The 258,071-nt window shown below is 39.5% G+C and overlaps 57 protein-coding genes and 4 non-coding genes across 79 annotated transcripts in view; 27 read left to right on the top strand and 34 right to left on the bottom strand.

Moving 5' to 3' along the window:
• LOC133838060 (ichor) overlaps window positions 1-1,885 on the top strand; it is a 12,339-nt gene extending 10,454 nt beyond the window's left edge. For all 4 annotated transcript variants that reach the window (XM_062269012.1, XM_062269011.1, XM_062269013.1 and 1 more), the window contains one exon: window positions 1-1,885. This exon is cut by the window's left edge and continues 1,471 nt beyond it. In XM_062269012.1, the coding sequence (XP_062124996.1) occupies window positions 1-515 (515 nt within the window). In that variant the 3' untranslated portion in view covers window positions 516-1,885.
• A 7,465-nt stretch (window positions 1,886-9,350) lies between these two features.
• LOC133837263 (protein SHQ1 homolog) lies at window positions 9,351-12,186 on the top strand. The gene is made up of 3 exons (XM_062267952.1): window positions 9,351-9,706; window positions 9,775-10,174; window positions 10,251-12,186. Exons 1-3 carry the CDS (start codon window positions 9,438-9,440, stop codon window positions 11,457-11,459), a joined length of 1,878 nt encoding a protein of 625 aa, XP_062123936.1. The 5' UTR covers window positions 9,351-9,437; the 3' UTR covers window positions 11,460-12,186.
• A 1,394-nt stretch (window positions 12,187-13,580) lies between these two features.
• Window positions 13,581-36,168, bottom strand: LOC133837259 (putative epidermal cell surface receptor). Its single transcript, XM_062267945.1, is given in 10 exon segments — window positions 13,581-13,813; window positions 14,008-15,033; window positions 15,373-15,875; window positions 15,877-16,444; window positions 16,868-17,104; window positions 17,171-17,848; window positions 18,022-18,274; window positions 22,138-23,471; window positions 33,810-34,322; window positions 36,009-36,168. Coding segments are annotated over 9 exon segments (5,241 nt in total). The 5' UTR covers window positions 34,219-34,322; window positions 36,009-36,168.
• Window positions 36,169-43,271: 7,103 nt separating this feature from the next.
• Window positions 43,272-44,214, top strand: LOC133837268 (non-structural maintenance of chromosomes element 3 homolog). The gene has a single exon (XM_062267957.1). It carries the CDS (start codon window positions 43,390-43,392, stop codon window positions 44,188-44,190), a length of 801 nt encoding a protein of 266 aa, XP_062123941.1. The 5' UTR covers window positions 43,272-43,389; the 3' UTR covers window positions 44,191-44,214.
• On the bottom strand, window positions 44,200-47,275 carry LOC133837262 (centromere protein J). The gene is made up of 2 exons (XM_062267951.1): window positions 45,205-47,275; window positions 44,200-45,146 (listed from the first exon to the last, which is right to left on the bottom strand). The coding sequence occupies exons 1-2, from the start codon at window positions 47,134-47,136 to the stop codon at window positions 44,286-44,288; spliced, it is 2,793 nt and encodes a 930-aa protein (XP_062123935.1). The 5' UTR covers window positions 47,137-47,275; the 3' UTR covers window positions 44,200-44,285.
• Window positions 47,276-47,346: 71 nt separating this feature from the next.
• On the bottom strand, window positions 47,347-53,610 carry LOC133837267 (GPN-loop GTPase 3). The gene is made up of 3 exons (XM_062267955.1): window positions 53,485-53,610; window positions 52,767-53,425; window positions 47,347-47,561 (listed from the first exon to the last, which is right to left on the bottom strand). The coding sequence occupies exons 1-3, from the start codon at window positions 53,527-53,529 to the stop codon at window positions 47,402-47,404; spliced, it is 864 nt and encodes a 287-aa protein (XP_062123939.1). The 5' UTR covers window positions 53,530-53,610; the 3' UTR covers window positions 47,347-47,401.
• LOC133837260 (glutathione S-transferase 1) lies at window positions 47,678-52,314 on the top strand. Of its 3 annotated transcripts, none has more exons than XM_062267947.1 (4): window positions 47,678-48,488; window positions 48,747-50,749; window positions 51,404-51,551; window positions 51,617-52,314. In XM_062267947.1, exons 1-4 carry the CDS (start codon window positions 48,036-48,038, stop codon window positions 52,175-52,177), a joined length of 3,165 nt encoding a protein of 1,054 aa, XP_062123931.1. In that variant the 5' UTR covers window positions 47,678-48,035; the 3' UTR covers window positions 52,178-52,314. The 3 variants fall into 3 exon arrangements, with proteins under 3 accessions (XP_062123931.1, XP_062123930.1, XP_062123932.1); XM_062267946.1 differs by having other exon boundaries at window positions 47,697-48,488; window positions 48,744-50,749; XM_062267948.1 differs by lacking the exons at window positions 47,678-48,488; window positions 48,747-50,749 and adding an exon at window positions 51,008-51,149.
• Window positions 53,611-54,386: 776 nt separating the features above from the next.
• LOC133838546 (pancreas transcription factor 1 subunit alpha) lies at window positions 54,387-59,668 on the bottom strand. 2 transcript variants are annotated; one of them, XM_062269691.1, is made up of 5 exons: window positions 59,390-59,668; window positions 58,349-58,707; window positions 58,109-58,289; window positions 57,391-57,535; window positions 54,387-54,909 (listed from the first exon to the last, which is right to left on the bottom strand). In XM_062269691.1, the coding sequence occupies exons 2-5, from the start codon at window positions 58,537-58,539 to the stop codon at window positions 54,626-54,628; spliced, it is 801 nt and encodes a 266-aa protein (XP_062125675.1). In that variant the 5' UTR covers window positions 58,540-58,707; window positions 59,390-59,668; the 3' UTR covers window positions 54,387-54,625. The 2 variants fall into 2 exon arrangements, with proteins under 2 accessions (XP_062125675.1, XP_062125677.1); XM_062269693.1 differs by having other exon boundaries at window positions 54,390-54,909; window positions 58,109-58,274; window positions 59,390-59,663.
• Window positions 59,669-62,626: 2,958 nt separating this feature from the next.
• Window positions 62,627-62,698, top strand: Trnag-ucc (transfer RNA glycine (anticodon UCC)). Its single transcript has one exon. It is a non-coding gene; the product is annotated as a tRNA-Gly (tRNA).
• A 40-nt stretch (window positions 62,699-62,738) lies between these two features.
• Window positions 62,739-64,336, bottom strand: LOC133837918 (uncharacterized). The gene is made up of 4 exons (XM_062268832.1): window positions 64,231-64,336; window positions 63,791-63,843; window positions 63,331-63,519; window positions 62,739-63,263 (listed from the first exon to the last, which is right to left on the bottom strand). Exons 1-4 carry the CDS (start codon window positions 64,271-64,273, stop codon window positions 62,790-62,792), a joined length of 759 nt encoding a protein of 252 aa, XP_062124816.1. The 5' UTR covers window positions 64,274-64,336; the 3' UTR covers window positions 62,739-62,789.
• On the bottom strand, window positions 63,588-63,659 carry Trnag-ucc (transfer RNA glycine (anticodon UCC)). The gene has a single exon. It is a non-coding gene; the product is annotated as a tRNA-Gly (tRNA).
• Window positions 64,337-64,779: 443 nt separating the features above from the next.
• On the top strand, window positions 64,780-66,426 carry LOC133839116 (ELMO domain-containing protein 2). The gene is made up of 2 exons (XM_062270459.1): window positions 64,780-65,306; window positions 65,369-66,426. The coding sequence occupies exons 1-2, from the start codon at window positions 65,057-65,059 to the stop codon at window positions 66,067-66,069; spliced, it is 951 nt and encodes a 316-aa protein (XP_062126443.1). The 5' UTR covers window positions 64,780-65,056; the 3' UTR covers window positions 66,070-66,426.
• LOC133839115 (secernin-3) lies at window positions 66,275-68,035 on the bottom strand. The gene is made up of 3 exons (XM_062270458.1): window positions 67,750-68,035; window positions 67,476-67,663; window positions 66,275-67,413 (listed from the first exon to the last, which is right to left on the bottom strand). Exons 1-3 carry the CDS (start codon window positions 67,906-67,908, stop codon window positions 66,681-66,683), a joined length of 1,080 nt encoding a protein of 359 aa, XP_062126442.1. The 5' UTR covers window positions 67,909-68,035; the 3' UTR covers window positions 66,275-66,680.
• A 302-nt stretch (window positions 68,036-68,337) lies between these two features.
• On the top strand, window positions 68,338-100,040 carry LOC133839107 (protein AF-10). 3 transcript variants are annotated; one of them, XM_062270446.1, is made up of 10 exons: window positions 68,350-68,633; window positions 71,075-71,145; window positions 71,377-71,873; window positions 71,953-72,149; window positions 72,207-73,642; window positions 73,705-73,792; window positions 92,896-93,283; window positions 93,350-93,653; window positions 95,310-96,265; window positions 96,348-96,999. In XM_062270446.1, exons 3-10 carry the CDS (start codon window positions 71,519-71,521, stop codon window positions 96,518-96,520), a joined length of 3,897 nt encoding a protein of 1,298 aa, XP_062126430.1. In that variant the 5' UTR covers window positions 68,350-68,633; window positions 71,075-71,145; window positions 71,377-71,518; the 3' UTR covers window positions 96,521-96,999. The 3 variants fall into 3 exon arrangements, 2 of the variants coding, with proteins under 2 accessions (XP_062126432.1, XP_062126430.1); XM_062270448.1 differs by lacking the exons at window positions 95,310-96,265; window positions 96,348-96,999 and adding an exon at window positions 94,139-95,140 and having other exon boundaries at window positions 68,338-68,633; XR_009894053.1 differs by lacking the exons at window positions 68,350-68,633; window positions 71,075-71,145; window positions 71,377-71,873; ... (1 more) ...; window positions 72,207-73,642; window positions 73,705-73,792 and adding exons at window positions 86,634-88,377; window positions 97,492-97,837; window positions 97,907-98,570; window positions 99,009-99,242; window positions 99,305-100,040 and having other exon boundaries at window positions 96,348-96,512.
• On the top strand, window positions 76,476-79,687 carry LOC133839110 (muscle LIM protein Mlp84B). The gene is given in 4 exon segments (XM_062270452.1): window positions 76,476-76,565; window positions 77,800-78,602; window positions 78,604-79,113; window positions 79,115-79,687. Coding segments are annotated over 3 exon segments (1,476 nt in total). The 5' UTR covers window positions 76,476-76,565; window positions 77,800-77,948; the 3' UTR covers window positions 79,427-79,687.
• A 256-nt stretch (window positions 100,041-100,296) lies between the features above and the next one.
• LOC133839123 (enhancer of yellow 2b transcription factor) lies at window positions 100,297-100,965 on the bottom strand. The gene is made up of 2 exons (XM_062270466.1): window positions 100,579-100,965; window positions 100,297-100,519 (listed from the first exon to the last, which is right to left on the bottom strand). Exons 1-2 carry the CDS (start codon window positions 100,798-100,800, stop codon window positions 100,418-100,420), a joined length of 324 nt encoding a protein of 107 aa, XP_062126450.1. The 5' UTR covers window positions 100,801-100,965; the 3' UTR covers window positions 100,297-100,417.
• A 1,742-nt stretch (window positions 100,966-102,707) lies between these two features.
• LOC133839111 (tubulin alpha-1 chain) lies at window positions 102,708-104,775 on the bottom strand. Its single transcript, XM_062270453.1, has 2 exons — window positions 104,604-104,775; window positions 102,708-104,249 (listed from the first exon to the last, which is right to left on the bottom strand). Exons 1-2 carry the CDS (start codon window positions 104,604-104,606, stop codon window positions 102,900-102,902), a joined length of 1,353 nt encoding a protein of 450 aa, XP_062126437.1. The 5' UTR covers window positions 104,607-104,775; the 3' UTR covers window positions 102,708-102,899.
• Window positions 104,776-105,021: 246 nt separating this feature from the next.
• Window positions 105,022-108,655, top strand: LOC133839108 (terminal uridylyltransferase Tailor). Of its 2 annotated transcripts, none has more exons than XM_062270450.1 (9): window positions 105,022-105,135; window positions 106,107-106,205; window positions 106,261-106,807; window positions 106,871-107,095; window positions 107,155-107,261; window positions 107,320-107,455; window positions 107,515-107,691; window positions 107,756-107,957; window positions 108,019-108,655. In XM_062270450.1, exons 2-9 carry the CDS (start codon window positions 106,179-106,181, stop codon window positions 108,215-108,217), a joined length of 1,620 nt encoding a protein of 539 aa, XP_062126434.1. In that variant the 5' UTR covers window positions 105,022-105,135; window positions 106,107-106,178; the 3' UTR covers window positions 108,218-108,655. The 2 variants fall into 2 exon arrangements, with proteins under 2 accessions (XP_062126434.1, XP_062126433.1); XM_062270449.1 differs by lacking the exon at window positions 105,022-105,135 and adding an exon at window positions 105,446-105,669.
• LOC133839119 (dephospho-CoA kinase) lies at window positions 108,457-109,585 on the bottom strand. Its single transcript, XM_062270462.1, has 3 exons — window positions 109,348-109,585; window positions 108,970-109,261; window positions 108,457-108,914 (listed from the first exon to the last, which is right to left on the bottom strand). The coding sequence occupies exons 1-3, from the start codon at window positions 109,457-109,459 to the stop codon at window positions 108,608-108,610; spliced, it is 711 nt and encodes a 236-aa protein (XP_062126446.1). The 5' UTR covers window positions 109,460-109,585; the 3' UTR covers window positions 108,457-108,607.
• A 136-nt stretch (window positions 109,586-109,721) lies between these two features.
• LOC133839118 (THO complex subunit 4) lies at window positions 109,722-113,301 on the top strand. The gene is made up of 4 exons (XM_062270461.1): window positions 109,722-110,173; window positions 110,982-111,189; window positions 111,250-111,441; window positions 111,503-113,301. The coding sequence occupies exons 1-4, from the start codon at window positions 109,910-109,912 to the stop codon at window positions 111,676-111,678; spliced, it is 840 nt and encodes a 279-aa protein (XP_062126445.1). The 5' UTR covers window positions 109,722-109,909; the 3' UTR covers window positions 111,679-113,301.
• On the bottom strand, window positions 111,962-113,285 carry LOC133839122 (uncharacterized). Its single transcript, XM_062270465.1, has one exon. It carries the CDS (start codon window positions 113,283-113,285, stop codon window positions 112,929-112,931), a length of 357 nt encoding a protein of 118 aa, XP_062126449.1. The 3' UTR covers window positions 111,962-112,928.
• A 3,195-nt stretch (window positions 113,302-116,496) lies between the features above and the next one.
• Window positions 116,497-117,597, bottom strand: LOC133839121 (large ribosomal subunit protein eL33). Its single transcript, XM_062270464.1, has 4 exons — window positions 117,465-117,597; window positions 116,960-117,190; window positions 116,660-116,887; window positions 116,497-116,592 (listed from the first exon to the last, which is right to left on the bottom strand). Exons 2-4 carry the CDS (start codon window positions 117,182-117,184, stop codon window positions 116,569-116,571), a joined length of 477 nt encoding a protein of 158 aa, XP_062126448.1. The 5' UTR covers window positions 117,185-117,190; window positions 117,465-117,597; the 3' UTR covers window positions 116,497-116,568.
• A 120-nt stretch (window positions 117,598-117,717) lies between these two features.
• Window positions 117,718-119,642, top strand: LOC133839113 (polymerase delta-interacting protein 2). The gene is made up of 4 exons (XM_062270456.1): window positions 117,718-118,056; window positions 118,199-118,706; window positions 118,760-119,101; window positions 119,167-119,642. The coding sequence occupies exons 1-4, from the start codon at window positions 117,947-117,949 to the stop codon at window positions 119,509-119,511; spliced, it is 1,305 nt and encodes a 434-aa protein (XP_062126440.1). The 5' UTR covers window positions 117,718-117,946; the 3' UTR covers window positions 119,512-119,642.
• Window positions 118,928-120,648, bottom strand: LOC133836776 (large ribosomal subunit protein mL44). The gene is given in 4 exon segments (XM_062267364.1): window positions 118,928-120,194; window positions 120,196-120,480; window positions 120,482-120,564; window positions 120,618-120,648. Coding segments are annotated over 4 exon segments (933 nt in total). The 3' UTR covers window positions 118,928-119,660.
• Window positions 120,649-120,881: 233 nt separating this feature from the next.
• On the top strand, window positions 120,882-122,400 carry LOC133839114 (SWI/SNF-related matrix-associated actin-dependent regulator of chromatin subfamily B member 1). The gene is made up of 2 exons (XM_062270457.1): window positions 120,882-121,310; window positions 121,371-122,400. The coding sequence occupies exons 1-2, from the start codon at window positions 121,039-121,041 to the stop codon at window positions 122,209-122,211; spliced, it is 1,113 nt and encodes a 370-aa protein (XP_062126441.1). The 5' UTR covers window positions 120,882-121,038; the 3' UTR covers window positions 122,212-122,400.
• A 142-nt stretch (window positions 122,401-122,542) lies between these two features.
• On the bottom strand, window positions 122,543-124,401 carry LOC133839112 (histone deacetylase 3). The gene is made up of 3 exons (XM_062270454.1): window positions 123,902-124,401; window positions 123,752-123,840; window positions 122,543-123,688 (listed from the first exon to the last, which is right to left on the bottom strand). Exons 1-3 carry the CDS (start codon window positions 124,057-124,059, stop codon window positions 122,625-122,627), a joined length of 1,311 nt encoding a protein of 436 aa, XP_062126438.1. The 5' UTR covers window positions 124,060-124,401; the 3' UTR covers window positions 122,543-122,624.
• A 155-nt stretch (window positions 124,402-124,556) lies between these two features.
• On the top strand, window positions 124,557-127,275 carry LOC133839109 (BRCA1-associated protein). The gene is given in 8 exon segments (XM_062270451.1): window positions 124,557-124,657; window positions 125,002-125,055; window positions 125,145-125,508; window positions 125,564-125,588; window positions 125,590-125,735; window positions 125,792-126,583; window positions 126,642-126,938; window positions 127,007-127,275. Coding segments are annotated over 8 exon segments (1,701 nt in total). The 5' UTR covers window positions 124,557-124,641; the 3' UTR covers window positions 127,014-127,275.
• Window positions 127,263-128,345, bottom strand: LOC133839117 (uncharacterized). Its single transcript, XM_062270460.1, is given in 2 exon segments — window positions 127,263-128,087; window positions 128,089-128,345. Coding segments are annotated over 2 exon segments (897 nt in total). The 5' UTR covers window positions 128,241-128,345; the 3' UTR covers window positions 127,263-127,342.
• A 7,942-nt stretch (window positions 128,346-136,287) lies between these two features.
• On the bottom strand, window positions 136,288-142,970 carry LOC133837128 (zinc finger protein squeeze). Its single transcript, XM_062267792.1, has 3 exons — window positions 142,213-142,970; window positions 138,357-139,011; window positions 136,288-138,285 (listed from the first exon to the last, which is right to left on the bottom strand). The coding sequence occupies exons 2-3, from the start codon at window positions 138,768-138,770 to the stop codon at window positions 137,038-137,040; spliced, it is 1,662 nt and encodes a 553-aa protein (XP_062123776.1). The 5' UTR covers window positions 138,771-139,011; window positions 142,213-142,970; the 3' UTR covers window positions 136,288-137,037.
• Window positions 142,971-143,684: 714 nt separating this feature from the next.
• Window positions 143,685-151,342, top strand: LOC133836774 (C-1-tetrahydrofolate synthase, cytoplasmic). The gene is made up of 8 exons (XM_062267363.1): window positions 143,685-143,826; window positions 144,800-145,041; window positions 145,128-146,146; window positions 147,312-147,484; window positions 147,544-147,745; window positions 147,831-148,302; window positions 149,082-150,919; window positions 150,982-151,342. Exons 1-8 carry the CDS (start codon window positions 143,756-143,758, stop codon window positions 151,222-151,224), a joined length of 4,260 nt encoding a protein of 1,419 aa, XP_062123347.1. The 5' UTR covers window positions 143,685-143,755; the 3' UTR covers window positions 151,225-151,342.
• On the top strand, window positions 145,047-146,235 carry LOC133839079 (probable methyltransferase-like protein 15 homolog). The gene has a single exon (XM_062270409.1). It carries the CDS (start codon window positions 145,049-145,051, stop codon window positions 146,159-146,161), a length of 1,113 nt encoding a protein of 370 aa, XP_062126393.1. The 5' UTR covers window positions 145,047-145,048; the 3' UTR covers window positions 146,162-146,235.
• A 541-nt stretch (window positions 151,343-151,883) lies between the features above and the next one.
• On the top strand, window positions 151,884-152,402 carry LOC133839082 (uncharacterized). The gene has a single exon (XM_062270412.1). The coding sequence runs from the start codon at window positions 151,884-151,886 to the stop codon at window positions 152,295-152,297; it is 414 nt and encodes a 137-aa protein (XP_062126396.1). The 3' UTR covers window positions 152,298-152,402.
• On the bottom strand, window positions 152,327-153,375 carry LOC133839080 (peptide deformylase, mitochondrial). Its single transcript, XM_062270410.1, has 2 exons — window positions 152,750-153,375; window positions 152,327-152,691 (listed from the first exon to the last, which is right to left on the bottom strand). Exons 1-2 carry the CDS (start codon window positions 153,140-153,142, stop codon window positions 152,380-152,382), a joined length of 705 nt encoding a protein of 234 aa, XP_062126394.1. The 5' UTR covers window positions 153,143-153,375; the 3' UTR covers window positions 152,327-152,379.
• Window positions 153,376-153,557: 182 nt separating this feature from the next.
• LOC133839081 (peptide deformylase, mitochondrial) lies at window positions 153,558-154,421 on the bottom strand. The gene is made up of 2 exons (XM_062270411.1): window positions 154,071-154,421; window positions 153,558-154,007 (listed from the first exon to the last, which is right to left on the bottom strand). Exons 1-2 carry the CDS (start codon window positions 154,368-154,370, stop codon window positions 153,696-153,698), a joined length of 612 nt encoding a protein of 203 aa, XP_062126395.1. The 5' UTR covers window positions 154,371-154,421; the 3' UTR covers window positions 153,558-153,695.
• A 154-nt stretch (window positions 154,422-154,575) lies between these two features.
• LOC133839078 (uncharacterized) lies at window positions 154,576-156,191 on the bottom strand. The gene has a single exon (XM_062270408.1). It carries the CDS (start codon window positions 156,107-156,109, stop codon window positions 154,718-154,720), a length of 1,392 nt encoding a protein of 463 aa, XP_062126392.1. The 5' UTR covers window positions 156,110-156,191; the 3' UTR covers window positions 154,576-154,717.
• Window positions 156,192-156,313: 122 nt separating this feature from the next.
• LOC133839077 (uncharacterized) lies at window positions 156,314-157,943 on the bottom strand. Its single transcript, XM_062270407.1, has one exon. The coding sequence runs from the start codon at window positions 157,789-157,791 to the stop codon at window positions 156,376-156,378; it is 1,416 nt and encodes a 471-aa protein (XP_062126391.1). The 5' UTR covers window positions 157,792-157,943; the 3' UTR covers window positions 156,314-156,375.
• A 4,972-nt stretch (window positions 157,944-162,915) lies between these two features.
• On the bottom strand, window positions 162,916-164,084 carry LOC133837542 (low-density lipoprotein receptor-related protein 8-like). The gene is made up of 3 exons (XM_062268341.1): window positions 163,968-164,084; window positions 163,573-163,905; window positions 162,916-163,515 (listed from the first exon to the last, which is right to left on the bottom strand). Exons 2-3 carry the CDS (start codon window positions 163,599-163,601, stop codon window positions 162,984-162,986), a joined length of 561 nt encoding a protein of 186 aa, XP_062124325.1. The 5' UTR covers window positions 163,602-163,905; window positions 163,968-164,084; the 3' UTR covers window positions 162,916-162,983.
• A 699-nt stretch (window positions 164,085-164,783) lies between these two features.
• LOC133837541 (uncharacterized) lies at window positions 164,784-167,028 on the top strand. Of its 4 annotated transcripts, none has more exons than XM_062268340.1 (3): window positions 164,784-165,075; window positions 165,768-166,195; window positions 166,269-166,420. In XM_062268340.1, the coding sequence occupies exons 1-3, from the start codon at window positions 165,017-165,019 to the stop codon at window positions 166,283-166,285; spliced, it is 504 nt and encodes a 167-aa protein (XP_062124324.1). In that variant the 5' UTR covers window positions 164,784-165,016; the 3' UTR covers window positions 166,286-166,420. The 4 variants fall into 4 exon arrangements, with proteins under 4 accessions (XP_062124324.1, XP_062124323.1, XP_062124320.1 ...); XM_062268339.1 differs by having other exon boundaries at window positions 164,785-165,075; window positions 165,768-166,281; window positions 166,397-167,028; XM_062268336.1 differs by having other exon boundaries at window positions 164,791-165,075; window positions 165,768-167,028.
• Window positions 167,029-167,314: 286 nt separating this feature from the next.
• Window positions 167,315-168,489, bottom strand: LOC133837540 (low-density lipoprotein receptor-like). The gene is made up of 3 exons (XM_062268335.1): window positions 168,396-168,489; window positions 168,000-168,333; window positions 167,315-167,942 (listed from the first exon to the last, which is right to left on the bottom strand). The coding sequence occupies exons 1-3, from the start codon at window positions 168,448-168,450 to the stop codon at window positions 167,435-167,437; spliced, it is 897 nt and encodes a 298-aa protein (XP_062124319.1). The 5' UTR covers window positions 168,451-168,489; the 3' UTR covers window positions 167,315-167,434.
• A 22,862-nt stretch (window positions 168,490-191,351) lies between these two features.
• On the bottom strand, window positions 191,352-191,825 carry LOC133836773 (mitochondrial import receptor subunit TOM20 homolog B). Its single transcript, XM_062267362.1, has one exon. The coding sequence runs from the start codon at window positions 191,823-191,825 to the stop codon at window positions 191,352-191,354; it is 474 nt and encodes a 157-aa protein (XP_062123346.1).
• Window positions 191,826-196,188: 4,363 nt separating this feature from the next.
• On the bottom strand, window positions 196,189-212,895 carry LOC133837917 (tachykinin-like peptides receptor 86C). The gene is made up of 8 exons (XM_062268831.1): window positions 212,095-212,895; window positions 200,634-200,779; window positions 200,098-200,311; window positions 199,874-200,008; window positions 198,018-198,098; window positions 197,603-197,950; window positions 196,788-196,906; window positions 196,189-196,702 (listed from the first exon to the last, which is right to left on the bottom strand). The coding sequence occupies exons 1-8, from the start codon at window positions 212,274-212,276 to the stop codon at window positions 196,359-196,361; spliced, it is 1,569 nt and encodes a 522-aa protein (XP_062124815.1). The 5' UTR covers window positions 212,277-212,895; the 3' UTR covers window positions 196,189-196,358.
• Window positions 212,896-216,576: 3,681 nt separating this feature from the next.
• On the bottom strand, window positions 216,577-219,719 carry LOC133837973 (synaptic vesicle glycoprotein 2B). Of its 4 annotated transcripts, none has more exons than XM_062268887.1 (10): window positions 219,389-219,719; window positions 219,146-219,308; window positions 218,885-219,063; window positions 218,643-218,824; window positions 217,675-217,871; window positions 217,394-217,544; window positions 217,215-217,329; window positions 216,989-217,149; window positions 216,801-216,928; window positions 216,578-216,738 (listed from the first exon to the last, which is right to left on the bottom strand). In XM_062268887.1, exons 1-10 carry the CDS (start codon window positions 219,615-219,617, stop codon window positions 216,606-216,608), a joined length of 1,638 nt encoding a protein of 545 aa, XP_062124871.1. In that variant the 5' UTR covers window positions 219,618-219,719; the 3' UTR covers window positions 216,578-216,605. The 4 variants fall into 4 exon arrangements, 3 of the variants coding, with proteins under 3 accessions (XP_062124872.1, XP_062124871.1, XP_062124873.1); XM_062268889.1 differs by having other exon boundaries at window positions 216,585-216,738; window positions 216,989-217,147; window positions 217,211-217,329; XM_062268888.1 differs by lacking the exon at window positions 219,389-219,719 and having other exon boundaries at window positions 216,577-216,738; window positions 219,142-219,288.
• Window positions 219,720-220,742: 1,023 nt separating this feature from the next.
• Window positions 220,743-223,849, bottom strand: LOC133838036 (probable metabolite transport protein CsbC). The gene is given in 10 exon segments (XM_062268959.1): window positions 220,743-220,960; window positions 221,029-221,089; window positions 221,091-221,157; window positions 221,224-221,383; window positions 221,452-221,580; window positions 221,666-222,047; window positions 222,109-222,290; window positions 222,351-222,532; window positions 222,588-223,017; window positions 223,559-223,849. Coding segments are annotated over 10 exon segments (1,695 nt in total). The 5' UTR covers window positions 223,605-223,849; the 3' UTR covers window positions 220,743-220,904.
• Window positions 223,850-225,121: 1,272 nt separating this feature from the next.
• On the bottom strand, window positions 225,122-227,457 carry LOC133838037 (synaptic vesicle glycoprotein 2C-like). 2 transcript variants are annotated; one of them, XM_062268960.1, is made up of 9 exons: window positions 227,368-227,457; window positions 226,877-227,306; window positions 226,635-226,816; window positions 226,400-226,581; window positions 225,953-226,336; window positions 225,727-225,844; window positions 225,507-225,666; window positions 225,313-225,440; window positions 225,122-225,242 (listed from the first exon to the last, which is right to left on the bottom strand). In XM_062268960.1, the coding sequence occupies exons 1-9, from the start codon at window positions 227,414-227,416 to the stop codon at window positions 225,187-225,189; spliced, it is 1,689 nt and encodes a 562-aa protein (XP_062124944.1). In that variant the 5' UTR covers window positions 227,417-227,457; the 3' UTR covers window positions 225,122-225,186. The 2 variants fall into 2 exon arrangements, with proteins under 2 accessions (XP_062124944.1, XP_062124945.1); XM_062268961.1 differs by having other exon boundaries at window positions 226,877-227,321; window positions 227,386-227,453.
• Window positions 227,458-227,718: 261 nt separating this feature from the next.
• Window positions 227,719-228,895, bottom strand: LOC133838044 (mediator of RNA polymerase II transcription subunit 7). Its single transcript, XM_062268970.1, has 2 exons — window positions 228,455-228,895; window positions 227,719-228,145 (listed from the first exon to the last, which is right to left on the bottom strand). Exons 1-2 carry the CDS (start codon window positions 228,782-228,784, stop codon window positions 227,816-227,818), a joined length of 660 nt encoding a protein of 219 aa, XP_062124954.1. The 5' UTR covers window positions 228,785-228,895; the 3' UTR covers window positions 227,719-227,815.
• A 64-nt stretch (window positions 228,896-228,959) lies between these two features.
• On the bottom strand, window positions 228,960-230,244 carry LOC133838041 (nucleoporin Nup37). The gene is made up of 3 exons (XM_062268967.1): window positions 229,949-230,244; window positions 229,481-229,889; window positions 228,960-229,422 (listed from the first exon to the last, which is right to left on the bottom strand). The coding sequence occupies exons 1-3, from the start codon at window positions 230,090-230,092 to the stop codon at window positions 229,007-229,009; spliced, it is 969 nt and encodes a 322-aa protein (XP_062124951.1). The 5' UTR covers window positions 230,093-230,244; the 3' UTR covers window positions 228,960-229,006.
• A 138-nt stretch (window positions 230,245-230,382) lies between these two features.
• On the top strand, window positions 230,383-233,448 carry LOC133838039 (large ribosomal subunit protein uL3). Of its 2 annotated transcripts, XM_062268964.1 has the most exons (6): window positions 230,385-230,541; window positions 230,821-231,013; window positions 231,213-231,381; window positions 231,900-232,038; window positions 232,354-232,743; window positions 232,964-233,448. In XM_062268964.1, the coding sequence occupies exons 1-6, from the start codon at window positions 230,539-230,541 to the stop codon at window positions 233,318-233,320; spliced, it is 1,251 nt and encodes a 416-aa protein (XP_062124948.1). In that variant the 5' UTR covers window positions 230,385-230,538; the 3' UTR covers window positions 233,321-233,448. The 2 variants fall into 2 exon arrangements, with proteins under 2 accessions (XP_062124949.1, XP_062124948.1); XM_062268965.1 differs by lacking the exons at window positions 232,354-232,743; window positions 232,964-233,448 and having other exon boundaries at window positions 230,383-230,541; window positions 231,638-231,935.
• LOC133839723 (small nucleolar RNA U43) lies at window positions 231,060-231,139 on the top strand. Its single transcript, XR_009894133.1, has one exon. It is a non-coding gene; the product is annotated as a small nucleolar RNA U43 (small nucleolar RNA).
• Window positions 231,471-231,555, top strand: LOC133839724 (small nucleolar RNA U83). Its single transcript, XR_009894134.1, has one exon. It is a non-coding gene; the product is annotated as a small nucleolar RNA U83 (small nucleolar RNA).
• Window positions 233,449-233,613: 165 nt separating the features above from the next.
• On the bottom strand, window positions 233,614-234,622 carry LOC133838043 (antigen 5 like allergen Cul n 1-like). Its single transcript, XM_062268969.1, has 2 exons — window positions 234,462-234,622; window positions 233,614-234,403 (listed from the first exon to the last, which is right to left on the bottom strand). Exons 1-2 carry the CDS (start codon window positions 234,582-234,584, stop codon window positions 233,729-233,731), a joined length of 798 nt encoding a protein of 265 aa, XP_062124953.1. The 5' UTR covers window positions 234,585-234,622; the 3' UTR covers window positions 233,614-233,728.
• Window positions 234,621-235,854, top strand: LOC133836772 (antigen 5 like allergen Cul n 1-like). Its single transcript, XM_062267361.1, has 3 exons — window positions 234,621-234,635; window positions 234,715-235,008; window positions 235,065-235,854. The coding sequence occupies exons 1-3, from the start codon at window positions 234,621-234,623 to the stop codon at window positions 235,737-235,739; spliced, it is 984 nt and encodes a 327-aa protein (XP_062123345.1). The 3' UTR covers window positions 235,740-235,854.
• Window positions 235,152-240,577, bottom strand: LOC133838034 (GRIP and coiled-coil domain-containing protein 1). The gene is made up of 3 exons (XM_062268958.1): window positions 240,253-240,577; window positions 238,392-240,198; window positions 235,152-238,338 (listed from the first exon to the last, which is right to left on the bottom strand). Exons 1-3 carry the CDS (start codon window positions 240,332-240,334, stop codon window positions 238,158-238,160), a joined length of 2,070 nt encoding a protein of 689 aa, XP_062124942.1. The 5' UTR covers window positions 240,335-240,577; the 3' UTR covers window positions 235,152-238,157.
• LOC133838038 (protein arginine methyltransferase NDUFAF7 homolog, mitochondrial) lies at window positions 236,722-238,143 on the top strand. The gene is made up of 2 exons (XM_062268962.1): window positions 236,722-237,057; window positions 237,112-238,143. Exons 1-2 carry the CDS (start codon window positions 236,722-236,724, stop codon window positions 238,102-238,104), a joined length of 1,329 nt encoding a protein of 442 aa, XP_062124946.1. The 3' UTR covers window positions 238,105-238,143.
• A 349-nt stretch (window positions 240,578-240,926) lies between the features above and the next one.
• LOC133838042 (dnaJ homolog subfamily C member 17) lies at window positions 240,927-242,109 on the bottom strand. The gene has a single exon (XM_062268968.1). It carries the CDS (start codon window positions 242,030-242,032, stop codon window positions 241,115-241,117), a length of 918 nt encoding a protein of 305 aa, XP_062124952.1. The 5' UTR covers window positions 242,033-242,109; the 3' UTR covers window positions 240,927-241,114.
• A 40-nt stretch (window positions 242,110-242,149) lies between these two features.
• On the top strand, window positions 242,150-242,747 carry LOC133838046 (diphthamide biosynthesis protein 3). Its single transcript, XM_062268974.1, has 3 exons — window positions 242,150-242,359; window positions 242,423-242,497; window positions 242,566-242,747. The coding sequence occupies exons 1-3, from the start codon at window positions 242,252-242,254 to the stop codon at window positions 242,641-242,643; spliced, it is 261 nt and encodes an 86-aa protein (XP_062124958.1). The 5' UTR covers window positions 242,150-242,251; the 3' UTR covers window positions 242,644-242,747.
• Window positions 242,748-243,155: 408 nt separating this feature from the next.
• Window positions 243,156-245,064, bottom strand: LOC133838040 (arfaptin-2). Its single transcript, XM_062268966.1, has 5 exons — window positions 244,553-245,064; window positions 243,755-244,274; window positions 243,526-243,694; window positions 243,356-243,463; window positions 243,156-243,295 (listed from the first exon to the last, which is right to left on the bottom strand). The coding sequence occupies exons 1-5, from the start codon at window positions 244,755-244,757 to the stop codon at window positions 243,251-243,253; spliced, it is 1,047 nt and encodes a 348-aa protein (XP_062124950.1). The 5' UTR covers window positions 244,758-245,064; the 3' UTR covers window positions 243,156-243,250.
• Window positions 245,065-245,177: 113 nt separating this feature from the next.
• Window positions 245,178-248,049, top strand: LOC133838045 (vacuolar protein sorting-associated protein 11 homolog). Of its 2 annotated transcripts, none has more exons than XM_062268973.1 (3): window positions 245,178-245,458; window positions 247,440-247,654; window positions 247,730-248,049. In XM_062268973.1, exons 2-3 carry the CDS (start codon window positions 247,467-247,469, stop codon window positions 248,019-248,021), a joined length of 480 nt encoding a protein of 159 aa, XP_062124957.1. In that variant the 5' UTR covers window positions 245,178-245,458; window positions 247,440-247,466; the 3' UTR covers window positions 248,022-248,049. The 2 variants fall into 2 exon arrangements, with proteins under 2 accessions (XP_062124957.1, XP_062124956.1); XM_062268972.1 differs by having other exon boundaries at window positions 245,275-245,458; window positions 247,715-248,049.
• Window positions 248,050-249,042: 993 nt separating this feature from the next.
• LOC133836562 (uncharacterized) lies at window positions 249,043-249,846 on the top strand. The gene is made up of 2 exons (XM_062267132.1): window positions 249,043-249,352; window positions 249,412-249,846. The coding sequence occupies exons 1-2, from the start codon at window positions 249,150-249,152 to the stop codon at window positions 249,725-249,727; spliced, it is 519 nt and encodes a 172-aa protein (XP_062123116.1). The 5' UTR covers window positions 249,043-249,149; the 3' UTR covers window positions 249,728-249,846.
• A 2,127-nt stretch (window positions 249,847-251,973) lies between these two features.
• LOC133837742 (uncharacterized) lies at window positions 251,974-252,749 on the top strand. Its single transcript, XM_062268603.1, has 2 exons — window positions 251,974-252,324; window positions 252,385-252,749. Exons 1-2 carry the CDS (start codon window positions 252,131-252,133, stop codon window positions 252,695-252,697), a joined length of 507 nt encoding a protein of 168 aa, XP_062124587.1. The 5' UTR covers window positions 251,974-252,130; the 3' UTR covers window positions 252,698-252,749.
• A 207-nt stretch (window positions 252,750-252,956) lies between these two features.
• LOC133835869 (uncharacterized) lies at window positions 252,957-253,915 on the top strand. Its single transcript, XM_062266007.1, has 2 exons — window positions 252,957-253,293; window positions 253,371-253,915. Exons 1-2 carry the CDS (start codon window positions 253,094-253,096, stop codon window positions 253,684-253,686), a joined length of 516 nt encoding a protein of 171 aa, XP_062121991.1. The 5' UTR covers window positions 252,957-253,093; the 3' UTR covers window positions 253,687-253,915.
• LOC133835866 (chitobiosyldiphosphodolichol beta-mannosyltransferase) lies at window positions 253,758-255,571 on the bottom strand. The gene is made up of 3 exons (XM_062266005.1): window positions 254,855-255,571; window positions 254,225-254,794; window positions 253,758-254,159 (listed from the first exon to the last, which is right to left on the bottom strand). Exons 1-3 carry the CDS (start codon window positions 255,415-255,417, stop codon window positions 253,940-253,942), a joined length of 1,353 nt encoding a protein of 450 aa, XP_062121989.1. The 5' UTR covers window positions 255,418-255,571; the 3' UTR covers window positions 253,758-253,939.
• Between the last annotated feature and the right edge of the window lie 2,500 nt (window positions 255,572-258,071).

Below are 258,071 nucleotides of genomic sequence, written 5' to 3'. Positions count from 1 at the left end.
AGCAGCAGCAACAACAGCAACAGCAGCAACAGGCAACATATCAGCTGACGCCGAATGGCGGACTGTCGGGCACCGGACTTAAGGACAACGGACTCTGCAGTCCGGATATGCTGAGCAGTTATCCGCACACCACAAGCACAACAACAGCGCCGACGGGAACGCCGAAAGCGAAACGTTCGCGGGCGCAGAAAAAGTCGAGTCAACAGCAGCAACAACAACAGCAGCAGCAACAACAATCGGGGCAAGGTGATGTGCCACAGATGAGCGCCATGTCGCCGTCGGGCGTGGCCAGTTTCAGTGCCAGCGATCTGAGCGGACTGCTGGGCAAGGAGAAGCCGGTGCATCGATGCAGCATCTGCAATCGGGGCTTCCTCAACAAGTCAAACATCAAGGTGCATCTGCGCACGCACACCGGCGAGAAGCCCTTCCGCTGTGATGTGTGTGCGAAGGCGTTTCGCCAGAAGGCGCACTTGCTGAAACATCAACAGATGCATAAGAGAATTGGGCGTGACTGACCACAGCGGCCACATGCACATTCCGCTCGCCAATAGCAAATCAAGCAGCAAATATACGTTTATGTTTTCAGCCACGCAGAATCCAAAAAAAAAAAAGAAGAGAGAAACTTTACTTAAAACAAAAATCGCCCACAATGCATTGGATGGCCAGCAAAGCATAAAAGTCACAGTTGTAGATGCTGCAGTGCATCATCTGCAACTGCAACTGGACTCACTTTGCTGGACAACATTTGCTGCCCTGGGCTATGCTAGAGAAAGTGCCCGCCAATGTCACTCGGTCACCAAAAACACACACAAAACTGAAAACCATGTCCGGGTCTTTGGGAGCGGCAGCTTCTCGTGTATCGCATTGCTTGACCAATGCCAGACTGCAGAGATATAGAGTATATATCTGCAGTCTGAGTTTGCCATCGCCTGAAAGGTGAAGCAATGTCATACACACAGCATTTTGATATATTCGTTGTTGTTGGTTGCTTTTGATCTCTTTGAATAGTCAATATACGGGAAAAAGGGTTTTTTTGGGGGGTTAAAAAGATGGGCATTATAAGTAAAGAAGTAGTTCTAAAAAAGTTACACTTTATTGTGGGGTCAAATACCTTTTTGTATTGTTTGCATTATGGAATATCAACCTACTACCTCCACAGTTCCATTAAGTTTTCAGCAATAGAAGAAATAGGTCAGAAAGTAATATAAACATCATCTTTAAATTCTAGCTATAAAATGAGACAACACTTTAGTGAGACAACTAATATATAGATATTTTTGTAGTTTGGCAACTTGTAAACCTGCACAAACCTATTAATTACACCCCAGTTACAATGTCTAGAGCCAGCCAGAGTTGATTGCTGTCAAAGAGACCACAAGCAATGTAAGAACAACGAAGCGTCCAATTGTCTTTTTGCAACTGTTGTTCTGTTTTGATGCAAAACTGCGCGCTTCGTGCACCTTAAAGAGACGACACACCTGGCACAGGTATAAACACACACACACCTAGATGATATATGATATATATATATAAAAATACTTACACACATAAGTACATAAGTACTAGATAATAGTTAATGTCTAGCTAAATGTTTTGTCAAGTAAGAATTTTGTATAAATTATGTACCTCATTGTGTTGAAAAACTTTAAACATAAACAAGACAAAAAATAATAATGAAAAAACACGCACACATCATAGAAGCAATACAATTCTAAATTAATATGATTAAATAAATGTACAAACGAGTAAGAAGAGTAAACATTAATTTTAAAAGCATATATCTTTTTATATGTATTTAATTTAAGTTGTAGCGGGCTTGGCAAAATAATAATAATTGTTAAACATTTAGCATAAACAAGAATTAAAACACACACACACACATACACACACAAAACAAAGCAAATTACATACATAATTACATATTAATAATGCATGAAAATAGAAAAGTACTCAAGTAATAATCATTATTACACCTTACATTTAAATGTTGTTAATTTGTTTTTTAAAAATTTTGTTGCTAAAGTTTATGTTAATCTTACAAATGGAAATTACGCAAAACACATACAAGAAAAACTAAAAAAAAAAAATAAAAATATTTATGAATACAAAAATTCTAAGCACATATTTAATACTGTTGAAGCTATTTAAATAACTTTTCATAAAAAAAAACAAATATAAATACGTTAAGCAATTAATTATAAATTCTTTTACAAATATCTAATGTTATTTTAGTTTTGTGCAATTTTATTTATTCAATCTTGAACAAAGTGAAAGACACACACAAATCGACGCTTTGTACTTAAAAAACAAAAACAAAAAAACAAGAAACCCCAATTTGAATGTAAATATTTATTTTGTTAATTTTAAAGTTTAATTCTAATGTTTATGCTTAAATAAAGAAATACAAACATTTTTGTCATTTTAAATGTACAAAAACAAAAATAATAATACTTAAAGCCAGAAAACAAGAAGTTTGCTCTACTTTTGAAAAAAATATATCACGTATACGCAGTTTAGATGTCAACCAAGTTACAGTTTTTGGGTGTTCCACAGTGATCTGGTTGATTGGGTGGCAAAGCCGAGTGACATTTTGTGGTGTCCGCATTGCTTATGCCGCACGCATGTGCCGCTGGCCATTAGCAGGAACCTGACATAAAAGCAGCAAGCAGCACGTCTGCCACAAAAGCCGAGTGGAAAATAGAGTAGGTGCAAAGAGTGAGTAAAGAAATGTACAACAAAAAATGCGGTAAGCTAAAGATACAACACAACAATAAGAAGCAGAAGTAGGAGAAGGAGAAGCACAAACCAAAAAGCAAAGCAAACCAAACCAAGTCAATGCGAAGCCAAGTCGAGCTGAGCGAACAAGTCAGAATCATTATATTGACCACAAATGCCGCCGCAAAGAAAGCCATGCAAAGAAGAAAGAGCTAAAGGCAAACCCAAAAAAAAAAAAAAGAAGAAATGGAAGAAAAAAAACCCACACACATACAGATACAGATACAAATGCGAACGGCGACAGAGAGCGGCACAAATACAGCAACAAAATGCCATGCATACTGTGCCACTGACCCAATTTCCAGACTCGTTTTCTTAGCCAGCGAGCGAGCACGACGAAGCAAGTCACAAGAAGTGGCAGCCGAAGACTGCTGTGGCAGCCACAACGGATTTGAAATGTTAACTGGCCTGGCCTGACTTTGGCTTGGCTTTGCGAACACAGCAGAGCAGAGCAGAGCGCGCGGCAAATGAGATACAAAGATACTTTGCCCGGTCGCATGCTCTTTCACCGCAACAAGCTGCAGATGGAGATGGAGATGGAGAGACAGACTCTGAGACTCAGACTGAGAGCTCCAGACACCGATAGCTTTGCTGCTTGCTGCTCGCTGCTTGCTGGAGAGTCTGGAGTATGTAGTTTAGTTTGCATCGCATCGCACCGCATCGCATCCGCATTTCTATGTTGCTTTTGTATCTTTGCTTGGCTTCGTTTACGAAGAAGCTTTTTTTTTCCTCTGCTTCTGAGCGTCGCGACGTTGCATGTACACACCGAGTGTATCTGTAACTCGTTTCTGTATCTTGCGCCTCGTATCTGTGGCACTTAAATTTATGCAACATCATGGCAATGCCTCCAACTGTCGCTCTTCTCCACCTCCCTCTTTTCCCCTTTTAGCTTTTACACAGTGTCCACGTTTTGTTCTAATCAAAATGCGCTACGTGTTGCTTTGTTCCACAGCCAAAGGTCAAACACAAAATATTAAACGAAAAGAATAAAACCAAATCACAGCATTTGGCAGCGCATTAGCAATAACACTTTGCACTTTGTGAATTTCTTTTTGGCATTTTTTTTAATTGAGTTTTATTTCTGTTCGTACCAATTAAACGTAATTTTCTGCTCGTTCTCCAACGTTTTGTCGTAGGCAGAGCCAAACAGTTTTTATTTCTTTATTTACTTCAGTCTTCTTTACTTTTTATTTTTTGGCTTAGCATGACACACTTTCTGGCCAAGATTTTGACACGGGCTATAGCTGACAAGGCAGCCCCGCACAGCTCATTTGAGACAGTTAGACATAGTTAGTAATGGGCGTGGAGCTTGTTGACTGCCACACTGCGTGGGTGCCTCTTATGTTACTACACATCGCCTTCCTAATCACCCGCAATATGATGAGCGGCATATGAGCATGCAGATGGCCGATTCTGCTCCAAATGGAGCATAACACGTGCCAAATTTATGACCACAGCATGGCCGAGGAAACGGTATGGACTGACTGTTGGCCTAAAAGATTAATTTTGTCATAAAGCGAATGGAAATTTTACAACAGATTATGAGTTTTACTGCAGAAGTATGATAGTAATAATATTAACAGCTTTTTTTACGGTTAAATTTCTAATGAACATAATCTATTTATTAACAATTTTTCAAATATATTAAATCTACAACTTTTTTTATATAAAATTATTGAACGAATTATGATTTTTTACGGCTTAATTATTCTATTTATTAACAATTTGTCAAATATATTAAATCTACAACTATTTGCTGCTGAAATAGTAATAATAGGAAATAGTAATAAGCATACCAATATATAATCAAATGTATTAAATCAGCAAACTTGTTTTAATGAAAGTATATTATATATATAAATTATACGAATCATGATTTTTTCTTCTGAAATAGTAGAAATATTAAATTTTTTATGGTTCAATATCAACTGAGCGTATGCGTAATTAAAAAAAAAAAGTATACACTTATCTATAATATAAAAAAACATTCTTTTCCGTTCAAATTAATTGACATTTTTCCAAATATTTAAATTTGTTATAAAAAATATGAACAAATTATGTGATCTGCTGCTGAAATAGTAAAATTAATATGAGCTTTTTTAATACATTTCTACTAAGCGTATGCGTGATTTTAAGAGCATATAAAATATACGTTCATCATCTATAAATAAAAAGTAATTATTCTCTTCAATTTTACTGTAAGAATAAAAGAAGAAAAGTATTTTCATATTTTGCTAAAAATAACTATTTTAATGATCAACAATTTACCACAAATTTTGTCAACAATGGAATTTCCAAACCACTTATAAGAACAACTTATAAGCTTTCTTTTGAACGTATCTTTTAAATAAATAATAATCACGATCAGTCATAAAACTATAATAATAAAAGAAGTGGCTCTGAAATGTCTTCACACTTTGCTAAATAAAATTATTGTACTAATCTATTAAACGTCAATGAAAAATTCCGCTTGCAACCAACTTCTATTAGAAATCATACCAAACAATATAATTAAATTTAATAAATTAGCAAACTAAACTTAAATTAAAGGTTTTAGATGCTCCGACTTTTCTTATTATAAATAAGAATTGTATTCGTTATTAAGTAATAATAATAATTTACACATTATATACAGAGTATCTAACAGTAGCGTATGCGTGCAACTTCAGACTTAGTACGGCAAATTTATACAGCACATTCAAAGATTCATTCTGATTAAAATTCCCAGACTCATTCTTAGATTCTGATTCGGAATCTTTTCATTCACAAGATGGGCGATACGTGAAGTTAAATTGTTGCCCCAAAGCAACCAAACTTTGACCGTCGTCCAACGCTGTGGCTTAACTACGTCGCTTCGCTAGCCGAAATACACGACAAGAATGGCAAACTAAGGAGAGCAACTTGTTGCAGTTGCAGTTGCCAGTGCAGCAAAGGACGTTTGGCAACTAAACGAGCGGACAACGCCTTTCACCGCGCCCTGCAGCTAGCTCTATTGTAATACTCGTTGACAATATAGCAACAACAACAGCAACATAAAAAGGCGGACAGAGAAAGGGACAGAAAGGCGGACAGACAGACAGTCAGACAAATGAATGCTACAATAAAGTTGGCAAAATGGCAAAAGCGATGCCACAGTCGTAGTCGCAGTCGAAGTCGCAGTTAACTTTGTCGCATATTGTCCAGCAATGATTGTTGTTGCTGCTGTTGTGGCGCAGCAGTTAAAGACACAATGACCTTGGGTGAAAGTTGCTCTCCATTTCTATTTTGTGTTGTTTGCTGTTGCCTGCCACCGCTTGTGTTGCCGCTGTTTTGCTGTTTGCTGTTGCCGATGTTGCTGCCATGCCATTTTTATAAATATGTACAGCACACACACACACACACACTCGCACACACATGCATACATGTTTGTCTATTTATTGTTATTTTTGTTTTTAACGATTTTCTTGTCACTGTGCTTGTGTCGTGCTTGTGCTTGTGTCTCTATCTATCTACTATTACTATGCGTATTTGCTGCTCCCCTTTTTTTTTTTGATTTGTTTGTTTGCCTAGTCGTATTTTTTCCATTTGATTTACTTTTTTGTTGTAGCTCTTTGTTGTTGTTATTTTGATTACTTTTGCTCTTGATTGAGGGTCCGTTGTTGATGGATGCAGCACACAACCACATATGATGAAGAGCCCCAGCTCAGCTTAGCTCAGCTCAGCTCAGCTGTTTCTTCTCCGACTTGAATCGGACAAAGCAGAACGGAAGTTGCTCGCGTGCAGGAAGTAGTAAAGTTTTGCCAGCAGCAAAATTGCACTTAAGGTGAGAAGAGGCCAAAAAATTAGCAAATGTTTGAGTCGTTTTTTTCTATTACTTGTTGCAATCATAATCATAATCATAATGTATAATTTATGCACTAGATTTTTCGGTTAATTGTCGGTCTTAAAACAATAATAATCTGCTGAAAAAAAAAAACACAACTACTTATCGTTTTGCAATGCGGCGTCTTCACGCCTCGACGGCTAGCTGACCAAGATTCTAAGCAGAATAAATCATGGCTATAATTGCATATATATTAATTTAATATTTTTAACACAGTTTTTACTACTCCAAACTCCAAATTGCAAGTTCGACTTCAAGTTTAATTAACTGCAAAAGCAAACAGTGCACAACGGTAAGCTTATGAAATAAGCAATTAGACTTGATTCAAAACTATGATTAACTTGGTTCTTTTCTAGAGCGAATGTAACAACAGACATAGATTTATTATGTATTCTTATTACATTTCATTTAAATCAATAAAACTAGCATAATTTTGCAATAATTGCTAATTGTTATTTGCTACTTGGTTTTAAATTAAATATATTTGCAGGCCTTTAGCTTTTTGGTATTTTTTTAGTATTTCCATTATCTATTATCTTAGTACTTCCATCTGTAGCAGACTCTGATTTATGATGTATTCTTATTACATTTCATTTATGCTTCTCTGATCTAAATCAATAAAACTAACATACTTTTGCAGTAACTGCTAATTGCTTTTTTATTTATTATAAAATACACTTGCAAGTCTTTAATATTTTTAGTATTTCCCATTTACTATTTTCATTTGAAACTTACACAGATTTATTTCTATATTTAATTTAAGCTACTCGCATATAAATAAATGAAAGTAGCATAATTTTACTATAGTTAACTGTAAATTACTTTTCGGTTTAATAATAAAAACGTTAACATTTTTAGTGTTTTTTAGGCATTTCCCATTTACTATTTTCATTTCCAGATTTATTTTATATTCTTATAAAATTTAAAGAGTTGAAACTAGCATCATTTTATATTAGTTATTAATTTTAGTTGCTTCTTAATATAAGTCTTAAGTCTTTAGCATTTTTAACATATGTTTTTGCAGTATTTCCAATTCAGTACATCCATTTGTATTTTTTTTCTTTGTCAAGTTCGTGGTGCATTTTAATGGCACACACGATGGCCTAAAACTGGCCAACAAAACGGTTAACGACGCGTCGCGACTGCAATTAATTTACTTATAATGCAACATTCTGAAGGCAGACATCGCACAACCACAGCAACAACAACAACAACGACAACAAACTCTGGTGCGGGATCTATTCAATAATGGCAAGCAACAGCGAGAGAGAGAGAGAGAAAGGGAGAGAGTGGGAGAAGAGGGAGAAGAGGAGGGGCCACATGGTGGCGCTGTTGGTCAGCGACAAGTGACCTCATTTTTATTGGAACCTCGCGGCAAGTTGCGTGGCATGGCCAGTTGTACGTGTTGCGGCAGTTGTTGTTGTTGTTGTTGCTTGTTCTACTTTGAAATTTCACTTTTCAAATATGAGTGTGTGTGTGTGTATATGTATAGGTATAGAAGAAATAAAAATAATAATTAATAAACTAAATAAAAGCATGTGAGCATTTTTGTGCGTGCGCTGATCAAAATTTGTGCCACGCCGCGGCTCGAACAAAAATGCACTGTCAATGCAAGTTTGTTGTTCAAGTCTTTTGAATTTACATGCAACTGGAACGACAACAACAACAACAACGACAACAGCAACAATGACTGCATCGAGCATGAAACAAGCAAAAATGCTCGGCACGAAATATGTCGAAAATATTAAAGAGCAAGCAACCAAAAGACCCAAAACCAAGAGCAACCAAACAGCCAAACAACCAACAACATTGACAATTTAACCTCAAACTTCAAAGTGTCACTGTCATGGCCCTTTTTACTACTCCCAGCGACTGCGACGGCGGCGTTGACAGTGACTGCGACTACGACTGCGACAGCGACAGCATTGCAGCCACAAGCTCAGCGCGCACAGTCGTTGCTAGTATAACCTGTTGGCAATTCAGTTTATGACTTTTTGCGCCGCACACTGTGACCAGAGCACACAACATAACCCAACAAAGGCTACCAAATAGCAACGCAAAGCTTTCACCGTAACTGCGGACCACTGTGCAAGACGCTGTCGCGCTGCTGTGGCTGCTGCTGCGACGTCGACATCGCACGTATTGCCACGAAAAGTGGGTCAACATGAAACGAGCCAGAAATGAAGAAAAAAAGCAACAGCAGCAGCAGCCGCAGCCACAACAACAACAGAAAAGCAAATCACGCTGACGAACTTGCTTGCGGGCTGGTTGACTGCTATTGTTGTTGCTGCTGTCGCGGCTGCTGCTAAAGAAAGCATGAAAACACGCGCGTGCGACAGAGATGGCAATAGCATGCTCAGCACAAGTTGTGCTTCTTACTATGAGCAGTTGTAAATTTATATTTTTTTCGGGGCTTGGCATTTTGGAATTTACGTACCGTTGTCGTTGCAATCAAGTTGAGATGCAGCATCTGCTCACTGATTTATAGCACAATAGAACAAAAAGATTTTCTCAATACCTTAGGGTTATTTCTGATTTACCGATTCATTTCTTATAATTTGCACACAGTACCACAATTTCAATTTACGATTGGCGCCAAAAACCTTAAAGCGCCATCTATGAATCATGGTTCACGCATGTAGTAGTGCTGGCAAACAATGCCAGTCGAGGCGTAACAGAGTTGCTACAATTTTATTTATCGACCGTCCGCCACAATCTATCGGCGATAATCGTGCTGCTCTAAAATTCTTTTTTTTTTGTTTATACTTGAAAAGCAGTAGTGGCTTTATAAAATTAAAACATGTTGAATGGACAGATTACACACAGTTTTGTGGGCAACACATGCAGCGTAGTGATACCACATCCACATGCCAAGGAAAAACCAAAGCCCACGCCAACGCCATCGCATGAGCCAGCGGATGCTTGTTCTACGGTCGTAGGAGGGTCGATAGGGGAGAAGGGAACGGTGGGTGCTGCGACAATACATGTGAATTTGGATCGCATAAGGAACGTCGATATATTTATTGGCGACAATGATTTGTACTTCTACGCAAATGTCAAGTTATATAGGTGAGTCATGTGATTCGGCGCTTTATACGATACGCGATACGATCAATCGATCTGCTCTCTTGATTCAGATTTCACAGTCGACGCACTTTCGACTTGAGGGGACTGAAAACTGTTCTCATCAAATACGATACGAGTGAGAATTGCTACCAGTTGCATTTGCGCTGCCTGCCGCCGGTCGCCATTGTGGGCAGCGGCGGCAACAATGCGGCAGCTGGCAACAGCAGCGGTGGCGGCGTTGTGCCGAAACCAAAGACGGCGCGCAAGGAATACATTGCGGCATTCCTTAATCTGCCCAAACTGGCGGACACCCTGCAGGACAAGGAGCCGCTGGTGCACGAGTGGAAACTGAAGCGCATCACCGAACAGTGCCAATTGCAGTTGGATGGCGACGAGACCAGCTACAAGCTGAGCAGCCATTTTTGCTACGGCTTTGCCAGTCAATACAACGGTCCGCTGCAAACCAGCGAGGTGAGTAATGCATAGTGCATTGCATTGCCGCTTATCTGTCGATGACGCAATAGATAAACACATTTCTCTAATACAGCTGGATAAGTCAACTTGCCGTGTGCCAGAGCCGCAACAAACAAGTCCGTTGCAACGACGCCTGGAGCGTGTGGTCGACGAGATGAAGCGCTTTTCGCGCGATCAGTACAAAATGAATTTTGTGGAACTGCAGGTGCCAGCTGGTCATCAGAATCCATTACGCTATAAGCCGAAAATTCACGAAACTTCCATGACACAGGAGCAGGCGCATTTGCTGCACAATCTCTGCAGTCGTCTGCCCGCAACACCAGAAACACAGTCCAGTCAACGGGAACGCCAGGTGCAAAACGAGATTGATTGTGGCCTTATCAGCATTGTGTTGGCCATATGCTATGATGTGCGCACCACCAACAACGATCCAACCTGCGAGTCAGGCTGGACACGAAGCATATTGTGCCCACTCTTCTGTTACTTCGAGCAGTTCGACAATTATCGTGATGTGCTGGTGGCGTTTCTGCGACGCGTTATCACTTATCCATTGTATCGCAACTTTGAGCTGGGACGTCAGTGTGTCAAGGATGCTATCGAAGTGCTAAAGGGTGGTCGCAACTGGTTGATCAATCAACTGCTGCTGACCCATCAGCAATTTGCCAATGGCGAGCCATGCCGTGATAGCTTCAATTCCTACTATCTGGAGGATTATATACGCTACATGAGTAATGCAAAGGTCTGCAGCGATGAGCATCTGCATCTGCTGGCACGGAATGTGAAGAACGTATTGATGGATGTGAATAAACGACATTTGGATCTGGGTGTTATCGAAATAGAGACTGAATTGATCAAGGAGCTAATGCAGGAGATGCACATCGATGCGGGCAGTGGCAGTGAATCGCCGTCACAACAGCAAAGCCACCAGGGTGACGATGAAGGCGATTTGGATAACGATACGTCCGGCCAAGACGATGAGACAACGACCGATGATGATAGTGTTATAACAGATTCCTTCGACAGCATGGATTTGCGTCTCATTGAGAACGATGTCTATGCTGTTGATGAAGAGGACGAAGGCGACGTTGACGATGGCGAAGAAGAGCAGTCGGAGGTTGATGATGACGATGACGACGACGATGATGATGATGATGGTAGCAATTCATCGACGACCACCACCAGCGATGCTGAGGGCAATAGCGTCATCGAGCAGTGCACCAGCAACAGCGAGGCAGCCGCCTCGGCCAGCATAAGTGCCAGTGCTAGTACGAGCACCAAATAGAGAAGACACCACACAGCAGCCTGATGCCAAAATGTTGTCCATTGTTGTCTGTCCTGCCATGCCTAAAAAAAAAAACCAATCAACCAACCAACAAACTTAATGTCAAAGAACGGAGGCTAAACAGTGATTACTTTTATGCAAAAATATAAAAAGAAAAAAATACAGAAACGATAACAAAAACGAAAACACAAAACGAAAATTATAAATTTTTAAAGAAAACTACAAAAAAAAAAACACAATGAAACAAATGGAAATCTATTTAAATAATTAAATAATGTACAAGAATTTTAAAGCAAGAAAACACAAAGAAATTGTTCATGCCAAATGCGAAAGAATATTTGCATATATTTTTTCCTACATTTTTTTTGCTCTTTAAAACTATTTTGTTCATTCTAAAAAACAAATAATTAAGAATTTTAGCATTTAGCGTGGCATTAGTGTATGAAATTTGAATTTTGAATTCTTCAAACCGAAAAAAAAAATTAATCTAGTTGTGCATTTTGTATATACAAGCATATATATTATATATATAAATAATATACGAGTATATATATTTATATAATATATATGTTGTTGGTGCTGCAAGCAAACTGAAATAATAAATTATATAAAAGATAACTACGCGTAAACGAAACGGAGGCAAAGTCATCTACAATTTACCAGTTAAAGTTGTATAAATGTCATAGAAATCAAGGCCAAACAAAAATATATATTTTTTCTTAATATTTTACAATGCATTTTCTATGGTTACATTTGATAATAACAAAAAATTCCGACACCACTTAACAAAAAAAGTATAATAACAATATGTGGATTATAAAAATGTGTGAAGACAGCAGGTAAAGATTTGTATCCATTTTTTTAGACTGGCAATCTAATCGATATAATTTTGCTAGTCGGCTCCAAATTTAAGTCCCGAAGGATTAGCTTTAGTTTCACCCTATACAATGAATTCGGCTGCATATCAGATAAATCAAACTCTAATTTACGGGTTGCAATACGATCATTGGGTGGTGCAAATAATTGAGAATCCCAAGTTGTGATATCATTGCTGGTTTCTTTAGTGTACAGCATCAATAGACGTCCAAATGGCTGCACAACATTGTTGGGAACGATGACGCCTATGCGGATGGTGTGTGGATCAATAGCCTTGGCTAAATACACTTCGAGAACTGTTTGGAAAAAAGTAAAAATATACGCAAAGTTTGTGCTTAGTAAGATTTAAGTAGTATATAATTGAAGATGTAAGATCCCGTTAACTGATCTTAAAGTGGAGTGTTAAAAACTAAGTGAATCTCTTGGCTCAATTCCAGAGTTTGTGTTTTTTAATAAGATTAGTAAAAACATTTATCAACGTTTCTAGAAAGCACAACAGTCAATCTTGTACCTTGGGAATGACAACAAATATATGTTTGTGATTTATTGTAGTGAGTAATACCTTTTTTTTAAGTAGCTAAATACAAACGAAAAAGAAAATAAGCAAACAATTTGTTTAATATTTTATTTATTCATAAGATTGCATATCTCTGTACGATTACAAGCTAATTTAAATATTTATGGACTGTTAATTGAAGAACTGCTGTTGTTCGTTCTTAAATTAAATGGTATGTATATATGTATATGTGTAAAGCTAAAATTTACAAGTTAAACTAACTATGCATTTGTTTTTTGTAGAAATCGCTAGAAGAATTCCCCTGGCGAGGCCAATTGGAAGTTACTTGGACTTTATATTCAGTTGTCTCTTCTATCTCTCTATATACACAAGTTACAATTGTTTAACGGGGGGTCAAAGAAACAATTACTATTTAGTTCAACTTTTTTTTTGTTTTGTTTTAAGAATTCCTTAATCATTACATACAACATGGCGACCTTTTTGATTTCCTTTTTTAAAGTTTGGATATTTATCAGAATCCTGCGCCGGGGAATGGAAAATCCATATATTCTTTTCATAACTTTTACTGACACTGAGTTTTGTTTTTTAAATATTTACAAGAAACGTTGCTCTAAGCTAGTTTGGGAGTTTTGAGTAAGCTACCCATCAGTTCGGGCCGTTACAGATCTGCAAGTGGTTTAAAAATGGATTAATTAAGATATATTTCATAAGAATTTTACAATTGTTTACTAACTCATTGTCTCCTGTTGTATCTCCACTTTATACGAGGGATTGTCGTAGGCCGCATCGCTTTTACGCGGTGGTGTGATGGATGCCGTCTGATGCACACGCCTTCTGGTGATGATGAGCAGCAAGGCCAGCGTGGACATTATCGCCAAGGCGGCAATCACAGACACAACCACAAGGGGACCATAATAATCGCCAACTGGTTGCTCAGAGACGCCAGCGGTGAGGAGTTTTCCTAGCATAAAAAAGCAGAGATTAGCATAGATAGAAATTAAATTTATTAAGGATTGAAAAGAGGTATTCTTGGTATCTTGGTATTACCCAGATTCTTGAAACTTATGTAAATCCTTTCAAGAAAACGCAAGACTTGAAATGGCAACAATTCAACGTAAGGAATGAAGCTATAAAAATCAAATCTAATCAACTTACCCGTCTTGCCTGGCGTCGCTGGACCACCTGGTTTGGTAATGAAGTTAACCACATTGCTCTTCTTGGTATTGCCATTGGTCAGATACATCTCCAGCCACAGACGATACTTGGTGCCCGGTTTCAGATCCATAATCAACGTGCCCGTTGTGCTGTCTCGCTTGGCCACCTTAAATACGCTCGAATCCTCCTTGCCCAAATCGCTCTGATAGATGGCACGATAGATGTGCACAAACTTATCCTCTGGATATGGCACACCATTCCAGGAGATCTCCACACTCTGTGACTTCACCTTGGTGACATTCACGTTCACATCGAAGCCATAGACATCAACCTTGGGCGCTGTGCGCACCTTGATCATGTGTCCAGCGCGCAGCTCAGCGCCATGACCCGCAAATGGAATGTAATACAAGCCAATCTCGTAGCCCGTATCCGGTTGCAGATTCTGTATGGTGTAGCTGGTGAGTGTGCGATGTATCAATGGCGAAGACGAGTAAATCATGCCCGTGAGTTCCTTGTAACGCAATTGGACGCCATCCACATATTCCATTTGCTCATCGCTCAGCTTCTTCCAGGTGAGTTGCAGCCACGAGGCATTTGTCTCAATGACATTCAACTCAGGATCATCGACAGTCTTGAATATGTCCTGGAAATCGGGTCTGTAATCCGAGATCTGTGGTGGCGGCGTAATTGTGCGTTCCGCTGGCATCTTGACTGTGTAAATGCTGCTCGTTGCCTGCGAGTTGAGATCCCGCAGCAGCAGCGTCACCTTGACTTTGTACAACGTATTCGCTTCCAGATTGGACAAGTCGAATTCCATTTGTGAGGTGGCAATCAGATCTTCGGGTGGAGCAAAAGTTTGCAGCTCCCAGGTGCGTGTATCATTGCTGGGTTTGTTGGTATAATGCAGCTCGACGCGTCCATGAAGATTAACATAGACCATGGGCACGGTGAAGACCATGCGAATGGTGTGCGGATCGATGGCGTCCAAGCTGTGCACCTCGATGTCCGACTGCAGATTGTTCAAGCCTGTGAAAGGAGGAAATTAACATAAATTGAGTTATACTTGAAACATATTCTTAGAGGAAGTTTTAGTTGAAGCTATTTCTAAAAAGCGCAAACAATGATAGGTGCATGTGCATGAATGTGTGTGTGTATAGGTGTGGGTAGGTTGCTGTGGCTGTGTTGGTGGTGTGTATAAATTGTTGTGGTCACAGTTAGTACAGTAAAAACCCTGTCGTTGTGTGTATATTTCAGTATATCAGTGTCCACACGGCATGAGCGAAAAAAAACTGAGATTGAGATAGAGAGAGAAGTTGAAAGTGTTTCTCTAAGCTAAGATACGAAGGTTTTGAGTGAGATCTGAACCTGCTTGCTGCTGGGTTGGTCGCTTCTCCGCGCCCTGGCTATGATGCAGGCTATGCTCGCTGGCTTGCGTGGAGAGCCCCGAGCTGGTGCTGGAGCTGGGTATAATGGTTGCCTGTTGCTGCGGAGTTTCACGCTGCGGTGGCTGCTGTAGTTGCTGCAGTTGCTGCAGTTGCTGTTGGTGTTGCAGTTGTTGTTGCTGTTGTAGTTGCTGTTGCTGCTGTGAATGATGCAGTGGTGGTGGCACGCCCAGTCCAGGTATCAATGGATAACTCTCGTAGGTCACCGGCTGACCATCAACTATAGCAATGCCATGTGGAGGCGGCGGCGGTGGCACGCCACTGTGCACAATGGGCACATAGTGCGGTGGTCCAGGTCTCTGCTGTTGCTGCTGCTGTTGTTGCTGCGGTCCCGCTGATGCTCCAGCTGGCACGCTTTGTTGTAAGTGCTGCAGTATTTGTTCGATTCTCACATGCGGTGGTAGATTGTGATTCTCTTTTTTGGCCAGCTGCCTGCGACGCTGGATGTCCAGGATGTCCCGGGTGCTCGGCACCCAGTATGTTGAACAAATCGGATTGACTAGTGGGCGCTGGTGGCGGTTTGCCTTGTGGAATGCCATTGGGATTGATGTCGTAAGGTTCGTAGGGATTGTAAGCATCGTAGGCCGGCTTAACGGGATTGTAGAAGCCATAGGGTCCGAGATGTTGCTGATTTTGCTGCTGCTGCTGATAGTCGTTGTAGTGGCCGCCCAGCTGCAGTGGCACAAATCCACCGCCTGGTGGCAATGGTGGACCATTGTTGACATCATCCTCTTGCTGATCCTCATGTACATCATACTTGATGTCATTCTGTTGCTGTTGCTGTTGTTGGTGTTGCTGCTGTACCTTCTTGTGCGGCTTCTCGTGTTTGTCAAAGAGTCCAGGACTCGATTTGGGCGGCTTGCCGTCCAGCGTGGGATAAAAGGCGCCCAACGTGGGCTTCTTCTCATAGTCAAGTTCCAAAGGTTTGCTAGTAGAAGTTGTTGTTGTTGTTGTCATGCTTGTTGCTGTCGCTGTCGAAGTTGTTGCTGTTGTTTCTGATAGCGGTTGCATGTTGAATGGTTTTTTTTTTGATTATTTACAATGCATAGCGTGAATTATTGTTTTAGATGAGCGTTTGAAAATAAATAAATAATAAAGCAAAATAAAATCAGGGTCATAAAATATGTATAAAAACAAAAGTGAGAGTCACAAGTGAGAGAGAGAAAGAGAGAGAGAGAGAAAAAAAGAGAAAGATAGAGAGTAGGCAAGTTAAGTAGAAAAAGCTACAAAATTTACAAAGTATGAAATCAAAAACGCTTTGAAAACATGCGAGAAATGCGAACGAATTGAATGAATGAATGCACTCATCAATGGAGTGAGTTTTCGAATAGATTTTGCCAATGATTATGCATTCAAATGAAACGCTGACTTGATCATGCAGCAGTGAAATAAGGAATGCTGGAAGTTAAGTCACTCACCATTGGGTTGTGGAGCAATTGGATACGGTTGTCGGGGATCATCGATGGGGTGAGCTTGCAGATCGGGAGTAAGTGAAACGCAGTCCCAATGCTTGCAGCAATCATCCTGTGGCATGTTGACCAAACGCGCCTGTTCCAAGGGGCAGGGCAGATCGGAAGGTGGCAGCGCCAAGACTGGCGGACAAGTGGGACGACACTCGACCTTGCCGCTCTCGCAGTAACAATGCTGCTCGCAACCTGAAGGAAAGAGAGGAACTTATCAGTAAGTATTACTCTATCATACAGAATATAACAATTACTTACCCGTTAAATTGACAGGTATTTGTTGCCAGTTGTCGAACTGCATGCCTTGATAGGTGCAGGTACCGTTGTCCACACAGCGCATGCTCTCCGGACAGCAATGTGGGGCCACTGGCTTAAAGTCTGCTGGCACCGGTTCCCAGCGTATGCAATGCGGATTGAGCACATCGAGGCCAAAGGTGGAGGGACACTCGACCTTGGCACAATGCACGCCCTGGTCATTGCAGATGCACAACTGATCGCAGCCATCGCGGAACTGCTGTCCCAGCTCATACTGTTCGCCCTTGAATTCGCAGCTGGGCGTGGCACCGCCTGCATCACGTGCCTGCTGGTCGAGGCCATAGCTGCGCTCCTGTTCACGTTCCTGTTCCTGCTCCTGATCCTGTTCCTCGCCAATGCTGTTGGGCCCAGCCTGCAGCAGTGGGGCAAGTGGCGGCTGCTGTTCGTGATCATCAAGCGTGACATCGCAGAGTTCCAGCTGGCAGCAGACATCCTTGGGATCCTTGACATACACACACTTGTCGGCACGCGTGTGATTGCGTTCGGGACAACGTGGCCGACAGTTCATGATGCCGCCTTCGTCGCAGTGGCAAATCTGCTCGCAGCCAATCTCTTTGCGTTCGCGGAACTTGTAGACGCCGCCTTGATAGTGGCAATCATTGCGTGGCTTGGGCGTGCTCTCTGAGCAGTGGCAAATGTATGTACAAATGAGTGAGTTTGTGATTTGTGTGATGATTATGGAATGCACAGAAAACACATGAGATTAAAGCATGTACCAAAGACTACAAACAAATGTGGACAACTACGACATTGAGTGGCTAAGCTAGCTAAAAAGAAATGCAACTTTCTCTCACCTTCGTTCTGCTCAACAGCTGTCTGGTTAATGTCCGACGCGGTCACAATTGGCGCCAGCATCGGTGGCTCATCGCATTCCATCGTCCTACAGCATTCGTCCTCCTCCACGATGCGCTCGTGGCAATGGGGATTAGCCATAGTGCGTTGACTGCCTCGTGGATAGGTGGCACCTTTGCAACGTGGCTCACAGATCCATTCGCCGCGGTTGCAGGTGCAACGCTCATCGCAATCCCGTTCCATGCTCTCGCCGTGCTAAATGGAAAGACATTTAATTAACAAGTTAAAAGTTGTCGTCTACTTTATAATTATAATCCAATGAATGAGTAAGCGCTTACGTAAAGCTGAGGTTGGAAGCGTGAAACAATTGTTAAACTGTGTGACATGTGTATAAATTTAGTTTGTGTGACTAAATCGTTTGACAAATGGAATCTCAAATTCTAAGAAACTGCGCTGCGAAAATTAATGGCAAAATAAGGAGAGAACTTTTAGAGTTGTGATGGAGGTTGAAACTGAGAAGTTGTCAGAATATTTAAGTATTTTTTTTCTTTACTTAATCTGACTGTTTATAAAATAAATCATAGTTCCAAATAACTGATGAGATTCTTTAGGAAAGGAAACAGCTTTGACGGTTGCAGAAACAAGTAATGCCAAAAAGTAGGGAACTTTGAACTAAGCAAATAAAGTTGACTATAAGAAATATTTGAGCAATTTTGACTTTACTCAAACCTGCTCTCATTCAACCCTGCTCTCTATCTTATTATTTCTTCCATTAATTAACTCAACACACACACAAAAAAAAGTGCACTTCTAATATTGTAGCACAGGTTGAAAGTGAGAACTTGTCTAAATAGTTAAACTATTTTTTTTCTTGCTTTTTTTACTCTTTTTCACTCGTTTATTATTCTTTCCGTTTATTAACTCGACTCGTTTTTATTCACCTTCGGCATAACTGCAAATAACTGAGGAAATTCTAAATACCTTTTTCCGAAAGTATTTTCTTTACCTCATTTTTCAAGTGTACTTCCACACTTTCGTACATAAACTAAATGATAAATTTGTAGCATTAATTGGGCAGAAACGAGTGCCACTTTATATTATTGTTAGAGAGCTTTCCCTTGTGTGTGTGAGTGTGTGTTTGTGCGACTCGGCAATAATCATTGCCTTAGAATTGTGACCCAATTGACAAGTAATGACAATAAATTCGGTTTGTGCTCGTTTTTTAGTGTTTGCAAATGGCATTTGCTACCAAATGGCAAAATGTTTTTACGATGTGAAAGGCGTGCCAAGTGATGTCTCTGCACAAATTGCGTCAATTTGCACAGACAAACTCATCAATCATTTGATCGTTTTGCTGTAGAAAATTGGCAAACATTTCCTGCTCCGAATCGTTGAAGTTGGAGTAGAAGTCGAAGTCTGACTGCATCAATAGCCAAATATGTCATGAGTGCTGCTTAAACTGGCTTATGAACGTCCCACACTGCGATTGTGATTATTAACGCACTGAGATTCAAATCAAGTTCGTCGCTTAAGTCTTTTGTTTTCCCATTCTAGTCTTTTGTTCTTTTTAATTTTTAATTAAAAGTTTCGCGTAGGCCATGAATGTACTCTCAGAACATTTAATATGCATGTTAAATGATTACGCTTGCAAAGTGAGCTCATACGTGAGATTTTTCACGCCCTTTTCCATATTTATTTTTAATGAACCACTCGCTGGGGTGTTTATTCCCAGCGCCGCTGTTAAAATATTTCTTGGGAACTCTAAACTCAAAAGCCCTAAAGTCCATAAAGCTTCGACTATGACCACTATAAAATCTGACGCCAGAGTAAGCACTCAAAGTGGCACACTAAACTATATTATATATAAAAGAGCTGGTTCAGCAAAGTGTGTTGAATATTTGCAGGCACTGTAAAATGTATTTGTGGCATGCGGCTTGGCATGTTGCACGTGTCCGTTGTGCCGATCAATCGGTATTTATAAAAAAAAAATAATATATATATATACAAGCATGGGGGAGCGCGCTGCACGAACAAAAACAAAAGCAAAAACAACAACAGCTATTCATTAAAAGTGAAAGCAAAAATTATTTCATATCGAGACGAAGCGTGCCGCAAGCCCGATTATGAAAAGTACAACGAAAACAATGTTAAGCATTTAATAAAAAAAAGCTATATAAGAAAAGGAGTAAAAAACTATAATAACTAAATTGAATTATCAGCGCATTGTACAATGCTCTAAATAAGCGTATGAATGACCAACAAAAAATATATTCAAATTCAACTAATATCTAACAAAATATATCAAAATAATGTGGCAAACTTTTGACTAATATCTTCTCAGTCTTGTGCCCTTTTGCTTCACTCTCAATGATGCCCAAATAACAGTCAATTAAAAATGTATTAAGCGCATAAAGCTGTAGGAATTAATTTTGTGGAGATTTATCTAACTTCATTAGCGGCTCTTACAAATGGCATTACACATGCAGCAGACCCCAAAATAAATTGTTTAGAGTAGCGGCAACAGAAAACCCAAGTGGCCATTTAATTAAAACAAAATCAACACCGAAGGCAGCCACTCAAAGCAATCGCTGGCAGCAACAGCAGCAGTAACAGCAACAGCTAATGCAACTGCAACAAGAGAAACAACAACAAAATGGAAAAAAACAGCCAACTGAATGGGTTGGTCAGTAGTGGCAGCCCAAAGGCGTTGCTGTGGCTGCTTGGACTGTGCTTGGACTGCAGCTCCATTGGCGAGTAATGTACGTGACTCGCCACAATGTGGCTTAGCTTATGGCACGGGTGCAATGTCTGATGAACACGTCACACTCGAGCAGACAAACAGACAGACAGACAGAGAGGCGTGTAGCAATTTATGGAAATTAGACGCTGACGTTAATTAGATGATAGATAAAAAAATAAGGCATAAAGCCCATTGCGTTGATTCTAACAGTGGCTGTGGCGAAGACAGTCAAAGAGATTGACACATTTTGCTAGAGATTGAGGCTGGGCCGAAGCGGAGATTAAGCGACTGCAATGGCAGCAATAATGGCAAACAAACGCGTCAGCGACAACATCAATCACGGCCCAGCAAATTGCTGGCATTTTTAAGGCGCGCAAATATTTGCATAATTGCTGCTTGCCCAAGCAACAACAATCAACCGCGAATAAGAAGTGAAAAACACAGACAACCAGGGAAATGTGCACCAAAAATATTTTTTGGCGTGCAAAAAGCAGCTGCGACAAAACTGCCTGTTGACCGGTTTCTTTTCGTTATTTTTCGTTTTCGTTTTATGAGTGGCCCGAAACTTGTTGGCCATTATGCAATCAAGTGACGACAAGCCAAATTGCAGTTGCGTGCCATGCCAGGAAGTGCAACAAGAGTCTGCCCCCAAAACGGGGGCGGTTATGTGCAAAAAGAGTGTGCAAATAAAATCAACTGGGGGAGGCGACAACTCAAGGTGGGTTTTGGGTGTGATTACTTGATGTGTTGGAGACGAGATTGCTGAGATTTCGTTTTAAGTAGAGTTTGTAGTGCTTTTTATACCCGATATCCATAGAGTTGAAGTATATTATAACTTTGAGCCGGCAGGAAATGTATGTAAGAGGCAGAAGGAGGAATCTTCGATCCCATACAGTATACATATATGTACATATATTCTTGATCAGCCGAGACGATATAGCCATGTCCGTCTAACCATTTGTCTGTCTGTATTTCTGTCCCTATAAACACCTAGATCTCAGAGACTATAAAAGATATATCTACATTGGTACACACAATAAAAAAACTATATTCTTTATGATTCCTGAAAATGTTCAGTTCGATTGTATTGAATTGTAGAAGTTATTTAGGAAATACTTTTGTATAAGCAAAAACGCCTACTGACTACGGCTTTTAAGTTGCCTTCCCTGACAATCTGGTATACTTCGATCTCTATAGTATATTTTGAATAAAGTACTATATAAATATACCAAATATAGGCTTTGGTATGTTATAAAATTAATACCGCACTGTTTTGCAATTCAAAATTGTAAACAGGTATCTCACAGTCGAGCCCAGTTGATTGAAGCTTTCTTACTTGTTTTTTTTCTCCAACTTTATTCCTAGTATTTATACGCACCTTGTAGCTCTTGTTGTCCGCCAAACATTCACGCTGCATTGTATCCCCGCTGGCTGTAATTTCCACAATTTTCGGCACTTCCGTTTCGGGTTGCGCTGTCGTCGTAGACGTTGTAGTTGTCGTTGTCGCTGCTGTGGTTGTTGTAATTATCTCAGTGCGTTCATCGTCCATGCTGACATCGCTGAGATCCATTAGCGCCTGATGATGCAGGCTAGCATTGTGACGGAAGAGTAACTCCGCGTCCTCATCGCTGTTGCCCGCTGAGCGACCCTCACCGGCAAAGGCAACAAATGGCGAATCGGTTGCAGCAGCCTCTGTTGTTGTGGTTGTTGCTGCTGTGGTTGTTGTTGTTGTGCTGGAGCTGGAACTAAAGTTGAGTTCGTCCTCGATTGGGTGCAGCACATGCTGTCCTTCAACAATGTTAATCACTTCGCTCTGCGGCAACACTGTGGTGGCCTCTGCCTTTGACTCCAGCTCTGTGGCAATCTCAGTTGCTGTTTCGGTTTGTGGCTGCATTTCGGGCTCATTCATATGCATGGCGCGTGCTCGCGATGTTGTTGTTGTCGTCGTCGTCGATGTCGTCTCAGTAACTGACTGCGGGGTTGCCTTATTCTCCTGGCTGACAATAATGCCAGCACTCGCTTCGGTTGTTGTTGTTGTCGCTGCTGCAGCTGCAGCTGGTTCGCCCTCCTCGGTGCTGCTCGACAGCATTTGATAATCTTCATGCTCGGCCAGGCGATCATGATTCTCGGACAGTATATGCACATGATAGGGATCTTCTGACTCACTTGTTGCTGTCGCTGTTGCAGTTGTTGTCGTTGCTGGTGCCTCTGTCGTTGTCGTCGTCGTTGACGATGTTGTTGTTGTTATTGCTGCCAACTTGTTGCCATCACTTTCATTCTCATTGGCATTGGACTCATTCTCCTCACTGTTGCTGGCCGTTATGAGCGTTGCCGGATGTCGAAAATTATTCAAATCTTTGGCATCATCATCGCTCTCATTGGAAATTTGATTCAACAACTCCTGCTCGCCCTCCAACTGCTTTTGCTCCTCGCGTTGCTGCTCGGTGGTCGCATCGCCGCCCACATTCTCAGCGTGCTCATCGCGCAGCGGAATGTGCTGAATGTGCGTCTGATCTGCCTCCGTGTGATGAAAGATTGCGGGCTCTTCGGAAGCTGCGTTCTCAACACGTGGTGTTGTTGTCGGCTCAGTGGAGGTAATCGGCTCAATACTTGTCGAACGCACTGTTGTTTCCTCCTGCAGTTGAAGGCTGCCAACGATGCTGCTGCGGACGCTGCTGCTGTCAATGGCTGAGGCTGGCAGTGTTGTAATTTCTGTGAGAAAATAAGATATAAATCAAATTATTGAAGATGTGTGAAAATAACAACTTAAAAGGAATATAAATGCCAGTATGAAGCAAACTAACTAAGATTTAAATTCAAGAATGAAAATGTTGTTTTAAGTTTATAATATTGATACATAATTAGAAGAAGAATGTAAATACAAGTATGAAGTAAACTAACTAATCAAAATTCCATAATGAAAATTTACTTTTACTCTTCTAATATAACAAAGAATATAATCTAATAAAATTTGAAATTTTCTAATGACAATCTACTCTTAAGTACTGAAGTAAGCTAAACAGACTATTAAAAATAATTTGCCTGCAGCAAAGATACAATTTCTTACTAAAGGCACTACAAAAAGGGTCCTCAACAAAGTGTGCAATTATTTTTTGTTGCTTCAGCTGCTTCGTGTTCCCCCCTTTGCAAGCTATATCCGCTTCCGTTTGTGCTCTTATTATTACGCATCAATACTTATGAATATTCAACACAAGCGTGTGTGTGTAGAAGATTCTTGATATCCATTTATTAATTTGCAATCAATTAACACCACACCTACAGTTAGAATTCTTTTGACTCGGGGTAAACAAACTTTAAGCCTATTTTCCTCAGTTCGTCTATTCGTCTATTCTCTTAAGCTGGCCCACATTTACGGTACACAAGAATCTTTTGCGCAATTCTAGCGGAAACCGTTGTGAAAAAGCGCAAAACGCAAAAGAAAAGATAAACTATTCGTATTGGAAATATCTCACGCGTCCCATCATCATCGCCATCATCATCATTGGCAGCATCGTTTGCAGCACACTACACGTAATTTTCAGTTCTTGAGTTTTTTTTTTGGCTGTACACCGCAGAAAACACCTCAGGCGCAGCAGCAGCCAAGGCAGCATCAGTTCTTGAGAATCAGCCAAGGTATTCATTAAGCTGCGACTTCAACTGCGTCGCTGGCTGAATCATCCGCCATTCTTGGAAGCACATAGAAGCTGGACAATTGAAGGGATGGCGCGACGGGTTGGAAGACGAAAAAATATATCAGACAGCCGCATCTTTTCTGATATTGTTTTCGTCTTGAGATTCGTCTTCGGGTCTTTTCGGGGCTGTGCTTTAACGCGCTTATGAAAGAACCGAAGAAGGCAGCTAAGTTGTTATTCTTCTTCGCTCTTATATAATTACATTTGTTTTCGGGCATAGTTACGGGGCTCAAAAGAGCAAAAGCTCATGTCATAAATAAATGATGACTTTAGTGGACGTTCTTCAACATGGCAACAACAATGAGACACTTGACTTACTATTGGTACAGTGGGTCTCAAAAGATATCAAACTTGGAAGAACTCTCTAATTCATGCACTTGAAGACAAACAGAAGCTAAGAAGACATTAAGTCACTAATTACAGCAATTAGTGTCTGTGTAATTAGGATTAGTAAACAAATCAATTAACTGCTTTTCTCCCTCTCTGTATGTAATTGCTTAAGCAAATAGATTCCCACGTGAAAACAGCTGAGAGTAGATAAATTTTTGGTTCTTAAGATTGTGTCTTCTACTCTGACATAAGTTATTTGAAACTTGATTCGCTGGTCTGTAAGATTCAGCTTTAAAAAAGACTGCTTTAATCTGCTTAATCTATTAATATTCATTAGAACTTGACACAATATGCTTGAAGGTTTCTACGTTTAATTGCGTTAATTGCTTGATACTATTGTATTTATTGTTATTCTTATATAATTGATTATTTGTCCAATTCATTTATGGTAAAAAACTGGTTTCTAGGTGAACAATCTTTTTCCCCACAGCACATTAATCTTGTCTAGCATTAAATTCAGTGAGAATGAGTGTTTCGCAAAATAAGAAATATAATTTCAGACTGCAAAGCTCTTTGCAATTCACATTTAATTCCTGTAAAATGCTTTAAGTGCAGTTGCAAATATATTAACTCTACTTGGTTAAGTCGACCATTTAATTTCATATATAGATCCATAGTCTGCCAACTGATTCATGATGGCGCAAAAAAGCAAAACGAAAAAAAAAGAAAAGAAAAGGGAAAGAGGGAAACGCAAGAAAAACACCCGCAAGACAACTCTTGACGGGCGCTGCAAATGTTGCCCCATGGGGGCGAGTCGAGTGCCAGACGACGCAGACGACAACGAAGAAGATGGAGTCGGAGTTGAAGTTGCAGTCTGGAGAGCTATGGGTTCGAGTGCGCCTAGGCATAGGGACTGACATGCATGCGTGGTAATAAGCATAAAGGCGGCACCGATCTCGTCCCCGCCAGGTCGCTGTTGTTGAGACTCAAGAGAGAGAGAGAGAAAAATAAAAAAAAAGAGTAAGACAGACAGACAGACGACAACGTTGTGGTCCGCATGCAATGGACGCCAATTTAGCGCTAAAAAATACTTGCATAGAAGAGAAAAGCAGAACTCCTGCACAGTTCGTTAGCCCAGAGCCAGACGACGACGTCGACGTCGACGTCGACGACGACGATGGCTCGTAAAAGACGCGACTCTTTCAGCTCTATCAAAAGTGAGTCTGTGTTTGTGTGTGTGTGTTTTATGCTTAAGTTGCAGTCGTTGCTTTTATTGTTGCTCTTACTGAGACTGAGAGTGCAGAGTGGGAAAAGGGATGAGGGAGGAGGTCAGAACTTGTGCTAGGGTTACTGACTTGAACCTTGAATTTCAGTTCGTTATGCTGCCTGCAGCAGTTGTTTTTTGCTGCAGTTTGCTGTTGCCTATTGTCACGGTTTGCCGTTTATAATAGTTGCTGCAGTGCATCGTTCTTTTGCCAGCAGCTCTCCTTTTGTTTTGTCCATTTGTGCGCGCTGCACAATTTGTCTTTTACTGTCATTGATTTTCATTTTTCACTCGCCACTCGTTAAACCAGCAGTATTTTCTTTAGTATATTTTTGTTGTTGTATATACCAATATACCAAATGCTTTGTTGTTGCGCTTTTGGTGGTCGTCTTTCCCCCGTTTTGTTTTGTTGTCTTTTTCTGTGGCCGTTATGCAAGTTCGTTTTTTTATTCCAATTGTTGCATACTCGAACAAAAGACTCAGGCAACGAACTTGACTCGTTCTGTCGGCCCATGTCAAAATGGCTTTTCTTCAGTCTTGTTTATGACGTGCATAGCTAAGCTGGTTCAGTCAGCCGCCGCTTGATTATGATATATGACAATGCTTCCTTATATCTGCATAACTATTATATGTATTACGCCCACAACAAAAAGCGGCAACAAAAAACTAACTCAAACACCAACATGGCAGCAACTACTTGAAAAGGGAATAGCAATGGCAAAAGAGCACAAGTTATGCAGAAATGCAAAAGCGTTGCCGGTAGTTGAAACTCATTTGCGGTTTTTTCAATTCGCCGCACGTTTTGCGGCTCCTCTAAGCAAACAGACGGCAAATCGAATGCAATGGAGTTGGTCAGGGGTCTCCTTCTTCCTCTCCTCTGCCACATACAAATGATGTGCTTAGAATTGACAAGACGTTGGCAGTAACACAACCGGATGTCTTGCTCAGAAGGCAAACAAGACAGGCAGCCACAGTAGTTGACCGCTAAACGGAACTCTGCCTATTTGAATATTTCAAGTACCCAATTAAAATTGACTTTATTTGAAATGAAACTGTAAATCCTAAATGGATTTTTAACTTTGATTTGCTACGAATTTTTTTGTTGGCGATTACTTAAGCCAAGTCCTCAGACAAAGGAAAGCAAAGCAGCTTTTGCTTTGCTGTGTCAACAATGTCAACGCAGCCAACCGGAAGCGCTTCACACACTTCCCACTTGCTAATCATAATGAGCACTTCATAATGACCATTAACATCAGTCCACTCACCGTGCAGCGCTTCGATGTGGGCCTGGCAATACAAAGTGTCAACAAAATGGGAGACCGACAGTCAAAATATAAATTTACATTTGCTTGGATTTTTGTGGTTTTTGTTTTGGTTAATGTAACGGTCATGCGTCTAAGCATTTGTGTATTTGTATTTGTATTTGTGTGTGTGTCACGTATCCCACAAACTCACAACCGAAACACCACAAAAATCAGTTGATTTGCCTACTTGAGTTGTTGTTGTTGTTGATCCGGTTTCGAGTTTGATTTGTACAAAACTTCAAAATGTAAAAAAAAAATTATAAACAAATCCGTATGGTTATTACGCAATTGGTGACGCGTCGCATACATTTGGAAAGCTGAACAGAGTTTTTTTATTTTGATTTTTGGACATACGAATATCCAAGTGAGTTTCGAGTATATTCATATTTTTGGCAGCGTGTTAATGGAACTTTATAATTAATGCCAAAAGTTTGGCTACTCTGTTCATTATCCACACATATCTATGTTTTATTATTATTATGATTTGCTCATGAAAATTGCGTTGTCGACATCGAGGATGAGCGAAAGGGAAATGCTCATGAGGATGACAATGCAGGTTGTTATTGTTGTTATTGTTTTTTGTGTAGTATGTTAATTTGTGAAACCGAGTGTTAAAACTGCTTTTCAAATGGGAGTGAAGGTTGTTTGTTGTGCGAACACAGATTTGCAGATAATAATCATTATCTAGTGTGACGATGATACGATTACAGACAGATACGAACATTTTGAAAGTAAATTTGACATAATAAACAGATTAAGTGGATTGAGCTTGAAGCGAAATTCAAAATTGATTTATTTGTATTGCAAATTTTATAAGTAATCATATTAAAAAGAGAAACATTTACAGTAACATCGCAATTGAGGTCATTTATATTTGATATTCCCTAAGAGTCACAGTTACTAAAGACCAAGATTGATAGTACTTACTAACTGCTGCTTTGGCATTTTATCTGCCTTTCTATCTCGCTGCCAGCTAATGACTAGAAATGTGGCTAGCAGACTGAAAGAAATGTCTAGCGATAGGCAAACAGACATTAGAAAAGACCCCACAATAGCAACAATAACAACAACGGGCAAGAAGTTAAGGAAATACAGACAGGCAGTTTGACTAGCTGGTTAGCTATAAAACAAAACAATTTTCCACTATAAAAGGCAGCGTGTAAAGCAGCATTTGACCTTTTCAAGTGCTCAACTTTGAAAGTTCATGTGCCCGAGCGGGCTAATGAAAAATGCAGCTTCAACATTGGAATGCGAGCAGAGGGGAGGCGAGGGCGGGCACGGGGAGAGACAGCACATCTAATGCTAAAGCAAGAAAACAAAACACGTTTCAGCGCGTGTCATCGTCCATCGAGGAGGCCAAGACAAAGACCCCAGCATCAGCATCAACAACAGCAGCAACAACAGCGGCAAAAAAATATTATACTTATGTATATGCCTAAACAGAAATGCCACTTAACTCTATACAATTGATAGCTGTACTTGTTGTATGTAGCTGTTGTAAGTATCTAAGCTGTAGCTGTGTATCTGCGTATTTTGTATCTCAATGCAATGACACCACGCTTTTCATTTTGCGGCCTGGCCAAGTGAATGCTCCACAAGTTTTGCCTGCGGCCGCCGGCCATGAAATCGACTTGCAATTGCTTTTTCGAATTGGAGCTGCAAGTGTTTCACACATATTTGTATCTGTGATTGTCGGTGGTTGTCGTTGCTACTAACTGCGTTAGTGTGTCGGCCTGAAGGTCAATTGAATGGCTGGCACAAGCCAGCTAAATGAGATTACTAACATGGCACACACAACAATTACAAGTTGTATTTACTACGCTCAATCAACGCGACGGTCACAAGAAGTTGCTCAAATTGGAAGCTGGAATACAGAAATTATAAATAAGTAGTAGCATAGCTAAATGAATTATCTAATCATAATAAATAATTATTAGCATAATAATAGCATACTTCTTCTGCTTATGTAAACTAGTTTATATTCTATTTTGCTCTAACTTTATATAATTTCCAACGCTTTATTCAAATTATTATGCATGCAAGTCAGACCACTTTTTTTTTTTGCTTTGCTTCTTTTCCTCTTTGTTTCTTTCTCTCAAGTATTTACTTCCTGGCAGTGTTCTGTACACCGTTCAATGACACAGTTAATTACCCAAACACCCCAGTAACACATACACAGAAACACACTCTTTATACACACACACACATACACAGCATAGTTGTAATTAAATTGCATTAATTAGAGTCGACTTTTTGCGCCACATTTTTCCCAACGCAAAGAAAATTACTAAATGGAGCTAAAAGAGTTTGACTTGAAGATATATTCATTCTATATATTTTATAACTTATATAATTTCCCAGAAAAATAAAATTACTAAATGGAGCTAAAAGAGTACGACTTTTAGATACCCATGTCAATTAAACTATATATTGTACAATTTATATATTTATAGCGTATTCAAAACAGTAGAAAAAAAGAAATTACTAAATGGAGTTCGACTTGATGATACCCATAGTAATAATTCTATAAAAGGTACAATTTACTTATTATAATATATTTATAGCGTATTGAAAACGCACATGAATGCAAATGTTTGATTGCAAGTTAATTAGTATTAAATCGCTAGTTAAGCAAAAACTAGACATAATTATCTTGACTATTTTATTGAACTGTATTCACTGGCGAATGTTTGTTGGACTTGCGCCCCTGACACAAATACCAGAGAAGCTCGTTACCCGGCCAGGTTTTCACTTGGCATTTGTTAGCAATTGATGTCATCGGGGTTTGAAGACAAGCCAACCAGTTGTTCTATTGCGCGATGCAGGCAATACATTTTTTACGAAACAGAGAAAGCAGACAGTTGCATTTTTGTTTTTTTAGGGGGATGGGAAGCAAAACACCAAAGTTCAAAGACCAGAGTTTTATGGATGGACTCGTGTAATTTTGACACTTAAGTTCGAAAATCCATGCAGTCACATTTTATGGGCGAAATGTTAATTGTTAACTGCAAAGAGCTGTCTACACTTTCACGCGTCCATTTGAGCCGCAGGCTGTGTAAGCGAGCTCGCACCATCAAGTGTCAATGTACATACATAGGGGATTTTTAGCAACAACAAACAAGCTGCAATTAACAGCATTTTGTTGTTGCTCCCCACTCACAACAATTTTTCACTGATTTTTTGTTGTGACTCTATTTTTTTTGTTTCTTGCTGTTGTTGAAAAGTTTTTAAGCTACTTTTACTTATCGGTTCATTATAACGGACGCTCAATTTTGCCAGCTAATCGTGCATGAACCCCAAGCGAAAGGTAAACCAGACGAAAATGACAACAACAATCACATATGTACTTATATATTTTTATGTTATTTATATTCGCACGCATTGCCACACTTAGCATAAGAAATACTTTTCATTTTTCGTATGTTTCTCACACAACTTTATCCTTGAAAACAAATATAGAAGAAAACAGAAACAAAAAGAAAAAAACAAATGACTTAGGGCACAAACTTGTTTGCCTGCCTTTTTCTGTTGAATTTCTAAAAGCAAGATGAAGCAGCAAATAAATATAAACAACCGAGAAACGAAAGACTTGAACAACAAACTTGAGGACATTTATAAGTTACTTTTGTGTGTGAGAAAAAATATTGAATTTTATTTGATGTCGGTACAGTTTAGTTTCTGTTATTTTTTTATTTTTTTGGTAATTGTTGATTTCACAGAGGTCAAAATACAATTTCCGTTCAATCTTCACGACATCGTGCAGCAAATATGCAAATTTCCAAGTGCGTTGATTGGAAATAACAACAACAATAACAGCAGCAGCAACAATCAACATAATAACAACAAATCATTGAATGCAATCTTTTGTCTACCCGCGATTTTAATTTATAAAATTTACAGGCTTTCCTTGAAAGAAAGTGACCAAAAGCAAGCCACCAAAAAACAAAAAAAAACAAAAGATGATGATGAGCTCTGGCCGGTAATTGAGGTCGTTACTTGCCTTTATCGTTCGGTTTTTGTTTCTGTTATTAAATTTAATATTTCGTGATGTGTATTATTGTGCAAGCAAACGCCATTGGGCAAAAATATATATGCTTAATATATAATATATATATATGAAAAAATATAATAGACTTTTGGCAAACCATGGTGAAGTGCAGGCCCTGAATTGCATTTGAGCCACTTAATTGGATTTGTCAGTGCCTTCATATTACTTAACCACGACAAGGCCATCAATTAGCGCTCCATTTGCAGTTGTTTTGGCCAAAAAATTGACTCAACACAAAATTAGCATAAATGATTTATGCACTCAACTCACATCTCTGGCAATTTTCCAGCTCATTAGCATGCTGCAATTTGTGTGCACTTGGCTTTGGCTACGAAACCCTAATTTGCAGCTCTCAATACATGTATTTAGCTCAGTTAGAAAACATAATTTGCTCAAGAGATAAAATAGTAATTTTCAACTTTTTGCTATTTTATAATTGCTTTTTATTTCTCGAAAGAACTGCATTTGCAAAAATATTAAGACTAGAAACTAATTACAGCAATATTTCTATCGAGTGGCAAGCAATTAAACTCATTTCAACTCTAGTTAATGGCAACGATCTGGTTTTTGTAGCGCGCTCTTGGGTCAACTTTAAAGGCTAATAAAAATACGACAAGTTGCTTTGAATTCCACCTATTTTTCTATGTATATATTTTATGCACATTTCTACACTAAAGTTCGTTTTGTGACAGTTTAATGAATTACACAAACGATAACCGGCTGTTTCAATAGACAAGCAAACTAGTTTTGCAACTGTGAATAATTATAATATTTATGGCTCATTTGGATTGCATTCAAGGCAGCATTATGCCCACTTAATATTTAGTTAATCAATTGACCTAGGACAGACAGCTCCTCGAGTCTTTATAACTTTGTTTTTTTCTTCAAGTATTGTCTCATTAATTAACGCTCTTGCATGGGGGTTGAGATTTCAAATCGGCATTTAGGAGTTGCTTCAAAATTGCGTGAGTGTTTGTTGTTTTGCGTGGGTGTTTTGGCATCTGGATGATTTATGGATATTTTTTTTTACACTGCCATCGAAGTTCAAGTTAATTTACTACATGACTATTTAATTGGCAATTGGCCCAGGCAACAACATCAAGAGAAGTGGCACCCAAATCTAACAAATTACTTTAGCAAACATTTCTGACACAAATTTAAAAGGTGTAACGGCGTTGTCTACACCAAATCACGTAGGTGAGAGAAAAAATGATTCATCCGCATATTTCAAGCTTTGCACAACCGCAAAAATCCCAAATATTTTCTACAATATTCTGTAGGGTTTGATAATCTGTCTGCTTGACGACCAAACCCAGTTCGTTTTCTCAGTCTTTTGTGCTTTTAGTGCAGCTAACGATCGGTGTGGCCCCGTTTAATCGCATCATCAAGCGAGTGTTTTGAGGTAAAAGAGCACACAAATTATAATGATGTTTCAAACAATAAACAACGTGACACGTTTGATGTGCAACTGACATTAAACCGAAAATTACAACAAGCTAATTATAATAAGAAAAGACAAAAAAAAACAAGTTACTACAAAGTCCACAGAGAATAAGGCAAGACAATTAAACTGTTAACCCAATTAAAAATAGTTGATTGACTTAGATTTTCGATCAGTGACTGGAATAAAGGCCTTTCACTACAAGCCATGAAATTAGATCAAATCTAAACAAAAAAAACACCAAAGAAGAAGTACAAGTTGCTCCACTTGACTTCAATAAGAATATTTAAATAAAATCGAAAGGCAACTTTCAAGTTGCAAAAACGAAAAAAATGAAAAAACTGGTAACTGGTTGACTCTTTCGAACCGCAATAAATTGAATAATATTAACACACAAAAAAATATATTATGAATGGGGCTCATAATGCGTAAGGTACAGTTTTGTTGCATGCTTCACTTGATAGAGAGAGAATGAGACTTTCATCATTTCACTTTGAAGCGCCGCATAATTAACGAAATAATTCAACAGGAAACTAATAAGAAATGCCAAACACACAGAGAAGTTCTCTGTGTATGATTAATCTAAAGAAAATGATGCAAACGAAAATATAAGAAAAATTTCTTTTACGTACGCTCCATTTAAGCGAAAAGAGTAATAATTATAGGGAAAAATGTTTTACGGATCGAACCGTAAAAGGGCGGTGGCGATAGAGATTTCGATGTCGGCACACGACCGAAGAGTTGAATGAATCTGAACTGGGGCTGTAGCTGGTGCGGCGTTAATTGGTAACTCAAAGAACGATATTTGATTATGGTCGAAGAGAGCTGACAGAGTGCCCGAGAGATGGAGAGAGAGAGAGAGATTAAAGTGTCTGGAAAGCTTTCAAGACGCGGCCTAGGCGACGTCTAACGTATCTATAATTTTCGTGCTTCGGCTCTGGTATTTTTTTTTGCTTTTTTTTTTAACTCACCAGCTTCGCTTGTGTTCAATCTGCTGGGCTCCAAAGTCGTTGAACTATCCAACATGTTGGCAGCCGCAGTCGAAGTCAAAGTCGAAGTCGATTCGCTGCTTTGTTCTACGCCAATTGTTGTTGCTGCTGCCTGTGTTGTTGTTGTCGGTACTGATGTTGTTGTGGTTGTTGTTGTTGTTGTGGAAGAATCAGCAGCAGCAGCAGCAGCAACGGTCTCGGTTGTTGTATCCAACGCTGGCATCGTGGTGCTGGGAATGACTGCAGCATCATCCTCGCCTGCAGGCGCAGACGCCGCGCGCTCAATTTGAATGCCAAGCAGCAATAATCCGCAGAGACTTGCCACAAAGAGTCTCCTCCGCAAGATCGACGCCGAATCGCTCGGAGCTCTTTTTTTCCTACACGCTTGCATTTTGAAGTTTTTCTTTAATGTTGTTTCTTTATTTTATATTTTTTTTGGTAAGTTTCTCTCTCACAACTTATGCACTTGTTGGTAATTTGAAAATAATCGAACAACTATAACAAAAAAAATTAAGTTAAGCCAAGATTTATTATAGATTTTGTAACCACATTATTATCTAACTCAAACACTTTGGTGTTCATAAATTACGTGTTTCCTTTCGTTTCGTTTCGTTAATATTTCAATTTAAACGCGCTTTTGTTAAATGTCGTTGATTTGATTTTTTTGCACGATTTGTGATTGTTTTCTTTTTTCTTTTTTGCTTTTTTGTTGCTGTTTTGTTTGACATTTGCTCGCATTTGGAGTGTGTGATTTTGTGTACTTTCGTAGCGGTTATTTGTCATTTACTATTTGGTAATCCCTAAATGTTGTCATTTCCGTTGAAAGTTTTTGGTTAAAGCAATCGTGTGTTGAATTGTTGTTCAAATACGCTCGAAAATGTGTTTCAATAATGGAAAATTTATGCGGAGATTTTCTCCCAGCGGACAAGTTCGTTTCCTCAGTCTTTTGTTTGCCTGTCAAATAAAACCCAAAAAGAAAAAAACAAAACTAGAAACCACTTATCTGTGTCAAGGCTCAAATTTTATTACACTATTTAACATGCAAACACTAAAAATTTAAATGTTGCCAAAAAAACATTTCTTTAGGAGTTTGGCGACAAGTTCGTTTCTTAAGTCTTTTGTTTGTTTGCCAAATTCTAACTCAAATTAAAACGCCAGACGGCCTTCATTTGCACACATTAGCTGGTGTACATATATTTTTGTATTTTAAGTGAACTCAAATAAAATGTTAGCATTGCTCAACTCTTTTCCTCTTCAGCGAACTATTTCGTGGCATTCTTTGCTTGGCCCTAAAACAGCAACAACAAAAAGCCAGAGTTAAGTGGGAAAGAAATATGCAAGAAACTCAAAGCGCATGCAATTCGCAAATAATGCAATAGTACGAACAACAAACAACAGCAACAAGAAACACCTTAGATCCAAATTACAGCGGCATAAATATATATTTGAACCGGTTCCGAGGTTGCACTCGGAAAAACTAACAACTACAGCAACAACAACAGCAACAACAACAACTTGAAGCGGCTCTGTGGCATTATTTGCGGCAACTTTGGCCGACTGCGACTAACTAGAAAACCACAAATGCTATTGAAGCTGTTTGCAGTTGCAGTTGTGGTTGCTCTTGTTGTTGTTGTTGGCCAAGTTTCGGCATGCATATTATCTCGATAATTAGTTAGCCGGTTCATCTGTCACAACAATGCCGACAGAACTGTCACAGTTCGCACACTTCAATCGGCACTGTTTCTAATCAAATTAAGTATTATAATCTGCTATGGTTTATGGTTTATTAACTAGTTTATTTTCTTGCACGAAATGATGTCATTGTAAAAGTTGCTATTTTTCAGTTTAAATGTTTGACATTTCACTCTCACTCCTTTTATGTAGAAATGGCAGCGGCAAAAAAAGCAAACAAAACACACAAAAGAAAACATACGCGCAGAAAGAGAGCGAACGAGAGAGAGTACGAAAGGGAGAAGGCTGAAAACTTGTTTGTTTTTTTCTTTAGTTTTGGTATTTTTAATGGAATTTTTCCTTTTTATTTTTTTTTCGTTATTTCGATGCCTTGTTTCACTTAAGAGATATCTCTCAGAAGAAAATCAATCTCGAGCTTTGCATAAATCCAATACACTATTCACTAAAGACACACATACACACACATTCACAGTTGGTTGAAGGTATTACGTTTTGCACTTAACCGATGCGCAAAGGTTTCCACAAAGTTGGCCAAGCGCACGGGCCACGTTTCTAGAGAAGTGTCTGATTTGAACGACTGCGATTTTGCGCTTTGAGGTTTTGTCTAGCAACCGCTCCGGCTGAAGCACATCCACCAACTGAGCAGGCAACGCAGCGACCGCAACTAGACTCTGAGCAAAGTTGACGACGATCTTTCGTCGTAATTGCAAACTCACCACAGCTCACCGCCACCGGCCACGTCGTTGCCTCGGCCAAGACTTTAATCACGAGACGAGACCCCAGCGACAGCGATGGTAACTGGTTTGCAGTCAAAGCAGAGCTGTGTTTCGATTTCAGTTTCGACTGTGTTGAGTTTCGTCTAGAGCCCCGCAACAGCTGAGCAATTCCGAGTGCCGCAACAGGTGAGAGAGCGTTGGGCTTGACATAATCGTTGGAGTCGTGCTCTCGCATGCCTCAGGTGAGTAGACGTCTATGTCTATGTGTGTGTGTGTGTATTTGTGTGGGTGTGTTGCTGCTGCTGCTGCCAGAAGTCGTTGGGTTTTTGAAATTCATCAAAAAGGAAGGCTGTTGCCTATGGAAATTTGGCAAGGCAACGACTTTTTGACAAGTCAACTCAACGAACTTCTTTGAACTGGCCAATGAAAGACTCAATCACAATCACAATCCCAATCCCACAATCACACACACTCCAGGTCTTAATGAAAAGACCAGCTGACAGTCATTACGCCCACAGCTATCAATTTCTTTAGTGTGATTTACAATTGAACCTCAACGAATGACTTTGGGAATAAATATGAAAATAATTTGTTGTTCTCCATTTATGACGACTGCACCTCAAATAAAAAAATATCGAAATTCTTGTGGATGCAATTTTTGAAATGCCATCAAGGCAAGAAGATGAAGACGCACCCAGAAACCGTCAACACACATCAATGGCACTCGATTATAATATCTTGGCTAATCTGGCTGATACGTCAAAGAAATTGTGACTCAATGAATACAAAAGACGTCAAAATTCATAAGACCTCAAGACGCGAAACTTGCCCCCACAAATATCACTCAAATGTGCAGCTCTGTCTGTTATTTGTTCGAGTTATTTGTTGTAACCGATTTTCTTACTTTGCTTATTGCTTATTTGTTGCTCGTTGCTGCACGTTGTGGTTGCAAATTTTAAATGCAAAAAATGCAGAAATGCGCTTTTGGCGTATTGCACAAACTTCTTTTTTTTTTTTGGCCAAGTGTGCGCCACAATGGCTTTGGTGGCAACCATTTCCATTTCCATTGTTCCATTGCTCTATGTGGTTTCTCGCATTTGTTTTTGCTCTTTCAGTGTTTTTCTCTGTTTCTTCAAGCTTATCTGTGTGTTTCAGGCTGCTGTGTAGAACAGTAACAATAACAACGTTGCACTCATTTTTTGAATGGAGCAACAAGCTGCTTGCAGAGATAAAATATGTGTTCACGAAAAAGAAACACTCGAAGGTCCCTTTTCAAAAAACAAAAAAAAACGACTCAGCTATGAGTCATGCTTTAGAAACAGACATGTTTTGAATGTGAAATAATTTGGGGAATAATTTCAAAGTTTTCTATATTTAACAAATGATATTGCTATGCTTTCGTAATCAATTACTCAGACACACAAAAAACACTATCAACAAATAAATTAAAACAAGAGCAAAGATGTTGTTTAATGCTTAAACATGCAATATTTAAATATATTTTTCTTGTTCGCTACAAACAAATTTGATTTATGCTTTGTCTTTGCCTTTCGAAAAACAAATGACTTAGACAACGAACTCTTTAGGAGTTGTCAGAAAAAAACAATACAAAACAACAATAAATATGAACTTGTCTTTTGAATACACATCAGCCAGCTAAAGATTCACACCTCAAATCATTTGCAAGGCCAAAAAGAGCTCGTAACCCTTTTGAATCATTTGAATATTCGTTTCGAGCATTCTGAAGAAATGCCGTCGAAGCTTTATGCAGAACGTTGCCATGCCATGATGTCATATTGACTTTTGGTTTATGAACATTTACGAGTATGGATCATAAGCGTCTTTTATTTTTGGGTTTTTTACTCTTTGGGTTAACAATTTTATCAGCGTCCGTGTCGTGCGGCCTTTTTGAACGCATTTTATTTGTGACTAAATGCTCACATATATGCAGCAGAGTATGCGTATGTGTATACACACGTATATGTGTATTATATATCTATATGTATTTACAAGTTGTCTGCAACCGGTGTGGCTGTCTGCTTCAGCTTCAGCTTCGGCTTTTGTTTGTTTTATATAGGAGCAAATACTTATACATGCGATACGGCTGCATTTAACAGCCCGCTGTGTGACTGTGTGTGTGTTTGTGCTGTGTTGTGTGTGTATACATATTACATATACATACATATGTCTGAGACTTGCATTTGTTTTCGACTGCGTTGCTTTACTTTTACTTTCATATGCAACTGGTTGCTGCCGTTGAAGCAGGAACCAGCAACAGCCACAGCAACAACAACAGCAACAACAACAGCACCAACAACATTGTATAAGTTGGGTGTCTGTCGCTGAGTTGCAGTCTCCAAGTCACGGGCTAAAAAACGAAATTGTTTATAAAGTGATTGTCAATCATTTTTGGTGGCATGTCGCTTAACCGCTTTGACAACACCAAAAACAACATAAACGGCAGCTGCTACATAAAACGCTGCTTGAACCACGTTTGGCTTTGCTCAAATTAACTCCTCTAATATATTTTACCAATTAATTTCAACTAATTTTCTATATAAATCAACTGAAATTTATATTCGATTAAGGTTATAAACTTCATTTGAACTAAAACTATTAAAATTAACAAAAAAAAACAAAGTCTAAGCTGCAGTTATGTGATCTGAAAATCATTTAGCTCGATTTCAAAATTAATTAACTAAATGGTTTTAATGAGCAAATAAGGAAAACTAAAGCGAATTAGCTCACACACAACTGTTTGTTTTTGTAATTGTTGTAATCAACTTTGCTTTTGGGCCACGGAAAACAACAAACACCAAAAAAAAAATCCGAGATTTCTTTTTGATTTCACGCTTCAGTTTTTGGTAAAAGAAAATGAAAATATATGCCAAAACCTACATGTGCAACCAGAAAATGAAGACATCTTAAATAAATATATACATACGTTGACTTGAGCCCCTCAAACTAACATCATCAAAATTCATTTGCGCTTTTATGTAACGTGGAAATGAAATTTCGTCTCTGTCGCTCATTTCTATGTAGATTTCTGCATTAAATTCATGCAATTTTATTAATCATAGAAAATTGTTAAAGAAAAACTTTCGCCCGACTTTAGTCACTTCGTTAGTATCACGTTTCTGGTGATTAACCGTTGACAACTCGCACGAAGATCATATTACTTAAACACAGCTCAAATACATCCAATCAACAATAACAAAATGATATAACTTTAATTGAAAAACCTATGTGGAGGCTGCAAATTAACGAACTTTGGAGTTGAGCATATCAAACAATAGGAAGTGTGTTTCATTAGAGTTTCCCTCAGTGCAATGTAAAGCTTTATTTAGTAGTGGCCCACTTTTTCCTCTTGGCGACAACTTTATTGAGTCATTTAAATACATTAAGAGCTGTCTTGACATTTTGAGGTACAAGTCGTTGACATATTGGCCAGTCAGACAGTCACCGAAAGCCAGTTAGCCTTTAGGCCATGACCATGACCATTAGATGATCTTTCTCGTGGGCAGTTTGTTTGTCAAATTTATGCGTATGTGATACAAAATTATAATAATTATTGACAAAGTTATTTGCAAATTGCAGCTCTGGCTTTCGGCAAAGGTGTTGTGAAAGTTTTTCACACAGGAAGCGGGCCAAGATTTATGTAATCATTTTATGGTAAATATTTTTTGTTTTTTCCTTTTGTTGTTTATTATTTCTCGCCATCCTCATCAAATGCAAATGGTGGTAGCTCAAGGCTGTTTGGGGACAACAACGTCGACTGCATACTAAATACGAAAATAAAACAGTGTGATTCAGATTTGTCACAAACACACACAATATAAATACTATACGAATATCAGAGTTGAGGCTGGGCAAAAAAAAGTGGTCGATCGACCTTGCCGGTCTGCGAAAGTTGGCTCAAAAAACGTCACGACAAAATGTTCGAGTAATTCCAGAAAAATAAAAAAGCGTCAATTGAATTTTATGAACAACTGTTTAACATTTACCACATTAAGCGTTGAGAATTATGTGGGGTATTTTTTTATTAGCGCCGCTGACTCATGATATAAGTATTTTTTGGTCAAACGCGTTGATTTATTTGGGCAAAGGCAAGTGAATAATTAAACGTTTAATTGTGAACAAGCTGGCTAACGGCAAAGCTTTTTATTAAATAATTAATAACATTAAAAATATTCTGTTTTGTGTGGCCCACTTATAGATGAGTGCCGCTCGCGTTAAACATAACAAGGCATTTAGAATAACGATCGTGATGGTGATCGTGAATCTCAAGTGCAAAAAAATAACAAATTTGAAGGCGAAAAGCAAAGACATGGCAACAAAAGCAGTCCCAGAAAACACAAAAGCAGCCAAGGAAATAGATAAAAATAAAAAAATACTTGTGAACGACCTTCATCAAATATGATTGCAAATATTGTGGTCAAAGAAAGATGTTATACGTACGAAAATAAATCAAAAAAAGCATGATATTCATGCTGGTCAATTTATAAGCATTAACTGTGACCTTTGTAACGCTGTTTGATTTGCCAATGTGAAGTTGAAAAAATGAAAAATACTTGAAATACTTTAGATCCGCTTAGCGCTAAATTGTTTACTCAAATGCGAACCCATTAATAGAGATAATAATGCAGTTTGTCTATGTGGACTGCGTCTACCTAAGTAGGTTTTTACCGCACCACAGTGCGTATGAGCGATTTAGCATGCACGAGTGAGCTTGGGGGCTCCCCATTCATTTATGTATCTATTAGATAGATACACATAGATACATTCGTTATTTGTCTGTCGTTAATTATTACCATTGTTGTAATGCTGTTGCCACATCGTATTGCAAAACGAGCTCGATAAGCTCTTAATTTGATTATCAGACAAGCCAAAGCTGATCAGTTAGCGGGGGGCATCAATGTGTATTTGGGGCAAGTCAAGATTTGAAACAGAACGAAGTAACGGCTCTTTAGCAATGCAAATGCGTTTCGTTGCTCAAGTAACATGAATAATGTAAATGTCTATATATGAGAATATTTATAATCGAGAAAAACGCTGTTAATTGTTGATTCCCATTGATATTTAGCAAATTCCATAACTGGTCTCTCTCTCGCTCGCTCTCTCTCAAAATGCCGGCTGGCCAAAGTTGTTGCTCGGTGGCTCCAACAAACGCCAGAGGCGCTCGTGGTCCACGACACCCGTTCGACAAGAATGCCCAGCTGAAGGTAGACCACTTTCAAGCAACAGCACGCAACCAGATCAAGCCAAGAACAGCCGACTAATCTGTTCAAATATTGTTCTAATGTCTGCGAGCTTGGTTCACTTTTGAAAACTGTTTGTAACAAGTATAAAATTTACCATTTTCAATTCAATTTTATACCAAATTTATCTTTAAAATTGCATCACGTTTTATAAACTGTAGTTAGAGTATCTAAATTATTAAAATAATTTTCCTAAAAGTATAAACTCTTGAAGACTAATGGCTGTTAGAGCATTTCAGCCACGACTTTCGCATTTTCATTACTTTTTTGCTATTAATTTATAAATAAGTTTTTATGTGGCCATATGAACCACAAACAAAAAAAAAGAAACCCGTTGGAAGTTTGCTTTTGGCATCGCTTCATGATTTGCGATTTATCATGAAAATTCTAAATGACTTAGCGTTTGCCCATTTGTTAATTTTTAATGTTCATAAGACAAGTTCGTTGCCGCAGTCTTTTGCTAAAAGACCTTGACTTTCTTTTCAAAATTTTCTTCATCAACTACAACAATTAGTTGAACGAACACGAGTACAAAAAAATAGCAAAAATGGCACTTGAAGCTGGCAAAGTTGACATTACACCGCGCATTTTGAAAGCAAAAATGTTTATCTATGTGTAGAAAGCCAAAGGCAAAGCGTTGACAATGAGTCTTGTTATTGTTTACTCATGCATGCGGCTAACAAAGTTTCTATTAAGCTCCGGCGACATTTCACTTTACCATGATCACAATAATTATGACCTTTCTTAATACTATGTGAATTCCTCAACAACATCTTTTTCATATGCAAATTCGGCACTCTCATTATGGTTCTTATTCGAGCATAAATTCAGTTTCTGCTTCTGCCATTTCTTAACAAAAGGCATGCATAAATTATTGAACAAAAAAAACAACAAAACGTTGCTTTTGTCTTTACAATGGCAAATCAATTAAAGATTGCCGCCTGGCCAAACAGCCTTCCGCCTGTTAAAACCCATTTAGTTAGCAATCACAGGAGGGAGAAGTTGCAGGTTGCGGCTTAAGTTGTGGCTGCGTCAGGTATTCAACTAGTTTTCACCAAAACACACATTTCAAGGCAATAAACTATGTCTGTACACATGTATTTATGTTTAACCAAAGCCGGCAGACGGGTCTGAGACGTCGTTGTCTGGGGACGCGTGTCTGCATAAAATGCATTTCAATTTCATTGCGTCGCATGGCTGCTGGACCAGGTGAATGTTGACCGTGCATGTCACTCGAATTTAGTTTTGAAAGTTGTTTGCTTCCTGCTGATCAGCTCATACATTTTTGCCATTTTTAATTAAAAAACACTTTACACAATCTCTTAATGGTTAAAGGCTATCAGTTTGGAATTATTGTTACATTAGACAGAACACTTTCAATACTGACTGTGTGTGCGCATCACAGTTAACTGAAAGTGAAATTGAATGAGCAAAACAGTAGCAGCAGGAAATCAATAAAAGTCATCATGTGCTTAGCCTAGCACTTGCTTCAAGCACTTTGGCACACTTGAGAGTCGTTTCAACGAGATAAATGTGTGCAAAAGTGTGCTAAGGCACATTTTCTAATCCTGCCATGGCCAACGAATGCGCACTTTTGTGTTCCAAATATAGAGATTGTCATATTGTGATTTTTCTTATTTTAATTTGCGGTTTCTTATTATGCATGGTTTAAAATTAACGACTATTAAATCTTGCTATCGATTTTCGTCAATAGTTTGCAGTTATCGATAACAAATGACAGCAAAACATCAATCGACTGGCAAATCCGCTTGATTTACAACACTTACAAACATTTCGCAAATTTTACAACTCTGCTTTGTTCGTAAACAGTAAACAGAGGATTTCCCGCTCAGTTGATGTGCATTTCTTAACAAATTTAAGCAAATTCCATTTGAAATGGCCAGCACATCACGCAATGCCTCGCGTCGAGGAAATGCAAGAAATACGCAATCACAATCACAACACACCCAATCTCAGATACTGGAATCCACGCCCATGGCTATCGACAATCAAGTGCTAACAATGATAAATTTCATTTTGTGTCATTCGGCAAATAAAGTGCCAATTAAATTCACCGATCTGACCGCATCGGTTGACAACAGAAATGAAGCAATCAAGCGATTGCCATTGGTCAGTCAGCTGCTTGAGGAAACCTATGGTATTAAACTGATCCAGTTAGACGGCGCACCTAAAAGATATATTTGCGTCGCCGAAGCCCCAGTGGCATCCACAGCAGAGCTAACATCGTCGCAGCAAAAGCATCAAGCCTTACTCTACATTATTCTCACCTACATCTTTCTGCGCGGCAATAAAATCGAAGACGAAAAGCTGTACGCGATGCTAACGATGATGGAGATTGATGTGCACGAGGAGCACGGTTATTTTGGGGACGATATTTTCGATGTGATCAATGATACCTTTGTAAATCAGCAGTATTTGAGACGCGAACGCTCGCAACTGAGTCCCTATGATGATCCGAAGACTTTCTTTAGCTGGGGACCCCGAGCGAAATGTGAGATTACATATCAAGAAATAGTGAAGTTTGCTTCCAAACTATTCAATCAGGACGCATCGTTCTTCCAACAGCAACTAATGATGGCTGAAGGAGTCGATAATCCAGAAATGATGGAGACTCCAAACGAATCCATCGATAACACGGAATCATATAATGTTACAATGGATACCGACAGTCAATAAAAAGCGGCATTAAATATGTATTACGATCTATTCTTAATTTAAATGGGGGTTTTAACAAAATTGCATTTTATAAAAATAACTAATTACATTGCCCCTTAATACTTGGCATAATCCGTGTCCATTATCAGCTTGCCATCCTTGTCTTTGAGACGCACCCGGCCATTGGAGTAACGTGTCTCCTGGCTGCCATCGGGATAGACCAGCTTCACAGTGCCATCGGGATATTCGCGTCGTTTATTTAGCTTAGTGTGTATCTCCTTCTGACCATTTGGAAGATTTAGAATCTTGTCACCATTGCGCAGCTGCACCAGATGTGATCCATCCGCATAGCGCCACTCTTCCAATTTCTCTGCATCACTGGGGTCTACAATTTTAATGGTATTATTGGGGAAATGTATCTCAACGGTGCCATCTTTGCGTCGATGCTCTGTCTGTCCATTGGGAAATTCGAGTATTTCCAGGCCATCCAGATAGCTGGTGTGCCAAGTGTTTGACTCGGCGTAATAATACTTCACAGTGCCTGCACGTATGTCCGTTTCCTTGATGTCCTTGTTGAAGTAGAGCATGCGCACGGTCATGCCGTCTGCGCTTATCTTCTTCAGGTTGCCATTGGGATACCAAATATCCTTGCTGCCATCTGCATTGACAATCTCACGCTTAAACTCGTTGTTGTTGCTGCTGTTGTCAACCATTGGCGTATCCACGGTTTCTGTTGCCTTGGCAGCTGTTGCCTTGACTGTGGGCAATGGAACTTCCTCCAATTCACCGCTGCTGCTGCTGGAAGCGTAATCTTCATGCAATGGCTCCGGTTTCTTGCGACTTCGACTCGAGCTGTGTCGTCGATTGGGCAGCACACGATGCTTGGAAGGCTTATCCTGACTGGTGACATCACCCAGTGATTTGCTGGGACGTCTGCCGTTCTCATCCACATGCTTGGCGGCAGGCAAAGTTGTTTCCTGTTAAGAATGTTTTAGTTTATATTTTAAGCAATGAATTTGCAAATATATTACTTACCATCTTCGGCGCTAACCGTGCTATGTTGCGATTGATCTCCTGCAGCATTTTGCTGTTGCTCTCGCGAGTGATCTTGACCAGCTCCTGTTCCAGTCGCTTATTCTCGCGATTGAGCAACTCGATCTCATCGCGATAGCCACGCTGCTCCTTCTCATTGGCTCGCAGTTGAGCTCGCAAACGTGCCTGAGCCGAAACATGATTCTGTTCCTTTTGTTTAAGCTGCAGCTGCAAAGATTCCACTTCTTGCTTAAGTGCAGCCAACTCTTTTTTCTCCTTGCTGTTGACATTGCTCTTCTGCATCCGCATTTGCTGCTCAAACTTGCGACGCTCCTCCTCTATCTTCATGCGCTCATCATGCAAATAGATTTCTGCTTGTATCTTCTCATCATGCACACGTTCCATGGCTTCCATATGCTCTTGAGCACATTGCGCACGATCCATTTCATGCTGCTGCTTCAAACGCAACAATTCGGCATTCTGCTCCTTAAATGTGGCAATCTCTGCTTCCAGTTCCTGCAACCGCGTACGCACCAAATTCGCCTTTTCCTGCAGCTCTTGCGACAAAGGTTCCTCAACGGGCACTGGTTTTGTTGTCGCTGTCACTGTCTCTGGCATTTTTTTCTGTTCCAGCGCTTGGAATAGGGCGGCCTTGAACTCCTCAAAGAGCTGCACATTGCTAGGGTCCTGCAGAGTCGTCTCGTCGGAATACTCATGCGTATCCGTGGAATCCGAGAAGCGTACGCGCACTTGCGTCTTTCCGCTACCCAGCTTTAATGGCGTCAATGTGCTTTGCTCCTCGTCATCGTCCATTGCTTGGGAGGCAGGTTCGGGTTGTAATCGCATTTGACGCATTTGCTGGGTGACTATAATCTGATCACTGTCATCGGCCTCCTGCGATTGACGACGCTGTTCCTTGCGTGCCATAAACGTTCGTATACAACTGGAGTTCATGTCAATGCTGCCTTCGCGTGCCTTTTGCTCCAGCAACTCAAAGATGCTAATGTTGTCCTCGTTCTCCACGCAGATTTGCGCGGAACGTCGCTGCAGTACTGGCGGCTTTATCTGCTGCGAGTCCAACACTTTGGCCCAACACAAATTCTGTAGCGCGCCAGGACTCAACTCTCTGGAGGATTCCTCCTCATCGTCGGCCGTTTGTCCTTTGCCTTCATCCGCGACAAATCGCACCTTGGGTGAAATTGTGGAGTTTGTATTGCTGTTGGAGCTGGCAGAGGTCTTCAAGTCCGGCGTGGAGCTGCAGATATTTTTACCACTCTGTAGCAACTGTTGCTGAAAACGATGTTCTTTCAAGGACAGCTGAGGAGGCGGCATTGGTGTTGCTGCTTTGGGTGCCGCTTTTTGAGTCTTTAGAATGCTACGCTTCTGCGTTCTGCCAGGTGCTGGCATCCTGTACTGTGGATGGGCATTTGCGTACTTGTAACGTGGCAAATTGTTAAGACGCAGTTGCTCGGGATCAACACGGAATCGTTGCTTGAGTCCTTCGCCACGTCGCAAAAATGGCCGCTTGGGCTTGGCTGGCTGTGAGCTACTGCTCTGCTGAGCATTAAAATCCAAGCCTGCTTGCTGAAAAGCTTCCTCGTTCTCGTCTTGTTCCTGATCTTCTTGTTGATAAACCGCATGCCGCGGCATTTGTATACTGGATATGTGACTAACCTCCATGACCTCCTCGGGTTCATTGTCGGATATGGAAGCATCCGATATATCGTCAATTTCATCAAGTTTATTGTGCAACAATCCAAGCATTTCATACATATTCCTTTGCTCTAAGCCCAACATGATTCGCTGATTATTTTGCCGCTCCTCGAGCAGTTTCTTTTGCTCCTCTTGCCAGCGATTTAGCGCTGCGAGACGTGTCGTTATATCCTGTTGCGTTGCAGTGGCAGCAGCAATTGTATTTTCACTAGATTCCTCCATGTTGTATCGGAATTTGCTTAAAACTATGCTTCATTTACTGTTTATCTTATTACTAGAAACCGAGGACGCACATTCAAATAGCAGCCCAAAACAGTATTGTAAAACGTCACAACGGCAATTAACCACTAACCAGGGCTACAGTAAATAACAAATCAAACAAATAATAAATAAGTGAAATTTATATTATGTATTAAACACAAATTTATTAAATTATTTTTCATTCTATGCTATTTTAAATTTATTTACATTATTATTTGACAGCAAATTACATATCGGGCTCAGCTTCATCGTTTTCTTCTAACTCATCAAAATCGCGCACTTGCACATCAGCATCTTCGCCATACTGCAATATGCTATCAATCTGCAGCAACAGATCCCCAACACTCTCCTCGTCCTCTGTGTCAAGCGGAAAAAATCTCACCAAACTGCAAAAAAAAAGAAAAGCTAAACTATGTAAATAAACATAAATAATTGAGCACAATGTACAGTTGTACAAAGCAGCTATACAGTCCAAAGTGGCAACGCCAACATGTCATGCGTTTGCCAACCCTGGTCAACGAGCAACAAATTTTTTCGTCGCGTCGTAAAATGTGTGCATTAAGTCAACCTTAAAATTGCGTTGCTTTTTTACCTTATTCTTTTATGTAATCATTTGCAAAACAGGACTTAAGTGTGCCTGTGTTTGTGTGATAAAAAGCCTAACGAGCTATTGTGCAGCAACAGCAAAGTGTATGGAAAATACCACCAAAAAATCCCAAGCGAAACAACGCAACAACAACAAAAAGTGCAATTGACTCATTTTCGATACAACATTTTTTGGGCACACAACAAAAACGGCAAAGTAACTAAAAAACGCTGAAATTACGACCGCACAATAAATTCAAAAACGGTCCAAAAACATGGATGAACACGACATGGACTTGACCAAAGTGTATGTTGTACGCTCCGCAAAGGGCGTCGACATGCTTTGCGTCGACGATTATCTGTACCACTTTGACCGCATCGGCAAGAACAACACTTATCGTTGGCTCTGCAATCGTCGCAAGGATAAAGTGACACCATGCCGCTCACGCATCTCTACCATTGTACCCAACTCCCAGGACAAGACCACGCATATTGTCGTTGAAGTTATGCAGGGTCATGTCCACGCCCGCTGCAGTGACCACGAGATCACGAAGGTGTCGCAACGCAAGCGTTTGTCCAACATGAAGATGAACGATGCTTACAGCACAACGCAACCAAAGCGTGCTCGTCTATTTGAGCGCGCTTCGGCTGGACTCAATCCCCCTGAATGGATTAGCACTAGCGGGGATAACGATTCGCAACAATACTCTTTCCACTTGGACTTTGAGGTGTGCCACACTATCACACTATTCCTATTGAATTGTCTAGCATAACTTTTAGTTAACTTACACTAGTTTTTTTTTTATAATTCCTATTATTTTAAAGTATCTGTCATCTTGATGCAACATTCCTAATATCAATAATAGTAACTTATACTGAGAATCGTTCTAAAATAATCCTTTGTTCTTACTTAGTAGATATTTTATTTGTTCCTATTCAAATGTGTCACATTTCTAATCTTAACTTGTATTTGCATTTTCTAGCAGGACAAGGATCGCGTTTACATGCTGAGACGACGCGATGGTCGGGTTATGGTCTGCATCGATGGTCATCTTTACTATTTGGCGGGCAAGTCCTACAAGGGCGACATGTACCGCTGGACTTGCGTGCGCAAACGGGACATTGAATGCACCGCCAAGATCTGCACAGAGGCCACATTAGCTGGAGCACATCGCTTGCATGCCATGGAGTCAGATGCCCACATACATCCGCACTATTCGGCCGATAAGCTAATGCAAATGTTCACCAGACATCAGATACTTTTAGTCGACGACGACCAAACAGTCGAAGTGCTGCAGGAATGCCCCAATCTGGAGTACTTCGATCCTGAGGTATCTTTTGAGACACAAGTCAAAACCGATGATGTAGAGTCGATGATCATTGAGGACTGCGAGGATACCTACGAGGTCTACTCGAATGTGGACAATGAAGATGTATCTGGCTCAACACAAGCAGATCAACAACAAGACCAGTCAGAGGTCGGTGGGGATGAGGAAATGAAATGGCCAAATGCCGCTGATATAATTGATAACTATGTGGCACCCGCCGACTATGATCCCCTGACCGAAACCGACTTGACCAAATTTACTTTCTTGCCCTCGGCCAAGGGTCGCAAGGTGCTCTGCTTGGATCGACATCTCTTTCACTTTGACTCGCAAAGTCGTGTCAATGGACATTTGTTCTTTACGTGCATTATGCGACGCGATAAGCAGCAAAGCTGCCATGTGCGCGTCACCATCGATCCCACCGAGAACGGTCCCGAAGTGCTGCGCATCAACGGCGAGCACACACACAAGCCTGATCTGCAGGAAATCCAAAGACGCATGAATCAACCGAAGAACAAAGGCAAGAATAGCTCCTCGGAGGAGGTCAAGCAGGAACAGGACGAGTCAGCTAACAATTCAGCTGAGTTCGAGAGTCAAGACGAGGAGGACTTTGACGAGACAGAAGGATCAGGAACTGGCGCCGACCAAGACAGCAACTATGAGCCACCAAAGTCTCAGGCAGCTTCAACTAGAGAATCGCGACGCTCAGTGGTCATGAAGAAGGTAATTGGCATCGATGGCATCAAAATGGAACCGGAGCAGAACAAAGCAGCTTCCATGATTGTGCAGTACATGGACGATGGGGCCGACAATATTAGTGCCCAGATTAAGATATTGCCCAATGCTCTCGAGAATCTAGAGGGCAATAATACTTCAACACCCAAGCCACAATTGACCAATGCACGCAAGCGTCGCACAAACACCCAAAATGCACCCACTCCGAGTCCAATGATAGCACCAATCGCTGACATGGATCTGACCAAAATCTGCACACTCCGCTCGGCCAAGGGCAGCGAAATGCTTTGCGTCGACGGTTACATTTATCACGCCAAGAATCGTGGATTGATCTCTCGCAATTACTGGGTGTGCATCAAGTGTCGCGATCCCGAGATCAATTGCAAGAGTCGCATTTCGACAGCCACACAAAAAGATGGCACAATACGCGTGCTGCGTGTCTACAACAGTCACAATCATCCGTTCAGTGAGGATGACATCAAACGACGCCTCTTCAATGAGATCAACAAGAAGAACAACAAGAAACTCAAGTTTCGACCACTGCACTTCATTGGCAAGTCGCTGGAGCAAATTAAACAGGAGTTCGGCGATCTGGCTGTAGAGCGCCTTAACGTCTCCAATCTGACCGACGGTATTGTGGTCCACAAGAAGCCACGCAACAGCAGCCAGCAGAGCGCTGTGTCGCCTACTGCCACAGCAACTAGAGTCACTAAAGCCGCTGCATCGTCAAAAGCAGTTGAAGTAAAGCGGGAGGAGCAGGAACAAGAATTTGTGGATGACGATGTGCTCATCGAGGAGGAGGAAGAAGAGGAGGGCGAGGAGACCACATTAGCCGAGGATAGTCAGTACATGACCATCGAGGAGGACAACACAGATGCGATTATCGAGGTGGTCGAAGAGGTGGCTGACATGGATGGCTATGGCATTGAGTAAGTAGAGATTGACTCTATCTTAATTGTATTATTATGATTATTATTTATTTAATCATTATACAAAATAATATAAAAGAAGGGAGTGCTAGCTACTAATGCCAACGACTCATATCTAATCTTAATGTTAATCGTTTAAAATTACATGACAAGATTCTCAGTTGTATAGAATTTTGGAATGATTTAAGTAATTCAAAATAAACCGAATGTAGGCAAATGTACTTAGGAGCATATATAAGTATTATATTAATATTTAGGGCATTCAGTAGTCGCCTCGCTTAAGTCAGCCAACCTGAAATTCAATTCATTTGAAACCTAACAACCTGATTAACATTCGAGTTAGTTGAGTTTTAGAGCTGCGACTGCGCACTTCATATCGCGCACATTCCAATTGAATTCGGTAAATTTTGAATATAATAAAATACATAATGAATATATAATATTGAAATGTACAAGACAAATAAGCAACTGCGACAACTGCATAACTAGTGCAAAACAAAAAACAGTTTCCAAAAATAGACTCACAATTTATATGCTTTCACTTTTGGCTATGACAGCGCAAACTTGCTCGGTGTTGGCTACAAAGCCGAAACCGGTTCCACATCATTCCCGCAACAAAAATAAATTAATTTTTACAATTTGTCTTTTGCATAGACCGATTTACACGATGAAGCTGTACGCCGTATCCGATGGACCGCCTTCGCTGGCCGTGCGCATGACGCTCAAGGCGCTGGACATACAATACCAGCTGGTCAATGTGGACTACTGTGCTCTGGAGCACCGCACCGAGGACTATGCCAAGGTAAGAAGGAATACAAATAGCATTCATTAGAGATTCTTATTAAATACTCTTTACCACCCCCACAGATGAATCCACAAAAGGAGATTCCTGTGCTGGATGACGACGGATTCCATCTGTCGGAGAGCATTGCTATTATGCAATATCTGTGCGACAAGTATTCGCCACTCTCCACACTCTATCCCGAGGATCCGAATGAGCGAGCGCTGGTCAATCAGCGTCTGTGCTTCAACATGGGCTTCTACTATGCTCCCATTTCGGCACACAGCATGGCACCCATTTTCTTTGACTATGAACGCACTCCGATGTCCCAGAAGAAGGTTGAGAATGCTCTCGAAGTGTTCGAAACCTATTTGCAACGCTTGGGCACAAAGTATGCCGCATCAGATAATGTTACTATTGCTGATTTCGCTTTGGTTTCCTCTACGCTTTGCCTCGAGGCAATTGATTTTGATTTGTCACCTTATCCACTGGTGCAGAAATGGTATGCCACCTTCAAGGCGGAATATCCAGAGTTGTGGGCGATTGCCAACAGCGGCATGCAAGAGATTAATGCTTTCGAGCATAATCCACCAGATCTATCGCACATGGAGCACCCATTTCATCCAACACGCAAGAACAAGGCCTAAATCCCGTGACGAATATTATCATTAAGTGGAATTTTTTAGCTGCATTTAAGACAGCGTTATTAATTATTATAACATACACAAAAGTGTGTCTGTATACACCCAAATAAACAGAAAACTATTATTACCATTATCCAAAACTAATGAATGTTATCGGAATGAGAAAATTATTTGTCTTAGATAGAATCAATTTAAGGCAAAATGGATTGCTCCAAATTTTTGCAAAAGATTATCATTTTATGTTTCTTCCAACGTTAATGATTCATTTTACGTAATTTATTAAATGGATCTTTACCTTTGAACAAAAAATTTCTTTTATTGGATTTTTTTAATCGAAGTAAAGTTTTTTCGATTTCTGTATGAGGAGTTTTCGCTGATATTCTTTTCGACTAAATTTGTTATTATGTAAAATTATAAAACAAGCTATTATTTTGTAATACTATATTTTATAATGGATTAAAATTGATGAAAACATTCAGCATTAAGCATCATCATTGAAGAAAAACATTACCAATCAAATAATAACTATGACCATGTAATATCTATAAAACTTATAACTTTCCCTACAAATAATTGTAATAATGACACTCACCTGAAGTCCTCGATGAGCGAACCAATGGCCTCAGTTAGCTTGCGATATTTCTCGCCAAACGCGGTGCCAATAGTCAGTTCACCCATCAGGTTGTGTGTATCCGGCTCCAAGTAGAGTTCCAGCTGTTTCCGAGCCTCACTGCTTAGAAGATCGACTTTGGTCAGGACATTCACATGCGGCTGTTCCATGTTGGCCATTACACTTAGTGCAGCCATTGTGCCCGATATAAACTTGGCACCATCCACCATAAACTGGGAATCCAGACAGAAAACAACGCACGTGCGAAAGTTCCATGACTCCAACAACTGCACAAGCTGTTTGCCCATCTTTAGATGTGTGAATAGTTCTATTTGGCCAGGCATATCAAACAATATGTAATCATCATCGGGTTCACCCAACATCAGCTCATCTTCGCCGCCACAAAGTTGAGCCTTGAGCCAATCTTGATTCTCGATGAGAAACTCCAGGCAGAAGATTAAGCCACCGTTGGGACCATAGTGCAGCTCCTCATCCTCCATAGCATCGTCCAGATGTATCAACTCTCTGATGTCCGCCAGCGGAGTGTAGTTGAAGTGCTCTGCAGCGGGATCCAAATTGACCACTTGAATGTTTCGTTTGCTATCCATGGCATGTTGTTGCATATAACTGCAATATGTGGACTACGATTGAAAGTTCATCAATGTTGATTTCGCGTAGATCAGATAGATTATAAACTTACTTTTCCGCTGCCCGCAGGACCAACAATAATCTGTGCAAAACGCATTTTGTATTTAAATTTACGAGAGACAATCAAAATCAGTTCGCATGCTGCCGCGCAAGTGTTGGTAGGCGCAGCAAAAAAAAGCTTCAGCAATTTTCCAACATGTGCGACAAAGTGGCAACGCCGCAGCGCGCTTTTAATCAGATTTAAATATAAGGGTGACCATCTTTGACCTTACAGCTGCGCAGTTAATTAAATCATCGATTGAGCTGTGCGACACAAACTGATAAATTTACATATGATCAAATTGATTTATCAAAACAGTCAATCACACCACCGTGTTTGTGGCTAAGCCTAATTGCAGATAAACATCTAAATTGTGCCACCAAGCAAACGCACGCGTCACAAGGACAACGCATGAAAACGACAGCTGTCCATCCATGCAACGAAAACAGGACAAGGGAGATTGTGGCAAGCATGAAAGTTCTAATGATCTTTTAAATGCCACGCTTGCAGCAAAACTATAACGCTTAAAAATAATAAATTCTCTTTCTATTTTACACACATTTTTGTTGCCAGTTGAATCCTCTGGACTTACCATAACATTTTTATTTTTTACAATGTCCTTATTCGACGTGTGCATGTCGGAAGACCGGAAATAATTTTCTAGTTGCACCCAGGCCGAAAAAAAAAACGTAACACCCACCCTCAGAAAGTGCACTTGTGCAATACGAAAAACAAAAAATATGATTGTCGGCTGTCGCTTGTAGATATTTATTTTTAATGATATCAGCGACAGGGGCCGCGACCAGGTGTTCCATAAATGTCGAACAGATAACTATATAATTTAGCCTCGTAAATTGCGCTTGAACCCGACAAAAAAACAAACAAGTTAAAGGACATTTGTTTTTTTTAAATACTTGTATTTATTCGATTTTTAAACTAAACGACTAAGTATAACATTTAGATATTAGCAAACTTAGAGCAATTAAATACCACAGAACATGTTTTTAAATATATTTTTTAAAATTGGAATATATAGTTGCATATATATTTTTAGGTATATGTATTAAATAGTAAGTGTGTGGGTGTGTGTGTGTCTTTGATGACTAGCAAGCGCTGACTAGTTTTTAGAGATTTTTGATGTGGAATATCCATTTTAGAGTGCACCACCGCTGCCAAAGAGGCTCGCTGCTGTGTTGGCTGCTCCGCCAGACAATTCGCCAGTGTTGACATTGAAGTCATCGCTGGATTGATTGCTATTTTGATTTTGACTCGAATTGGAGCTGTGATTGCTCTTTGTGGTGGTGTTGTTGTTGGTGTAGAGCGGTTGTATCGATTGCTGGTTGGGATCATCGGGTGTCCAAGTGCGTGCATACAACTTGCTGCCCGGATACCGATCGCCCTTGCGATACCAGGACAAGGAATGCGCCATGCCACCAGCTAAAAGATACACAAGAAAGCAAAATAAATGTAAATAAATATAGATACAATCACGAAAGTGATGAGAGTCAAGCGCCGCCCAGTCAATTAAGGAGTTTGCAAAAGCAAATGCCATTAGCGGACACATTACAACAGTCATCAACAGGAGCAGTGTCAACAAGCAAAAGGGTTCTTCCCCCCTACCCCAACATACAGCTATAGCTTGTTGTTGCAGCTGCTCTGTGTGCTTGCAGCCTGCGGTGCCCTCCATTTGCGATGAGCAAACAAAACGGGCAAAGTACCGAAATCCTCCCCCTGGGCCGCATCCAATCAGCTTGCACACAGCACAGCATAACATCCCAGTCCCTGTGGCAGACTCTTGCCAAGTTGGGTAATTTGTAGTGCTCACAGTTTTCGAGTGCTTCATGCGGGTGTTGTTCAAATATGCGACACTCCACTCCCCTCCAATTCAGTTCCACCACACAGCTTCCACCAACTGCTCCCACTTCCATTCCCATTCCCACTCCCACTCTCTCTCTCTTTCTCTGTCATCTCGCAAGTTGGTGTGAACATATGCCAGGCGCGTGGCCAACTCCTCCTCGGGCCAATCCACTTGCAGTCCCATTTAAATGGCCATTGTGTGTGTGTGGGTTGCGATTTTTATCTATTTCTCTCTTTTTGTTTTTCTCTGTGCTGTTTTTGCTCAACATTTTTAATGCCCGTTAAGCATGAAAACGCTTTTGCCATACACCATATAGAACATCGACCACATCGCATTTTCTCTCTCTCATTTTCATTCCTCAGTCCCTTTCTCTATCTCTGTGTTATGCCCCAACTCTGCTGTTTGGCCTCAGTTGCCCTTTAACAGGACCCAACTCTGGCGACAGCAGACATCTGCTGGAGTGTAACGAATTTCTCACGATATGATTATGTCGATTCTGTTTTGTTGTTACTACTTTGTTGTTGTACCTTATTCTGATTGTACTCTCTCTCTGTGTGTGTGTGTTTGCATAAGAGTGAGTATGTTTATGGGTGTGCGTACTTTATTGGAGTCACAGTTGCAAGTTGGGCAAGGTGTATGTCATGTTGGATTTTATCATAACAAATTATATCTCCGCCTGTCGCATGTTCTTTTTTTGTCAATGCTTCATCAGAGATTTGTATTTTCTGTTATTAGAATAAGAGTTCATTCGATATAAACTATAATTTGTGTGATTTGTGTGTGGATTGCTATTTCTTAAACCTTTTGACTATTTTTGTATAGCTTTTAAAAATTTTCTTACTTTTATCCAAGTATTTCGGAACCTACTTAATAAATTTATATTTTAGCCTTCTATTGCCACTGAGATGGCAATCCATCCATTTATTATTATTATAATTAAAAAATCTTTCATTCAACTTTTTCATACATTTGCTAGAATTTTAATGCTTCAAGTTTTAAAATATTTCTTAATATTTTTGTAATATTTGATTTATTTCTCTCAGTAAATTGTCATATTGCTATTATTATTATTAAAGCATAGTTTACAAATAAATTTATAACCTAGCGTAAATTTAATAGCTCTGGTTGCTTTAGCCTTTAGCTACAAAAATTGTCGTACTTCCACAATCATACTTTTAATTATATTCTTTTTATAAATTCCCACTCCCAACACACATAAGTAACTAGCCAATTAAATAATATTTCGAAACTATTCCCTCAGGTACTTAAGCTGTTGTCAAACTTTCCCCAGACAAAATTAACCAGTAAAAATATATGTTTTGACACAGAGAACTTAAAAAAAATGTAAAAAAAAAACTAAAACTTGAAAAAAATACCACAGATCATTCAAAAATCACCCTACTAGAGTGTTGCCCATTTGTTTAGTATCAATGGGGTTATCCCTTTATGGCCAACGAAGTGGTTTAGCTATTAGTTATGCAGATGCTTTCGACTCGATCGGGATTCATTGGGGAAGTCAGAAGGAAGGAAGAATGGAAGGAAACGGAGTGTCATACATATTGAATAGAATAATGATTAACCAAAAAACCGTAACTAAAGGCACATTTATGAGCTGGCACACGGAAACCCTTAATCCATCCATGCCACACAGTTACAGCTACAACTATTTCCCCCTAATGAAAACCTTTCGTGTCTGCATCCGTACCATGTACGCCAATGAACCGTACATTGTACATCGTGATCGATGCGACTGCGAAACAATTTGCTTGACTGGCAGTCACGCAAAGCCCGCAATTGCGAAGCGGTCGGAGAAGTGTGAAAATTCTAATTAGTTACACTTAGCAAGAGGAGAAGAATACAGCAGCCCTGGATCCCAACCCCTGGACAACCCTCGCTTAGACCATCGCAAACTATGCAACCAACAATGCAGTTCAGCCAAAATGATGTTATTTAATATAGAACTAATACTGGTCTTCAATTGAACACAAATGAACTGAACTGAACTGCCCAGAACTGACCGCCCTCTAAAGTTTTTGATTGATGTGTGATTGACAACTTACTGCGATCTTTGAGAATGATTTTCTTGGGCGGTTCCTTTTGATAGTTGCGCTGCAAACTCAGCCCAGCCTCATTGCCATTCTTATCCTTCTTGACCATCTCACTGAGAAAGGTTATATAGCTGATGGCCAGCTTAAGCGTATCCACCTAAAAGGGAGCGAAACAATTGATGAGAATTTTTTGATATCATACACCACGCTTTTCCTATTTAATTAACTAATTATTTTCGGTGGTAATTTTGCTGAGTTCACGATGATGGGCAGGATTTCATTGTGAAAAATATAAAATATTTTGTAAGCTGGCAATCCCTATCAAATTTGAACATCTTATAGATTATATAATATAGAATTAATTAAAATGAAAAGTTCGGCTGTTTTGTATAAAATAAAGTATAAAAGAAAGTTCTAGTTTCATAAATTAAATTGAATAAAAAATTAATATAATGTGTGAACATATTTGATATGAACTTAGAATAGAGAGTTCAATATGTCAAAAAAAAAAGAATGATAGTATGAACTTAGAGTAAAGATTTTTATATTAAATATTTTCAAAAAAGAAAATAAAGAATAAGTTAGAATTAAAATAAGATAAGAAAGATAAATAATTTCGGAATAAAGTAGAAGATTTTATAACTCCACTTCAATCAAATTGATCATTTTAGTGTTGAATTAATATTAAATTAAATTTAAAAAATAACTCTGAATTCTTTGATTTTCTTACCTTACTGAGACGCTTCTCGTAGGGCAACGTTGGTATATGAGTACGCAGTCCCTCGAATGCCTCATTGATGCTCTGCATGCGCCGACGCTCTCGGAGATTCGCCGCCTGACGCTGCTGAGCCATCTGGGAAGCGCACTTCAAGCGACGCGGCTTGTGGCTACGCCGGCTAAACATGGAGTAGCTAAAATCGGTTAATATCGCACACAGAACTGAGGAGAGTGCTTGGTTGAGGGTTCTTACGTCTTTTCGTTGTTCTCCTGATCGCTATTGAAACCACTGCTATAGGCATCATCATCGTCGTCGCTCTCCGAGCTGTGCTCATCACCGAAAAAGTATTCGGAACTGGAGTTTGATGCGTTTGTCGCCTGGGAGCCCTCAAAGAAGTGGCGAGCCATGGTGGCTTCCAAATCGAAATTGTCCATGGAAAACATTTTTGTTAAATGCTGATTTTGTTGTAATATTTCCGCTAATTGTCTATTAATTGCATAACGCCTCCGGTCAATAGAAATCTGGTGTAAGTCGCGTGTGCGGCACGTGTCGCGCTCCGAAGAATTGTGTGGCAAGTGCGGCACGTGTTGTCACTCTTGACTTTTGATTTCCTGCAAATAGAAAAGGACATACAAATTGATTTCCTGTATTCATGTCAATGACTTGTAATCAGTAATCGTTTAGTTGTTGAATTGATAGTAAACGTGTTAAACATACAAGTAATTCTATACCACTGATAAGATAAGATAACTTGTCATCGGTTAACTGAATATGTAAATAAAACTATCAAATTTATAACTGATTCAGATCCGACAACTTGTCTGCTTAATAAAAATACATCACGAGGATAAAAGAGAGTTAATAATTTTTGCTATTTCTATATTGATTCAATAACAATCTTTGGAGTCACATTATTATAAATATAAATTAAGTAATGTTCTTATTATAGTTTTAAAATTCATAAAAGGCTCATATATTATAAAAATAAAGCATTTTTTTCAATTACAGACTCAAATTTAAAAAGACCGCAGATTATTATTGATCCTTCAAACTTATTTTAAGGCACGAATAGAAAAATAAATAAAACGTTATGTATTAGTTTTCAATCAATTCACATCTTTTTTACTTTTCTTCTTTACTTTTTAGTCCTGACTATTTAATTTTATATATATACATTCATGATTAAATATATTTAGGAAATTATAAATAATAATAATTTGATGAGATCTTTGTGCCGACGGCTGTCAGTTATTTTCCGATAGCGAACTTTATTTTAGCTTTCTCATCATTTACCTTGTTTGAGTTGGTTTTTTAATGTATCCAATATTCACAGTTTTTTCAAATTTCACAAATTTGTAATTATTAATTTTAGTATTACAACGAACTCCACTTGATATACACTTCACGATTTGGTATAAATCGAAATTGATTGCACAAGTTCACTTAATATATATATTCTATAATTTATAGTATAGAACAAGACTAGACCGTTAGTTGCCACATCGAAGCGCGATTCGGTAGCGAACACGCGAACAGCTACAAAGCGAATGCGAGAATTTCCCTTGCCGGAGAGCAGGACACGTCTGATAAGAGCCCAGAACAGAAACAGCAACAGAAACAGCAACGAGGGGTTGCTTGATGTGTGTGAATGCCCGGACTAAAGCCCAAGCAAGTCTATCATATCAATGGCGGTGCCACATCAAAAGGTATTGCCAAAAAGGGGCGGAGTCCAACGAACGGAGTCTGACGGCAACCAATCAGCGACGACCAAAGGAAAGTTTCCATATAAAACAGGGTTGCATTTCGGATCGGAGGGTGTTATAAGCTTATTAAGTATGAGCTTGACGATTCCGATGATAGAACAGGGATGAGGTGAGTGGATTTTCATATGGCAGAGAGACATTAAATTGTTTTTTGATTTGGGCGCGTTTATCTGTTTAAACGGAATTATTGCCCAAGTGGTGTTCAAGTGGCATGCTGTGTATAGTATGCGTGTGCATTGTTCAGCAAACTGAAAACTGTAGCACAAGTGTGGCAACAACATTTTGTGTTCTGCTTGTGGAAGGGGTGAGATTAAAATAGTATACATCCAGCTGCTGCTGTTGATATTGCTGCAAGCTTTGTTTAATGCATTTCTTGGCGCATAGCATCTAAGTCTAATTAATGGATTGTTGCCACACAGCACAGACAACAAGATGACAAGCTGAAAACAAAAAAGAACGTGAACAGCAAATTTGTCAACCAGCATAATTTTTAAGCATTAGCGCGCAATGCAAATATTTGCATTGTCTACAATTCCCAAATACAACAAAAAAAATCCCAAACCGAAACAGCTCCATTAAAATCAAGGAATACAAATTCGAATGCGAAATAACTGCTGCATACTTTGCGGCGCCACGACAAGGGTGTCAAAATATATGCGAGAGTTGCGTTTGCCGCAAATATTTTTACCCCTCGCCATGTTGATGATGAGTCGCTTCCCTCGTTGCGCTGCGTTTTTCGTTTGTTTGTTGTCCTTTTTCCCGTGTCTGTTGCTCTGTCCCCCCTCTGCTGCGTCCCATCATCAGCGGCAACGACTCTGACAACCTCACTAAGGCTACCCATGATAAACAAATTGTTTTGCCTCACCATCGACTCCGCCTCCTCGGGTTTGTTGTTTTCATTTCGAGCGCTGCTCGTTTTGTGCAGCTGTATAAACAAATTAGTTTTCAATTTTTATCAAGTTGTTGCCTAGTGGCAACCAGTTAACATCACCGAACTGCAAAGAGACAAAGGATTCACTGAAGTTCTGTAATTTATTCAAGGAAACCCATGGAAATCTTAGATCGCTATATTGATTTGAGATTAGCGTGATAAAAGGATAACATTAAACTGACGAATATATTAATATTATAAGATATTTCTTTAAAAAACTTTTTCATTTAAAGAAAAAAGTTGGAAATCTTTTTTGTAAGTATTGTAAATTCGACAAAAGTTTAGAAACCATTGAATTTTCGATTTGAAACTTAGTAAACTTAAGAATTATATTATTAAATTATATTAAAAAAAAAATTATATTATTATATTAAAGCTATAGAAGACATCAATAATATATAATGTTGTATGGTTTTTCTTCTAAGTTCATAAAGTTTATAAAGTTTTAATTACCTTTCAAGAATAGCTACAAAACTATTTCCCTGTTTTCCTATATTCTAATCATTCCTTTAACTAGTTTTCTACTTCTTATTGATAGTTTCACAAATTAGACACATTTTTAGCTTTAAGATTCAATGGTTTTTTAAAATTCAAGATCTTTGAAACTCAGCATAAGTTATATTTCACACAACAATTGTTGAAGGTGCCAACACCTGCTACCAATTTCTCATTCCCTTCGAGCTTCGCTGCTGAACTTTGGCAGTCAACCAGCTTTCTCTGTATAATTAAGTTTGGAAGAAATTAAATAGTACTTGAACAATACTACACCCTAGCATAATACCAAGCTGCGAATTATGCACACGTCATATAGCACAATCAAGCGTAACCGCCTCACTGAGTGAGTGACGTTACCCTAGTTAATGCCCACTCCCTATATGAGATATCCCTATACATAGCGGTATCATTACACGCAATTGCCCTGCGAAAGGGGGTTGCCTCAATCTCAACCTCAACTTCAATGCATTGTCATTTTGCAGTACGATTTTCATTTCGGTTTATTTTTTTTTTGTTATTCTTCGAATTCTAATTAAAAACCCAAATGTATTGTTGAGGTAGACAGGAAAAAGTAGAGCCAGAGGACTGTCAAATGCTTATCACACTGCCGCTTCCCCGCACTCCGTTCTCCGCTCATCGATCCCGGTGCACGTTCATTTCGTAGTGTTGACACTGAGCATTAAGGATGGCAAAATCCTCTTGAGTGCATGCCTGGACGAACACAACGCAATGTGTGTAAGAGTGTGTATGTGTATGTGTATGTGTGTGTGTGGATTGTGTGTAAATTTTAATCTCATTTGAAAAGTTTTATTTTTTTATCTTTTCGAAAGTAAAGTGCAAAAATTGAAATCAACAATGAGATGAATGGAGAGAAGGGTTGAGCGATTTAAAAGTATTGGATTTGAAGTCTCTATAAGCCCTTAAGGGTAAAAATAAACTATGTACGCATATAACAATTATAAGTAGAATACATTGTATTTAAATATGAAATAAATAGTTAAAATGGGGAACATTAATATTTTTTAACTGCCAGGGCTTGCATTAGATTGATGTTCATTTGAAATTAAAGAAATATTTAATTTTATCTATTATTCAATAAACTATACTTTTAGAAAATGTCTTCTAAAAATTCGTTGTTTCTAAAATAGTTTTCAAATAACTGTTTTAGGCAAACGGATATTAAAATAATTCGAATTAGCCGCCAAAGCTTTCAGAAATATACTAACAATGTTACGCCAAACTGTTAATTAACATAACATTGCAATGCTTTCAGTTGTATTCAAAGCAATGTTATAATAACAGAGTCGCTTAAATACACATAGGAGAACTCTAGCATCAGCGGCGTCGGTGGTGTAATGGTTAGCATAGTTGCCTTCCAAGCAGTTGACCCGGGTTCGATTCCCGGCCGACGCACAACCAAACTTTTTGCCATTTTTTTGTTTTCATATATGTATTTACTTAGAAATTTGTACATTTTTTAAACCATATTTGTATTTATAATCATTTAGAATTTGTACACCACCTGCTGGGAGAATTTATTATGCAGCGGGTCAATACGTTCATCAAAACGTTTTCCATTGTATTCGAACTCCGAATAAGGCACAGTGTTCAACACAGTAAAGCCCACGTCTTTGCCAATTTTTTGCGTAAACACCGAAGTCCACAGAGCTGTGACTGCAGCAGGACGCAATTCACTCAACTCCTCAGCAATATCCTCCAGTCCTTTACCCTGACTTAATTCTTGGGTAAATTGAATAGTGACATCGACTAGTGAACGACCAAGTCCAAGACGCCCAAATTCCGGTAGAGTGGCCAAGAACATTAATTCATTGACGCAATCCATGTTGTAGACAGCACAGACATCGATCTTCGAGTCCATTGTTATCATGTAGTTCATTAGACGCAACGCCTGTGGGCTGTGCACTTGTTCCTTAAGGAACTTCACAAAGAAATTGTCCTCACCAGGCGGTGGAGCAAACTTCAGTTGAGAAAAAGAATGTATAAGTACATATTTTTATAATTTTTAAGGTATGTATGTAAATCACCTGCATTTTATTGAAGGAAACGGCAGCAATGCGACCACTTTCCACATGCCTAGCAAGTAAAGAAACTCCATCCTGCGCTGTTATTCGGCACAGTTCCCGCAACTCTTGACGCGCCTGCGCATTTTGTGGCAAATTGATTTCGCAAGCATTGCAAACTGATTCGTTTAAGAAAAATGAGTCGTTTAAGACCTAAATAAAATTTAAAAAAGTGCATAAAGTATTTTAAAAAAGTGTTTTACAAAAGAAAAAAAGATAAGTGCGTCGGCCGGGAATCGAACCCGGGTCAACTGCTTGGAAGGCAACTATGCTAACCATTACACCACCGACGCCACGTTGTGCTCGGCGCTAAAATTTGTTTTTGTGCAGCATCTCAAACTAAACGTTCTTGCAATTTCACTTCTAATTTTTGCACACGTGAAAGATACATTTGCATTTGTTATTAATATTGTAAGATACTCACATCAAGAGCTTCCTCCAAGTCAGCTTTTGCAAGACTGCGAATTTCATACTTTCCTAGAATAAAAAAAAATATATATATTACTTTTGATTGCTATTGTATCTGTAATAGACTTTAATGGGATTATGAGCATGTGAGCCTTAATATCTAAGCTTGCTTGCTATCGTGCTTAAAATGACATAGTAATTGACAATATTAGGCAAATCAACAATTACTATTAAAAAAAAAAAAAAACATGAATTATTGGAATGTTATTGTCGTTAATGACCGTGAAAATAGAGCCATTTGTATTTCTAATTGCAGCTTTAACATGCGTGTCAATATTACTAGCTTCAAATTGCGTGCTTAATTTTACACTATGTCTTATGATTTTGTTCGAATTCTTCCTAATTATCAATAACTAAATTAATTTTCAGCTTTGTGTAAACTCTCTCTTTACGCACCATCATGCAAAGTTGTCCAAAGTCTTCCAATTTGTTCTTGCATTTTGAGCCTTATCTGTAGAAACAACTGCTGCCTTTGAATGTTTGATTAGAACTAAGCTGTAAAGAATTTTATAGCCTCCGTTTGGGTACTAAGCACTACCGGTTTGTATTTTGGAATAGGTGAGAGAGCTTATCAGTTTGCCCGATAAGCTAAAGTTATAAGACTTTAGTCTTATACAAATGTTATACGGCGCGATAATCAAAAGTGAGACAGCTACCATCACATATTGCGCAGGTCCGAAACAGATCGCATTACCAATCGATAAAATCATGTTAATAAGATAATATAGAATCATTAATACACTTTTTTTATAAATAAAAGCTTGGCAAAACTTTACCGAAAGCTTTTAGAAGAAGATTCTTTTTGTTTATTTACTAAAGCAAATTTCCTTAAACACCCTGTGGTAAAGTATGACCGCATACTGTAAACATTAAGCACCTGACAACTGCTGTTATTAGCAGACCCTGTTAAAAGGTTCTAGTGTTGCAAAATAATCGTAATGCAACAGCTGCATCAAAAGAACTGTACAACACGTAACACAATGCACAACATTCATTTTGTTACAATAAAAACAGAGATCAGTCCTTATTAAGTTATTGTTAAAGCTGCCACTTAAAACAACAATTAGTAATTGTACCTGTAAAAATAGCACATTATACTGCTGTTATTAATCACCAGTGATTGCTCAAAGAGAGTGTGGGCATTGTCATGACAACGCGGAGCTAAACAAAAGTTTATTAGTCAAATTTGCTAGAAGAGAAAAGAATCGAATTAGAGTGAAAAATGTTTATATTAGATAAAATACTGCCGTTCATCTTTAGCTATATAAGACCGTTTATTAAGTGGTTCCTGCACGTCTTCACCCGCCTCTCTGAGCTCCAACGCATCTGCTATGGAGCCAGAGCTGGAGCATCGCGATGCCGCCAAATCGAACGATCTTTGTTGCAATCCAAGCAACCGGAAATCAAGATTTTGTTGCACGAACTGGACGAGGCATCTGCCTATGCCAGCGACAAGGAGTTGCTATACTTTGGTGAGTCAACATCGCATCACAATAATCAATAAAACTTAATTTCCCTTCACCCATTTTTCCAGCTCCTCGTGCCGTTCAGATTGTGTCGCGTGTGAAGCGCATCAAAAGCAATGTCCATCCGGATTTTGGACGCCTCTTTGGCAACTGCGTGACCACCATTTGGGGCTATAAACGTCTCATGCACCAGGTTGAGGAGCTGCGCGCCGAGCAATACGACTCCGATAATCTGGATCACGAACGCAAACTCTGGGAATTGTGGCAACTTCTCATGCCAGACACACCGCTTACTGGTCGCATCTCGAAGCAGTGGCAAGAGATTGGCTTCCAGGGCGACGATCCCAAGACAGACTTTCGTGGCATGGGCATCTTAGGACTCGATAATCTGCTGTACTTTGCCAGCGCCTACAATGATGCAGCGAAGCATGTGCTTCTCCATTCGATGCATCCCACGTTGGGCTATACTTATGCCATTGTGGGCATCAATCTGACTGCCCTGGCCTTCAATTTGTTGCGCACTGGGGCGGCAAAGACACACTTCTACAATCAGGTCGCGTTGCATAAGCAAAACTTTAGCACAATCGAAGATTTCCACAAGTTATATTGCTATCTGTTCTTTGAGTTTGATCGCTTCTGGATGGACAGTTCGCCGCGGAATATTATGGACTTCCGAGAGGTTTATCAAGCTTTTGAGATCACCAAATTGGAGGCTTTGCACAATGACAACACCATCTTCAAAACGAATCTCGTCGTCGAATCTGTTTGAAGGAAATTTGTACTTAAAGGAATGAAACAATCGATATTTTTTTTGTATAAATGCAGCTTTTTATGCGTTTATTTGAGAGCTATATAATATATATATATGTATTGTATGTATATTTAATATGTATATAATTTTATTTTAATGCAAGTTTATAAATCGTTAAGTAGACGCAACTGCAACCAAAAAAAAAACAAAACAATACAAAATAAAAAACATGGAATGTAATGCATTATAATACTATAAAATCAAGATCGAGATTGCACATAGGAGACATCAAAGTATATATATGTATAAATATCACGTTAATGAAACTAACAACTGAAGCATGATGAAATAAACATGAAAATGCATAAATATAAATATAGTATGTGTGTGTTTTGCATTGCACGCATGAACATTTTTTGTTGTTTGGAGTATCCTATCAATTCGTTTGGTTTTGGTTTTTTAAGATGTACTTATGAATACAATATAAAATGCACAAGTCGAATCATATATGTATATATCGAATCAGAGAGCAGAACTCGCTCAAAAGAGCCTTGGTGTCGCGTGATTTTTGCAAGCTAGTTTCATTTTTGGAATATTTGAATAATTGTTGAGCAGAGTCTTCTGAGAGTCTAACGATAGAATTTGACCTCGGCTTCAACGCAGTCCTTGAGCAGTTCATCCAGCTCATCGCTGGCATGATCCTGCAGCGAAAAGTAATTGTTCAACTCATCCACACACGAGCGTTCCAAGCTCCTCAAATGCTCCAAAGCAGCTGGTTTGCGGTTGGCATGCAAACTATGCAACAGTGTTTGCTCCGCCTCCGGCTGCACCTGCGTCAACGGAGAAATGCGCGGATTAGGCGCAAACACAAAAGGCTTGAACACCGACTCGGCGGCATTTGGCGTCCCAGTGAACCAATGACACGATATCGAACTGCCCTTAGCACTTAGAACCGCGACACTGGCCGCCCTGGAACCCTCACTGCTCGCAGCGCGTAGTGTTTCGAACATATCCTGTTGCGTGAAGCTCGCATCGCCGCCTTCGGCCTTGGGACCGCACCAATCCGCTGCTGGCGCCTGAGCCTCAGCATCGTGGGCAGCCGCAAAACTGGCAGACGTGTCCAGACCCTCGCTGGACTTGTCAATGGTCTGGGTTACGCTCAGACCACCGCTGGGTAAACGCTTCCAACTCTCTTTGAGCTGCTCAGCAGCCCAAACTTTGCCAGCACTGCTTACAATCCAGGCTGCACTTGGATCACATACCACAATATTCAATTTGCTGCTGTCGTTGCTGTGCTTCACAATCAAACCACCAATGCGTTCCACAGCAGCATCCACATCGCTGGACGTGGCCAACGCAATGCTGCAGGGAAAAAAATAAATTAATTATGTTTGGCAATAAGTTGGAAGTATTTTAAGACCTACCGCACTATGTCGGAGCCCAGCAAGCTATCCGTGTCCTTGGCCTCCGCCTGACCAGTGCTCCAGCTGAGCCCAATAGCCACGCCCCGCTCATTGGCTCCGAAATCGCCGCCCCACACACCGGGTTTGGGTTTTTGCAATATGACACGTAGAGTGTCGGCAGCCGGCTCCAATGCTGCGCCGCCATCAGTCTAATATATGTGTATATGTTGCAAACATACATGTTCAAGATGAGTCACTTGCAGACTTTCGTCAAGCTTTGCTTTGCTTTGCTTACCTTCCCCTCCAGCACGTCGCTGACATCATAGTAGCAGACTTCGGTTGCCACGCCTACACCGCCCACAGCGTCGGTGTCCTCAGCATTGCGGCCAAAGATTAACGAACCAGCAGCACAGTTAGCGGGCAGTACAATGAAGCAGTCAGCGCTAGAGGACATCTTTTCTTTTGCCTTTAAAAATCAGATATGCACAGACACAGACGGATTTGCAAAATTGATTTTTCCCCAACAGCTGTGTTGCCCAATAACAGTCGACGCGAATTAAAGTCAACAGAGTTCTGTTATGGTTAATTGGTACGGCGTGAAGTTGGCTGTGCCCAGGAAGTGCCAACTTATTTCAATTGTCCACGATTGCTCAACAATATCGATAATACTCATTACACTTTCAAATAAAAAATATGTGGCGTTCATTTTTCATTTTCTATCAATGCAAAATGCAATCGAGTGTCATACAAAATTATTAAAGAAATAAACTTCTCTATGCATTCTTCCGAAAATACCAATTGGCTATGTTAGAGCAGTGTTACCATAATTATTATTGAAGTAATAAATCGTAGTATATTTTCGAAAGTACCATAGTATATTTGGAAATTGAGCTTGCGGTCACGCTGGCACGGTCGCAGTGGTCTAAAAAAAAACGTTGTAAAAGTTGTAAATCACTTAATTTTGTTGCAAAAAAACGTCGGATTTGTGGCTTTTCGGTGCCTGTAAAAGCACTATATTAGTTACTAGTGTAGTAAATGTATCGTGCAAGTTGAAAACGGTCTGCGAGAAACTGCATTTGTATACAGTGGAGGAGTTGAGTGCAGGTGTTGTTGTCTCATTCAGACGTACTTTCGAGTTGGATTGCTGTGCGAGCGAAACAACAACAAACAAGTTACAAGGTAAATACTCGTGCATACTGCCTATGCTGTTGTTGTTGTTGCTGGTGGATGTTCAGCGCCTTTTTTTCGTGTGTTGATTATTTTACTTGCGTGCGTTGTAACTCGTGGGCGGCTCAACCGTCACTTTGTCCGGCTCTCTCGACTTCCACACGGAAAACAAACAAAAAATAAAGTAAAATTAACTAAAATTACTTTCCGTACAAAAGAAAATAAAAGCGTTAGCTGAATTGCAGCAAATTGGAAAATACAAGTGACAAGTGTTTCGGTAAAGAAAATCAATATTCCCTGCATCCCAATAAGAAATTAAAGTGCTTAACGGTGAAAATGAACAAACGCAATTTCGAAAGAATTCAAGTTTTAAGACGCCCAAATCAAATCGTTGTCGGTGGGCCTACAAAACACAGCCGCTCCCTAAACAGAGATATTTCTTTCATTCCTTCTTGCTTTTCTCTGCATGTGTGTGCGTGTGTGCTGTGTGTGTGTGTGCGTGTGCCGCTTTGCGTTGCTTGACCACTTTGACCGCGCGCATTTTTATGTTGTTTTTGCTCTCGAAACTAGTTTTTTTGTTTTTCGTTTTGTTTGTTACTGTCTCTTTGGGTTCAATTTTCACCCTGCTGCTTGGCAGTGAATGTGATGACGTTTTAAAGCAACAACTACCGCTAAGTAAATTTCAATTAAATCGGAAGAAAATCAATAATTTCAAGCTTTTCGGGTATACATACACACATTTTTGTGTTTAGGAAAAAACTGGTTGTGTTTGTGAGGCATGCTTTAAGTGTGAAAGCGGAACACAAACCACCCTCGCACTCGCCTGCCTCCCCTTCTCCTGCTTTCCTAGCAGCTCCAACTCTACAGAAAAAGCAGAAGCAAACGCAGCCCATCCCCAGTTGTGCTTGTAAAGCATCTTGCAAGTGATGAAAATACATACAAAACACACACATACATACTACATGTATATAAAGTGCCGTTACATTCCTCCCCCAATGCGCCCCATTATGCGGCATTTCGCCTTATATACATACAAATGTATATATATACATATATGGGTTTGTGTATTTATGTACATCTAATCTTTGTATGTATCTGTCTCTGTCGCTAGTTGTAGGCGTTCGCTGCTTGCTTCGAGAGTGCATTGCTCTGCCGCTACCCCCTGCTCCACCGTTTCCCTTACAGCACCAACGTGGTATTGTAAACATTACAAAAGCTGCGTACGGAGCGGCCTCGTTTTATCGTTCGTGTCTGTGTGTGTTTTTAGTTCTTTTATTTACACTTACACTGCACATATAACCGTTTCTCTCAAGCAGTTGGCAACACGCGCATCGATGTCGCTGCGTTTTCGGCAGTTGGCAACACGGTTGACCCAATAACAGTAAAACGAGACACCCGCATACACACACACACACACACACACGGGCCCGAAGTATGAATGAAAGCCCGCATGTCACTCGGCTGACTGTCGGTGATTATGATTGTGTGTTATTGTTGTTGTAATCATAAAATCTCTGCAGATGCGACCCACATATGCATATGCGCATAATTATTATTATTGTGTGTGTGCTAATTAACTAAACAGACAGAATGCTTACTATTTGGTGAGCACCGTGGTTAAAAATTAGTATAATATGCACACAAAAGCATACAGTGTATTTTAATTGCATTTGTAGTGTTTTATTTTAGACTTTGGCTTTGTTTACATCGATGATACAAAAAAAAAAAACCAAAGAAAAAAACCAACATTTTGGGTTGTTGTTGTGGCCACCGACAAGTTCAATGAACCAACCAAAACAGTGGAATGCTCATCCGCTCGGCTGTGTTTGTGTGAGTGTATGTGTTTGTCCGATCGGTGTGCGCACGTAACCGAAATTTTGTTGGTATTTTTATGTTCATTGATTTGTGATTGTGCCGCGTAAGTGCTGATATGTTTATCGCCATAATTTGTGTGCCCTCAATAAAAAAAACACAAAAATCACATATAACAACAATCATTGTTGTGTTTGTAGAGTGAATTGCGTTGGCGACACCAACAAAAAAAAAATACCTTGACATTGAGAACTTATGTACACACACATACAAACTCATGTGCTACGTAAACTGTGTGAGTGTTTCATGTTTTGCAAACAAGACCCAATACAAACACAAATGCTTATGTGTGGTTGTGTATATAGCTGTGTAAATTGAACGCACATACTGTCTCGCTCTTGCTCACATTGAATCGACGTTAAGTATTATTTAATAAATAAACCGGCCCGGTCTGACCATTGTTGTTGTTATTGTTATGCTTTTTTTTTGCTGTTTATGAATGCGCCAATGACCTTGCATATGGCACCTGCAATGCACTCGCTATGTGCAAGCCATAGACTGTAATCGATAACACAACTAATCGATACATCGCCTGCATATTGTGCACAGTAACTAATGTGTTTTTAATTGTATTTTTTCAGCTTTAAATACGCTGCTACCCAGGTTGATTGACTGCTCGCACGTGTCAATTAACCAAATATTGTCATTTCAGGTAAGATTCTAAGTACAATTATTATTCAAAATGTGTTCAATTACTTGGATGAATCAAATTTATCTGTGCAATATTTTTGACGGCGTGGATTAAAACTTGTCGATATTTATGAATTCGTATTGAACAATTTATCGATTTCTTCTAATAAGAAAGATAGATATCTAGTATTTAGTAATTATTCATTTAAGATAATTACCAATTCTAATTGCATATTTTTAACTTTATTCGCAGTCGGTGTTTGCAAACAGACGCAATTCCTTCATCAATAAATGCGAAACTGGAGTTGTTAGACTCCAGCAGCAACGACGACACCATTCACTCCACCAACTTGAATCGCAAACTGATCAAAATTAAAAAGTTCAAGCTGGACGATATGAAGGAAATGGTGGGCGGCTGTTGCGTTTGTTCGGACGAGCGGGGGTGGCCGGAGAACCCGCTCGTCTACTGTGACGGCCAAAACTGCACCGTTGCCGTGCATCAAGCATGCTACGGCATCGTTACCGTGCCCACCGGACCCTGGTATTGTCGAAAATGTGAGTCTCAGGAGCGCACATCCCGTGTACGCTGCGAGATCTGCCCATCTCGAGATGGTGCCCTCAAGAAAACCGATACGGCGGGATGGGCTCATGTCGTCTGTGCGCTTTACATACCGGAGATTCGTTTTGGCAATGTGACGACCATGGAGCCCATTATACTGACATTAATACCGCAGGAACGCTACTCGAAGAGTGAGTCACATTTTCAAGTAGTTATAATGCAATTATTGGAGTTACATTTCTAATATGATATTCTTTTGTAAACTGACAGCTTGCTACATTTGCCTAGAGATTGGCAAACCAAATCGCGCCAATGTCGGAGCCTGCATGCAGTGCAACAAGGCCAACTGCAAGCAGCAATTTCATGTGACATGCGCCCAGAGCTTAGGATTGCTCTGCGAGGAGGCGGGCAACTATTTAGACAATGTCAAGTACTGCGGCTATTGTCAGCATCATTATAGCAAATTGGTTCGTATGTGCGGCAACTGTTGAATGTATTTCACACTAATGTCTTTCATATTGCAGAAGAAAGGCGGAAACGTCAAAACCATACCACCCTACAAACCCATACAACATGACACCTCCTCCGATTCATGCTCGTCTCCCGAGAAGGAGATTGATTCGACCATGAATTCGGCATCCACCTCAGCGACAAGCATCAAAATCACCAGCAGCAGCTTGAACGCCAGCTCCTCAACAAATCTCTCGAGTGGTGGTGGGGGTGGCAGCAGCGTTTCATCCTCGTCTAAGCAGCGCAAGTCAAATACTTCGGGCAAATCTTCGTCGCTGTCTTCGACTAGCAGTTCGGCCACATCAACAGGCCTATCCTCGAATCCATTGAGCTCCTCGAATGCTGGAGTTGCTGGGAACACTTCAACTGCAAGCAGCTTTCTGCCCGGCAGCAGCAGCAGTGGCTCCAACAGCAACAACAATGCAGTGAGCAACAGCTTGACAAACACCATCAACAGCAATGCTGCATCGACGCACGCCAGCAGTGCTGGCAGCAGCAGTGGCAGTGGCAATACAATCAACAGCAGCTCTGTACCTGGCTCTGGCAGCGGCAATAGTGGAGCAATGGGCACCAGCAATTCGAGTACTAAGTCATCAGCTAGCAGCTCCAGTGGCAGTTATAAGGATAAGCATAGCAAAAATATGAGCAAGCAATCTAGCTCTGGCTCTAGCAAGGACAAGGATAAGGATGGTGGCAGCAATTCATCTAACAACAGTTTCTCTCATTCATCGGCTTCATCGTCATCCTCGTCGTCGTCGTCATCTCGCGAGAAATCTTCCAAATCATCGAAAAACAAGGAAAGCTCAAAGGAAGCCGCTGCGGCCACGAGCAGCAGCAGCAACAATAACAACAACAATGTTGCAACCAGTAGCAGCAACATACCCACTACATCGAGTATGCCAGCGAATAGCAGCAGTTCCACGTCGCATCCCAGTGCAGTGCCACATGTATCTAGCAGTGGCAGCAGCAGCAGCCTTTCTGCTACGGCCGCACTAAATGAGCACAGCAATCATGCCCAGAATCTGAGTACGACGGCGCCAACGAGTTCGGCGTCTGGCAGCCTAACGGGCAAATTGCATTTGGCTAGCAACTTGGGCGGTGGCTTTGGCACTGAGCTGCATCCCACAAGTAGCAGTAGCAGCAGCAACATCTTAAAGGATACAGCCGCTGTCTTTGGGGGCAATAGCAATACTGGCCATTTGGATGGCTTGCCGGGCGCTGGTTCGTCCACAAGCAGCAGCAGCAGCAATGTGCTGGGCATGAGTGGCATAAGCAGCAATACATCAACGAGTTTAAGCAGCAGCAGTAAAGCAGCACTCTCTGAGGCATCTGCCTCATCGACAACAACATCCAGTCAGTCCTTGTCATCGAGTAGCTCGTCGTCAGCTTCATCGAAGAAACGTAAAGCAGACATTGCCAAGTCGAGCATACTGCTGGACGATCACAATAGGTAACATCTTTTATTGATTAACGTCATATATGATAACTAAAGCTTAACTACCTTTATTGCAGTTCATTTCGGGATATTATTAAGGATGTGCACGTGACGTTGACGCCACTAACAGATTTTGAGAAGGAAATTGAAAAGAGCTCGAAACGGGTGAGTGATTTTCTCATAGTTTATTTATCTCAAACGAAATTTATAAATAGTGTTAAGAAAGAGCACGTCTTCGAGTTATTTTAAGGCGACTCTTTAGTTTCTCTTCCCCCTACAAAATACTCTTAACCGGCTACATTGTTGCCCCATTGAGTGATGGTCTTCTAATCTTCTACACTTGTCTACAACTTGTCAAGTGCCAAAGTGCTATTGCCGATTGCTGTTTACTCTTCTCCTCGTAATCTCTCTCACTCTCTATGTGTTGATTGGAAAGGATCAGCTAAATAGTTTCCATACTTCTATAGTCATTCCACTCGCTCCCAAGCAATTAGTGTAAGACAGCAAAAGGCGCAGGCGCTTTGCCAACATTCGTATCATATTTATAAGTAGAAATGCAATTATTAATGCATACACCTTGCCGAACATCTTTTAAATATTCAAACACAAGGTGTGCGTCAGTATATACGAGAAACAAATCGAAAAAATCATGTACATATAATACTATATAAATGAGGTGTGCATACCAAATAGAATTGCTCAAGTATTGCTTGTTTCTTTCAAAAATACTCATGGGGTGCTGAAATTAACGCGGGTATATGCGTCACGTGAGCGAAAAGCGATGTGAGAAATTTGATTTTTTTATGTGCTTTCTGCTTGAATAGAGAAAGTATTTGTTTAATATGTGTTTATAAATATAATTAATTCACTATGGCTATAAGTTATATGATACTCAACTTTGATAAACAATTTAAAGTATGTTATTTAGTTAGAATATTGTATAAATTTAAGAATTGAAATGTAATTACTTTGAACAACTTGTATTTATTGTGAATTTCACGTGAAATCCTTGCAAGCACCCGAAAGTATGCTGCACTTTTTGTTGTAAGGAATTTAGTCCCAAAAGGGAAATTTCACAGTATCAAGTCAAGCTTCGAGGGTATTTTTAGTTCGCCTCTGCTCTACGATTTTGTTCCATCAGAAAGTAGTGGGCATCTGTGTGAATTTCCTATTTCTGTTTGCTGATTTGATTGATGCAGATTGACGTGCCCATGCCCCATTAATAACTTTTTTAATGCAAAATATTTGCAAGGGAAAATGCGTAGCATATACAAATTTAATTGAATGCAAATGTTAAGGCTAATTAATTGTTGACAACATAACCAAACAAATAAATAATGTTCTCATGAATACACGAGAGAGATCGTTATAAGAGTGCATTACTCTGTGATTTTGACAACTCCTTTCATTTAATATTCTACGTAAACACAAATGTTAATATTCTTGATCAAATTTACGGTCGGACAAAAAAAGTCTGGGAATATATGTATAATATTTGATTTGTTGGGCGTGTATTATTCATATTGTATTTATTGTTGTTATTGTTGCTGATGGGGGGAATATAGTCATCGTCATTTGGCTTCGGCGACAGAAAAGAACTCGATTGTCATTGTCACTATCGTCGTGCCGTGTGCAGACGAAGACGCTCAATTTTCTCCCGAGTTGCCGCATTCAAAAAGTTGACAATTTTCTAGCGCGCTCAGTCGAAAATCGTTGCTAATCGAAGCCAAAAGGCTCTAGTAAAATTAAGAAATCAACTAAAAATTTTATTGCGAAATTTTTATTATTACGAACGAAAAGTAAATATAGTATATAATAATAATATACACGCATACATTCAAAATACTGCATACACCTACTGCATAATTCATATATAGAATGAAAGTCGTGCAGTGCTCTGATAATATCGGTTAAAGCTGTTCACCAACAACAAAAAACAGAAAAAATGCATATGATGAAGTTTAATTTTAGAAGCGCCTTAAAAATTTGGCACACATTTTGACCACAACAGCAACAAAACCAACAACAACAGCAAACGCAGCAACAGAAGTAGCAACAAAAAAAGCAGGAAAAACGAACGAAAAAGCGAAGAAAAAATAAAATGTAGTTGGCTCCATTGGGGGAACGCATTTCCCACATACTCGTATTTATAGATCTGTTTTTTAGTGATGAAAAGCTTTTCGCCCAGGAGTAAAGAAAACTTCATACATATATCTACTATATGTATTTGGTGTGTGTGTGTGCGTGAGTGTGTGTGAAAACTTGAAAAATAGTTGGAGAAATTTTTGGTGTATTCCAAACACATCAATTAAACAAAAAAAAAAAATGTGCTGCAACTTTAACTGCAAATTGTAAACAAGATCTCACATTAATAGCAATTATTATGGTATTCAATTAGCTAATCATAGCTAATGATAGTGCAATTCGCAGCGCAAAGAAGTGTAGATAGAAGAGAATGCGAAAGAACAAATAAAAAAAGAAAAATAGAATTCATTTCGCACAACATTTTCGCCCTGTTACCGCATATAAAAAACAACTGAGAAACGGCCCGAAATGTGTGATGAAAATGAAAAACTTTTTCATGCGTGTGTGTGTGAGAGTGTGTGTAGAACAAGTTGAAAAACCACAGACGCCGTTGTCTGCCTTGAGATCCACACACACACACCCAACACACACTCGAAAGCAACACACACACACACAATAATATTTCCATCCCACTCTCTTGCGAGATATTAGCTGAACAAAAATTGTTCCGCATCTAAAGTTTCTCAAAATCAACTCAAAATGATTCGAAATACGAAAAATGAAAACGGAAAATGTAGGAAAAACTCAGCACCGTGTGCCGTGTGCACTCACAATTCTATAGATTAGTTTGCGTTGAGCAATCTTCCAGTTCAGTACTCGGTCTCTGTCGTGTGCGGTGTTGTGTATGGGATAGGTATAGTTTCCTCATATATTTAGGAACACGTATATATGTATATATATAGCACGATTTATATTTCTATATATATGTATGTATGTAGAAATGGTGACTATTAACCGATATTGCAGTTGCAACTAACTAACCCGCCCCGTGCAGTTATCATCAAGTAAACACAGCTCTTCATTTGCATCTAATCTAATCCACGGAAACGTCTCAAAACGAACTATAACGAATACTATGCAGATAGTGACTCAGACAGATCGGGAGAGAGATCGAGAGGATTATGTGTTTGTGTCATAGGGAGCTCTAGAGCGATCATATTTGCGGTCTATATGTATCTATCTATCTATCATACACCTGTGTTATTTTTATAAAACATTTCTCTCGAAATCCTCGATAGATACACAATTATTGCTCACGTTTTTGTTTGCAGCATTAAGAAATTAATTTTTCATTTTCAAGAATATTTCTTAGCTAAAGTGATCATTAAGAAATGTGTACTGTGCGTATACGTAATATTTGTGTATCTGGTTGGGTAATTTTCATTGAAAATATATTAGCATTAGCAACAAGATTGATTGACCGATTAAATAAAGCAAATTATGACGTGAGTTAAGGAGAGGACTGTTTTAGAACACGATTGTTAAGGAGAGAATTTGTTTAGTACATGATCGTTAAGGAGAGGACTGTTTTAGTACATGATCTTAAATCGATTTGTAGTCATGTGGAGAGTGATTGTTAGAAGTAATTTTAAAGATACCTTTTGAATTGTATTTACGAACAGACTTTAGTCCACATAGTTTTCTATTTTAGTGTGAAGGATCTCCAAATTCTATCAATTTATTTAGAACATGTACTAAAAGGTAGATTGAAAAGAGTTAGACACAAAAACAGAGCATTGTTATTAGTTTGAGCAGAATCAATAGGATTAGTTATATTAATACGTGTACTTAAGAGACAGATCTTGAAAGAGAACTATTAAAGTTTTAGTAGATAAGAGGAATACACAAACAAAACACACATCTCCACTCTCTCACTCACGAATTTGGAGTACAGACTTTAGATCAGTTACTTTTCCGTCTCATTTAGCGCTTAAATCATCATCGATCACGATCACCAGATCATACCAACAACGATCACCAACAAAACAACAACCACTGCAACACAGCTTTCGCTTCAGCTTTCCCAGTTCAGCTTCTTGCCACGGCCGACGACGATGTTCAATTCTGCTCTCTGTTTGCACTTTCAGATAATAAGCATAATATACCACATAGATACAGATACAAATAGTCGCGGTTAAAGCTCAATTTGTTGCCATCCAAAAGAAACAAAAAGGATTACGATATATACAAATAAATATTCATACACAATCATTAGAAAAAGCAAAAATATAACAGAATGCCACTGCAAGTGATTGAATCCCCAAAATGCCCGCGTTGCAGCAAGAGTGTATACGCCGCCGAGGAGCGTCTCGCCGGCGGTTATTCATTCCACAAGAATTGCTTCAGGTGCTCCATGTGCAACAAATCCTTGGACTCCACCAACTGCACCGAGCACGAACGTGAGCTGTACTGCAAGGTCTGCCATGGCCGCAAATACGGACCCAAGGGCTACGGCTTTGGCACCGGCGCCGGCACACTCTCCATGGACAACGGTGCACAGTTCCAGAACGGTGGCGATGCGGTGAGGAATGGAGCTCGCATGGAGCCACGTGCCATTGCCCGGGCACCCGATGGCGAGGGTTGTCCTCGTTGCGGTGGCTTCGTCTATGCAGCCGAACAGATGTTGGCCCGTGGTCGCAGCTGGCACAAGGAGTGCTTCAAGTGCGGCACCTGCAAGAAGGGTCTCGACTCGATCCTGTGCTGCGAGGCACCCGACAAGAACATCTACTGCAAGGGCTGCTATGCCAAGCAGTTCGGACCCAAGGGCTATGGCTACGGTCAGGGCGGTGGCGCTCTGCAATCCGATTGCTATGCCAACGATGAGGGTGCCCCGCAAATGCGCGCAGCCATCGAGGTCGATAGGATTCGTGCTCGTCCAGGTGAGGGTTGCCCCCCGTTGCGGTGGCGCCGTCTTCGCTGCCGAGCAGAAGCTGTCGAAGGGTCGCGAGTGGCACAAGAAGTGCTTCAATTGCAAAGACTGCCACAAGACGCTCGACTCGATCAATGCCAGCGATGGTCCCGATGGCGATGTCTACTGCCGCACTTGCTACGGCAAGAAGTGGGGACCTCATGGCTATGGCTTTGCCTGTGGCTCCGGTTTCCTGCAGACCGATGGCCTGACCGAGGATCAGATCAGCGCCAGTCGTCCCTTCATCAACCCGGACACCACCTCGATCAAGGCTCCCGAGGGTGAGGGTTGCCCCCGTTGCGGTGGCGCTGTGTTTGCTGCCGAACAGCAGCTGTCCAAGGGCAAGATGTGGCACAAGAAGTGCTACAACTGCACTGATTGCCACCGCCCCCTGGACTCGGTGCTGGCCTGCGATGGCCCCGATGGCGACATCTACTGCAAGGCCTGCTACGGCAAGCGCTATGGACCCAAGGGCTTTGGCTACGGTCATGCCCCCCACATTGGTCTCCACCAGCGGTGAATCGACCATTCAATTCCCCGACGGTCGTCCACTGAACGGACAGCGCACCTCGGGCGGTTGCCCTCGCTGTGGTTTCGCCGTCTTTGCCGCCGAACAGATGATCAGCAAGAGCCGCATCTGGCACAAGCGTTGCTTCTACTGCTCCGATTGCCGCAAGTCTCTGGACTCGACGAATCTCAACGATGGACCCGATGGCGATATCTATTGCAGATCCTGCTATAGCCGCAATTTCGGACCTAAGGGTGTGGGCTACGGATTGGGCGCGGGCGCTTTGACAACGTTCTAAAATGCGAATGCAACGAATGCATCAGCAGCAACAATGCGAATTTAATTTAATTAAATTTATCAATAATATCCGTAATGAAGAGAGGGCAACAGTAGCAATTGTTCCAATACATTTTGTTAAAATCTATCCCAGAAACTAATCTATCTTATTCACAACACTAGCTAACTTAGTAGTCTTCGGTTTCGGTTTTTCCAACGATTTTTTGATGAACGAAATGTCTTAGGTTATGTGAGATAATAAGCTTTATGAACAAAAAAACAACTATAAAAATCCAACAAAAAGAACAAAAAAATAAAAGAAAATTTTCAAAAACCTAAAAAAAAAACAAACAAACAAACAACATTAATGACGTTCAGAACTTACGAAAACAAATTAATACGAATCTTAACATTTCGAACGCTTTAACTTTAACTAACGAATCAAACTACCGACAATGGCAAAGGCTAAAAAAACAAAAAGAAAAAAACCCCCAACAAAAAAAAAAGAAAGAAAGTAATACAGGCTAACATTGGGTACAGTTGTGCAGCGTAAGCTAAAGTTGTTATCGATTGGCGCCAAACTGCAAACTGTACCTGGTAGAGAGAGACTATCAGATAACACAAAAAGGAAGCGAGAGCGAGCGAACTGCAGTTTCGACTTCGATTTCGATAAAAACCAAAAATCAATGTGTAATATGCTCCAATATCGAACCAAACGAGCTATTGCTCAATTGAATATGTTTATATGATTATGATAAATGATAATAATATATATATATTGATGATGATGTTGAATATGAAGATGATGATATATGTATGTATATTTAGCTTATTTAGTTTTTTTTGTATCTTATAAGTACTTTCGAATTCTTGCAAATATTCGTTTAATTTCTTTTCTAATTCATGAGCAAATTCATTCACGCTCTATATACAACACACATAACATCCAATAATATATATGCCCCAGTGGGTTCCATGAAAAAAACAACAACAACAACCTCACAATTTTCTTTTTGGAATTTTCAATGTGTTTTCAGAAAATTTGTTGTACAATTATGTTTTTTTTTATTATTGAAATACCTGTATAAAATTCATTTGCATTTGGGGGGCTGGCTAGTGGGTGGGATGGATGCGTTGTTTTTCCTAGTTTTCTTCGGTTTTTCTCGAGATTGAGCCATCGCATATGATCTATATTTAGCGTCCGACCGATCGACCGACTTCGTGAGCAATATAATTGCTCAACATACATACGCGCAAAGTTTTCTAGAAGTTACACCCAACGATGTGTGTGTACATATGAGCTGCTCGTTTTCTATGTATGTATGTCTCGACGATTGCTCAAGAAAAAAGCATACGAAATGTTCCATAACCGATCTGATATAGTCTAAATATAAATATGATGCTAATATGCTGTCCTCTCCCCAAAGAGAGCTGGGGAAAAAAGCTTCGCTCTTTCACTCAAGAGCGTGCCGTGTTTGTTTATTGCAATCTATAGATAAAACTCTACCGATTCCCTATGCCACGTGCTTGTTTATGCTTCAGTTCGAGGTAGTTCTCTTAAAAAATTGACAATTACGCTCTTGAGCACTTTTTATACGATATTTTTTTTAGGATTTTTAGTTTGGAAATGAAATGGAATTCGTGTCATGTTATGTTCTTGTCGTGTTTTTCAAAAAAAAATATAACAAAAAAAAAACACTTTCAACTAATCGACATTTGACGTTTTGTCGGCGTCATCACCCCAAATACGCTTAAAAATATTCGCATTGCTGTAAATACTTAGTCTATGCAATGCCACATTGTCCTTATACTCTACTTAATAAATAAAAAGTGGGTGTATTAGTTCATAGTGTTAAAACCAGCAAAGAAAGATGAACAAATGTTTGTTTTCAATAATAAATTTCAGTGTTAACTTTTCAGCAGTTATATCTTAAAATATCAATTTTTAGTATATTATTGTGTCCTATGCTAATTCCTAAATTCTAAGGAAGTATTTTATTTTGGGATCAAATTCTATCGAAGTATTTTTCGGATTTCTTGGACTATAAGAACACATGGAAAACAACTTATTTCGAGCAAACCTCATATTCTGGCAAAGAAAGATGAATGAATGTTTGTTTTGAATAATAAATTTTAGTATTCACATTTTGGTAGTAATTTCCTTTAATATTAGTTTTGGTATAGTATTGTAGAAAATGCCTGATTTTAAGGAAGTATTTCATTTTAAAATTTTACGTATTTCTTTTTAGTATTTTATCATCAGATTAAATATCAGATCATAACCTAGTATTTTTCGGATTTCTTGTACTATATAATAGGGAAAACAACTTATTTGGACCAAACCTCATATTATGGCAAAGAAAGATGAAAAATGTTTGTTTCATATAATAAATTTCAGTATTAAGTTTTTGGCAGTAATTTCCTTTAATATTATTTTTTGGTATATTCTTATCTAAAATACCTGATTCTAAGGAAGTATTTAATTTTGAGATTTCCGGTATTTCATTTTAGTATTTTATCGAAGAAAATATCAGATTCTAACTTTTGTAAGTATTTTCCAGATTTCTGGTATTGTTTTTATAGCGTAGAGAATAACAGATTGTAAGTAATTAATAAATACTATTGCTTAGAGAAGAATTGAGCATAGTTGTTACAATGAATGTTGTATTCTTCTGTTGTTCACAACAAAAGACTGCAGGGTATCGTTTCCTCCATCATCAACTTAATCACATAGACAATTATTTATTGTGTTTTTCTAATGACGTTGACCACGAATAGTTGACGTTGCCATGCCAGGCATACGATGTCATATATTATATTCTTAAAATTTTTTCAATACACAAACAACAAACCAACATATATTGTGAAGAAAAATAAATAAAATTGTCTGAGGTCGCCCGCAACCAGGTGTGTTTGTAGAGTGTGTTGGGTTATTCATCCGTTCGTTCGCTTGTTGATCGTTGTTCGGTTTTTAGCTCTTCGATACGTAGCTATGCTACTATATTTATAGACCTTCCTAGTCACCGTCTATTTCGGATTGATTCGTTTTTGAAATTTTTGCACATATGACACATGCATCGCACAGATGAAAAATCTCTTAACATTTTTCCAATTGATAAACAACAATTTTCAGGCATTGGCGCGATGACTACAGTGATGAGCTCTAAATATAGTTTATATTGTACATAAGTATATATAATTATACGTTGCTTTTGGCTTTAATTAATCTTTAATATCTTGTGATCGCTGGTGCGAATGGATTTATGCGTTGAAATATGTAAATATCTTTCGATATGTATTAAAGCTAAATTGGATCAAAACTTGTATATAAATCAAAAGCAAAAATGTGGAAATGTCCGAAGATTTTTAATCTGAAAAATCAAAGGAAAATTTAAAATGCTGTTTAATATAAAAATTCAGCTGATTTATGTTGAAAGTGTTGTAATATTTCCTTAAATTTTCTCAAGGTGTAAAAAAACTGTATGTCTTAGCGACTTCTTATCTATGTCTATAAATCATAGTCATCAATTTCATTTACTGTTCATGTCTGGCATTGAAGTGCACGTCTTCAGTTGATATTGATGACAATTACGTGAAAACATTGCATTTAATGGCCAAATTATTGATTTGCCATTACCAAATTTTCGCCGCACGAGCTGAATTGTTGCTTGTTGTTGGAACCTTTCCAAAAAGGTGTCGCTTCGATGGGTTGGCAACAAATTGAAAATTCCAAAATTGCAATTCATATTTTATTTTCCACAACTACCACACATTTATTGTCTAAAACAGCGGGTGGTTGGGTTTGAGTTAGAGTTTGAAAAGTGAAAACAAAATAATAGCAATCAACGGAAGGACTTCATGCTGTGTTGTTTAGTGTACATTTTGTTGTTGTTGTTGTTGTTGTTGGTGGTGTCAAACTGGGTGGTGGGTGATAATTTATAAAAATTGTCACCCGTGACTATTCACAATTACGAACGCCTGTCAAAAATCATATAAGAACTGCTGATGCATGTGATGTGTGTGAATCGTTCAGAATTCTGGCTAAAGCTAAAAAGTGTGTGCGTTATTTGCTTCGCTTTATGACAGTGGCTCATCATAAAGTGTATTTGCTTGCCGGCTTAACTGATTCCCTCTAAATGGTCATAAACATAAAACATTTCGACAAATAGTAGTCTTCCTGAAGCAATTAATTTTCTGCCATACTTCGTTTTGCAGGAGGGACCTTAAGTTGTCAGGTCAACCGGCAACAAAATCAACACCTTTTTTTTTTTGTTGTGTACTGTGGGTGCAAATGCGCCGTTGTATCGTATGTTTGCCTTCCTACTTAGGTACGACACGTGTCCCGTGGTGTGTGTTTTATTGCCATAACAATTTTTTCATATTGCTTTTATTACTTCTTACCTTCTTTTTTTTGGTAGTGCAACTGTCAGAGCTCAGATGAAATTCGAAATTAAGTCAATTGCTTAACAGCAGATACTTTTTCAACATAATGTTAATGCTAACAGCGCCGGCTTTCAACGTCTCTCGCGCACTGTTAACCCCATTTGGTTAATGTAAAGCCTTAACAGCTGTTCCCCATTTGGTTAATGTAAAGTCTTAACAGCTGTTCTTGCTCTACTCTTGAAACTCTTCCCACCCACCCTTTTGGACTAAGCAAATATTTAATGGTTGACATTTTCGAATATTACTTGATCTTTCAAATGTATTTGCTTAGTCATAGCCCCTTTTATTATTTTTTAACATTTTTTGTTTATTGATAATGTGCATACACGAAATGAGTTTATTCAGTGTCGTGTGCACAGTCAAAACGCTGCCTGGCCAAATATTTACACGCTTTTATGCTCTGTTTACTCCTGGGAGCCTGTTGCCCGCTGCCTGCTGCCTGTTGTTTTGAAGTTTAATGACCCCAACTCCTGATTGCCCTCAGACCCATTAACTCTAATGCATCACAAGCACCTGTCTGGTTCTGGAGATCTGCAAGTGGTTCGTCTGGGCCATATTAATTCATATTACTTGCTTCAAGTTTTATGTGTGTAGTATGTGTGTTAATTAAGCTTTGTCAAATTGATGAAAATTTCTTTTGTTGTCAAAGTAACCACCACAACAACATCAACAACCACACTGTTGGTTATTAAAATTAATTCCTTGGCTTACAACAATGCGGCGCCATTATTGTGCTCTTTGCCACCTTTTTTGATTTGATTACCGACAACTGTTAGAGGAGCGGAGGGAGGGGGAGTGGAGTAAGGGGAATTCAACCAACCGTTGGCTATGCAACGGCAATGTTTGTGCCGTTCCCATTTCCATCCATTTCCAAGTCGGTTTCTTGTTGTTTGTTTTGTAAAACAGGCACGTTCACCGTCGCTCCACCTCCTCCTACTCCTCCGCGTTCTCTTGGTCGCCCAGGTAAATGCCACTTAACGTTATTTTGTTGTGTTTTTTCTTCTTTGATTTCTACCCCATGATTTTTCGGGCTTTGTGTTTCCACATTTATTTGCATCGCAAATTATGCTGCCTCTCTCGGTCTCAGTCTCAGTCTTCCAGCTGCAATGATTCCTCTTCTGCTTTTTATTTATTGGCAATTGCAAACGTCTGGTGGTCACAGGTTTGTTGCGTGTCTCCTCTGACGTCGCATCATCCTCCTGTAAACATCGTCTTACAATTCAATTATTTTTCATTTTCCTGTTTTGTCTTCTTCACTGTCTGGCTAGCATACTAAAAACAACAACAACAATAGCAGCAGGGAAATTAACCTGCATACAGCACCCGCCCCCGTTGACAGCATTGCATAAAACACACAAACACACTCACACACACATACACGCAGAATAAATACGGAGAGAGTATGAAAGAGTATCACATTGTTGTTGTTATATGTTGCAATGAGTTCTCTCGCTCTTGGGCGGTCGCTCTCGCAAACGCTCTCTTCCCTTACGCTCACGCGCAGCCCAAACTGTTCCCAAAAGATGTGAATGACTGTGAACAGTTTGCACACCTTAAAATATATTTTCAACAATAATATTAAGCACACAAACAATTAAGTAAGTTCATATCATTTCCTGTGATTTCGTGTTTTCTATTATTCTTTGCCCTCTCCTTTTCACATTTTGTTTTGCTAAGCTTTTCGTTGATTTCGTTTCCTGGTCATTTAAAGCAAAAGCTGTCTGTCTGCATTGATAACATTGTCATCACCGCTGTTATTGCTGTTGTTATTGTAGCCGTATTTATTACAACATCAACAGCATTACGACATGCGCTGCATGTTAGAGCTTGCAGTTGTATGAGTGTATGTGCATTGATATTTGTGTGTGGTTTAAGCGACTGTGAAAGATTCACTTTTACGCGTTCTGTTTTGTGATACGCTGCCCAGCAAACATTTCGATCGAATTACAGACTGATTAATATAATAAACTTTAGTTACTACATTGTTAAATAAATTTAATTTTTCCAGTAAAACAATTTTATATAAGCGGTTCTCTAGAAGCAAGATTATTCAGAGCTACTAAATTAATCTCGGAAACGCATAAATAAATAATAATTCGAGGATTTCCCCCTAATCAGAACTATACGTATTAAGACTTTGCGTCACTGAACCTTATCGCTGTGCTCTCCACTTTGCTTACTGGGTGACGTTTTTCCAGTTAACTTTTGCTTGTACGCCTATGTAAGTTTGTATGTAGATACATCTGTATGTTATTTTTATGCTGTCGCCGAGTTCGAGTTCTTATGCGCTTCATTTTGTTTGTGTACACGTCGCTGTCGTTCGTTGTATTGGTGTTGGTGCGTGTCTGGTCTACGTGCAGACATAACATGCAATACATACAAACAAACATACGTACATACGTCAATAATCCCCCCTGAAAACCGGCTGCAGATAACAACAACAACAACAGTAGCGCTCGGCGCTTTTCTCTCTCACTTAATACTCACGTACCCAGTGGGATTTCTGTTACTGATTAGAGAACAAACTGTCCTCACATCCCAAACAAATTTTCCTCAGAAGTATGAGTTAATTAATGTTATTCATATTGATCTCCGTAATTATTGTCAATGTTCAATGTACGTTTCGTATGCTCTATAAGGTTTAAGAGCAATGCCCAACCACCACCACACTTGCATTTGAGAAACAACCACACAGAGCAGCGACGAATTCATCGCTTGTGTTGCCGTTGGGTCATGTTTGCGTGTGCTACTGCAGCAACAAAAACCGTCGACGGAGAGCAGAGTTTAGTACAACTCCGCACGGCCAGCAACCCACAACACTGTAGCGGCCGCTGTCTTGTTCTGCTTTCGGTTCGGTTTTTTTAAGTTGTCGTTTTTTGTGTATGCATAAAAGGTGCATGTGTATTCGTACTTTTTATATGCATTGTTGCAAGCCTGGCCTTATGTTTTTTGTGTAATTCGTAATTGTTCGTCGTTGTTGCAATTTGTTAATTCATTAAATGCAATCATTGCAAATACATCGCGCGTAAACAGTGCACTATTTTATGGCCATCAGTGTTGTGAGCAGCAGAAGTCACAGCAAAAAAAAGTTGTTTTTCGTGTATGAAGAAAACTGCTCAAAATATTACTCGTTCACGTGGCCAGCTAAGCACATGTTTTAAATGCTGCCCGAAAAAAAGCTAATTTCCAACTAAAAGAAATTCAATTTGTGTGTTTTTGTGTGTGGTTTTGGTTGGAGCCAAAAGAAAAAAGTAGAAAATAAAACGATTTGACGACGAGTCTCTCTGTGCTGTGCTGTGCAGTGTGCGCCAGAGTGAGAAAGAGTGCGCGTCTTTTACGCTAAACACCGAGTGAGAGAGGAGCGGAGAGAAGGAAAGAGGGAGAGCCAAAGCCAGCCCAGTCGCCGCCACGCAAGTTATTCACCCCAACAACAACAACAGAAGCATCAGCAGCAGCTACGCACACACACATTCACAGTTGGCTCTCCGTATGCGGCCCGTGATTTTGTATGGGTGTGCGTGCGTGTCTGTCCGTGTCGGTGTCGGTGTGTTTATGCGTGTGTGTGTGTGTGAATGTGATTTGAAGTAAAAAAAAAAATAAGAAAAAGAACAACAGCCCAAAGAGCATACAAAATAATAATATTGAAAACGAATCAACAACAATTGGAAACAGAAGAGAGCGAGAAACTCAGAAAGCGAGAGAGAGAGCGATAAAAGTGGAGAACAGAGACTGAGATTGACAGTAAGACGACGGCGACGACTATGCTGCCATTCGGCTAATCACAGTGAACAAAACAAAATTGACGCTAAAAGAACAGTCGAAAAGCGAGCAGAGAACGTGAACCTGGCTTGCAGCCAAAAACCGAAGAAGTCGAAGTCTAAACTGTGATCACACAACAACACAAACACACTCTTATACACATACACACAGTGAATACTAAACACAATGATGATGATGGACACATTGGATGCCCAGCCCATGGATGTGGCGCCTGCTGTGGCTGTGGCAGCCACCACAGTTACAGTTAACAGCACTCTGGACTTTACGGCCACCATGGTTAGCATGGCAGCGACAGCAGAGAGCAACAACAACAATAGCAATAACAACAACAATCACATGGAGGTCGCTGATTACAAGGAGCATCGCAAGAATAAGAAAAAGAAGCGCGAAAAGCGTGAAAAGGATAAGGAACATCGTCACAAACATCGCGAACATCGTGAACATCGCCGGCATCGTGATCGTGATCGGGAACGTGATCGCGATTCATCCTCGCATCATCAACAGCACCAGCATCAGAGTCATCACCATCAGAACAGTAGCCAGCACTCGACATCCGCCTCATCATCCCCATCATCCGCCTCGACGACGCCATCGGCGACCATTGAATATGTTGGCGGCTCAGCATCGGCGTCGCCATCGTATCTAGGCGCCAGTGGAGGTGCCGCAGGAGCAACTCTGGCCGGAGGAGGAGGCGGTGCTGCAGCCACCACATACCCGCACAATTTAAAAATACGTTTCCTGCTATCCGGGGTAAGGAGAAAGAAATCTCTCGAGATTATGCTACAGGTCGGCGCCCTTCTTGCAAGCCAAACTGTTTGCATCTATTTTGGGGCAATTTTATGGAGTCTGTGTCAAGATGTGGCAGCCGCCACACGAGACAAGACTCGACAGCTGGCAATGTGCTAGAGAAACTGCAACTCATCGGGTTGTAAAACTAAGGGAAAAAATGATATTTGATCTCTTTTCTGTAGCTTTGACTGATGTTTTAGTCTTCTAATTACTACCCTTTTTTTTATAAAGTCTATCAAATTACTTAGGCTGCTCAAAATGGAACTCAACATTATGAAAACATGCTTGTCATTTTGATTTCTGATTCATTTAAATATCATGGAAATATATGTGAGGTCTTAAAATTCTCAGCTGTTGATCAGGTTAATGTCCTGATTAAATAATGGAAGCTTAAGATGCAAAGAATTTAAAGATTACTTACGTTTATTCAGAAAATATATATAAATATATAGATAATATATACAGTCTCAGTGATTTAGTACCACTCACTAAATCTAAAATTCCCTTGAAGCATATGTAAATTGGATGCATTGTAAATCATAGGAAAAGGGACATGAATTAATGTGCTAGATTTGAATTCCACCCAAAGGCCCTTCAGCTTTATTACTACAGACAGTCGAGTATTACTTATGGAGTTGATTTCTGGTTTGCTTTCAAACAATTTGCATAAAAGATTGTGTGGCAATGTGAGGCATGCCACTTGCGACATGCCAAATGGCTGGCCAGATGTTGCAGCTTGTTCAACTGTGATGTGCACACGCGAAGTCTTTGACACTCCATCAATAATTGAGGCGCATTATTCATGCAACTGTGTTGCACCTGCACCCTCTGCCAACTGCATGATGATGTCCTGTAAGCATGCCACCACCTGCCACTTGCCACAGCGCAAAACAAAAGAAATGCAACGAGTGGGGCGCATTGCAATTATAATGACATTCGAACGGGATCCCCAAGAGAAAGATATAGGAGTATCTCTGTATGTTATGTGTGTTCGAAGCGGGCGATTATTGATTAGTGTAAGTGGCATTTAAGGCGGGCTCAGCTGCTGCCCCGCAGTTCAAAAGGGTCGCAGACAGCTGTTCACTTTGCTTCAGGATAAGTTTTATTCCCTGTTTTCTGTTTCTGTTTTTTGCGCGCGTACTCTCAAGGATAACTTATTGTACCGTCTTCACATATATCCTGTGGCAGTCTTTAAAAAAGATGAGAAACAACAAGAACATCGTTGTGTGGCACGTTTGTGCTGCCTAGTTTACGACAGCTGCCACAATCCAAGAGCAGAGAGCTACCCCGAGTTTCTTTGTCCTGTTGCTGCGGCTTCCTGGCGGCTGATTGATCCTGCTTTCGATCTTGTTACAGCTGCCTTCTGAGACTCAGGTCTTCAGGTACACGCGGGACACAAGGTCTTCGACTTTTCTTATGTTTACTCTTGTTTTTTTTCGTATTCTTCTTTGCTGCTGTCAGTCTTCAATTGACATAGGAGCTCAGCAGCTTGCAACAGGCGAACTATTTCTCACAGAGATTAGCTTATCCCCATTTTCTTAGCAAGTCATGCATAAGACTTTAAGGAAATAATGGATTTCTTAATTTCGTAAATTGTTTTTCGTTTTCTAGGTAATTATAATCCTTTTATTTACTTATCTGGAGCTACAGATAGAATCAAATTAAGGTATTGTTATTTAAATATGGAGTGTACAAATAAATTTCAAATGCTCCATCAAATAAAGAAAAGACTTTATTTAATTTGACATTTATTTTGAGTAGACAAAAGAACTCAATGATGTATTAAAAATTAACTGTATTGAATCTTATTATACCAATGGGGAGAGTTGAAGGAAATTTAAAATGTAAATTCGGAAAACTCAAATGTACAAATACAAACAGTATCGAGTTCTCCCCCACAATTTTTTAATAGACTTCATTCGAAGTCACAGTCGTTGTGTTCCAATCAGCCGTCGATGTCGTTTATTTCAATTTGCGATAGACAGCATTTAATGTCCTCAATGTTTGTATGTGGCACGTTTGCGTTTTTGCGAAATTCCTGCCACACAATGGCAAGGACAAGGACAAGGACACAACCCTTTTTCCGTTGCGTGTTGTGAGTCGACTACGACAATTACCCGCGACATCAAATCGCATTGGATCGGATCGGATGGAGGGTTCAACAAAAAAATCAGGCTGAGAGCAGCAGAGAAGCAACCACGGGGCATCAGACACACGCTAATATAATATTTATAGTTGGTATTTTGTTTCCGGCCGCCGCTCTTATTGAATTTGTAGCTCTGCGTGGCAATAAAATAAGAATTTACAAAAATTGAAATATTGTCGTCGTCGACGGGAAGGAAGTGAAGAGAGTGAGAATTCAGTGAGTAAAACGATTCCCGAATTCGAAATGCAAATCACGCAAATGTCGCAAAAAAAAAGGGGTTGTTGTTGCTGGGCCCATTAGCCACTCCAGCAACAGGATAATAATCAGCGATACTCAATGGCAGCCATTGTTTCAGCTGCAGCTGTCACACAGAGGAACTTTTCATAGAACTCTTTTTGACCGTGAAACAGAAAACTCAGAATTTGAAGAATGTCTTCGCTTTATTTTTGACAAGCAACTACTCTCCATTGATTTATTGTCCAGGGTCTTTTCTCTTGACCCAAATCTAATGAGCCATGAAGGTGTTTACTCGAAATTCGACACTATTTCGGGCCGAGCAACAGGCGGGAAGTTCCACACTTTAGCCAGGTAGTCAGCGGTTAAACAGCAGCAATATTTCTTAATTCTCTGATTGGAATTGTAAGAGCGACAGGGTGGCAACGCCGCAGTGCGAGCTGCATAGTTTTTGTCTACGTGACTAAACTACAACAACAATGACAGGCGAGCAAGCTACTGCACCCCCACCACCCAAATAAACAACAATCCTCTCACGCATCGAGCAAAGAGAGAGAGAGAGCGCGAGAAGAGTCGAGCAACTCTCTGTGTGCGTGCGTGAGACCGAATGAGAGCATGAGAACGGATCGGGTGGTGGTCTCTCCTTTTAGCTGTTCCCAGTCAGCGTCTGTTGCTTTTGCTCTTTATTGTTTTGTGCATTAGCTGCAAGTAACATTTGCTGTCTCACATGCACACACACAATGCATTGAGGCGAGTGCATATGGCAGCATATGGGAAAACCACAAAATAAAATAAGAATAAGAGAGAGAAAAAACTTGCCCATTGTGTTGCAGCAGCAGTCGCATTTGTTGCCCTCGCCGAGTTTTGACAGCAGACTGTTGTTGACTGCAGGCGGCTGCTGCTGCTGTTGCTGCATTCTTCTGACTCTGACTCATTTTATTACATGCTGCTCTGCTGCTTTTACCATTGACAGCAACGTCGACGGCTGCCGATAAGCTTTGAGTTGCATTATGTACTCATACATGTATGTTTTTATATATAAATGTGTCTATATGTGTGTGTGTGTGTGTGAGGCTGACTGGCAGCTTTTTAATCTATATGGAACACATGCGGCGCCGCCGTGCCCCTCCCCCGCGAGGAAGAAGAAAACAAACAACAAATGCAGCTTTGCTTCACTGATTTTTTGTTGTTCGTCGCTGTTAACAGTGCGCTGTTATTGCGCAATGTTAATGCTAATCTCGTGTATATACTTGTTGGGTTCTTCTTCTTTTCTCTTATGGTTTGTAAACATGTGTGTTTACATGCCGCAATTGCGGCCGGAAGTCTCGACAACATTTTTAATGACCGCAAAAGACAACAACTAAGCTGCGAGAAGTAACAATAAGTGAACGAAGGTTATCGACGAAGCAACAACACAAAAAAAAGACGAGAAACATATGAATGAAAAATATGTATAAGCATGTGTGTATGAGTGGCGCACACACGCAACAAAGCTCAATCATTGACTAGTTTTTCTTGTAATATGATTAAAAGTTTTTCCATAGAAACATTTACTGTGGCCTTTTCCGGTCGCTTCTCGCTGATAATGTAAACTGCGATATGAGTGATTTATATATTTGCACTATGCAGTATATTTGTAATTGCTCATAGTAGCGTAAAAAGATACTGCAGCGTTGCCAGATGCAGCAAACAACAGGTGTAAACTTATGGGAAAGCTTAATGAGCTTATGAGAAATTATAAAGATAATTAAATATAAAGTTTTTTTTTAACATACAAATGTTATTGGGTTGATATGGGTTGTTAGGTTTAAAGGTTGTTAGGATTTTCTTTAAGGGTTGAAAAACAAAATTTTAATATGTGCAGTATAAATTTGTTTTAATGATAATAATCTCTCTAACATAAACATGGGAAACCAGCTTATTTTTTAATTACTTTGTTTGCAAGCAACAAAATTGCGCTAAACTTGGAATTAATAACTATAGCAACAAGAGCATTAAGCTTATGATTATTTTTCGAAATATGAAAATGTAAATAAATAATACCACTTTGGTTGTTTTGTTTCCAACTAACGTTTTAATCTTTAATCTCCAATTTGCAGCAACGCACCGAGTTGAGTCCACCCACCCACCAAACATCGGCGACCGCTGAAGTGAATGCCACATTAGCGAGCGCAACGATAGCAACCAGCGGCACAGCGATAGCAACCACAGTAGCAGCAACAGCAGCCACTACCTCAACCTCCAGCAGTGCGAGCAGCTCAGCAGGAGCCAGCTATGCGAAGACGGAGTCGAGCAAGGCGAGCAGCAGCAGCAGCAGTAAGCATGGCAACAGCAGCAACAGTGGCAAGGACAGCAGCAGCAGCAATAGCGCAGCAACAGTTGCTGCCAGCAGCAGTAGCGGCAATGCGCCCAGTCTTTACGTCTCGGTGCCGTTGTCTACAGCCAATGTACCTGGCATCAATTTGCCCAACAGCAGCAATGCGAGTGGTAAGCTTTGCAACTCCATTCATAAATAGCAAAACAGTCCTTAATATACTTGCTAATCCTTTGCAGAAGCTCATGGAACCCCGCAGCAACAGCAATCCGCACAGTCGCCACTAACAACAGGTGGAGGAGGCGCATATGCAACATCTGCCGGTGGCAACAACAACAGCTCTGGCTCTGTTATACAGCATCAGAGTGGGAAATCGTCGCCAGCCTTGGGTTCATTGGTGAGCAGCAGTGCATCAGGTGGCAACACCGGCAATCTGACGGCCACCACCACAGAAAGTGGCAACCTGAAGATCAGCTTTGAGAAGCAGACGACGCGAGTGCAACAGTTGCAGGAGCAAGAAGCATCGCCAGCGAGACGCAGCAGGTAAATATGATGTGAATTCACCACAGCAAATACTCACCACACTGCTGTGAACACTTGAAGTATTCGTTTCTGTTGTTTTGTTGCATTGTGTTGCTTTTACTCACCACAAGTGGTGAGTTTCAGTTTCAGTTTATTTAATTTCTTCTTCGTATAGTTTTTGATTGTTGTTGCACCACAAAACACACGCCACACCACGCTTAATCCACCACCACCACGAACAAGTTCACCACACTGCAACTCATTTCTTATTTACCTTTGATTTCAACTAACTAAAGGAAATTCAACACACACACACACACACAAATAATGCATACTCTAAAAATTGCTCTTGTTCTTTCTCTCTATCTCTCTCTCTCTCTTCTCATTTCGCTTTTCACTAACCCACCACACATCCTGTTGAATATAATCTCCTCCGCCTCCGCATTCATTAACCCTTCAAAAAAACCCACCACACCAACAACAACAACAACAATATTTACAAGTAGATCGCGCTCTGGTGAAAGTGGCAACCACCATCATCACCATCATACAAATCACCAAACTCACCAAACCCACCACAATCAACATCAACAATCGCAAGCATCGCAACAGCAGCAGCAACATCAACAGCAACAGCAATCGCAGCAACATCATCAGTTGCAACAACAGCAATCGTTGCACTCCTCTGCCAACTCCTCCGCCTCCTCCTCGTCCGTCTCTGCATTGACCACGCCCACCAAATCACAATCACGATCGGGCAAAAAACGAGCTGCAGCGTTGAGTAAAAGCGATGCAGCAGCTACGACAACAACAGCAACAGCAGCAACCACATCGCCAGCGACAAGCACAGCAGCAACATTGAACACAGCTGCAACAAGCACCGTTGAGAAATTGAGTCGCGGCAGCAGCAGTCGCCACAGCTCGCCACATTATCGTGCCACGCCCACACCGCCACCGCAAGCCATGTTGCCGGGCGGTGTCTCCTCGCCTGTTGTCATGTTGCAGGCATTGTCCTCGTCCTCCATCGATTCGCCTCCTGCGGTGGCAACCACGCGTAATACGCGCAACAACAGCAGTAGCAACAATGGCAATGTTGCAGCTGCCACAGAGCATGGCGGCAGCTCGGCTTCGTCCACTTGCTCCTCCTCCTCGTCGTCCATGTCCTCGACTGTTGTCAGTCTGTTAGATTCCCCCCGTCAATATGTCCACACAGTCGCCAGCTCAGCCGCATGTGGCATGCTACCGAAGTGGCAGCAACAATGCAACCGCAAAGCCATTAAACAAAAAAATGTTGCGTGCTCAGCAAACGCAGTTGTATCAGCAACAACAACAGCAACAACAACAGCAGCAGCAACAACAGCAACATGTTAGTTTAAGCAATGCACCAAGCGCTAATGCCACATCTGCAACTGCCTCAGCCTCAGCCTCTAGCTCCTCCTCACCCTCCGCCAATAGTCCATTTGTGCACCTGCAACAACAACAACAACCGCAGCAGCAACAACAGCAAAAGCAACATCAACATCAAGATTTAGAGATTTTACAATTTACTAATACAAATAACAATGCTTCTTCCCACACCACAACAACAACGACAACACCAACAACCACCACCAACAACAACAACAACAACAACGCTGCTAAAACAACAACCTCATCGACGGCAACGAAATCAAACAGAACTCCCGATCTCAATCTGGCGAGCAACCCAGCGACAACATCAGCAACCACCAGCAGCAGCAGCAGCAACAGTTTGTTGAGTCTCAATCTCGGCAGCAGCCACAATCTGGGCAGCAACAACACGCCCAACAGCAGCAGCAACAGTGGCGGCGGCGGCGGCGGTCTCAAGTTCACCTACGAGGCACAAATGGATGTGCCGATGTTGCCCGTTAGCGCCATCAAGGATTCGCCTCCAAGTTCACCGGGTTCCGAGTTTGGTTCGAATCTGAACACGAATCTGACGACGGCAGCAATCAATGCTGCTGCAGCAGCCACAGCCGCAGTGGCAGCTAGCAGCAATGTGCGCAAACGTGGACGCAAGGCCAAAGACGCAACACTCGCTGCAACAACAGCGGCAGCAGCAGCAGCAGCAGCGGCGGCAGCAGCAACAGTTGCCACGCAACCGGATCTCAAGGATGTGCGCATACTGCAGAATGGTTGCAGCAGTAGTGCCACAGCAGCAACAGTTGCTGCCACTGCCGCTGTGCCGCCCGTCAATGCACCCACACCGCCAGCAACACCCGCCAGCAATGCAAGCAACAGCAACAGCAGCTCAATCATTGCACACACGGCAACACATATGCTGGGCAACCATGTGAATCCCAGCAGCAGTGTGGCCCAGAAGCTGTCGGAGCAACTGCACATGGAGGTCCAGGATCATGCCATCTACACGCCCGACTCGATGACCTCCCAATTCGCTGGCGTTCCGTTTCCCGGCAAGCAGCGGAATGCGAGCAACGCTGCTGCGGCTGCAGCTGCCGCAACAGCGACGCCGGCACCGAATCCGCTGCAATCGATGTTCGGTGGCGGTGGCATCAATGGCAACATGCCGATACCGCAGAGTCTGGAACAGTTGCTGGAGCGCCAGTGGGAGCAGGGATCGCAGTTTCTCATGGAGCAGGCGCAGCACTTTGACAGTGAGTATGGCGCATCTAAACAGCTGCAACGTTTCCACTTGCAACATTGCTAATCCCCCTATCTCTCTCTCTCTCTGTTTAGTTGCTTCGTTGCTAAACTGTCTGCATCAGCTGCAGAGCGAGAATCTGCGTCTGGAGGAGCATGTGACCAGTTTGATAGCACGTCGCGATCATCTGTTGGCCGTTAATGCTCGTCTCCAGATTCCGCTGAACAATGCTATCAATAATGCCAAAGCCGAGGCGCATGGTAAGTAGTGCCATCTCCCTCCCACTCACTACCACTCAATTGGTGTCGGCACACACACACTCACCACCCCCACACAAACACATGCATACGCCACCATGGAGCAGCCATGCAAAACAAAACTGTTCTCACCACATGGCGTTGCCAGACTAATTAAATGATTGCAATTACTTTTAATGACTATTCTAGTTTAAGTTTAACTAACTCGGTACAAGTGATCATGTACATACACACACACACACACACACAAACATACTCTTACAATGTCAAACCACAAATCCTACAAATTGCATCAATTTCTTTAAGTAATCTACAAACTACTACAAATTGTACAAATAATATTTATACTTTCACACAACAATTCTCTATCGCTATGGATTCTAACTTAGGTTAAATACTTGTACTTAATACGAATATTAAGCTAAACTACGTCTATATTATAAATAATTATATTAATTTCTTCTACAAATTTAATGTAAACTAAACAAAAGACAAAACAAACAATACCACTATTTTTTCTTTACTTCAATCTATAAATTAAATTAAGTTAATTTTACATAACTTAAATAGAAAACAAAACAAGAACTAAAACCTAATATTTTCCTATTTTATTTATTTGAAAAATGAATAAAATGTATATTTTAAAGCAAAACCAAAAAACAATTTCTAAATTCATTTATTTTGTGTTTTTATCCAATTCTCTCTTCATTTTGGGCACACAACTAACAGCGGCTGTTAATGTTAAGTTTTAAGTACCTTTTGGTTTTAATGTTATCTCCATTCCCATTCGAAATTTAACATGAATGGTCTGCTAACAGTGCTCGTCACTGTTACGAATGCAAATGGTGCTAGCTACACACACACACACACACACATGAACACACACACGAACAATCACCAACACTAACAATTGAGGTGTGTGCGCAAAAGTAAAAAAATAAAAGAAAACAGCTCATCATATATATCATATTTCGTACGTTAGCTTCCAGCAACAGCAGCAGCAACATGAACAGCATCAGCAGTGCAAATGCTCTCAATGCTGCCACCACAATTGCAGCAGCCGTTTCGCTGGCAACAACAGCCATCAATACAACAACACCCACCATGGCGAACAGTCGAGCAAGCAGCGCCAACAGCAGCATTCTGGACTATCGTAGCAGCAGCAACAATAACAACAACAGCAGCAACAATAGCAGTAACAACAGCAGCAACAACAACAGCATTAGCAATAATACTGCAAATGCAAATGCAGTCACAACAAATACTGCGACACCAATGTCAGCGGTTGGCAGTCTTGCAATGGGCAGTGCTGCCAACTTGGGTTTGAGGTAAGTGCGCTGACAGCAGAATGTTATTTTTTGCATTTGTATATTGTATGAACTCTTCCCACTTATTAGGCATGTGCCCGCTTCCCATGCGTATAACAGCGCCGGTAACAGCAGCAGTAGCAGCAACAACAACAACAACAACACTAACAGCAACAGCCTTGGCAATGTTAACGCTAACAGTGCCAGCAGCAACAACTTGCACACGCATCAACAACAGCACGCATCGTATTTGCAATCGCAGCAGCAGCAACAGCAACAACAACAACAGCAGCCGCAGCATTTGCATCATGCAGCGCATACAGTGATGGGCGTGAGCATGGGCGGTGGCGCTGCGGCTATTGGACGAGGTGGGTCAGCTACAGCGGTTGCTGCAACAACAACAACAATAACAACCACAACCACAGCAGCAAGAGCAACATTGACAACAACAACAACCACATCAGGCAGTTTGCAACACCACGCGCACCCGTTACCGATACCAGTACCAGTACCGATAACGATAACCAATATGAATGCGATAACGAATACGCATACGAATACGATAACGAATGTTGTGAATCCGCACCACCCGCTGCACCATCATCATCCTAGCATACCAGCTCAATTGGCTGGGGGTGTGGGCGGCATTGCCGGCAACGGCGGCGGCGGCGTTCACGTTGATGATGTAGCTTTGAGTAGCTCCTCCACCTCTTCCTACGCAGCGCATCATGCGCTTTACAACACGCATCACCAGGTAGTGTGTGCGTGTGCGTGTGGCTGCATGTGTATGTGTGTGCAAGTTAGCGCCAATCAATGAGTGTTGTTCATTCTCTCTCTCTCTCACACTCACTCTCTCTCCATACATTCGTATCACTTTTGATTTTATGCCGCCCACCAAACAACGCCCACCCTTCTCATCAACTTAATTGCAATTCGAAATTGTTCATGTGCTTTGTTTTTGCTCCAAAATGCAACCGCCTGTATATCATCCAAAAATTATTCATTGCCATTTGAGAAATGCCAAAAAAAAAAAAAAACATACATACATAAACTTACCAATACACATATGCAAAATTGTTTGTTGTTTTTTGTGTGCCAGCGCTGAAAGATACGAAAAACTATTACCAACTAACCAAACCGTTCCCATGTTAAAGACAGTCTTCTAATTAACATACTGTTATGCTCTTTACAGTCCCAACTAAGGCGCGACGATAACCTAACCAAATCTAGCTGAAAGTCATACCGCGAGCAACAACAGCAAACAAAGCAGCACATCAAGAAGTCCTCAATCTTGGCCAGACGTGGTCGCCAAGGCAATAGCAACGGCAACAGCAGCAGCAACAACAAATCCCAGTCACACACATACAATAAGCTTAAGCAGACAGCAATTAGCTTTCAGCAGCTGCGCGATAATGACGAAGACGATGTAAGTTTAGTGATGAGTAACCAGTTTTAAAATAAAACTAATATTTATTTTACTCGGAACAGCTCAGTAGCAGCAGCAGCAGTTCTTCAACGTTTTCATCGTCTTCGCCACAACACTCTTCGGTGGACTATGAGGCCGAAGATGAGAATGAAGATAAACAGCGACAGCGACGTCATAAGGATGAGAATGACAGTTTAATACATGTGCAAAACTTTCTCAAATGCTTTGGGACTAACGCCTTTGCCGGCTCAGCAGTGAGAACAGCAACGGTGACAACAGCAGCATTGGGAACAGTTGCCACATTAACAGAGTCCAAAGAGTACAGTTCAGCCAGCACAGAGCTGAGAAACTGGCGTCAAAACTTTCGCACCACTTCCACAACAACAACATCAACAATAACAGCGACGACATCCACAGCGAAAGCAGCTACTGCAACAACAACAATTACTCCACAAATACAATTTAGTAACAGCAAGCCACAAAAATTTCAAATCAATACGAAATTTCTTCGCAAACCACGCAACAAACTGATGAAAATGCTGCCAGCAACAACCGCAACAACAACATTAGCAACCGGACAGCAACAGGAGCAACAAGAACAACAACAGCTAACGCAGCTATTTATTGATGATTCCAACGCCAAATTCAAAGACTTTTCAATTGACTCGCTATTGAATAAGTAACAAACAAACAAACAAACATAAAAAAACGTAATGCAATTAGACCCATTAGATCTATAATTTGTAGCCTAATTCTTCTCACACACAGCAGCCAACCACAAAACAAAACAACAACCACGTTCCTAAAGCTCCCTCAATTTTATTGTATATTTTATTTTCGTTTAGCCAATCGTATCGATAACAGTTGTAATACACACACTTACATATACATACATACATATATTAACATAGTAATCGAATATATTATGATTAAGTTGTTTATTTATTACATTTGTACACAACTAATGGCGCAATTCATAATTAGCATTAGCAGGCGTTAAGCATGTATATACTATATCTACTTAATTACGAGTTAATAAAAAACCACAAGAAAATGTGCTAGAATTTAAACTTATGTTGTCTTTAATATTTATATATCTTTGGAGCATTTGCAGAACATTTGAATTATTTAATTTGTTCAGTGTTATAAAACGAACGTTGCCAGTGCTGTTAAAATTATGTTTTGCCATTCCCGATGGTGGGCAACGGCGACTCCAAAGCTTCACGCACGCGCATTGTCATCTCCTTGCGAACTTCTTCGGGTACCAGAGCACGTGCCTAATTTTAATGAAAATACTTTTACTGAACAATATCATATAAATAACACAGAACTTTACCTGTGGAATAATCTCCGCTGAAAGCTGATCATGAGTAATGTTAGACAAGCCGCGTTCTTGAAGCGTATTACGAATCTTTTCCTCGACGTCTTTGTACCAACCGCACTCATGCAGACGCTTCTGCAGCAGATCTTTGAGTGCAACTTTTTCGCTCTTGTCCAGATGATAATTTTTGTTACACGCTGGATCTGTACCAATACCAGTCTCCTTGCTTTTCGACATGATTGTCTCGGTATTACTTCGTAGCTATTATATTAAAAATGTTCAAATTTAATATCCTTATCAATTTGTGTGTGTGTTTGTAGCAGTTAATTCATAGCCCATATGAGCAAATCAATTATTCGAAACTAGCCAGAGTTAGTATAATTTAATTCTTTTGAATCTATAGAACACGGCGAGAAAAACGAGATTCTCCAAAAAGTCATTGACGTGATAATAATATATATGTCTCATTTAACATGGCCATGTTAAATTTTAAAATACATTTGAAATTGAATGGCGGCAGGTAACAGTGCTGCCACTTAATTCAAAATTGTTTGCGACAGCCGATGGTCTAAGTGTGATCGGAACTATCGATATTTCTGTGCAAAAGTACTCATTACTACACATGCATGTGTTTGTGCATATACGTATACGTGTATGATGTACATACAAGTCTAGAAGAATGTACATATATAGATATGAATTTACATATGCACATACATACATGCATAGATAGATATGAACATTTGTTGAAATTTATTTACTACGCTTCATTGATCAAACAAACAACATTCTGCAATGTGAAATCACGGCACAAAATGTATCGTCAGACTCATGGGAAGTAAAATCAATTTTAACTGACGTCCCACTCAACCGCCTACAGCACTTTTATAGAGCCGGCTTGCTTTGCTTGGGTTGTCGTCATCATTGCTTTTTGAGGTGAACTTGATTCACTCAATACACATGCAAATGCACATCTACACACATACAAAAAATAGTAAGATGTGGGTTTTGTTTCTTGCACTCCATTGAAACTGCTTTCAAAAATCAATGTATTATAAAGCCAGCTGCTAGTAACTATAGTTAAAACAAGCCTTACCTAATGATTTACAGCTTAGGTTGCCATGTAAATATAAAGACATTTTTTTAAATGTTTACTTATATGAGTTTCAAAATTTAAACCTTAATTTGGCAAAGAAAACAAATTTACATACAAACAAACAATTATATGTATGAATGTATTGTACATGAATTGACGAACATAACCTCTACTTGCATACATTTATAAATAAGTGTGTATGTATACATAGATCTACGTGTAGGCATATTTGTATGTATGCATTTTTGTATATTCATGCATTCAAGAAGAAGCCATCTGTACGGCTTTTCTGCATTTCCTGTGCGTTTCTGCTGAAATTGTGGAAATTTAATAGCAGCAGCTGTTTGCCTGTTTCTCGAATTTACCCAAACAAGCCGGTTTACCTAGGCTTCAATTTCTTAGTGCGAACTAGCAACCCCCTTAAATGGTTGACTGAGCTCACACACACATATGTACATACACATCTACATGTTTGTATGAACGTATGTACCATATATAAATGTACTTAAAAGGCGAGGTTCCAGATACGACGGCAGCCGGCGATTACTTCACACGCACACAAATATACAGAAATGAAGTCATCGCCTGATTTTGAATTGCCCCCCCACTCACTCACTTCTAGTGGCTTGAGTTATGCTGCAGCGTGAGTCATCCCATTAAATCGATAACTAGGCATGCACTCTCTATGGGGCGTCGTACCATCTCTGTGTTTATATTTAGGTTGCATGCAAGCCAAGTACAGTCTCGTCTCGTGCCATTCATTGCAGCGGAAAATAGAGTAGAGTAGAAAGCGGCTCTTCGCACAACAACTACAACTACATCTGCTATTAATAGAGCGCGAGACATTCTCTTCGCTTTCCCCTTTTGGCCATCTGGCCACGTCGACAACGCAATTAGCTTCTTTTTTTGTGCGTTCATTGAACTCTTGGCTGGAAAAGCTTGGGAAAAGAAAAAGGCAATCGAGTTTTTTGCTGACAAACACTGACAAACGCTGTATTTTTTATTCGGGAACAACAATTTAAGACATTTTTTTTTCTTTTTTTGTTACTGTCTTCGTCTTTAGCAATAAAATACTTTTGGTTTTACCATATTTTACTCCCAGTGTTTTTCATTTGCGAATTTTCTCTTGTTATATGTTTTTTGGGACGAAGCGTAAGCATTGGTTTCGACGTGTGCCTCGGATGCCACGCCCACCAATGACGCTTGTCTTGCATGCGTATTGCATTTGTGGAGTGAGTGCTTAATACTCCTCAGCACCCTCACCCTCACCATCGCCAGAGTCCATGCCGACCTCCTCGTAATCCTTCTCCAGAGCAGCCAAATCCTCACGAGCCTCAGAGAACTCGCCTTCCTCCATACCCTCACCCACATACCAGTGGACGAAAGCACGCTTGGCGTACATAAGATCGAACTTATGATCCAGACGAGCCCAGGCCTCGGCAATAGCCGTGGTGTTGGACAACATGCACACGGCACGCTGAACCTTGGCCAAATCACCACCGGGCACCACAGTGGGTGGCTGGTAGTTGATGCCAACCTTGAAACCAGTTGGACACCAGTCCACGAACTGAATGGTACGCTTAGTCTTGATGGTGGCAATAGCGGCATTCACATCCTTGGGCACCACATCACCACGGTACAACATGCAGCAGGCCATGTACTTGCCGTGACGAGGATCGCACTTCACCATCTGGTTGGCTGGCTCGAAGCAAGCGTTGGTGATCTCGGCAACGGAGAGCTGCTCGTGGTAGGCCTTCTCGGCTGAGATGACGGGAGCGTAGGTAACCAGAGGGAAATGGATACGGGGGTAGGGCACCAAGTTGGTCTGGAATTCAGTCAGATCCACATTGAGGGCACCATCGAAACGCAGAGAGGCGGTGATCGAAGACACAATCTGGCCAATCAGACGATTCAGGTTGGTGTATGTGGGACGCTCGATATCCAAGTTGCGACGGCAGATATCATAGATAGCCTCGTTGTCGACCATGAAGGCGCAGTCGGAGTGCTCCAGAGTTGTGTGCGTGGTCAGGATGGAGTTGTAGGGCTCAACCACAGCAGTGGAGACCTGGGGTGCTGGGTAGATGGCGAATTCCAGCTTGGACTTCTTGCCATAATCCACAGACAGACGCTCCATCAACAGGGAGGTGAAACCAGAGCCGGTACCGCCACCGAACGAGTGGAAGATGAGGAAACCCTGGAGACCAGTGCACTGATCGGCCAACTTGCGAATACGATCCAAAACCAGATCAACGATTTCCTTGCCAATGGTGTAGTGGCCACGAGCGTAGTTGTTGGCGGCATCTTCCTTGCCTGTGATCAACTGTTCGGGATGGAACAGCTGACGGTAGGTGCCAGTGCGGACCTCATCCACGACTGTGGGCTCCAGATCCACGAAGACGGCACGGGGCACATGCTTGCCGGCACCAGTCTCGCTGAAGAAGGTGTTGAATGAGTCATCGCCACCGCCGACGGTCTTGTCAGAGGGCATCTGACCATCAGGCTGGATACCGTGCTCCAAGCAGTACAATTCCCAGCAGGCATTACCGATCTGGACACCAGCCTGGCCAACGTGGATAGAGATACACTCACGCTGTAATGGAAAAAAAGAAAAGCGAATGCTCGATTAATTTACCGTTGCAAAGAAAAATCGATATCGATTTAGCCACACCCAAGAATTTAAACATGGAAACGAAATTTATGAAAGAATATTTCTCGGCATCGACTTCAGGGAAAAACTTCCCGAAAAATGGAAAAATTCGTTTTACCACAAATCTTTTTCTTTTTAACAATTAAAACTTTTACATGACGTCATCACATTGCTTAAAAATGTGACGCCGCCATCTTGAGTTTTTTTTTATTTTGTCGTGTTTGATTTGCCCGCATAACATTTGTACAAACACAAAATGAATTTAATTTTCTAAACAGTAAATTGAATAAAACTTACCATATTGAGATTTTTTTTATTTTATTTTTCACACACAAGAAAAATTCACAGAAAATCTGTAGAGCAGTTGCTGGTCGATCTCGGAGAGATTTTACGTTCGAATTACCGGCTATGAGGCTTCACAAACGTATGATGAAAATTTTCACTGCGACTGATATTTATAGTCTCGGAAACGGAACTGTTTACTTGTGTGAGTGAGTACAACTGCTTTGATGCTCGATAACTAGTATCGTTGTTGAATTTGACATATCGATGTTTATGACAAAGCCTACTCGAAAAGGTTGCCACTTTTCCGCAAGTGCCGCGTTCCTTAACAGTTTCATGTTATTAATATAAGCATTACTTCGAAGTTTTTGGTATTGGATAAACCTCAATGTGTCTTTTATATTTTTATAAATGATGAAAAGAAAAAAAATATTTTCGTAGTTTTCTTTTAGCATTGGAATAGCAAGGTGTATAAAATAAAATTTAACATATGAAATGTAACTAAATGGCAATAGGTACTTGCGTCGACTGTGAATAAAAAATAAATGTAAGTTTAAACCAAAACTAGCGATCTATGATTATTGCAGTCTATTTCCACAAATCCCCTTTTGAACAATTTGAGAAGTCTTTATAGTTTGTATTTTTAAAACACTTCAATCTATGTATCTTCTTATTTAATGCATTTAATGTATAATTTAATCTTAAAATGGGACGACATAATCTCTAATTAAAATTATACAAATCAAGTGCTATAAATACTTTCCAAATCCTCTTTCCTAACTTTTGTTTTTTATCGCCTTGTGCTTTAAATCGGACAACCCGCCATTTGGAAATATAAATTTTCAGATGCTGACAACCCTAGTTAACAAACAAGCTCACATTAGTGTATTTTGTCTGGCCGAAAATCACTCGCGTTTTTAGAACGTGCTGTTTATATTACGTTTCGTCTTGCAAACAAATAAGCGAAAACATGAGAATTGAGGACGTTGACACATTTTGGTATGATAAGGCCGAATATAACAATGCCGAGAGATTGTTTTACGAGGGAATTACGAGGAACACAAGTGAAGCGGGATCGAGTGTAAGTTGATTTCACCAGAGCGAAACATTGCAGCGTGTTGGGTTGCCAAAATTTGCCAAACACCAGTTGACTTCAGAAAAGTTGCATCAGCTTTTGACTTAATAGTTACATTAACAAGTCAAACAAATAAAAAATAAATGACATCTGTACATATTTATAAATATTATGTACTATATACATACATAGGTGTATGTGTGAGGGTGTTTATGGTACACAGACACACACGCTTTAAAGATTGTCGTTGCATCGCAACCGGCAAGCTAGCGGTTTTGGTTTGGTGTCAACTCTGGCAGCTAATCAGCTGCTGCTGTGGTTAAAAAAGCGTCTTCCCCTTTGTTCCACTCGAGAAACTGTGTTCTAAATGTTTTGAACAATTCACAAAGCAGTTCACAATTTGTGCTCTTACTAATCACTTCGACTTTCGTTTTGTTTTGTAGAGGGACATTCGCCCCCCTGTTGTCATCACAGTTACCGCGAAAACCAGCAAAAAGAATAAAAAGCACAACACAATGGCGGAGAATAAACAATTGTTATACGTAAATAATATTGCTTTGGCGGCACAACAAATTTAATTACAATGCTGTCTTTTAGCTAAATCCGTTGACCATGGAAGCCAACTATTTCTTGGAAACGCTGGATTGGGCGACTCGTCAGAGTGAAGCTCAATTGGATCCACATTTGACTCGTTTATTAAATCGCATTGTGGTGGGTATTGAAAAGTATTTGGACAAGAATCCCACATACATAGTGCCTAAATCGACGCAACCAGTTCCTAACGAGCAAGAGGAAGCACCAACATCATCAGCAGCGGCAACATCATCATCAGCAACATCATCATCAACATCAGCAACACCAGATGAAGGCGTTGCATTTGTGCCTCCAAAGGAGTTGAACAAAATCAAACGTACTTTTAGCTGCTCAGCGTGCACAAATCGCATTGTAGGCACCACAATTGCCAAGGCTGTAGCACATTTGGCCGAACAGCATCCAAATCCAAATCCTAATCCACCTAATTCCAATCAAAATGTAAATGCAAAGGTTGTAAATCCCCCGAAAGCAGCGGCGCCGACCAAGCAAGAAAAGAAAGTGGCTAATGTAGAAGCTCGTAATGCAAAGACCACCGTACAATTGCCTAAGAGTAAGAACAACCAACACATTATCTACTGCTGAAGTATACTAAGCTTTAGTGTTTTATTTGCAGAAGCGAAATCCATGGTCACGGCGGATATAACAAACATGTTTAAGGAGAAATACCAAGTGGCGGATAAGCTGAAAGTATTGCCTGAGTACGATAATATCGATCGCGATCTATGCGAATTGATTGCGCCCGGTTTTGCCGATGAGCCTATTCGCATATATAAATTTGGCTCCAGGATTACGGGAATTGGCAGCTGCTCCTCGGATTTGGATGTATTTGTGGATATTGGTGAGTATATATTAAAAATCCATCAGGTGTATGTATTTTAATTACAATTCACTATGCAGGCAACAATTTCCACATCTTCGAGCATCGTGCCTCCAAGGCGACTCTTCTCAAGCTGCGAGTAATGCGTGAACTCTTCGTAGCGAGCAACAAATGGCGCATCATTAATGTAAGGCATAGTATCTCGTCCGATTGATCTTTAGTTAAGCTTTTATTTTGTCCAACAGGTTATTGAACAGGCGCGTGTGCCAATCATAAAGACCTGTCACTTGTCCTCTGGAATTGAGTGTGATATTTGCCTAAATAGCTTGGGCTATTGTAACACCAACTTGCTCAAATACTTGTTCGAAGTGCAGCCACTGGGTAAATTAATTCATATTGCAATTTGATTGCAGCGCTAACCATGCATCTTTCAATTCTAGTTCAATACATGTGCATCTATGTGAAGACCTGGTTGGAGCGTTGCAAATTATCCGAACAAATCACAACTTATAGCATGGCATTGATGGTCACATACTTTTTGCAGCTCAACCAGCTGTTGCCATCGATTGCGACGCTTCAGAACGACAACTCAAACAATGCCAAACAGTTCGTGGGACGTAAGTGCTGCAAAAATGTTAATTGTGTACTTCCCCTATAAATGCATTGTATTTTTATCAACAGCATGGGTTGCCAACTTTGCTCAAAAGTCACTCAGTGACTTGAAGATCCATCAGGTTCAGGTTACCGTACCGATGATAAAGGAGTATATGAGAGAATTTTTTAAATACTATGCAACGTTTAATTACGAGCGTTTCGCAGTTTGTCCTTACTTGGGTACAAGTGGTGTAGCCATAACGAAATTGGAAAGACGCATGCCACAAAAGTAAATATCTATTTTTTTGTGTTTATAGTGAATTTTCATAATAATCCTTATTTGTATTTAGGTACTTGGATTATGCTAAGCAGAATCCAGAGACAACGTTGCAGATTCGCAAACCGATGGTCGTCCAGGACCCCATACAACTGAATCATAACGTCACCAAAGCTGTCACTAAAATTACTCTGCAAACTTTTATCAATTTCTGCGCACAAACGGCGACGCTGCTTGGCGAAGCCCCCACGAATTGTCGACCAGGTCAATAGTGATTTAATGTGCTTGTAAATGAAGATTGCTCGCTACGCTCCCATCCACACTATATTTATGTTAAGTTCAACTCTGCGTAATATAGATCATTCTCGATATGTAGTATGTATGTCCATACATACAATGTAATTAGGTTAAAGTTGTTAAAGGAAACGCATCGTGTCCATCGAATTCTGAACATAATTAAAATGATTACCATAAGAGAAGCCAGATAAACAAACAAGAAACTTAAATTAGCCCTTTTTGCAATTGTATAATTTATTGGCTAAATTGTTGCAGGTGTGCGTAAAAACATATTTGGTATGGAATTCATAAACATAAAATACAAAAGTTAAATAAATAAGACACGTTAATGACACACACAGAGACAGAGGCTTGCAAGGAACGCCTTAAAGCACCTTGGACATGGGCCACAATTCAAAGGTTTTGCACACAAAGTAGATGGCAAAGCACACAATGAGAATGGAGCCCAGGATAAAGGCACGATTATACCAATGCTTATTGCTTTCCTGCATCATATTAAAAATGAGCATCGCTGCCTTTTCAGTGTCATCGATGCTACCATTATTGTCGACCACAAAATGTGACTTTTCGCATTTTTGCTCTAACGGCATTTGCGAGTCGATGCGATTACGTGCTTCGGGCTCCGAAAGTTCATTACGTGCCAACAGTCGTTCTAGTTGTTTATCCGAGTCACTATTAAAATAAAATGTATACAATAAAAACATACTAATGTTTGTATAAAACTTACCAGGACACCGTGACAATTTTGTGTATGAAATCCATTAAGATACCAGTTTCAAATAACAGTGGCAAGTCGAGCACTATGTAGGCGCGGCCAGACATGAAATGTTTGAAGACACGCCAAAATATAGTGCGATGTATTGTAGGATGTGTGATTTGATTAAGCTTTCCACGCAGCTCCTTATTTTCAAAGATTAAACGCCCCAAAACAGCTCGATTGATTTCCTTGCTTGGCAAGAGCACTTCTTCGCCAAAAGCTGATCGAATCTTTTGCCAGCATGGTTGACCTGGTTCCACAACTGTTATAGGGGCGTCAAATATATTGTACATTGTACATAAGTATGTTAATTAAATTTAATTAGAACATCCTCAAAAGTGCACTTACTCTCTCTAGCAATTTTGTCGGCATCGATGATTGGGATGCCATGGCGCTCAAAGACCTTGCTCACAGTACTTTTGCCTGTAGCAATGCCACCAGTTATTGCCACAATGAACATCTTTTGGCGTTTTGCGGAATGTTATTAGTTTTTTTTTATTTTTATTTACTTTTTTCTTGTCAGTTATGGCAATAACGCTAGTAATTTCAGTGTGACCGCAGGTGGAATTTAAAAGTGCTCTTACTACTTACGACCACACTGTTTGATATGCTGTTCAGTATATTTGTACCAAAACAAAAGTCGATAGTTCGATTGGTAGACGTCAATTTATCGTTAGGTTCAAAACGTTGAGCAACACTTTTTTTCATTGAAGTCAGCCATCTTTGATTTTGTTTCTACAATTTTCATTCTCGTGCGTCGTTTTTTCAGCAATTGGCGAAATTTGCACGCGCTTCCTAACAATAAATCCAACATTAACAACGCGAGTTTTCATTTAAAAGAGTTGATTGCAACTTACGCGTTATATTTAGCACTTGGAAATTACAAATAATAAACAAAGCAACCGCAAAAATGGTGGATAAAATTGAAATGAGTTTGGATGATATCATTAAGTCGACGCGTACACAGAAGAAACCGCAGGGCAGCACCCGCGGTGGACCAGGCGGAGCACGTCGCTCAGGCGGCCAGCAGCGATTTGCTGCCGGCGCTGGGCCACGTCGTGGCGGCGGATCCCCACGTAAACCGGCACCAGCCAGCGGCGCCGGTGGCGTGCTCAAAGGTCGTCGTGGTGGCGCCGGCGGTGGCGGTGTTATTCAGAAGCCTCGGCTCGCACGGGTAATTGAAACATAACGTTGTGTCATGTAGAGGCAGCAGAGAAAGCAGCATTAATTATATCCATGCAATATACATTGAAAATATGAAAAGGACAGCCCCCAAAACAAGTTGGAAACTCCCCGCTTTCTTGCGAATAAAAACAGATGCGAAGCGCAAAATGTGAAAATAGCAAATATCACAACACGGAAAATTAAAAATGGCGACCATACGCAGAATAAACGGTACCTGTACCGTTACTTTTACCATGTGCAAACGCATACATACGCAAGCTGCAAAATGGCGGTTTGGCGAAATTCTACTTAAAAAACAAACAATAACAATGCTTTTAACACACATGTTGGGTTGTTTTTAAGGATGGAATGAAGCAGCAGCCGCAGCAGAGAAAGACCGATCGATCGATACAAACAAACTCTAAAAAAATTCGTCGTCGAACATATATAGAACTCTTTTTGAATACATATATATTTTACAGCACTTCAGGGGATTTCGCGTTTCGTTTGTTTTTCTTTGTATTCCCCGTTCATATATACTACATATAAGACACGTTCAATTGTTATTTTTCTTGTGGTGTGCCGCTTGCCCAAAAATAATCATAACAAAACAGTGGCAATCAATCAATCGATATACATACATACATATTTAGTGGTTTTCTGCACTGTTCTTCTTCGATGGCGCGTCCTCTCTATCTGAGATAATATGGCTAGGATAACAACAACTGCTGGCTACTCTACATAATCCCAATCCGATCGAATCGAATCGAATCAACCAACCAACAAAAACCTTCTACCTAATACTACCCCCCCTCTAGGGCGATGTGAACAGCGCTTGGAAGCATGATATGTACGATGGTCCAAAGCGAAATGGAGGCGCTGCTGGAAGCAGTGCTGGCCCAACACGGTTGATTGTTGGTAATTTGGACTATGGCGTCTCAAATACGGACATCAAGGAGCTCTTCAATGACTTCGGACCCATGAAGAAGGCAGCCGTGCATTACGATCGTTCTGGTCGCTCATTGGGTATGTGTAACCAATTGTATATAATGCTCTTTATATTCATTTATTATTTACTTTTGCCAGGCACTGCTGATGTCATCTTTGAGCGTAGATCCGATGCTCTGAAGGCCATCAAGCAATACCATGGAGTGCCATTGGATGGTCGCCCCATGACCATACAACTTGCCGTCTCTGATGTTGCAGCTCTCACGCGTCCCCTTCCCGCCGATGATGTGAAGCGTCGCGTCGGTTCAGGGCCACAATTCAAGCGTGGTGGTATGTAGTAATCATTTAAACAAATCGACCCATTTACTGAATGTCACCCATTTCATTTTAGGTGGCCAAGCTGGCGGCGCACCTCGTCGTGGCAGTTTTAAGCGTCCAGCTGGTGGCAAACCTGCACCTGGAGCTGGCGGAGCAGGCGGACAGCGTCGTGAACGAAAAGCTCCACCAACTGCCGAGGAACTCGATGCCGAATTGGACTCATACATTAATGACATGAAATTAGTCTAATTATTAGCTATAGTTTGAATTTAGCCTAACAACAACAACAAACAAACAAACAACAAATATGGACTTATTACGGGTTCAGCTTTAACGACGCGGAACCAAGAAATAATTCAACGAAACAAACGACTTGAGAGCAGAGAAGAGAAACAGCTTTTAGTCATAATTTCTTTACCTTCTAATAATTAATTTTCACATAAATTATGTAAAACACAAAAAAAATGCTGTTTGGATGGAGCGTAGCGAACGCATTAAATAGCGAGTTGTTAAATGTTTTTTGATGTAACGCCCGCTCCACCGCCCCTCTAGTTTCTAAGATATCCAAACTAAAAATAATACAGATTGATGTATTTATTCGTAAATATAATTTGACATAATCGTCACGATAATTATTAATTCAGGTGTAATAAATGATAGACTTAAAATATCGTAACTAAGAACTCAAAATATCTCAATAATTCATAATTTCATTTACGCACAAATCTTTTTGATCTAAGATCGTGCGTGTATCGATCGCTGCAATTTGATCGCCAATTAAAGTTTATACCTTTTTTGGTACAAGACATCCAAGAAACGACTTTTAATTATTCTACGAACGAATTTCATGTGGAATAAAAAAGACAGTATTGTTCTTTGTATTAAATGTTAAATTTATTTTGTCGCAATACACTTACGTAATTAGAAAATAATTTTAGACAAATTTTACAGACCATTGTTACAAGTTTGGATTGGACATTTAAGTACAGATTCAAAATGTGAATGGTAAATTTGTTAAATACGTTTTCGTTTTTTAATTTGTATGTTTTATTAGGGCGGAATCGCACTTAATGTTTAAACAATTGCGTTAGACGTTTTATAAAATAGTTATGCATAGAATAGAAACACAAAAATCATAAATCAAATGCAAAAATCAGAAAGAGAGCAGAAAAAAGGCGAATATAGTATATAGTCAATGAATGTCAGCAATAAAATTGGATAATTAATTCGCATTCATTATCAACTTTTGTTTTCAACGGTTTGAACATTTTGTAGCCAATTTTGGAATATGAATATGAATGTTGTATAGGCTAAATATTGTATATATATGTAATAGTTTAAGCGATTTATATTTATAAATGTATTTAATGGTGTTGAGGATGTCTTGGCTTGTGTGTGTATGTGAGTGTGTGTTTGTTTGTGTGAGAGTGTCATTAAATGCGTGTGGCAGCCACACAACTACAGCTACCCCATCCATCCATCCTCCCATCCTGCTTCGTCTACCAGAAGCCACCCGATGAGTAACCGCCGGGAGGAACACGACCACGCGCCTGATCTGACGCTCCTTTGTTGCCATTGCTGCTCTCTTTGGGCTGGCTAGCTGCAGGCTTTTGTTCCTCCTTTGGGGCGGCAGCTACCTCATCCCGCAGCTTCTCCACCACCTGATTGGCATCCGTGGAACCCATGCAGGCATTCAGATTGGAAGAGTTCTGTTGATTGTATTTGGGACGCGGGGCATTCACGGCGACTTCGGGTTCCGAGAAGATGTTGGTGTGTCCGCCACCTGGAGGCTTCAGGACGCGGCTGGAGGGACGAGAGCTGGTGTTGAGGCCAATTTTCAGTTCGGTGGAAGTCATTGTAGTTGCTTATAAACTGCAAAAGAGGGAGAAAATGAATCGTAAGTACACTTTAATAGAGAAAAGCGTGTTCAAATCATTTTTTAAAATAATTGCATATGCATATGAAAATAGACTTTCGTGACACACTGTAATGTGCGGTATGAAAATGGTCACGCCACTTACAACTAAAGAAAAAAAGTGGCCAACAATGAATGAAGCGGCGACTGTGACGAACGTCAGCAAACTGAGCCACGATGAAAAATGGCAGCAGGCAGAACGCGGACAACGAAGAACCGAAAACAGAGTCAGACACAACAACAGCAACAAAAAGAGCAGCAAGCAGAATGGAAAACATTTGCACCAACAGCGGGAGCTCCCCTCTCGCTCTGTTTGCCCCTCACAACCATTCGCGATTCGGCTGTTCACTTTTCACACATACATACATATATAGACAAGACAGGCATAGAAGTATATACATACATACATGTATACTTATACACATACAAACATTATCTCTATTTTTGAGCACTGCGTTCTTTTTAACTATAATTGCGGCTCTGTCGCCGCCATTCGCACACTTTCTCATTTTTTGTACAATTTTATATTGTACGCTGCACAAAAACATAGCTATACTATACAATAATATAGCATAATAATAGTCGTGGACCATTAATAATAGTCTTTCTATTCACCCCTAAGCTGTAACTGCTATCAGCTTTGCTTTAATATTCTATTTATTTTGCAAGTTGCGATTTTATTTGAAATTATATACATTTAAAATTTAAAATTTAAATATTCAAATAAACACTCAAAATTATTATTGCAATTTTTTTTAATATTGTATACAAAACATACATAATAAAGTTTTCGAGTGCTTCAGTTTTATGTTGTGCTGCTGTTTGTGGAGGAGGAATGAGGTCAAAGTGGGGTTGGTGCTTGGGTGTAAAGAGAGCGAGAGAGAGAGGAAGAAAGACGCGATGACATCTGCGAGAAAATGATGCGTCATGCTTTGTGGGAGGCGAAAGTCTCCCCATGGGATGCCAAAGCACACACAAACACAATTATGTTGAGGTATGTAGTTGACATTGTATGTGTGTGTGTGTGTTTGTTTGCTTTTGCGTAAAACAAAGCAAAGTGAATGACCGATAATACACACAACAAGAGTCAAAGATCTCTAAGCGAGCAACTAACTCTTCATGCTTTTTGCTTGCTAAACATTTTCCAAGCTAAACAGAGCACATAGATACAAATCAATGTATGTGTGTGAAAGACAAACACATGCGTCAACAACAATAACTGACTAATGGTAGACTTTTTATTCGCCATTATTGTTGTTGTATCGGTCACGTCGAGCGGCCCTAAGTTGCTTACAGCTAACACACACTAATGCAATTATTGTGAACATTACCTGCGTCTGTATGTGTGAAAAGCACTCGCTTTTTTTAGAAATTATGAGTAATGAGCAATCTGGATATAACTTGAATTGTCGGCTTCGATTCCCGTTTCGCGCTCTCTTTCTTACTCTCTCCCTCCCTGTCTAACGCGCTCTGGTTACCGATTGTTTTATTATTTAAAGATTATTGCCTAAATGACAAGATACCGACTGCGTTAACCGAATGTGAGGCAAGCAAAATAAATATGGCAAGACATAAATTAAAAGCAAACGACGTCGTTTGGCCATGGGTCACGTTAGATGAGTGTACAATACATGAGTGCCAAGCAAAATCAAGTTTAACCAGTGGCGGCCAACCTATATTTATTTTACCATTATTATAACGCAAACGGACGAAAACATTTTTAGCGCATTCAAATTCAAAAGTGACCCGAAACAACGGCGGCGTCATTTCCACAAAACTACTAATACTTATACATATGTACATATATGCACAACATGTATGTACATATAAGTATATGCCTTTAACGAACGCCGCCGGTTGAAACCGCCTTTAGCTAGTTTTTAGCCAGCGCATGCGATTATTAAGTTGGGCAGCCTGCAGTCGAGACTAAAAAAAAGAGGCACACACGAGAATAATGCAAAAACAAAAAAGAAACATGGCCACACTAGAGCCTAGAAAGGAGCGGGGAGCAGGGTGCGACAGTGTTGGTCGGAAAAGTGTGATATTTTTATGTTTCACTTCAGTATGCAGCAGCAAAGCATATGGCGCTTTGGCAGCTGTGCTAAATACAACACATTTAAAGCAGCTGCACTTCACTCAATCAATCACACCTTTCCCTCTGCCACAGCCCTTCATCATCATCATCATGAAGAAACAGATACAGAGTTTGGTTAGCCTCAAAATTCCATGACACCAATACACAAGTGAAAAGCATAAGATGATGATTAGGTTTGCTTCCGCAACTTAATCGATTTTATAGTGCACATGCAACAAGTTATCACTGCGGTCTCCTTAATTTAACTGTGCATAACGATTGTGCGTTTTATACATACCTTGATTTACTTATTTGTAAAGTACACTTTTTCGCTTTGTTTGCAGCGCTCTTTTGTTTAATGGAAATTTTTCACTGCGAAAACCGACGCCACCTTCGCCAATGAACGGTTTATTTAAAATGGTCTACGACAGTGTAACCGAAGATGCCAAGCACGCGAATGCCTACAATATTCACTACGTAACGCTTTGCGTTTACGTAAGATGGAGAAGTGTATCGGTAACCGTTTGGGCTGCATTCAAATATGAATTGGAGAAATGGTCACACTACCATTGTGTAAATAAGTGTTGGGTTTTATTTTGATTTAGCTGTTGTCCAGCACTTGTCTAAATTTGATTTTGGTTTTAAATTAAAAAAAAAAACCTTTTAAGACAAATTAAAATATAAACCACATTTACGGAAACAAGGCCCCTTTTTTGAAACTAGAAGACTGCTATTAATTGATACAATATTAAATTCAGCTACATGATTTGATCATTATAAACAAACGATCCTACATATATGCAATTTATGTGCAAACCGTATACAATGAATATTAAACCCAAAGTTATGAACTTCATATTTTTGAGCCGCATCCTCCCAACTAGAGCTTTTTCACAATGCAATAGTAGTAATTAAAATGACACTACTATATTTACGTTATTGATAAACCACTTAATTTTAAGTGCATTTGGTATTTGATTTCCATTTTCCACGTTTTTACTATTATCCACTAAATCACCATAGCAACATGTCAGAGTAATTGAAAGAAATGCGTTTAAAATTCCAAGTATACTTGTAATTAAATTTAAATTGTTTCATTTATTATGATGTAAACGGATCTTTTGCAGGTCATTTAAAGTTAATTATTAACTTAAATCCTTGATGGGTACAGCATCTGAAATATATTATTCACCATTAATACGTTGAATGAAGCACATTGTTATCTCTATTGCAATACTTACAATGCGAATGCGGTGTCCCATGGCATGACCGGGCAAATTCCTGTTGAAGCGGGCACGCACAGAGCCAGTGTTGCCGTGGATGCGGGTAACCTTGCCCCACACTGCACGGACACGGGTCTTGCGCTCTGGGTGCTGGGGCACGCACTTCTTGGTCTGTGCCTTGTAGACATACACACAACGCTTGCCAACGTAGAACTCGCCATGCTCCTTGCGACGAGCGCCCTCAATCTGTAAATATTATGTTGATAGTTTTATAAGAATCAACAAGATCAACGAGTAATGTGTGTTGTGGAAACTTACCTTAAGGATGGCGTGATTCTCGTGCTGGTTCCTCAGACCGCGCTTGTAGCCAGTGAAGACAGCCTTGGCAAACAGACGACCGTGACGTTTGTACTTCTTGGCAGAAACTTTCGTCTCGGTAGCGGCGGCCTTCTCAGCCTTTGGGGCCTTGGCGGCCTTTGCCGCTTTGGGTGCCTTTGCAGCCTTAGGCGCAGCAGCAGCGGGCTTAGCTTGTGTGTCAGCCATAGTTCACTGCAATTATATATTGAAATGCATTTCAGTTACAACAGGTCACTTCTACCAATTGGCTCATTAACATTTGTTTTGATTGTCAGACTTGTGGGTGCACTTTTCTTTCAGCCATAAACATCGAAATGTAGGCACTTTATTGAAACGCAACATTTATGTTTTAACATAATACACATATCTATTAATGCACTGCCACAATAATTTTCTGACATTCTTGTAGTTTTCACGTATATTTTTTTTATTTTTTCTTCGCATAGCATAAAATCCGCGTACGTACCGGAAATCTGTCAAATGGCGAAAGAGAGAGAAGATCTGACAACCAGGGTGACCGCAAGTGACATTTCAAAATATACTATTTAATATTCAAAAGATACCAAATAGACCACTTCCAATAACTGGTTTGGTTACACTTTATTTGGTATATCGATAGTAGAGTTGTGCGCAGGGTTGCTGCGCAACATAGAAATCGTATTGAGAACGTACTCAAAAAAATAAAAACAAAAAATTTGTACAATAACAATGTTCTTTCAAATTATCGGAGCTTGATAAAATTACAAAATTTTTTTTTTAAATAAAGCACATGTACCCACTTTTAACAAATTCTTCATAAAGCATACAATAACAATAAGACAAGTGGTGCACATACTCCCCCCCCTCATCAGTTGCATAAAAGCTGTTCCCAGATTTCTCATTCAGATTCAGGCCAACAACTACGAACGGCGAACTGCGGCTGCTGCACTCTGCGATTGACGACAACTAATGGGTTTATTACTGCATGTATTCAAATGGGACAAGCGTTGGCAACTGCTGCATAAATGTGATATATTGGTGAAACGTAGCATTAAAAAGCAGGCCGCCAGTTCAACGAAGTAAGTGTTCCCCCACTCGGATGATATGGTGGTGGGGTCAGTTGTCGTTGTTTGTTGTAATATTGCTAGCAGACACTGCGACGACGCTATCACAAAACAATAAAATAAAAACAAATGTTGCATAATAACAACTTGATTACAGACTTGCTGAGGTTGGTCGCCTATTGGACGCCAAGGAGGGTAAATATGATACTGGACAATTGTTCCTGCACCGCATCTTCGGTTATCGGGGCGTCATACTGTTCCCATGGACGGCTCGTGTTTATGACCGCGACTTGCACAATCCTAGCAGGCAGACAACAACCACGACAACAACGGTGACAGCAGCAGCAACAACAACACCGGCAACATCCAACACAGAGGCTTCATCCATTATAGTTAAGGCTGGACACAGCGACAATAGCACGGCAACAACAAGTGCAGCACCTCAAGCAGATGCTGCAGCTTCAGCAGCAGCATGGCAAGCGAGCACCAGCACCAACACTGCTGCCGATGCACAGCAGAGTACCACCAAAGTGGGTACCGCGACTCCGATAACAAGCAACAACAACAACAATAATAAAGCAAGCGCAGTTGATGCCAAAGAGGTTAAGGGTAAAACGCAGACATTTTATCAGGTGCTCATCGATACCCGGGACTGTCCACATATTGTAAGTGTTGACTTCATCATTTCCTTGACGAAACTAAATAAATTCCCTTTTAGCGCGCGCAAACGGAGGCTGTTACTTTTCTGGGCAATCAGGATTCGAATCGCAGCCTGTATGCTATACCTGGACTGGATTATGTGGCGCACGATGACATCATGCCCTATTCGTCCAACGATAAGCAGCCGTTGCAGCATGAACTATTCGACAAGTTTTTGACGCATACGCCAGACGCCGAGCCGCCTTTTGTGAGCCAAGAAACGCTCAAGGCGTGGCAAGAGAAGAATCATCCTTGGCTGGACATGAGCGATGTTCACAAGGAGACCACGGAGAATGTTCGCATCACCGTCATACCCTTCTATATGGGTTGCCGCGAGACGCCTGCCTCTTCCGTCTACTGGGTGAGTTAGAGCCGGAGAGGATTGCTAGAAATACACCTAACAAATGGTTTCTTCTTTCCTTTTAGTGGCGTTACTGCATTCGCTTGGAGAATCTGGGTGAGCTGAGCGTTCAGCTGCGTGAGCGACATTGGCGTATCTTCTCATTGTCGGGCACTTTGGAGACGGTGCGTGGACGCGGGGTTGTTGGCCAGGAGCCCATACTCAGTCCACGATTGCCCGCGTTCCAGTACAGTAGTCATGTGAGCCTGCAGGCGCCCAGTGGTCATATGTGGGGTACCTTCCGTTTGGAACGTGAGGATGGTTACTCCTTCGACTGCAAGATACCGCCCTTTTCGCTGGAATCGAAACCAGACGATGTTAATGCGCCACCCGTTGGTGGAGCGTCGTCGACACGCGATGACAGCGATTAAGCAGATTTACTAGCAGAGTTGTTATTATCGTAGTTTGCCATATTTGCAACTCAACCAAGTTAATATATTCATCATTCAGGAAGTACATGTGTTTAGGACAAATTAAAAATATATATTTAACGAACATCTCATTTGATCTCTCAAATTATCTACGCCTCTAGCCTCACATGTTTCGTCTCCAGTTGAATCCCGAAATCGAATGGACGTCGATTGTCGTGAAGATCGAAGAGGGTTTGCAGTGCGTCGATTGCTGCTGTCTCTGTAGCTGTCTTCACATCTTCGCCGAATCCCTTGCCAAGCAGTTGGCGATTGGAATAGATGCCCACATGGAATGCGGACAGCACTGTGTTCTTGCCGCAATCGCCCAGCAGGCGGGGCTCTGGCTCACCCAGCTTGCGCTGCGCACACACTTCGTCTAGCAACTGCAGTGGTTGCTCTGGTGTCCATATATCCAGCAAATCCTTTTGATTAAGCTGCGTGCAAATGAAATCGCGCACAAAGAGAAAAGCGCGCTCCACGCCACTTGAATCCGCTAAGGCACCAATCACAGCATTCAGTGTATTCGCCAGCGTTTCATTGCTGGGCGGGTACTCGCTGGCAAAGATTAAATCCTTGGTGCCCAAATGTGTGGAGACGTGAGCTAAAGTTTCCGTGCTCAGCAGGTATGAAGTAATCGCTTTTTTGGCCAATCACCGGCACTTTGGGCAACGAATGCTGAACATACGCGTCAATATAGGCTTTGGCAATATGTGCTCCCTTGGCAGCAAGTTCAACATTGTCAGCTGTATGCAAATCCGACTCAGCAATACCCAGTTTCCGTTGTCGCTCCTGTTCCTGATGCGCGTATGTGCGCTCTGTAAATGCGGTCTGTAGCAGGGGTAGTTGGAACTCCTCATTTAAACGCTTGCCAAAAGCAAACAGCTCAGAGCGGTAATTCCATTCGATGAAGCCTGCACGGGGCTCTGGTTTTTTGGGGTCCTAGTTTCTGTACGCGGTGTGCGAGCTCACGTAACGTCGGAGAGACCCAACGTTTGATGTGACGGCATGTTTGAACTGCCAAAACATCGGGATTAATGTATGAAGTAGGTTTATTTCGATACTCATACCTGTGCCAGTTCTATTCATGGGCTTGGCCATAGTAATGGCAACAGCAAAACCGCGTATTAAAGACATCTTCAATTAAATCAAACTATATCTCAATCACAATTCTGCGGCACCATACGACTTACAGTGTTGCCACTTTTTTGTGTGTGTTTAGGCTGCCACTTCGCGTGATTGCAACTCCCGTATATGTTGCCACCCTTGCTAACAATCGACTACGTATCGGTATATTTTGACGCAAATGAATATATTTTCTAAATTGCAGCTGCGGTCACACTACTTGTCACCTTAACGACGCCATGTCTCCGTTCGCATGAAAAAATATTTGTCTGCAAAAATTGGCTGATAAAATAAATAGATAAAAGAAAAGCAATTGTGAAAAGTGTGGAAAGTGTAGAGCTTAAGTTAACAACGTAAGCTGAGAAGATGGCGCTGCAGACGTACGGTGATAAGCCGGTGGCATTCCAACTGGAAGAGGGCGGCGAGTATTATTATGTGGGCTCCGAGGTGGGCAATTATATGCGCCATTTTCGCGGCATCCTGTACAAGAAGTATCCTGGGATGACACGAATTGTGCTCTCCAACGAGGAACGCAAGCGTTTGGCTGACTCCGGGCTAAGTTCACACATATTAGCGAGCTCAGTGTCGTTGCTGCGTGCTGTCGAAGTCGATGACATTATGGCCGGTAATGACGAAAAGTAAGTTACGCCCGGTAAACATTTCATGTGACTGTATTAAGTACAATATGCCATTTTTAGATATCGCGCTGTTTCGGTGAACACATCCGACACACCTGTGCCGCGTGAGAGCAAGTCAAAGAAGCAACCACAATACGTTCCAACGATGCCCAATTCAAGTCATTTGGATGCAGTGCCTCAGGCCACACCCATAAATCGTAACCGGGTGCATACCAAGAAGGTGCGCACGTTTCCCATGTGTTTTGACGACACAGATCCAACGGCAAGTCTGGAAAATGCAGCACAAAAGGAATGTCTGGTTCCCATACGCCTGGACATGGAGCTGGAGGGACAGAAACTGCGTGATACTTTCACATGGAACAAGAATGAGAGCATGATAACACCCGAACAGTTTGCCGAGGTCCTGTGTGATGATCTCGACCTGAATCCCCTGCCATTTGTTCCAGCAATTGCCCAAGCAATTCGCCAACAAATCGAAGCGTTTCCTAACGATCCACCAATTCTAGAGGAGAGCTGCGATCAGCGTGTCATTGTCAAACTTAATATTCACGTTGGCAACACCTCCCTGGTCGATCAGGTTGAGTGGGACATGTCCGAGAAGAACAACAATCCTGAAGAGTTTGCCATCAAGCTGTGCGCTGAATTGGGACTAGGCGGCGAATTTGTGACGGCGATCGCATACAGCATACGCGGTCAGTTATCGTGGCATTGCCGCACCTATGCATTCAGCGAGGCTCCTTTATCCACTATCGATGTACCGTTTCGTAATCCAAGTGATGCGGACGCCTGGGCGCCATTCCTAGAGACGCTAACTGATGCCGAGATGGAGAAGAAGATACGCGATCAGGATCGAAATACACGACGCATGCGACGTTTGGCGAATACAACAACGGGCTGGTAAATCGCGATATATATGTAGGTGGATTTTGTTACTATAATATTCTCTCATTATTTTTTATTACTGGAAAAGAATTGTATACCCCTGTCACTAAAAAAATAGAGCTTCTTCAAGCTCACTTGCGGACAATTGTTTTCCCAGTTCTAGTAATAGTAGTGATTGCGAAATAAATCGAATATTTGAGTATTCAAATCAATTTTGATCAATTTGTAATCACTATTAAGTAATCCTCCGTGTATAAATGTTGTATGGTACAAACTGCATTCATCTCTCAGTCCAGTTTCGCTCGGCAATATATATCTTTAAATATAATCATAAATAAAAATACATCATATCTGTGTCTAATTTAAAGCCAAATTGTGGCGCATATATTTTCTTATTTTGCTGCATTGTGTGCTTAAATCTAAATAGTGTTCTTAGCTTTCTACCGAATCGGGCTTGTCCTGATCTTGATCACCATCGTAAAACTCATTTTTCGCTTCGACTAGCTTGTCCTCATCCGCTTGTGACATACGCACATCGGGATCCGTTTCTTCCCTCATGCGCAGCTCCTCCATATCAACGTCGGGCGGCGTTTGCACCATTTGCACACTGGGCGAGTGCTGGCACATTTTCAGATTCTCATAAACATGCTTGACAATCAACTCCAAATACTGCTTGGAATTCGCATTATCCTGCCGCGAATTGACATCCGGATGCAACGTAAAGTCAGGCGCAAAGAAATCGTAATATTCCGTTGGTGGCAAATCGTTGGCTATCTCCTGATCCACCAGAAGCGAGGTTTCATGTGTCCAGCAGCGAGCCACATTGCGCAAAGTGTAACCACCGCCGCCCACGACCAAAGTAGGCACATTTAGTTCCTTGACGAACTTGACGCATTCACCATGACCGCGTGTGCTAAGCGAAAAACAACCCAGACGATCGCCAGCCAATGAATCTGCACCACATTGTAAGACAATTGCCGTTGGCCGATAGAAGTCCATAATAGCTGAGATGATAGGCTTAAAAACCTGAAAGTAGCTCTGATCATCGATGCCCTCCTTGAGTGGCACGTTGACGCTGTAGTAACGACCAGATTCCGCACCCAGCTCGTACATATCACCGGTGCCGGGAAAGAAATAGTTGCCGTATTTGTGAAACGATGCAGTCATCACGCGATCCGTTAAATAGAATGCCTCCTGCACGCCGTCGCCATGATGTACATCAATGTCAATGTAAAGCACGCGGGGATGATATTTGAGCAGCTCCAAGATGCCAATGACAATGTCGTTGACATAACAAAAGCCCGAGGCTTCAAACTTCTTGGCATGATGCAAGCCGCCCGACCAATTAATGCAGATATCGCTGTGATTGTGATTCAACTTCTGGGCGCCCTCAAGCGAAGCACCTGTGTACATGGCGCAGAAATCGAAGAGACCATCAAATACGGGACAATCCTCGCCAACGCTAAAGTGTGCCAAATACTTGGTATAGGCAACGGCTGCAATTATAATTGTAATAATTAGTGAAGTGATTATGCTGATTAACTTTTAGTTTCACTTACAATTACATTGAATATTTTGTGGAGTTACTTGCTGTAGATAGGCGATATATTCATCGCTATGGAATCGAAGCATGTCCTGTGCACTAGCTCTGCGGTAGAGAGTAAATAAGTCAATATATGTTGGCCCAGCTGTTTGTACCTATAACTTACTTGTATGGACGGTAGATCTTCATCTTTTTGTGCAGCTCGTAGTTCATAACCAGACTGTGGGTGACCGCCAAACGTTGTGGCTTCATCGGATGCCCGGCACCATAGTGAAAATTGCCGACATCGGCATTGTAAAAATATGAAACGCGTCGGTCCGTCATCTTTATAACGGCTATAAGCTAATCGCTGTCCAGTACCACTCCAGAACGGGCAATATATGGATTTTTGCATATAGTACAATCACCAAAACAGCCACAATAAACAAAAGGCGTCGTGTTGTAGTCAGCTCGTTTAAGCCCAATAACATGCCGTCGTAGTCGTTGAAATTATCGGCTTTTTGCACTCTTATGTCGTCTGTTAAAGTAGTTTGTCCAGAATCTGGCAAAAAATCGATTTGTTGTGTATTTGTGTACACAAAACATAAAATAATTCAATAATCCCGTCGTGACCGGTGGGCCATCTTGATTTTTTTGCTGTTTCACTAGCGTGGCCGCTAACTTGTATTTAAAAATGCACTTATTTACACCAACAAATATACCACATTGATTTTTGTGGCTCATTTTTTAAGAAACGATGAGAATATTGTGGAACACATACTTTACTTTTATCATTTATAAATAATATATGTAAGTGTACAAATATCCACAACTATATCCAACTTTTGTTCTAAACTAGTTCACTAATATAATTCAATCGCCTTATTTCAAACATTTCTGATCTTGGAAAGTAATATTCAAAATCAAATGGATTTAAAAACGGGTAAATATATTTGCATTGTTATCAGTGATATTATTGTTGATAGCAGTACTTTTTATGGCGTATGCAGTGACATGGTTTTACATTTTATCGAAATTATTAACACGTAAAAGTATTCTTTTTTTATTTACCCGCATTTCTTTTTAAATTTCAATTCAACCTGCTAAGTGTAACCAGCTAATGTTATTTTTCGCAAATATTTATCAGTATATTGTGAAATTCAACTGCGGTCACGCTTAGTTTTTGTTGTGAATTCGTTAACGAAAAGTGTAAAGTCTGTTTAAAAACAACTTAATATGATGATTTTTGGTATTGTATTGATTGAAATTATGCCTGTGTAATGCTAGAAAACATTTCATTGTGTGTTATCAAAATCGAGATCGATTTGGAAGCCAGCGCAGGTAAATGGCCCTTACTCAGTCTGCAAAAACGCAGAGACAAAGAAAACTTGAACTCACACAACACGCAATTTTCACTTGACCCCTTGCAGAGCAAGAAGGCGCTGTTTCCTCCGAGCATCCCACCAATCCGCGGGTACAGAAAGAGCGTGAACGCGATCGTGGACTGCGACAGGCTCGCGACATTGTCATCGAGACGTACACGAATCAACGTTGGACTCGAGAATTGAGCGCAGGAGCTGAGAACGAGGCGACCAAGATGAACTGGTCCGCTGCACTGCAGCAGCACACGACGAATAGTCCGACGGCGGGCAGTTCACGTGAAACTACACCACGTAACGGCGATGAGTCAAAACCGGGTGCTACAGCCTCGAACTTTCCAAAGGAAATCGGTTATTTTTCGGGAAATCCTATTGTGGAGGTAACCAAAGGCATCATTCATCTGTACAAGACGAAGTAAGTATGCTGCTTGGTATGGAGTTGCATTGTATTCACTTACTTCTATTTGCAGTGAGCGCAAGGCAATAAAGGAGGCCCCCCTCCAATCAACTGTGTTTGCTGGCTGTGCCCGCGACTTTGAACTGTCATGATTTGCTCAACTTTATTGCACCATGTCATGCTGTGATCAGGCATGTGCGCATTGTACGCGATGGCAGCCCCAATCAGTTTATGGTACTGCTAGAGTAAGTTCCTAATTATGAGAGTTTAACAACTTCTAATGTGTTTGTTCTCACCACAGATTCCGTTCGAATGAAGCTGCGTTGGAGTTTTATAAATCCTACAATGGCATTGCATACAACTCCCTAGAGCCGGACTCACTTTGCCATGCCGTCTGGGTGTCGGCTGTAGAGCGTGGTGAACACGGATTGCCACCGTTTGGACACACTGAGCTGCCCACGTGCCCCGTGTGCCTGGAGCGCATGGACGAGAGCGTCGATGGCGTCTTAACCATACTGTGTAATCACGCTTTCCACGCTAGCTGCCTGATGAAATGGGGCGACTCCACTTGCCCGGTGTGCCGTCATGTGCAAACTCCCGAGCTGGTAGAGGATTCGGTGTGCATGGAATGTGAGGGCATCGATTCTCTGTGGATATGCTTGATCTGTGGTCATGTGGGTTGCGGTCGCTATCAAGGCGGACATGCAGCAGCGCATTTTCGTGCGACAAATCACACGTTTGCCATGCAATTGGGTACCTCAAGTGTGTGGGATTATGCTGGTGATAATTTTGTGCATCGTCTCTTTCAAAATAAATCGGATGGCAAGCTGGTGGCCTCCCAAACGGAGAAGGATGAGCGCGAAGATAAAATCGACTCTATGCAAATGGAGTTCACATATTTGTTAACTGCACAGATGGAAACTCAACGCAAGTACTATGAGGATCTAATCGAACGTAAGGAGCAGGAGTGGCAGAAAGACAAGACATCTGCGAGTGAAAAAACGACGGAGATCGATGAGCTGCAGCAAACGCAGCAAGCCATGGTGAAAGAGAAGCAGAATCTAGAACGAAAACTGGCACACCACGGGACAAAGTAAGTGGTTTGTTTTTTCGATGGTCAAGATCTTGTTCAAATTTCTTTTTCATCCTAGGCTTAAAGAGATGACTAAACAGTTGGCCGAGGAGCGTGAGCTGTCAAAGGCCTTGCAGACTAATCAGAGCTCGTGGCATGTTAAATACAAGACCCTGGAGAAGCAGTACAACGAGTTCAAACACACTCACGACAAAGAGGTTTCTGAACTGCAGGAACAACTGCGTGATGTCATGTTTTTTCTGGATACTCAACAGAAAATGGCCAACACTGATTTAGCTGGCGCCTCCATCACTGGCATCACCGACAAGGAACCAACGTCGAGCACTCGTCGTGGCAATCGTCGCAAGAAGAAGGAGTAAGCCAAATTCTTATTCCACGTAAAAGCCCATATTAATTCGAAATAACATAATAAAATGTTTGTAGCATTTGAATGTTCGAAAGTTGGTTCAAATTTAAACCCAAAGTCCGTAGTAAATGATCTGAGAGCCTAATTACACAAAACATAAAAACAATTAACAACAACTCTAAATGTGATTTCCTTTGTGAAGCAAAATGCTTGAGCATTACTGAATTGTATTTCATCTAAGATAATGTACTTAATACCATATATATGAATTAGAAATTTTACCCTATTATGTACGTCTATTTGTATTGAAATATTAAATATACAACTATTAAATTACAAAATTGAATTGAAATGCGATTGCTATTTATTTGCAACATTTAACAAGTGAATTTAAAATTAATAGCTCAGACGAATCACTGTGACTTAGGGCAATCAGTATCACAGTGGAAAGTTGGATCCGGAAGCTCTTTCTCTTGGAATTCCACATGATCTTGAAATATATCAAGTTTCTCCTTCACTTCTTGCTCGTTGCGCTCAACATTCATCAAATAACCAGCTAAAAATCCGTGCATGTCCTGCGGCATATGAGTGTGCAGCTGAGCCAAAGCACTCACCAAAACCTTGCCCATTTTCACTTTTAATTCAGTGGATACATTTTCAACTGCTTCCAACTTTTTACCCTGTGGTAACCAATCGTAATCCTTAAAGCAACAGCACTCGCAATAAGTATTTGGATCCGAGTCTTTGAGCAGTTTAAAGAATGATTGCAGCTGCGACTCGCATTGCTTTAGATTGGCCACTTCCTTGACGAATCTCTTGTGCATCTCGCAAATATCACGCTCGCAGCGTTGAACGACTTGCTGATCCTGTGACAAAGTTGCCGTGCGTTTTATGTAATCAATGGTGTTCTCGTGGAAAGACTTGAATTTACACTTCTCCTCGTTATAGGCTCGCATACACTGTCGACCATAGATTATAATATTATCACGACGCTTGCGAATTTCCTCACAGCGTTTCGTATAGAAATGCTTAATCTCGCTCAAGTTGATGATGCGTTTAGAGAACTCTGTCTTGGGGTCATCGCTATCACAAACTCTAGGCTCTGCACGGTTATTTAACTTCTTCTCAGAAGAGCAAATTTTAGACTCAGTTTCGTTTTTTCCTCAATTCTTCCTTGAGCTCAACCTGCATATTCCTTAACTCAATGTTCAAACGCTTGACATCCTGATCATTGCAGATCAGCGTATTAAGCATCTCCCTCAGGCAATTCTTGTGCGGATTGGGTAATTCTTCTGGACAAGCGGTCAACATTTTTGGTTACTTATTTAACAATTGTATGAATTTCAGTTGAATGTTACTATGTTGTAAATTTAAGGAATAGTTTGACTGTACTATATTATTTAAGGTTTAATTTGACTTTTAATTCCGAGTTACTTTTTTTGTTAATCCTATTTTAACCTATTCTTTATTCTCGTTGAATTGGATGAAAGTAAGTTCTTAGCATTAATAAAAAGTTCTTCATATTTTTAACTATTTACTTTCATCTTATGTAGTCATCTTATTATACGAACCGGTTTGACTAGAAACCGAATCTTCACTTACCAAATATTACTCACTCTACCAAAATATTTAATTGCCGTTTACTCTGCCCCTTTGTGCTTGCTTAGTTTCCATCCAATAGTGTTCAATCAATCATATTGTATATGATTTTATACCCAGCAGCCATAAAATAAACATCGGGTTTGATGGGCAATAACATATAAATTACTTTCTTAGTTATATGATTTAACATTCAAAATAGTTTCTGTTATAGTAGATTAAATTTCATCTTAATTGTGAATGGTGTCCATAATAGATTTTATTTTTAGACCCCCTTTGGGTTCGCCATCTCTGTGTGGTAATATTCATAAAATGAACTTCATCAGAAATTAATTTTGGCACAAGTTAACCAGTTTGTTGAGAGGTCAGCCAGCTCCATCTTTGGCTCTATCGCCAGTTCAGTCCAGTTGCGAGCTGGGGCTGTAATTAAGTAAATTAATTAATTTATGTCCGAGGAGAGATAACTTTTGGGTTTTTTTTTTTTATTTTTCGTTTTGATTTGAAAATTCGCATCTTTGTGCATACATATTAATTGATTGGATTTTTGCCAATTTTACTTGGCGACTGTATAATTTCTGCATAATTTATTTTCGTTTGCTAATTAATTTTATAGAGTTTGATGGATTTTTATATTGTTATCTCTTGATGTCACATTATTTGATTGATTTTTGCCCATCGACTTTGGAATGCTCCCCTGAACAGAGCTGGCTAATTATACGAAATCGTTGGTAATCCGTTAAAAACGAAATCGCCGCCAAATTGGCACAATATTGTTATCATTAATAATGGCAAAAGCAATCTTTATCAAAGGTAATCTTGAAACTGCAATTTGCGTATTAATCTAGGACGGAATAAAATTATAAGTATGAACTTAAAATGAATTTAAAGACGACGAGCAAATATAAACTTAAATTTAATATTTGAAGTCGATATATGTACATTCATCAAAATGATATCCTTAGACACATACAATGCAGCTGCTATCCGAATTTATACTCCATTTCAATAACTAAAAAAATAAATTATAATAATTAGAATTATTGAACATGACTAATGAACAAATATTGATTTAAAACTTTCACAAAGCGCACAAAACCGTCACAAAGACTGAATATGCAAAATAGATAAACAAATAACAACCAAGGATGTTAAAGAAAAGAAGATATTTCCTGGCCACAGGGTAGATTTATCCTTAGCGCCTGCGGCTGACTCCTTGCCTTGCACAAATTTGCATAGATCGTCTACCTAGAGAAAAAAAATGACCCTGTCAGCTATTGATCTATCATCGATGGTTGTGTATCTTTTGTCTTTAATACTGCATTTTAGTAGATGATTGATAATGTTAAGGAAAAGGAACGAACTTTTAAGCAACAAAGTTAATGAAAATTAAAGATGAAATTTATAGTACTTTTACTATAGTTCACTATCATTCATTATGATTAATTGATACCTTTTATAGTACTTTTACTATGTTCCACTACAAAATATAATCGACAAGGAATTTTATGAAATAGCTTAAGAATAAAGTGAGATGCAAGAACACGTTAACTTTTAGCTACGCACATGGATATTTTTTGAATAATTTGTGTATTTTTCTATTTGAAAGAGCATTTTTTTTAAATGAAAAATGATGCTGACCCTGGCGCACCCATGACAAAAGGAATTGATCAAATATGCAAATGGGTTCGAGCGGACGAGCAAAGCGGCAAGCGGATGAGCGAGCGGGATGCATAGATATATCCTGTGTGCGGATCAGGATTGCCAACCCTTTTGCTTGCGCTGCGTCCGCGTCCGATCCGCGAACGTGTCGTGCATAAATTAAGCATCCTTTATCCTTTGTCTGATTTCACCCTTTTTGGTGAACGCAACTTCTTAAGCACAGCGCGTCCGCATGGAAATGAGGCAAAAAAATCCGGATTTTTTTTCCTTCTGGCTGTCTTCCTTGTGAGTCGTTTCTCCATTATCCTTGATCGTCACCCAGGCCTGTGGGTAGTCTTAGATCTATGAAGAAAAAAAAAAATCGTGAGAAAATTTCCAGCGCCAAATATTCAAATGAGGCCGCCCGTTGCATGTTTTCTGGGTAGTTGTTTTTTCGTTTCTCGCAACAAAAAAAAAATCATCAGGATTCCAGCGCATCCTTGCTGCATGTACGACATATGAGTTTTTAACCCATTTTTTGTAATGCTGCGTTTTTATACCCGCTACCCATAGGGTAGAAGGGTATTATAACTTTGTGCCGGCAGGAAATGTATGTAACAGGTAGAAGGAGGCATCTCCGACCCTATAAAGTATATATATTCTTGATCAGCGTCAACAGCCGAGACGATATAGCCATGTCCGTCTGTCCGTCTGTCCGTCCGTCCGTCTGTCCGTCTGTCCGTATGAACACCTAGATCTCAGAGACTATAAGAGATAGAGCTTTAATTTTTTTTCGACAGCATTTGTTATGTTTGCACGCAGATCAAGTTTGTTTCAAATTTTTGCCACGCCCACTTCCGCCCCTGCAAATCAAAAAAATCGAATAACAAGCGTAATTTTAAAGCTAGAGTTACGAATTTTGGTATATGTGATAACTACTATATTAGTTATGATTTCTGAAAATTTGGTTTCGATCAGATAAAAATTGTGGAAGTTATTAAAGAAATACTTTTGTATGGGCAAAAACGCCTACTGACTAGGGGTCTGAGTTGCTTTGGCTGACAATCTGGTATATTGTGCCGTCTATGGTATATTTTGAATGCGGTACTATATCAATATACCAAATATACTATTTGGTATATTTTTAATAATTTTGCAGTATATTTGGTATATTTTGAGAATAATACCGCAAAATATATTGCTTTTATTCAAAATGGGTAGCGGGTATCTCACAGTCGAGTACACTCGACTGTAGCTTTCTTACTTGTTTATGCTTGACTACAGCAAAAAGTCGTTTATAATTGGGTTCCGCGTTTTTTTTCTCTCATTTTTTTCTTCTTTCAAATGAAACGCCTTTTGTACATGCATTTGAATGTTCAAATGCTGTGTGACAAGTTTTTTTTTTAGATATGTGTATAATTTTTTGAAAGTTTTTTTTTTAGAAAAAAAGGATCGAGTTTGCGTATTGTTAATTCGTTACTGTAAGATTTTTTTTGTAGAGTTTCTAAACCTTTTTATTACAATTGAAATGGGTTTTTTTTTTTTTGGTTGCTTTTTATTTTTTAGCGTGAAAATGTTAATTAAATTTTTTGTTAGTGCGTCATTTTGTTTGCTCTCAAAGAGGATAAAAAATGACGCAGTTCCTCAACGAATTAGTCCAACACGTGCCTTTGATACATTTCGTTTATTGCATTTTTTAAGGTGTACATTTTTTTTAGTGTTTCAAAATAAAAGTGTTTTAAGCTTATGTAAATATTTGTAATTGCTAAGTGGGGAAAAAAATTAAGAAAAGCTAAGGAAAAATTTGTTTAAGCTTTATTTCATTACATTTTACTTATTGTTTTTTATTATAATAGGTTTTAGAAAAATATGAGTAATTTTTATTCAATTGAATTTTATTTACTGTTTTTTTTATGATGGATTTTATAAAAATTTTAATAATTTTTATTATATTGAATTTTATGTACTGTTTTAATTGTCAAAGATTTTATACTATGAAATTGGAAGACAAATTCGTACAATACAGAAAAATGTAAAAATAATATATTTTTCACTGTTTTATTAAGAATTAAACAATATAATTAAGCAAAAACTACAAATGAGTTAGGATAACACTTTAAAATAAATATAATAACTATTCTGTTCTATCACTAAGAGATTAATCCCATTATAAACACTCTTAGAGGACCATTATTTCTACAAATAAAACCACATCTCGCACTTGCAACCCCAAGTTGTATCTATCTCAACCAACTGGTGCTGTCTAAAGATACAGATAGAGCATTTAAATCTCAGCCGCTCATCACGAGATTTTTAAAGTAATTTATAGCAATTTGGAATGCATATGCTATAAATAGCTTGACGGAGCTCGAAATGATCATCAGCAGTCTGAGAATAATCATCAATAATGCTGCTAATCAATGTGAATTCGCAATAAACCTATAATTAAATATACGTAAAATTCGCAATATGCCAAAATATAGAGAGGAGCATCCATAACATATCAATCGAGATGATAATCAGATATACAAAACCTCAACAATCAACTTCATTGTGCGAGGTGCACAAAAGATCTGCAAAAACCCGAAAAGGGTGTGCAAAAAAAAAAAAGAACACAGAAGATTCAGAAAAGAAATAATAATCATAAAAGAAAATGGCATCAAATTTCACAATATCGCACCTTATTAGAATCGAACAATGAACTATGAATGGCGATGATACAAATAGTGGGCAATGAAAGAAAGAAACCAATATGCAAAAATCGAGCTTGGTTTTGGAAACAACAAAAAGGCGCACACAGCCAACAAGAAGTTATGGGAAAAACATACACACCTCTCTTCCCCCGGAAATCAAAGCGAGCTAATCGGAGCACCCCACTCAATAGATTGTCTTGCATTGTGTAATAATTTCATAAATAGTTTATCCAAAAGAATTGCTGAATGCCCGACTAAATGCTATTGCGAATAGCGTTTTTGTGCAAGGCTTACAATCGGCTTCACACGGCGAAACGTTTCGGGACCCGGGACCTTTCTTATGCAAAACTCTCAAGTTGAGGGGTTGCACAACCCCTCAATGTTCAGGGGTAACCAGCTTGATCCTCTGCCAGTTCTCTGCTGATACCCTTGATTTCCTCTGCTGTGTGTGTGTGTTTTGATTATGTCTCGAGTTTAGAAACCATAAATCTATTGATGCCATTGACGACGCCTTTCTGCAGCATCAAATTATCTTTTGGCCATTCAAATCACACACACAATATTCAAACCATTTGCATAATGATTCAGGATTCGAGCATGCACTGGAAATTGCTTTAGATGCGATCTGAATTTGTCTCTTTAACGAGTAAGGAAGTATGGATTATTTTAGAAGATTACTGCAGTAGTACTACATACTAATGTGAATACTATTTATACTTATGTTTTTTATTAAAATTTATATTTATTTCAAATTTAGAACATAATTTTGTTTTCCAAAATGAAAAAAGTATTATAACTTATTTCTGGTAGTTTATTTTTATATATGCAGCAGCCAGAAGTTCAAATTGTTAATCCTTAAATTTGTCTAAGAAGTTTCCTAATGCAATTTTATTAAATAACTCGACTTTTTACAGTGTATCCTTAACCATCTTGGCAGATGCCTCACATATTTTTTTTATCAACTCACTCTTTCAATCACCGAATCCTTCATGACCTCAGACATTGCATTCTAATTATCATATCGATCAAGCCGGTGGGACAAGAGAAAAGTGACAGTGAAAAAAGTGAATCCTCAGACAGGATAGTTTTTATTTTTTCTCATAGTTAACATAACAAAAGCTGATGATGCACACAAGGAGTGAAAGGAATGAATGGAAGGAAGAGCAGCAGATTCGTGATGATTTCAGCACCCAAGTGACATGACAAGGCAGACCTAAGAACCACCCCAGAAACAGTCAGATCAGTTGAGATCAGATAACTGCGATAAGAAGAGAAGCAAACAATCCCATGATCATTAGTGCATTTATAATAACGTATATTGATATGCTAATCAATGACTAGGCAGTACCTACATACATATAATGGTTATGAGATAGGAACTTCTTTTCCGTATGCTCCGTTGGGTTTATGATCGATGCGATCGCGAAATCAAATCATTTATCAATTAAATTATTGGCAAACATTGCGTAGCGCCTTCGATCTATAGAAATCATCAGCCCTCTTGAGAGGGTTGCCAATTTTCTTTTCGCGCACAATGCAAAATTGAGAAGAAAAGAAAAACTGCCAAATGATCGATTATCGCATTGTGCTGCAATCATTGTTTCGGGGTTTGTTTCTGACGATCTCTCCGTCTTCTATTTTCTGCGGTGTGTTTGCCAATTTTGTCATTGTGCAAGATCTTTGACGGGTTTAGCGATGATTTGTTGGTTTTTATTGCCAGCAATCCTTTTGAGTAGGGGTGTCCTTTCTTTCTTATTTTTTTTGCAAAAAAGGATCACTCGTGCCGAAATGCGGCACAAATACCCTTTTATTTGCATTGTTTTGCGAAATCCATTCGCCTGTTGACAAACAATCGAAGACAAGACAATTGTCGAACCCCTTTTGTTGAGCTGTGTCCTTTTGTGTGCTTTAGCCACTCCAATTGACTCCTTGTGGGTGCATCTTTATACTCTCATTCAATTTTCGGCATTTAGCACATTTTACGAGCCCATAAATAGAGTTCACTTTTATGTCGAATACGAGTATAAAAAAGATATCGTAAAGTCTTTTGTTTCGCTCGTTTTATTGCATGTTTGTTTTTATTTGGTTTGCGTTTTGTGTGTTGACGTTTTCTTTTTGTTTTTTTATGTGTACATATATTTAACACAATTCGCTGTTATTAATAATGGTATTCAAACGCTTGAGCGTCTGACCAAAACACCTGTTAAGAATTGAAACTGGTTTTTTCATGTCTTTGCGTCGATCTCGACGCTCTCTTCTTCTTTTGAAGAGGGATTTGCGTTTAATTTTATGTGGTTTTTTGTTTATTAATTTGCCATGAAATTAATTTTTTGTGTCTGTTGTTTCGCTATTATAGATATGTATACGAAATATTTATAGTATAGTTGGTCACAATTGAGTTGTCACCTGTCACAAACTGCAAGCATATTTAGTTAAGAAAATTTCCAGTTGCATATAAAGTTGAAGTAATCTGCATTTATGAATAGAGTATTCAATGTTCGTATACATATTTGCTAAAATTTAAAATACCTGGAATTTGATTTTAATTAAACGCAACGAAAATAAAAAAGAAAGTCCAAAAATGTTTCTATAAATAATCCATGTGATAGGGTAAACCAGTCGTAAGTACTTAGATTTGAATTTATTGAATAGTAGGTGGTCTAATACCCTGCCATAAATGTTCATAAATACTCTAAGCACTGTTTTCGAGAACCTTTTTCGATGTGCTCATTTATGAAGAGGACACTTGTTCGATAAGTTGAAAGTCGTGATGTAGCAGCTGACTCGGCGTATGAGCAATTTCTTGGTGCCACAAAACAAATAAAAAGTTGCCAAATTCAGACTCTAAACTGTTTTCTCAGAAATTATGACTTAGTATATCAAGTGTATTATACCACAATCGTTGTACAATAAAATATTATATTTAATTCGTACAATTTTAATTAAGAACCTGTATAATGTTTTAAGTGTTTCTTATATATTTCCTTAAACAATCATAATACTTCTCTAAATACTGGTTAATACCATTCACATTACTCGCATCCGTTTCACAAGAGCCACCTAAAATTATAATTTGTAATGTCTAAATTTAACTTGATTTCTGTGTCTCCCATCGAGACGCAACCATTCCATCATTAATCTTTAAGTGAGCGGCGACGTCAATCGCAACAGCAGCTGCTGCCAATTAAATTTTGGAGGGTCTTCAGGATGTTAAATCAATCTCAGACACTTTCAGTTTTCTCAAAGGAACATAAATCTCTTATGTCGTATTCGAGCATAATGCAACGCAAAGGCTCCTTTTAGCCAACTCTTAAGCGGATTATCTTGCATTTTTCTGCATCATTGCATCTTTTGATCCTGTAACGCTGATAGGAAAAATGTAAATCCTGTGGTTTCCCAAAAATTTGAATATGAGTACACTCGAATAGTTAATAAATAGTTTTCTCAATTTTTTATTATTATAATTTTACTTTCACTTTTTACATATTTGCATAAATATAAAATAAGCTTCATAGCTTAATGATAGTTCCATAAGTTTAGATACAAACTGTGTTGATTGTATTAACTATGTTGATACGTTGACTTTTACGGCATGCTATAATTAATATTATATTTAATTAGCTTAATAATAATAATAATTTCAAGATTGTAATCCTATGTACAGAACTATCGCAGTACTTTGTACGGCACCTATATCATATAACTCTATATTATAGGTAGTTGTACAGTCCGTAAATCTAACCGACAAAAACCGTAAACAACTCGAATTCCGATTTTTCGAGTTGTGCAGAGTTTTAGCGGGGAAGTTGTTGCCTTTTTTGTTGTTGTTGTTGTTGTTGTAAATATTGCTTACGAATTAGGAAATTGTATGAAAAGCTAATTAAAAACCTGAGTTTTGTCTGGAAAAAATGACATCCTTCAAACCGGAGGCTGTGCGTGATTGAGGTTCAACTCTCAGTGCTTGGTTTCATTTCATCGGCAGTGTGGAAACGATGTAGCACTAAAGTCGAATGCGTCTAGAGTGTCACATCATCATTGTTGGGGTGTTGAAACCAAGCCTCGAGAGTTGACCATTTCAGCCTCTATTTAAACTTAGCTTACCGCTAACTTAGACTAATTGTTGTCATCGTAGCTGCTGTTGATCCTTTGGCTGCCCTCTTCGGGCCAATCCCCCGATACTATTGAGCCTTCTCCTTGGCCACAGCGCTGAGACCGAGCGCGAGATGATCGCTGGGTATTAGGCCAGCGCCAGGCTGATGGGCATAGTTGCGTATCTGATGAAGCGAGATCAGCTGCGTGGGAAAGGCAGCAGCGGCGGCGGCAGCATTCTGTTGATACAGATAGGCAGCTGTCGCAGCCGGCGGTGCACGATGCTGTTGCAGATGCGATGGCGGTGGCACCACAGTAGCGCTGAGCGGCGTAAACGCCGACGAGCCGGGACCTGGTGAATGGGAGTGCTGCTGTTGCTGGTGCTGTTGTTGCTGCTGCTGTTGTTGTTGCTGCTGCTGTTGCAGGTGATGCTGCGGCGTACTCTGACGCAACACAAGATCCTCGCCAGCATCTTCGTGTGGACTTTGCGAATGCCCCGGCGTATCGCCACCGCCATTAGCCAGACGCTGATGATGCTGCTGCAGCAGTTCCTGTTGCTGTTGTTGCTGCTGCTGATGTTGCTGGAGTGTCGCAAAGTTGGCATAGCTGCTGCCATTTGCTTGCGGCAGCTGCTGTTGTATAGCCTCGGCCAGCGTGGCAGCCGCACTATCCGCTCCCATCTTTGCCCAATACGCCGCATTCGCATCGTTCATGGCCTGACGCTGTAGATTCAAACCAATGCCGCCGGCGGGCACATGTTGCTGCAGATTCGTCACCGGCGCCGTGTGACGCTGTTGCTGTTTCTCCGCCTTGTCGGCATGCTTTTGCAGATGCTTCTGCAGATACGTTTCCTGTGTGTAGGATTTGCCGCACAGCTGGCAAATGTGCGTCTTCAGATGCTTCGAATCCTTGTGCTTGGGTATGTGCTCGAGCAGCGTCACCTCATCGACAAAGCACTTGTAGCAGGAGTTGCATTTGAATGGCTTATCGGTTTGATGGCATCGCGAATGCGACTGCAGATTGGACAACTGCGAGAATGCCTTGGGACAGCCGGCATGCCGGCATTTGTACGGCTTATCCCCGGTGTGGGTGCGAATGTGTTGCTGCAGATGCGACAACTGTGTGAATTTGCGCTGGCAGATCTCGCAGCGATACGGCTTGATGCCCAGATGGATGCGTGTGTGCTGCGACAGATACGATGAGTTGGCAAACGATTTGCTGCACGAGTTGCATTTGTAGGGCTTCGTTTGCTCGCCACCCTGACGCTGATCCTCCGGCGAGGAGCCGTTGCTGCCATTACTGACCTGTTGACGCGATGGCGAGCGACTTGCATCATACTGCAAAGATAGGAGAAGAAGATCATAGTGTTAAAGAATCGTTTTAAGGTAAGTAAACTAATCCAGCTCACCTTTTGTTCTTGTTGTTCGCTGAGCTGTGTGGGCGTTGGTGGCGAACTTGGCGCACTATAGCTCACCTTGAGCTGCGGCTGATGATGCAGTTGCTGTTGCTGCTGCTGTTGTTGCTGCTGCTCCTGTTCGTGTTGCAGCGACTGCTGATGTTGTTGTTGCTGCTGCTGCTGTTGCTCCACAAGTATTTGCTGATGCTGCACAAGGCCATTCTTCAGCGAATAGTCCAAACGCTCAACGTTCTGGCGAAACTCACTGATGTTGAAGGGCTTGTAGTCATGGACCAGCTGGGCGGTGCGCAAATCCGCCTGCGTCAGATGGCTGAGGGTACGCAGTTGATCGATCGACCGATGCAGATAGTCGCCACCAGCGCCAATGGCTGCAGCGCCGTTTGGCGTTGTTGGCAGCTCGGCCATAAGCGGCTGCCCGCCAAGGTTTAGCGGTCGATAGGCAATGGTTCGTGCGTCCAGATTGGGGCCTTGCACCAGCTGCAATGCTGCTCTCGGTCAGTTCAACAACTCTATTTTTTCCTCTAGAGGGGACTACGGGACCGAATCGTGCAACGATCGTGGCCAAAATGAAATTGACACTTGGCCCCGCAAGTTTGTGCTTGGCTTACACAATCTTTTGGAGTTTTTTGTCGTCGTCGTTTTTGTGCTGAAAATACAGAAATGTTTGTAATTTGTTATTTAGGCTTCCGACGGGTTCTTTTGGGCGCAAAATTTCTGTACAGTCGACAGAAAGTGATTTTTAAACTACTTTTTCCATTTAGCTTTCAGTTTTTTGCATTCAATTTTTTTTTTTGTTTAATGTGTTGCTCGTTTTGTTCTTTTCGTTTTTTATTACCTTTGTACATAAATTTCAGCACTTTAACATAAATGTGCATGAATTAATTAATTGTTTATGAATTAAACGTGCAACAAATAAAACAAAACCGCTTGCGGAGCTGCACATTAAGCAAAAGCAAAAGCAAATCGACAAAAAACTCAAGAATTGCATTAAAAAACAATGCCAAAAAAATACAAGATAAACAAAAAAGGCGCTTGAGCCAAGCAAAAAAGTCGATGGTGACAACACAACATTTAAATAAAATAAAATTTCTACTTCGTTTTGTTCACTGCCCCTCTTGCCTCTTCTATAAAAATTGAAAGTAAAGACCAGCGGCTTGGAGGGGTGTGTAAAGAGTCAGGGGCGCCACCGAACGTGTCAATCACCTCGAAACTGGAGAATAAAACTACCTGAAATTGGGGCGCTCATTAATCTGTCAGAAGATGAACACAAAGCGATGATTAAAGTGGCTAAGAAGCAAAGACGTTAGTGGGACTTTAGCATACTCTTAGTTGATAAGACATGCAATAATAGACATTGACTATCTTAAAGATACAAATGAAGAGTATGCTGAAAGAGAAAATGTTTGAAAGCAAAAGGCAATCAGCTAAAATGATTTTGATTTTTAGTTTACAGGAACTAGAAAGGATAAAGGAGTACAACTGAAAGCTTTTCTCTTCACTTTTTTAAGATTCTCCGATCACATATTCAAATGCAAAAATGTATAATGATTGTAAGAAATCCCGAAATCTGAATTTCCATTAGAATTATATAGAATTATTTCAAGTGATGGAACTTAACTAATAATATTTGAGTTTTCTATGCATAATTTCAACATAACATTTTTAATAATATGAATTTTGACCAGTAACAAATTTTAAGTGCTTATTTCACAACTCAAATCGAGTTGCATAAAAATAGATTTTCAGAATCAATCAATCATCACCCACCAATGTGCACACATATGTACATATACACATGCATAGATGACTGTGTAATGCGAACACCCGCCTAGTCTATTAATACATTGAAGCATTCATTCATAGATACAAAATGCATGTGCGCGGTTCTCACGGTGCAACGGTGCTTAATCCTTTGGGGCCAACGAAACGCACTGCTGACCCACAAACAACACAGCGAATGAGTGAGAAATTTGTAAACAAAAACCTGTCACAGGTGTCTGCCGTGTCGTGTTTGTGTCTGTTTTTCCCCAATGTTATTTATTTCCTTGTTTTTATTTCGTTGTATGAAAGAAAAAAAAGAAGGCAACGTGAAAATCAATAAAGAAAAACAATCAGAATTGGCGCGCGCCGCAATGGAATAAAACAAAATTGAGTTATTAAATGGCGAAGAGCGAGTTGTGTGAAGGAGAGAGCTCAAAAGGAGAGTGGGAGAATGACACACATACAAACGAACACACACACACACACACATACTTGTATGCACGCATTGCGTAGCACTTTTTGTTGTTGCTGCGCAGTTGACGTCAGAAGCAAATTCTTTTTTTTTGGTAAATGTGTGTGTTTGGTTTGGTTTTTTTGAAAACATTTTTTTTTATCGCTGACTGGTCAAAAGAACCGGTTAGTGTTGTTGTCTCGATGTTTGCTGCTGACGTTGTTGGTCGGTCACTTGAACAGTAGGCCGTAATGAAAAGAGAGAGAGAGAAGGCAAAAGCAGGATACTCGGAGCAGCTTGTTGAGCGTGCTTTGCGTATGACAAAAAAAAGGAAAGGGGAACAAAAGTATTACGAAGCAGAAATAGATGAACATCTGCGTTGCAAAATTTACAGATTTCCGTTTATTCGCAAATTAAATGAAATGCAATGTTTTGTACAGCTATTGTACATAAATTTACATGCATCATAAACGCATTTGTTTCAATTTACATACAACACGCATACATGTGTATGTACAATTCAAACACATGTAACAGCAACAACAACAACGCAAGACAAATTCACTCAGCCGGCCCCAAAAGCACGCCGACGCTGACTGCGACTGCGGCGTTAACAGCAACGTTGTTGCTCAGCTCACCAGCATATAATAAAAAAATGGTATACACAAAAAAAAATTCATCGCACACACACAAAAGAGACTAGCATACACACACACATGCATAAACGTTGCTCACACTTACACAAATCATGTACAAAAAAACGAATCAACGAAAATTAATTGAGCGCAAGCAGCGACCGCAGCTGAAAAACAACTTAACGAGAGAGAGAAGGAGAGCGCGAGTGAGCGCGCAACATAAACAAATGAAGAGCCATAGCACACAACTGCAAAAAAAAAATGAAGTGAAAAGAAAAGAAGCAAAAACGAAGCTTGCAATGTAAAGCAAATAAACGAAAAAGTATCTGCGGCTCGGCTGCTGCTGCTGTTGGGGGCGATATGTGCAAAAAAGAGAAAAACGAAAATGCTGCGCGCGAGAGCAAAAAATACAAAAAAGAGGAGATAAAAAGACGGCACACAAACCGCCACCGAATGAATGGCACATAAAGAATTCAGACAATAGCCGGGGCGGGTGGGCAAATATTGGCAACCGTTGCACAGTGGTGCCAATATAGACGATTTGTAAGCAATTATATGGTCTACTTGGGTTATTGACTTTTCATTACAAATTAAGAATATGGTTGCTCGAAAAGTTAGCAATGACTTTTTATTATAGTTAAAAACATACCATACCTATTTGTTATATTTATATTTTTTGGTTAACTTACTGTTAAATCAATATTATTACTCTTTAGAATGTTTTTAAGAACAAGGAAATAAACAGCAAATATTTTCTGCCTAGCTTAAGAGACTCTTACGAATACCTAATATATAAAATAGCAATAATAATAAATTTATCACCTATGATATATCTTTATATTTGTTAAAATTTGCTACAAAATATAAAATGAGCAAAGTTTTAAGTATTTTGACAGTATGTTAATCGACTTTCTCATTCACCAATTGCCTGCCCACTGTGCTTGCAAAAACTATTTGCCCAATAAAGTGCAAATAAAACATTCATTTTTCGAGTACTTACCAATTGGAGCGCTGGCGCTTGCTGTTATTGTTGTTCTTTTGATATTCTCTGGGTTTTGTGCGCGACTTTTGTTGATATTTTGGTCGTAAAGGCAAAAGCACGTGTTCTGCGTGACCTATTAGTGTTGTGACGGGGAGTGAGTAGGAGGGGGATCGTTATTTCACCTCCTGTGCTCCTCTTCTTCCTTTGAAACTTTTTTTTGAATAGCTTTCTGTTTTCACTTTTACGTGTGTACTATAAATGAATACTTTTGTTTACATTCAGCAATTTACGCACATTTGTAACTGGGCAGATTCAATTCATTTCTATTATTTGGATTTTTTGTCTATTTGTGCTTTTTACGGTTTCTTCTCCACTTACGACGAATTTCGAGTACACTTAGCTCACACACACATGCAAATTGAGACTTGAGTGCTAAGGAAAAAAATGGCCGCGCACGCCAAAAATATACACACACACAGTGACTCGTGGCCGTATGTGTGAATTTGCACTTGTGCTGTCCCCTTTTTCTTTTTTTTAACGAGAATTTGGCGCGACTTAATTTTGGCGCCTCGAATCGTAACAATTTGTGGGTGAAGTATGCGTAATTTGTAACACGATTGATTAAATTTTAGAATGGGTTTCGTCTCGACCCGCGGCGTTGTTTACATGCCGTTTGTGAGCGTAGTACGCGAACAACAAATCACAACGAATAACGCAAAAAAGACGGGCGAGAAGAAGAAGCGGAACCGTTCGGTTCGATGGCAAAAACTCGACTGAAAAAAAAATCACTCAACTTTTTTCATGCCACCGCGAACGGAACGTCAACGTCAAGCAGCTGTGTGAGCGTAATTGGTGGGGTGTAAGTGTGTGTGTCTGCGTCTACGTCTGCTCTCACTGCTGCTCTCTCGCTCGCACACGCTATGAAAAAACGCTTGTTTATGTTTTTTATGTGTGAGTTTTTTGCCTGCACTGTTGCGCTCTCTGTCTCGCTCTTCGTCTCTCTATGGCTCTCTCGCTGTTTTTATTCCGGTTATTCTCCGATTGGTTGTGATTATGAAGCGCCCTTCTTAATATACCCTATGTTTTTTAGAATTTCAAACAATAGACATATGTTGAAATATAATTTTAAATGCTTATTTGTTTAAAAAATTATAAATATCATAAGATAAAATTAAGTGAAAATTTATTTGAATTTATTTATTGCATTATGGATTTAATTTTTAAAAATAATGTTTTTATAACAAAAATATAAATACGATTCGTAATTCTGTAATTTACTTAATTTAACTTGAGGCGCAATACAAGTTGCAATAATAAATTATAAGCATTGAATTTGATTTAAATTTTGCGCGCCATGCTGTTTTTGAATTACGGTGTGAGAACTGGACATGCGATAGTTTCAATACTTTGCAACACTGTTTACTCGACACTCGTCTTTTGAAACGTATATTTGGATAGTCAACTGACGGTCACACTTCTGCACAGCTGTAGCTCGCGTGCAATGTTATTGTTTTGGCGCTAAAAATTATTAATTCCTGCTCACAATTTATTTGTTTTAAGCATGTCCGCGCAATACCAAAGATTTCTAAAAGTACTCGAGAAGTGGCCAGCAGAGAAAACCAAAATCGGCAGGTAAGTAATGCCAAAAAACACATGACACACAATGTTCGTTCAGCAGCGTCGGCATCTTTTGTTTGTGATTATCTAACAACGGCATTAATTGAAAAATATTATTTTGTAGAATGTTTAAGTCATTTACTATATGTTTTAGGACGGTATATGGTCGAGAGGAGGATACACGTTGGCTGTACATTGTTCATTCGTTAGATCGCAAGCTCCCGTTACTACTGAAGATAGAGTACACAGTTCAGGTTCCACAACACGTTGTGGATTGCGAAACTTATTTGGCTTGAACTTGGCTTAGTTGCAATTCATTCTGTTGCCGGCTTTCGCCTCGTTACATTGAACTTATTTGTGGTTGCATAAAAATAAAACTAATTGTTTGTTGTCATGTCATCCAAATACGCCTATCAACTGATACCCGAGTCATTTCTGCTGGAAGGAAATGATGTGGAGATCATGTGAGTTGATTCAAAGTATCTTGCGGATGAATTCCAATTGGAGATACATTGTGTAATACGATGCATTTTATAATGTATCTACGGCGGAAAGATTATAATTAATCTTCAAATTTGACATTTGACATTATAATGCAAACATGTTTGATATATCTATTGGTATTATATCTCAGCTTTGTTATATAACACATACATATATATATGTACTTTTATCGGTGTCGTCTTACAGCGGTTTCCATTTGTAATTGAAACTGCTTTAATTTATTGTAAACTTTCCACTACTTCGTAATTGTGAAGTTGGCTCAGGTTTTATATAGCATATGGAGATACATATGAACATTTTCCTTTGTTTTACGCTTTAAGGTGTGATTCTTCTATTTATTTTAAGTTAGCTTCGGATATTTCTCTTTAGGGATATTTTCTATTTTTAAAGCCTTTTCTTGAGTTTTGTTTTACGCTGCAACGAACATCAACACACAACACAAAGTGCTTTTCAAATCCAGCCAATAAACATTTCTTTCCCCAAGGGATCTGGGTGAACAAATCCGCAAGAAGGTAACCAAGCTCACAGGCAGCGAGGCCAGCCTCAGTAGCGAAGCTAGCGCCGATCTGACCAGACAAATTGACGCCCTCGAGCGGCTGTCGAACAACGTCTACGCCAAGAAGTATCCGAGACAATACGAGTCCACAGCCACTGGACTGACAGCTGCCCAGTGCAGCCAAGTGCTCAGCTCCGAGTTTCTGCAGTATCTAAACGACAAGCCAAAGTAAAAACAATGAAATCCCTGAAGATGAAGACGATGAACAAATTCCTGACTAGACTAAATGCAATACGATTAACAAGAACACAACAAGTGCGGCACTGCACAGCTCCCTCAACGGCGCCAACTCCCGGACATGTGCCTGTGCTCCTCCAGACAGCCATTGATTATTTGCAGCCCAAGGCTGGTGGCAAATACATCGACATGACCTTTGGCGCCGGCGGACACACGAGACGACTGCTTGACAGCTGCCCGGAGACGACAGTCTATGCGCTGGATCGTGATCCTTTGGCTCATGAGCTGGCCCAGCGTCTCAGCCAGGAGCCCGAGTATGCGGGACGTTTGGTGCCGCTGCTGGGCAAGTTCTCGGAGCTGCCGCAATTGCTGCAGGAGCAGCAGGTGTCGCGCCACAGCCTCGATGGCATGCTCTTCGATTTCGGCTGCAGTTCTATGCAATTCGATGAGGCAGCTCGCGGATTTTCCATCTCCCACAACGGGCCACTGGACATGCGCATGGACTGTGGACGCAGTGGCGGCGTGAGTGCTGCAGATGTCCTGGCCCGGGCCGAGGAGGCGGATCTGGCACGCATCTTGCGGGTATATGGCGAGGAGAAGGCGGCCAAGAAGATTGCACGCGCCATTGTCGAGGCACGTGGTGCACTGCAGCGCATCGAGACCACACGACAGCTGGCGGAACTTGTGGCTGCGGTGCTCAGTGATGGACAGCGACTCGACAAACTACAGAGACCGGCACATGTGGCGACCAAAACATTTCAGGCGTTGCGCATCTTTGTGAACAACGAGCTGAACGAGATCAACTACGGCATGCTGTTGGCCCAGGAATATCTGCGTGCCGAGGGACGATTGGTGGCCATCACATTTCATTCGCTAGAGGACACCATAGTTAAGCGACACATCAATGGCAATGTGATCGAAGGCGTTGCCAATCCGGTGCCTTTAAAGTATAGCGGCTACGATCTTACACATGATTCGGAGCTATTGGAATCGTTTGTGCAAACCAATTGGCGTCAGTTGCATCGTCATGTGATTCTGCCCGATGCAACGGAAATCGCTTCCAATAGTCGCAGTCGATCCGCCAAGCTGCGTGCTGCCGTTAAAATTAAGTAATAATAATAATTCGTATTTGTATTGGTCGGGAATGAAAATAAAACTACTATGCGATCACGTCAACTGACCATTTACATTTATTTTTGTTTTCTAATTACCATGTTGATACGTTTCGGCATGTTATCTGTATTATTACTCTCTCAATTATTATCGTCAATTGACACCTTCTGATAACACACGTTCATCTATTTTTTGCTTTCGTTCTCTTTTTGCATTTGTTTGTGTTCCCCAATCGAATGTTTGTTTGTTTTGCAGTCAAATCAGGTTTAGTTTTTTTGATAGATTACGAAAACAATGTTGCCAACAGGTGCTGACCACAGTGGCTCAGAATAAATTGGTATCAGATAAGCGCTGTCGAACTAATCAAATTCTAACTAATAACGGAAACTGGAAAATTTGATATACAAATATTATATATTAATATTTCTGAATGACATTATTTGAAGTTACAAGTTTAATCTACGGAACTGAAACAAAATATACTTCAAATCATAGTACAAAATGAAATAGAATTTAACACCAAAGAAATATTGTCACTAATTCAAAAGGGAATTAAAAGGGCCATTCATTACAAATTATATAGAATTTCAATTACAAAAAAGTATTAAAAAGGATTTTTAAAGCGATACTTATTTTTCTATGATATAAAATTTAATATTTTAAATTTACACAACAAAATTATGAAAAAAGTATTCCATTGTTTTTGAGATAATGCGATTAAATGCTATAGTTACTAGCGGAATTATTTGATAGATTAAATATTATAGCTTTGAAAAGCGTGTTAAAGATAAGTTAAATTAATTTGTGTATTATAGATTTGTAAAAAAGTATTGAATTGATTATTGATGGAAAGTGAAGCGTTTTGCGGTCACAGCTTGGCAGCTTGGAAAAAAAGGAGAGATCGTGTTATTGCGATTATGTTGTTTGTATACAGAGGAGCTGTGACCCTTGAGTAACCCGAGATTCCAGTTTCAAGACCTCAGACCGATACCAATACGAAATGCGTTCACCGAGCATGCCACTGATAAAGATAAGCTTGGCGATCAAGGAAGGGGTCCGGCGATAGAGAGAGAGAGTCGAAGAGTGAGAGAGAGATTAGTGAGCGATAGACCCAAAACACCTATTAGCAAATGGCAATGGGTATAGATAGGGCCCGTCTGTTGGCCTGGAGCTCAGTTGCATTGCGCGAGCGCTGGCGTTGCCATCAACGATTGTAGCGCGGATACCGAGACTGAGATTGAGATACTTTGTGCGTTTTTACAGCGACACGAGCAGAAAGATGAGCGGCGAGGCCAAGATCATATCCGGCACACTGGTGGCCAAGTAAGTAGACTATAGAAACCAATTTATCTTTTATAGTTATCACAACTACTTTGCCTTAGAAACATACGCGAGGAGCTGAGCCGTGAGGTTAAAGCTTTGGGTGAGCAGTTTGCACCTGGATTGCGCATTGTTCAGGTGGGCGGACGAGAGGACTCCAATGTGTACATACGCATGAAGATCAAGGCGGCCACCGAGATTGGCATCCAGGCGGAGCACGTCCAGTTGCCGCGCTCTATCACCGAACTGCAGCTGCTCGATAAGGTGAGTCGAAAGTCAACTTTTTGGGTTGCGCAACGTCGAGGAATCAGCTTAGCTCAAGTGTTATGCAATCTTTGTTGTTTTGTAGGTGCGCGAACTCAATGCTGATCCACGGGTGCACGGCATCATTGTCCAGATGCCGCTGGACAGTGACACCAAGATCGATGCTCATCGCGTTGCGGATGCCGTCTCCCCCGCCAAGGATGTCGATGGTCTGCATACGTTGAACGAGGGACGTTTGGCCACCGGCGACATGAGCGGATTTCTGCCCTGCACACCTTGGGGCTGCCTGGAGCTGATACGTCGCACTGGCGTCGAGATTGCCGGCGCCCAAGCTGTTGTCTTGGGGCGTAGCAAGATTGTTGGTACTCCGGCTGCCGAGTTGCTCAAGTGGAATAATGCCACGGTCACTGTTTGCCATTCGAAGACACGTAATCTGGAGCAGATTACACGCAATGCGGACATCTTGATCGTGGCCATTGGTGTGCCGGAGTTGGTCAAGGGTTCGTGGATCAAGCCAGGCGCTGTGGTCATCGATTGTGGCATCAATTGCATTCCAGGTGGGTGTGTGTGTGTGGCAATAATGTAATCTGGCTAAACTGCTGAGCTGCTTATCAAGCGCGGGCACATGACCTGAGAAGCGACCCCCCGCAGCGTCGATAAGAAGGCAGGGAACAACTGACAACGTTAGTTGGTTGTTTTCCACTTCGCGCTCAGTGTTGTTTGTGACCTCAGTTGAGGCAGAGATTCATTCGGTATACCAGTTAAGCATAGTTTAACAAGAGGGTGTTATAAACGCGATGTATTCATATTCTTGTTCCGTCTGTCTGTCTGTCCGTCTGCTTGAACTCCTAGATCTCTGATACTACAAGAGCCAGAGACTTCAAATTTGATAACAATACTACTGTGGAGTCTAGGCAGATAAGACTTGATTTACAGTTTGCCACGCTCCCTTCGTTGCTCTAAATCGGCGGAGAATTATTTATCTCTATCTTTCGCATTGCCAATATATCTTTCCGTCTTAAGCAGATGCTTAAGTTCCGTAATTGAAAGAGCTAGAGATATGGTGACAATACTGCTTTAGAGTCTAGGTATATAATTATTTCCTAACAATTTGTCCCGCCCCCTTAGATCACCTCAATAATCCAATAAAATAGCGTTGAGAATCAATTAGAATTAATACAATTTAATGGCAATCTGCTCAAAAATCTTAAGTTTGAATGTTATTAATGAAATAATTTCAGTTGATCAAAATTCAAGTGTTTAGTTGTTAACATATCTTGTTAACATATCTTTGATGAAGTTCATACTTCTTATTGTTTCTCCCATCATTTTACAGACGCCAGCAAGTCAAGTGGCAATCGCTTGGTGGGCGACGTGGACTACGAGCAGGCGAAACAGGTGGCCGGCTTTCTGACACCCGTGCCCGGCGGCGTCGGACCCATGACGGTGGCCATGCTCATGAAGAACACCGTGGCATCGGCCACCAAGGCGGCGGTGCGTGCTAAGCGTAGCAACTGGACACTGCAACCGCTGCCGCTGCAGCCAGAGCGTCCAGTGCCCAGCGATATTGTGATTGCACGCGCTCAGCGGCCGAAGAACATCGGACATCTGGCCGAGGAGATTGGACTGGAGGCAAGCGAAGTGTCATTGTATGGCAGCAACAAGGCCAAGATTTCGTTGAATGTGCTGCAGCGTCTGCGTGAACGCCAAGCGGGCAACTATGTGGTGGTGGCTGGCATAACGCCCACTCCCTTGGGTGAGGGCAAGACTACCACCCTGATGGGTCTGGTACAGGCATTAGGTGCACACAAGCAGAAGAATGTGATGGCTGCACTGCGTCAACCATCGCAGGGACCAACGTTTGGCATCAAGGGTGGCGCAGCTGGCGGTGGTTACGCCCAAGTTATACCCATGGAGGAGTTTAATCTGCATCTCACTGGCGATATACACGCCGTGTCAGCGGCGAATAATCTGCTGGCCGCACAGCTGGACACACGCATCTTCCATGAGGCGACGCAGTCGGACAAGGCGTTGTATCAGCGCCTGGTGCCCAAGATCAAGGGACAGCGCAAGTTTAGTCCGATACAGCTGCGACGTCTGCAGCGTCTGGGCATTGACAAGACCGATCCCGATAGCCTGACGGAGTCCGAGTACGGACAGTTTTCCCGACTGGACATTGACCCAGAAACGATTATGTGGGAGCGTGTGGTGGACATGAATGATCGGTATCTGCGTGCAATAACCATCGGAGAGTCGCCCACGGAGAAGGGTTTGAGTCGCAAGACACGCTTCTCAATTGCCGTTGCCAGTGAGATTATGGCTGTGTTGGCGCTCTCCGGTTGCTTGGCGGACATGAAGCAGCGTCTGGGCGACATGGTGGTGGCATTTAATAAGAGTGGACAACCCGTGACCGCTGATGATTTGGGCGTCACTGGTGCTTTGGCTGTGCTTCTCAAGGATGCGCTGGAACCCAATTTGATGCAGTCCCTGGAGGGAACACCTGTGCTTGTCCATGCTGGGCCCTTTGCCAACATTGCACATGGCTGCAATTCGATAATTGCCGATGAGATTGGCCTGAAGCTGGTGGGCAGCGATGGCTTTGTGTGCACCGAGGCGGGCTTCGGCTCCGACATTGGCATGGAGAAGTTCTGCAACATCAAGTGCCGCAATTCGGGACGCAAACCCAATGCCATGGTCCTCGTGACCACGGTGCGTGCGATTAAGATGCATGGCGGCGGTGCACCGGTCACGCCGGGCACACCGCTCAACAAACAGTATACGGAGGAAAATCTGGAGCTGCTGGAGAAGGGTTTGCCCAATCTGCTGCAGCACATTTCGAATGGACGCGCCTTTGGCATGCCCGTCGTGGTGTCCATCAATGCCCATGTGGCTGATACTCCGGCTGAGCATCAGTTGCTCAAGGATGCTGCGTTGAAGGCGGGCGCCTTTGCTGCTGTCGTCTCCACACACTGGTCCGATGGTGGTGCTGGCGCTGTGCCTTTGGCTGAGGCGGTCATCGAAGCCTGCAAGTTGCCCAACAAGTTCAAGCTGCTGTACGACGTGGAGTTGCCGCTCGAGGACAAGATGAACAAGATTGCGCAGACCATGTACGGAGCTGGCAAGGTGGAGCTGTCCAAGGAGGCGCTAGAACAGGTTAAACGCCTGACCGACGCAGTAAGTTCAAGAGCTGAACTACCAAATGGAATTACAGCTAATTGATTATTAATTTTTTTCAGGGCTTTGGCAAGCTGCCCATCTGCATGTCCAAGACTTCGGGCTCCGTCACTGGTGATGCCAACATTAAGGGTGCTCCCAAGGGTTTCACCTTGAACGTGGAGAGCGTCTATGTTTCTGCGGGTGCTGGCTTTGTGGTTGCCATGTGCGGGGATATTACTAAAATGCCGGGACTCTCCACACGCCCGGCCATCTATGACATCGATCTGAATACCGAAACTGGTCAGATTGAGGGACTGTTCTAAATCAAACAATTCCAATTATTATTTGAATTCTAGTTTAATCATTCCTAACTCTTTTATTATATGTTTATTGTTTTGCATATTGTGCCTAAATATATCTAATCGGACGACTTTTGTATAATCTGCCTGTTTTTTTCCTTTAATCTTTGGATTTGGATTAGATAGAGGTTTATTTGATAGAATGGATTTTGTAGTTTAAGATTTATACATTGCGGATTTATTGCAAGATTGATTGATTATGATTGAGAAATTTAGGTAGAAATTAAAAATATAATTTAAAGATGGTTTTTTGATATACAAAATTTAATTTAACTTGAAGTTAAACATAAATATGAAAAAGTTTGATTTGAATTAGGGTTTGTTTAGAAGAAAACAGTTTACACATAAATCCAGCTATATGTACTGAAGCAAACATAAATTATAACAAATTAATCATTGGGAATAATAATTATAGAAAGGTTGCAACAGCAACTTTGACGTCGTTCTTTCCATATTTTCAAAAATTTCTTTTACATTTTAGCTTTGGTTTTTAAGTTCCCACTTGAAATGGATATGCTTGAGAATGTGGGAAATAGTTTTCACATTGAAGTAAACTACTCAGCTATAACAACATTCAATGTAATCATTAATTAATCACAGGATTTGAGCAACTGTTGAGAGGCATGTTCCGAGCGCGAGTTCGTGATATTGCGCATCCCGGTATCCGGCAATTCATTCTACGGACCGCAGTGCTCAAGTATTTGGGAAAGTGCCTGCAGTTGCAATGGGACGATTGGCAGAATATGCGCATGCATCTACGAACGCTGCAGCAAGAGGGTGTCACGACTGTCAAGACTGCAGCTGAAGTTGAAGAGGCTGCAATCTTGGATGTGACGCGTTTGCGTTTGTTGCGGGCAATTGACGAGCTGCGTGGGAAGGTGTCAACCACACACAAGTTGTTGCAGCGCGAGTACGACGAGTTGTTCACATATATGATGGACAAACGTGCTCTGTGGGATAGCCCCGAGTACTTCAGGGCGAAGACGGCGCTGGGCACGGCTAATCAACATCTGAGGATGTACATGACCGATAAGTGAATATACATACATAGAAGAGGAGTTGCCAATCAATTTGAACATTTACATTCCATGTTATAAACGAAATTCATCATATACAAAATTATTTATAAAATGGTATTTCGACGCGTCCCGACTTTGTGTTCACCGTCTCCCAGCACGTGCACATGAACGTGGATCGATCCATGTGATCGATATACAGCTTGCCATCCAAATGATCCATTTCATGCTGTGCTATGCGTGCATTCCATCCGCTCAGCTCCAGCTCTGTGGCGACACCGTCTCTATTTAGGCCTGAGAGTTTAACGCCCGCATAGCGTTCCACGTCGCCGGAGAAGCCACGCACACTCATGCAGCCCTCGGCATGTTTGTGCTTAATGTAATCGGTGACTGCTAGCTGGGGATTGATGAACACCTGCCAAGCAATAAAAGTCAGTTAAGTGGATGATCTGGGGTCAATTTCTATAATTTACTGTTAGCGGCAGCTCGGACATTTGTCGCGTTTTCCATGTGATATCGGGTAGTTCCTTTTTGATGCTTGGATTAAATTCCATGGCGATAATACGCAGGGAGACACCTATTTGGGGCGCCGCAATTCCCACACAGTTGTACTTGCGCAGCACAGTCACCATCTGATCAACAATCGCCCGGATCTCCTTGCTGTCCACATAGTCCGCGGGCACCTCGGCTGCCTTGTCACGGAGCACGGGATCTCCGATTTGTGTGAAGTGGCCGTATGGTGGCAGATTTGTGCGCTTGGTTGTCCATAGTTGTTGGTACCATTTCCTAAAGGATTGGGGCCTCGCTAAGCTGGTGCTTAGGTAACGAGCGGGTTGGCTGTGTAATGTCAGCTGTTTTAACAACATTTGGTCTACAAAAATCTAATAGTCAGCCACCGGCGTAACTCTATAAACATCTAATTTAAATTAATGGAACTTTATCTCCTTAATTTGGTGGCTTTACAAGAAGCTAGGTAGCTGCATTTAAATTGCAATAAATATCACACGCGTTTTACGTCTTTAACAAGTAATAACACAACATATAAAATATGTGAACTGCTAGTTTATTTTATTTATATAAATTTAAATCTTTTACAACACTATAACAAACTTTGATAAGAAACAATCGATAAGTATTGCTGACAGTTCATTTGGTATATTTTACGACACAGCTGATTCAACCGTTACTACTCGAATTTTCATCTCGATTTTGGCCACCAATTTATATTTTGTTTTTTAAAAACTGTTCTAAGGGAGAAAGAAATTTAAAAAATACCGCGATTTAAATATGTTTAACTGATTTATTATGCACGTTTCTGAAACATATTGGATTTGTATATTAATTTGCCATATATCCGTTATTTTGGTATATTTTCCAAAACATCGATATATCGATGCTCTACAATTTTCAAACAAATGTTTATTTATCAAACGGTATAACCGCGCGTCCGCCAGCTGCATTAATTTGCTCCCAAGTGACACAAGTAAAAGTTGAAACATCCATGCGGTCAATGCAAACGATGCCATTTAAATGGTCAACCTCGTGCTGGGCAATACGTGCGCTCCATCCCTCCAATTCGAGTTGCTCTGGCGTTCCAAGCTTTCCAATGCCGGTAACGCGAACGCGATCGTATCGTGGTACATGGGCAGAAAATCCGCGCACACTCATGCAACCTTCGGGATGCGTGTGCTTAACGTCGCCGATTATCTCGAGTTTCGGATTGATAAATACCTGTGTAAATATGCAGTCAATTTAGCGAGACGACAATTTCGCAAAGATAACGGAAAAGCTTACAGCCAGCGGCAGCGTGGCCATTTTGCGTTGCTCGTATATTTCTGGTGGAATTAGCTCCCGCTTGCCCTCGCGGAACTCCATGACAATGATGCGTAGTGGAACGCCCAATTGGGGTGCTGCGACGCCAACGCAGTCGTAGTGGCGCAGCACGTTGACCATTTGCTCCACAATATCATTGATCTCTTTGCTGTCTATGCGATCGTCTTCAACTTCCACAGCCCGTTGCCGTAAGACTGGATCGCCAATTTGCGTAAAATGATTGTACGGCGGAGTCGTGCGAGCGGTAAGTTCTGCCGACATTATTCTTTTCACTAATGACTGATAATTAGGGGATCTTACTATTATATCGATATATCGATATCTCAAAATTATTAACAGCGATGATTTTCGACATCAATTATCGATCGTTTTTCTATTTCGATTACCTGTCGGAATTTAAATATGCAATTTGAAATAAATGTAGAGATTCTAAGATAAATTTGTTCTGAAATCAAAATCAGTTAAGTTAATGTTCATAAACATGTAAGTTTTATTGTTAGTGATATCTCTACTCTTCGAAATAATGTTCACTGGCTATTTGTTTCAGTGGCTTTTTGCGCATTGTTCCACTCGCTATGCTAATTGGGATACTTCTGGCCGAGATAGTATCATCTTCTTTCATAACGTGTGCCTTTTTTACGGAGTCTAGAAACGAGCTTAAAGTATTTGGTAATAATATTCATGACAGTAGGACCATAAGTGCTCTTCATTATATCTTTCCTGCAACGCACGTAAATATCATCCAAAACGCCACCACTACGATAAAAGTTGATGACCTTTTCACGCTGACTCCACTTGTTTAGCATATGACGACTAGACGGCTCGTAGATGCGATACACTTTGAAGAATTGATCGTAATTCTTAGACATGCGACGTAACTTCACTTCGTCAATATTGGGTATTTGCAGATGCGGTTGTCGCACTATATGATAGGGATCGTGCTCAACCGAATAGTTGGCAAACCGAACTGCTGGCCAGTCTAGATTCAACATAGTGTCGTATAATATCTTTGGGTGTCCCAAAATACCATGGGCAACATCGATCATAAACAGCTGCGGACCCGGGACGATGTATTCTAGTTCAATCTGAACAATTCGGGTATCTGTGCCACGATATTTACGCTCACCTATCCAAAGAATTGGCAGATCCTCGTCAGCAATGTGCTCGAGCTCCTGTATCAAAGGCGAGACTTGAGTGCGATAATTAACAATCTTATTATTGCGGCCATAAAGCAAACTTTTCTCTGCTGGCGTAAACTTCAGATACTCTGGTCGATCTGTTACAAAGTGCTCGGAACGAAAAAGTCGATTCATCTCCATCTCGATCACATTGTAGGCCCGTCTGTGCATCGCGATCCAGACGATCTGAATCGTGACGGCAAGAAACTGTTCGTGAAAGTATTTATCCTTAATGGTTGCGGAAATGTTCACAATTTCCTTCATATGATAAAATTGTGCCATGTCGCCTTGACCCTTGAGGATAACACTGTAGTTCCTGGCCACCAACATGCGATATTGACTCAAATAGATAGAGAAAATACGCTTCATTTCGTTCGTTTGTTCGCTCTGTATTTGAGCCATATCGCCAGCCAATTCATCTCGTCGCACAAGTACAAATTCCACCAGGCGGAGAAAGTATTCAAAATAGATAATAAGAGCATGAATTAATCTATGCACCGCTGGCTTATGTATAAACTCAAGAAACTTCATGGTCAAAAACTCCTTGGGCATTAGAAATAAAACCAGATCACGTACATCGTTGATCACCACGGTGTCCGTATCAAATGTGGCTTCGGAGCGAACATACTGCTGACGGAAGATCATCTCCTCCTCCTGATTGATGGTTCGCAAAAACTTGTATCCATTGGTTTCAATATAACGCTCCTTGGCATCTTCTAGATCATTGTGTGGCTCAAAGTGGAGACCATCTTTCTTAGTGTCCCATGACCATTTGCCACTGCGGTATTTCGGTACATAAGTATCTGCATAAATGCGTATCATTGTATTAACTTAGTGTGTTTGTATGTGTATGTGTACTTGTGTGTACTAGAATGATCTCTGAATTCGTAGCAATCATAATTCCACAAGATTAGCTGACAATATTTACAAGGAGCACTTGCATTAAGTTGTATATATTTCTAACTCAAAACTAAATGCATTAACTAGAATTGAAATTGCTTTGATTGCAGTTTTATTTATGTGGCAATTGAGGTAGACAGATGAGTTTTCCACTTGCTTTCAGGAGTTAAATAATAAACGAATATCATTCAAAACCTGAGAGAAGCTAAACTCTCTCTGTCTTTATCCTTATCATCGGTAATTTCTTTACGAAAGCGAGTGACAATTTCGAAATAATTTTGGATAATCTGAGTAACATTGGGACCGATAGTTTTGGAGGCCAGCTCGTTCTCACAACGCGTATTTATATTGGGTGTATCGTCAATTCGGGAAGTCGAAATTTTATTTTCTCGCTGAAGCCACTTGAGAAGTCTATGCCGTGGAACTGGCTCATAAATTTGAAAGATCTTCAGGAAATGTTCGTAGTTCTTGAACAATTTCAAATCACGCCGACTTTTGATGCTCGGTACTCGAAGTGATGGCTGTCTTATTAGGTGATAGGGATCATTTGTCAGAGAATAATTCTCCTGCCGCATTGCTGGCCAGTTTAATTCGAGAATGGTATTAAAGAAACGTTTCGGATTACCCAGAATCCCATGGGCTACATCTATCATACGCAGCTGAGTGTCAGGCACAATGTACTCCAGTTCGATGCTAGCAATCCGAATATTGTTTCCCCGATACAATCGCTCACCTATCCACAAAATGGGCAAATCTTCGTCAGCCACATGCTCCAGTTCCTGTATCAGTGGTGATCGCTGCAAGCGATAGTTCTCTATTTTATTCCTACGCCCATAGAGAAGACTTCTTTCCGCTGTCGAAAACTTGATATACTCGGGGTGTTGCCCTATAAAGTGTTCCGAACCAAAGAGTCTATTCATTTCCATCTCGATCACATGATAAGCACGACGATGCATCGTTATCCAAACGATCTGTATGGCTACAGCTAAGAAATGTTGATGAAAGGTACGATCCTTGAGGGTAGCGGAAATATGTACAGAATGCTTCATATGATAAAACTCAGCCATATCGCCTTCACCCTTGAGGATAACACTATAATTTCTAGCCACCAACATGCGATACTGGCTCAAGTGGATGGAGCAAATGCGCTTCAATTCGTTCGTTTGTTCGCTTTGGATTTGTGACATGCTGCCCTCGACTTCATCCCGACGAATGAGCACAAACTCCACCATACGAAGAAAGTACTCGAAGTAGATGATAAGAGCATGCAACAGTTTGTCTACAGCTGGCTTGTGCATGAAGTCAACGAAACGCATTCTCATAAATTCTTTGGGCATTAGGAATAAAACCAGATCTCGCACATCATTGATTGACACAACCATCTCGTATGTGGGTTGAGATTGCGTGTATTCCTGACGAAACACATTCTCCTCCACAGCGTTTAGAGTGCGTAGAAATCGATATCCATTCGTTTCAATGTAATGGTCCTTGCTGTCCTCCAAATCCGTGTGTGGCTCAAAGTGCAGACTATCAGTCTCATTGTTCCACGACCATATGCCGCTGTGGTAAACGGGTTGACCAGCGCCAAAGTGCATTCGAAGCATTGCGAAAATGGGAAACTAAAACTCCAATCTAAATGAAGAGCAGTAACATTAACACAGAAAAGAAAAATAGAAAATCCAATAAAAGATAAAATAGCAAATCTACATTTAAATTGAATAATAAATATAACACAATGACAAATAAAACAGATGCTAAATATGATTATTTGATTAGGTTTTTTATTGTATTCTATTAATTACAGTCGAGTAACTTGAATGCTTAATGAATAGCTTGTTAAAGTCTTTTCACTTCGAATTTTAAATGAAAGAGCTGCTGAGCTGCAAGGAATAATTAACTTATATGCATGCTGTAAACACTTTAAGCATAATAAACAAGAAGTCTCACTGCCTCTGCATCCGGTGAAAGGATTAAAACACAAAAATACGAGTATAGCAACAAATAAAGTGGGCGAAAACAAAAACGTACGTTTTGCCTGCAACAATTAAGAGTGTACAAATATGGCGCCCATGGCCACGCCCACCGGTTGGTCATGTTGCCCCCCTTACAAAGTGGTAAATAAATTAAAATGCACAAGTGGTGAGAGCCACAGAGAGAGAGAGGGCCATGACCAGAGGCGATTGTTCTGTTAATAACTGGCAGTTGAGTATATTTAAGACAGATTTTTATTCACATATTTTATAGCTGAAGCTCTTCTTATTGTTGTTGTTGTTGTTGTTCTCGTTGTTGGTTATGGTTGTTGTTATTGTTAATGTTGTTGTTGGCTTTTGGCTGGCACACATAAATTTGCCGCAAGGTGCTCATAAATTTTGCTTGTTTGTTGCGAATGTTAACATAGAGATAAGCAACTCAGTCAATGCGTGGTGCCAGGATAACGTCGACAGGATTATGTTGTGTGTCTGTGTGTGTGTGTGTGTGTGTGTGTGCTCTGTTAATTTGCCTGCCAGCTGGTAAAATAACATAACTTTTTTATTGAATTACACGCGATTTCACAAAATGCTAGAGCAGAGGCCTAAAATCAAAACAAAGGCCAACAGCAATGTTGTTACTCTTAATTATGTATATCCTGTGGCTATTTGATGTAAAATATTCGAGTAGAGCAAACATAAATAAAGTTGTATCTAACAACGAACTAAATTGCCCTATACACTTATGGTAATTTAGAAAATGTGCATAGTTTCAATTACTTTTGATAGTTCAGTGAGTTGTGAGTAAAGTTTTTATTGCAGTAATTGAATTACACTCGAGTTCAATTTGTTGAATAAACCAAACAATTGTTCATATCGATAAAAAGTCATGTGAATTTTCAAGTATTCGTCGCAAGTAAAATGCAATTGTGGTAAGAACAAGTTGAGCAGGAAAATCAATTTCCCGCAAAACTCCTTCGCAAGTCAAAGAAAAGTCGAACGCGTGCAAAAATGAAAACAAGTCGAATTGTGGGTGGAATATAAATTTGTATACTCTTGTGAGGAGTGATATAATTGTGGTATGTGATTTTTGAAATCTAATTAGCTATATCTTGCAATGGACCACAGCCATTTTATATTGGCAAAAACTAATAATTTTGTACATTATAATATCTAAAATAATTGATTGTTAAGTTACTTAATGCTAAAGGTGTTTAAGGTTTTAGTATATTTAGGTATTCGTTTTTTAAACATTAAATACTATTTTTAAAACGTTTTTTTCGCCTGCACTGACAAAAAATTTGTAGAAAAAGGGAAGGCAAGATCCATTTAATAAGTTGTACTGCAAGGGTATTAAAACTTTGTCGCCCCGAGGATAAGTGTTCTCTCTCATTTTTTTTGTTTTTGGTTTTTAATTTAATTCGTTACACTGGACAGGGGAAGTCGACTGCAACAGAAGCGAACGGAAGCAAAAGAAGAGTGGTGAAAACCGAGAGAGAGAGAGAGAAGGAATGTAAAGAAGAGTGTGAGCGGAACTCTCTGGTCGTCTGTTTCATTGTTTTCTTTGACATGTTGTCAACAAGGACCAACAACTGGAGCATTTTTTTTTTAAGCTCCGCTGAGCATATTATGCTGGAAATATTTTCCAACTAAAAGTACTGAGAACTCAACGAGACACAGACACAGCGAATCAGAATAAGAATGAGTTGAGCTTGAGTCTCTGTTGTTGCTGTTCCTGTTGTTGTTGTTAACGCAACGTCATCCTTATTGTTTACGAAGGTCTCTATGGTTTCGCATTTTTATAATCAGTTTGCACGCTATTGTTTTTCGTTGACCAGCATAACCTGATATTTCTTGCGAAGGACCACAACAAGAGTCCCATTTCTTTTTTTTTCCTTTTGCTTCTTTTGCTTGCTTTACTTTTGACGACAAGTTTGCGGTTGTTCCTTGGAAATGCAGCAAAGTGCGAAACGCCTTTGCGAGCCTACGAAGCGAGTAATTTGTTGTTGCGCAATTAAGAAACACACGAGCTAAGGAAATAATTTCGACTTTGTGTGCTTATACGCATATGTTAGTGTGTTAGTAAGTTTTCTCTAAATTTAAATTTACTTTAAATGTGTAGCTTATGCTTTCTTTAATCATAATTTACAATCTACATAAGTGTTCCTAAATTGTTTCAGATAAGATTGCTTTGTTTATTCGTTGTTAATATTGTGTTATCAGCAGAATGAATTAGTCTTTGAGTGACAGTAAGAACAATGTAACAATTTAATTTGCATAACAAATATTTGCACTTCACTGTAAGAATTATGCAATTTTGCAAAAATTAGTTTGTGTATTAATTAAATGTGCAAGTCTCTGGGTATTTGTACAATTGTAAAGTCAACGATGTGTGCTAAATACACAAACATTTTGCTACGAATGTGTAAATCTTTGTCTTGTGTATGTCAATAACAATTGTTGCCATTTTAATCAGCTTTAAGAAGGCTTGACATTGACAAGGAATCCTTTACATACTCAGAAATAGGTTTCATAGTGAGTGAAATCTGTACACATAGACATTAAAGTTTTTCAAAGAGAACTTCAAAGCATTTCACTTAAATTTAGTAAAAACTATTTAAGTATAGGGTTCGAATATTTGAATACACAAAACTTAAATAAATACCCAAGAGATGCTTTCACATATGATATTTAATTTATGTTAATTGAAAAGTATGTCTGCAAATGTGAAGAACTTTACATATATTATTTGTATTTATACAAATAAAGTGACATTAACTGACTTATTAAAATGCAGCTTTTGTTTCCGGGTATAAATAATAAAATTATATAATAATGCATGTGTCTGTCGCATAGCGTGCGAATAAATGGCAATTAATAACGTATAGAGAAGTGGCAAAAGCTGGAAAATGCTTTTGAGAACAGGTGTTGAGAATTGCCTTTAATAAAAAAACAATAAAATTCAATATATTAAAACGAAGCCAGCGATGCGCAGTCCCGAGAAAATCACACATACGTACGTATATATTCTCACACCCGGAAGGGACACGTATACGCCGCATGGTACGGCATGGAATTGAACTAAAATGGAAAAGACAGGAAGTGGCTGTGCGGCATATTCAAGATTCAGAGTGTTGTGGCGCTAGGGAGTAGGGAGCCCAACTCCCTCGATTACACTTCGGTTCAGTATTCTCGTGACGGTCTTGTTCACTTTGGTTTCTTAATGGTTCGTTGGCATTTATGGTTCGAGTGCAGAGCACGAATACAAAGCAAGCGTCTGAGAACGTACGAGTATTGCTCTCATATTAGGCAGCTTCTAAAAATTTATTAGCTCACTGATTTATTTGCTCAATTGGATGTCGCGTGGCTCGACTTACGTGACACGGCACATTAGATGGTGTGCCTCCTTTAAAGTACAAGGTTGAATTTAAAATCAGCTCAATTGAACAGCTGTTAACTCTCTTGAGAGTGTTCTTTTTATAGCTTTTTCTAAATATAATGTGATTCATACACGCACTTAACCAAAAGAGGCAGACCTATTTTTTGACATCCATATTCATAATTTAATGCCAAACTTGAGTGGCAATTAATCAAATTGCGTCAAGAAGGTCGTATTTGTCATCGAGAAAGTTGAATCAGGCTTTCAGCCTGCCAGTACTTGTCTTGAAATAATAAGATTATATTAATATGTGTCTATAACTCAGTCTCTAATATGAATTTCACATCAAATTAGTTTCTCTTTTTGTAACATAAGAGTTACTGCAACAAGTAATTTAATTCAGGACTTTAACGAGAGTTAGCTCTAAAATCTTGCTTGTTTTATTCCCTTTCAAAATTAGTTATCTTTTAAAGTTAGTCAAGCAACTTAAAAGTAAAAAAGAGACGAACACATCTCGACGAAATTGTTAAAGAATTTAATTCAGCATTTATTTGGCTTTATTACTTGATAGAATATGGCTTCATTAAATTATTATTTGGCCCTTGAAAGGGCTATCGCTATTGTCTAGGTAACGAGTCTAGCAATTTCTTTAATTACATGTTAGTAATAATTTGGCCAATCGCTATGCCAACACATATTAATTGCAAATGGAAATTGAAACCAAATTGAACAAGGCTAAAGTGTTAAATACTTTCAACGTTTGTTTACAGTACATAAAGACCAATATATAAATTGGATATTTCTGAAAGCCTTGAAGTAATAATCTTAATGTATTTGCATTTACTTTAACACATTTCAGTTTCATTTATAAAGTTTTCCTACTATAAGCCGGGTCTTAGCTTATGAAAATTATCATTCTGCTGATGTCTTTGCGTAAATCTTTCAGCGTCTTTTTATTGCCATTGAATTCCATCGTCGGTTCTATGATTGATGGGCATTAATAGAGCTTTGAATGAAAAGCTGATTATGTTAATAATCTTGAGAAATCAACAACAATAAATTCTAAAGGCCAATACATACATATAATAGCTTGTCTCGTATTGTAAGCGATACTCATAAACCCTCAATGATTACTTGGATATATTTCAACAGCAAAAAGCAAATACGAAGATTTCAACAGGCTCTGGCAATCTGTGCGTTCTTTGTTCGCCGCGTCGTATTGAAATTTATGATTTAAATGTTGCAAGCAAGTAATTTAAATAATTAGGGAGCACTTGACATGAATTGAAGCCTAATTATATATTTTAATTGTTTCTTATCCAAATAATAGAAATATTTTTTTGCAAAACCTTTTTCTTGAATAAACCAACTGTATTTTTAGTGATTGATTTAATATAGTACATTAGGAAATTGTTTAAAAACACCATATAGAGTGTTTATACAGAATATTTTAACCACTTTTGTTTGTACTTAAATTAGTACGGTTCAATTTTGCCGGGGGATTTTGACATTTTGGAAAGTCGTGATGCCAATTTCCATTTAACATGCAAACATTCCATTCAGATCCGGCCAATTTTCTATAAAAAGGGCAACTAAAGCGAACTGGTTCGTTGGGAAGCACATATTTAATGCCATTGGCTATATGATATGTGGAACTCTCAGAAAACAAATTCCCGATTTCTTTAACTCTTGCTTCTGGCCCTTCGTTACATGGACGATATGAGTTGGACGGTTTATACCCATCAACATCCTCGCAGACTATTTGTAGTTCATCAGCACTATCCATTGGACAGTCGATTGTATTATCGCAAACTTTGTCTTTAGAAATGCATATTCCATTGCCGCACTGAAACTGATCCTCCTCGCAGTCCTCGTAGCATTGGGCTAATGATTCATCGGCTCCATTAGTGCAATCGATTTTGCCATCACATAAGCTGCTGGTCGGAATACATTTCTTATCCACACATTGCCACTCTCCTTGACTGCAGTAAATTAAGAGATGAACACCATATACAATGCTTAATATATACCTTATCTACCCGCAATTTCCACGTTGAGATTCAAGCATTTGATCAGCTAATGCTTCATTACAATTAAGTAGTAATTCATCTGATCTATCCCAACAGTCATCTTTGCCATCACAAACTTTGTCCTCTGAGATTCTTCCGCCGTAAGCACAAAAAAAAAGAATTGTTGGCTATTTGCAGGTGACGAGGGATTTAATTTGCAAACTGTTAAGAATTCATCGCTGCCGTCTGAACAATCCTTTCGTCCATCACACACTTGACTTAAAGGAATCGAAGTTGTCGCCTGCTGGACTACGGACTGTTTATAGTTATCGCATCTAAATATCATTTGGTCCCATTCTATGTCTGAAATTAGTGAGATTGCTCTAGTCAGTATTATCTCTCATTTTCGAACTAATCAAACTTACAATAACCCATAAATTGTGGTGCTATTAGCACAGAAAGAACAAAATAGCGAAGCATTTAAAAATCCGAGTTGTGTTGTGCGATGACTGAAATGAAACTGATTACTAATTGAAATAAACGCATGGAGATCCATTTTAAATTACGAAATACTGACGGGGGCGTTTTAGCATCAGAGACACTTTAGAATCTATTTTTATGGCCGCTACCCATGGGGTAGAAGAGTATTTGTGGCTGATGCTGTTGGGTGTTAATTACTTTAGTTGACAATCTGGTATATTTTGAACTCTATGCTATGTTGTTAAGGTTTGATACCAAATATGTATGCATGTAGATTTCAATATTTTTGATAATGTTGGGCCTTAAATACGTTGGTTGACAATCTGGTATATACATTTAGGTATATTTCAGTATTTCATAAAAATATAATACTGCTCTCTTTTGATTTTACTAGAAGCGGGTAGCGGTAGTCGAGCACACTCAACTGTAGTTTTCTTACTTGTTTTAATTTTACATACGCCCCATATTTTGCAAATAGTATATATGCGATAAATATTTTTAAATGATAAATAAGTTAAATCTGAAAACATCTGGGAAATAACTTTATGGCTTATCTTTAAATTCCACTTGTCAGCTGAATATTATTCTTAAGCGAATTGTGACTTCCTTTTAAGTTGAGTGATTCCTTGTTTTTATTTCGTCAGCTAGATTGATGGATTTATTTGCGTATTTTATTGTCATTCGTATTTCTGTTTTCAACAATATATTGGGTAGCTTTCAATTGAATTGAACATCCCCCAAAGTGTCCGAGACTTTCACTGTCACTTCTGACATTTGGCCATTTGCTTGCTCATGTTTATTTAATTTCGGAATTCAGGTGTAAAATTATTTCTTAGCTTTTTTGACATTTTGCGGTGTTTGTTGACGTTTGAGCATGTGTTTGCTTAAGCGCTAAAAGCCAATTAAAATTCAGCCCTCGCTTGTAGACCAAAACTGTTTCCAAAGCTCAGAAAGGAGATGGACGAAGTTGTGTAAACTTGTGATATTTTATGGAATGAGGAAGCCGCTCGAAGTGACAATGATTAGCGTGTTAAATGCGACAGCTGCTAATTTGTGGGTAGAAAATAAATTAGTTAAAGCACAAAATGTTTAAAAACAAGTAAGAAAGCTACAGTCGAATGTACTCGAATAAAATAAATATATTTTGCAGTATTTTTTTTACTACTAAAATACTAAAAATATACCAAATGGTATATTTGTATATCGATATTGTACCGCATTCAAAATATACCATAGACGGTACAAAACCAGATTGTCAGCCAAAGCAACTAAGACCCTAGTAAGTAGGCGTGTTTTCCCATACAAAAGTATTTCTTTAACAATCCACAATTTTATCTGATCGCAATCAAATTTTCAGGAATCATAACTACTATATTGTATATACCAAAATTCGCAAATACCAAAACTCTAGCTTTAAAGTTACTCTTGTTATTCGATTTTTTTAAATTGCGGGGGCGGAAGTGGGCGTGGCAACAATTTGAAAATAACTTTATCTGCGTGCAAACATAACAAATGCTGTCGAAAAAAAATTATAGCTCTATCTCTTATAGTCTCTGAGATCCAGTGATTCATACGGACGGACGGACAGACACACAGACGGACAGACGGACATGGCTAGATCGTCTCGGCTGTTGACGCTGATCAAGAATATAATATATATACTGTAGCGGGTATAAAAATTAAAAACTATTTGACAGTTTAGAAACAATGTAATACAAATTAGTCTCAATAAAATATTTCTTTAGAAGTTCAATGGAGAGTTTGCGAGTGCCAGCGTCTAGTTTAGATCCAAAGCATAATCTATTTCGTTTGCAAAAGATCTATCTTATTGCTATCGTGCTGGTAATGATAGGCATCTTACAACTGGTGATACTGAAGGCGATGCACATTAAATTGATTGACTCGGTGCCCGTGCCGAATTTCATGTATATGGTCATTGCATTGGTCTGCATTGTGCTGATGGTATACACCGAACTTTTCAACGAATATCCCGTCAACTGGACACTTGGAATTGTCGCAGTGGAGTGCGTAACGTTGTGCACAATCTCTTCGAAATGGAATCATTTGCCAGTGTTATATGCAAGCATTGTCTTAGGTGTTGTTCTAATCGTTAACATAATGCTGTATATGTTGGGTGCATGTCTGCCATTGATCTTGTTGCCTGGATATTATGGTATACTGTTCATAACGATTGTGTTTATCATCATGTACATATTCCTCAGCATAATTGTATTTATCTTATCCAGTCCCAATCTTATGGTAATTATTGATTTATGGACACTTGCATATATGCTTCCACTCACCGTCTATGCCTCCACATTGATACATCATCGTCGTTTACCTAATATGCCATCTGACGAATACATTCTATCAGCCACGGTTCTGGCGACTTTCTTTTTATTTATGATCTATCTGGTTACGTCGAGTACCACTTATATTTGTCGAATGGTAGGTTGTTCCTTATTTGATAAGTATCAACAGCGGAGAGCACATTAAATATCATTACCAACATTTTTTGCTGCGATGTGGATTAAGCCAATTTCACAGAATTCTTGTCAGTTTTGAGTAGCGCTTTAAGATAACCACTCAAAATGGAATCCTTCGCAACGGTATCGCAAACAATTCACAAATGGAATTTATGAAATTAACATAACTTCAGGCAATATAGAAATAGACATTTCTATTTGAATTTTACGCTTTAAGTGGGCAGTGAAGTGAGCAAAAATATTCCACCAAAAAGGATAACAAAAATGAACTCGCCTGCAAATTGTACGAAACATTTATGTGTTTTAGCTTCAGGCGCTATTTATATACATTCATATATATTTGCCTTGTGTATTCAGCCAGAAATTCGTTGATAAAAAAAGACAAAAAACTTGAAACCCACCCAAAAAAAGAGACGAGCAAACAAAAGTTGTCCCCATAATGTAGCCGCATAATCCCGGCGAAAACGGAAACGGAAATGGAAACGAACCAGAATTTCGTCCCTGTCGTCAACCCAGACATGGGGAAAATCAGCATGCGTCAGCAAATGTTTTGTTTTGGCTACTAAACACCCCTTTTAACTGGGTGTAAAATAGAAAAATTACATTGCAGCACGTAATAAAGCACCAGTTAACTGCATGTATTAAAAAGCTTAAATTCTTATATGCATTTAATAAATGTGGATCTTTGGTAAAGATTTTGGTTTGTAATTGACTCAATAGTTGAAAGTAGAATTTAGTATTTTATTTGCATGTTATTTTTATTTGAATAAATCATGAAGTTTGTTATGTAAAATGTGAGTTTTGCCAGCTTTTACAAATAAATATTTTCAAGAAGAAAAGAATGCTTGATTTAGTATAGATCAAAAAATTTGTAAATACCATTTCTGTGTGTATTTAAATTTGTACGGTTTTGCTTCAATTCTGCCTCATAAGCGCGATATTCCGGGGGGATTTAGACATTTTGGAAAGTCGTGATGCCAATTTCCATTTAACATGCAAACATTCCATTCAGATCCGGCCAATTTTCTATAAAAACGGCAACTAAAGCGAACTGGTTCGTTGGGAAGCACATATTTAATGCCATTAGCTGATATATGATATGTGGAACTCTCAGAAAACAAATTCCCGATTTCTTTAACTCTTGCTTCTGGCCCTTCGTTACATGGAAGATATGAGTTGGACGGTTTATACCTATCAACATCCTCGCAGACTGTTTGTAGTTCATCAGCACCATCCATTGGACAGTCGATTATATTATCGCAAACCTTGTCTTTAGAAATGCATATTCCATTGCCGCACTGAAACTGATCCTCCTCGCAATCCTCGTAGCATTGGGCCAATGCTTCATCGGCTCCATCAGTGCAATCGATTTTGCCATCACATAAGCTGCTGGTCGGAATACATTTCTTATCCACACATTGCCACTCTCCTTGACTGCAGTAAATTAAGAGATGAACACCATATACAATGCTTAATATATACCTTATCTACCCGCAATTTCCACGTTGAGATTCAAGCATTTGATCAGCTAATGCTTCATTACAATTAAGGGGTAATTCATCTGATCTATCCCAACAGTCATCTTTGCCATTACAAACTTTGTCCTTTGAGATTGCTCCGCCGGAAGCACAATAGAAGAAGAGTTGTGGGCGATATTGAGGTACTGAGGGATTTAATTTGCAAACTGCTAAGAATTCATCGCTGCCGTCTGAACAATTCTTTCGTCCATCACACACTTGACTTAAAGGAATCGAAGTTGTCGCCTGCTGGACTACGGACTGTTTATAGTTATCGCATCTAAATATAGATTGGTCCCATTCTATGTCTGAAATTAGTGAGATTGCTCTAGTTGGTATTATCTTTCATTTTCGAACTAATAAAACTTACAATGCGCCATAAATTGTGGTGCTATTAGCACAGAAAGGAAAAAATAGCGAAGCATTTAAAAATCGGAGTTGTGTTGTGCAATGACTGAAATGAAACTGATTACTAATTAAAATAAATGCTTGGAGACCCCTAAAACGGCACTTTATAATCCCTTTTTAATGCCAGATACCATAGTGTCTGCTTATGAAAATGTGGGCGTTGCAAATAACTGAAAAATAATATAAATATATATTATTGTCAATGTATAATTAAATGCATTATATAAAATTATCTAACTATTATTGAACGCAGCGAATGATAAAGAAGCAAGTTCAAGAGACGTTCATCAGATGGGGTTTTTTTTGTTGTTGCTTGATTAAACCCTATGAAGGTCGTTATCGCTTAAATTACAAAAATCGTCTCGCATACACGTTTTATGTTACTCGTCGACAACTGTAATTTCTAATTATTTCTTTGTCTGGCTTTGTCACCCTTTCTTTTGGTCACAACCAAAATAAAATCAGGAATTCTAGAGGAGAGGTGAATACATTTAATTAAGCCAGACAATTAGGTTGACTGATATACATACATATATAGGGTAAATTCGTATACGATTGGAAATGGAATGGGGCGAGACATGAAAGCAATTTGAACTGATTTCGCTGACATGGTAAGAAAAAGAAAGCTTCTTTGATTTGTTGACTGACTGATGAAAAATCAGCAACAATTTGTACAACAAATGAATGAAATGAATCATTCACAGTTTGTTTGTCCTGTCATCGCCACAAATTTAGCGCTACAAGTCAACTAATGTTACGACTTAAATCCAAACAAAAGCAACGACTTGCCACAATTCCTTGGAGACTACACAAAACAAGAAAAAATACGATATAATAGAAATGAACAGCTTGCCAGCTTGCCTTAACATTCAGTTGTCTAGCATTTTGTCCCAGATCGCAAATGTTGAAAGTTGCCAACTATTTGATAAATGCGCAAATAAATTTCTTCTGACTGTGAGAGTCAGGCAGACTGTCGGAAAAGTTTCGCGTTGTTCTCAAAAGTATCGCACAACTACCCACATAGTTCAGGTAGTGAATGAGACTTCAAGTTATGTACATATTAAGTGCGTCTTACATACGGGAGAATATTTTGAAAGAAGCTAACGCTAAATTTCACACAAATGTGGTCAAATTGTTAAACGGAAATACTTTTCTGCTTAACGGATCAGCGCATTAATTTGAAAGTTTATCGGTTTTATGTATGCGTTGCATTTACTAATTTAATTTAAAGCAAAGACTGTCCTTGAAATCTAAATTTAAAATAGATCCAAATTTACTTTGTGGAGCAAAATAATTTCAATATTTGGGCAACGCAATTAAAACTTTAACGATTATATGTTTGCCTTTCCAAATTGATGCGCGCAAAACTTTTCGATTACCGAAAATTTCTTGGTCATGCTCTCTCTCTTGGCCTGAAATTGTTTTCGGCCATGGTCTGGCCAAAATAATAAGTGAATCTCGTTTTGCTTCAACGTTCGGTATTTGGTAAACATGAATACAAATATTGACTTGAAGTGAACCAATAAAATGCCAAAGAGGCAAGAGATACCAGCTGTTGGGTTCTTAGCTAAGGAATCGACTTGGACTTTGGCTGGATGCTTTAAGACGCAACTTAATACAATGAAATCGTCTCTTTCTTTCTCTCTGGTTGGCGTGTAAGTCATTTTTGATAAATGAGCTTAATCAGCTGTAGTCAAGGCCATGAGAGTTGAGCAGTGTTTCAGGTGCGAGAGTTGCTTCGGGGCCCCTGTGTCGGCCTGACAAATGAAATTGTTGCCTGTCGTGCGGCTTAAAAGGACTTGTGTGTGTATTTTGTTTCGCTGTCGCCTCATCTCGCTGCTGTTGTGTGGTAGTTACATAAATGAAAAACTCAGCTGCCGGCGTAATTTCAGCATTTTCGCTATTGACGCGGTCGTAAGTGTCGTCGCTGGGCGGCTGGCAACTTGGCATCTTGGCAACTGCCACTGAGTGGAATTGGCATTTTGTAGGTAAATTGAGTGACTGCTCACAGTAATACCACGGACTAGTCGAGGATTTCTCGAAGCGAATCTCTGAGCTCTTCCACTCACGTATGCAGCAAATCTCTTTAGATAAGTATGATAAGTACTCGTAATTGCATCAGTTCACACAGTTTCTCAAGAAATTCAAGGTGCTTATCGTAGTAATATGATAATATTTCGTTCGAATTTTAGATGAGAAATGTCGGTTTTAAAAGTAAAAAGTCAGAAACCTACAGTCGAGTGGGCATTTTGAATAAAATCAAAACATTGCAGTATTCTACTTTAAATATACCACTTTATTGAATATACCGAAAGCCATATTTGGTATATCGATATAATATTAAATTCAAGACATATCAAATTAAAATACCAAAAAAAAATCAAATATACCAAATGTTATAATTATAACAAATTAATATACCAAAAAATAATCAACCATACCCGAAGTTAAATTTGGTATATCGATATAATATTACATTCAAGATGTAGCAAATTAATATACTAACAAATAATCAAAATGCATTAAAGATATCCCAAATTATATATACCAACAAATATTCAAATATACCGAATGTAAATCGGTATAATATTACATTCAAAATATACCAAGTAACAAGCTTAAATTTAAAAGCAAGAAACTACTAAGCTCTAACCTATCTGTGCAACAAGTTTGGTGAGCTAAGCTTAAGGTCATTCACATCCCAAAAGGATACTCGTCAAACAGCTGGCCAAATATATAGCTGGTAATACGCAAGAAAATTAGTTTCCTTTTACCCGGAAAACTTGTGCAACAGCCAATGTTAAACATTAATTTGACAGGCGCATAGAAAGAGAGAAAGCGAGCAAGCGAAAGTGAAATAAACTTGTTTTTGGGAGGATTTAATTAAGTATTGCTTGAGCTGAGATTTTCCTGAACCCAGAGCCAGCAATCGACCTTTTTCATATACTATACATACTACATATATTTGTGCAATATGTGTGCGTGGTCGATGCTTTTTTGGCTAATGACCTTGTTGACATTCCTAGACGCATTTGGGCAATATTTAGTTGTGAGCATTTGGTTTGTCACAGCTTAATGAATAGCCAGACAAGTGCCCCGAACTTATTAGTACAATTTTGAAAAGGGGTCGCTTGAAGGTTGCTTCGTCTTTCTTCAAATATAACTTGCCAACGACAGCTGCGTTTTCCTTTTCGAAAAGGCATCCATTTTGAAGCATTATGTTCTCCATGGGTGGCCACAATATATTTGTTGGTAATTGCCGTAATTTGAGCCTCATAATCGTCAATGATATATGAGTTTCTTTCTGTTTAGTATTGCGTGTACCAATCCAATTTTAGCATAACTTGCATGTGTTTATTTAACAAAATAACCATTTATTTTATAACTGCAAAGAAATATTTTCAACACATGGAATTCAAGTTGTGAACACTTGGCAGATTTTGAAATGCAAAATCAAATTATTGTTAACTCCATTTGCATCTCTTTGTGGCTGAATTGAAGTTCCCAATCATACAATTCAAGCGAAATTGAAATGAATTCCCTTGAAGGCTGTTCGTGCATATCAATTTGCCAGATGTATTTGTCATTCTCATTTTGTTGGTTATTGACAAGTCTGAAGTGAAACTAATGCAAGTTGGGCAAAGTGCTCGCTCGCTTGCTTCTTCGTTCGTTGACTCATCCTGCCGCCGTTGCCATCCATGACTTTGGCTCATGTCTTTGAATCATTTGAGAAGATTAGTTGAAGACATTGGATGAAGTGCTTGATAGAAAAGGTTATTTGATTTAGCCTGTTATTTGAGAGAGTGCAAGCAGCTATCAAGTGGTCATAGAACTAGCATTAACCCGCATCAAACTGCGTTGTCTTTGCGCTTTGCGCTATCAGCGTGCCACATGACGTATGCGCAATGCGTATTTTGCCCTTGTGCATTGGCTCGTTTAATGGGCAAGCTTAACGCTACGCGGCGTTGTCTACGACGCTCGCTGTTGACAGCTGTCAGAGCCATTTTGAAAGTTATGCTTTTTTATGTTTCATCAAATCCCTGCCACATGTCGCATGCGGCTCTCAACCAAGGAAAAGATTATCAAGTTGTCAGTCTCAGGTCCTCAGTGCGTAGCATTGTCTGAGTTAATCTAACAATGCGGCACATCCTACAGCTGTTTCTTAAATTTAATTAAATATTTGGCTTTTTTTTATAAAATCTAAAGTCTGGCAGCCCAAGCTTAAGTTTGAGTCTGCGTTTGCGTTTGAGGGCGAAAGCCAAAAGTATTTGTTATCTCTTTGTAGCGCTGTTGTTTGTGCACATTTTGTGCGCTTGTTAAACATTTTGCGCGCTTGGCTGCAACTGTCGCCCACTGCAATGTCCTTTGTGTCCCGATTTGTCATCCAGATACTCGCAAGGGCGTCGCACTACGCATAAATTTCTGTTTGTCCTTTTTTGTCGTGTTTTTAACTAAAGCCCAAGCTCAGCTCCAGCCCTCAATCTCAGTCTTAGTCAAAATCTCAGTGCTGGCATCTCTTTCCATGAGCTACATTTACCTTAATTGGTTTGAACTTCAAACTCAACTTTAGCACCTTAAAAAAGCACTGGCTGCTGGTGCACATGAGTTCCTCATCCTGCCAGCGAGTGCGCTCACAATGTCTAATATTAAAGACAAACAAAACGTGCAAAATTTTGAAAAAATTCTGTTACCTTTTAGTTTCCTCCATAACGAACGAGAATCAGTTGCATGCACAACCACATGACGTGAATGTTTTACATGTATGCGTTGAGTTGAAAACGAGTAGAAAAGTTTACGTTAGTGACTGACTGGAAGTTACCCTTTAATATGCTTTAAAATTTAAAGGTAATTTAAAGAGACTAGCAACTCCAAATCATTTACATTTTAAGTGATTTCTAAAAGGTATGTGATTAAAAATTATTTAGTTAAATAACCTTTTGTATTTCTCATTTTTCATGTTCCAAGCCATTCATACGCTGCTTAAACTGCAACATGTAAAATTTGTTCGTTACAGTTCATGTTAATTTTAGGTGGCATAAAAGAAATGCACAGATATGTTTTAGACAAGCCATAAAGTGAGTGAGGTGATAAAGTTAAATTGTTGAACTTGCTGCTAAAATCATTTATTTATTCTCGACCACAAATTTAGAATTAAATTTGGTTTTATAAAAGTAATTTATTTGCCATTTAAATGTAAATTTAGATTTGGCTTTTGAAGTGGTTACGTCTAGGTCAAATTATGATTGCTGAGACTTATGAAAAGGAAAATAAATATATATATATATGTCAAATGCATTTGAAAATATTAATTTACGAATTTGTAAAGTACTTGCGTTAATTGCTATAAACATAATTTCATTTCAAGTTCAAATTCATTTGCATTGCAATTTTGTACCTCAAAGCATGCTACATATTTTGACTAAATATTCAATTCGTTTTAAATGCTCAAATTTCACTTCATACTTAATTGCGAAGAAATGGTAATACATTAAAGTTTTAAAATCTCACACCGCATTGTTGAAGCAATGTCAAATTTATTTGCGTCACGTCGAATGCGTATTTATAATTCTATTGTAATGGAATGTCCAATTTTAAATGAATATTTAATAGAAACAAAAGTAATGTAAATAAAATATAACAAAACAATGCAAAACAACAATGCAATTACCATGACAAAATCGAACTTGTCCGGCTTGCTGCGTACTATATTCTTGAGGCATTGGACAAGGCCAACAACATATAATGAGCACGTGCCGCTGGTTAGTCCATGGCTCAGACAGCAGTAGCAGCGGGGTGTCGAAGATGGACTGATTGTGTAGATTGGGGTGGCATAAAATATTACACAAATCAAGTAAATAAACAAGGCATGCCTGGCCAATGTCCAAACATTTGCACAGCCACTTTGCTACCTTTGCTCACCTTTTTCCAGTCAATTTGATTTTAAGAGCGGTCTCCGAACACATTATTTATTTATGAGTAGTTGGCCATGGCCGTTGCTCTTTTTTTTTTTAAATGCTTATAGGTTAAACTCTCTCACTTTAAGCTTGATAAAATTGCAATTGATGAAATGTGGTTTTCAAATTTTCGTTGCCGTATAAAATTTCAAATGAAAGTGGATATTTTTAGACACTTCAATTCAATTTTTGTACATTTCCCCTTAATAATACAAAATAATTGATTAGCTTTCAAAGATGCATTGCTATTTTTGCGATTGCTTCGCATTGTCTTGTAGTTGGAATTTTTGATTTAAAGCTTTACATTTCGCATCATTTTCCATTAGTTCAAAAACCCGTTTCACACATGTGGGTCAACGTGGTTGTGTCGCATACAATGCAATTGCCTGAAAGACAATCAGAAGGAAAAACACTTTTCACAACTCTCGCGAGGACAATTTATCATGCCAGCCAGCGTATGATTTACAGTGCGTGTGACGTATACGCACCGATGTCCCTTAGCTGAACGAATATGATATGGAAGAAATGGGAGAGCAAAAAGTTGATATATAAGTATCATTTGCTTTAAATTGTATTTCCAGTCCGTTAAAGTTCTTTTTCATTTTATTAACTACTACACTTGATTTGTTCGCTATTTGCGTAAGACTTGATTTCCGACAAATTTGTTAATTCACTGTAATTAAACATGTCTCTGCCTCTGTTTTTTTGTCCCATTTCTGGGTTGGGTGGATAGCATTTATTTTGCTTTTGCCACCTGCTACGTAGACTACATTTGCAGGCTTTGATTTAGGGATTGCTGCGCAATTTCGAGCATGCGTTGGCGTCAAAAAAATAAAAGTAGAAACGAATGGTGAATGGTGGGAATGGTAAGCGAAATGTGAAGAATTTTTGCGCTCTTCTATTTGCAATTGGGACGTGCAGGCCATAAAAGAACGAGGCGAATGAAGGCGTGACTGGGTTCTCTCGGTTAGCTGTCAAATCGACGTGGAGCATTAAACAAATAAGGAATTATTTAGTATCCCCCCCCAACTCTAACTACCTCAGTAATTTCTGCAGCTCATCCCTTGTTTAACTAACTGTGCAAATGCTCGATTCTCCAGTTGAATCTCAATTAGGAGTTCTATGCTCCACGACACGTAGTCGGTTGTCGTGCAGTTTAGTTTCTCTGGACTAATTAAATCATACTTAATAACGCGCTTGCGTAAATATTCGCAATGTTTTTTCATTCAGTTCCTGCATGAACTTATGCTAATTTTATGGTACTTCAGTTTCGTTTTGTATTTATGTAAATATCAGCGGAACGAAATTGCAGCGCAACGATATTCCACTTATTTATGATTGCGATAAGGTAAATGCGATAAATTTGTTGTTTCATTGTACTTTAAAGTTTACAATTTGTGTGGTATCTTCAAGCAATACTTAAGGGCTAAAGTTGCCTTAGCTGCGCTGTGAATGTTACTTTAATTAATCAGAGACTTCCGGCTTATTTATGTGTGTGTGACTTCCAAGCTGTTCATCAAATGTAATATTACTGAGGATTATGCTTAGCTCAAAGTCGACTTGCCGCAGGCCTTTCTAGCATCATTCTAATTGTGCTGCTTAAGCTCAGCCAGGGAAGTGGAAAGAAAATATACATACATATTTACACGTAAGTCCTTTGTATTTCAGCAAATTCGAAATGTTTGCCTTATAATTTTGCACAAATTTCTCGTATTATCTGTGTGTGGGAGTTGGAGCACAAATTGTCAAGTTGTAATTACGTCCACGCATTTGACCTGCATATGCAGATGATTATTGATTGAAAATGAATGTCGTGTCCGTAGGGTAATGAAGCTGCATGCTAATTAGCTCTATTACATTGAATAAACTAACTGTCTAAACTAATTGGCCTAATGTGAACTACAGGAGCTTGCAATGTTCCCAGCGATTCTGTGACCTTTGCTATTTAGTATTTATTTTGTATTGCGTTTTATTTTGTGTTTTGTTTGGCAAATAATTTTAGCAGCGAATCGTCGATAGGTATCTTAAATAGACAAGGTCTCCATATCGCAAACGAACGAAAAATGTGAACGAATGGCAACATTAATGGGATCTAAAAATACATCAAAGCGGGCTAAACATGCTTATAATTTACATTTAAATGTTGCTGTGCTTGACGTCAATCGCAGATTTTTATCCTACGCTTTTCATCTTGTTGTGTTGCCTCGCATAAAATAAAGATAACGAAGCCAAGCTACTGTTGTTCTTTTTTCCCGAATTTGACTGTCACCGAGCGCTAAATATAATTTGAATGTCAAGAAATTTGAAACTTTATTTTATTTTACTTTATTTTTTTTTGTTAATATCCTGTCCCCTTTTTTAAGTGTAGTATAGCATATCAGCGAATTCTGGGAATGTGTAATAAAATCCTATAAGGCAAACGAGTTTATGAGGTATTTGGAAGTCAAGTATTTCCAATTTGCATTCCCGAGTATTTATCTCGCGAAAATCGTGTTTGTCTTCAGCTAGATATTTGCTGTTTTTTTTTTTTTGGTGAACTTTGTATGGCTTTCTGTTTTCTTATCAAATCAAATGTGGGCTTCATTCTTTAATACTCGCGTGGGAACAATTTAATAAAGCCAAAAAGCTGTTTGTTGATGTCGAAATTTCCATAACTTGTACTTTAAAAAAGAAAGCTTTACGCCTTAATTAACTGAAGATTCAGTTGATAACGACCCTTGACATGGTCGTGTGGTTTTTTCTTTTGGCCAACTCTTGTGTGTGCTGCACACTACTTGACACACAAAAAAAGAGACTTGGCCAAAGACTCTCGAGTACATCCCCCACAGTTGGTTGTGCGGCACCATGATGGTCATTTATCTTACGTTTATGTTTTTGCACAACATTACCCGCTGTGTCAATAAATGTTTAGTATCGAAGTGAAAAAGTTAAAGAACGGAATACCGAAAAACGACTCTTTCTTTTTTTTTTTGGTCCATTTGACTCTCCACTTCGCCGTTTCATCAATTTATCTCAGTTTCTGTGCTATCGATCTGGGAAGTGTTATTGTCTGTGTACACTAAAGGTTGATCTGTTAAGTGTACCAACGCTTCGGCTAAGGCTGAAATAAATTTGTTTCTATTTGCTTTTTGGCTGTAGCCTAAATCACTTGCCAGATTATAAGTGTGACGACATCACAGTGGCTAAAATCTGAGTAAATCTGAACTACAAAACTAGCATTCAATGAAATTGTTTAAGGCACTTAATGATTTCTAATTTTATTTTACAGCAGACAGCAAATATTTATCTTTAACTTTAAATAATTGGATGAATTGATTTTATGTATTGTTCAACTACATTTGATTTCACTGTAGCACACACTTGGGTTTTAGATAGAAGTATCCTTGTCTTTTTCACATTGTGGCATTTCCTTGCAGTTGGCTAATTAAAATTGAAAGGCTTTCGTTTAGAAAACAACAACAACAACAACAGCGACAAGAACATCCATTTAGTTTTTAAGCCAGCAATGTGACAGAAATAACAGGTGGCCTTTGTTATTTTTAGCCTTTTGACTTCACTAATTAGACAACTGGCAAAACTTTCCTTGTTATTTCGTACTAAAAATGCAGCTTAGCATTTACCGAGTCTGTCAAGTTGCTGAAAAGGGTCTTAGTGTGTTTTTCTCTAACTAAATGTGTATCGAGTTGAATAATGTGCTTGTTAAGTTCGAGTTGATGCATACTCTAAGCATAGTATTGAGAAGGTAAACGAAATATAACGAAGCAGATAATACTTGAAAAGGTAAAATAGTAATTACTACTGAGTTCACTTCTTCAACTTCTTCGGCTGGCCTTTTAGTGACTCTGTAAATTAATGAGGGTATTTAAACGTTCATCTACTCGGTTTCTATCACTTCTTGTTTACGTTTGTCTTTAGTGCAACAAGCTTAGCAGTTAACTTCTTTAATCAACTTGTGCATTAAATACGCGGAACCGAGTGAGAAAATCAACAAAGCCCCAGGCAATTTAATACTTTCATGCTTGGCTTTTTTCTCGGCGGTTTTCAAGCTTCATTTCCCTTGAGTGGAGAAAGGGGCAGCAACAACAAGCAAAAAATAAAACGGAAAAGTGTTTGCCGTGCGCAGACTGGAAAAATAAAAGGGTTTTCCTGCAGTTTGGGTTTTATTCCACCGCCATAATGAAATGTGTAACCCGAGCAATTTTACATAATTATGCCTGTAAAATTTCCATTTGACATCATGAATTGTAAATAAACAAAAGCAGCATCGATTAAAGAAGGGCAGAAAACTCTTAAGCTCCTGGGCTTAATTAAGAACAATAATTGCAAAAGTGTTGCAAACTGATGTCCAAAGGAGGCAATAACAATTATAAATTTAAGATTTCAGCAGTTTTACTTCTTTAAGTATTTCAATATTTATGCATTCGCACGTTTTGCTAATATTGCGTGCATTTTGATTTAAATCATGCTTGATTTAATTCTTATAAACAGCAGCACATTCTTTTCTCCTCTTTTTTCTTTATAATCAATTGGTGTGCCAACTCACGAGGGACGCATTCAAAGTGCGTGACAAATTTTTTATCAGCATGCAAAAATCTTGGCACGTTCCAATTGCGGTTGTCAGTGTCTTGTTCGTGGTCTCTTTTATATTTTTGCATACCCTTCACTTGAAAAATAATTGATCAAAGACAGAAAAACAGTATCGACTGATAGTCAATGTATTCTGTTTTTTATAATTTGCGCACTCTTAAAAAGGCTAAAAAATAATTATTGTACAAGAGACGTATACTCAATATAAAGTAAACGACTTTCTAGGGTATCTACTAACCAAGAATTTTCGTCTTATTTGCGGGTTTTTATCCTGAATAGTGCAAGCAACCCTAAAATGTCTTCAATTATGTTTATTATATACAATGCGTAATGCTTAATATTTAAGAATTACTTGACTTATTAAGTATACGACTTTCCAGGGTAACTTTTAGTCACGCATTTCATTTATTACTTACACTTTTTTTATTCAGAATTGTGCAAGCCACAATCAAGTGAATTGCTTGGTTTGCAATTCATCTTGCAGCTTGATGGCAAGTCACATGCCTGGCAGTATTCAATTAATGTCTATTAGAAAATTTCACAGCATTTCACTTGACATCTTCTACCCTTCTCCCCCTGGCCGTTTGTTTTTTGTGTGATAGACAAGGAGCAAAATATTTGGTCGACATGCGAGACTATGCTCTGGATGAATTTCAGTTGATGAACAACATGAGCCCGATTCATATCGTTCGTTTTACGAGTCAGCCATCAAAAGGCGTGCAATTAAGCCGCTTACGCGTATGTGGCAAAGAAATAAAAGCAAAGGCCTTCATTTGACATGCCAAAACGTGTCTGCTTGCATTAATGTATGATTATGCCCAGACTTAAGGGATGAAAGCGGGTATGCTAGGTTCGAAAATAGTTAATTAATTGCAGAGACATTGATAGCACCAATTTCACAATTAGTTTGAATTCTAAAAATGTAGTCAACAAGCATTTAACAAATGAATTTATAACTCTAGGTTCAACTTTGGTTTTTAATTATTTAATATTTGTGTTTGTATAATTTTATATTTTATTTATTATTCATAATAAAACGGGTATCTTTAAGTCGATCCATATAATCATTCCATGCTTCCAATGTTTTTTGATGCGGCTTACAGTCTGCGCCTGTTTTCGTTTGATTCTGCCTCCTGCTAAGCTCGCAATTTGTCAAATAAAGTTTACGACTTCACAGGCGGAGCATTTAAATTACCGAAAGAAAGAGAAAGAGCGAGAAAATGAAAGAAATATTCGAGGGGCACAACACAACACAACACACAAATTGCGTGTCAAACAAAACCTTTCGCCTTTTGTTTGCTCCTACTTGAGGTAATATGTGAGATGTGAGAAATGAGGTGCGTAGAAAGTTGCTCAGTTCAGTTTTTGAATGTGAAGCATTTTAAATGCTTAATTTATGTTTTAAGGGGCCCATCATAAAATGTATAACCCAAAGTATGCCAGACAAGCAAAGGGGCCAACACACAAATTAAATTATGTCGACTTTACAAGCGATTTGATGGGCACTTTGACTGGAGACTTTAGCAACTCTGTGGCTTCAGCTGACGCCCACATACGTAGTACTACTTTTCCCATATAGCACACGTATAATTTTCCTTTTCCTTAACTTTACAATTTTTTTTCTCTCTTTTTTAAATACGTTCAAGGCTGCGCTCTTTTATTGGAAAGGGCTGAAGGGCTGGCTTTTGTGGTTTGCTGCCAGCAGGCACGGCAATTGAGGTAAAGTTGTAAACTTTGAGCATTTATTAAAATTAATATTGAACATGAAATATGGCCAAAAGTGATGACGACCTTTAATAGCAGGACTTTTCTAGCGGAAAATAAAAAATAGCAAAAGGCAAAAAAGTAAGGTATGCCTTACTTAGTCCGTAATAAATAGTTAACCTTTTAATGCTGTCTTAACTACAACAATTTGTTGGAAAAACTAACATAATAATAGTTAATGCTCAATGGATAGAGTCTACCTACACTACATTATTCTATTATTAGCAGGTTTAGTGGCTGGTTGAACAACTCGCCAGCTGGCCACACTCAATTTCCCGGAACGTGACTCAATCTTAGTTGTCGACTATGCCAACTAACAACCATGTGTTTCAGTCACGTTTGCCACATAAATTTGCATAGAGTCAACAACATACACTTTAACAGACCTATTTATATATATACATATATATATATTGCCTGGAACTCTCTCACCTCTCAGCATACTTATATTTAAACACTACTCAAATGATGTCTAGGCCGCGTGATGATAGCCTAATTGCCAAGCAGCCAAGTAGCTTTACCAGAAATTAGTCGCAACACACACACAGCTGGGATCTGCTGGTCGCTGGCCAACAGAAAGAGCATTGGTAATGACAGAAAGCGCTTTGGACGCGTTTACACGGAGTAAACATTGAAATTATCCTGTCTACTACTTTATGTTTGGCATTAACAAAGTTTTCGAAGTTCGCTCCCCTAGCACCGCAGCGACTAGTACTCAAAGAACTTTTCAGATAAAAAGTACACAATGTGAAAATGTTGTTGGTCAACACACGCACACACACACATAGAGAGTTTTCTGACCAGTTTGTGGTTAGCTTCATTTAAATAAATGTACTCCCAAAAGACTGGCAAATGCCCGCAGGCATCAAATGATTTAAAGTTCGCCAAGCTTTAAAATGTTTCGCTCTTGTGTACCATTTGAAAATAGTTTGAAAAATACTCGTTTCTCGTGTGTCACAATTGAAGCGCAAATATGCGAAAACTCTCGAACGCGTTCAACGGAATGTGTTATATTGCATTTCGATTTCAATTTCGATTTCGTGCAAATGATTTCCACACTTCTTTGCCAACGCACACAACATATGTTTGTACTCAACGACAACACAAGGACAAAACCCAAAGCTAAGCACAAGCAATCAATTTTTGATAGAAATACATTCCAATACCTAGCGAATGCGAGACAGTTGCGACATATTGGCATCACAGTTTATATTTTATGACTTCAACTCGAGTATAGTTTGTATTCTGATCAATTTATATGCCATAAAATGCGTTGCCATTCTATTGAGTGCACCTTTAGGAACTAAGTTCCAAAAAAAGGTTATTGAAAATTGGATTAAGGCTAACCTAAGTGCAGTTAAAAAAAAGAAGTTTGAATACCCTTGTTACAGTGCAGTATTATTCTTAAAATATATTAAATTTATATACTAATAAATACTAAAGTATGCCGAGGGCTATATTAGATATATATACTATTTTTTTTTTATTATTTTATTTTATTATTTTTTAAATATACTAATTTAATATATCAAATTTACTATAGTATACCCAGGGCTATATTTGGTATATATATTATTATTAAAATATACCAATTTAATATATTATATATATATGGTATAAAGAAATACTTTCATATTCGAAGTTTCCGATGGACATGGCTATATCGTCTCGGGTATTCACGCTGATCAAGAATATATATCCTTTGTAGGCTCGGAGATGACTACCCTATAATATGTACTCTTTTACCCTATGGGCAGCGGACATAAACATTATGTTGTATTCTGTTTAATTGAATTGAATTTGCTTAGCACTCTTCAATCACTTTTGACTCGTTCTTAATACAAACAATCTTTTCGTTAACCACTTTAAAAGTAATTTCCTAGTATGTTGTCGGCTTTGTCATCGGAAACTCAATTTCCTCCGTTGAAGGACCATTAAATCCGAACGTAAACTTGTCCAATAATGCGCTGCAACGTGTGGAAATTGCATTCTCCGAATAGTTAAGATACAACACAAGTTGAGCTCACATTTAAGCCCATGTCTTTTCAATTAATGTTCTTTCAAGTTTATGGCCAACTTTCTAACAACAACAACCACAAACACAGCAACAGCAACAGCTGCGTATGGGCCATAAAAACTTGTAAGCTGCAAATAAAAATTCAGTTTTGCTGCCAAATCCCATCATAGATATAAAAAGGAAACAAAAACAAAACAAAAAAAAAATTAACTAAATAAGCAAACTTAATTTCACAGATATATAAAATTTTGGCTCCGACAGAACATTAAAAAAGTTGACATTTCATTGTGGCAATTGTTGTAATAAATATTAAATCAACATTATGTGCGGCCCATAAATTTCTGTTGGCGAAACGGCGAGCATAAAACAAAAACCTCAAACGAAACACAGAAAATTTTCTTTTTCGTTTTCGGTAATAATACGTATACGCCACGTGGGGGCCTTTTTACATGTACATTGAGCAGCGCGACGACGTTTTAATATCCCTTTCTTAAACATTTATTCAGGCGCCAGAGTTGACCCGCTTTCGTTCGGCATGTGGCATGTGCCACTTGCAAAAATACATAATAATATTTCGGAGTCGTCTCGCTACCTGACATTGAATGGACACTCATTCTGCATGGGCGGCCCCGACAGATATATAAATAATAAATATCACAGTCATGACTGTGAAATGTGCTGCAGTCGTGCTTGGTGCTGCTGCTGCATGTGCTTAATTAAAACTGTTTGAACTGCCAACGAACAAAGAGATGAAACAAACAGAGAAAAAACATTGGCTTCAATGTTTACTCAACTTTTGCTAATTCTCTCGTCCATTCCTAATTCAGTTTGCATATGGCCAACGGGGATTGCGAGCATGCGTTGAACCTTATTGAATGGCTCTCTAATCAGTTGCTTTTAATTGTTCCTCGATTGAATTCCGGTCGATAACTTTTAAGCTTTTCCCATGTGTGAGAACCGGATTAGTAATTCATTAAAGTTCATTAAAAATTAGGTTTTGTTTTTTCATACTCGTGTTCGATGCAAGTTTAAAATCTGCTCTTGACATGTAAAATGTTTACAATGTTTTGGCATGCATATTTTTCAGTTTGATCAGACATTCCGACAACATTTCGTAGAGCAGTTGTCAACATATCGAGAATGCATGAAACAAATATTCAAACACGCATAGCAAAAAATCAATTTTGTGCTTTTCAATTAAATGCCAGTTAGTCAGCATTAACTCTGATATGACTACCAAAAAAAGTAAAGAGCAGAACTTGTCATTTATAATTTGATTTCTTGTTTCTCTCAATTAAGTAATGGATGCCAATCAATCACTAAAAACCGAAAAATGTAGTCAACAAATTGAATTCGTTTTTGTAAATGGCAATTTACAATCCAAAAGAATAACATATGAGTTATTTCAACTTTTTCACAAATTCCATGTTCAAATATTTCTAGGAAATATTCCAATTTACATTCTTTTGCATGATTGAGCTAAAAGTATTGACTGACATTTTACGCAATTTGTTGTCCAAATCGCACTTAATCAATTACCTAAATGGCTTATTCAATAAAAAAAATTAAGAACAAGTCAGAAATGTAATAAATAATTTATGGCTGCTCAAATTTTTAAATCGAATTCAATTTGGGCCAATAAAGTACAGAGCTTTTAAGTAGCCCGCGAATGCCGTCCGACAGGCCATTTGAATCGTAAAAAATTTAAATGAACTGTTACAACTAATAAATTTTAATATCCAAAAGACTGACAGGCGCCTGTGGTAATGTTTTTTGTGTGTACTGTTTTTGTTGTGCTGCAATCGCTGAAAGTTCATAAATATTTATGAGCCGAGGAATCACAGAAAGAGATGGAGAGAGAGGGAGTGAGAGAGAGACGAACATTGTTGACTGATTTTAGATGTGCCTATCATATTACATTATTGTTTGTTATCTTGTTTATTAAGATATTTAGAATTTGTTTTCAGCATCATATTTATTTACATTTTAAATTTATGCATGGAACATTCCACAAACTCTTATTACACATTGTTGTTTGGCCAGAAGAAATTGTATATTTGTACACTTCTACCATCGCTTCCATTTGTTGTTCAGATTCAATGAACCGTAAGCGAAGACGTCTTCCATATGTAAATGCCTGTAATGTTGGCTCTGTGGCAGAGTCCTAGATAATAGACTTTGAGACATAAAACCGTTGCTGGCCTTGAAACTTTCTTAAAATGCAAATTGGAAAACAAACGCGTTTTGTTATTATTTTGATTAAACTTTCTGACATAGAAATTATTGTGCTTTTACATTTCGTTTTTATTCATGACTGGAGCACAATACTTGGAATTATTATGCAATATAGATCAGATAAAAATGACATTGACAGCATATTGATTTGAATTAACATATGTGTGTATATATGTATATTATGTATTATATTTATCGAATATAGCTAAAATCGATTCTATAAGTGAAATACGAATCGAACAATACGGTTTTTTATTTTCGCATTTTTCTTTTCGTCTGCGTTGCTAAACAATCATCGCACAATCGCATTTACATACTCCGTTCAACTAAAAATAAATGTAATTTTTATGCAGAACCCTATCGATTTCAGTACATTTGGATTACGAGTATTTGTGTTTACATTTTCTTTACTCTTGCTTGTGGCCAAGTGCTGCACTCGATTCAATGGCGAAATTCTGTTTGCTGCCACACATAACTATGTTTATTCTCAGTCTTTCTTTGACCGCAGGAAGCAAAACTCCTCAACGTTCGCTCTCGCGCTCTCTCTCTCTCTCTCTCTCTCTCTCTCTCTATTCATGGTAAGGAACTTGTCAGCCACAGACGCACGCAGACAAAAGTGAAATAAAAACCTCAGTAACGTGCCAGGAGATAGCTCACATGCCATTAATCTTTAGCGACCCGCTGGCAAGTCTTGTTAGCCTTCTGTGCTTCTTTGCTCTCTCTCGAGTGCGAGTGCCACTTGCCCCTAGGTGCGCCGTAGCTGTCATCCGAGACGCATCGAAAACAAATTCCCAATTCACTGTTTGTTTATTTGTAGTAGAACCAAGAATTCGAAGATGGTATATGCATTATTCGGGTCAGCTTCTAGACAAAGACATTTACACGCGGAAGTTTAAGGAAATATTGTAATAAAGTATGCTTCAAAATAAGAGTTCTACTCTTAAGGAAATATTTTATTTATTGCTTAAAAGTTATCATTAAAATTAACATTTTGCGATAGGCTTAAAAACGAGTCGCAAATCAAGGAAACATCTTATAATTGAAATATTCTATGTTATTATTAAATGCTGTCCTCAACATGAATTTGAATACTCTGTTTGATTTATGCGCTTTAATGCGCATAAAAAAGAACAGGAAATAAAGAAAATATCTTATTTAAGGGTACGCTTTGTTAATTCAACTTCAAATAGAAATTTTCATTAATAATTTTTTGTACTGGCTTAAAAAATAATTTTGAATACTCCGTTGGTTTGCTGTGCTTTGACTGCTAGGTGTAAAAAAGAAAACGAAATATAAACGAAATATTAAACGAAATATTCATTCGATGTCTAATATAAATTTTCTATATTAATTTTTCGTGCTTGCTTGAAAATTAATTTGAATACTCCATTTGTTTGCTGCGCTTTGAGTGCGAGGCGTAAAAAAGAAAAAGGAAATATAGAATTTAGAAGCAAGTATTAAAATTTGATTTGTATTACATAAATATTATTATTTCGTGCTGCTCTTAAAATTCATTTGAATACCCCTTTTGTTTGTCTCGCTTTGACTGCTAGGCATAAAAAATTGCGTTGCTTTAAATTTGTCATACTTATTTTTTTGGTACCCCGCTGACACTCGAGTTGGCTCTCAATTGATATGCCTGTCACAGACTTGAAAATCGAGTACAAAATGGTTTTACTTGCAGCTGTTGTCGAACCTACTATGAAAACTTTGCTGCAATATGAATATAAGCGGGGTAGGAGCGGGCTTTATGACGCAAATCCTTTGAGGACATACTGAACATGCAAACAATTTTTGAATCGACTCCGGGACGCTCAGTTCTTTTTACATGGAGAAAGTGCGCCAACAGCAAAAGATGGCAAAATGGAAAGACCATTGCCGACAGACAGAGCGAGAGAGAGAGAGAGAACGAGAACGCCGCGAGAGAGGCAAAAGCAAATGTAGACACGAGCACAACACAAACAGACGGACACACTCACAATCACGCACACTCACACACAAACACACGCAGTCTGTTGTAAAGAAGCTGAGGAATATAAGTCGACAAGCGCATTTCCTTTTCAAAACTTTGCAGACTACTGCCCCACAATGCAACTGCTTTCCAATGTACTGCTATTTTTCTTTGTTGCAACTTTGAGGTAGGTATTAAATATATACTATATACTGCATATACTAGTATGCATGTTTGTGTGAGTTTACTTTTTGCTTAGCTCACTTGAAATTAAAGTCGTAAAACTTGGTTTGCAGTAAGCTGTTTTTTATTAAGACCAAGTGGTAATGCCAGACTTCCGATTTGGGGGGGAAAACAGCCAAGCAATTGGCACTTGTTTGCATTTGAGCTACTCAAAAGCTAAATTCATTTAAATAACATTTATATTCTCCCCCAGCTAAGATTATTGCAGCTTCAGCTCTTGACTTGCAATTGAAATGATTTTAGTTACGTCTTAAGACAAATTGGTTATAAATTCATTCCAAAAATATGAAAATGCTTAAACACAAATAAGAAAGCTACAGTCGAGTACGCTCGACTGTGAGATACCCGCTACCCATGAATAAAGGAAAACAATGCGATACCACAAAATACTAAAAATATATTTGGTATATATAACATTGAGTGCAAAATATATCAGATTGTTAGCCAAAGCAAGTAAGACTCCATTGAAATATGAGCTTTTCTGCATACAAAAGTAAATAGCTTTTACAATTTTTATCTGATCGGAATCCAATTTCCAGGAATTCTAAATACTGTAGTTGTTATTATTATATGTTATGCATCGCCCTTTTAGCTTCACAATTATGCTTGCTATTCTATTTTTGTTAATTTACATGGGCGGAAATGGACGTGGCGTGTATAAAATCTTAATGGTACTCAAGAGTGTTATATATAACTTTATTCAATGCTATTTCCAGTTCAACCAAAGTAAAAAATTTGTAGGAAAAATGCTGTCGTTGAAATGTTAATAAACCCGATCAATATTGCGTTTAACATTTCACTTCAGCAAACTGGCCGCAAATTTAATTAAATATCTGTATTAAAAGCATTATTTTGAATATGAACCTCTCGATTTACCCTTTTGCAAAGTGTTTTTTGCTCCTGGCGATTCTCACAGTTTTATGGCACAACATCTCGTCGCCTTTTTTTCAGGTTATTACACTTCATATCCATGGGGGTCACACAAAAACGCAAAATGTAGACGGACATGTAAAAAAAAAAACAGAAAATTCGTGTATTTTGTAGAGGAGTTTCACTGACTTTTCACTTCAGAGCGAACAAACATAAAAATGTAATTCAAAACAGCTGAGGGAACAAATTGTGAAACGTGCGAAAAACTGGTACAAAAAAAGATGAAATAAAACTTGGCACACACACAAAACACAGACAGAGACAGAAAGAGAGAAACAGAGGAAAAGATACTACCACATTTGCAATGTGGGAAATAAATGCTTGTGCAGTGCGAAATGTTGGCAGAGTTTTGTTACAGGCTTTTCATTGGTTTGGAGGCCCAACTACAACAACAATGCGAAAGGGTAAGTGCAAGTGCCAAAAGAGCAAACTTTATTTTATATTTTATTTTATTTTCGTTTCCAATTTGTTTTTGCTTTTGCTCGTCTGTTGTAATTGTTTATTACATTTTGTGTTTATTCAACTAGATGTGCGTTACGGCTTGAGCCTGTTAAAACACATATGTTTCCTCATTTTTTTTGGGAGGATGTTTTTAACGTAAGAGTTTTAAATTAATTTACTGTGAGTGCTACAAATATGTTTACACAGTTTTTGCTCTGAATAAATATTTGCATTAATCCCAGAAAAAAAGTGGTATTATCAACGAAGTTGTTGTTCTCTTTTTGGTAGAACCATTATTTATTTGTAATTTATTCATAAAATATCAATTTTAGCTGATATTTGGAGTTTTTAATTAAGTTGCACATTTAAAAGCGTTGTTAAATGTGTTAACAGTGGTCTTTTAAAGAGCTATTGCATATTTAAAACAAAATTGATAAATTATTTTAAATAAAGGTTTATTAAGAAGCGTTGTTAAATGTGGTCTTTTAAAGAGCTATTTTGCTTTTGTTTTCTAAGGAGACTCATTCGATAAGTCAATGCGAAGTGCGCATCAAACAAACAGCATCATTTCGTGCACATTCAGATGGCAAAAGGACATTTCTCTTAATGACCTTAGCGTGGCTAACAAAGTTAGATTGCCTGGCCAAAGGGAATAGAATGTCAGATGTCTAATTAATATATATATAAAAGTATATATTTAATATGAGTGTGCCAGCAACCAGCTGGTATTGTCTTGTTGTCTGCTGACAAAGTTACGGCTGTCAGGACAACAAGGATATCAAATAATTTTTTCATTAAATTAGATCACTTTTTGTTGTCGTGCAGATTGCGAACATTCTAATGGAACTGTGTGTGTTTTCGGCTGTGAGTTCTGCCTGTAGCTCAATTTGGAAATTAGTCTGGCGCCTTCCAAACTGCTCCCTCTTGTCTCCCCTCGCCTCTGACATCGCAGCTCCGCCCTCGCAATGTCGTTTGTTGTCCCGTAATTGCAGGACAATGGAAGGCGAAACAAAGGGCGCATTATATAATTACATGCACGTGCATTTTGCTGTAAATGAAGTTTTGCAGACAAGTTGGCGATATATTTTCAATTCAATAGACCTTCGCGCGAAAGTCATGCCAAAAAAAGTGTGAAATTTCTTGGAAAAAAATCCTTGAACCTTGAACGTTGCCAAAATAACTGGATAAGAAAAATCTGTCGAAGAAATCAAAGAAAATTTGCATTTGAAATCTGCGGGTCAGGCATGCCAACAATGCTTAACCGCAACTTTTAAACAGATTAACGACCTTTCCACTGCATTCGCAGTCAAGTGGACCGACCCCTCGTCAAGCAAGATACCGACGAGGACGTGTCAGCTTGGCAGCTTGGAACTTAGGGTTAATACACTGGCCGCATGTTTCTTTAATGGTCAACATGACAGGCTCAAACAGCAAGCCAATGTGAATGGCCGACAGACGAGGCTTTGCATAAAAAACATTTTAAATTGTGGTTAGGAGAATGTTTGTAGGTCGTGTTAAAGGTCACATACACACACACACACACAGACTAGGCGATGGCAATGACAAATGTCCAAATGCGGGTGCCAATTTATGCACACAAACAATGGGAAGAAACCGACTCGATATGGTCGAACACCCCCAGCTCTCAGTTCTCAGCTCCCCAGTGAGCAGTTTATTTGCCTGGCTCAGTGTAAGACATACTATTTATGCAGCTCTTGGTAAATGGCCAGAACAACACACACACACATTTTGCACGTATGAGCAGTCAACCCGAGTAAATCGAAAACAGAAACAAGGCCAATGATAGGCTGGCTGCAGACAATGCAAAATGTGCCTTGTAACCCAAAACACTAGGAATTGAAATGTGTGTGAAAATCGCTAAACAATCGGGGCTAATGCTGCCAAGTGGAAATACAGCCAAACAAAACAGCTGCATACCAAGTTGTGCTAGTAAGCCAATTGATTTACCCTTAACTAAAATCTGAGCACTGCTGGTTCATAAATTTAATACAGACAAATTTCAAGAGTTATTTGTGTAGAGCACATAAAGCTGGTATAAAATATGCTAATTCCGGAAAAATAATTGCAAAATGCTTCAACTTCAAGCTGCGAGTGAAACGTACAAAATGTCCGACATTGTAATTAATGTCGTTAATTTCAAAGTTTGCTGATACTTGTTGGCAAAAGAAATGCAAAAGTATGTGATGGGGCAAGAAGTTCAAATGCTACAACAAGGACATTGATACGATATTCTTCTCGTTTATCATTCACACAGCTACAGCAAACGTAACAACAGCAATTATCGCGTAAAACTTTTTACATTCTGTTTTTGTGCTCTGTAGCGAATTTGCTGTGAGATCAACACACATACACAGAGTCAAGTTTTTGTTATGTGCGCTGAAAAGTATGCTACAAAATTTGCCTGAGATTTATAAAGATAGCTTCATAGCTATGCTATGCATAGGAACAGATTGAATTATCATCTGAATTCTTAATATGTACAACTATAATTTATCAATAAATTTTAAATTGCCTGTGTATTTCTATGTTCTGGACAAGTTTTGAGCTCTGTGCGTTAAAAAGTATGCTACAAATTTTGACTGAAACTTAAACTTAAAGTTAAATAAGCAGTTTCCCACCCAAATAAAAACACAAGAATAAATTGAATCTACATCGTCTGCATTCCTAATATATGTACGTATAACTTCAATCTTGCAACAAATTGTAATTCGCCTATAATTGAACAGTGTTTTGTGTATTGCTGTATATTGGTTTAAGAGATTGGATCTTTTTCATTTACTCCACACTACCGTCATCCACAACAAGAGAAGGCACAATGCCTTCGTTCATACTTTGCGAGCGTTGTGCATTCATATTATACGCATTCAATTTGTACACCAGCAATGTGAACACCTCCTCGGGCAATGTGTTTTGCAGCACACTGAGCAGCTTGCCCGGTTTGCTGCAAACAACAATTGCATTCATCAAATGTTCAGCGGCACGTTCGTAATTGCCGTCGGTAATTAGCATTTCGCTTTTTTGTATTTCCTGCATGAAATAGCTCTCGATGGATTTGGCGTCCGATAAGTCTGGTATACCACTTGAGCCACTTGATTTGCGATGGCGGCGACGTCGCTCATAAATATTCTTCTTGTAATCCGGATGCCCGCGACGCTTCTTATCAAAATAGACACAATAACCAACGAATGCGGCACTGGCCAAGCCAGCTAGTATGCCAAAAGATGTTTTGTTTACAAGAACTCCAATCATTTTAAAAATAAATAAATTTGTTTTTGTTTTTGTTTAGCGAAATATGTTTGTGGGTTGACAAAATCCTGGAATGTTTTATGTAGTTTTTTCTTTTTATTTTTGTGAAGTGAAATAAGTGAGAAATATGAATAATGTCGAAAAGTCTACTTCGTTAGGTAAAATAAATAATAATAATTAAAAATACGAAATTTCATAGAAAAATATGAAATGCAATTGCATTTAAATTACAGTTAAATAAATCCAAATTCGAGCTTGTTCAGTTCCCACATTTGAATACGTCTCACAAACATTTGAATGCGATAATATATCTGCAAATTTATTCGTATCATTGTTCAATGCCTGCCTATCAATTCGCTTGGCATATGCGTATTCCAATTTGGATTTAGTGGCCATCGCAATTACCCGCTCTTCTCTTCTCTTCTGTTTTGTCCTGTCAAAGCAGTTCATGTGCACTCAGCTCTACTCTTCATATGTATATCTCCCTATCTCGATGTGGTTATTTTTTTTGATTTCCTGTATAGTCTGTAAATACGAGAAGTTGCCAAAAAATATCAGCAATCAAAAACTGTGCTACGCATGTGAATTGTAGATGGAAATTTCAGACGAATATCATGCATATTTCGGGGCTAAACTTGTGGGTTTGACAGTGACATGACATTTGCAACCATACACACAAAAAGGAGAGTAATTTCGGTTGAATATTTATAGAATTACATTTGTATATTTTATTACCTACTACGACGGACCTAAATCAAACTGTGCTGGCCCCCCAGTCAAGATATGCTGCTGTCAAATTGACGCCAATTATACGAGGCATGTAAATTCAGCTGGAAAATTAACTTGGAATGCAATGCAATGCCATTAGATGGACTCCGCAGGTCGTCTCTAATTCTAATCAACTATTTGCATATGTGCTAATGGAATTAAAAATGGAAATTCGGATTTTCATTGCATACTTTTGTAATTGCATTACGTATTAATGATTTACTTATTTCGCATGTTGCTTTGATTATTTGAGGGGGAACAAGTTAGAAGGCTGTAAAATATATACCAGATGATATATTTATATCAATATACTACTACAAAAATATGCCATAGAGTCCTATATAAAATGATTTCTTAATATATTTTTTAAATTTTTAACCGATAGCGGAAATGTTTACGCAGATACTAAAAATCGCAACTCTATCTTTAAAAATTATCATTCTTATTTCAAAATAAATACATTAAGTTGTTATAACTTAATTTTATCTCGAAGTTGATTTTATAATAGTATAATAGTATTTTTCAATTCTAAACGTGTAGGTAGTAAGCACTGCTATTTTTATGTTTACAGCTGTATATAATTGCGTAGTTGAGCCGTCATTTGAATTTATTTATAAGTATCTATGCTCATCAGTAAAATGTATAATTAAAATCTTAATTCCTCAGTTCAATTGAATAAGGCATTATAAATAATCTTAAAAGCAGTTTATTTTTGGAACATTTACTTTGATTCAATCTTTAAATCCCTCACTAAGTAAAGGCAGTGTTTTCATTCAGCGAATCTCTTTATTAATAGTTGTCATTTCTTGGAATTCCAAATGGTTAGTCGTGAATTAATCGAACAAGGCTTTAATTCATGCAACGATACTGGATTACTAAACTTGCCAATTAGTTAGACAGTATTGAGCGGTAAGTGAATTGAAAGCTCTTTGTACAATAGTAGCACAATTCTTCGAAGCCACAGAGACAAATACATTATGTAGCATATGTAGTATGTTTAGCATGTCATTGGGGAATTGATTGCCATTTAATGCGGTTCGCACTTCGACTGTGGGGCAAACACCATCATCATTCCTGGAATACAACTTCGAGTTATGGCATTCAACAAGCAACGTCTGTTGCTTATGGCAACGCGTGACAAGGACCAAGATATCATATGGACAGGACACAGCACATAAGGGATGCGTCTTTCAAACGGTATTTTGAAGGCTTTTGCTGTCATGGCAATGACCCGAAGTTAAAGAACTCTATGCGACTTGACAGCGCAATAGAAACCGCTAAACGAATATCATCTTATTATGCAAATTGTTATTTTATGCTTTCATTCCATTTCAACTAAATGGCATTTCAATTGTTGTGGGACGGGGGAGGAGGAGGAGGAGGAGGAGGAGGAGGGAAGAAACAACCGACATTCCCGATATGCTTATGCTTTGCTCTCATTGCCCCCATTGCGCTCTGTGTGAATACCCATAAAATCCTATTACGCTAAATGTGTTGTTGGCTACGCAGAAAAACGGCAGAAAAAAAATAACAACAGTATAAGGCAAAGAGCAAACAGTAAATAGGGTTTATCGCCAAGTTAACGCAACAAGCAATTTGTGCGCATTAATATTGCGGAGATGGGGCACAAAATGCTGCAAATGCTGGAAGAGCCTTCGACTTCAACTGTCGTGTAAATTGCTTTGACCTTGAAATCTTTACTGTGATTAAATTTCATTATTCAAATGTGAATTGCTGGCAGTAAAACAAACGCACTTACTTCCGTAATCACAGTACAGAAATTCTCACTTGTTGCCAATCAAGTAATACAAATTTAAAAACCATTTTACATTGTAAGTTTGTCTTCATAAATTTGCAAATGAAAATAAATTCAATATTGTTTAGATGAAGCTTATCAAAGGAGCTGGCAATTTATTGCCCTCGACTAAGATTTTATATGGAAATTGCCGAGACACAGAAAACTTTGTTTCATTGAAGCTTTTCATCGCTAAGGGAAACCTTTTCGTTTAGCTGCAAATCTTTGAGAAATCTTAAGTAATTTACTAACGTTTTTTTCTTCACTGAATTTGTTGTGACCTTTTTTATTGAACCTTAAATATGCAAGTTTTTCAGCTCTCAATCTTTTGTATGTGCTTTTTGTGTATTGAAAATTTCTTAATGCTGATTTCATGTCCACGTTCGAGTGCACCCAAAAAGCTCAAAGTATTCACTTTGACTCTTTGGCCAAACGAACTCATTTGCATTCATCGAATGCTCCAACGCATTTTAATTTACTCGGGCAAACTCGTGCATAGCCTCGAGTTGATTTTTCTTGTATTTCAAATTAAATTTTCATTAATTTTCAATATAATCACGAGTCTATTCTATGCCTCTCAACCAAAAATTATTCAACAATTATATTAAGTGTATCTAGCTGCTGGCTATTTATCTAGTTAATCGAGCATTAATATTTTGGCAAGCGTATAAAGGTTTTGCGTTATTATCGATGCGTATTAACGTTAGGGCAAAGAATTAAAACAAAATACATTACAAATTCAATTTGTATTATCCCCAAAGGGAGATATCAAAGAACTAATTTCAATGAAAATAAATATTCAAAAGCGGCGCTGTTTACCAAATTTATTTTTCCTAGATTATTCGTTGATTACTTACCCAAAAATTATCCGAAAATGTAAACATCATTGAAAGCATTTAAAATATTAATATTGTGTCCAATTAAACATCGGTTTAAAATTGCATAAAGTTTTTTACAATTTATTTACAATATACACAAAATACATACACATGTAACGTATGTGCTTTGCGTAATTTAAAATGTCAAATGTCACTTTCATTTTACAGAAATATGCACAAGAACAATAAAATTTACACATCATATTTATCAGCCAAATTGTTGAATTTTCGCAACTCATTGCACAATTTTTGCTCTTTCCCTGTCAACAACAATAATTATAATAAAAACCAAAACATAATAGTCAACGATTTTCGCATTTCATTATACAAAAATTTTTGTAATATTATTGTGTTAAATAAATCATAATAATAAGTACGAGTATTTTAGCTTAAATTCTGATTTATACAATTATTGAATTACCTATTGAGTATTGACAGTAATTGAATAGAAACAAATCAGGTCTGCAATTAGACTATAAAGTAGAGCATTATACAATAAATACAAATACTCGTAAGAATATTTTTACTTAAAACTATTTTACACAACAGTTAAAAATTACAGCTCGACGATGATATCAATACAATTTGTATATTTGCTATTTGTACAATAAGAACTTTTGCCGAACTTCACGGCACGAAATAAACTTGATCAACTGTTAAGAACATTAAGTAGTTAGTAGCTAATTATTTGGAGCAAAAAATTGCAGTACTTTATATGCAAATTCTTGCAAACAGATTTGGCAAGCGTTGTAAGCTCTTCTTTTTCTTTTCAATCCTCAGGGTCAATAAATTGTGCCTGTCGGCCAGAGAATGTTGTGTTATATTTCAAATATTTCTCAGCCAATCTGTTTAAGCAAATGCCGTGAATACCACAATTACTTTCTAGATATTTTCTTATTACGAATATTTCGCATATTGTATTGGATTTCGTTTTCATTTTTGTTTTGTCTGTGTGTGTGTGTGTTTTTTATTTTTTTTACTTGCTGCTGACAACCACAAATTCGATTATTCGTATTTACAAGAAAATTCCTTTGGCTTTCGATTGGCTCCCCATTTGAAACGAAACCGCTGAGCAATTTAAAAGCCATCCTCCCATCACAGTTGTTGTATTGCCGTCACATTGTTACCAATACCGTGACCGTGATTGTGATTGTGGGCGTGACCGTGACCGTGACTCTGCTCGTGCTCGATGGGATTATTGTCCTCATCGCAAGAGATGTATTTGATTTTCACGCGCTGCCGCTCACCCGCACTATTTTGAATGGACAGGCAAAGGGGCGAGCTATTGTCATCGGTTGGTCGCTCCATGATGCACTCAACGGCCATGTGGTTGAGCCCTTGCAATGGTGGTGGCCTCTCTCTTGATGATGTTGTGGGTGCCTGTTGGATTTGTGTTTCCATTGTGCTGCGTTTCCACTGGTTTTGGCTCTTCGTTTCCGCTGCACAATTTAACAGGCATTCAAATATACATGCACACAACATAATGTCAACAATTGAAAGGAGTTAGCTTAACATGATACTCACCTCTTGTGTGTCGATTTGAACTATTCTTGTTGGCTGTTCGACTCTTGGGCGAATCGAAGCGATAGCGTGTAAGGCCCAGGCAACAGCAGCAAATAATGCGTTGGAAATACATTCGAAATCTGTTAAAGACAAGGATTTACTTGTAGTACATTGCACAGTTACTGTATTGAGGAGATAATTAATGTTTTGTCCTCTTTTGTTCTAGGGGACAAATATCTTCCGAGTATTAGACTCAAGCATTCTTGACATATTTCCCAATTTCTGTTTTGTCAGTCCCTTTTCATACCCGCTACCAATAGAGTAGAAGGGTATTATGGCTTTGTGCCAACGGAAGAAAAATAATAACATATACAGTACTTATAATTGGTAAAAATTTGGTTGCGATAGGATAAAAATCCTAGCAGGTTATCAACGGAATATTCTATAAAAATATACCAGATTTTAATTTAGTATCAAAATATACCACAAAGTACAAAATATAACAGATTTTAAAAATCTTAGCATTTGCACAACGGAATATTGTATGAAAATATACCAGATTAAATACAGTATCAAAATATACCATAAAGTACAGAATATACTAGCTTTCGGTATATTTTATTATTGCACACATATTAATTTAGTAAACGGTATCTTACTGGTATTTTATCAATATACCAAATATACATTTCGGCATATTTATGTATTTTTTCGGTAGATTAATTTGATATTTTATTTTAGCGAATATTATAAATACTCAGTATCTGTTAGTCGAGCTCACTCCACTGTAACTCTCTTACTTGTTTTTCTTTGCCAAGATTTTTTTGTCTCCTTACCTTTTGTTCATCCAGTAATAGATAATCGGATTGACCATTGCATTGGACATGGCCAGCCAGTAAAACCCAAGATACATGTGCTGCACGTACTTTGTGGACGCCACCTGATTGTTGTGATAGGCATAGATGAAGAACAGATGATAGGGCAGCCAACAAATGGCAAATATGGAGACTATCGCAATGAACATGCGAACAACTTTGCGTTTCGATTTCATCGATTCCATTTGACGATCCGTGTTCTCACCAATTGACCGACTGCCCCACAATACGCGACCCATTAGCGTATAGCAAATGAGCATTATAATCATCGGTATGCCATAGGTCAATATCAATATGGTTAGATTATAACTGTTGGCAAACACAAACACAATGTTAGCCAATTGAATTGACTGACAAAATCAATGCGAAGACTTACACATAATCCGTCATCGAAGTGGGATAACGTCCATCAGGCCACATCATAAAGCAAACTGTTCGCGATTTGCCATTGTAGTAGCTGTAAGTATAATTATTGTAAATCATTATTCACTGTCCATTAATGTGCCGACTGTCGTTAATTGCGTCGGCTATTATGGTAAACAAAAGTTTTTGCGGAAAAGGTGTTAATGGCCTTGGCTGGAACCCCATCTCCTAACACTTTTAGCATCATTTAATTACCGAGCCGAGTGCCTAAGCCCAAAAAGGGGTTGTTAAAGTATGCAAAAAGTTAAACAAGAAAGCCAAAAGTTGTGCAGGACAAGGTTGGTTCGCCTCTTTTTTCCGCTTTACACGCTTTTAATGTGAAATTTATTTATGCCTGTTTGATGGCAAATTGAAAACCTAATTTTCAAAATGATCACCAAATTTTATGCGTCGTAGCTGAAGTACTTAAAAGCAACGTCACATCAGTCGACAATTTGTTGTGGGTGGCCATTAAGAATGTAGTAGAACATATAATGGGCAGAGAGGTAATAACTGCTTCAACTCATTGAAATTGCTGTGGTTACCTGTCATAGCCATCCAGCATTGACAGCTCTATTGACTTCAAGGGTTTTCTTGCTAAACGAGCGCACAATTTCGATGTCGTGTGACCAACAGAAATTGGTCAAACTTCTGGAAAATTGTGCAGAGAATAGAAATAACTTTGAGAGCAATTCACAGAACAACTTTGAATGCAAATGTTTTAAAGTAGCTTAAAGAGTTTGATATGGAAATTTTAAAGCAAGCTAGCTATATAAATAAATATGAATATCAAAATCTGTAGCTCAATCTTGGCAACTAAAATATTGTTATTTTTAAGCAATAAAATTCTAATGAAACCACATTTTTAATCATAGTACAAATTGAGTTTCTAACTAATTAATTGCTCGTGACACAACGACAAAGAAACAAAAACTATGCTTGGCCTTTGTACAAACTTCAATTGTAGTTTAAAATGTCTAAACACAAACAAATTTGTTATAGTTAAAACTTCATTAGCAAGTTTTCGTGTTTGTGCTCTAGCTGTGACTATCTAAAAAGTCAACAAGTATATTTAAACTTGAACGTTAAAGTTTTAGCAGCTTTACCACCACACACACAGCACCTGAGTTGTGAAGTGTACATACTATATGTACTATATGTAGTATATATAGTATATTCTGATATTGGCTGTGTATTAAGTTCCCAGTCCGAGTTCAAGTTGTGCTGCCTGCTAACATAGTCTATTACCCTTGGCAACGTTTCATGTGAAGAGTGTTTTGTGCCTGGCGACGAGGCTAAATAAAAAATGCTTGAATTCTATTAAGTGAATGCGTCATTTGGCTCATTCAAGCATACCAATTTGCGTAAAATTCAAATGAAAGTGAAGCGACTCTCAGATTTAGGTGCTTAGATCGACGCCTTCAAAGCAAAAGTAGGGAAACTAATGGCTGTTCGTGTGGCAGCATATCTTGTTGTTGACTGGGTCCAGAGTCGAATCGATATAGATACAGACAGAGTGTGTTTTCCGTTAGCACAGCAGGGGCGACTGCACTGCAGGTGGCAAGCAGCAAGTAGCAAGTGGCAAGTGGCAAAAGAGCCAACAGTCAAGGACCAAGAGTGCTATCTCGTGTGGCAAACACGAGCGTATCTTGTGGCTCGGCTTACAAAGTTCTTTATGTTTATTACTTTGGCTGGCAGCTGGAACACGTTGAAAATAAACAAAATATGCGGCTGCCTTCTGCTTGGTGGAAGAAGCCAAAGCAGACCAAAAAGATGGCTCGTCGGTTATACTTATACTATACATATACATTATTCAGGCACTTCACTTACTGCTTTGTCATGATGCTGGAGTAGAGCAAACAGGGTGCTGAGAGAACACAGCTCAGGGCCCAGATCAACACCAGAATGAATCGCACTTTTCGCCGTGACGTACGACGCTTTAACGGATGCACAATGGCAATATATCTGCAAGAGCACAAGGATAAGGATTAACATGAGGCGTTTGAATAAGTCCCATTGGATCCAGCTAATGGGCAATGAGACATTCTATTTACCTGTCGAAGGAGATGGCGACCAAGGTGAAGACCGATGTGGAGACCGTAACATTGGCAACGAAATTATTGATGGTGCAATAAATCGAGCCGAATGGCCAATCCGAATTCACCATGAATATAAAGTTGAAGACACAGTTCAGTGAGGACATAAGCAGGTCAGCGATGCTTAGGTTGAGCAGGAAATAATTTGTGACCGTGCGCATGCTGCGATGTCCTGCGGGTGAAAAAACGAACGACACCAAGAAACGAGAACCGAGAAGAAACAAGCAATTGGTCAAAACGTGAAACGTGACAGCAAAGACAAAAGCACCGGATATTAGTTCACTTGTGTGCCTCATCTCGTCCTTGACAAGCGAGCGCTAACAAATCGATGCTGCTCGTCGCACACCACTGCGTATACGCGATTTCAACTCTCTCTCTCTCAACTCGTAAATCCAGTTTAATGCTCCATTAAACTGTTCGAATTGCAGCAATTTAAAGCCAGCGCTGGCCAGCTGGCTAGCTAACATTCATTTTGTTGGGTGCGTAGAGCTTACCTGTAACAATCCAGAGCACAATTCCATTGCCCGCAATCGCCACAAACATCATCAGACCAAATACGATGGCCCAAATCGTTTTCTGTTCCCACGGCAACTCATACGGACGCGTCGGTGATGGAAACAAGCACTCGGTGAGAAAGTCCCTAAGTAGAGAGATGGAAATGTTGAGAGCATATACAAAAAAAGAAAGTAAACGAAAAAAAAGACTATAAACTATTGTTCAATATGCGCACTAAAACAACAAACAACATACGCGACAATCCTTTGAATGCGATATACTCGTGTGTATGCGGCATGTCAGTTTGTTGTGAAAACACACAAATCAATTTACGCTCGAGTGACTTCAATAAAACTGCGCTCATACATAGAATATACTATATATAGTATGCTATATTCAGGGGATTTGCGATTCAACAGATTGGTTTGGCTTTAGCGACAAACCGCAGAGAACACAAAATGCGGTTGACTTTAGTTCAACTTAAATACATTACTATTATTATTTTAGTTTTAGTAATTGAATGTCTTCTCTTTATATGTTTTATTTCACTCTTAAAGCGAACAAGCAATTCAATTGCACAGCTTCAATTTTCTATATCGAGCATTGGCTCTGATTTTTGACAGATGCCTTGAGCATTGTGCTTATCCAAACCGAAGCTGAAGGCAGCCACATGTATCCGACGACTTTCTTAGCCAACTGACAATAGAAAATCAATGAAGCTTGGTATTAAAGCAAATTGAAAACGGAAACTTCTCATAAGGCAACAACACAATAATGCAGCAAATTGAATCTTGAATTTGAAGTGATTTCATTTAAGCTGCATCCGTTTTTGTTCTCTGTTCGAAAACATGTAACAACTCCACATGTTAGCTACGCTTGACTTGCATATTTATTGGGAAAACTATACTGTGTAGCTATTTCAGCTATTCTGCTCTGATAACCACATAAGACACATTTGCCAATTCACTATGTGTGTAGATATTTTGTTAATTAGTGTGGAGGTTGAGAGACTTCCAGCTGACTGGCCAAGCTTGCCTGCTGATTAGTGCAAAATTCAACTCAACACACACAGTTTATTAATTAATCCTACGCCACAATTGACACTCATACTGATGAAGCTTTCACTTTCACCTGTGTGCAGCGGTACGTATACGTAATCTATTGGGCGTGCAATATGTCAGCTTAAACTGCAACCTACTCGAACCTTTTACGCACAATGAACAGCAGTAATTGATTGAAGCATCACTTGAGTCTCGTATATATAGAACAACTCAACTCTGTAGTTAAATGAATAAAGACTTGAAAATGGCATTTAGTTGTTGAAAGGCAAAGAATGAATGCTTTACACTTTCATTGATTGGTAGCAAATAAATATTATGATAGTAATTTATGAGATCCCTTCCTATAATCGACTATCAATTGCTATCGCTTGTCGAAGGCTCAAATAAAACAGAATTTTTTTCAATTATTCAATATGTGTTTTTATACTATTACAAATAAAAACCACACAATTAGAAATGCACATAATTTGTGCTAATTACAGCTTTTTGTTTGTTTTGTCTGCGGCTGACGCATCATAATTAATTTCAAATGAATTAATCAATTTGACTTTAGCAACCACAAAACAACAGCCACAGCTAAATAAATTAGATGCCTGTCATTACCATTAAATTGTGTGTCGTTTACCACATTTAGTATGGCGTCTGTTCGAGTTTAACTACATTTCTCAGTTGAGTTCGTTTCCCTTGGCATATTTTAAATTCAAAGAGCGAGAATGAAAGCTGAATGATGAGGACAAACGGCATTCGCTTCGTTGGACATTTGTAGTTAATCCTTTAATAGGCTTTATGGAGCCCATGGACAATAATTGAAATCAAATCTTATCTCTTTTACGCAAGGCAAACAAATGGAAATCAAAATTTATAATAAATACTTCAGTTGGAATTTTTTGTGTACATTTATTTCTTAGAATTTCAAAAGGATTATTCATGATAAGCAATAGACAGATTATGTTCGTATTATTATTATTTATACATACTTCATTGCAAATCCTTCTTCAAACGAATTTCTCACTTCTTGTAAAGCTTTAAGCTTAGCCATTGCTCTGACTTAAGTAAAGTCCATCAAGTGTCTACAAGTTTTGCTTGTCTATGTCTTATTTAATTACTTTACGGTCGTGCTATTAATTTCACATTTAATTAGATGTTTAGCAAGCCGCACATACCCGTAATTTACTCAATTAGTGTGAGGCCAAAAACAACAATATCGATTTGATTATCTCACTGAAATCGTGATCAAGTTCTCTCGTCCTTTTGCCACACACACACGCACACAATGAAGGACAATTAACGTAACGCAACTACGTTTACGACTTCGGCAAGGATAACTCTGCGGATGGTAAATATTTTTGTTGCCAACAAATTGTGTTTGTGTGTGCGCCAGGAGTCGGGGAACTTGGCCAACTCACTGGCCCCAAAATAAACCCTCCTGAAATCGGCTAATTGGGCTATGCTTGAAACTGCGTTTAAAGAACACTCGAAATTAAATTCTCATTTTTCGGGCGGCAGTTAATGTTATTTGCAATTGAGTGCAACGCAAATTATTTGGCTTATTATCATGCAGTTTAAATGTAAATGAGTATTTTGCGCACACGAGTGCTCATTGCATAATAAATTGAAAATTCAAAATAGTTGCCATTCATTTGATATAATTGCATTCTGTGGCCGCTGCCAGGCGACAAACTCAACACATTTCCTACCCTGCATGAAAAAGGCTGTAAGGATGGGTGTTTATTTGTAAATACAGTTTAAAATATAGTTTCAAATGTGTTGCAGGCTATCTACGATGCAAGCATTCTCGAAATTGAGCTGTCAAATGGCTGCAAAGAGAGCGGAAACGGAAACTCTTCGTTATTGTCTGCACATGAGAAGACCGTCAATTAGTGTTGCCTACTTTGCGGAGCTGGGAATGCATGCATCTTTCGCTTTCGCCTGCTTTTAATTATGATAATTGCAATTTTCTTTGCCAAGTGTGTGAAAAACAAGTTGAAAGCTATAAATAAAATGGAAAATTTATGTGAGCCCTTTTTAAATGCAGGCCAAGAGTGTAAAAGCTTCGCTCCTTATCTTTAAGGCGCAGAGTTCAACTTAATACACGTCTAATTTTAAGCAAAATTACATTTCCGTTTTTTTTGGCATAGACCAATTAGCTTTACAGTTATTACTATGTATCCGAAGCTGGGCACAAAACGTAAGAAGTAAATAATTGCTGTAATAATCATAATAATCTTGTTTAAGTGGACGGCCGGAAGTTTAGGTTGAGCACAAAAAAACGAAAAAAATAACGTGGACTAATTATTTCCGTTTGGCCAACACGTTTTGTAAGCTTCCTTTGTGCTGCTGTCCTTGCCCTGGCCAAAAATCAAATGACAGCCCGTTTACTTCCTTTTGTTGTTGTCGCTATTGTTGTTGTTATTATAATTATTTTAATTTGCGACTGTTTTGGACTTTGGACTTTGGCAACGCTAAATTGCAGCAAACGAAACTTCCTTGGCACGCTAACAATTTCGGGAATATTTTTAGCAAAATTCACTTTAAAACTAATCTAAACTATGGCAATTTCTGATTGGTAAATAATATACGAATATAGTAAAGTTTTGTTTTTAATCAAAGTTAAAGTTGGGACAAAGCAGAAACTCGTTTAAAAGTGTTATATATTTTGCGCCTGTTATTTACAACTTCAATTAAATTTGCAAGAACAGTTGAGAGGGATTAAGGAGCTATTGAAAATAATTTCTATAGTTATTATTGGAGTATTTGTTGGTATATTTTCATTAATGTAGAATAAGACTTGAGTTGAATTAAAATTTGGTCTATAAAATTATTTCCAATAGACGTTAAAACTGTTTGATATTGATAAGGTTTTGGTATTTATACCCGCTACCCATAGGGTAGAAGGGTATTATAACTTTGCCGGCAGGAAATGTATGTTACAGGTAGAACGAGGCGTCTAGCCATGTCCGTCTGTCCGTCTGTGTGGCTGTGTGTCTGTCCGTCTGTCCGTATGAACACCTAGATCTCAGAGACTATAAGCGATAGATTTATAACTTTTATCGACAGCATTTGTTATGTTTGCACGCAGATCAAGTTTGTTTCAAACTTTTTTGCCACGCCCACTTCCGCCCCCGCAAATCAAAAAAATCGATTAACAAGCGTAATTTTAAAGCTAGAGTTGCGAATTTTGGTATGTAATTGTTAATTGTTATAGTAGTTATGAATCCTGAAAATTTGTTTGCGATCAGATAAAAATTGTGGATGTTATTAAAGAAATAGTTTTGTAAAGGTATTTCTTTAATTAAAAACGCAATTTTTACTTACTAGTTTTCAGGGATCATCTCTATACAGTCTGTATACACTCGACTGTAGCTTTAAAATTACGCTTGTTATTCTATAGTACTTTTATATATTTTCACTTTTCATATCCTTTCAATAGAACAATAGAAACTATATTCCATAGCTCCTTAATCCATCTCAACTTTTGTTGTACATTTAACTGACCTTTTAAGTAATCTATTGTAAATTAAAAAAAAATTAGATATTGAAACATTTTTTCCACTTCTACCTCTAGCCATATAATTAAAAATCAATTTCAAACCATTTCAAAGACGAGTCAAGTGGCATTTTTGTATTGTTAACAATTAACTCACACACACACGCATAAAATATTGAATGCACAATTAGATCGCACTTGGAATAATGTTGCCGACTTTTCAGCGTTCGAACGGAGGCACACACGAATTGCAAACAATCAAGGCATTAACATCAATCATAGTTTTGCTGGCGGCAATTTGCCTCACAGCTTGATGTGGACGCACACACACTCACACACACGTATGATATACACAACAATAATGTGTATGTGGGTAAGTGCGTTTGCAACCTGCAACAAATTGCCGTCATTTAGTGTGCCACAAATTATCCAATTAAATGGTTTCTCAAGGGCAACGGTAAACGTTATTAATACTCATAGCACTTGGCCCACAACATTCGTGGACACAGTTTAATTTCACATTGCTGTTTTACCTTTGGAAAGTGAGGAATTCGCTTTTTGAAAAGTCAGAGAGAAAATGGTTTGTGGTTGCATTTTAAAATCAAGTTTAATGGCAGTGCGTGAATCGTGACTGTTCGCTTGGTTTCGCTTATTATGCGAGTCTCACTGAATATTTCATATTTCATGAATGCCGAACAGCTGCGCGTTGCAATCCCAAACTGAGAGTCTTTTTTTTTGCGGCTGAGTTGCCTTTGTCGATGTTGCACTGTTGCAGGTCGCAGTTGAGCACTGCGGTAAGCAAATTGTGCCTCAACTCTGTGGGGAAGGTGCCTGCAACTAGCTAGGTGAACTGCAAAATTTGTGGCTGTTGCTAAGTAAAGACGCTAGCTAACTTATGATGCTTTCTCTCACGGAAAGTTAGTAAAAAGTTTTTCTCGACTTGAAACAAGTTATGAAAGTTGAGAGTCACGTATTTAAGAAGTTCATTAGTTAGCCAGAAATTTAAGTGCGAGCTGTGCGAAACGACTAAAGCAGCAGCAATCTAATCTGAAATCAACATGTGATTGGAATATTAAAAGATATGCAATCAAAGTGTGGGTGTTTAAAAATAGCTCCAAAATACTTGATTAATAATTTAAAAAGCGAACAAAAAAAATCATCATAAGAAGAAATCGATATCAGACATTTGCAATCCATTTGGCTGTAATCCTTTTTCAGCTTAAAACTTTTTGTTTTTTTTTTCACAAAATCCCTTTATGGCCATCGAAGCCTGACTAATGGTCATGACGCTGGATGTTCCGCTGTCAGAATCAGGGCCACTCAGTCGCATCATCAGGCTCATTATCATTGACAGGCAGATAGACAGAGAAACGTAGAGAGATCCCAAAAACAATGACCCAAGGAGAAACGCATACATATTTGAGGCACGTTCGCTTCACATGCAACGCAAATGTGAACCATTTCAATTTAGATTTATGAGCACAGATTGTCACAGTTCATTGTTTATTTCTTCCTCGTTTTCGTTTTCGTTCCTTACTTCTCATCCCATTGTCTTTATCTATTTGCGCTCTGTGGAAGCCAAAGCGGAAGTGTTGCCACAGTAAACTGAACAATGCAACAAAAATAACCAAATTCTGCACTCGGTTTCACATCGAGTGGACTTTCGTGTATTTATATCCTGCATAAACAAAAGATATCTACTTCGTATGAGCACAATTGCCATTTATCAGACAGGATTTTGGGGCAACAACATAAATACACAAACATTAGTCGACTTACAGATGCGCTTTAGACTATGATTTAAAGTGAATTATTTGTATTTGTATATTACTCGTAAGTAATATTTATTTGATGTCAATATCCATTACAAGTTTCAGTTTTCATTAAATATTTTATTTACACACATTTTCGCATCATCTGCGTCAGGCATTGTCATAAAGTTTTTATGTGCATCACAGTAGCTGTGTGTGTGCTGTAACTGGATCTGTTTTGTTCGCCCATTTGTCGGCATCAGTTTGCTGCATTGTCCTTGCAACAATAATTGCCACCACCCCCACTCAACATGGGATTTGTTTTATGGCCACTTGCCGGCCAATGTGCTGCACCAGAAAAACCAACCAACCAACCAAAAAAAAAACTTAATTGAAAAATTTGTCATATGCAAATGTAGTCGAAGTCCCACAGAGCGCACACAACACACTTTATGGGCTTTGAAGTGGTCACCATAATTACAACATTTTTCACTTTAAGACCAAACATTTGCACGCACACATACACATAACACACACATATGTACAGTTGTGTGAAAAAGGATTAGTTCTTTATTTGCTTTTGCCTCAATGCCTTTGTTATTGTCTATGGCACAAGGCAAAACCAAAGCTAAGCCAAACAATTTCGTTTAGCTTTTACTTTCAGCTGGTTCTGCTTCAAGTGCTTTAAATTATTTTTATGCGCACATAGAAATTGTGATTGGATTTGAGAAAGCGACCGGGCTATAAAAATACCAATGGGCCGCCCCCAATGATGAGGACCATTGGACAAGGAATGTTCCCTTTTTTTCCCTTGTTTTTGTCCTTGTCATTGGATGCGCTTCAAAATCAATAAGCGTATGAAATGTCATAAACATAAAAATGCCAAAGACAATTTTGCTTACTTTAAGCACAAGATGTTGGCGTTTCTCGTTTAAAACACTGAACTGCAAGCGAATATTTCTGAGACTAACCTGCAATTTTGATATAAAGAAAAATGCTTAATAAACATATACAAAATTAAGTTTTTAAGTTTGATAGAAAACAAAGCTTAATAATTAAATTAATAAACTCTTTTTTCAGACAGACTCAAAAGTATAGCTTACAAATAAAAAAACAAGAGTAATTTTAAAGCTAGAGTTGATCTTTGGTACATATAAAAATAACTACAGTAATTACGATTCCTGAATATTTGGTTGCGATCAGATACATGCTTTTGATTTGACTGACAATCTGGTATATTTTGCACTATATAGTATATTTTGAATGCAATGCCATATCAATATATCAAATATACAATTTGGTATATTTACTAAAATACTAAATGTATTACAAATGGTGTATTTTTTATTTTTTGCAGAATAATTGTATTAATACATTTTAAAATTAACACCACACCGTTTTGATTTTCTTCTAAATGGGTAGCGGGAATCTCACAGTCGAGCACACTCGACTGTAGCTTTCTTACTTGTTTTAAAATTTGTTTTATAACTTTCAAATTATTTATTTTTATATTCGTTTTCTAACATTTTAGTTAAGAACTTCCCATTCATAAATATACGTTTTTTAATTCCAAATCATTTGTGTAAATGTGTAATTTAAGAAAACATTTTTTTTTTTTCATATTTTGTTAATGCAATCATAAATAGAAGTTAAATATACATAGACATAAGTACTGTTAGTATTATCCACATTTGTTGCCTAGTGTTAAGTATGTGCACTTAGAAAATGTCGCTTTGAAAATACGTATACGCAGCGTGCGACTCCCACACGCTACTTAAGCGAGACGCCTCTCATAAAGTTACTTCAGACGCACAAAAGCGCAGTCAACGAGTTCTAGACATGTTGATGTGTCGATTGACTTGGATTGTGGTGGGAGGGGGGGTGGTGGTTGGTGGTTGGTCAAACCCACAGGAAAGAGAGGTCGCAGCGATGTTGTGGTATTTGCGCTGATTGCGTCAAAGCCGCATGCCGCAGGCCTCATAATGAGCTTAGCTCGCACACGGTCAAGTGGCAACACACACACACACATACGCACACACACACTCACTCACGCATAACATACATATGCATGAACTAAGTATTCCACCTGAGCTCTAAGCTGACCAGAGTCCACATAAAGAACGCCAATTTACTTTGCGAACACACAAACGCATATAAAGCAAAAAGTGCAAAGCTGGCCAAATAAAACCTAAAGATTTTTGGCAACCTGCGCATGTTGTGTCACAAAAGTTTTCCCCTTGCCATTTGCCCAACTACAACTTGTAGTTGTTGTCGTCATCGCTTGTCGCTGGTCGTTGTTACTGCGATTGTTGTTGCTGTTGTTGTTGCTGCTGTTGTTAACTGGTCTGTTTGTCAAAGTTCTGCTTGGGATTTGTCGCATAGAATTTTGCTCTGAATTTCATTATTTGTCGTCGCGCGCTTTCTGAGTTGTTGTTCGTGTGACAACTAAAAAAGCAATTTGCAAATTTCCCGTATTTCGTATTCCGTATTCCGTATTCTGTATACAATAAAGCCGAGGCTTATATTTACTTCCAGTTGCGTGCCTTTGTTGTCGACACCTCCATTGTTTTAATACCCTGTAATCATCCGCAGAGGTATTAAGCAAAGTCAAAAAGAGGAATATCAATCAGCCAGTTTTGTCCTCTATAATCAACTGGGAATATATAATTGCCTAGGCCCAAAAATACCGAAAAATTTCAGCTAATGTTTAGCATTAACACCTTGTGAAATTCGTAGAAATAAAAATAGTTGCATGTAGAATTTTATGTGTATATAATTATATATGCTCTTTAATTTCTACTTCTTAGCGAAAAAAGAGAATATTTAACAACTGTCTGAAAGACTTACAAAATTGTTGGAACAATAGCTAAAAGCGTATTTGCTTCTGTCTTGTTGACAAGAATTGCAACAATTGCACTTGTTAATTTCGTTGTTTCCCGCACACCAAAAGCACAAAGAGCATAATCGAAAAAGTTTTGTGGCGATGGAAACTATCAACTGCAGACTGCAGTTGATTGCAGCCAAAACAGCAAAAGTGAATTGTTTAGTCGCGCTTTTAAAAGACATTGTGGCGGAATTCGATATGAGATTGTAATTGAATTTTGATCATTTGGGATTAAGTAGTAGTTTAGCTGCAAGCCAAGAGACTTGACAATTTCAAACTAACATTTAAAGTTGCTCTAAAAATGTGAAATATCAAATATCGACTTTAAAATATCCTTCAATATGTTTAGTCTTGTGAAGAGTTTTCTGCATTTTGTTTACCTACAACTTGGCATCGATAGTCTCATGTTTTCATGTTGTTTGCACTCTTGACTACGTGCCCAAGTGATGAGCAAATGAGTTTTACAACGACTTTTTATTGCCAGCACAAACAACAAGCACAAAAAAATTCTCTACATCACTCTCACCCTCAACAATATCGTTTACGTTGCTGTTAGTTCTCTACGAGCACAAAAAAAAGAAACAATTTACAGCGCAATCAATTCGATTTCCTTGAAAACCAAAGCAATAAACAATTCCCAGAATTCATCTGTTTCACCCGCATCTAATGGACTCTCATTATCATTATCGTTTATTGAGTTGCCATCTATTATAAGAACAGCTTTTGGAAAATTCATTTGCCAGCACTTGAATTATTGATAACATTCTCGACCGCAACGTAAACATTAATGATAGTTGAAATATTTAAGTAGAATGGAAAGGTTTTCAATCCCATAAGACTTGCTTTTGAGCACAATAAATACTCTAACTTATTGCACAATTAAGCGTTACAAAAGCCGCACATTAATTTTGCGTGCCAAGCGTATTATAAACGCCAGTTAACCGCAAAAAAATTACCATAGATAACGGGTATTAAGTATCGGTTAATCACACAATCGAAATATGCCACAAAGTGCAGCTCATTCACTCTCTGTGTCATTATTTATGTGAGTGTAAAATATAATTAATGAGATTTTCATTAAACAGTAGTTAAACAAATTACAAAATAATTAATTGCAATAGAGAAAAAATGTTGATAGAATCATTAATTTACTGAGCACTGCTTGTGAATATTTAATTCACGTTCGTTTCAATCTTACTATCTTTTCAATTTATGAATTGCAGTCGAGTTTCGACTGTGAGATACCCGCTACCCATTTTTAATAAAGGCAAAATATTGCGGTATCATTTTGAAAATATACCGAAAATACTTAAAAAATACTAAAAATATACCAAATGGTATGTTTGGTATATTTACCATAGACGGGTCAATATACCAGATTGTCAAACTAAGACCCTTATAAAATACAAAAGTATTTCTTTTATACTTCCACAATTTTTATTGATCGCAACCAAATTTTCATAAATCATAACTACTATAGTGATTTATGCAAAATTTTAAACAAACTTGATCTGCGTGCAAACATAACAAATGCTGTCGAAAAAAAATTATAGCTCTATCTCTCGTAGTCTCTGAGATCTAGGTGTTCATACGGACAGACGGACGGACACACAGACGGACAGACACACAGACGGACAGACGGACATGGCTAGATCGTCTCGGCTGTTGACGCTGAAAGAATATATATACTTTATAGGGTCGGAGATGCCTCCTTCTACCTGTTACATACATTTCCTGCCGGCACAAAGTTATAATACCCTTCTACCCTATGGGTAGCGGGTATAAAAAGTTTAGCAGTTGAATGAAATGTTTTTCTGCAGCTTTATCAAACGCTCAATTTATTTGCCTACTCAACTGCTGCCAATTATCCTTTCGCATTTCACCAGAAAACTTTTCGACAAAATTATCTGCGTTTGCCATCGAAACCTCCGTTTCCTCCTCCTCCTCCCTTCTGTCTGTTTTCGTGCGACATTCGCGGAAATGAAGCTTAACTCGAGCTAATAATTTGCATAACTTTCTTCCTTTATATTTTAAAATTCTGTCTCTCGCTCTGCTTATCGAGTGCATTTTAAGGACGTGCTTTAACTGCAAGTTTTCTCCGAAAATTGACGTAAATTAAAGACGCCAGAAGCACGCAAATTGAATGAACTTCGCCTCCGCCCCAAAAGAGACAATAAAGAACGCTAAACTTCCGAGAAATGTGAGCATAAAGTGAGAGAGTGGACACGACGGGAGACGCTCTTGCTCTCGAGTGCTGCCTTTCGCATTTACACTTACTTTGCCTCGTCGATGCTCTCGAGATTATCACGATTATCGATAATGCCAGAGAGCAGGCTGACCACTTCGGTGCGGTTGAGGCTATTCAATAGAGTTGTGTTCACAATGCTGTTCAACTCGAAGCGACGCACGGCAAGAATTGTGCAGTTCACCAGCAGTTCCGTATCCACCAGCTCCGACATATTGTGTTCGTTTTTTTATCTTCCTTTTTGTGTTATGTGTCGCTCTTTCGCTTTTGTATTTTCGGGGCGTTGTTCCTATGGGATACGTAATTTTCGAGGAGGTTTTTTTGGGGGGAACGCGGAAATAGACGTTAAGCACTCCGCTTGGTCGCTCGGTTGCGTAATGAACACGTGCGGTTGGCGGCAACTTATTTCACGGTAATGCCATAGAATTCATTGTGGCTGACCATGATGCAGCCAACAGCATCGCTGCTGGTGTTGCACATGCTTTTAGCGGTGCAGCTGAGGCAACTGCGGCAACAGCGGCGGCAACGTCCCGAGATGCACATTACAAATTGCTGCGCTTTAATTACGCGCTGTGGTCTTATCCGTTATGCTCGTAGTTTAAGGATTAAACGAGTATGCACGATGGTGGCCAACAAAGGGGAAGGGGAAGTGGAGGCGTCTTTTATGAATATTTGAACGGAAGTTGCTTGCTGTGCCACAGTTCGGGGGCGTACAACAAGTTGCATGATATGCACCGAAAAAAATACACACGCATTTTAACACTTTCACCCACTAGAAATATTGCGTATACGTAGTAATTATTATTTTATTTTAATTATGCACTTTTATATTGTATCACATTAGTTTAAGAATTTAATATGTCAAACATACTTCATACACATTTAATATTATTATTTAAATATCATATCATTATTTCATTTAATTTTTTATTTCATTTGTATTAAACATAAATTGCATTCTTTTATAATTTTATTCTGTATTAATCATAAATTTCTTTCACTTGCTATTAACTAATTTAAATTTACTTTTAATTTACTTTTTATATAAATAGACTTTTAATATTGAAGAACAGAATTCACAATTTCATTTTGTTTTTATTTGTAAACAATTGAATTAGGTTTCACTTTTAATCGTTTAACAAGTTTATTATATATTTAAACACTAAATTTGATCAATAAACTTGTATTTTAAATTTATTTAAAATTTGAAAACAATTCATCAACCAAGAAATCTTTTGTTTTCATTTACATTGACTTTTACTTTTTGGCTTTCTGCTGCCTTTGGCTTAGGAACAACATCACTGCAGACACAACACAACTGTAAATATTGTTTAACAGCACGGTATTGTTTTCTTTTTTTTGAATTCGAGCGTACCGCGTGAACTTTGCTGCTTCGAGTGCTGCCGACGACTGCGAGCTTTACAATGTGACTACAAGTTGTCCTGCGAATAGGGAGGCGGCAACATTTCATAGGCAGCTGGCAACATTTGCACAACCTGTTGAGAGAAGACGCGGTAATTGATGGTTGGCAACATGTTGCTAAGCTGCGCCACGGCAACATTTATAGCAACACAATAGGCAGACCGACAATGCAAACGACAGAGCGAGACAGACTGAAAGAGTCTGTGGATGCGAGTGTAAGTGTGAGTATGAATGCGAATGTATGTGTGTGTGTGTGTGCTTAGCGCTCTCTAATTTGCTGGGAGCATTGTTATTGCTGTTTTTGCACTTATTGCCTTCGGTTTTTGTTTAGGCTGTGGCGGCGACTGCGGCAAATAAATTTCTGCGCTCTGCGTGTTGATATGATGAATGACCTGTAAATCATTATAGAGGACATGGACAAGGACAACGGGCAGTAGTCCAACTGTAAATGCGTAGGACGTGCATATTTACGTATGTGTGTGTTTGTGTGTTAGTGTAACTGTGTTTACGCGTTTGTTTGTCTCATTGTTGCCGATGTCGTTGTCTTTGTCTCTGTATTTGTGTTAGGCAAAGTCTGCAAATGCCTTTATGTGTAGGCCTCGTTGGCTTGTCTGTCTGCGTGTGTGTGTTTGTGTGTGCTCTCTCACGTATTTGCACATTTCAGATTATGACTGCCCATTTAGGCATATTTGAACACGCCCCATCGCCAAACTAGCCTCCCAACAACACACATCTCTTCTCATCCTCTCTTTGATCACTATAGGAATATGCATCCATGTTCTGTTGGTTTTTTGCCGATGCTGCGTTTAGTTTATGGCATACATTACATGTCTCACCAGGCCACGCCTCCACGCCCCACTCTACAACACACTCTGCCATCATCAACGCCCCATCCACAAACATATTTGCACATTTAGCAGGGGAAAGAGAAGAGAAGAGGAGAACGAAGTAGGCGCTGTCTTGTTTATATTCAACGCGATTTCCCACATGTTTATTATGTTAAATTTATGCGAGTTTGTTGTATTCGGATTTTATGGAACACAGTCTGGGAACGCACTTAATGATGCACTGTCGTTCCCTCTTCCCCTCTCATTCCTCTCCTGCTTTATCCTTTTAGCCAAGTATGATGTCGAAATTTGCCCAAAAAATGAAAAGAGAAATGCTAAGCATTTACTAAAAATGCTTTTAAGTGTTTGTCGGAAATTGAAACCCCAAAATTCTCTTTAAACTGTTGTCAAATGGGACAAATTTTATTCTTCAAATTATGCAAGTTTTTTAATTGAAAAGTTTTACTTTAACGTCATAAAGTTACTAAGCATTAAAGTATTTTCACTTTACTTAAAAATGTTTAGTTTAATATGAATCTTAAATTTGAATAAATGTTGGAGTATTATCGTAATGATAATATATTTTGAACTTTATTCAAATTTAAAAATCGTATTTAACTTTTTCTTAATGATCAAATATTTTAATCTTTATTAAAATTTAACAACTTTATCTTTTTAGCCAAAATTTAAAACAAATTTGGTAAGTTTTAAATATTTATAGAAATTGAAAAATTATATTAAGCATCAAGTCTTTGAAGTATATACAATTTAAGTGGAATATACTTTTTTCAATTTAAACAGAAATTTCTATCGATAGCAACATAGGATTGATTCGATTGACTATTGTAGTAATTTACTAATTGAATTTTCTGATTTTATTCGAACGACCTTCAGACAGCCGTTATAATTAATTTGTTGCGGCAATTATCACATTGATGCCTTCAAGCTTTTTTTTCCCCACGTCCAATAGACAAACATTTGTGTTCATATGCTTTGCGCATAGTTGGCAAACAATCTTAGCTATTGTTCTTGCCGTCTGCGATGATGTTAAAAGCTTTCTATTGTATTAGATGTGAATCTGTAATTAAGTGGTCCTTTTGCTACTTTTCCTATATGGTGAACAACGGCAAACTATTAATTTAGATTTCGTATCACGACGAGACGGCGGATGTGCCACATAACACTTGAGAGAGCTTCCACAAGTCAACATGTGTCAATTACCGCTTGACTTTGTTTTGACAGCATGAGAAATGGGTTGCAAGGCGACGACAGCAACAGCAACAGCAAAAGTAGAGACAGCAACACTTCCGGATTCGATGTCAGTTAAAAGGATAAGGCTATTTTCCACACAGGATACACACATTTAGATAGAGCCTGATACACGTATTGAACTAGGAACTAGTCAACAAACTCGTAGATGGGGCCGATTGTCTTTCCAAAACTTCTTCTTGACCACTTTGCTTGATTTATGTGACACACGGTTTTCCTCTTTGGCACAAAGAAAAGTTTCCCCTCTTGCGTTCGATGTGAAAAATCACTTTGAAAGCCATTGAAGCGCACATTGAATTCGTTTTCTGCAACTGCTAATTAATTGATGACCGCAAAAAGAATAATTAACATGCCACAAAAGCTGCAACGAACACACAATGAATCCAACTAACCACTGTGAAATGTGGCTTGGTTTCATTTAGAGGGGTTTTTTTGGTCCGGTTAGCAGCGTTAGCCACAATAGAAATTAATCAACATTTGCTTTGGCATGATTAAAATGTAATTAGCTTGAATTAACCGCAGTACAGTCAACTTGCTCTTGATTAATGCACTGAATTATAAATATGATTTTCAAGTTGTTCTACTATTTGAGTGGGCGTTAAGTGAAGATAATGTGTGGAATAGATATGGAAAATATGAATTTGATATGAATAAGCAAAAAAAGTGTAGAAAGGAAAAAGTTGCGGCTTAAATTTAGAAATGAATCAAAACCGATTTCTTGATTTAAACTAATCACAATTTCAACTTCACAAAATATTTAATTTTTAATTTTTCCACATAAGGCTTTAATCGAAAACTTTCTTGAAATATAAAAGTGAAATTCACAAGCGTCGAATTTAAAGTTGAGCTTGCCGAAATTACGTTTATTTATATATCATATATCTTATATCTTTAAAGCGTTGATTGTACTCGCTGCTGAGTGCGGATTGAGCAGAGGCAAAAAGAATACTGAATGGGCATACAATGAGATAAAGAGGCTTTTGCCCCAATTACGCTTAGTCTGATATGAAGTAATGATGCTATATTTACACACATACACATAACATATTCATTCTACACAAATTTAAATTTAAAAAAAAAAGAAATACTACCGGTACAAAGGTTAATTTAGCGGCTGCTGGAAGTCCACTTTCAAGAACAACGACATGAGAAAGGCAACTGAAAAATAAAGCATAAAAAAATGTTAAATGTTATTTAAGCATATTAAGGGAACTTCTCACTGCTCATTAGAAAAACAAGCCAAGCAAAAGGTGCCCAACAGGTTATCTGTATGAAGAGGGGCAGCAAAAGGTTTCCTGCAACCGAACCCAAGCGACCAAACGTCATGATTAGCAATAAAACCATTGTTCTGAAAGAGAAAGTAAAGAATAAAATATAATTATAAATCATTAGACTATCAAAGACACACCTCATTAACGTGGGAAAGACCACAACACACATGCCAATTATGGTTGAGGCACAAACGCCCATTATGGTCAAGTAAAGCGAAGCAACTATCAAAATCGTAACCGATGTGCGTGAGAAGTAAAGACCACCCACCAGAAAGGTGCATACAAAAAAGACAGATCTCTATAAAAAAAAAATGTTTAAGGAAGTATTTTTAGTACTTTTGAAATATAGTTAGTACAACTCACTCAGTATATGATTAACAACGCCGCGTATGCGCAATATGGGAAAGAAGATAAGAAAACCGACTAGACCAATGCCGGCCACAATAATGTTATTCATAAAGGATTCCGGTTGCTGATGCTACACGTTACAGGTTCATTACTTTAGAGCCATGAAGTGTGATGCAAAAGGATCGCCTACCTACTATGTCACATTCCACCTTTAAGGATTTCGTTGGTCCACGCTTCGAATTGTGATCCAAGAGCGCACACATGCTCTTATCCCGAACGCCATGCACCTCGAGTGTGTGCATTGTGGCAAAGATTTGTGGCAGCCACAAACGTATTGAATTTACGCTATCAAAAGATAAAGATAATTAGAATCACATTAGTTACGATTTGGCAAAGATTTGTGGCAGTCAAAAATTCTATCAAAAGTAGTAGATAAATAGAAATAGAAGCACCATTAATTAAAATATATAATTACCACATAACCTGGCAAAAGTGCAGGCAATAAATGCGTCCGGATAATGCCAGATATGGACTGGAAAACATGGGCTTCAGCTGTTGGAGACCCTCGACAAACTTTTTGTTGGTTCTCGCAAAACGTTCGCGCAATGATTGATGTCCACTCGGATCGTGTGTTGTGTCTCGCTCTGGTGTGGCATCGGTTAAAGTGGTGATCTAAAGTTTGAAATTAATTATAGAATTTAATTATAGTATTTTTATACCCGCTACCCATAGTAAGGTAGAAGGGTATTATAACTCATTAAACCGGCAGGAAATGTGTGGAACAGGTAGAACGACGCATCTCCTTATAAAGTATATACATTCTTGATCAGCGTCAACAGCCGAGACGATCTAGCCATGTCCGTCTGTCCGTCTGTGTGTCTGTCCGTCCGTCCGTATGAAACACATGATCTCAGAGACTATAAGAGATAGAGCTATAATTTTTTATGAGAGCATTTGTTATGTTTGCATGCAGATCAAATTTGTTTACCAAAATTTTGTCACGCCCACTTCCGCCCCGCAAATCAAAAAAATCGAATAACAAGCGTAATATTAAAGATATAATTGCGAATTTTGGTATATACTACTATAGTAGTTATGATTCCTGAAAACTTGGTTGCGATCAGATAAAATTTGTGGAAGTTATTAAATTTGAAATACTTTTGTATGGGCAAAAAACGCCAACTTACTAGGGGTCTGAGTTGCTTTGTATAGTGTTTTTGGTATTGGTATATTTTGAATGGTGTATCGTATATCGATATACCAAACATGCCATTTGGTATAATCAAGAATATATATACTTTATAGGGTCGGAGATGCCTCCTTTCGGTATATTTTTAAAATAATACCGCAATATTTTGCCTTTATTAAAAATGGGTAGCGGGTATCTCACAGTCGAGCACACTCGACTAAAACTTTCTTACTTGTTTAGTACTGTCCACTTACCGGATAGGAATCGCGACTCTTGCGCTTGTTCATCGCATAGATGCGCTGCAAGGACTTCAAGGCCTTGCGATAGTTGCCCTGTGACATAAGGAACCTCGGACTCTCGGGCAAAAAGATGTGCAGAAAACCGCTTGTCAGACTTGGCAATGCCGTCAGCACCAAAAATATTTGCCAGGTGTGAACTGCAAATAGAAACGATAAGTTAAAACAATAAATCGAAGTAGTAAAAGTCAGACACCTACAGTGGAGAGTGCCAACGTCGAAGGAAATATGCACTGGCAACAAGAAGTAGGCCACAATGGTGAGAATGAGTGCACCAAGGGCAACACTGAAACCGATAAACAACATGATGAAAGCCCGATGCTTTTTGCCATGAAACTCGACCAGATTGCTAACGACTACGGCAAAGGGGCCACAAACACTGCAGAGAGTAGGGAAGCAAATAAGCAAGCCAAAAGGAACATACACTGTGAAAGTTGGCAAGCAATCATATGTGTACCTACATAAAGCCATCAAAGAACTTAAAGACCATCAGCTGAGTGGAGGTCTGACTCATGGCCGCGCACAGCACACAGAGACCATCCATCCAGCCACCACTAATCAACACCAAGCGACGACCCATCGTGTCGGCCACAAAGCCCCAGGGTATGGCCGAGATGATCATACCTGTTTGACACACACATAAACACTGAGCATAATTAGTTGAATGTCTTTGGTGCAGATGAAAAGAGTTTTTTTTCATTTACCAGCATAGGTCACAGCATGCATTATGCCCTTGTCCAGCAGAGATAACTTCAGCTCGCATTCGGTCATGGGCATCACATAAGACATGGCCGATGCCGAAAAGACCATGGCCGCTAAACAGGGCATCGCACAGAACAGGATGTACACGTTGAAGAGGCCAAAACCGCATTCAGCAATCGCCGTCTCAAAGTCAGCGGTTTGAGATTTCGACCCAGCAGCAGCTTCGGCCATCTGAATATTGTAATAGAACCACAACTGTAAACACCAATTTGATAAACCATATACTATTAATTTGAAATTGTGAAAACTATTTTCAGCCTTCTATGTAATCGACAGATTTCAACTACAAATTAATTATCTTTAAATAAATTCCTAAATAGATAAACACTCGAAAATATAAATTTCAAATTAGCTTACCTGAATTATTGGACTTAAAAAGATAGAAGAAACAGTGTGACCAAATTCCTCCAAATACATATATGTATATGTTACAAAGCTAAATTATAACTTATTCATAATCGATCTAATATCTTGCCTAACCCGATCACTTATCAGTCAGTCCTCATTGTATATGTTGCTAATTTGGACAAACCTTGCAAGGTTGTCGGACTAAAAAAAATATATAACAAGTAAGAAAGCTACAGCCGAAAGCAAAACAGTATGATAAGATATACTAACATATTAAAAAATACTAAGATATACCGAAGACTATATTTGGTATATTGATAAAAATATATCTAAATATACTAAAGAGTGCAATATATACCAGATTTTTAGCCTAACGAATTGCAATATCCACCAAATTATAATTTATTTATAATCGATCTGATTTCTTACCGCTCTCGGAGTTTATATTGCATGTTTAAAACAGCATGCCTCAAGAAATTTAAATCATTAAGCGAATTATGCCAAAATTGTATATAATGCTTAACATTTAAGTAGCTGTTATCAACAACTTAACAATTGTACAAGACAATTCAATGATTCAATTAAGTGTAGCGCTTTGACAAAATAATTGACCAATCATTTTATCGAGTGTCCATCAAAAACATTCATAAACAAATCATTTCAATTGACATGTATTCAAGGATAACACAAGACTATTGATTTAAGTGCTGCCGAAAAAAGGACACTTGAACTCTTCTCTCAATTGATAAATAATTTCCGTTGATTTATGTCTTGTCAAAAGCAGCAACAGATAACCTTAAACCGCATGCAGACGGATTTAATTGGTGATAACGAGATTCACAGCTCTTAATTTATAGTTAAACTGAACTCGAAATGCACTCAGAAGCAAGCTTAACAAGCAACTATTTAATTTGCAACATGTTGCTAAATTAATGATTTAACAAATTGTATGTCAGATGGCATTTATTCAAGTTTTGAGATGTTATTTAAGTGGCTTGTCAGCCAGAGTAAACTAAACTAAACTAAACAACTATCAATAAAAGTTTGTCAACAAATATTTTTACAACTTAATTCGCAATAGTATTTAACTAAAGATAAGCAAAAGATTTGTTACGTAAATGCCGCCTTCTTGGGATTTGGCACAAAATACGAGAGAACAGCAGCAACTGGAAATAGAAAAAACAGAAAAATTAAATATAAACACTTATTAATAATTGAAAATCGAGAAACCTACGCAGCATAACTGAAGCGACCATCACAAAGGGCGGCACACATCCGATCTGTACGAACACGGGGGAAGAGTAGATTCCCCGAGAGCGCTCCAAGACGTCCAAACATCATGGCAATGGCCACCACCAGCGAGCTGCAAAGAGCAAAATGTTGTCAGACCTCTAAAACTTGTCGTATTTATCATTTATTTGAACTTTACCGCAATTGGGTGGGAAAGAGGGCGACGACAGCGCCCAGAAGAGAGGAAACTGCGACGCCAGAGACAGTAACAAAAGCGGAGGAGATGATAATTGTGGTCAGACTGTTAATGGACCAGTAGAGCGCAATGCCAAGTACGCCAGACACGAGCAGACCATAAGCTGTAGCAAAAGATGCAAATTAGAAACTAGAGAGTGCGGATTCTAAATGATAATGATAAATGACTTACTCAACAAGCGTTTGGCACCAATTAAACGGATTATGGCTCCGGCAAAGAAATAACCCACAAGTCCACAAAACGACACAATTATATTGTTGATGTACATATCCATTGAGATGGTTTTTTGGCTGCAAGATAGTTGCACGAAATACGTCAGCAAAATGGGGTTTAGGGTTTAGGGTTTAAATTAATCTTATCTCCTTATCACGTACCACGGCGCAAGCATTATCATGATTCGTTAAAGTCTCAGCTGTTTTATTCACACTGTACTCAAGAATCGTGCACATCGTTGCTGAGTCATCTTCGTTCGCGTGCTCAGCCTCATACTCGGCCATCGAGGCGAACAGCTGTGGCAACCAGAGACGTATGGTATTCATGCCCAGAAAGATGCAGAACTGCATAGTATAGCAATGGAGTGCAAGACCCAAGAGTGGCTTATGGAACATGGGCTTCATCTGTTGCATGCCAGCGCGAAGACTTTCCATAAGAGTGCGAGACTGACGCTTGACAGGCTCCACTTTATCCTCTGACTTATTCTCAATGGTGTAAATGGCTTCATCCTTTTGAGCATCACGACTGGGCACCTCAAGTATCAGAGATTTGATCTGCAAGAGAAGCACTCCAATAAAAAGTATCCAAAGAAATTTGGCAAGTAATTCTGCTTACTGGATAGGTGTCCTTTGGCTTGCCCGTGTTAACGTGATAGATCATTTTCAGCATCTCCAAGGCCTCCTTATTGCGACCTTGGCTCATCAGGAAGCGAGGACTCTCGGGCATGAAATAGAGCACTAATCCACTAACCAAACTGGGCAACGCGCAGACAAACAAAAAGATCTGCCAGCTGTGAACTGTTTAAAAGCACAAACATAAATATTTAACAACTACATCCCAAAGTTTATTTAACTTACTATCGAGTCTGCCAAAGAGCAGAAAGTCCCAGGGTCTGGGAAAGATGCCCCAGGCCAGCATGGGCAGCAGCAGCGTAGATGTGGAAGTTATCATGCCAACCACCATGAGCACATTGGGTCTGTACTTGGGACCATGCATCTCAGTCAGATATGTAAACAGCACAGCTGCTGGGCCATTCACCCTACAAGTTAAAGAGTTAATGCAATGCCGGAGCAAAGAAACATTTAGACACTCACATAAGTCCGCCGAAGAACTTGAATGTCACCAGCATAATAAAATTCTGACTCAGAGCGCTGCCCAAGACACAAATGCAAGTCAGAAGGTAGCCATAGACGAGCACCTTGCGACGTCCCTTTGTATCGGCCAGATATCCCCAAGGAATCGCCGAGATGATCATGCCAGCATATGCACAAGCATTGAGGACTCCTTTATCCGTCAGTGTTAAATGCAAATCACACTCAGCTATGGGCAGAATGTATGACATTGTGGTCGACTCAAACATATTGGCACAAGTGGCAGGTATGGTGACGAGCAGCAGAATGAGGTTGAAACGCCCGAAGCCAGAGGCAACAATGGCCTTGTCGAAGTCCGCAGGAGCATCATCGGGAGAGCCGGAGGAGGCGACAGCTGTGCTGTTTGAGTTGCCATCCGTATCTGTTTCGCTGTCTATAAAGTACATGAAATAAATGCTGTAATTTCCATCTGCGCTTCTTTGTAAGTATAAGATTAACAAAGTCTAAAGCTTTGTTATATTCCTTGTTCATGAATTTCACGCTTTAAACTCTATTCACAAAATCAAACGTTATTTCCAAACTACGCTTAAGTAGAAACTTATTTTAACTTTGATCAAACGTTGAAATACTAATCCACTAATAAAAATTAATTTAAAAAAAAAAATATAAAAATAACTTCATTACACCTTTTCTTTTATTATTTGTCACAATAGCACTTTTGAATAACAGATGTTTATAACACAAATTATTATTGTATCAGACTCATTTAAGATAACATTATTTAACAACGTGAGATTATAATAGAAATCCACTTAAATAAACCAGTGTAAACGAAAATAAATTATATCGTTTATAGCCATTTCAGTTTTTTTCCAGGACTTTGCTTGTCTGCACCTGGCTTCACATTTGACATTCACATTCCACTATAATATGCATACAAATTGTTGTTCTTCAATTTGTAATTTCACAATTACCTTTCGCTTTTTCGCGATTCACATTTTCCGCACTATTCTCGGCCATAGTTTCGCCGTATTCGTTATCACAAATTGTTTTAATTGAAATATTTATTGGACACTCAATTAAAATGCGCACGCTGCTTAATTAAAAGCGCAGTGAGAAAACACTTTATAGTTGAATATTTAATATACTATATGCATATATCAATTTATCACAGTTGGTTCCACAGCTTCCGAGTTCGGTTCGGGATTTTATTTAAGTATTATTCGCCAGGCTGCCGTTTTCTTCGCGTTTCAGATGCTGAATGATGCATTCTTGTGAATGACACGAGGTTTATATCATCTTGGGGAACTGGAAAATGTTAAGATTCACTCACATATAACACTTTCTTATCGTGGCAACGATGCTATAAAGATACTGAATGAATTAAAAAAAAATCTGTTTGACTAACTTTACGAAGACAAACATTTCTATCTTGGGAGCACTCATCATCCTACGGGGTTCCTCAACAAACGACATGGCAGTCGCCCCAAAAATGATGATAGCTCATCAGCTTGAGGTAGCAACCACGTTGATGATTTTGAGATAAGAAAAGATTGTTGACTTTTTAACACGTTTTGTTCACGGCGTGTGCTCACTTTGTAATCACTTGGTAATTGTACGATTTGTTTACATATTTACCTAAAGCATATATCGTAGCTTTGAATTAATTATGTATACTAAAATCCAGTTAGCATCTGTGTTCTTTATTATCTTCTACGTCATCTTCATGGTGAAATGCAGCTTTGGACATATCTTTCTCGAACCTTATCATAGTTCACACGCCATGACAAATCTCGTTAGTCTACGTCACTATATTAATTACGTCACAAAATGTGAAAAAAGGTGTGCAACTGGATAGTATCAAATTCTTAAATGTAAAGTTTTATATAGTCATCTATATATTATAGATAATTTAAATAAAACGAAACCTATCCTTATGAAAATTTAATTATCGCTGAGTTCAATTTATTTTAATTATTGGTTTCATTTTACAATATCACATAGAATTCGAAATATTATTTACACAGATTATATAATGTTTGTAGTATCATATTCTTAAATGTAAAGATATTTTATATATATTATGTAACCCTAGCTTTAAAAGGGCATCAGAACGTCGTCATGCTGAGTAAACTTTTCTCTCTATCTTTCATGAATGAGTTTCAGAATAAAACGAAACCATGAATGACGATATCGGCTATTGACGCTGATCAAGAATATAAACTTTATATATGCCTCCTTCTAAAACAATTACTATTACTAAAAAAATTTCCATTCTTATAAGATAATAAATAAAGTCTTGAATTATGAAATATAAATAACAAAAACTACTATTTTTTTTAGAAAATTTTCCATTCTTATCAAATAATACGCCATTGAATTTGTTAATCAGTGTATAAATATTAGTTTTTATTTATAGCCAAAGGAATAAAAGTATAATAAATGTCATTGTTCATTTTTTGTACTAAAAGTTTAAAAGAAAAAAACCTTTTACACGTTGCACACAATTATGAACGAATGACAGCAATTAAAGCCTGTCGACAACAGTTTTTACAATTCTAGTTACAAAACGAAATGCAATCCTAAATGCGCAAAAGTTTAATTATGTAAATGTTGCCTTTTTGGGATTGGGGACGAAAATGGAAAGCACGCCAGCAACTGAAATAAAAGAACATTTTGAAAACATTTAATAAATGAGTGGTCTTTAAAAGTTAATGCGAAAACTCACTTATCATGACGGCAGAAACCATCACAAAGGGAGGCAGACAACCGATCTGAATAAACACGGGGAAAAGTAAATTGCCCGAGAGTGCTCCTAGACGACCACACATCATGGTAATGGCAACCACAATGGAGCTGCAATGAATATTTAAATCAAGCGTCAACTTGAGGATATTAATAATTTATTATATTTGGTCATACCGCAACTGCGTGGGAAAAAGCGAAACGACGGCACTCAGAAGAGATGAGAATGAGACACCAGCAACAGTAAGAAAGGCCGAGGCGAGACAAAGAGTCATCAAGCTATTAACAGACCAGTAGAGAGCTAGGCCAAGAATACTCGATATAAACAGACCATAAGCTGCAAAAAAGAAAAAGATATTAAATGCCTTGATAGCTGTGATCATAAAAATTAACTTACTCAGCAATCGCTTGGTGCCAACGAGGCGTATGATTGATCCGGCAAAGAAGTATCCTACTAGACCACAAGCCGACACGATGATATTGTTGATATACATATCCATGGAGACAACTTTAGGCTAAGACAACGAGAAGAAGCATTCATTCATTAAGTCTCTGTTTGCATAACGTCAGAATGATGCAGCAAAAATGAAGATCTGAAATCTTATCGGGATATTATCACGTACCTCGGCGCAAGCATTCTCATGATTCGTCAAAGTCTCAGCTGTTTTATTAATGCTGTACTCCAAAATTGTGCACATCTCGGCGGATTCATCGAATTCCGCCTCAAAGTCGGCCATCGATGAGAATAACTGAGGCAGCCACAGGCGAATTGTATTCAATCCCAAGAACATGGCAAATTGCATGGTATAAATTTGCAGCGCCAAACCAAGAAGTGGCTTATGGAACATGGGTTTCATCTGCTGCATGCCAGCACGTAGACTTTCTAGAACAGTGCGAGACTCACGCTTGACTGGCTCCGTTTTAGACTCCGATTTGTCATCAATGGTGTAGATGGCTTCATCCTTTTGTGCATCACGACTGGGCACTTCAAGAACAAGCGATTTGATCTATGAAAAAGAATTGGATGCATTTTAAAGTACATACAATTTGTGAGAGACAATTAAACTTACTGGATAGGTATCCTTTGGCTTGCCAGTGTTAATGCGATAGATCTTTTGTAGCATCTGCAAAGCCTCTGCATTGCGACCTTGCGACATTAGAAATTTGGGACTCTCTGGCATTGTCCATAGCACAAATCCACTTATCAAACTGGGCAACGCACAGACAAACAAAAAGATTTGCCAACTATGAACTAAGAAGCAAAATTATTAATGGAAGAAGGAAAGCTTAAACCATTTCACTTACTGGCAAGACTCTCAAAGAGCACAAAGTCCCAGTCTCTAGGAAAGATAGCCCAAGCCAACACGGGCAAAAGCAACAGACATCCGGAAGTTACCATGCCAACAACCATCAGCACATTAGAGCGATATTTGGGACCATGCAGCTCTGTCAAGTATGTGAAAAGCACAGCAGCTGGACCATTTACCCTGCAAATTCACAAGATGTTAACATTGTAAAAAGTGTGCAAGAGATAAATATGTACTTACATAAGACCACCGAGAAACTTGAATGTCACTAGCATTATAAAATTCTGACTCAGAGCACTGCCAAAAACGCAAATTGAAGTCAACAGGTACCCATAGACGAGCACCTTGCGACGTCCCTTTGTATCGGACAAATATCCCCAGGGAATTGCTGAGATGATCATGCCAGCATATGCACAAGCATTGAGGACTCCTTTATCCGTCAGTGTTAAGTGCAAATCACACTCAGCTATGGGCAGAATGTATGACATCGTGGTCGACTCAAACATATTGGCACACGTTGCAAATATGGCCAAAAAGAAAAGTATTAGATTGAAACGTCCAAAGCCAGAGGCATCAATGGCCTTATCGAAATCCGCTGGAGCATTGGCTGGAGAGCCAACGCTTGCCTCAACTGTGCTATTAGAATGACCATTTGTATCTGTTTCGATGTCTGAAATGTTATGAAGTGAATTCCATTCATTCTTACTATATACATTTATTAGTTTAGCTACCTTTCACTTTAGGAGCAGTAGTGGAATTCTCATCACTTTTGTCAGCCATTATCCTAGTCTATATAGTTCTATCAATTGTCAAGTTTCTTGTTACGTTTTTCTGCGAGCTCCTCGATCTTCAACTTGCAAATGATCTTTTCTCTCAAACGCCACAGAGTTTTTATCAAATTGCAAAAAAGTGAAGATTCATTCAGATATCACAATGGCTTATCATAGAGACAACATGCTTTGGACACAATTGTAAAGATTAACAACGTGTTAAACGTTTTCCATGATAGATACAAACAAGTATCGTCATAATCTTTAGGAGTTCCTCAGTTAATCTTAAATGACATGCTGACATGCGTAACGTATGTTATAAAATGTTTACAAATTTATTGCTTATATTATATATTAGTTAGAATAATGGTATATAATAGTTGGTAGACTAATAATAGTTGTAGACTGTCTAGTCAAGGACATCCACGAGTTTGCACATTACACGATCATGCTGATAGCTGGGATCATTTTTGGCCGCTGCATTCGACTCCAAAGGATCCACTTCCATTTTGATCTTCGCAGAGCCATCGTCCTCGTCGAAAAGTGTGGGCAACGCAGAGAAAGCAGTGTTGACAATCTCACGCACTCGCTCCAAATGCTTCTGAAAACGCGAGGCTGTCTCAACACGTTGACGCTTCTGCATTTCCATCATGACTCGTAATGTTTCACGCGCTTGATGTGGTCTGAACTCATTGAGCAGATGATGCATGTTGACAAACAGCAAACTCAGATCGTCAATCTGCAGAAAAAGAAACTTTGTTATTTTTTATAAACAATCAAGAAAACTACAGTATGTTTAATTATGATATACCCGCTTTCCATTTTCGGAAATCATTTTAGTAAAAAACCAATTTTATGTTGCTGCACTTTCAGAACGTCGAAAACTATTGTTAGCAGTACATTATCATTAACATGGCGAGGCAGTAGAATGCTAAATAACAGTGCTGTTAAATGTAGCACTGCGTCGGTCTGTTATACGCATTTCCTGTTAAAGCTACCAATGATAGCTAACAGTGGAGGGTAAACAAAAATGTAGAGCTCACTTTACCTTTTCTGTCCGCCTTGGACTGTCGGGATTCAGTATGAGAAAGTCTATGAGATCCAAAAAGTTGACAAGAAGCGAATGATTGAGTTTCTTTAGTTCCTTGCGTCGATCGAAATGTATGGGTATTAAACGCTTTATGTTCTGAGACTCCAGAGAACGTATCATCTCGTCGTTGTTATACTGTATTCCAAACATGCTATAAACTTCATGTTGAGAAGGTGGCGGCGGCGGACGCGGTGCTCGATTGCGTCGTATGTTCTCCTCAGTGTAGTTGCTGATGTAACGCTCTGGTGGCATCGGCAAACTGGACACTTGAGTCTCTGCATTCGACATTATTTGGCCTTAGCGTTTGTATAAATCTTTGTTAACTTGCAATATTTGCGAATTTTGTTTTGTTTGTGGTCCGCAACAAATGGCAACTGTTCCAAGTGTGACCGTTACTGGTTGAATTAAAATATACCCGAAGTAAATATACCAAACACTTGAAGCAAATAATGAAATGCAGCAGTTACAAACAAAATCTTTTATTAGAAATAATACACATATTTAAATAGCTTATTTGATTTGCACCTTCCAAAAATATAATTTTCTATCCGACGCCGCACTTATATACGGCAAGCGATGATGCCAAGCGAGACCTCCATATGTTTTAAGAGCCGCCTCAATCAGCGGAACTGTCGATTTGGCTAAAAACACTTTCAATGTAAGATCCGGACGTCCAATGCTGGCCATGGCAACCTCAGAGCTGCCGGGTGAGAAACGCACAATGCGTCCACCATCCTCGTGCACCTGCTTCACATCGACGGGCATAAATGGGCGACTCAGATCCCAGCTGACAATGTCTCCTCCTGCAATTGCGGTGACAAACAAACGATTGCTGTTGGCCCAATCGGCAGACATCAATGGAAACTTTGGGGATTCGACAGACACAACTGTCTGCTTGCTGCGCACATTATATAAATGGACAACACCTGAAAGACAAAAGCAGTGCTTGGGTATTGTTAGTTTGCATAATTAGCATAAACATACCACGTTTTTCAGCTATGAGCACTTTGTTGGGATCCTCAGGATGCGTTTTCACGGACATGCCCGCCGATGTCAGATAGTATGTGATGATGTTCTCCAAATCGGATGAAATATTCCAAAACCTGCAGGAGTAATCATCACTGACAGAAGCAAGCAGCTCACCATCACAAACCCAGGCAATATCATTGACGTAATCGGTGTGTCCCTTCAGATTGTGGACACTGCTGTACTGATTCAGGTCGGTGTGGAACAGTTTGATGTCACAGTTGCCGAGAGCAGCGCAAATCGAGACTTTGTTTGGCGTGCTGTTCAGCGAGGTATCTGGTGAGAAGGCGATCGCATGGCAACGTGGATCTTTCTCCATGATCTCTAGATCTTGCACATGGTTCCACATAAACTCGCCGCTCTCCTCCTATGTGTTGTACAACTGGTTAATATTGTGATTTTGTTAATTTAGAATTTACAACTTACCGGCAAACTTATCAGAATCAGCGAGAGATGCTCCTTTTGAGCCACGCAAAGTAGGTTGTATACAAAGTCATTGGAACATATTTCATAGCAACTGATAGACTCATTCATCAAGACCGTGTGGTCCGGTTCTGTAGATGTGCGCATTTTAATTAACTTTTTTAATGACAAATTGCAAAAACGCAACAAATGCCGGGCGCCAATATGTTGTTTACAGCGTTACCACACGGCGATAAAACTGCCGATACATTTTAACAATAATTAGCATACTAAAAACTGAAAGGTTTAAAATACTATAAATAGTTCATCAATTGCTTTTTACGGGCGGAATAAATAAATAATTTAAAATTATTTGTTTTTGCATAAAATACATTCATATCTATTTTCTATACATAAAATTAAGTAATATAAATAATTGGTCACGATGTCATCCCGTCTATTCCAATTTTACAACACTAATTTTCGAAAAGCGGTGTCAACTTAAAGCAATTGTATTAGGTTGGCAGCCCTATACGTCGGTAACGAAGCCGACTTCACGTTTTACGCAGTCATTTCCTTTCTTTTTGTTTCAACGTCTGAAGCGAACGGACGTCATGGTAAGTTTCTCTCCGCTAGATAGTTAAAATATCCAAAAGATATCTCCAAAATTTATTTTGGGCATTGATGTTTAAAATATAATAACAAAAATAAAGTGCAAAACATTAGAAAAGTAAACTAAAGTATTCATCTTGGTGATAAAGCTGATTAAGAATTTTTTCATATCGCTCACGTGTAATGCAATTCAATAGAAAAATTCAACATAACCTAAAAAAATGTGCAACGAAATACGAGATTGTCAAATTAATAATGCAGCTTTCACATTTGTTTAATTACAGTCTCATCGTAAATTCTCAGCACCCCGTCATGGCTCCATGGCCTTCTACCCCAAGAAGCGCTCAGCTCGCCACCGTGGTAAGGTTAAGGCTTTCCCCAAGGATGATGCCACCAAGCCTGTCCATATGACTTGCTTCATCGGCTACAAGGCCGGTATGACCCACGTTGTGCGTGAGGCCGATCGTCCTGGTTCAAGTGAGTATCCACATTTCTATATATCAAAGAAGACTTGTTAATTTTCATGATGAGAAAAAAGTAAAATTTTATGGTTAGAACACAATGATCAACCGTGATTAATACTTACTAGGGCGGACTGATATGCCATTAAAAAAAAGAAATAGATTTGTAATGTTTGGAAAACACGTGCTAACCTAACCTTAATTACAATTTACAGAGATCAACAAGAAGGAGGTCGTTGAGGCCGTTACCGTCTTGGAGACTCCACCCATGATTGTTGTTGGTGCCGTCGGCTACATCGAGACTCCATTCGGTCTGCGTGCTTTGGTCAATGTTTGGGCTCAGCATCTGTCCGAGGAGTGCCGTCGTCGCTTCTATAAGAACTGGTATGTATCCTATGAGACGCCATTTTGTTTTTTTGGTCGAGTCGCGCACGTGGTTCGAAGTCGATTTTGGTTGGCTGCTGCATAACTGCTGGATGATGATAAGATGGTATCTGAATGAGCAAAAAACACTGTTGAAAAGCCTTTTACCATCTCTGCTGCCTTCCTTCTGATCACAGTTTATGTCAGCAAACCACGTGTGTGCCGCTCATGAAATTCATGTTACATTTTTACTAAATGACAATCGAAAACTATAAAGTTCTTGGATCAGTTCGCTGAGAGAGCTTTTAAAATCAATGCAAGTCGTGTGAGCTGCTTTGGCACATTTGTAGCCAATTGATGAGTGATCACGTCATGGAAGATGCCATCTCCGCTCGCCATTCGAAAGATATGTTGCGATGAGGTGCGCTTCCCGTTTTTATCTCGCCCCGCACAGACCTTAGCTTGGCTTCGATTGGACTTCAGAGTGATGCTGTATACTAATTACAAATCAAAAAAACACAACTCGTTCAATTAATCAGGTGTAACAGCGAGAAGAAGAAGGCTTTCACCAAGGCCAGCAAGAAGTGGACCGATGATCTCGGCAAGAAGAGCATCGAGAACGATTTCCGTAAGATGCTGCGTTACTGCAAGGTCATCCGCATCATTGCCCACTCGCAGGTAATTTCTCATTTTGATCGTTCATTATATTTCACCTCACGACGTCCTTGGACTTGTTGCGCCGATTGCACCTCGGTGTGGTCGGTGCGCCTGGCCTAAAAAGCATCCGCGCTGTGTCCTCAATGCACGGTTCATGGATGCAACGTCGCAGATCAAATTGCCCTTCGGGTGGCGATGTTTGATATATTCCAGTAACGGTGCGCAGCCGCTCAGGCGATGATCGCTCGGTTAAACCATATCACGCACAGTCCCAACATTATTACTTAATAACTTGGTTTGCTAATCAAATTCTATTATCTTATTTATTTCACACAGATCCGTTTGATCAAGCAACGCCAAAAGAAGGCTCACATCATGGAGATCCAGCTGAACGGTGGCTCCATCGAAGATAAGGTCAAGTGGGCTCGTGAGCACCTCGAGAAACCCATCCAGGTCAGCAATGTGTTCGGCCAGGATGAGATGATCGATTGCGTTGGCGTGACCAAGGGTAAGGGTTTCAAGGGTGTCACCTCGCGTTGGCACACCAAGAAGCTGCCACGCAAGACGCACAAGGGTCTGCGCAAGGTCGCCTGTATTGGAGCTTGGCATCCATCTCGTGTGTCCACCACCGTGGCACGTGCTGGTCAGAAGGGTTACCACCACCGTACCGAGATCAACAAGAAGATCTACCGCATCGGTGCTGGCATCCACACCAAGGACGGCAAGGTAAGCATACGTCATCATATCCCGTTTTTTAACTATTCCCTATTTACTGCTCAGTGATGATAAAAACCATTTAATATAACGACATCGAAAAAATTAAAAAACTTGATGAACCGTGATATTTATAATGATAGGACTGACAAAGCAGTTTAATTCCTCCCATATTTGTAATAGATTTTCATGCTGTTCAATCAACTAATCAATGACAACTCTCCTTTTGCAGGTCATCAAGAACAACGCCTCCACTGAGTACGATCTGACCGACAAGAGCATCACCCCCATGGGTGGCTTCCCCCACTACGGTGAGGTCAACAACGACTTCGTCATGATCAAGGGCTGCTGCATTGGCTCCAAGAAGCGCGTCATCACTCTGCGCAAGTCGCTGCTGCGTCACACCAAGCGTTCGGCTCTGGAACAGATCAAGCTCAAGTTCATCGACACCTCGTCCAAGATGGGTCATGGTCGCTTCCAGACTCCTGCCGACAAACTGGCCTTCATGGGTCCCCTCAAGAAGGATCGCCTCAGGGAGGAGGCTGCTGCCACCGCCAGCGCTGCTGCTACCGCAGCAACCACCGCCTAAATGGCGAAAATTTCATAAAATACACAATCTTGTTTGGTGTTTCGTTGGCTTTTCTACCGCTTCCATCGCGGTATGGTCAATGTAATCAATAAATGTGGTTTTGAATAAGCTAATAACAACTTAACAAATGTCTTTTTATGTGGGTTAAAGTTAACTATACTTAGGAATTTTTGGGAAGATTAGTTAACTGTCAAAAGCAGACGGAGCTACTAATTATTATGCATATCAACTTTGTGATTCAGTTTTGCTGGCGCTTAATTTTAGGTTATAAAATTGTTTCATTAAACAATTCATTTGGAATCTGTTGTTGCATTTTATTATTATCCAAGTCTTTGTATTACATTTCAAACGTTTTTCGCATCATTGTATGTTACCATTGCCCGTCTAAAGAAATTTCATTTCATATCTCTAGAACAACCTGATGTCGGATACAACCTTCTCATTGTCGTAGATCTCTTTGGCATAGCATAGATTGGGAAAATCGAAGGCGGCGCCATAGCGATTCCTGCATCCAGTGGTGGCCTTATCGCCAGGAGTGTACACAGGCTGTCCAATCACATTGGTGGTGGCAAAGTTGCAAGTGAACACAAAGTGGTTATAGAAATCCCTAGAGAAACGCACAGCGGCACAGCCCAAATGGGTGTTCTTCTCAGCAACGGCAATGGTAAACTTGGCCACATTCTTGTTGGTCAACTCCTCGGGGAAACTAGCCAGGATCTCGGGGGAAGCATTCGCACGCTCAGCAAACCATTTCTCAATCTGCTCCTTGATGATCTCCGCATCCGTGTACTCCGACTCGGCGCCACTATAACTGAAGATGGCATTGTTCTGGCCAGCATAGGCAAAGCGCTCTGTGCTGCGACACTTGTCGGGCAAAGACTGGCAGGTCTTCACATTGAACAGGGCCAGGTGGGTGAGTTCCTCGCACCAAGTCATCTTGGCCATGCGAACAGCTTTAGGCAGTCCCTCAATCTTGCCACCAGCTACATTGTTGCGGAGTTCATTGAAAAGGGTCAGGATGAGCTTCTCATGGGGCTGAATGTTCACTTCTCGTACATCCTTGGGGCAGTCTTCGCTAAAGTTCTGAACAAGGAATGTAATAGGGTGGAATTGATGTGTTATATTCGCGATTCCTACTTACTCCTTTGTTGTTGCAGGCAATATGCTTATCTAAGCAAGTAGGCAAGGCACAGTAGTCAATGGAGGCGACGAGACCAACCAATGCTGTAGTCAGCAGGAAAAAGGAAGTTACTTTGAAGCTCATTTTGAATCTTGATTGTTGCTCTACAAGTTGTAACTGATGAAGAGTTTCAAAGTGCCTTCATTTATACCCCAAACTGAGGCACACTTTTTGCCCAGAAGTGACTCAATACGCAAGTGTTCCAGCGGATTAGAAAACAGACTTTGCCCACAACTCGACTCAGCTGTGGAAAGTTTTAGCTGCAGTTGTATGTAAACAATTGTTGCAAGCTGCGTTTTGGAGCCAGGCACTGACCGGCCTATATAAATATAGACTCCTCCACCAGCCAAGTCAGCAGTTGATTGTGAACTGTAGTGAAAGCCACAACATCCTCTTTACAATGAAAGTGTTTCTTCTGTTGGCTGCCTTGGCTGGAATCGCCTCCGCAATCGATTATTGTGCCTTGCCTACTTGCCTAGATAAGCATATTGCCTGCAACAATAAAGGAGTGAGTATTAATCCCATAAATAACCAAGTAACGCCATCCCATCCTATCCCCCTTAGAACTTTAGCGAAGACTGCCCCAAGGATGTGCGAGAAGTGAACATACAGCCCCATGAAAAGCTCATCCTGACCCTTTTCAATGAACTCCGCAACAATGTAGCTGGTGGCAAGATTGAGGGACTGCCTAAAGCTGTTCGCATGGCCAAGATGACTTGGTGCGAGGAACTCACCCACCTGGCCCTGTTCAATGTGAAGACCTGCCAGTCTTTGCCCGACAAGTGTCGCAGCACAGAGCGCTTTGCCTATGCTGGCCAGAACAATGCCATCTTCAGTTATAGTGGCGCCGAGTCGGAGTACACGGATGCGGAGATCATCAAGGAGCAGATTGAGAAATGGTTTGCTGAGCGTGCGAATGCTTCCCCCGAGATCTTGGCTAGTTTCCCCGAGGAGTTGACCAACAAGAATGTGGCCAAGTTTACCATTGCCGTTGCTGAGAAGAACACCCATTTGGGCTGTGCCGCTGTGCGTTTCTCTAGGGATTTCTATAACCACTTTGTTTTCACTTGCAACTTTGCCACCACAAATGTGATTGGACAGCCTGTGTACACTCCTGGCGATAAGGCCACCACTGGATGCAGAAATCGCTATGGTGCCGCCTTCGATTTTCCCAATCTGTGCTATGCCAAAGAGATCTACGACAACGATAAGGTTGTGGCCGACATCAGGTTGTTCTAATGGATGTCATTTAACTGTGAAATAATGCTGGTCACCGATTTTGTAATATTGAAGCCTAATTTATTATAATAAAGAATGCAAACATTTATTTGCCAGTGGCAATGATTAAATTAAATATGACTCCCACTTTATTCCTCTTTATCGATTGTTATATTCAAATTTAAACTAAAGCGCGCAAGCCTAATTTATCGATAACCTACACTAGCAGGCAAAGCGCAGATTAAAGCTGAGCTTAGATCGGTTCTGAGCACTGAGCTTAAAGCTTTTTAGTTTCCTTTTAACAATGACTACGCGCGGTTGGAAAAATTGTAGTCGCAAAACGCAGTGTTTTTTTTTTATTTTATAAAAGTTCGGTAATCTAAGATCTACTACTTAATTAATAGGCATGCAAAAGTGATATAGTTAATATAAAATATATGCAGAGCAGCCAAGTGAAGTGACAATTAAATTTTTTTGTATGTGGCCGGCAAATTTTCTGGAAAGAGTTTTGCCTTAAAAGTGCAGTGAGTGCGAGAGAAATACAAAGAAGCATAAGTGCTGAGTGTAGTGTGATGAAAATCTAAAGAGCGGTACAGGTAAGTTTTTTTTTCAAACTACATTTTATGTCTAAGTTCAAGTTGAGTTTAAAAGATAAAAAGATTTTGAAAACTTGTTGCACTGGTGCTGATTGGGTGTTTTTAGCTGATTTCGATTTTACATAGTCATAAGAAATATAATAATGTGAATTCCGATTACGCATTTTTGATTCGACATAGCAGTTGGCAATTAAGGTTTTTCAATTTTTAACCCAAATAAAACATGCAAAACATGCTAGTACCAGTTGGCAGTGCTGCAATTGTATATTCTTTTCTGTCAACTGGGCAGCACTGTAAAATACTTTGAGTAGCAGGGCAGCACTGTCAGACTTTTTGTACTTGGCTGCACTGTTGCCTTCTTTTACAATCAGCTTGGCAGCTCCCGTTCAACTTTTGATAACAAAAAAATGTTACGCGAAGCGCTGCTGCGAATTGGAAGCCGACGCAGCTACAGCTACAAGTCTGTACGGCGCCCAAACTTGAGCGCTGTTTCCGCGGCCAAGAGTCAAGAGTTGCAGACACCACAGCCAAAGCCGACGGCAAATGAATCCCCCGCACATGGCGAGATCAGTCTCAGCAAACAGCTGAGAGCCCGAATTCTGGCCACGGGTCCCATCACAGTGGCGGAGTATATGCGTGAAGTGCTCACAAATCCCCAAGGCGGTTACTATATGAATCGGGATGTATTTGGACGTGAAGGTGACTTTATCACATCCCCTGAAATATCACAAATCTTTGGAGAGGTGAGAGAAGTTTCCACAGCATTCAAGGAATCGTAACTGAATCCCTATTCGCAGCTGGTGGGCGTGTGGTTGGCAAGTGAATGGCGCAAGCTTGGAAGTCCGTCGCCCTTTCAGCTGATTGAATTAGGTCCAGGACGCGGCACTTTGGCACGTGATGTACTTAAGGTGTTGACCAAATTCAAACAGGGCGCCGAATTCAGCATGCACATGGTCGAGATCAGTCCGTATCTGAGTCTTCAGCAGGCGCAACGTTTCTGCTACACACACCAGAAGCTGCCAGAGGATGCCCAGTTGCCACACTATCAAGTGGGCACCACGGCGACGGGCATCAAGGCGTATTGGCATAGTCGCCTGGAGGATGTGCCGCCGGGTTTCTCGCTGGTGCTGGCGCACGAGTTCTTTGATGCGCTGCCTATCCACAAGTTGCAGCTGATCGAGGGGTTGTGGCAGGAGGTGCTCATCGATGTGGTGGAGCAGCCAGAGTCAAAGCTACTGCCCGAGTTTCGTTACGTGATATCCAAGTCACAGACACCCGTCTCACGCTTGTTTAAACCACTGCCGAATGAAACACGCACCTGCTTGGAATACTCTTTGGAAGCGGAACGTCATGTGGATTTGCTGGCGCAACGTTTGGCGGAGCATGGCGGCGTAGGTCTCATCATGGACTACGGACATTTGGGCGAAAAGACGGACACGTTTCGTGGCTTCAAGCAGCATGCGCTGCACGAACCACTCATGGAGCCGGGCACCGCTGACCTGACAGCGGATGTGGACTTTAAGCACTTGCAACATGTGGCCGAGTCGCGTGGTCACATCCAGTGCTATGGACCGGTGGAGCAGGGCGAATTTCTGGAGCGCATGCAAGGGAAAGTTCGACTGGAACAACTGCTAGCGAATGCACTGCCCGAGAACAAGGAGCTCATTCAGTCGGGCTACGAGATGCTAACAGATCCCAAGCAGATGGGCGCACGCTTCAAGTTTCTGTCAATGTTTCCCTCGGTGCTCAACGATTATCTAAAGAAATATCCTGTGGCAGGATTCAGTTAAGCTACAATATATTGATTTCTTTGTTTTACACGGATTGAATTGAATGTGTTTCGCTATTTCTTTTGGAATGCGGCATTAATGGTTGTCATCTCCGAGTTGGTGAACTGCAGCACAGCGCTGATCGCGTTCAGCATGTGACGTTTGCCCTCCGCATCGCGGGTCACAATGAAGCTGATGATGACGTTCTTCAGGTACTCCAAATTGGCGCCTTCGCGGGTCTTGCAGCGCTCCAGTCTGCAATAGAAATAACAATTGATTTAATGACACTTTTCGGGTGGTCAACTCACCTATCCACTTGCTCCTCCAAGCACTCGATCTTCTCGTGCATCTCCTGCTGCGCTGTCACCTTGTCCTGGATGGCCTTGCGAAGCGTCGACTCCGCCGTGTATTTGGACTTGCGCAGCGTTGTAATCTCGATGTCCTTGCGAGCCAATTCGTTGGCATAGTGCAGCATATGACAGTTCTCACTGATCGACAACTTTTTGGGCTTTACCTTGTGCTGTCGCAACTCACCAGCAGCTTCCACCTCAACACTGTCGGCATCCGACGAATAGTTGAACTGCTCGTTGCCCTCGAGTGGCGTTGTTGCAGTCGGTTTGTGGAAGACCTCGAACGATGTTTGCAGCGTCTTAATCTCCTGCTCCTTCTCGTCGAGCAACTGCAGCGATCTCTGGCGCTGCTTCTGCAACAGCTGCTCCAGCTCATTCAGCTTGCAACGCGTCTCATTCTCTAGCTCTGCCTTCGCTTCCTGCCACTTGGCACGCTCCTGCTTCAGGGCTTGCCGCATTTTGTCTCCCTGCTGCTTCAGCTCCTGCTCCGCCTCGTCTATGTTGCGATTGAGCACCTGCACCTTGTCCTGCAGCGTTTGGATGTGTGTCTGCTGCAACTGCGTCTTCTGCTCCAACTGCTGACGCTGCTGCTTGGCCGAGTCCAGCGACTGCTGCAAGCTCTGCAGCTGCTGCTCACAATGCACATGACTGTCGGCTGTGGCGGCAGTCGAATTGCTGCCCAGCACATGGCTGAGATCGAGTGGATGAGCGGAGCGTGCATTGGCTTTGATCAGCAGCTGCTTGAGACGCACAATTTCATCCACCAGTCCGGCCATGTCGGCATCGCTGTCGCTTAGCAAAGCTACCGCAGGCGCTTGGCGGGAATGCGATTGCTCCAATTCGTGGAGCTGCTGCTTGAGTGCATGAATGTTCTCCTGATCCTGCTGTCGCAGACGATCGTAGTTGCCCACCGAGCTGCTCAGTTCGGCGAGACGTGCCTCCAAATTGGCCACACGATCCTCGTGCAGCGCCGCTTGGCGACGACTCTGCTCCTCGGCGCGCAGCACGCGACGCTGCTCCTGCTTGATGGCCACCGCATGCTGTTCCTGCAGCTGTTGCATCTCCTGGCGCACCTGTTGCAACAGGGCGCTGTTATCCGCGGCGGTGGCAGCGGCCAAAGATTGCTCCGACTTCACCTGGAATTGCTTGAGCTGGGCACGCGCCTCCTTCAGCTGCAGCTGCAGTTCTCGCAGACGACTGTTCTCTGCCTCGTTGCTGGCGAATTGCGTCTTGAAGTTGTTCAGCTGCATCTCGATGTTCTCCTTGAGATGCCGTTCGTCCGCGTAGAGTTTTTGCAGTTCACGCAACATAATCATTTGATTGTTTGTCTCCTTTTCGCGCTCCTGTCGTTCAATGATCCACTTGGCCTTCACCTCGTCCACATCGCTCTTGGCACGCTGCGACTGTTCCTTCGCCTTGGCCACCAGCTCCTGTATGCTCTGCTCCTTTTGGGCAATGTGGGAGCGCAGCTGCTTCTTGTCCGCCTGGAATGAGGCTTCCATGCGTGACTTTTCCGCCGAGAGAGTGGCCAGCGAGTTCATCAGCGTGATGATCTGTGTCTGCAGCTGTCCCTTGTCAACATTGACATCGCTAACGCTGCCATCAGCAGCATCTGCTTCGGTTGCAGCAGCACCGGAAGCCTCGCTGTCTTCACTGGGTTGAGTGGCATCCTTGACAACGCTGGAGGTGGCCTCGGCATGAGCTGCCAGGCTCGTTTCGAGTGCTTCCTTCTCTTTCAAAAGTCCCTTGTAGGCGGTGACCACGTCTGCAATTTGAATTGCATTTAATTAAATCAGTTGATTATGCATTTAGAAAGTACCTTTGAGTCGCTTCTCGTAGCGCGATAGCTGCTCCTTCTGTGTGGTTACCAGCGCCTCCAGCTCTCGCTGTCGTTTCTCCATTTCGCCTCGATCCTGACTTCAAAATATTGCGACAATTTGGCGAGAATGTTGAATTATTTTTAATTCTTCGCTCGTGGCATTTTTGCACACTCAATTAACAAAGTGACAAACAGCAAAAACAGCTGGTTTGCAATGACACCCAAATACCCTATAATTGGTCAATGCGTGGGATATGCGTCATTTTAATAGGCAACTCAATTTGATCAAAAATGTAAATAAATTTTGAATTTTGTTAGTATCAGTTTTCCTTGTCTGATGCTTATTATTATTATTATCGATAATTAAACATCCCTTATTTAGAAAGCTTCCGATTTGATTTTAGTTTTTTGAAAATATTTTAATTATAAAATAAGTAGTCATATAAAACGAAGTTAGTTATTTAGTTTAAAATGCAATTATTGGAAATTTAATTGAAATGAGGATGAGTTGTATTAGACAGAGTAATTTTGCAGCATTTGGTTTATTTTAATACACAATAAGCAGCTCAAAAATTTGCAAAATTAAATATCATTAAAAGAAAATTAAAATAGTATGCAGTAATTCAGTTTTATGTTTTAGAAAATGATTTTTTAATTAAATAATCATACAAATTTAATTTAGAATTCAATGAAGTTCTTTGCTTTCATTGGGTGTTACAAACTACACTTGCAGCACATACAACTCTCTTGTTTTGTACTAGCAGCCAGTCAGCTGTTGGCAGTGCTGCCAACTTGTTTTTATTGAATTATTTACTACAAACGTATGCTACATTTAAATTAATTTAAAAACTATCTACGACGATTACTCATCGCCCTCGTCCTGCATCATTTGAGCAATTAAACGCTTGCGTTCCTCCGCCTGACGCAGTTTCCTCATTACCAAATCCTCATAGTCCCGGGATGTTGATGTGGTTGTTGTTCCCGCTCCCTTCGCCTTTTCTTCCGCCGGCGGCGTGACCCATTTGAAGTGCAGCGGATTCGCGGGATTTCCCTTCTCGTAGGCCAACACCATGTCGCAGGCTTCGCGTGTCTTGAGCTCGACCATGGCGCGTCCAGGTATTTTGGTGTTCATCACCAGCGCCACAACATCGCCATATTTCTTGAGGTATTGCATCAATTGCTGTTCCGTATAGCCGCCATTGTCCTTGTCTTCCTTTGTCTTGTCCGCCTTCCACTTGATCTTAATGCGATGCTGCGCTGAATCAAATACAGCTGGCGCTTGTTGACGCTGTTGTTGCTCGTTGTAGCTGCGCTTCAGCTGCTCCCGCATCGCCAGTTGCTCCTCCTCGAGCAGCTTGGAGCCCTCGCGACGCAGTCGATCGATCTGCTCCTGCAGCACTTCCTCATCACTCTTCCGCACTGTGCTATACGGCTGTCCTGCCTGCAGTTTGTGCAACGCCGCACGCTCACGTTGCTCCAATTCCTCCTTGAGCTTTTGACGCTTGCTATCCAACTGTTTGGTGCGCAGCTCGGCGGCTTTTTTCGCCTTTAGCACTTTGTCGTAGGCGGCTCGAGCTGTGGCATCGCTGAGGATTTCCAATGCCTTGGACAGCTCATGGAAACGTTCGGCCGCCTGCGGATTATCGGGATTCTTATCCGGATGGCAGTCGAGGGCACGTTTGCGATACGCTTTGCGTATTTCCGACTGCTCAGCTTCAATGGAGACCCCGAGAAGATCGTAGAGATTCACATCACTAAACTTCTTGGTATTGTTGGCCATATTTCCAAATGATATGAAATCGCGAATAGACTAACAAACGTTTAGCGATTTGTTTACAATGTGCGGCGTCGGTTGGCTGCCTGATCAGCTGTTCATTGCAGCGGGTTGGCAGCCCCATTTGTCCACAACGTGTGTGCCTCGCAATTGGCGTGAGTTGTTCATTGTGATACGATTAAATCGCGCATTATATTATGCACAGTTGAAATTAAGGGATATAATATGAGCATATATCACGACGAAGTGGAGATTGAGGATTTCGAGTACGACGAAGAGGAGGAAATGTATTATTATCCCTGTCCGTGTGGCGATCGATTTCAAATATCCAAGGTAAACTGAACCAGACGTTAGCTAAAATTTGGATTATTTATTTATCTTGTTGGTTTTTGGTAGGAGGAACTGATGGAAGGCGAGGAGGTGGCCACTTGTCCCAGCTGTTCTCTAATTGTTAAGGTCATTTATGATCCGGTAAGTGAAGAGATTCATATTCCCAGCACAAGTTTAATTCATTAAATGTCGATCCTTTTCGGCTGCAGGACATGTTTAAGGCGGAGGAGGATGAGTCAGCGGCGCTAAACGAAAAACTTAGCGATTTAAAGCTGGAGAAGAACTAAGCTATCGATTTAATTTCGTGTAATTAAATAGTTTTTCTTTTATTTGTATAATTCCCTTTAATGTAAATAATACGTTGACTAGTAAACAATTAATTTAAATGATACATTATTTCGAGTTTGTTTCTGTTTGTGAAATGTACAAAATGATTAGAAGGAGAAACCATATGTGTATATGCTTCTCTATTGGATTACATTAAAATATATATATATATATATGTATATGTATAATATTGCACTCAGCATTTGTAAACTAAGGAATCGTTTAAGTAATGACCATTACGATAAATTTCGTTTAGTTAATTTTGGAAACACAAGGAACTATTGTGAAGTAGAGTGTGAAAACGATAAGTACAAATACATATCTCTAAATTCATATTGACTTTCTGCTTATAGATTAGGAATTCGACTTAAACATAAGCAATTTTTTTTTTTTAATATTGTTACGAGTCATGCATTTGTTTATCTTTTTTTTAGAGAGCGTGCTCATTCAGCTTGTTTTGTTTTGGAATATAATGCATAAATGCCGGCATGTAGGTGAAAAAATTGGGGTTTATGTGCTACAGGGGATAATACTTGGTGTTTTGTGGGTCATGTGCATGTTCTTCTACTACTGTTCCAGCCAGGATCCGCTCACGTTATTCGGTGATTTAAGCTGTTGACAAATTGGAAATGTTAGAAGCAATCTTTACAGTTAATTGCAATTGTAGTTTACCTTGATGTTGAACTGTTTCAAAGTGCTCTCCAGTGCCATGGCATTGCCCGAGAAATAAGCGGCAATCGCATTGTGCAACAAGATGAGCTGCTTGTGCATCACTTTGATCTACGTAGAAATAATGCATAATTAATCAAGTTTCCATCAATCATAAGTAGTCAGCAACTTACGCGATTCTCGTCGAGAAATTGCATTTTAATGGCAACATCGCCTCGCAACTTCTCGTAGAGATCCTTATGATGTGCATAACTGCGTTGCGTTTCTTCCAGCGTCGACGCCGCTTGAGTTAACTCTGGTTTCGTATTCTCCAAGTCCATGCGATAGGCATCGAATTCGATTCTACATAAAACCAGAAAAATTAGTAGGCAATATATAATATACTTCAACTTCGACATTCACCTGGCCGTTTCGTATTGTCGTATCGTCAGCAGGGTGTCATCAATGGTCTTGTTGCACAGCGTATTCACCGACGAGATGAAAAAGTTCAATGCATTCAAGAGTAGTTCACCATTTTTGGTCAGATTTCGTTGTGTCTCCGAATTGCAAATGAACTCCTTTTGTAATTCTGGATTCTTTTGTGCCAGATCGGCAAAGGCATCGGCTAGCGATTGTTGGGTGACCACAACATGTTGAAAATGCGAACTAAACGCGCGTGTCAAGCGTAAAATGGACAAATATTTCCGTTGAGTCTCTCGCAATTGTTCAATTTGCGCCTCCAGCTCCGAGTCGACGGTTCGCTGTGATTTACCCAATTTCTCGAGCATTATTTGCCGTGTACACTTGTACGTGGATATGCTCCAGTTCTTGATGCTATCGATTTTGGAAGCGCTTGTCCGTATAAGGCTGCTGCTGCCGTCTGTGGATGTTAGATAGCCGTTGCCAGTTTGTGATGTGGTCGCTGTCATGGGCGTCGTAGGCGCTGCAATAAATAGATTTGCAATTCAATATAGAAGGATATATATATATATATATATTAAGATTTGGACAATTAAAAGGAATTGCTTAAAATTTAAAATCTCAACTATTAAAAAGCGTATATTAACAATAGAACGGGAATGAAGCAGGGTATTTTTGCAACTAATGTTTATTGAAGACACAAGGCTCACAAACGACATATTAAGTTTAGTCAATTGTAGTTGTTGTTTTAAACTGAGTTGCGACTTAAACAGGCAAATTGATATTTAATTAATTGCTTACCTGAATGATTTCGCAATGGCAAATTGCTGGACGTATTCAATGGAATAGCAGCGCCAATACTGTGACTGCTGCTGCTGCCGCTCAACCCTCCGATGCCCCCACCGAGGCTTACGCCCTCGGTGCCGGTGTGAACGGCACCGCAACTGTCATTCATGGATGGCGTGTCTTTGAGCATTTCATGTATGCTGCGCTCGCGTTCGGTCATTTTTATTTTATCGTCAACCGTTTGAATCTTATCGATGAGTGAGTAATTTACACTTTAATTTCAGCAGAAAAATCGTTTGATTACTTTTGCTTTCCTTGCGGTCGGTCTGCAAAGGGGGTTGGCGACAACTTGGCGAGCACTTTGTACGCTTCTCTACACTCGCAACAATATCACAATTTAGATACCGCGTTTGGTATTATTTTGTGTTTATTTATTTATTATGCACTTCAATGTATGTAAGTGGCACGGTGCAGTGTGTAGCCGCAATTGCAAATTAAAGTTATTTTGAGCAGAGAAAAAGCATCGAATTAAAAGTGTCTAGTGTGGCCGATTTAACGTCTATTGAAAATACCATTTTTTTGTTATTAGATGTAATATTCATTATTGCATTGCAATTAAGTTTTAATAATGCACTTAACTTTCATAAATTAAGGTCAACCATAAATGACGGCATGTAAATTCACAATTAAGCTTAAAACCGTTTTAAACAATATATATTACAAAACAGAACGTTTGGCCACACTGGAATTAATTAAGATACGCAAAAACAAGCAACACTGAGCACAGCGATAATGCAACGGCGTGGCAACTCTTATTGTGAATGGCAAAACCAACAAAGCATTAGTTTTTAGGGGATTTCTAAACGATCTTCACGTCTTGGTGACGGGGTGCGATAATCATTATAAATACTATTTTATCCAGTGTAAGCTAAACGAACTAGGTTTTGATAGGCATTTGGTCGAGTGGATTGCTAGCATTTTACGCAGGAGGACGCTAGTCAAAGGAAATTGTGAAGTTACAATTGGTAAAGGTGTGTGTCAGGGTAGCTGCCTTAGTCCAACTCTGTTTAATTTGTACACGGCAGGACTCCACGATCTAAATGGCCCAAATTGCACACTTTTTCAATACGCAGACGATTTCTTTTTAATTTGCTTTCATAAAGATTTCAATTCAGCATCCGATCTACTTCAACAAAAGATAAATGAGTTTCAAATTGTTTGCAATAGCCTAGACCTTCAATTCAACGCAGCTAAGTCCAACGTCATTCACTTTAGCACTCAGAGAAGACCCCTACCCATTTTCCATCAAAATAGGCCTATAAAAGAAGTCAGCCAAATTAAATACCTTGGCAGAGTCGTGTCAGCGTCTAGCTCCCCGTCAGCGCACATTGACCAAACGATCTCTGAGACATCAAATGCGTGTACTTTCCTTCGGCTCCTAAGCGGCTGTCGTTTCGGCATTCATCCGTCACAAAGCCTAACTCTTTACAAGGCATACATGAGAAGCAAATTGGAATATGCATGCTCTTCTTTCAGCAACCTCAGCAAATCAGCTTTGTCCAAGATTCAAAGCCACGCAAATTGCCAGTTAAGAAAAGCGCTGGGACTCATAAAGTACACACCCGTCCCAATAATTTACCATCTTGCTGCTGAATTGCCTCCACTCTATCGCTACAAATTCACAACTGCAAAGGAACTGGTTAAAGTCTTTGCCTTAAACCTCCCCGCAAGAAAAACAATATGTGTCAGTCCCCACATAAGCACAAGTTACTCAAAAACATACAGACAGTTCGCAGACGTGCTTGAGCATATCGAGGGAATCGAATCTTCTGTTATCCATTGCAAAAAACTGACCGGCTTTACTGACTTTTTTAAAGGTTCCGCATAGAACAAAAAATCAATTTGCAAGTATTCTCCTTCTATTTAATGAAAAAATTGCACATTTAAAAAACAATAATTTTGAGCTATTTTTTACGGACGGATCTGTTACAAGAACACATTCGAGTGCAGCCTTTTTGCACGAGAGGTCAAAGCACATAGCCAGTTATTACACAGACAAAATACTGTCGTCACTCTCTGCCGAACTCCTTGCAATTGACAAAGCACTTGACTTCGCCTTATTCAACAATCTTCCTCGAGTCGCTATTCTTACGGACAGCAAAAATAGCATTATCAACCTATGCAAAACAATCCACGACAACCATATTGCAGCCAACATCATTGAAAAAATTAACCGGCATCACCATCTAAAGTCCATAGAAATTCATTACATTCCGGGACACTCCAACATCCCACAAAACACAATAGCCGATAATGCAGCCAAAAACGCACCCTGGTCAGTCAAAGACGCAATCAACGAGATATACAAACGCATTAAACTGGAATGGGAAGAGGAGTACAACTCCTTCGTAATTCGCAAACCTCGAGGTTTCTGTGACATCTTCCCAGCTTTAATCAAGAAACCCTGGTTTTCCAACAATAAATTCAATATGAAACCAAAAGACATAAAAACGATCAATCGCTTATTAAGTGGTAACGGCTTCGACTTCCACTCTTTTCAAAATGCGATACTTGTGGAGCTATCGATAACGCTTCACATGCAATCCTCAGCTGTTCAAAATACGATACTGTACGCCAACGTTACCCAACACTAGGAACACACAACAACATTCACGCGCTCTCTTGAAGGAAGGAAATGTCGAGCACATTAAAACTATCATAGATTTCATAAAAGAAGCAAATTTGGACCTCTGATTGAGCACTTCAATCAATTTTTCGTGGCGTTTTTCACCTTATAAAGGCATCTACCAGTTCTCGGTCGGGTGCTTAGGGAGCGGCCAAATAATTCCCCCCTGCCCACGGGTCGGGTGGTAACTTAAAACACAAAAAACAATTTTAAAAGGCGAAAAATATTAGCATAACTGTGAAAATGGATCAATTGACTGTTATGATTACCATCGTAGCAGTAGCTGCCGCTGCAGTTGCAGCAGTTTATAAGTCCATGGCAGCTGCCCAAGAAAGACGACACCATAACATTATGCCCGAAGCTGTGCCTCCCCAACAATATCGTATAGAAAGACGACCCAATAACCCAGTCATCAATGAAAACCGTCCCAGGTAATCGACTACTTAATGATAATGTACTCTGGAGTATTTTAAATTTACCATTTATATTAGTCGTCCCGGTGACAGGTGTACCATATGCACCGATGTGATGACTAATGAGACAATGCGTTTCATGAATTGTGGCCATGCATTTCATGATGTTCACTGCTTTGAGGACTATCGCCAGTCTCGACGTGACTGTCCCTATTGCGGAAGACTTGTTCTACGACTTGATTTGCAAGGGGATTACAGCGCCATTTGTAATCAGCCAATGGAGGAGGAGACTATGAAGTATCTCAAATGCGAGCATGCCTTTCATTCAATTTGTCTAATAACAGTCAACTGGAACGCGAACCAGAACTGTTCCGTTTGCTCTTAGCAAATATAAGTGACTTGCAGAGCTTCAATTAAAATTTACAATATCGGTAAATTAATGTCATTGTGATTCTAAAGTACCAAGAGCATTTGGTCATAATGCATTTAAGTGCAAATAGAAAAAGTAACACTACAATACTATCTCTCACTGCGAAAGGCAAAAAAAATAAATAATTGTGTACTTTCAAAAAGCGATCCGCAATCGTAGTGTTTCTGTGTTTCGCGGTTATAAATGGGATATATGGACAACGGAAATCAACTTCATATACAGTGAGATAAAACTTGCTGATTAAAAGAGCTTCTAATGCACGATTTATTTTAGTCATGCCGGAGATAAGTGCACCTTGTGCCTCAAAGTGATGACCAATGAGACGATGCGAACCATGAATTGAGGTCATGCATTGATGAGTATCGTGAATTGCGGCGTTTGTCCCTATCGCAAGCAGTTTGTGCTACGCATAGATTAACCGGGCGATGCTTGCGCCATTTGTTGTGAACCTATGAAGAAGGATACCATGGAATATTTAAAATGCAATAAATTACAGAAAATGTCCTGTGTGTGCTAGGCAATTATAAACAATCGGCGGCTTGAGTCTGACAAACCAATATAACTCTTATTGTATAAAGCATATGAATTGCAATATGTTAAGTGCCTTACTTTGGTGTTCAGCATACTGTAATTAAAGGCGACAAATCAAATATTTTCAGAGAAAAGTGTTTTTAAATTTTCTTAGAAGGTTAAAAGCTGTTTAAAACTCTTATTGTATAAAGCATATGAATTGCAATATGTTAAGTGCCTTACTTTGGTGTTCAGCATACTGTAATTAAAGGCGACAAATCAAATATTTTCAGAGAAAAGTGTTTTTAAATTTTCTTGGAAGGTTAAAAGCTGTTTAAAACATTTCAGTTCAAAAGCAAACATGTGGTCACACTGAACTCCATTTGAATTAAAAAAAAGGCAACACTGACGTCTGCGATAATGTGGCAACACTAATTGCGAATGGCAAAACCAACAAATGTTGGTTAGTTTTAATGGGGATTTCCTAAACGATCTTCACGTCTCGGTACTGGGGTGCGACAATCATTATAAATACCACTTTAAAGGGCGAAAAATAGTGACATAACTGTGAAAATGGTTTTCTGGACTGTTGTGATTGCAATGGGCTTCATATCTGTAGCTGCAACTGTAATTACCGCATTGTGTTTGATGGAGCGCAAATCAGAGCCTCCCCAACAAAATCGTAGCGAAAGGCGGCTTCAAAACAATGACGATAATGATAATCAAAACCCAGTCATCAAGAAAGATAAGGGCAAGAAAAATGAAAACCGTCCGAGGTAAGCGAATACTTGTTGAGAATGCACTCTGGAGAATTTTAAATTTACCGTTTATAAAGTCGTCCCGACGATAGGTGTATGATATGCACTCATGTTATGACTAAGGAGACAATGCGCTTCATGAATTGCGGCCATGCACTTCACGATGTTCCCTGCTTTGAGGACTATCGCCTGTCGCGTCGTGACTGTCCCTATTGTGAAACACTTGTTTTACGCGTCGATTTGCCAGGAGATAACTGCGCCATTTGTGATGAGCCAATGGAGAAGGATACTATGAAGTATCTCAAATGCGAGCATGCCTTTCACTTAAATTGTCTGACAACAAACAACTGGAACACCAACAAGAAGTGTCCCGTTTGCTCCAAGGCAATATAAGGGACTCGAAAAGTTTCAAATGATATTGACAATATAGAAAATTAATATCATTGTGATTCTAAATACTATAAAACTCGAATAATATGTAGCCATAACTTGAAAGTAAGTAATAAACTATTTCAAACAAATTTTAGCTGTAATGCCGTTTTTTTTTAATTATAAAATAAATAAATATATAAATGCTTAAAACGGTGTGTGATCAAATTCAGAACATATGGTCATACTGCATTTAAGTGCAAATGGAAAAAAAGCAACAATGAGTTGCTATATCTGCGAATGGCAAAAAGAAGAAACATAATTGCACTTTCAAAAAGTGATCCGCAATCGTAGTGTTTCTGAGTTTCACAGTAATAAATATAAGATCCTTTAAACTGGTAATCTTGTGAGCTAGGAAGTTTGAAAATGGTTTGCTTCTTAGTTACGGTCGGAGTCGGATTCGATATTGTAGCTGTAGTTGCAGATACAGTCATTTATTTTGCTATGTCTGATGAAGACGACGATAACACAGACATATGTATGTATGTATGTAGACCCGTATGGCTTTATTGGAAATATGGACATCCGAAATCAACTGCATATACAGTGAGATAAAACTTGCTAACAATGCATTTAAAAGAGCTTCTAATGCACGATTTATTTTAGTCATGCCGGAGATAAGTGCACCTTGTGCCTCAAAGTGATGACCAATGAGATGACGCGAACCATGAATTGAGGTCATGCTTTGATGAGTATCGTGAATTGCGGCGTTTGTCCCCATCGCAAGCAGTTTGTGCTACGCATAGATTAACCGGGCGATGCTGGCGCCATTTGTTGTGAACCTATGAAGAAGGATACCATGGAATATTTAAAATGTGAGCACGCCCTGCACGCCAAATGTTTGATATTCACAAACCTATATAATTCTTATTGTAAAGCATATGAATTGCAATTTGTTAAATCACTTTGGTGTTCAGCATGGAGTCATCAAAAGGCGACTAATCAAATATTTTCAGAGAAAATTGTTTTTAAATTTTCTTGGAAGGTTAAAAGCTGTTTAAAACATTTCAGTTCAAAAGCAAACATGTGGTCACACTGCACTCCATTAGAATTAAAAAAAACAAGGCAACACTGACGTCTGCGATAATGTAACGGCGTAGCAACACTAATTGCGAATGGCAAAACCAACAAATGTTGGTTAGTAAGTTAGTTTTAATGGGGATTTACAAACGATCTTCACGTCTCGGTACTGGGGTGCGACAATTATTATAAATACCAATTTAAAAGGTGAAAAATAGTGACATAACTGTGAAAATGGGTATCTGGGCTGTTATAGTGGTAATGGCCTTCTTATCTGTAGCTGCAAATGTAGTTTCAGCAGTTGTTTTTTATAAGAACAAAGCAAAGCAAGCAAAGCTAAAATATTGTATAGAAAGTCAACACCATAAAAATTACGATAATGATAATCAAAACCAAAACCAAGTCATCAGGAATAGGAATGATAACCGCAAGAGGTAAGAGATTACTTGTTGAGAAGGCACTTTGGAGTATTGCTAATTTACCGTTTATTTAAGTCGTCCCGGTGATAAGTGTTGGATATGTCTCCAAGTGATGACTAGGGAGACAATAAGTTTCATGAATTGTGGCCATGCAGTTCATTATGGTGACTGCTTTGACGACTATCGCCGGACGCGACGTGACTGTTCCTTTTGCGGAAAAATTGTTCTACGTCTTGATTTACCAGGGGCTAACTGCGCTATTTGTAGTCAGCCAATGGAGGAGTATGATATGAAGTATGTCAAATGCGAGCATGCCTTTCACTTATATTGTCTGATAAGAAACAACAGGAGCATCACCGACAAGTGTCCCGGATGCTCCATTCAAATAATCCCTCGCAATGCTTAAAATTATATTGACAATATCAGTAAATTAATATTGTGATACTAAGTACTCTAAAATTCTAATAATATGTATCCATTATTATTAAGTTAAATGCAAATAATAAACTGTTTTCATCAAATTTTAGCTGTAACGCGGATTTTTTTTTTTAATGATAAAACACCGATTGAAACAGTGTGTCATCAAATCTATTACATTTGCAAATGAAAAAATAGTAACACTGCGATACTATCTCTCTCAAAAGAAGAAACACAATTGAATCAACTGCATATATAGAGAGATAAGACTGGTTATCAATGCATTTTAAAGTGCTTCTAATGTACGATTTATTTTAGTCATGCCAGTGATAAGTTCAAATGGGGAAAAACAACTCTGCGATCGCCACTCGCACCTTGAATAGCGAAAAAAGAAACGCAATTGAATGTGTACATTCAAAAAAGCGATCCTCAATCGCAGTGTTCCTGAGTTTCACAGTTATAAATATATATTCCTTTTGACTGGTAATCTTGTGAGCTAGGAAGTGTGAAAATGGTTTGCTTCTTAGTTACGGTCGGAGTCGGATTCGGTATTGTAGCTGTAGTTGCAGTTACAGTAATTTATTTTGTTATGTCTAACGCGAACCTTATGCCACCATGCACACATGATGAAGACGACGATTACACAGATATAGACCCGAATGGCTTTATGGGAAATATGGACAACGGAAGTCAACTGCATTTACAGTGAGATAAAATTTGTTACCAATGCATTTTAAAGTATTTCTTATGCACGATTTATTTTAGTCATGCCGGTGATAAGTGCACCTTGTGCCTCAAAGAGATGACCAATGAGACGATGCGAACCATGAATTGCGGCCATGCACTTCATAATTCATGCTTTGATGAGTATCGTGAATTGCGGCGTTTCTGTCCCTATTGCGAGCAGTTTGTGCTACGCTTAGATTTACCAGGCGATGCTTGCGCCATTTGTTGTGAACCAATGAAGAAGGATACCATGGAATATTTAAAATGTGAGCACGCCCTGCACACCAAATGTTTGAGCGAATACAAAAGGAATTATTACAGAAAATGTCCTGTGTGTGCTAGGCAATTATGAACAATCGGCGGCTTGAGTCTGATATTCACAAACCAATATAATTCTTATTGTAAAGCATATGAATCCCTTTGGTGTTCAGCATGGCGTCTAAAAGGCGTCTAATCAAACACTTACAGAAAAAAAACGTTAAAAGCTGTTTAAAACATTTCAGTTCAAAAGCAAAAACTTGGTCACACTTGCACTCTATTAGAATTAAAAAAAAAAAAACAAGGCAACACTGACGTCTGCGACAATGTAACGGAGTGGCAACACTTATTGTGAATGGCAAAAACATCAAACGCAATATCTTTATTGGGGACTTTCGGAAAAAGATCTGCATCTCTTTGTGTGTTGTGTGCAAAAATACAAATTATACATATATCGCTTTCACTTAATTAGAAATATAGAACTGTGAAAATGGTTTATTTACAATTAGTCGTGGGCATTGGCTGCGTAGTCGTTGCTGCAGCCGCAGCTGTTTATTTTTCTATGTCCAATCCCGTGCCTCCCCATCAAACACACAGAGGAAGACGGCAAGATGACGATGAAGATAACACAAACTTCGATCCCAATGGCCTGAAGGGGGATATACGCAATAGAAAGCGTCTGCGAGAAAAGTGAGCAAACAATCTTTTAGTCAATGCATTTCGAAGAGTGTTTCCAAATGTTTGATTTATCTACATATTATTCTTAGCCGAGCCGGCGACAAGTGCATCTTGTGTCTTGAAGTGATGACTAACGAGACGATGCGCCGCATGCATTGTGGTCACGCCCTACACGAGTCTCCCTGTTTCCAGGAGTATCGCACGTGGCGTCGTCAGTGCCCGTATTGCAATCAGTTGGTGATACGCATCGATTTGCCAGGCGAGGATTGCGCGATTTGCTGTGAACCAATGCAGGAGGATACAATGGAGTATCTGAAGTGTGAGCACGCCTTGCACAGCAGTTGCTTGAGCAACTACAAAAAGAATAACTACACGACATGTCCTGTGTGCGTCAGGCAATTGTAAAAAGGATCTGAAAACAATGACAATTGAAGCAATATCGATAAATTAAATGATATATCATTGTAATTCTGAGGACTATAAAAACAAACATTTATTATTAAGCTACTAGATGAAGCGGCACAAATCTGATTCATAGAATATACTATACATATAGAAACTATAAACAGCAATAGGTTAAGTGCCTTCTTGTAGTAGAGTTTATCAATAAAATGCAGCCACAATTTTTACTTCAGTTGTCTGTCGTCTCGTTAAATCCTTAAAGAAATGCTTCCAGAACGGGAGCCGCGTGTTGTTTCCAATTCTCGCGCCAACGCAGCTCTTGGAACTCTTGCAAACTTCGTCCAAAACGACTGCGTGTCTCGATGATGCTCGGATTGTTGGGGAAGTTCTCGAACCAAATGCGCAGCTGCTCGGCAAGTTCCTGATGATCGCTGAACACAAAGCCATTCTCGCCATGTTTCACCAACTCATCCAAACTGCAAAAAGAGAGCGAGATTAATATCAAAATGCTGGCAATCGAAACGGACGAATTACTGCTTACCACTTGAAATTGTAGGCGCAGACTGGTAGTCCACTGCCAAACATATCCACCACCTTCATGGGCAGATCCAAGCCACTTGTGCTCCAGTGCAGACATACACCCAGATCAGCACTAGCTAAAATGCTGGGATAATCTTCGGGCTCCAGCCAGGGCGTCACAATAGACACCTTTTGCCACTGCAACTTTGCTATCTGGGCCTCGTAATGCGCCTTCTGAGGGCCCTTGCCCGTGATGATGCACAACAATGTGGGATAGAGCTGCGGCTGTTCTAGCGCAATGCGCTCATACGACTCAAGAGCTTGTAACAGTATGCCAAAATCCTCGTCGGGTGTCCAACTGGTGCTGGAGACAAGAACGGCTTGCCTTTGTGGCTTATACAGCACGCTGCCATTGGCCATCTTTTGGGTGAGTGCTGTGGACTCGAGTACGCCGGACTGCTTGAGATCCGCATAGCATTGGGGCATGAACTGCGCATAATCTTTGGATAGCTTCATGAACAGGTCGTGCTTTTGGGCGAGCTCAATGGGATGGAATTGGGTAGGTGCACGATCATAAAGCACAGTAACTGGCCTGCAAGGAAACTTAAATAAGATTAGTTAGAGAGCAAGGAGAGAGTTGGGCACCGCTTACCCAATATTCCAGTTGCGCTGCAAATCCTCCTTCATAGCCTTGGTGACACAGAAGTGTGTGTGCGCCTTGGAGCCAAAGTAGCGCTCCAGACGCTTCGTCAGCCGGCTGAGACGACTCTGTTCGCCACCAGCCATGCCCATAGCGAGCACAGTGTATGTGTAATTGTGCCAATCGATGGCAAGTTTGGTACGCGTCAGAGCGCAGTACAAGTAGCAAACGACTAGTGTGGGAATGCCGGGTGGATTCTGGACAAGCAGAAAATTGGGACGCGGTATGGAGATCAATGCAATGAGCAGACTCAACGTTTGCCAGATCGCCTTGAAGAGCAGCTTGAGTTTGGGCGTTAGATTTGTCACTGGCACCGCGGGTAGCTCGTGTATTTTGCACTTGGGCTGGGCGACTGTTAGGGCGTCGAGGGGACGTGTCTCCAGGTACCCAATAATGTCCACATTGTAATTGTCTTCAAGCAGACTTTGGGTATGGTATTGCATACGTGGACTGCGTCCAATGTCGCCCAGTACAATGACGCAAGCGTTGCGTTTTTTCAGCTGACGCTCCGCCATGCCTGTGCGCGGTGTGTGTTTCTTTGAGTGCCTAATGTATTTTGATTATATTCCGCACTTGTTTCTCAATATAGTGGTAGCCGTGTGATGTGTACATTGATTGAGTCGTTAAATCTCCGTTGCAACCTTTTTTTGTTGCTGGGCAACAGCGTGACCGCGGATTGCATTTTCAAAAAATACTAATTTTCGAGGCAAATATACCAAGTTTGCTTTGGTCATATTTTGTTAGGTGTGGGGCAGTGTTGCAAACATTCGTGACAAATGGCGCCACTTCTTGAAATCATATTCCATTGCATCGATTTCATATGAAATTACAGATCATATTTACTAAATAGGGTAGTTACTTAACTCAAATTAAATTTTTTGCATAATTATCTCTTTATTGTGAACCAATGAAACTGTAAAAGCTATAGAAATTGAACGAGCAACAGCTGTTGGCTACAAATTGTGTGACCATTCTGTTTAACATTAGGTTAACAGTTCAGATGAGCCAAACCAGTCGGTAGTGTGCCGTTTACAGTCTGTTAACCGTCAACAGCAATGCATGCAGTTGAATGTTAAGAGCGTTTCCCTCAATACTTCAAATGTTGGTTCAATGTTGACACGCTCGGACGTTTCGCGGCAAATCGTTTAACCGTTGATTGTATTGTGCGTGTGTGTTTAATAAGGTGTCCCAACTGTGTGTTGCAAGTGTGTGCGTGGTGAATATTATTTACTGAATACCCTATAAAAATGCACAGCAAAACCAATGCTCAAGAAATGCAAGTGTCAAGTGTGTGGTTAAAAAAAATAAAATAAATAAGACAAGTGCTTAGGCGGCAGGTTGGATCTGTCTGCTAAAAACACACAGACAGTATTTGTTACTGTATTTTGTATGCGGCAAATTTGCCGGTAAGTGAATGGACCATAAATACGCATTTTGTTTTGGTATTCTGCCTTATCTGTATTTTCGCCGGCAAAACAAAAAGCTGCCGCCTAAATCACAACAACAATTCCACCAACATTAGCCGCCCACTCGTTCACTCCTTCCATCCACAAGAATACAGGTTGGCGCCGTCGCTGTGTGTGCGTGTGCGTGGGAGTATGTGTGTGCGAAAGTGTCTGTGTCGAAATTCTGTTAGACGGAGCACAAAAATTACAATTTACTGCGTCTACTAGAATATGTATGTATGAGAGTGTGCAATTTCGAATATAAATTTTTCCATATTTGCCATCGGTTATTTCTGACCAATAAAGAATGCAGTACTATGATTTTTTTTCAACAATTTCCGCATAAGGTACAAAATTTTGTCAACCGTCATGTCGCAGCTGTTTGTGTGTGTATCGTGTAACGGGATATACGCGCCATGTTACGAGCGAGTACACACACACACACATGCATACTGCAGTGTATATGTGTGTGTGTACATAGTTTATCCCATTAGAAATACTGTCTGCAGCGTCTGCGTCGCCAGACGAGACACAAGCACAGAGACGCGCCTCCTTCCCCCCCCCCACTTGCGGCTCGCTCAGGCGCAGCGAAGGCAAATAGCCCAAAAGCCGCCCAGAGACGCAGAGCCACCCCAACAGCAACGAACTGACTGTGTGACCAGGCGGTGGGTGGTTTGGTGGGTAGTTGCTTGCTGCTGGGGTTGGCGTGCAACTTTACGCCGTTGATTTTTGATTTCTGTGCGGCTTTTTATTGCGTGGGCAAAGTTCTCTGTGTGCCTCGTTTTGTTGCCACATGCGGCATACAAAAAGTTACCTCGACCGTCGTCGCCGGTCTAGACTCTAGACTCTTTAGACACAACGTAACAGCGATACACAGGAGTCCTTCAATTGTAACTGTAATTGTATGCGTTGTGTGTTACATAGCCAAATTGAATGTCAACTACATGATTGCTGTCTCTGTAGGAATTTCAGCTGAAAATGTGAAAATAAGGAAAATAATAGAACAGTTATTAGATAACTGTAAAATGATTGATACCATTTATATCTATATTTAACAAATATTAACCATGAAATATAATATGAAATTCTATTTTTTTCTTATATTTTCCTTTTATTTTCACATATTTAAAATATTTTACGTATGTAACAAAAAACAAGTTTAGATCTTAACTTCCTTGTTACATACAGAAGAACAGAATCTTAACAAAAATATAAATAAATCTTAACAAATATATAAAGAAACAATGAAAATTGTTTAAAATTAAAAATGAAATATTTTTTAAAGAAACATTTGATCAATTTTGTCATATACAAGTTATTCTATAGTCTTCCTTTATAGAATAGTTTCTGTTGAGCTTCTCCGAATCAGCTTGGTTTTTGGGGAGGAAACAAAAGTGTTTGCATCCCAAAAACTAAAGCTTAATAGGATCAATTTCACTAGAATAGTCTGTGACTTAATTATAAATTCAGCAGTAAATAAATTGTGGTATCCTAACACCCGTAAAATCCTTCAACCAACCACACTTTAAATGTCTCATTGTGTGTGTGTGCTCGTAAATGTCAACTAAAGTGTTATTTCTTTTACAGCCAGAGACTGAGGAAAATCAGCTCAAGAAAGTGTTTATCTGAACTGTGAGTTACGCACAGCAATAAAATCGTCTGGGTTGACTAATTGGAGTGGATGCGTTTTGACATAACGGCAAACGGGTAAGTTTATAGTCGAT

Source organism: Drosophila sulfurigaster, chromosome 2R, assembly GCF_023558435.1.
Source record: "Drosophila sulfurigaster albostrigata strain 15112-1811.04 chromosome 2R, ASM2355843v2, whole genome shotgun sequence".
In the NCBI taxonomy this organism is placed as follows: domain Eukaryota; kingdom Metazoa; phylum Arthropoda; class Insecta; order Diptera; family Drosophilidae; genus Drosophila; species Drosophila sulfurigaster.
The sequence above is the reverse complement of the archived record's forward strand: the minus strand, read 5'-3'. Positions and strand labels throughout refer to the sequence as shown.

What these genes read in the sequence shown, in the direction of transcription:
- LOC133837263 (XM_062267952.1), top strand. Translation starts at nt 9,438, where the DNA reads ATGTTGAATGGACAGATTACACACAGTTTTGTGGGCAACACATGCAGC. An exon ending in GCAAATGTCAAGTTATATAG is followed by an intron (nt 9,707 to 9,774) that starts GTGAGTCATGTG and finishes CTCTTGATTCAG; the next exon opens with ATTTCACAGTCGACGCACTT. An exon ending in GTCCGCTGCAAACCAGCGAG is followed by an intron (nt 10,175 to 10,250) that starts GTGAGTAATGCA and finishes TCTCTAATACAG; the next exon opens with CTGGATAAGTCAACTTGCCG.
- LOC133837268 (XM_062267957.1), top strand. Translation starts at nt 43,390, where the DNA reads ATGGCCAGCACATCACGCAATGCCTCGCGTCGAGGAAATGCAAGAAAT.
- LOC133837262 (XM_062267951.1), bottom strand. Translation starts at nt 47,136, where the DNA reads ATGGAGGAATCTAGTGAAAATACAATTGCTGCTGCCACTGCAACGCAA. An exon ending in CACGGTTAGCGCCGAAGATG is followed by an intron (nt 45,147 to 45,204) that starts GTAAGTAATATA and finishes CATTCTTAACAG; the next exon opens with GAAACAACTTTGCCTGCCGC.
- LOC133837260 (XM_062267946.1), top strand. Translation starts at nt 48,036, where the DNA reads ATGGATGAACACGACATGGACTTGACCAAAGTGTATGTTGTACGCTCC. An exon ending in CTTTCCACTTGGACTTTGAG is followed by an intron (nt 48,489 to 48,743) that starts GTGTGCCACACT and finishes TGCATTTTCTAG; the next exon opens with CAGGACAAGGATCGCGTTTA. An exon ending in ATGGATGGCTATGGCATTGA is followed by an intron (nt 50,750 to 51,403) that starts GTAAGTAGAGAT and finishes TCTTTTGCATAG; the next exon opens with ACCGATTTACACGATGAAGC.
- LOC133837267 (XM_062267955.1), bottom strand. Translation starts at nt 53,529, where the DNA reads ATGCGTTTTGCACAGATTATTGTTGGTCCTGCGGGCAGCGGAAAA. An exon ending in GTCCTGCGGGCAGCGGAAAA is followed by an intron (nt 53,426 to 53,484) that starts GTAAGTTTATAA and finishes TTTCAATCGTAG; the next exon opens with TCCACATATTGCAGTTATAT. An exon ending in TCGCTCATCGAGGACTTCAG is followed by an intron (nt 47,562 to 52,766) that starts GTGAGTGTCATT and finishes TTTTTTTTGCAG; the next exon opens with TTTGGTGAGATTTTTTCCGC.
- LOC133838546 (XM_062269691.1), bottom strand. Translation starts at nt 58,539, where the DNA reads ATGTTTTCCATGGACAATTTCGATTTGGAAGCCACCATGGCTCGCCAC. An exon ending in CAGGAGAACAACGAAAAGAC is followed by an intron (nt 58,290 to 58,348) that starts GTAAGAACCCTC and finishes AACCGATTTTAG; the next exon opens with CTACTCCATGTTTAGCCGGC. An exon ending in ACGAGAAGCGTCTCAGTAAG is followed by an intron (nt 57,536 to 58,108) that starts GTAAGAAAATCA and finishes GCTCCCTTTTAG; the next exon opens with GTGGATACGCTTAAGCTGGC.
- LOC133837918 (XM_062268832.1), bottom strand. Translation starts at nt 64,273, where the DNA reads ATGCAAGAACAAATTGGAAGACTTTGGACAACTTTGCATGATG. An exon ending in ACTTGGAGGAAGCTCTTGAT is followed by an intron (nt 63,520 to 63,790) that starts GTGAGTATCTTA and finishes AATTTTATTTAG; the next exon opens with GTCTTAAACGACTCATTTTT. An exon ending in TTTCCTTCAATAAAATGCAG is followed by an intron (nt 63,264 to 63,330) that starts GTGATTTACATA and finishes TCTCAACTGAAG; the next exon opens with TTTGCTCCACCGCCTGGTGA.
- LOC133839116 (XM_062270459.1), top strand. Translation starts at nt 65,057, where the DNA reads ATGTTTATATTAGATAAAATACTGCCGTTCATCTTTAGCTATATAAGA. An exon ending in CAAGGAGTTGCTATACTTTG is followed by an intron (nt 65,307 to 65,368) that starts GTGAGTCAACAT and finishes CCATTTTTCCAG; the next exon opens with CTCCTCGTGCCGTTCAGATT.
- LOC133839115 (XM_062270458.1), bottom strand. Translation starts at nt 67,908, where the DNA reads ATGTCCTCTAGCGCTGACTGCTTCATTGTACTGCCCGCTAACTGTGCT. An exon ending in GCGACGTGCTGGAGGGGAAG is followed by an intron (nt 67,664 to 67,749) that starts GTAAGCAAAGCA and finishes CACATATATTAG; the next exon opens with ACTGATGGCGGCGCAGCATT. An exon ending in CTGGGCTCCGACATAGTGCG is followed by an intron (nt 67,414 to 67,475) that starts GTAGGTCTTAAA and finishes TTTTCCCTGCAG; the next exon opens with CATTGCGTTGGCCACGTCCA.
- LOC133839107 (XM_062270446.1), top strand. Translation starts at nt 71,519, where the DNA reads ATGAAGGAAATGGTGGGCGGCTGTTGCGTTTGTTCGGACGAGCGGGGG. An exon ending in AGCATCATTATAGCAAATTG is followed by an intron (nt 72,150 to 72,206) that starts GTTCGTATGTGC and finishes TTCATATTGCAG; the next exon opens with AAGAAAGGCGGAAACGTCAA. An exon ending in CTGCTGGACGATCACAATAG is followed by an intron (nt 73,643 to 73,704) that starts GTAACATCTTTT and finishes CCTTTATTGCAG; the next exon opens with TTCATTTCGGGATATTATTA.
- LOC133839123 (XM_062270466.1), bottom strand. Translation starts at nt 100,800, where the DNA reads ATGTCGAAAAGCAAGGAGACTGGTATTGGTACAGATCCAGCGTGTAAC. An exon ending in CAGCGGAGATTATTCCACAG is followed by an intron (nt 100,520 to 100,578) that starts GTAAAGTTCTGT and finishes CATTAAAATTAG; the next exon opens with GCACGTGCTCTGGTACCCGA.
- LOC133839108 (XM_062270449.1), top strand. Translation starts at nt 105,559, where the DNA reads ATGAGAATTGAGGACGTTGACACATTTTGGTATGATAAGGCCGAATAT. An exon ending in CAAGTGAAGCGGGATCGAGT is followed by an intron (nt 105,670 to 106,106) that starts GTAAGTTGATTT and finishes TTTGTTTTGTAG; the next exon opens with AGGGACATTCGCCCCCCTGT. An exon ending in TGCCAAACAGTTCGTGGGAC is followed by an intron (nt 107,692 to 107,755) that starts GTAAGTGCTGCA and finishes TTTTATCAACAG; the next exon opens with CATGGGTTGCCAACTTTGCT.
- LOC133839119 (XM_062270462.1), bottom strand. Translation starts at nt 109,459, where the DNA reads ATGTTCATTGTGGCAATAACTGGTGGCATTGCTACAGGCAAAAGTACT. An exon ending in CGACAAAATTGCTAGAGAGA is followed by an intron (nt 109,262 to 109,347) that starts GTAAGTGCACTT and finishes CCCCTATAACAG; the next exon opens with TTGTGGAACCAGGTCAACCA. An exon ending in AAAATTGTCACGGTGTCCTG is followed by an intron (nt 108,915 to 108,969) that starts GTAAGTTTTATA and finishes TTATTTTAATAG; the next exon opens with TGACTCGGATAAACAACTAG.
- LOC133839118 (XM_062270461.1), top strand. Translation starts at nt 109,910, where the DNA reads ATGGTGGATAAAATTGAAATGAGTTTGGATGATATCATTAAGTCGACG. An exon ending in TCGTTCTGGTCGCTCATTGG is followed by an intron (nt 111,190 to 111,249) that starts GTATGTGTAACC and finishes TACTTTTGCCAG; the next exon opens with GCACTGCTGATGTCATCTTT. An exon ending in GCCACAATTCAAGCGTGGTG is followed by an intron (nt 111,442 to 111,502) that starts GTATGTAGTAAT and finishes ATTTCATTTTAG; the next exon opens with GTGGCCAAGCTGGCGGCGCA.
- LOC133839122 (XM_062270465.1), bottom strand. Translation starts at nt 113,285, where the DNA reads ATGACTTCCACCGAACTGAAAATTGGCCTCAACACCAGCTCTCGTCCC.
- LOC133839121 (XM_062270464.1), bottom strand. Translation starts at nt 117,184, where the DNA reads ATGGCTGACACACAAGCTAAGCCCGCTGCTGCTGCGCCTAAGGCTGCA. An exon ending in AGAATCACGCCATCCTTAAG is followed by an intron (nt 116,888 to 116,959) that starts GTAAGTTTCCAC and finishes TAATATTTACAG; the next exon opens with ATTGAGGGCGCTCGTCGCAA. An exon ending in TGGGACACCGCATTCGCATT is followed by an intron (nt 116,593 to 116,659) that starts GTAAGTATTGCA and finishes AATATATTTCAG; the next exon opens with ATGCTGTACCCATCAAGGAT.
- LOC133839113 (XM_062270456.1), top strand. Translation starts at nt 117,947, where the DNA reads ATGGGTTTATTACTGCATGTATTCAAATGGGACAAGCGTTGGCAACTG. An exon ending in CCCGGGACTGTCCACATATT is followed by an intron (nt 118,707 to 118,759) that starts GTAAGTGTTGAC and finishes ATTCCCTTTTAG; the next exon opens with CGCGCGCAAACGGAGGCTGT. An exon ending in CTGCCTCTTCCGTCTACTGG is followed by an intron (nt 119,102 to 119,166) that starts GTGAGTTAGAGC and finishes CTTTCCTTTTAG; the next exon opens with TGGCGTTACTGCATTCGCTT.
- LOC133839114 (XM_062270457.1), top strand. Translation starts at nt 121,039, where the DNA reads ATGGCGCTGCAGACGTACGGTGATAAGCCGGTGGCATTCCAACTGGAA. An exon ending in ATGGCCGGTAATGACGAAAA is followed by an intron (nt 121,311 to 121,370) that starts GTAAGTTACGCC and finishes TGCCATTTTTAG; the next exon opens with ATATCGCGCTGTTTCGGTGA.
- LOC133839112 (XM_062270454.1), bottom strand. Translation starts at nt 124,059, where the DNA reads ATGACGGACCGACGCGTTTCATATTTTTACAATGCCGATGTCGGCAAT. An exon ending in AAGATCTACCGTCCATACAA is followed by an intron (nt 123,841 to 123,901) that starts GTAAGTTATAGG and finishes TCTCTACCGCAG; the next exon opens with AGCTAGTGCACAGGACATGC. An exon ending in ACAAAATATTCAATGTAATT is followed by an intron (nt 123,689 to 123,751) that starts GTAAGTGAAACT and finishes TTATAATTGCAG; the next exon opens with CCGTTGCCTATACCAAGTAT.
- LOC133837128 (XM_062267792.1), bottom strand. Translation starts at nt 138,770, where the DNA reads ATGGCCGAGCTGCCAACAACGCCAAACGGCGCTGCAGCCATTGGCGCT. An exon ending in GCGAACAACAAGAACAAAAG is followed by an intron (nt 138,286 to 138,356) that starts GTGAGCTGGATT and finishes CTATCTTTGCAG; the next exon opens with TATGATGCAAGTCGCTCGCC.
- LOC133836774 (XM_062267363.1), top strand. Translation starts at nt 143,756, where the DNA reads ATGTCCGCGCAATACCAAAGATTTCTAAAAGTACTCGAGAAGTGGCCA. An exon ending in CCGCCAAGCTGCGTGCTGCC is followed by an intron (nt 146,147 to 147,311) that starts GTTAAAATTAAG and finishes GGGTATAGATAG; the next exon opens with GGCCCGTCTGTTGGCCTGGA. An exon ending in TGGCATCAATTGCATTCCAG is followed by an intron (nt 148,303 to 149,081) that starts GTGGGTGTGTGT and finishes ATCATTTTACAG; the next exon opens with ACGCCAGCAAGTCAAGTGGC.
- LOC133839079 (XM_062270409.1), top strand. Translation starts at nt 145,049, where the DNA reads ATGAAATCCCTGAAGATGAAGACGATGAACAAATTCCTGACTAGACTA.
- LOC133839082 (XM_062270412.1), top strand. Translation starts at nt 151,884, where the DNA reads ATGTTCCGAGCGCGAGTTCGTGATATTGCGCATCCCGGTATCCGGCAA.
- LOC133839080 (XM_062270410.1), bottom strand. Translation starts at nt 153,142, where the DNA reads ATGTTGTTAAAACAGCTGACATTACACAGCCAACCCGCTCGTTACCTA. An exon ending in TGTCCGAGCTGCCGCTAACA is followed by an intron (nt 152,692 to 152,749) that starts GTAAATTATAGA and finishes ATTGCTTGGCAG; the next exon opens with GTGTTCATCAATCCCCAGCT.
- LOC133839081 (XM_062270411.1), bottom strand. Translation starts at nt 154,370, where the DNA reads ATGTCGGCAGAACTTACCGCTCGCACGACTCCGCCGTACAATCATTTT. An exon ending in TGGCCACGCTGCCGCTGGCT is followed by an intron (nt 154,008 to 154,070) that starts GTAAGCTTTTCC and finishes ATATTTACACAG; the next exon opens with GTATTTATCAATCCGAAACT.
- LOC133839078 (XM_062270408.1), bottom strand. Translation starts at nt 156,109, where the DNA reads ATGATACGCATTTATGCAGATACTTATGTACCGAAATACCGCAGTGGC.
- LOC133839077 (XM_062270407.1), bottom strand. Translation starts at nt 157,791, where the DNA reads ATGCTTCGAATGCACTTTGGCGCTGGTCAACCCGTTTACCACAGCGGC.
- LOC133837542 (XM_062268341.1), bottom strand. Translation starts at nt 163,601, where the DNA reads ATGCTTGAATCTCAACGTGGAAATTGCGG. An exon ending in TCTCAACGTGGAAATTGCGG is followed by an intron (nt 163,516 to 163,572) that starts GTAGATAAGGTA and finishes AATTTACTGCAG; the next exon opens with TCAAGGAGAGTGGCAATGTG.
- LOC133837541 (XM_062268336.1), top strand. Translation starts at nt 165,017, where the DNA reads ATGAGGAAGCCGCTCGAAGTGACAATGATTAGCGTGTTAAATGCGACA. An exon ending in AATGCGACAGCTGCTAATTT is followed by an intron (nt 165,076 to 165,767) that starts GTGGGTAGAAAA and finishes ATATTTCTTTAG; the next exon opens with AAGTTCAATGGAGAGTTTGC.
- LOC133837540 (XM_062268335.1), bottom strand. Translation starts at nt 168,450, where the DNA reads ATGCTTCGCTATTTTTTCCTTTCTGTGCTAATAGCACCACAATTTATG. An exon ending in ACCACAATTTATGGCGCATT is followed by an intron (nt 168,334 to 168,395) that starts GTAAGTTTTATT and finishes CACTAATTTCAG; the next exon opens with ACATAGAATGGGACCAATCT. An exon ending in TCTCAACGTGGAAATTGCGG is followed by an intron (nt 167,943 to 167,999) that starts GTAGATAAGGTA and finishes AATTTACTGCAG; the next exon opens with TCAAGGAGAGTGGCAATGTG.
- LOC133836773 (XM_062267362.1), bottom strand. Translation starts at nt 191,825, where the DNA reads ATGATTGGAGTTCTTGTAAACAAAACATCTTTTGGCATACTAGCTGGC.
- LOC133837917 (XM_062268831.1), bottom strand. Translation starts at nt 212,276, where the DNA reads ATGTCGGAGCTGGTGGATACGGAACTGCTGGTGAACTGCACAATTCTT. An exon ending in GTCGCCATCTCCTTCGACAG is followed by an intron (nt 200,009 to 200,097) that starts GTAAATAGAATG and finishes GTGCTCTTGCAG; the next exon opens with ATATATTGCCATTGTGCATC. An exon ending in TTCAAATCGACACACAAGAG is followed by an intron (nt 196,703 to 196,787) that starts GTGAGTATCATG and finishes TAAATTGTGCAG; the next exon opens with CGGAAACGAAGAGCCAAAAC.
- LOC133837973 (XM_062268887.1), bottom strand. Translation starts at nt 219,617, where the DNA reads ATGGCCGAAGCTGCTGCTGGGTCGAAATCTCAAACCGCTGACTTTGAG. An exon ending in CGTTGTTAATCATATACTGA is followed by an intron (nt 217,150 to 217,214) that starts GTGAGTTGTACT and finishes TTTTTTTTATAG; the next exon opens with AGATCTGTCTTTTTTGTATG. An exon ending in GCTTGTTTTTCTAATGAGCA is followed by an intron (nt 216,739 to 216,800) that starts GTGAGAAGTTCC and finishes TTTATTTTTCAG; the next exon opens with TTGCCTTTCTCATGTCGTTG.
- LOC133838037 (XM_062268960.1), bottom strand. Translation starts at nt 227,416, where the DNA reads ATGGCTGACAAAAGTGATGAGAATTCCACTACTGCTCCTAAAGTGAAA. An exon ending in CTTTTTCCCACGCAGTTGCG is followed by an intron (nt 225,441 to 225,506) that starts GTATGACCAAAT and finishes TATTCATTGCAG; the next exon opens with CTCCATTGTGGTTGCCATTA. An exon ending in GGTTTCTGCCGTCATGATAA is followed by an intron (nt 225,243 to 225,312) that starts GTGAGTTTTCGC and finishes CTTTTATTTCAG; the next exon opens with TTGCTGGCGTGCTTTCCATT.
- LOC133838044 (XM_062268970.1), bottom strand. Translation starts at nt 228,784, where the DNA reads ATGTCGAATGCAGAGACTCAAGTGTCCAGTTTGCCGATGCCACCAGAG. An exon ending in GTCCAAGGCGGACAGAAAAG is followed by an intron (nt 228,146 to 228,454) that starts GTAAAGTGAGCT and finishes CTTTTTCTGCAG; the next exon opens with ATTGACGATCTGAGTTTGCT.
- LOC133838041 (XM_062268967.1), bottom strand. Translation starts at nt 230,092, where the DNA reads ATGCGCACATCTACAGAACCGGACCACACGGTCTTGATGAATGAGTCT. An exon ending in TGATTCTGATAAGTTTGCCG is followed by an intron (nt 229,890 to 229,948) that starts GTAAGTTGTAAA and finishes TACAACACATAG; the next exon opens with GAGGAGAGCGGCGAGTTTAT. An exon ending in GCTCATAGCTGAAAAACGTG is followed by an intron (nt 229,423 to 229,480) that starts GTATGTTTATGC and finishes TTTGTCTTTCAG; the next exon opens with GTGTTGTCCATTTATATAAT.
- LOC133838039 (XM_062268964.1), top strand. An exon ending in CGTCGCTTCTATAAGAACTG is followed by an intron (nt 231,382 to 231,899) that starts GTATGTATCCTA and finishes TCAATTAATCAG; the next exon opens with GTGTAACAGCGAGAAGAAGA. An exon ending in TCCACACCAAGGACGGCAAG is followed by an intron (nt 232,744 to 232,963) that starts GTAAGCATACGT and finishes CTCCTTTTGCAG; the next exon opens with GTCATCAAGAACAACGCCTC.
- LOC133838043 (XM_062268969.1), bottom strand. Translation starts at nt 234,584, where the DNA reads ATGAGCTTCAAAGTAACTTCCTTTTTCCTGCTGACTACAGCATTGGTT. An exon ending in TTGCCTGCAACAACAAAGGA is followed by an intron (nt 234,404 to 234,461) that starts GTAAGTAGGAAT and finishes TTCCTTGTTCAG; the next exon opens with AACTTTAGCGAAGACTGCCC.
- LOC133836772 (XM_062267361.1), top strand. An exon ending in TTGCCTGCAACAATAAAGGA is followed by an intron (nt 235,009 to 235,064) that starts GTGAGTATTAAT and finishes TATCCCCCTTAG; the next exon opens with AACTTTAGCGAAGACTGCCC.
- LOC133838038 (XM_062268962.1), top strand. Translation starts at nt 236,722, where the DNA reads ATGTTACGCGAAGCGCTGCTGCGAATTGGAAGCCGACGCAGCTACAGC. An exon ending in TATCACAAATCTTTGGAGAG is followed by an intron (nt 237,058 to 237,111) that starts GTGAGAGAAGTT and finishes CCCTATTCGCAG; the next exon opens with CTGGTGGGCGTGTGGTTGGC.
- LOC133838034 (XM_062268958.1), bottom strand. Translation starts at nt 240,334, where the DNA reads ATGGAGAAACGACAGCGAGAGCTGGAGGCGCTGGTAACCACACAGAAG. An exon ending in CTACGAGAAGCGACTCAAAG is followed by an intron (nt 240,199 to 240,252) that starts GTACTTTCTAAA and finishes TTCAAATTGCAG; the next exon opens with ACGTGGTCACCGCCTACAAG. An exon ending in TTGGAGGAGCAAGTGGATAG is followed by an intron (nt 238,339 to 238,391) that starts GTGAGTTGACCA and finishes TTTCTATTGCAG; the next exon opens with ACTGGAGCGCTGCAAGACCC.
- LOC133838042 (XM_062268968.1), bottom strand. Translation starts at nt 242,032, where the DNA reads ATGGCCAACAATACCAAGAAGTTTAGTGATGTGAATCTCTACGATCTT.
- LOC133838046 (XM_062268974.1), top strand. Translation starts at nt 242,252, where the DNA reads ATGAGCATATATCACGACGAAGTGGAGATTGAGGATTTCGAGTACGAC. An exon ending in ATCGATTTCAAATATCCAAG is followed by an intron (nt 242,360 to 242,422) that starts GTAAACTGAACC and finishes GGTTTTTGGTAG; the next exon opens with GAGGAACTGATGGAAGGCGA. An exon ending in TTAAGGTCATTTATGATCCG is followed by an intron (nt 242,498 to 242,565) that starts GTAAGTGAAGAG and finishes TTTCGGCTGCAG; the next exon opens with GACATGTTTAAGGCGGAGGA.
- LOC133838040 (XM_062268966.1), bottom strand. Translation starts at nt 244,757, where the DNA reads ATGACCGAACGCGAGCGCAGCATACATGAAATGCTCAAAGACACGCCA. An exon ending in GCCATTGCGAAATCATTCAG is followed by an intron (nt 244,275 to 244,552) that starts GTAAGCAATTAA and finishes TATTTATTGCAG; the next exon opens with CGCCTACGACGCCCATGACA. An exon ending in AATTTCTCGACGAGAATCGC is followed by an intron (nt 243,464 to 243,525) that starts GTAAGTTGCTGA and finishes ATTTCTACGTAG; the next exon opens with ATCAAAGTGATGCACAAGCA.
- LOC133838045 (XM_062268972.1), top strand. Translation starts at nt 247,467, where the DNA reads ATGGATCAATTGACTGTTATGATTACCATCGTAGCAGTAGCTGCCGCT. An exon ending in ATCAATGAAAACCGTCCCAG is followed by an intron (nt 247,655 to 247,714) that starts GTAATCGACTAC and finishes CATTTATATTAG; the next exon opens with TCGTCCCGGTGACAGGTGTA.
- LOC133836562 (XM_062267132.1), top strand. Translation starts at nt 249,150, where the DNA reads ATGGTTTTCTGGACTGTTGTGATTGCAATGGGCTTCATATCTGTAGCT. An exon ending in AAAAATGAAAACCGTCCGAG is followed by an intron (nt 249,353 to 249,411) that starts GTAAGCGAATAC and finishes CCGTTTATAAAG; the next exon opens with TCGTCCCGACGATAGGTGTA.
- LOC133837742 (XM_062268603.1), top strand. Translation starts at nt 252,131, where the DNA reads ATGGTTTGCTTCTTAGTTACGGTCGGAGTCGGATTCGGTATTGTAGCT. An exon ending in GGAAGTCAACTGCATTTACA is followed by an intron (nt 252,325 to 252,384) that starts GTGAGATAAAAT and finishes GATTTATTTTAG; the next exon opens with TCATGCCGGTGATAAGTGCA.
- LOC133835869 (XM_062266007.1), top strand. Translation starts at nt 253,094, where the DNA reads ATGGTTTATTTACAATTAGTCGTGGGCATTGGCTGCGTAGTCGTTGCT. An exon ending in AGAAAGCGTCTGCGAGAAAA is followed by an intron (nt 253,294 to 253,370) that starts GTGAGCAAACAA and finishes TATTATTCTTAG; the next exon opens with CCGAGCCGGCGACAAGTGCA.
- LOC133835866 (XM_062266005.1), bottom strand. Translation starts at nt 255,417, where the DNA reads ATGGCGGAGCGTCAGCTGAAAAAACGCAACGCTTGCGTCATTGTACTG. An exon ending in CAGCGCAACTGGAATATTGG is followed by an intron (nt 254,795 to 254,854) that starts GTAAGCGGTGCC and finishes GTTTCCTTGCAG; the next exon opens with GCCAGTTACTGTGCTTTATG. An exon ending in TGCGCCTACAATTTCAAGTG is followed by an intron (nt 254,160 to 254,224) that starts GTAAGCAGTAAT and finishes CTCTTTTTGCAG; the next exon opens with TTTGGATGAGTTGGTGAAAC.